We start from the raw sequence: 274,732 nt of genomic DNA, 5'->3' as shown, positions 1-274,732 counted from the left end.
GGTCAAAGTAACGTTGAATGCAACAACCCTTAATTGTTTAGTTTTTCTCTTTCACCAGATTGGATCACCAAACACTGATAGGCAAGCTAAGATCATAGTTCTGAGTCTAACAGGTTGTGGGAGGGATATAATTAATAAGATGTCATAAAACTGGATCCATTGGGTCATAAAGTGCTTATCAGTTAAGATATTCCTGCCGTCATCCCTTGCTGCTGATCTGTCATCTATAATTAATTAATTAGCATACTCTTCTTTGTCATAAAGAATTTTTTCTTCCATAAAACTGTAGATGATGTGTTTGATGTAGCTAATTTTAATATAAAAATGAGCTCTCTTGTGATTAGTTTTCTTTGTATTCAGCTACAAATTTTTTTTCTTTTTGTTGCTCCCTTGGTACACCCACATTTCTACATGCACAACAGGCAATCATACACAAAATAAAATAGTAACAAAATAACACATACTAATCAGCTAAATATACTTCCTATTGAATAAGTAATGGTAGGAAGCATTTAATTTGTGACAAATGGAACATGAGATGGCTGTGACTGATTGCTGATTGTTGTGATATCTCATGTGATAACTAGCATGGTGATTGTACCTGAAAATGTGACTGAGCACAACTGATATTTCACCTACTTGTGTATATTAATTGCAGCGAATTTCTAAGCTCACGATTGGGTTCTGTCCTCATTCTGTACCCCTTCATATTGGTGTCCTCAAGTGTGGGAATTTGTGTAAGAAACCCTTTTATGACTTCAGTTAACATGTCTTGAAGGGCCATGGAGTCTGCATCCTGGACTACAATTTGAAAGGACCTAAACCTTCAGGTAGCATAGTCTGGTCTTTTCCCTTTTAAGGACTATCCTTTTCCTTTTAAGGACTATCAAATTAACAGTTACTGGAGGAACTTCTGCAAAGGTGAAAAGGGGAATTTACTGCCTAGTTTCACAGTGTGGAGTTACAAAAAATCTTCGTTAGGGACAAATGGGCAGCAGGCACAGGATCGTTTCCTGGTCATATTTGAAAAAGCTCCCACCATGACACCAATAATGATTCTAGTTAGAATCTCACCAGAGTTTGGTCAGACAAGATTGCTAAGCCAACTGCCTTGACTGTCATTAACATGGTGCCCATCTTGTTCAAGGTGTGAGAAATTTGCAGCGAGTAGCTGTGGATAAGCTGTTGGCTTCATCCAGACCCCTAATAGTGAGAGTGGCTTAAATCCCGAAGCATAGGGTTAATTCTGTTGTGAAGTTATAGAAGACACCGAGGGGTATTTTGAGGGCATAAGAATAAGTAGGTAGCAAAAGCTTTCCAGTGGAGCTTAGACTTTGCCTTGCTTGCGGCACTGCCTCCTCTGTACCATATTAGGAACCTTGCCTTACGTAAAATGAGGAACCTTGTCATCAGAGCAACCTCTGAGACTGGCAGCACTTGGAGAAGAGAGAAAAAGGGAAAAATACAGAGGCCCCTAGAGGATAGAGTGCTTAAATGCATACTTACAAGATGTTCCTTGGAGTTGTTATTAATTATTTACAAAAAATGTCAATCAACCCAGCCTAAAAATACACATTGTAATTTTTCCCATTGAGTACTGTGGAAGTTAATTATAGTTTCATGCTATATACTGCTTTTAAGCTGCATCTCAGTTGAAAAGGGGCCATCTACCTCTCCCTATTCTGATACACACTATTCTGATACACATTTCAATCATTGTGTCTTATTCCCATGCTCAGATAGACCAGAAGGATATGGGTGAACTGAGATACAGTGAAAAGCAAAGTCACTGTCATCTTTTCCAGCAAACACACCCAGTGCCTTGCTTGTCAGAGAACTCTGATATGGTATAAGCTCTTGAAATAACTCCATCATTTTAAGAAGATGCATTCATTTGATTAAGCCCAAGTAGCCAACCTTCATGTGAGAAAAGGGAATTTTACATCCAGAGAATATCAGGATGGGTCAAGAGTTAAGATCGCCTTAGCTACAGTGGAAACAACAGGATCGAGACTGAGGATGTGATTGCAAGAATTTCTACCATTCTCTTTCTACACATTATCCATCTCTGCACCCACTCACTGTTTGGCTTGTGACAATCTCAAATTAGTTCTTGCCTTTTTTTACCCTTGGTTTCCTAGCATTCTTCATTCTTTGGCTCAGAATTCCCAGATTAGCACTGCTCAGGAATTTCATGGCCAGTTATCAATTTTGCCAGGCCCCTTCACTTTGTAAAATTGTGTTAATAAACCAGGTAGTTGAGGGGTTTTAGGATTTTTTAACAGCATGTTTAAGGTTCTTTTGGTTTGCCTTCCAGGTTTTTTGAGCCCTTTTGCATCATGTTTTCAGACTTTCTAAACCAGTACAGCTAGAAATTTATTTGAAAGAGAAAACTAGAATTCCCAAGAAATAACATCAGAGTAACCCTTGGAATCGTGTTATCTCCTTGAGCAAAAATAAAATTATTCACAGTTTGTTTCCCAGAGTTTCTGGATACTGAAGAAAAAAGCTAGCTCATTGTCTCTGAAATGGCCAGCAGCTGTCCATTGTCAGGTGCAAAATGAAAGGGTATTCTGTGCCACCAAAGGAATGCTATGGTAAGCCTCCACCATGTCCTTCTTCAGCCCTTTGCAACTCAAGGAGAGGTTTCCTTCCATATTTTCTTGTTGAACAGTGGAAGTAAGGAAGACAGCAACAGACTGGAGACGCTCTGGCTTACCAAGAAAGCTTGAAGGTATATGTTATTATTATGAGATTTATTTTATGGAGTAAAAAATGGGGCATGTCCTTACGAACTCCAGATGCTCCCACATGAACTGGTTAGACAGAAAAAAAAGATTGTGTTGTGTAGTTTTGAAAATGAACTAATAATTTCAGAACAAACTCTGAAAAATCAGACAACATTTTGCTCCAGAGCAAATGACAAGAACAGATTTTTTCAAAACATAAAATAGGCAAAACAAATAAATAACTGTCATTTACCAACTATGTCTTCAAACACTGTTTTTATTACTGGAAAAGAGAAGTACAAATTAATAACACAAAGAACTGTCATTTCTTTAAGTAGCCTAGAGTGTGACAGGAAGCCTTTACAGGTTTTTAGAACAGTCTACCATCATCATATTCAGCATCTCATTTCCAGAGAGTTTGCAGCCATGTATATGTGAACAGGCATCTACACATGTACAGAAGAAGTGACTTAATTTAGCCTCTCACTCTGAAACTTTAATGCCCTTAAAGTAAATATTTCACACAGTAGAAATGTGATCCCACAAATTTCTATTCCATTCCAGAATGAGAAACATCAGTTTTTAGACTGGGAGAAAGTTCCAAGTATTCTGTTTGAAAGCTGAAAACTGTCTACTTTCTTTTTTCTTTCTTTTTTTTTTTTTTTTTGAAATGAGTCACTATTTAATAACTGCTTTCCTTTGATCATTCTACTTTGTTGATTGCTTAGCCTTGAACTTTTATCTTCAGATTGATTTATATAGAAACCTCTAAATTCCATCAGTGCTCTTCTTGACAAATTTTCTAAAAACTAACCTTTCTAGTCATTTCCCTGAGGTGGATGTAACTGCTGGGGTGACATCTCTCAAACGAAGCTTAGAAAGGCATGAGGCCCCCTGAAGATATCACACGTGGAGGCATCAGTGAACTGTGAAGGTGGCATAAAGTCAGTAGGTTATTTCTTCCTTGACTCTGCTATAGGTATTAAGTAGTATGAATAAATTGCATCACTACAAACTAATTACCCTTTAAATGCATTCCTCTTAGAAAGCTCAGAACACCATATCAAAAATCCCTAAAACTTTAGGCCTCGATTAGGGCTGTTTGCTGTGCGAACAGATCTTGATACTCGGAGAATATCCTTTGACTGAAATGGAGCTTGCCCTGAGGCACATGCGAATCCAGGCAGAACTAATTGTAACTTGGGAACCACGGGCGTTAGAAAGTATTTGGACAGAAGGAAAGAGGTGGTACTTAACACTATTAAAGAGTTGTGAATGAGGCGAGAACAGTGCTATTTCTCTGTACCTGGGAACCGTCCCAGCAGCTGAAGCTGGGAGCACTGAGATATTATCGTGACAGGCATCATCGAGAACCCCAAATAATAAACAATTCCAGTTATTAACCTTAAACAGTTCAAAACATGTTCAGCACAAGGGTTTTCAAGTACCTGCATCAAAGTTAAAAGGCTAACTGCTTTTGAATACATAAAGCGCGACTCACTGCCTTATTAACAACTCAGCCAGTTTTATCAAATCTACATAAATTGTAGCCAATTAAGCTGACAGTGTGATCTGAAATATTACGGCTCTGATGTGATAATCAAATAATTTTTCATCTCCTAAATTTAGTGCCTCATCATTTTGTTTTATAGTTTTTGTTCGTTTCATTTGATAAGAGACTACCTAATTATGTTTTCACAGCCCTGTGCTCAAGAACCACATAAATTACTGCAGTAATGTACTTTGGAATTTTTGTCATCTCTTTGAAAATTTTGGCTCAATATTGCATAGATCTTGTGATCTTGGGAGCAGGCCATTTGCACGTGTTACGAAGCCTTTTCTATAGCTGGATTAGGCCTGCTTCAGCCACTGAATTTCCCTCCATGTGCACCTTGTTTTGAAAGACGTTGCTTTTTTCAGTGCCAAGACTACCTCCGTTCCACACTTGAGTGCAAATTTCTTGTGATGTTGAATAACATCATATAATGGAGGCTATAGGTAGAGCTCACGAAGGCAGAGATCCCAACGCTGGCCTACACTAGCGAGGAAATATTACGCTGCACACAGTATTGTTTTTTGCTCTCCTTACCTGCTGCAGTTTTAACTTCCTAATTTCTCTTTGACCCACAGCAGCAGTCTCAAATACAGTGTATTTCCATGCACTAAGAGAACAAGCCACACAGCATAAATAAGCATGTCCTACAGGTATATATCTTTTTTTACTCTCAGTGTTGGTCATGCTTTATTTTTCACATTTGATTTGCTTCAGGTCAGAGCTTGTTGAAGGGAAATCCAACTGAACTAACCTTTACTTGAACTTGAGAGCAAGTATGAACTCTGGATTTCTCCATCTCCATTTAGTGGTAACATTAGTATGGCTGTATTTGTTTCTGAACACAAATGGCTGAGCTCCGTATGCAAACATGGATTTAGTAAAAGCAGAATAACACCCTCCCCTCGACCCCAGAGTCAGTGTCCAGAATTTACTCCCCTATTTTAGTAAAGTTGCCATAATGTTGCTTTTAATTTGATAATTCTGTTATTCAACTGAGAAAAAATAAATCGAGTCCTTTGGCTTTTAGTTCTCCTGGGTCTTTGTTCCTGTTTCTTGCCTTGGAGCAAACCTCATCTTAAAACTGCTGTTATGCCTGCCTGGCCATACAGAGCTATTTGCGATTCAGGAATGTAATCTTGGAGCGAACAATAGCTGTGGCAGTGAATGCCCTTATGGAAGAAGCCAGCTACAGCCATACTTTCCCCGTTTCCTAACAAATGAACCAAGGGAGAGGCAGGCTAACTGCTCTGTCAGCTGCTGTATTAGTGCATTTTAACAGCGGGAGTAGCAGTAATGCTGACATACACACAAAGAGAGCAGAACTGGCAAAATAGCTTTTACAAAGGAAACATCAAAGAACAAAAACTTCCCCCAAAGCCAAACAGCTCCTGTTTGGAGGGAAGGACATCATGACAATAACTAGATGGTGTTATTGCAAGGCTTTTGAAAGGTGTAGCCTTTATATTTAAGATGAAACCAGCACAAAGCATGTACTGAAATGGAAGAAAATGTACATCTGAAGACTTGAAACCAAATATTTGAGCTTAACTAGGCAGAAGGCAAGGAAAAGTAAACCTGCAGTTGTTTCTCTCTTTGCAAGTCAGGCTGTTCTTGAGTGCAGTATTCTTCCCAAAAGAGAGCCAAAGACCAAGATAGAGTATATCCTGCGCAATGCAGGACATTTAATTAAGAGTCTTAGCTCTTTTAATTTTGAATTTCTAAATGTCCTTGCTTTCGTGATTTTGTCTGAAAACAGATAAATTGATCATTCCCTCTAGGGTTCGAATAGGAACTTTTATTTTGGACAAAAAAAAAAAAGAAATGTCTCTCTCTGTTACTCCGTAAGAGAAGAAAGGTTCTCTCTGTGACAGAGACATATTTTCAGTCCATTTGCCAAAAGTAAAGCAAGCTCAGATGGACAAATCTCACATGTACTTCTTTTTAGTTTAAACCCTTTGTACAAAAGTACCAAATTAGGCAATGACACAGAACTGTAGTCTTTCCCTCTCTTCAGATGCTTTTCCTATTTTTCTTCTTAAATTTGACAAGTCTTTCAATAGATTTGCTGCTAGATGTTATGAGAATAATTAATTTGGGGGCAAATCTGTTATGCCCATTTAAGGAGCAGTTAGTTTTTGTCTCTCAAGTTACTATAGTTTAACACATTAGTAGAGAGCATTGGAGCCACTGTTGAGCATGTGCATACTTCAGTGTCTTTGACAAACCAGTAGAAGCCTCAATGAAAGATGTGTAAGCCTGCACGCTTTGCTTTACACGTCTAATGAACAAGAGGACGAACCTGGCAAAACACCACAACTCAGCCGACAAGTAGTAACTTGCTGAATCACAGTGTTACTGGATTATGTGTCCAAGCGCGAAGCTATTTGCAGTTTGGTTGAAATTAAAGAAATCTATTTCTCTGAGGCAGGATGAGAGATAGACTAATTAGCTCCAACTTCTAAAATGCCTTACTTTAACAGAGATCATATATGTGATTGGAGACTGGCTCCCAAAGAAGCTTGTGCTGACCTGAAGCTAAAAGCCTCATTTTTGAGCTAAAAGTTCATCATCCCTAAGCAAAGGAAAGTCTTCAGGATCCTTGCTGCAGTGAGAGTTTCAGCATCTAACCAATTCCCTCAGGGCAAGCCTCAGATATAAAAATCAGGTATACTGGCATTAGAGTGCCTTGAGGCAATGCAACTTTCCTTGATGTCCCTCAGCCAGTGACAGGGGTTTTATAAACAGCACTGGGATCGGGTACATTTGGGCAGAATGATGCAGGCAGCCATCTCAGGTGGCCGTCAGCTGGAGGACGGCAGAACTACACACTGCTGTGAACTCAGGTGTCATGGAGATGCACTGCAAGCCCTGTGCAATTTCTCTCTTTACCATGGAGGTGATCCTCTTGCAGGATCTACCAGTAGTTGCACCAAGCCCAATTCAACACCTGCTGGTTGGCTGCCTACACTATTAAAGAAGGGAGCTGATGGGGAACTAGTGCCCCGTACTCTTGGGGTAGGGCAGCTGTGAGCAGAGAGTAGATGGCCCAGAGCCTATGGCACCTACCTGGCAGATCCTGGTCACATCTGCCTCGATTGCTCTCTCCCAGGAACTGGACACAGACCAGCACTGCCTTGATGCAGTGAAATTGCTCAGGGACAAGTCCTGGTCCCTTCCAAAAGGGAATTGGCTCCAAAGAGACATACAGAGAGGAAAATGAGGGGTGGAGATGCCTGTTCTCATCCACAGCCCCCAGTATCTCCAATCACACAGGCCTGGGATACTCAAGGACTCACTGGCCTTCTGCCCCACTCAGAAACCTGCTCTCCTGCCACCTCGAAGAGACAGCACTGCATACGCTGTTAAGAAACCTTGAGCCACTTCTGCAAGCAGCGCTGTGAACCTTGAACAGAGAGCTGTCTAGAGACAGCTAACAGGAAAAGATGAAAACAATCAGATGGTTGTCTTCTCTGGGACTTCAGCAATGTCCTGAGTACAACCAGGAGCTATTTTCATTTACACTGGACTTACAGTGTGAACCACCTCCTCCAGATTTGCACTGGAGTACTTTGTTTAAAACAAGCAGAGGAGGAATTTGAAAACCTGGATAGAGAAGGAACATGCTGGAGGCCCCCCCCTTCAGCATTGGCTGAGCAATTATCACACGCACCCAGGATGCATGAATAAAGCAGGCCAAGTCCTTCTTTTCTTCAAAAAGGATTAAAACCCATATTTCTTACCTCCTTGGAGACTGTAGACTACATTGGCGGGGGGGGGGCATTTTCTACACTTTGAGCTAAAGCTAGGCTGCTGTGCAGAAATGAATCAAAATTAATCTGTAAACAAGTGATCCCGACTGCAGCTTAGCAAAGCACTCAGGCATCAGTGGGGAAACCTCCTTCCGCTTCCCACAGCCTGTGGATTGCCACATACCTTGTCCAATGTAATTCACGTAGCAACAGTCTCCACAAATTATGCTTTAAAAGAAGCCTGGGTAGTTGCGGCTGCATTTTGTACAGAGCCTGATCCAATTAGATAGGTGCTGAAGAGGAAAATTTTCTCAGCTGTGGAAACCCACCAAGTTTCCAGTGCTGCTCAGGGTTGCATGTCACCCAAGAACAGAGCTGACCAGGCTTGTCAAAACTCAGGGGTCTGTAGACGTATGCAGGAGCGCAGTTTGAGGCCCGTAAAATTTTTGTGCCTTTGAGGTTATGGTGTAGCTGAGCTACAGTTTTGAGGATCACAGTTTTGGAGTTAAGCACCTAAGTCACTTCTGCACCTTAGGCATGTAAATGGCTCAGAGCCTGGCCCCAAGTGCCAAGGGACACAATTGCCAATCAGTGGGAACTATGCTCCTAAATCACTTCAGTGCTTCTGAAAATCCTACTCCAAATCTGTATGTGCAAATTACATATTGTTCCTGGTCCCTCCCAAAAGGGAATTGGCTAAGAGTAAATACACCTCTGTGTCTCGCTGCATGTAGATCCAGGGCACATACTGACACAGCTGCATAAGTGCTCCAGAAGGAATTGTTATGTGTAGATTCTGAAGAAAAGCCTTTCTGTAGAGATAACTGAGCAAAATAATCTTTTCCACAGAAATTTTAGATCATGCTAAAACTAAAAAAATCACTGGTCTTGGCTGCATAATTTTTAACAGCAACTGGTTCCTCTCACCTTTTCCTTCTATTTCATTGTGAAAAACATACTTTCTTTTTTTTTCAGTTTATTTAGTAAAAAAAAAATTATATTGTGAAACAGGATGTGGTGGAAAAGTTAAGCTTTCCTATATAAGTTCCAAGCAATCCTATACCTCATTTTTAAATGCTTGCCTGTCATAGGTTGGAAAATCAAGGAACATATTAACAGTGCACTTTTCTACAGACAGCATGCTCTAACATCTTCCTTTGTGTTTTGAAGAAATGTCTTTATTTCAGGGAAAAGATGGGTTTATATTTGAAACTCTAATAAATGGCAAAACCCTTTAAACTCAACATATATACACAGGTTAATGACAGGAAAGAACTTTGTGTGTACTATAGCTGTATGTATACACTATTTAACAATCAGCAATAAGATTTCCAAAGAAGAGATAATTATCACGCTATTGGCAGTAGCTTCAAAGAAACAAGACAATGAGAGGAACTAAACATATCCTGCACTGACCAGATGTCGGAATGCACACTTTTCTAACACAGCCAGTTATATGTCAAGTTAAATTAGCAGCATGCGTATGATGTCTTGCCTTTGTGCTTATCCATCTCTGAAGAGATACTGTGGGTTATGTAGAGGATGGCTGTCAAAGTTCCTGAGCCTATCAAGACCTTGCTCTTTCACAATGCAAGGAGGCCATGAAATCCAGGACAGGAGTGTTAAATATTCAAAAGAGGCTGCAGAAAATGCGGGTTAGAGAAAGACCAGATGCTGGTTTTTGACAGTTAGTAATCTCTTTCTCACCACACTTTTTTCCTCCTGTTTGCTATATTTTTTCATATTAAGTGCTAAGCATTTCAGAAGAAGCATTTGCGAAGTGCACAGAGACCTCCCAGTCCTTATTTGAATATTTCAAAAATAATACGGTAACCGTCTTCTGTCTCTTCTGTATACTTACTGTCAGGGATACGAATGTTGACTCAAAACCTCTTTTTATTGCACATGCCAGAGTTATATCAAAAGAAACCAGGTAGATGAATAGTACCATGAGTAATCGCAGTTGCATTGTGCTGCAGTATTATGTGTAAGCCTATCAGATGTACACCCTACTTATATGGAATGACACTCACCCCTACATTATGAATTCTGTTGAGAACAAGCCATATGACCAGGAGAAAGTGGCATTTTTAGAAACTGTAACTAGCACAGATAGTCAAATGTGGGCTATTTGCAGTACTGCCTGCAAGGTGTCAGAAGAGGCAGAATTCATGATGAATAAATTGGGTGTCACCGCCGAAACGGAGAAGGCTAAGCTTTCTGGTTTCCCTCTTCTATTTTCTTGGGGAGAAGCCCCTTGTGAGCGTCTTTCAGATCTCAAGCTCGCTGTTAATCCCCTAATAGCATTCAAGTCAATCTGAGAGAGCTGGAGTGGTGACATGGATGTTGCTTCAGGCGCAGCAGCACTTGCCCTGCCCAAGCCCCACCACCATGTGGTCTCCGTCCTCGCACCCGTCGCGAGGCCTTGCTGAAGCTGCGAACCATGCGGCACCACACCTGCCTCCCTGTTTCGGAGAAACAAACACTCCTGGCTTCGCTCCTCTGGAGGGGCTGCTAAACAGCTACTTAGCTGAGAGGTTTTGGCACGGCACCGGTATTTCTGAGCACACGTCCTCTTTTAATTGAAGAGTAGCAGGGAGCACTGTGCCTTGCAGAGTTTCAAAGTCTCAGAGCGCCAGTGAAATCCCTCAAAAATCCTGAAAGAGCTGAAATCACAGCAGAGCTACATCCCTTTGTTGAGACTTTGAAAGAAACCAGGATCTCGGCAAAGTGCTTGTTACAGTCTACGCCTGTGCAGCTTCTAAAATGATCTACCCAGCCGAGACAATTCTCTTTGTGACTTTAATTGCAGTTTCGTTTTCAAACGACTAGAGCACAAAGTGATAGCTGAGGAGCATTTGGAGAATTGTTCCCATTTCTTTCTTAACCATAGCGGGAAATGTTGCCTCCATCACCAGGCTTTTGGGCTGCAGGTTGGCCTCAAGAGCCTGGAGCTGCAGGTACAGTTTTCTCCTGGAGGAGTCAGGGAAGCTCCATTTGCTGAAATATTCACGGGCTTCCCAGCCAAAAAAGCCTGTGCAAACACACCAGCATAACCTCATTTAGACACCACCCTCATTTAAGGACTTCTTTCTTTTTTAAGTGTCAAAGAACTTTTTTGTGTTTACCAACAAAGGCCTCTGGGCATTTCACATCATCTCTGTCTCCTTCCAGGAATGGGATTTGTACTTGGTTAGCTGCTAACTTCCTCCTTTAACTATAAAAGCAGACCCAAGTATTGCATGCTGCTTGGCACTTGCCCTTGTAGGTTTCCCTGGCTACAGAAGAAATATGCTTTTTTATTTCCCCCACCCCTCTCTCAATAGTAATGTAAAGGAACAGTGTGTCCTGGTGCTCCTTCAGCAATGTGATGTGATAAAATGCAGAAGAGTCTTTTCAGACAGTCATTTCAGTTCTTGTGTTTACTGGGTTTATCATTAATAAAGGCTGCTTTTCAAAGCATGAGTTTTCAAATTAAATTGTGGTCCTACCAGTGCTACTTATACTACGATTCTAGTACAAAACATTGCCCAAAGGGTTAATGTTGAGTCTAGTTGCTTTACAGTTAGTAGTATTTTTCTGTGGAAAGGAAGGGGGAATAATTGTTATATAGAGATTAATACAATCGAAACAGATAGATAGTAAATACTACATCGTGACCAGTAACTCTTACGGGAAACTAGAGGGCAGACTTTTAAAATAGTTCAAGCTCTGTGAGATGCAGATAGGTACCTCATCGGCTTCCCCAAAACACATAGGTGCCTAACTCCTGAGGCTTGCATCTTTAGTGCCAAAATACTTTTAAAATAATGCCCTGAGATGGCTCAGGAAACCTATTAAATAAAATTAATATTCATTGCTAGGTATCAGTGGCCAAGCAGCTGGTAGTCTAAGTCTGCTAACTATTGTACCCAATATAATTGTGTTGCCTTGACTTATCCCCTCCCTCATCTCCAAGTTGTTGTGTTCATGAGTTGTGTCTTACTGTGTACTAGAAATCACTTGGGGCTGAACAGTTTGGGTTTTTTTATTGCATGTGTGAGTGTTGCTTAGCATCTGAATGGGGCTTGGTTTCTGACCCAGTCATTGAGGGACCTTTAAATGCTTACAAAGGCTCTTGAAGTGGAAGAGAAAAATTGGGAAAAGAGAACCCTCATGGCCAAATCACCAGGAAGCATGAAATGAACAGAAAATCTGTTAGTTCAAAAAGCAAAGCAAAACAAGACAGGAAACTCATGATCCAGTTTTACCATGCAGGGGAGATGGGGCATGCAGTATAATTTTTTTATGGCTTGGAGTTGTCAAAATGAATCTTGAAGGGCAGCATTTAAGTATTTGCCCCACACACCTTGATTGAAGCTAGGGGACAAAGCAGCAGGAGACTGAGATGAGGTAGAGGGTGAAGAACCAGCCTGGGAAGGTCCATTTTATATCATACTGCAGAGCTGGGCCCTGCCCTCAGCTGGACCAGGGGTGCAGGAATATTTGGGATTAAACCACACTGGAGTTTAAAACTAGAGTTTAAAAAAGACAATAGTTCTCCCCTGATTAGAGGAACTAACTGCCTTCAGCAGCTTCTGGACGCTGAGAGTGTTGAGCAGGCATTAGGGTTTGCAAGTCTGGAAAACCTGAAGTTGTCGGCCCTTGGAAGACCATGTGAAAGAGTTGCTCCAGCGTCTTGGCAGACTGCTGGGGAGCTGCTGATAAGAAACTGCCCGGACCAGTCATGCTTAGTGTTCAATGTTGCATCAGGAAAATTGCTGAAAGCAAGATGTTTCCATAAAAAGTTACACTTTCAATGCATAAACCTTTCCTAGTGGAGAAATCTTCCATCAGAAAATGTTGGACCAGTTTGAGTCTTGGCATACTGTAAGGTACAAAAGCTCATTGCATTTTAAATAAACTTCAGCAGCTTCAGCCCATGGCAACTCTCAAACAACAAATCAAGCAAACTCTGCTCTTTCTCCCATAATTATCCAACCTACTAATTCTCTTGTCATTTTCCCTTTTGCTTCACTGAAGGAAGAAAGGCTGTTGTTGCAGTACACCCAGAGGCTGTTTGCTTTTAGTTTCATTGCCCTGGAATTTGATATTCATAAACAGTCATGATATAAATATCTAGCAGCTTTAATACCAAATTATGTATGTACAAATGGCACCAAAATTCAATTACCTTCAGGACACACATGATTGGACTTTGCTTTATAAAACATGTTTTTGAAATATTCCTTTCTAAAAACAGCATGAAGTGCAAGTTTTCTTCAGGGACAAATGAAAGACAAAGTCTGCTTTGCCAAGATTTGAACACATGGCTTTTGAAAGTCTAACAAGTTAACACCTAATGCTTAGACCTTTCCTCTGAAAAATAAAAGTTCCATGAGAGACGGAGAACATTTGTGATGAAAAATGAATGGCAGAACTAGCATCCTGAAGAATACATGAATTCTGGAGGATAATGAAATAAAAATGTTCAGACAGGTTTGGTGGGAAGTGAAAAACCTTGCAAGAAGTGTGGTAGCTAAGGTTGAATGTTTGTATTTGTCTGTGCAGATGAAGTAACATACTGTACAGTCTATTTTATATTGGGTTATTGGAAAAAGAGCATTTATAACAATTTTCCCCTGACCATCTCATATCTGCAAAATTATGTGCAATTACAAAGCTAGTACAGTGATGCTGATTCACCTTTCATTCATGTTGTTCTATCTCTGAAGTAACTTTCCTGACTTCAGGTATAAGTGAAGAAAAATTAGTATCTATATCGTAACTTTTAGATAGAAATAAGCACAATTAGGCTATGTGCTCAGTCTTAACTGATTAACTGATGCTTGTGTGACTCATTTATTAACTTAATATTGTGCTTCTCCACATTCAGTTCCTTGACTTTTTTTGAAAAGGAAAAAGCCATCAACTCCACTAATGTCAGTAGGCAACACAGACCAGTGGAGTTTTAGAAGTGCCATTAGCGAGGACACATAATTGTGGGCCCTACAGGATTCAGCAGTGCCAGATATTTCACAGTCTGCAGCCTTTGCCCCTGCAACTTCACCACCTCCTGCAAAATAAAAAGCCAGAATCTCTTTCTCAAAATTTTTTATTTAAAAAATACAAATAATTTTTTAATGCTTCTCAGTATGTGAAAACCATGCAAATACTAAGCAGTGCTGCCTACCATTGGACATGCAGTCTGGAGAATATGCCGGTTTACCAAGAGTATTAAGTGGCAGCCAGTATGACAATAACAAAGGACATGAGCATTCGGGTGTGAAATCAGAGAACCCTTCCAGCAGCAACATTTTGCTGTGTGATATGTTGCATTCAAATTTGCAAGAAAGTTTTGTACATAATTTAAAATAAAGTTTTATTATTTCATTGGAGAGCTAGCATCAAATGAAGCATGAGCATAAAAGAAGTCTGAGGCAAGTGCCTTCCTCTAGAATCTCCTTTGTGTGTTAATACAACTTACCTGAAAATCATTATTCATCATTTAATTATGTAGCACAGTTATGCATTTTAGAGTTTGTATGGCATGAAACAGCATGATCTTGAGTCTGATAGCCTGTTCCTACAAAGACTATTATTGCAGTGTTTGACTGACTACTACAAGACTACTGAAGGGATTTAACTGAAAGATCCTTCAACCATCTTATCATAGACAGTCAGATTTCTCCAAATTTCAGCCCCCCAAATCAATTATTTCTCTAAAGGACCAAAACTGAGTGGCCTGAATTTTCAAAGAAAAGCACAGAACATCTGGGGTTTTTCCATATTCGGGGGAAGAATCAAAAATTTTAAACTAAATAAGGCACTTTCAATGGGATGCACCATTTTGTTAGAATTCCAGCTTCCTGTTCTCCCTAAAAGAACAGAACAACATTTTAAAGTATTTCCAACATTTTGCAATGTCAAAGCCTGTAGATGGGCAATGTGGGCTGGAAATGGCACTTGGCGCTCAGCAGCTTCAAGCCTTTGACTCTGTGGGTTTGGTGCAGACACAGGCCATTAAGATTATTGCAGACTTTTATAGCCCAAGCTACCAGATGAGGATTTACAAGGCTGCAAGGTGCCACACCAAACATCCTTCTTTGCTGCTGGGCACAGTTATTGGCAGTCGTTGTGGCTGTTTATAGCTCAATCTGTAAGCTATGCACCTGGCCAAAGCACACGCAAGTCTGGCACGGGCAAAACTCTTGCAGAAGTGAAGGGAACTGTCAGGAGAGCAGGCGGCAAGGTTTTGAGAAGTGCCAGATGCCTCCGCTCCCTCAGCTTGCATTGCCCTACATGGGACGCGAGAGGGCTTGATGTTTGCGAGCTGCAGGGCTCGGGAGGGGTTGGCTCACAACAAACCCCAAAGGCTGTGGCCCCCTCGATCAACAGTCGCTTTTGACATGATTCAGGAATTCTGTATTTTAGCTTTATAATGATGTGACCAAGTTTAATCTAGGTTGCCTAGAGCGATGCCAGTCATCGTGTTCTTGCCTCTGTACTTCAACCGCAGATACCGGTGAGGCATTTCCCCTCCAGTGATCTCTGTGGTAGGCCTCCAAGCACTGACTACAGGGAGTCTCTGCAGCAAGAGCACTCACCACCATATACATTTTCTCCTAGCTGGAAACACTGAAAATACTTCATTTTCAAAGACATATCCTGGTTGAGAAACCCCAGTCATTCAATTAACGCTCAGTAGGTGCATTTCATATTGCACCAATGAGTGCCTCCTTATAGAGCCTTCACCACTTTCAGTACAAAAAAGACGTCCTGTTGTTTCAAATGGCACTGCTTTTCGGGACTTTTTCTTTTAGTAGCTGATTTTTACTGCTGCCTGTCTTATACTGAATGTCTTATCAATCATTATTGTATTTCTAATAGCGCTTAGCCTGGCTCCTTCTGTATTTGTCTTCATCCTGTAGACATCAAGATTACTAGTTTGATTTTTTTTTTTTTCATGATGGGACCTTGCAACATGTTTTATTTCCGTGATGCACCAAAGCCAGGTTGCACTTCTACTGTCTGCTTTTCACCATGTACCTGAAGGTCGGTAAGTGATTTTGGTTATCACTGGAGGAATCAATGGGATTTGTGGCACCTCTAAGGAGGTATTATGCACTTTGCAGGATCAGGTCTTAGGCCTTTGCTACCTTACTGCTGGATTTGCTATGACATAATTTCTGAAGTTTTGCTGTCTCTGTTAATCTTTGTCTTGAGAATCCGAGTTGCTATTATAGAGAATGAAAATGAAAAAAAGTGGGGCTATCCTGGAAACTCCTTTCTAACCTCAGAGGCATATTTTTTTTCACTATTTAAGCTCTTTAAGTCATGTGGCTTCATTAAAGACTATGTTGGTATACTTGATAATACAACCAGGACAGTACCTTAAAAAGGGGACCAAGTCCTAAGCCTTGAGTAATGCCTACAATGAGAATCCTAGTGCTTTTAAAAGCGGAGGTGGGCTTGATGAATGAGAATAGCTTAACTTAGAGAACAAAGCAATAATTATAGCACACACCTCCATAAACTTAACAGGGTTAAGTAAAGCATCACGGAGGAAAAATATATTCTTCTCTTCAGAAAGCAATAGTTTCAAAGGTAGTGAGTATCACAGCATAGTTCTCATTAACAGAGGTAGAAAAGGCCATTGCACCATCTCATCAACAACTTTAATCAGAGTGTTTGGTAGATACTGCTCAATCTTTGCTTTCCATCAAGAATCATAAATGACCTCATACATTACCAAAACGATTGAAGATGAGTGTGCAAATCCTGTTTATGAAGATGACATTTTAGATTATGAAAAGTCAGTGGGAAAGAGTTTATGAAAGAAATAGAGAATTGAAGTGAAAACTTGAATATGCTACATATGCTACAACCACGGTGTTTTAAGGCATATAAACTGTGGAGAGAAAGTGTTAAGGGTACTTCCAGAAAAAAATCACTGTAGCAGTAGAAATACTGACACTAGAAAGTATGTCAGAGCTCATATGTTTTCTTTGTGTTACCATTTTGAAATAAGTTGTGTATAATCAGGCCTTAAAAATTTAGTCTCTCTATGAGCTGCTTAGTTATTATAAAGCCCAAGATATGCTTTCAGGATTTTAAGAAACTGTTGATTCTTATCCCTAAACCTAGCATATATATACCAGTGTCTGTAGTGAATACATATGCTAAAAACTGTGCTCAAAAAAGAGCAACTTCATCTAACTATTGATAAATAGCAGCCCATAGTGTATTGCTCTAGGCAGCTTTCTGATCTGAGTCAAGAGATTCCCAAATAGAGGGAAAAATGACTAGCAAGACTGAGGACTTACAAAAGTGCGGAACACACTTCCATGGTCTAGAGATTATACGGTTTGCAACACAATGCAAATCCTAGACATTTTGGATCAGTGCTAGTCAGAAAGTAGAGACAATTGTCATGGGAAGAAGTTATTTCCTTTTCCCTGAAAATGTTGAAATTTGAAACTGCTAATGCTTGCAACATCTTGGAGTGTTAGGAGTCACATATGATATTGTTTGGATCATCTGCATCTGAGTTCCATTTGTCAAAGAAAAAGAAAGTGAGTACAGGTCTTTTCCTAAAATCAAAATTCAGAATCTGTTTTCTGTAAGAAATTTTTGGGAAAAAAAATGGTTCTGATTCAGAATGAAAATCAGAGCTTTTGTTTCTGAAGTGAAAGAAATTCTAGAGGAAAACTTTAGGAAAAATGGAAATATTTCAGTGTAATTTTTTCCAAAGACTCCAGCAGCCCTTACTCTTGGGAACTGTCCCGGAAGTGTCCTGGGAAGTGAGGACGAACTGGGGAGTTCCCAAGTAGGTGGTGGTTGCTCCCAAGCCCCTCGCCCTAGACATAAAGTCCAGGAGCTCTGAGAGCTCAAGCTCTACCAAAGGATTGCAGAGCTGTCAAAATCCCTACTGCAAATCCACAGCTGGGAGCTGGGAGCTTGGGAGCCCACAGTTTCCAGGGGGTTCAGAGCCTCTGCTTATATGTGAGAGCCCTGAAGTCCCTAGACAGAGTTGGGACTCTCACAGGCTCCCAACTATCTGGGGCCCTGCTCTGCAGAAGATGACATGGATGCTCCGAGAGTTCCCACCTCTGCTTGGCTCTTTGATCCATGACAGGGAAGAATTTTTAAGAAAAAAAAATATCCAACTTGAGAAAAACTATAATATGTGATACCCCAAGTGAGCCAGTTGTCTTCTCAAGATGAGAAGCCTGCAGCTGGGTAAGTGAAGAAAGAATCTCTCTTCAGAAAAATTCCTATGGAATTTTCCTTTTGGATAACAACTGTTCATAGAGACCAGTACATCTGTCTATGTGTATGAATAACAGAATATGAGGGATTCTGTAGGATTCAATTAAAATTACAGTTTTTACTGTTGTTACATGATTGATTTGATGATGACCAATGACAAATGTTGGTCCTTCAGGGAACTGATAGACTTCTGTGCTTACATAATAGTTGGCCATTTGCTTTAAAGAGTTTTAAAATATCCACTGTATATACTGCCAAGCTGCTGCTTCAGCTGACTTCAGCCATGAATCCATGCATAAACCTCACCATGAATAATATTCACATCTATAACTTATTCATGTATTCTCTTATTTATGCTTATCAACTCTCCATAAACCACTTGCATAAATCAGCTGCTGTGCCCAAGTAGTTGCAATCTCCAAATTACTAGGAGAACAAACTAGCAACCACGCACAGTTTAATACTACTGCACTGAGCCAAAAATCCTCCACAGAGCTTCAGACACATACCATTATGTAGTCTCTTTTTGTACCACTTAAACTGTTATGGCAGCCATTAGGTCAATGCAACAGCATTCTTCTTAATTGTGTTATCTTGTCTAAGTGCCCAATTTAGACTTTCAAAAATGTCGTAAATTTGTTCCTTATTTGGCAGGATTGAATTTGCTGCCATAACATATTGATCTGAAAGACCTCCATTTGATAGCTGTCACTTCAGAGCCACCATGCCACATTGTCTGTCTCTTGCACATGCCTATGCTGACTAAGCTTTGTGTCAGTGTAGGTAGCAAGAAGTTGTGAGAAAAGTATAGAGCATGGAATGATTTTACTCAGCATTTTTTGTCCTAAATTAAAAGACCTGTCACATTTGACTAGGCACGCTCTTGCACAGTACTCTATTGTAGCTGCCTCGTGCACATCCTAGAGAACCACAAATAGTGGAAAGGATCAAAACTGTCCTTAGTTCCCCATGTTATACTGTCTGAAGACAGATGTCAATTAATTTGAGAAACAATATAAAGTGAGCATACTGCTTTAAATAATTTTTAATGTAAAGATAAACAAAGTTCCTTATCAAAAAGATTATTTCAGTAGGAAAAATGTTATTAGTGTCCAACCCTTTGTTGTCAGATAAAAATCTCAAAAGGAAAAATTCTGACCTTTTCTGTTTTGAAACTTTGTTTGTGTGTGTATGCGTGTGTGTGTGTGTGTGTAATCTGAATCTCCTCTTTTTAGCTACTTCCCCATATTTTTAATTGACTGTAGGTAGAGAGCAAAAGAAATAAGAGGAGAAATAATCTTTTCAATATGTTTTCCAGTAGGAAAAATATTGAAAGTGAGAGATGCTGTTTTTACCCTTACAGAAATATAACAAACATGTTGAAATAGTTTGCAAAAAGCATGCAAAAAAGACATATTCTAATTTAAAATAAACTTTTAAATCAGTTAACCAGCTACCATTGGGAGGGAGTCAAAGGATGAATCTCCCTTTGCAACCTCAACCCTCTCCCTGAAGTCTCATCACAATATTAGTACGTTCGTCTGGAGCACATTTGACTTTCTACAGCTTCTTCTGCCATCTGTGCGGACAGTGATTCCAGATATGATATAAATATTAAAGCAGTTGCACAGGAGAAGGTGATCTTAGCAAGTGGTGACCCCTGAAGGGAAGTGAGAGCAGACTAATTAAAGCAGATCCCTTGGCAATTCAGGAAGGTCAAGGCGCTTGCCAGCTGAATGGTAGAATTAGGAAGCCCATGGATACACTCCAGCTTTATTTCATATTCCCAGTTCCCTAGAATAGTCTACAGAAGACATATCCCTGGATTTACCTTTTTCACAAATTATTCTTTTTGAAGATTAGTGTGTTTGGAATTCTAGGCTAATTCTGCTCCAGACCAACAAAAGTTCATGAACTCTGGCCCCTTCTTACTTTACTGAAATGAATACCCTTTTCATTCCCAGGGTGTTTATTTGCTAGGAATGCCCAGATGTCATTTAAAATTCTGGGAACAAAAGTGTCCTAATTTCTTCATAGGAAGTCTTTACCTTCCTGTCTCACTTGCACTTCTGAAGGGGTGGTACTGACCCTTTTTATCAAAATTTTCCAGTTAGTGCAAAGTTTTCTCCAAGTAGACATACATGTTGCTAATGTGCAATGCCCAGTGTGTGTGATGTATGCTTTCAGTTGATTATAATCTTGGGAGATTTTATGACTTAAATCACGTTTCAGTGCTTGGTCAAACGCTCTAAGGAAAAGACCCAGTTCTTCTGCAACTGTAACCCCTCATCTTCTCCCAAATAAGGGACCTCTTGCTGCCTTTTCTTGAATGTTGCCTGTATGACTGTGATAGTGGTGAGTAAGAGAGCTATAAATGTCTTCTGGTGAGGAGTAAACATCATGTGGCCGCTCACTTTGGAAGCTGGTGGAGTGGGAGGCATTTACTGAACCTTTGTGCACTTGCTATAATCAGTGATTTTTCTATGAAGTGCTAATGGTATATGTCTGTTTTCTCTTTAGTGAAGGTGCTCCATATGAAAAGGCTGCTTTAACAGAATCTTAGTGTTAAATATATAAAGCTAGAAACTGTTCAAATAAAGACAAATTTTATTTAACCCATGAGTGATTCATGCACAGTCTCTATTTATATAATATTAGTACTGAACACGGTCATTTTTTCCACATATGGAGGTATGGCCAAAGTCTGGATTAATGTCATATTTTCTTTCCTATTTCAAGTGTTTTAGTCAGGTAAGGTGTTGTAGAAGAGCAGAAAATACAGACAGTCTGGACAGTTTGGAATTACTGGTGCTTTTTTAGACTAAATCTTTCATCTGCTTGCCCATTTGAGAGTCAGGGATGAGCACATTTGGATGGAATAGAAAATGGGACATGCAACATTGAAAGCTGTAGTTTTGAAAAAAAAAAAGTGAGATTTTGTAATTCATTCATTTATTTAAGTTTATGTTTCCAGTTCTATCTATAGTGAATGGCACATGAATTCCATGATTTCTGATGTTAAAATAGCTATTACTTTGACTGTGATTAACAAACTCAGGAACCCAGTATTTTTTTGTCACAGAAGCTAACACTGGCATCTTATAGACTGTAATCAGAACCTCAGAGATTCTCAGAGTGGGAATGGAGTCTTGAGGACTCAAAAAAACCACTAATTCAGTGATTCAAAGAAGCACTTAAGCATGTGCTTAAATCCATCCTTAATCAGGACCACATTTAGGCTTCTACTTTCCTTTAAGTATGTACTTTTTTCGTTTTCTTTAAAATGGCAATGTTGTGCAGTAGAATAAGGTTGATTGGAGTGGCAAGAGAGGCATTGGTAGATAGGCTGCAGCAGCTGAAAGAATAACCAGGGAGCATAGGTGTGAGAATTATTAATGTGCTGTAAGTATCCTATTTTTGAGTTTACAGACTCCCATTGATCTCTGGAGGAGTTTGAGCTCTAAAAATAACATGCCTTTGGGAGCTGGAAGAGAGAGAATTGGAGCCGGACAGAGGGAGATCTGAGTGGATTGAAACGTCATGGGGAGATAATAGCAGGTCCACTGGCAGTGAAGGGAGTTCAGGTAGCAATTATAAGCAACCAGAGACCTGGGAGTACACCTGAGAGCAGGATAATGCTATTAGCAGATGCTAAAAGCACTGCTTGCAAGCAGTGTGCTTTATCCAAAATGTGAGAACAGTGGGCTTGATTTTCCTCAGCCCCTGAGCTCTGAGACAGGGCCTATAGACATCTTGGTTGCTCCTGCATTTGGACTGCAAGTGGCAGGGTCTTGGGGGCTATAGTACTTGTTTGTTCCGCCTGTTGATTATCTAGTCTTCTATGTGCATGGCCTTCTAGATGACTGGGTTTCCTTTGACTAGAGCTACCGTCTCTTCATGTCATTGGGAGGACTGGGGACAGCAGGTTTTTGGTGGCTCCCACTGCCTAGTGAGAGTCCATGGCAGGGGAAAGAAGAGAGGTGCTTGCTCAACTGGATGGAATATGATACCAGCTGGGGGCTTTAAGACCTGAGGTCTTAAAGGTATTAAGTGATATTAATATTGATTTCAGTGGGAGCTGGGTGTCAAAGATCTGGGATCTAAGAGGAAAACAGATCATTGCAAACTGGAGAAGGGCAAGGGAGTATTTGAAGAAACTGAGCATGTGGCTAAAAGGAATCGAAGCAGACAGTTTACTTAGATGATTAGCAACACAGTAATACAATGTGTAACCCTGTAATTTTACTTTGTAAACTCACTGACAAGCCACCAGAGAAGTAGGGAGAAGTAGGGACCTTGCACCTGGCCCACAAAACAACCACAGAGCAATCATGAGTGGAGGACATGTTCCCTTGGGACTAACAAACTTCACACATTCAGGATGGCTGAAGCAGGAAGGCACCTCTGGAGACATCTAGTCAAAGCTCCTTGTTCAGAGCAGGGTCAGCTAAAGCAAGTTTCCGAGGGCTGTGTCCGGTCGGGTTTTGAACATCTCTGAGGATGGAGACTCCACAACCTCTCTGGACAACCTATTCCAGAGTTCAACCAGTGAAAAAGTTTTTTCTTATGTTTAAATGGAATTTCCTCTGTTTCAGTTTGTGCTCATTGCCCTTGTCCTGTCACTGGGCACCACTGAGAAGAGTCTGGCTCCATCTTCTTCTTCCCTTATCATCAAGATTGCCGGAGGCTTAGTGGGCGCAGCACAGAATAATTGGTATTAGGAGCTCAGGAAATAAGGAAAGGCTAAACTACTCAGAAAAGAAAGAAGGGGTACATGAGCATGGAGCTCCCATGCCGGACAGAAGAGTCTTCTACAGGATACCACCTACAAGAAACCCAACCTTACTATCTAAAATGATGAATCTGCTAAAATGATATAAAACCCCTTACATAATCCTATAAAACAGAATGGTAGATTACAGCTGTCATTCACTCTGTAACCTGCCCACATTGTGTTTAGAGATAGAATCTCATATTGGCCTCTTTCAGTGGAAGGATCAGAAAACATTTGTGACACCAAAGACTAAATTATGCTTATATGTGCCTGCTGTGTTCTGCACACCAGTGCTAAATACATACTCTCTATTCTGATCCAAGGCTTGAGCATTAGAGTTTAATCATAGCTAGTAATGTTTTATCCACCCACCACTGAAAAACAGTCACCTTGTGATATTCAGGAACAGTCACAGAACAGTTTGAAAGAGAAAGAGAATACTCAATTGAAACACAAGGAGAGCATGTGTAGGCAGGTGGTAATTATATAGGACAGAATTACATGTGCATGCGTATCCTGGGGAGCCATCAAATAGAACTTTAAAGTTTGATTTTGTTTTTGAGATCAGAAAGATAAGTACATGAAATTACCTGATTTGAAGGAAATTTCAGCTGAAATGAAATAGTAGATTGCCTTACTGAATCAGGTTAAGGGATGATTAAGTTGCTTGATTACCAAAGGTCAAAGAGTGTGTTAGTGCCATGAAATGTGGTTTTATGACCTCTTTCATTTGGACAATGGCATCTCTCACTTTAAGTCAAGTTCATTAACTTTGACTTCTTTACTCTGAAGTCTCCAACATTTTCAGGGAGCTAGTACAAATCATGCAGGGCTTTTCTGAATAGCACTTTTTGTCTCCAGTGAAGTGTTTCTTCTCAAAGCTAAGCAATTCTAATCTTTTGAATGTCCCCTCAATATTTGTTCAAATGTGTACAGCCTCCACATGTTCAGGAGTGTAGCAAAAACTCAGTTTATGGAACATATTGTGAAATATAGAAGGTTGTCATTTTTCTCTGTCTGTTTTGCTTTACTTTCTGAGTGTTCTTTGAAGGTTTTGGAGTAAAGAAGTTTGAGTAAAATTTACCAAAAATTTACAAAAATTGAGATATCCCTTCTCCCTCAAATACTTGCATCTTAACCAAAAGTATATCCTGAGAAAGTTTATGTTTTGAATTTCAAAACCTGTTTTCCACATTATTGACCTGACTGGAACCATTAATATCAACAGCAAAACTTCCATTAGCTTCAAAGGGAACAGGAATAGACCCTATGCTGGGTTTCAAATTAGCTGTGCCTACTCAAGAAGGAGACCTGGAAGTCCCTGTAGACAGGTCAATGGAAATTGCATCTCATTGCCCCAAACATCAGCTAAACATTCCCCCACAACCCTCACCCCACACTTTACATAAGTAGATAAATAAATGCTGGTAGGATATATACAGATAGGACAGAAATTATTATACAACCATGTGCTAGAGTACTGTGTTCAGTGCTGGTCAGTTACGAAAATTAAAGCAGACATAGGGGAGGAGTGAAGATGCGACAAAAATAGTTGCAGGGACAGACACATTTCCATAAGAAGAGCAGCTGGAAAAAAACTGGGACTGTTTGGTTTGGAAAGGAGACAAAGAAAGAGGCTTGCTCCCAGGATACAGTCTAACAGGCAGAGCAGAGAAAGCAAAACAGATGCAAGAGCAAGGGGATTATCAATGCAATTGAAAACTACACATAGATCTATCACTGATAAAAGCAAACACTAGTTTGATTTTTATCTTACTGATGCATCTTTACTACCCACACCATGACTGTGGCACTTTGCCATACCGCAGCCAGCCCACTGGTGGGGGTCAGTGGCACAGCGGAGGCCCGAGGCTCGCAGCTGCCACAGGCGTGCTGAGGGCGAACCTTGCGCTGAACCATTCCCAGGACTGAGCATCTGCAAGAGCTGTGAAGTTTCTGCAGACAGAGATGTGGAGAGTGGGTGGCAAAAGCTAGGGAATCGAAAAGATGCGTTTCACATCCACTCTGTATTCCGTGCTCAGGTGTAAACAAATACACTCAGTGAAAGCAAAATTGCAGGCGCTAGGAATATATTCCCCCTCACGACTTACAGGTGCTTTTATGCTTTCTCTCAAAATATCTGTGAGTACAATGGTAAATGATTAATTTCTGGTCTTGTATTTGTCATACAGGTCTAGCAAGAGAAACCGAATGGATTCCAATGAATAGAGATCGTTTGAAATATTTTATATATCTGTATGAAGACTATGAACTTCCTAAACCTGCAATACCCCATAGGAAGCATCTTCTTTGTACATTTATATCAACACTTTCTTGTTGTCCATTTTGCTTAACATAGGAAAGTACTGAAGAAATAACACAGTACAAAGCAACAAGCAGTGAATGTATGTATATTCAGGAATGATTTTGATCTAAGAACAGGGAGCAGGAACTTGAAGTTTGAGCAAAAGTGAAATAAAATACTTTTTCAAAAAAAATCTCATTACTTGCAATTAATTTGGTTTCCTTCTTTTTGCAAAAAAAAAAAAAATACAGACAAAAGAATTTTTAAATGATTTCATGAAATGCAGATCAAATGAGGAATATAATGTCTAATTTCCTGTTATGTATTCCTGGTTATAGAACAGGCTTAGAATCATGTAAAATAAAGGAAGTGAAAATATTTAAAGGGTTGCTCTTTATGGTAAGTTTAGCTAAATTCTTCTTTCACTGTAGAGCCAAAGTATTCCTTTTTCTTGAGAATCTAAAATACACTGGTGTTCTGATATTTATGCATCACTTTTACTTTGTACAGTGAAAATACAAGATGTGAGCTAGGTGACAGAAATCCTGCAACCTCTATTCAGATAAACAGGTCAGCCAGGCTTGATGAAATGTACTCCTGAATATAGGTTAAAGGATTACTGTCTTCAAAAGCCCAGATAAAAAGTTGACACTGATATATTGATACTGAGCAAAAATCATGTATGGTCACACTAACTCTTATATATAATGATTAAACCCTGACATTTGTTTTATATAGACTGTACATAAATGAAGATTGTTCAATGCATATTCTATTTTTGGAAACGAGAACTTAACATTAGAGAAATTTAATACACTATGTTTCCGTGGTCTCACTTGTGTCATTTACTGTGAAAGGATAAGAGGAGCTGTTTTGTAATAATATTCTTCTACCATTGATTGAAACTATTCTACATGCTTTGAAACTCTGTCTGGCTCTTGTTTATTCGATTAAAATAAAGATAATTATTCTGGTTAGAAAACAGATTTCAAGTTGAATATTACTATCAATGACATCCATTTAATTCTTGTTTGCTACATGACATTAATGCAAAAGCTAGTTGGCAATATTATCATATTTTAAGTTATGACATATATTTGCATGGCTTTGTGCAGGAAATTAGAAAGGAGTCTTACTCACTGCAGCTTTCAATATGCAATACCAACATTGCTTGCTCTCCTGCTTCATTCTTATATGCCTAAGGCTGATTTCCCTTAATGCATCCCTTGGAGGCGAACAGTCCAAAAAGACAAGCTGAAATGAAAGTGTCAAGAGGCAGAATGCATCAGGAGCACCTTTCATTTACATGCCAATAAGATTAACATGCCTATTGAATCGAAAATGAACAATTTTCCCCCACACTGCATTATCAGTCACCGATATTGGACTGCTTTGTTCCTGCCAATATGGAGGTGATGAAAAGAGGAGCAAACACAATCCTTTGAGCTAAAAGCATGTTGAAGGTGAGACGACTCAGGGACTCAGCTTTTATTATCCACTACTCAGTTTAAAAATATTCTCTACAGAGAAGCGTGGAAAGCTAAAGCCACTTTTTTCCCCTGCCTTCACGGTTAGGAAACTTCATGGTCAAAATTCCAGGGAATGGGGAGAGCTGGGAGTGATGGGAAAACCTTTTCTGTGGAAACCTGGGCATCCAGTCAGACCTACAGGCTCAGTGAGTGCTGAATTTTCTTTCCCATGGCAAAGCTTTTGTTTATCGTAGTCCTTATATTATCTTTCAATTAGTAGATGTCGATTATTTCCTTCTGTTAGTAATACAGCAGATAAATGCAAGTGGGAGGTGTCCCAGTAAACAGGCCCTCTCTGTTATTCCAAGGTTAGGCCTACATCAGACATATTTAAAAACCACAACGAGGGAAATCCCATTCAACTCAGGAAGGGAATATACCCTATTTCGCTGTTGCTTGTTTTGGAGAAAGATGGCCTTTAGGCTCATAAAACCTACAGAGCTAGTAAAAAAATTCAAATACTTCTAAGACTCATCACATCTGAATGTGTAAGTGAACCCCCCCCCCATCCTGACATAGGAACATGCCTCTTCTGACAAATTTCAACTGCTTGATCGAAAGTGGAGAGGTACCCCCAGTGATCATCAGAACACTTTAATTGGGGCTGGGGGCAGGGGGAAGGGATAACAAAGGAAAAGAATATTTTTTCCTAACTTCATTTTTATTTTAACTGAAATTTCAAAATATATATGATTTTAAATCATCCTGAGGTTGAAAACTAACGTTTCATGAGGACCAATGAGAACCCTGACTTAGGTACTATGAGGAATCTTTAATAAAACATAAAGTCAGTTATTAAGTGCTGTGAAAAAGAGCTTGTGAAGGATCTGTGTGTTTTAGCTAGCAAACTGTTAAAAACTGGTCTGAACCAACATATACTAGTGAGGTTACTTTTCATCTAAATCTTGTGAAAGGGCCTGACTCTAGGGCATACACAGACAAATGAAAGACATCCCATTAACTCTCCAGTTCCTCACTTTTGGCATGGAAAATGTTGGCCACAAATGTTATATTTTGGTACAGATTTAAGAAAAGTTCAAGGTCTGCTAATGAATGATGACCACAGAAGTATATACAACAGGTCATGCTAAAATCATACTTATTTCATTTACTTACCTGTCAGCCTTTATGGGTATGAGCCTTGCTCACTAACTGCATATTCACACTTCATTAATGCACTGATACATGAGCATTCCTAGACAGTGAAGCTATAGTAATGGTTGTAGCAAAACGAGCAGTTAATTTTTTTGAACCATGGAGAAATTAAACTCCCCTCCAATCCCAAAAACCCAGCTTGCTTAATGAGGGACCCATGAAACAGAGCAAAATGACTGGATTTCAGTATCATCCCTGCACTGTTCTCTGGGTAGTGCTGGAATGACACTAACTGAAGGGACAGTATTGCACCAGGGTCACTAAGCTCAGCACATGTAAGATGGAGGAAGATTTTCCTTTGTTGACTTTTCACACAGATCTATACACTACATTTTTTGCCGTTGCTGAAAGGACTCATTTAATCTGACCAAATGTATTTTTCCAAGAAACTACTGAATGTGGAGACATCTTCTCTTAGAAAAGTAAAAGTAGTTACTGTGCTGTGTCCACAGCAAAGGATTTGGTCGAATGAGATGCCAAGATCCTAGCACATCATGGAAGAGACTTTTAACCAAGAGCTGCTGAACAGAAATGTGCTCTAAGGATTATTCTGATCTTCTGCACAGAAAATCCAAACACATTTAACTTTAGAGGCAGACAAATAAAATAATAATTTCTGTTACCTGAAAAACTTGGACGACTTTGAGTATATTTCAAGAGACAATTTCAGTTTAATCAGTTTCAATTAAAAGATTATAATGCTTCTGCATTATTAAGACAAGCTGTGCTACTTTTCTTAAAGCTCAGAAAGCCTGGCTTTCTGCAGCTTGACTTCTAGAACTAAGCAGGCAGTTGTGCATTTTCTCTGGTGGTAGAAGCTGTTATCTTTAGCAGTCCAAGGAAGGCTCCATTGCACTATTCTCCTCACAGGCATATGAAGGGGAGCTCCCTCCCAAGCAGAAGCGCTAATTGGTGAAGGATTAAAGGCAACACCTGGACAAAATACAAAAATCCCCTAAATGCTGAGAGGTTATTCTCACAGCTGGTAGTCAGCCTCAGCCAAAATGGGGAGCACTGACAGCCCATCTGTAGTTACATGCAACTGCGCTTATGGAAGTGACTTCCCAAAATCAAAGCCTCGAGATGCAGTTCACTGAGTTCAGGGGCATCTTACCAGGACTGTGCTCAGTGCAATCATATCAATGATGATAGCTATTTTATTTATTTATTTATTTATTTATTGTTACATATTGTCGGTAAACTTTTTATGGTGCTACGTAATAATAGCTATGAGCATTGGGCATCTTGTTTTATAAAAATTGACATATTGTTGAGAGAAAGATCCACTGAATTAGAGAAGGCTGTCCAAGGAAAGAAGTTTTATTTTTCTTAATAATAGCTTTAGAGTCAAAATGCTGAAGCTGTTTCCTTCTATCTTTGTGACTAAATCCTGGTTTTCCTAATGTGTGCACATTTCACATGAAAATGAGTTTTGGCTTTAAAAGCGAAGCAAATTAACCAATGATGTGCTTTGTAAAAAACATCCCATTTTTTATATATGAGCTAGCTAGTACATGAATAATTATGAGCAAACTCCCACTAACGTCAATTTTGCACCCCCAAAATGTACTGCGGCTTTGTTCTTTGCTTTATATGCCTAGATAAAAACAGTTCTCTAGAGACAAAAAAGTTAGGGCTGGATATAAGATCAGTCAAACTTGAAAAAATTCCATTTTCCTGTGTCTTTGATAGTAGTCTGAAACTATTTAGAAAATACACAGGTCTGTTCAAATGTTATACTCACCTCCCACTATGTTACTTAGCAGTAACTCTGAAGTGGATGTTTTCAAAGCTGTCCTACAGAAGACTTGTGACTAACTGCAGATCTGACACTCAGCAGTGCAATAGTAAAGTGACAATATGAATATGAACTGTGGATTTCATATGCACAGGTCGTTGGTAAATCTTGTCTCGTAACTAATTAAATTTGATTTTGTCTAGATGTCATACTGTGAAAGGTGACCTAATCCTTTCCTGTGTTTTTAGTGAAACTGGAATTTGGTTTAATGGTAATTTAAAACAAAACCTGAGTTTTTTTTATAAAGACCCAAATAAGTATCTAAAAGCATCAGGTCAATCCTGTAATGATGCTGGAAGTATCTAATTTACATGGCCTCATAGCATAGCTGCAGCAATCTAAAACATAATGTTAGCCGCTTCTTTCAGCTTTAATTTTAATGGGGAGGTAACAGAAAAGAGAAAAGCAGTTTGGGAGGTGTTCTGTTGTTCACAAGGAAAGTTAGTTTCTGAAGAAGGGCTTTTTCTGAAGTGTTTGCAATAATTCTCAGGTGCTGCATTTGAACATGGGGGCTGGTGTGCTTCTGCACAGCCCCTGCATCTGGCTGGGCACGGCAGCTGGGGAGGCAGAGCTGGGACACGCCCGGCCACCCCTCTAGCCGCCACACCAGCCACCAGCCAGGGTGAACGCGGGTGCTGTACCTGGGGCTATTCCCAACAGGCAGCCTAGGCACCGCCAAGGTACGAGGCACTAAGGTGGAGCTGCTTGCAGATCCCACCACTTTCCCAGTAAAACCCACAATAGTGTAATACATCTGTCCAGGATTTCATTGGTGGGATGGCTGACTGCTCTCTGCCTGGAGCTGTGGAGACATCAGAGCTTATCTGCTGCCTCCTACTCTTTTAATGATGTGTCTCTCTCAAAGATGTTGCATGTTTATGTTTATATAAAGATACATAAACATATATACTGCAGTACCTGCAGTAAATGTTTACCACAGGTACTGCAATAATTTTTACTGAGATTACTTTTCATCTATTACAGTGGTTCTTCATCTTCATCTAATACTTATGATTTTCCTAGCTGATCACTTGCAGGCTCTGAATAGGTCTAACATCTTTTTTCCATCTTCTCTACTGCAAGTGAAACCAGCATACAGTTGAATTGGACATTATAATGACACAGCACACAATATTTTCTGTCTTTTTTAGCACATAGCTGTTGACCACATGGGGCGAGCTTGGACACAGGGGGTAAGCATATGGCTGGTTGGACACAAGGAAGATTCATATGACCAGACAGTGGTATGGGTGCTGGAAGAAGACACAGAAAAGGATGGACTTATAGAGGTGGATATGGAGACTGTAGGGGTGAGAGCCAGAAGAGGACTTAGGGGGTAGGCTTCTGCTTTGAGAAACAGCTCACAGAAGAATAGCAATTTCAGGACTACCAAGATCCCTGCTGCCATACTGATTCTCCCTCACTCCTGTTCACAGTTTCTATTAGGTAATTCAGCAGGAACACCAAGCAGGGCAGGGTCAGGCAGTCTGGAAAGAGGTACATGTCAGACTGATGCGAGAAGGATGGATGCTTAAAGGAAGGCCATAGACCTGAGAAGACATCTCACGGTCCTCTGGATCATTACTGTTACTAAACCCAGGAAAACCATCCTGCCGTCTGCCCTCCTCCAACAGTGCCCGGTGTTTGATGAGGTCCTGATTTGGGGATACAGGGTGAGTGATGGAAGAATTTGGGGAGAGTGAATAATTAGGGCTCCACTTCGCAGCTTTGCTTGGTTGCCCTCACAGTTGTTCTCAAGGTTGGCCCTGGCCTAGTGGCTGTATCTAGAATTAGGACGGTCAGGAGAATATCCAAGTTCATGGATTCCTGCAGAAAACAGGAAAGGGGCACAAACTCTTAACCTTTCTGCTGCACATTCAAGTAGCAAATACACAAAAAATATATCAAATAGAACAATCCACCCTGTGAGACACACAGATTCTTCCTCCTCTCTCCTTCCATGACAACCATGTGTCACTGGAGCTGGGGTATGGTTTACCAGCCCTCTAGCTTTCACTGTGTTCTCAGCGCTTCTCGCATACTTCCTGCATGCACATCCATGCACTCATCCTCCTTTTTTATTACTGAAGGTTAGTGAGGATAAATGAAAGCCTCCAATGCTACTTTCTATGGCCAGTCTAGATCTCTTAGATAATCTATCATGAGGTCACCCACCGCTTCTAAATGTCATGCATGCATGTGATCTGAAAGCCTTCACAGGCTGTCCTCACGCCTGAATGACATCCCCGTGACTCAGGCACTAATGTGTCCAAATGAGGCCATATCTTAATTCCCTGCTTTGACTGTTTCTCCAGTAAAATGCCACCACTCTAGTATTTGCAGGACAGCTATCAAGCGTGATAGTGTGAGGGAGAGAGATTTGTGTAGGTCAGGAAAATGACACTGGGCACTTGGTACCACATGGCTGAAAAAATTCAGTCAGCATCAAATTCATATTGTTGTTGTGACATAAATGGGGCTTCTGTGCTCTTCTCTAGTGCTTGAGAAGAAAGCAGCACACTCAGCCCACACCATTTGTCCAGCAAGGCAAGCAAAAGCCATGAGTGTTACAGTCATGTGGCTGACCTAAAACTTGGGACCAGATCCTCTGCTGGGGCAGCTTGGCATCACGCCATCGGAGTCACTGAGGCTATGCTGATTTGCGCCAGCAGTCATTTTTGCCTGCAGCCTTTGAGAAAGAGAGACGCTTGGAAGAACATATGCTGCAAATAATATCATTAAGGAGAAACAAAGATTAATAGCATCATTCACCCTGTAGGAGGGCAGACCTTGCTCCCTGAATTGGTATTTCATCTATAATGCACATGGCTTATCAGATCTCACTTGGATAAGGGTTGCAGCAGAGCGTGGACCCTGGAAAAGCCTCAGAAAGAGCATGATTCAGAAAGGTATTAAGCGGCACTGCAGGCTCCCAAGCCCTGTCCCGCTGGGGTCACGGGAGGACAAGGTCACAGGGAGGGATGCTTGGGAGCTCAATGAGCACACGTAGCTCAGCCTCTGGTGAAAGGCTGCTCCATTCAGCACCCAAGCTCTAATTAAGCAGCACTGAATAACGTGAGTGTCTCAGACTGGCACCAACCACTGCCAGTTGTGACAGCTCAGCCCCAGGACAAGAGGCAGCTAAAACTAATGGCTATACTTAATGGTGCTTTAGATCAGCAGAGTGGATATCTCAGGGGAGATCTGGCAGTCCCCATGACAGCATGGTCAAAGGGCACCTAGAAATGGAGTGGATGTTGCCTGTCATTTGGTTGTTTTCCAATGTTTTAATTTCTGCTGAAGTTTTCTGTGTAGTTATTGCAGTTCTTAGGTTATGTCACTGTCATTGCTGAATTTTCTGGGCCAGGCAGTGCTTTACTTCATTGGCGCTCTTTCACACCGAACCCCCCTCCCTCTGACAGGCACCAAGGTCTGCCAGTCCTGCCTCTTCCACAGTCACTCCTTCCAGACAGAGCTCGGGGCCTCCTGCCTGGCTTGCTCTGCAGCGAGCTCACACCACCAGTGGGAAAGCAGTCCAGGTACCTGGAATTTGTAATCCTCCCCTGTATTTCAGCTCTCAGAGGCTCTAGCTTTCTTTAGTTTGACAATGTTTTCCACTGCAAAGTCATTCTGGCCTGCTTCAGAAGCAAGCAAAGCAGCATGTTGGGGAAATACTTCACATCACTGCAGGATGGCACTGTCTGTCTTTTCAGGAAACACACTTCTGTGTCTGTGCAGACACATTATTCATCCCCAGTTTGATTTACCATTTCTTCAGTTCTTCTGAGCACACACACTTATTTTGCATTGCATGGCAAATCTTTACCAAAAGCAGCTTCCACCACCATGAAGAGTCTCTCCCTTGCATCAATATTTATTTGGTTCAGGACCAGATCAATCAGACAACAGAACGTGGCCATCAGATTCTTGCTTATTTTTTGACTCACTGATGTTTTACAGACCCTGCTCCTTCACTTCAAGGAAAAACAACCAAAAGAAACTGACTTCCAAAAATGCAAACTCCTGACATCCAGAGCAAGAACATTTCTATTCTTAAACTTTAAACTAAGATAGAAAAATACCCACTTTGTTTTTCTTTATGTGTGGCAGCAAAGAAGAAAATTCTAACTTCAGCCTTGGTTGAATTCATTTTTATACTACTCCAATCAGTTGTCAAAAATGCATTCTTCAAGACCGATCTCAGCAGAAGTGCTAAAGTTGTGACATCCCCAAGGAGCAGGTTTTTAAACAGCAGTGATGTTGGGCAATGATTTTTCAATGGCTCTTCCCAGGAAGAGAGAAGGTGCTTTCAGACAGCCACACTACACATCCTTTGTCCTTTACATTTTCAGATTACTGACATGCTAAGTAAATTTTCCAAATGGAGCAAACATGATGTCTCCAAAGCATTACTTATCAGCATGCATCCCAACTTTTTCCTATTCAAAGATTTTGTATTTCAGCAAAGCATCTCTGTTTAGAAAATCCCTTGTGTAAATCACCAAGGCTTGATAAGACCAAGACTCCTTGTAGTTCAGCAGACTTTGTGATTCAAGCCTATCATGAGCACAAAATCCTAGAACACAGTCCTCAGGGGGATCTCAAAAGACCATCTAATCCATCCCCTTACCTCCAAGCGCAAGCAACTATACTTGCCTAATTCAAGGCAGATTTGTATGGAGTTTTACAGCATATTTTAAAAATCCATCCATGATGGTAACCCTACAACCTCCCTAGGCAATCTATTCTAGCATTCCATTATCCTCACCATTAGAAAGTATTTCCTCATGCCTAATTTAAAGATGATATTATTGGTCTTCATAAATGTAACATATGTGTGTGATACTACATGTGATACCTATGCAAGAAATGTATAGCACTGGGTAGAGCAATCAAAAGAAGAAAATTATATCAATCCTATAAATTTCTGTGTTAGGGGTGAGGAAGAAAGCCTTATATTCCCAGAGGCATTATTAATGTGCATGCAAAGGGTTCTTAAGCCAGGTCCTTGGTCTCATGCAATTCCTCTAGGCCGGATAACAAACATATCAGCTCTCAGGTAAAGATCAGCTGGTTGCTGCTGAACTCAAGCAAGAGCTAAATGATGCTGGTCAGAAGGAGAAGAACTGGTGTTAGAAATCACTGAACCAGGCAGAGGATCTAGTTCAGCAGGCCGTTTATTGCTTTCACGGACAAGTAGCTCAGATACTATGACTTCCAGTGGCATTCAATGCCTCTTTAAGAGGCAGAAGAAATTGCCTTGGGAGGAACTGGGACCAGCTGCTAGACTAGTAAAAAGGATGGACTGTTGGGCACCCATCTGCAAGTACCTCAGAAGGGAGCCCAAAACCCAGTGCTGGTAGGGCCCCCACAGCCCCTGCTGAACTGTGTGCTTTTCTCTCTGTCACAGCAAGCGCTGGGGGCCAACTGCACCCGTGTTCCCATGCTGGACAGGCAAGTAAGTAAACATGGAGACACTCTAGGTTGGGGCATTCTCCCAAAATCGAGAGATCGAGGTTCTGGCCCTGTATTAGGAAACTTTGAATGTGCAGGTGATGGGTGTCTTTAGAAATTAAGTAATTCAAATGAACAGTGTGAAAAGAGTCAAGACATAAAATCTGATAATAGCTTCCCTAACAATTCCCCTGGATTTTTTGGTCATGAAGGAATGAAAAGTAGATGCGAGAAATAACTGCCAGGGAGCATTTCTCTTCTGAATAATCTTAGGAAGTTGAGATGAGGCCAGTAGCCAAGCAGAGAAGCTTTTCTGGAGCTACAGATACACGTATAGCAGAAGCTGAACAGCTATAAGAGTTTCGGAAAACCTGGCCTTTTTTTTCTTAATACTTAAATAGTTAAAACTTCTGCTGCTAATAGGAATCCTAGCAAAATCCTTTTCTCACTCCTACATTCAGATTTGTTATACAAGAGAGTAATTCTAACTTCCCAGCAGAGCATTAGCATCCAACACATCATCCCCATCTGAAAGGGTAGGCAGAATGAAGGTGGCTGTTTCCATCACTGAATGCATAAGCTTTTAAAAATAACATGTCGAAAGGGGCCAAGAGGAGAAGAACTTTACTCCTCCATCCTCACACATAAGTCCAATAGTGATGGTGACTTTTATGGCAGTACTGGCTTTCACAGGAAGCCAATGTTAAATAGTTCAGTGTGAAATACTTTGGCTCCCCTTGAAGCTAGCACCTGTGACCTTTAGAAGGCTGTGTGAACCAGAAGCTGGTAAACATTTGTTTCCAAGAGAAACCCAAACAATTAAGAGCAACAAGATTTATTGACGAGAGTGACTTACAACTCCGGCTTCATGGGAGGGCAGTTGCTGGCTTTTCCCGAACGTTTCTAAAGTGCCTATGACACACAGTACTGTCCTGAACCAAATCAGACCTCTTGGTGTCGCTTTGATAACAGAATCATTGCATTCTGGTAAATAGGAAGGACAGCATCATGAGTAAGAATGACCATTAGGACTGTTTACCTGCCTGAAGGGAGCTTGACACCTAACTGCTCTTTCTGCCTGTGAAAATTCCCCAAACACTTTTGTTCCCGGTGTCTTAGTGATTCCCATTTATTCTCTCAATTCATCTTTGTAATTGAGAATTTTAATGCATGAGAAAACAAACACTACTTTTATAAAATTTAAGTTCTCTTCAGTTTCTCTTTACAAGAACCAACAAATGTGGTATTCCCCTTTTTCTAAAGGAGAAACACTTTTCTAAAAAATGTGAGCAGTATCAGAAGAAACCCCTATTTGCCTAGCTACAGAAAAATCAGCCTTTTTACCGTTTAACGAATGCAATTCCCAAAACTGAGACAGTAAAAAAAAATCCTGCAAGCCCATCTGCCAGCAAAGTAACCTAGTGAAATCAGTGGTAGCAACAGTAAGTGTACACGTTCAACACTAATGCTGAAGAGTGCTTTTTTGAGTTTCAGTGAAAGCTGGAACATGGGAACTTCTGAAGAAAAGCTATCTCTGTCCTTCCCCTGCCGTTTCCTCACGCTCACTAAGGTCTCCTCACCCCATAGCAGACTGCTAATGTAATCTCTACACATCAAGAATTAACACATGAAAAATGTGCTGTATGTAGAAACTCATTGGACTCACTTTTTATGGCAGATGAGGGACTTAATTTTAAAGGGTCTGATCTTTAATGCCACCCTTTATTCCTGTAGGATCATTGGGAGCTAAATATAATCTGCATATAAGGTAAGAAAGCTGGCGTATGAGGCTGAAAAATAAAGCTAGAACAGATATTTTGGCTCAAGAAACCTTTCTATGCTAAGAACATAGTGTTCCTGCTTGTGCCAAAGTTGATTACAGAACTCCTATTAACTTCAAAGGAATCAAAACCAACCACTATTTCCTTATGACTCTGTAAACTGCAAATTGGAAAGTACTTATTAGATCACAAAGCTCATTCTAAGAAAATCGCAAAATAAGCCCCCTGCAGAAGATCTGTGAGATGTCTAACAGGTGCTTTGTTTAGTCAAACCCCCTTGGGAAAAATGGGCAGGTGATTTGAATGGTGTTTGCTTTTATTCTATTTTTTATTATTCCTACTTACAGCCTCTTGACCGTAGTCAAGAGTAGTCAAAATATCAGGCTGTACGGTTTGTTTGTATAGTTCACTTGTTATTTTACAAGTACAGCTGGTCGATATCAGAACTAAGTAGATACAACCATTTCAAGGCATCTCCTGAACTTGAGGGATTTTCTTTTCAAGGGAATGTAATCACCCAGCCCTGGAAACGATGTGAGGGTTCCTTTTAGGATGATGATGTTGGGAGGTACAGGAGAATATACTTAATGCAATCTTTGTTTCAAAAAGCTTTGGCTTAGTTACTATAATGAAACTTCTATACTAGGAAGGCACAGTAGCTCCCTGCACGGTGATGGGCTGAAAGTCTGCATCAGGCCTAGTCTGCGAAGCTAATTTACTAATTTTGACTATTTTTACCAGGGCCATAGGCACATTCATACATTGCCATGAGCTAAATTAAGGTACAAGCAAAGAGATTATCTACTCCTCTACTTATATAAACCTACTTACCCTTTATAAATCAGGTTTCCTTTGACCAGATTTGTCATTTTCATAGTGCAAATTAAGGAAACCTTCTTTGTAGTAACTTGCTTGCTAGCCCATAGTCCAAAGAGGAACACTGGAAGAGGACAAAAGGTAGGAAAACTATGGTCAATCCCATCCAGGTGCGGTCAACATTGTCCTAAACTGCATTGCTCTCATTGCACTACCTTCAAAACGTGCTAGCAATGCCATTGCTTATACGTTTAAAACAATTTAAAGCATGTACATTCACTTTTAATCTCTCTCTTTCAATGGTAGGAGAGCAAATTTTCACTATTGTGTAACTCCATTTTGATCACATTTCGTATTTAACTCCAGCTCTCACTAGCATCCTCCCCTTTCACGTCTGCTGTCAGGATCAGTTTCTAGATGCCAGTGTTGCCTCTGCAAACTGAGGAAGAGGAAGCAACTGGACTCATTTTATTGTGTGTGAGGACTCTGGATTTTCTGGAGGGAGGATGGCATCTTGCTGAAGCATCCCAGCCTGCTCTGCCCAAAGAGCACTGTCTCATTACTCCAGGAGGAGTTTTGCTAGTCAAGGTGAGAGGGAAGCTTTGGCTAACCCTGATCACTCAGGAGAGCACACAGTTTACCCTGGTGCATTGCTCAGTGCTTCAACAGGGCTGGAGTGGTCCATCTGATCTTTAATGTGAAACAGATCCCTTGTTTCTGCCAAGGGACAACTAGTGCCCTCAAAAGATGGGCCACTTGGGAACCAGTGGACAGATGAATATTTGCAGTATTGGAAAGGTGTTTTGCTCTCAGGCATTTTGAGCCCCTCCTAAAGGCCTACACAGGTTTCAGGTCCATCTGCCCTATGCTTTTTCTCTTTGTCTGTCTGCAATTTCATTTAGTTGGTGTAATAAAAGGTCCAACATACAGTGATGACTTTTCTATTTGAGGAAAAATCCAAAGGTCCCCCAAAAACTCTGCCACTGTGTCAAGGAAATGGTGCTGCACTGCCAGGCCAGGTGCATACTGGCTCAGAGCATGGACTATACATGTGTTCGTTTTGTTCAAGAATCACTTATATCAAAGCTTCACCTATTCAAACGAGACCAAAATAAACCTGCTGAAATAGAAGACAGTATCTCTACAACCTTTTGAGCTGGTTTAAGTAAACCATTTCCTTTTTCTGGCACACAAGCCCTTGCACTTTGATAAGGAAGTTAGTATTTGCATTGTTGCTGGCACAAAAACTCTAAAGTAAAAAATAAAAATGAGCTCATAGCACATTCAGGTGTCTACGGTGAGCTCTTGAGGAGTACGTAGGTTTGGCTCACCTCAATCCATTGCTTAAATGCATGTCCAGGATGCATCCAACTCATGCCAGAGGAAGAGAGGAGGTGACTGAAGCCATGGTGTCCCCAGACTCTGGCCTGGAGAAGAAAACTTTACATATGCAGTCCAATTCTCATAACTAGCCCAGAAATGTCTTCCAGGAGTGGAACTTAGAGGCTGTTCCTAGTGTGGAGGGAAACTTCTCTCTCCCTGTTCAGTGAGCAGGGCCATCAGTACTACATACCGCTATGGACTGGCTCTGAGCAGAGCCTGACAAATGATCTGTGAGTCTTGCTAATTACCCACCATTCAACAACTCATGAAGACTAGAAGGGTGAATAAAACACATCCCATCAGTGCCTTTGCCACACTCCATCACGTGTGACTTTATTCAGCCAGAAGTCATTAAGATACAGAGTCCTCTATAAACTTTGTTCGTTTGCCATCCATCATTCATCCCTCAGCACACATGGCCTGTGATTCATTCCAGCTGCACTTCACCCAGTAAAAGGGCTTGGGTGCAATTCCTTAACCTGCTACCTCTCCCACACCTGAGTGCTTGTGTGAGCAAAAGAAATAGGATTAGCAGGCACAGGTACAGTGCCTTCAGTCTCAGGGGTGAGCCTGAGAGTTACAGGCTTTGGAGGAAGCTAAGTTTGGATTCGCTAAGTAACATGATGATGATGATGATGATGATGTTGTAGTGTCCAGATTTTAGGAACACTGTCAGTGATCAGTTGAGTGTGGACATCAGGCTCCACTGTCTCAAAGAGTAATAGCATTAACAGCAGCTGATTACACTATGACCTTTACGTTGCTAAGTAACAGTGTCTTAAAAAGCACTTGCTTCAATGTGAATTAGGGAGTGGAAGAGGACTGAAGAGATGAATCCTAACCAGTTTATGTCAAACACACCTTGATTTTGGAGAGGCCTTTGCAACCTGCAGCAAGCTCCATGGAGGTTCTCGGTGTTACTTGACGTTCATGGTGTTTTAAAAGAGGAAAAGATCATTTGTGTTTTCTCCTTTGTGGCCACAGCACAGGTTGTTTCTTGCATTGCTATCCCTATAAAAACAAATTCCGGTGTTAATTACAACACATTAAGAGACCATTGTAGCAAGGAGAGCCAATCCCCATTTGCTTATCATTTTCTTTGACCTGAAGTGTGGATCCCACAGTTATACTGGTTTTGTACTGGCTACGTGTATCACCAGGAGCACAGAAACCATGTCAGGTGGACAGTGACACTTTGCAGCAGGGGCAGAGCTGGGAGCTGTGGGGAGTATCTAAACACAGACAGAGATGCCAGATTCAGGGGTCTTGCCTTGAGTGCTCACACAGCCCAGCAAGAAGCCAGAAGCAGCAGCTTTTCCTGCTAGACGTAAGCAAGGAAATAAAGTTTGGGACCCTGGTTTTACCAGCCACCAGGTCTTGGAGAAGCAGGCATCTTTCATGGTGGTCAGAAATGTTCCTTATATAGCAAGGGGGCCTCCACATATGCAGAAGTGACCTGTGAGTAGAGTAGCTTCAGTGTGGGTGACTTTTGCCTTCATGGCTCAGGAGCAGCAGCCATGTCTGTCTCCGAGCAGCCCTGAGGCCGGTCACGATGAAGGCACCTCTGGCACGGGGGCGGCAGGTCCCATGCATAGGCACGGCAGCATATCCCGCTGCATAGGCAGCACTGACTGCTGGAGGGGCAAACACAGGCTTCATCTGCAGCATCGCCTGCACTGCCGGACTGCCCAGGCAACTGGACCCCAGGCAGCGCGGTAAAACCTCTCTCCCTGCGAAAAGCATGCGCACCTCCCAGGTGGGACGCTGCATCCTGCCGACGGGTCAAGCCTGGGTGACTTCAGTGGAAAACAGGACAGCTCTGTGAGGGCCATTAGGATGTTTGTTCTGAAATGGGCTCATTAAACTACCTGCTCACCTTCACCATTCTGCAGTTGCGTTGCCTGACTCATCCTGCTGCCATGACTCTGAAACAGAAACTCAAGTTACAAACTTTCCCAACTCATTTTTTATTGTCTGGGAAGCTCATATCTTATCCATACAGAGTGCAATAAAAGCCATAATTACATCTGTCTTCAGGGGAGGCAAACAAAAGGGAACCTGGAGAAGAAGTGAGAGAAAACAGATGAGGCACAAGCTAATTGAAACACATTTATTTCATGTCGCCTTTTGCAGTTTGACACACTTTTGCTTTCTCACAGCAGCACAGTGTTAGCACAGCCCATTCGGGGCACAGCACCCCTACCAAAGTGTGCTAATAGTATTTCCTCCCATTTTTCCACAGAACAAGAGAAAACCGCCATGTAGCTGAGGCTTAGCAGAGGTCGCTATGCAGCAGGTTTTTGCTGGGATCCCTGCTCTGACTCCTGGGCACACCAACCCCCTTTTCCTCCCCAGCAGGAGACTGAGGCTTGCACTCAGTGACCGCTTCTTGCAAATATTGTCGCTGGATGCAGACCACTCCTAACTCACAGTCACAACCTTCTCTGATGGGCCTGGTGCTACCCAGCATCTTGCTGATTTTCTGCTTCCCTTGGCTCTCGGGAGGGTCCCGCGAGCACCCCTCTTTGCTTCACAACACCGACAGTGCTCAAGTAGCTCAGCACCATGTGTGCCTTCAGTCTTCCCCTGCCTAAACAGAAACCTCATGGCCTGAGTCCACCTCGTCTCAGTCGATAAACCTTTTCCTGTGTTTTTATACTCAAACACAATCTTGGCATATATCGTTTTTAGCTGCAGGAAAATTTATACCCCGTGTCCCTTACTGTTTTGCTGTTGAACATTGCTTTCCCAGGCTAAATATCACTTGATTTAAATAGATGGGCTGACCCAGATACTATTGTAAATGATTATTCAAGGATGAAGTATAGACTTCAGTACAATGATTTTTACAGGACAGCTTAAATCAACATAATCTTTTTATTAGTAGTTTCTAGAAAACCTATATTCTACAGTATTACATTCATCAGTTGGCTCACTTCTATGTGTTCGTGTAATACATTATCAAGCATCTGAACCATTTGTTCTTTTGTCCTCTGGACTGTACTGATTTCTTCTGTAAAAAAGTGTTGCTTAGAACTTGTTCACTGTGGATTTTTGCGATGATTATTTTGTAGTAAGCCACTTGTCACTAATGATCCTAATTGTACTTGTACAACTTTTTTTATATCCTTTACTCTTAAAAAATAATGGAGAAAATTTACAATGGTAATTGAAATGTTTACTAACTGATGGCCTACTTATGAGATTAAATTGAATATAGCATTAAAATTCAGGACATTTTCCAGCTTTCTATATGAAAAAATAACTGCAAGAGTGGAAGCCGACATTTTTCACAGAGCACCTCTGAATATTCTTTTTTATTGCAGACTACCTACTGTAGTATAGCAATGATTTCAACAGAAAATATACTAAACATCTGAAATCGAAATCAATTTAAAGTCTAAATGAGGTGCATGATTAAAAATGTATTAATGATTCTCAGCAAATTACATATTACTGTAACACTAATGTTTGCCTAATTTAAACTCTAGGTAGTGAGACAAACATTAGATCTGATCTTCCAAGTCATGGATGAGAAAAATAAGATGATGGGTTGAATACATCCCATCTAGCACTAGGTCAGTTTTTGAGGTGCCTAGGTTAGCTGTTTAGTCCGTCTGTTCTCTTGCCAATGGACATTAAATAGCCCCCCTGAGATCTGAAGTGCCGTCTGGAGATAATTCGCATGTTGGCTGAAGGAGGATACTGGCTCAGTAGGCTCCACAGACACAGCTAACCGCCTAGAAGTGGAGCAGGTAGAATCCTCATTTCAATAATAATAACCTTTTTTTTTTTTTTGTCATTCCAGAGCATGGGAGTGGAAAAGATTTGGCTTTATTTCAATTCCTAGTGGAAAAAAAAAAAAATCTCCAGGCAAGTAAACAGTTTTATAAGGATCATGATTCTTACTATTTCTATTAGCCAACTTGCCATGAAGATGAAGTAGGTCTGAGGTGGAATCACATAGCAAATCTGCATATAATTATAAGACCTGCTTATCTGGCACTGGCTTTAAATCAGTTCAGTTAAATCAGCACAGGCTCCTTTTGACAACACACTATAATCAGCTGACAACTGACCTGTATAAACTGCAGCCCGTGTGCAGAATTCATCTGGAGAACAAGTGAGGCAAAACCGGTTTAGCTAATGCTGCATCACTCCAAGCACAGACACAGCCTTTCACATCAAACTCATTTTGCCACTGTCAAGTTACAGTACTTACTTGTGGTGGGTACTGTACTAGTAATTTACACATGCCAGAAAAAACGATGCAAGCTCGGGCAGAGCCTGAGCTGTCTTTGATGAGGGAGAGGAAAAAGGCACATTGCCTTTGCCTGGGCATACGTCTTTTGATGGGGGAGTGCATGCTGCCTGCTGCTAGCAATAATTGCAGTTTCCCAAACCACACCCTGACCCCCTTCTTACATATCTGGATCCAGGGAAAGCAGGATTTAATGAATTACGCGTCCTCAGTCCCAGCTTCCACTGCTTACCGCCATGCACGAAGCGCTTGGCCAGTGCTGGGGGGCTGGTGGCTGTGGCTCAGTGATGAAGGACCAGCCCCGTCTCTGTGTGTCGGGCAGGCGTGACATCCCCAGCTGTTGGCCCACTCTTGGCTTCTGCTGTGCTCTGTGTCACAGTTGTGGATCTGTTCGAGAGGCCGTGCAGGGAGGGAGCCTGAGGGATCCATCGGGGTTACACAGACCTCTTTGCTCTTGCTTTTTGGATTTTGCCCCCCATCACCACCACCGCATCCATTCCTGGCTCTGGCTCAGCTCCCAGCCCCAGAGCAGCAGAGCCAGCGCTGCTGAAGGAGGACAGGGCCTGCTGGCAAAGGGGGCACTGTGTCTGGACCTGCTTATGCCAGAGCTGCTGCAGAAGGAAACCCTTCTTAAGCTGCAGCCTGTGATGAAAGCCCAGCGCCTGGGTGCAGCCGCGCTCACAGCCGAACTTCCTGGTGAAAGCGCTACAGGCGCAGCACCCGGCTTGTTGTTTCCAAACAGCTGAAGTTTATAGGCACCTTGCGTTATTGAGATCTGGTACCAAACGGGGTTAAACTGGGCAAAACAATATCTTTATGAATGGCACCATTTAAGGTCTGGCCCCTTATCACCAGCATGAATGACTGCTGAAGGGGTGACGGAGGGCTGAAATGCTTTAGAATTGTCCCAACTGTGGACCATGGACAAAATTCACCGGGAAAGAGAAATAAAGCTCCTCTTTCCTACCTCATCCCCAGTGTCTGTATGTGTCATTTTGCTAGCAAGGTAGATGATTTTTTAACAAGACCCTGATTTATGGTCTCCAATGTGATGACAAAAAGCAGGTTCAAGCAGGAAATCAATTTCCAAAGCTACACAGCAACAAAAAAACTGCATTTGTTCAACCCCTCCCGCTCGAGACTAACACACGTGTAAGAACCATTCTGCTTATCAAGACAGTTTTCACTTACTAAAATGGAAGCACAGTGTGTATGGTCCTCATCAGGATCCAAACAGCTCCAAAACACCCCTTGTTTACAGAGGACGAGGTAGAAGTTCATGAAATCACATAAATAAAAATAAATAAATGCAGTAAAAAAACTTTACCTGGGGCTTCAGCAAAGGGTGAAATTTATCAGTCCTGCTGGATCCTCTCCTGCCCCCATGTCTGTTGGCTCATGCTGTAGCAAAATGGTCTGGCATTTATCAACCCTGTCATTTTGCAGGCCTTGAGCATGTTTGACCTGGAAAGCAAGGTGTCAGAAGGAGATTCCTGACTGATATGTGAGTACCTCCACCCAGAATTACGCGGGGGAAAAAGAAAAACCTTAATTGATCAGAACATGTAGCCCACCCAGAGCTACTATTCCTGGTAGTAACTGGATCCTGAGAACCCCAGGTGAAAATCAGAGATAATCCCCGTGTACGTGCTTCTAATTGGGACTAGCTGAAGGTGGTAAAGCTGAACCAGTCAGCTGCAGACCGTCCACAGGAGTTCAGGGGTTTGTTCCCGGTTGGTAACCGAGAAGGCAATTATGCAAAGCCTCTCCTATAAACAGATTCGAGTTTATTATGACACAACTCAAGATCTATTTTTGTTGCTGCTTTGTGCGAATGTGTTGCCCTTGTGATTTCCAGGCAGGTCATTCAAAGTCAGCTGCTTTGGCTCAGGCCATTCGTAAAAGCTGCTCCATTCCCCGGGCCCTCACCTCACTGCTAGCCCTCCTCAGGCGGCTCCTGGGAGGGAGGCCGAGGGGCTGTGCCTGCAAGCTATTCTTGTAGCTGTGAGTTATGGGGATATCATGTGAACCAAAGAGCCCAGAAATGCATGTCCAACTGAACCAGTGACTAATCATGATATTTTGGTTGTCTTAGTGCCTCCAGGCGAAGGATTTATGGGTTTAGAAAATCACGTAACAATCCCCGGGTGCTGATTTGATCTTCAGCTGAGACTTCCTCAGAGAGTGCAGAAAGATGACCAAAAGGGGGCTGTCGTCCCAGGGGCAGTGAGATCTAAATTTATCTACGTTTGAAACACAAACAAGGCTCAGACAGGGCAAGAAACGAGAAAAGCCAGAGTCCCCTTCTCATCTGTTTCTGCTTGGAGCCATGTACTGTCAGCCAGAGAAGATCTATTTGATCTGCCTGAGGAGAAAGAAGGGTCAAGGGCGACAGCTGAGCAGACACAAAGTGCCACTTGTTGAGATTGTCATCTAGCTCCCTCATCTGTCACCTGATGGCCAGCCAAGCAAGTGCTCAGCACAACCGTGGACCATTCATCCTTGCAAAAGCAACGGAGAAGAGAAAAGTAAGCGTCCTACAGCTGTTATGGCATTCAGCTGTTTTTTCTATGAAAGAATGCATTGAATGCACTACAAATCTACTAACAAACCCCCTATGCCAGGCAAGACACTGATTTTTTTTTGGTTGGGCTTTTCTTTAACAGCTGGAGGTCTGGTGGCCATTCATACAATGGCTGTTGAGTAGGGCAGCTGTTTTGGTGTCTAGTTGCATTTTAACTTTAATAACTTAAGTGGAAAGCATTGCATTATCTACGATGAGTTACTTCCTGTCCTACTGCAAAGCACACTGCAATGCTGTGCTCTCCCAGTACCAGACCTTGAGATCAGAAGGCTTTTTGTGTGATATTTTACTGAAAGTGAAGGAAAACGAATTTCCTGCACACAAGTCTTTGCTGGCATGCTCCAGTGACTACTTTCGAGCCATGTTCAAAAGTTACACCCAAGAATCTAAAGCTAGTGTAATTCATCTGCAAGTTGTCTCTCCCACCGGTCTCCAGCATGTCCTGGATTTCATTTACACTTCCTTGTTGCCCCTTTCTTTTGAAAGCCTGGAGGATACCTTGGAAGCTGCAAGTTACTTGCAAGTGACTGATGCTATTGGCTTGTGCAATCAGTACTTGGTTAACAATCTTACCTTGGAAAATTGCTGTTTTTCTGCCAATGTCGCCAGAAAGTTCTATCTTCCAGATGCCTTAGCAGCAACAGAAAAATACATTATCAATAATCTTTGGAAGTTGCTGGTCTTGGATTTTACAGGACTGCTTCAGCTGAACTTCAGGTCTTTGCTAGCAGTGGTTGAATCAACAGACCTCCCTATGGTGAAAGAAACCTGCTTGCTGAATCTTGTGCTGATGTGGCTGAAGCAGGACACATCCAGGCTGGCTCACAGAAGCAGCCTTTTAGAGCACATAAGATACGGTCTCATCCCGGTGGAAGATCTGAGGAAAACCTACACACAGTCAGAGGTGCCCCTCACCGCAGGTATTAAGTGCTTGATCATTAAAGCAATAAATTACCATACATCTGTTTTCAGACAGCCTGTCCTGCAGGATAAGTCCACCACTCTGAGGAACCAGAAGACTCGGATCATTCTGCTGGGGGGAGGGACAGCAAGTGAGGGGCTTGTCACTGATGTGGTGGCCTTCGATGTTTACAATCACAGATGGCGAGCTCTAACGCAGGTGCAGGACAGGGTGCAGAACCACAGCATGTGCGTGGTGGGGAACTTCCTCTATGTCCTGGGCGGGGAAATAGAAGGTGGTGCTCCGGGAGATGCAGAAACTGACAAGGTCTTATCAGTTACAAACAAGGTCCATCGTTATGATCCAAGATTTAACAGGTGGACACAAATCACTAGCATGCTGGAAAAGAGATGCCAGTTTTCTTGTTGTGTCCTAGGCAACAATATCTGTGCCATTGGTGGGAGAGGTGAGAACGGGGTGCTGCATTCGTCTGTGGAAGTCTACGACATCAGCAGCGACAGATGGATGAAGGCCAGGGAATTGCCATGTAAGATACATGGCCATGCCAGTGCCATTTGCAAGAATACTGTATACATCTCAGGCGGCAAATGCACAGATCAAGCCAGCACAAGTAAGGAGGTATATTCGCTGAGCTCGCTCGAAGGGCAGTGGATGAAACAAGCCCCCATGAGCATTGCTCGGTTTGGGCACCAGATGGCAACAATCAGAGAAGCCATATTCACATTTTTAGGATTATATGAACCATTCTCTGAAATAGAAAGATATGACCCTGATCAAAACCAATGGACTCGTTTAAGGCCATTGACCTATGATCGATTTTGCTATGGCCTGGCAGTTGTAGAAGAAACTGCACTTCTTATTGGGGGAAAGAAATGGCAAGACTCACGGGAAGTCCCCACTCAAGATGTGGTTGGCTACGATATCGACAATGACGGCTGGGAAGAGATCTGCAAAGCTCCCTTGCCTTGGTGGGGACTGCAGTGTGCAGTGCTGCAGCTCTCCGAAGCAGCTGATGAACAGGACAGCGACACCCAACAAAAGAAGCAGGCAAGCTGCTAACACTTTGTGGAATAATCATCCCAGGACATGAGCCAGCAGGGCTGTCCTGGAGAAGAAAAAGGTAATTGCAGTGGCACTAAACGTGACAGACTCAAGGTTTTACTTTGACAAGCAATACGCTCAGTGGAAATAGGCATGAAAAGCTGGCTCTAGCATGGGAAAAGGTGCTGTGACTTATACAGCTGAAAGCTGATCTCAAGGAGAATGGATGTAGCAAGTAGCATGTTTGGAGAAGATGAGCTAGAATCACAATGCTCAACTTTTTTTGGAAGAATAACACCTAGATTGCAATTAATAACTGTTGCAAGTCAGATTTTTCAAAGGTTAAAAAATATAATCCATCTTTTCTGTTTTCCTAATCAGAGGTAATTTTCCCAGCTGGTAAGTGCTATTGAATTTTATGCTATGGCTAAGCAAAATGAAAGTGAGCTGTATAAAGGCTAGAAAATTGATGCCTACGAGAACTAATAATAAGTAGTGCCAAGAAAAAGGTATTATTTCATATGCTACATACTAGGCAAGAATGCCTTAGCTAACCAACATGAAATTACTGGACAGAAAGCATGGGTTTTTTGAAATGTAGCCTCAGTTATGGCCATATGTGAAAACAGTGATTGTTCCATAGAAGAACTGAAGCAGAAAGCCACTTCTTTCTGAACAGCCTTTGTTGTAGTATGCTCTTCAGATGCTTATTTTGTATTATTTTAAACACACACAGTATTGACACAGTACATTTCTTGTGTATACAAACCTTGTGTTAGTTTAGATGGCCAGGACTGAACAGGTATACTTATTTTAAGGCTCTACGAACCATATTACAGGAGTTACAGTGGCTGCAACTAATGCCCTGATACTTACCTGGGTACTTTACACTTTATTATACCTGGTCAGAATTGTAAAATTGTTCACAGTTGCTGAACTAGCACATGAGAGAACCAGGCAGTCAAAAAAGGTTTACTTTCATCAAAGAGGAGGAAGGTAACCAGAGGTTTTCAGAAGTCTGTATTCAGTGTCTGCCTACATCCAAAACAGCAATAGTCTTACTTCCTTTTGGCCATGTCCAAAGTCCGAAGGCACAGACTGGGAGTGTACTTTAAGGCATACTGACCTGTGAAATGCAGGTAGCACAGCCAGATGCTAGAGAATCACTCTTGTGTGGAGTATATTGAATCTCCAATAATAAACATCGATTTAAAAGCTAAATTTATTGTACTTCATTTTACAATGTTCCCTTTCTAAGCTGAGGCTTAACACAATAAAAATATATATAGAAGAACATTTAATAGTCTTAAGGCAGCACAATGGATAGTACACCTGTTCTTTGTCACTAGACTAGCTTAAAAAACTGTAATGTTTAATTTTCACCTTTAAAGCAATCAAGCTGACTTTACTAATGTAAAGTGCAGACAGAATAGCTGTTGCATAGCAACAGATCTAAGTCTTCTGATCTGTCTTGGTTTTGACAAGGAATCAACTACACAGTGTGCATATACATCCATCAGATCTAAAGAGTTTTTATATGAATATATTTACTTTTGGTCCAGTAAACAATAGCAAGAGAATCTAAATGCTTGGAACAATAGCACAATCCATCTCAAGTCAAGCATTTTTTTAAGAGAAATTTACAAAAACCTCACGAATTTAATATACAAGTCAGTACCCATGCAGTAAGTAAATGTCCAGTTTATACAAACAATATTCTTCTAAATGGTACAAATATTACACTGGATCAAGAATTCTATACAAATGTTAATACATGATTTGTCATTCATATCGACTTGGATATAGGATTACTTAAAATGGGCTACAGAAAGGCCACTCCTCTGTACAATTGTGCAAAATCTGCAAAACATTTGCAATCCAAATGCAACAATATAACCAGGAAGGAAGGAAGGAAGGAAGGAAGAAAGGAAGAAAGAGAGAGAGAAAGAAAGGAAGGAAGCAAGCAAGGAAGGAAGGAGGGAAGGAGAAGAAAAAAAATCATCTGTCCATTCTTTCATTCATCCCCTCATGGAGATAACTGCCAGGAAATATCAGAGCTCATGAAGTTTAAATTACATTCACTGAGCTGTACAGGCAATAGTCTGAAGTTTGTTAAGAGTACAGCTCACTGTAAGAAGTATAAAGGAGGCTTTTCCCTTTCACATGAGCATTATTAAATCATATCATGAGTCCTAACTTATGCAGCAAAACATTGAAAAGCAGCACAAATATTTTGTCAAGCTCTGCTCACTTTTCAAAAACGAGCTCATAAAGAGTAAACACATGATTTAAGCTTTACCTCCCACTTTCCTAGCATGTGCCTAACTCTAAGGAGATATTACTACTCATATTCACCGGGTTGTATCCAGCTAATCTCAAATCTCATGGAAGTTTCAAACATTTTAATTGGCTTGTGAAGTCAGCAGAATCCAGAGTCTTCCCTTTCCTTTCAAAAGCAAACCAGGCTTTTTTAGTTCTCAGCTATTTTTCAGGTTCTGTGCTCAACTCTGTTCCCATCACACATTTTCCCTGCGTACAATATGGTCAAATTTCACAGCTCACAAAATAAATAAAAGGCTGTTTGAAAAATCCTTTTCTATTGTGGGAATTTTCAAAGCCTCTCAGATTCAGAACATTTCACTGGGAACCTTTTCCACTGCTGCTTTTCTGGGCAGGCGAAATACCTTTATCAAGGATGTTCAAAGTCGAAATTTTCTCTTTTCCAGAATCTGCATATTATACCAATACCTTCAGTAGAAAAACAGCATGAATGACAGGACCATGACTAATTAAAAAAAAAAAATCAACCAAATATAATTAAGAGACAAATAACACATAATTTGGTCTTAATTAGAATACAAACCAGCATCCCTTTGCACTGATGGTAAACCTTAGCAACAGGCTTTAAAAAAGCACAAGGAAATAAGACCTAACCTTTTAACACTTAAATTCACATTAGTCATTTGTTTGCTGATTTTTATCCTTTTATCTGTTTGACAAAACTGAAACACAGCTACTGCATTACACTTTTTCCCTGTCATTTAAGAAAACTCCTAGAGTTTCTTATTAAGTATAAAAAAAGGTTTTTTCACACCACCAAAATAGTACCTGCACTCCAAAAATGCAATGCAATACTGGAGTTATATAATATAAAATATCTTTGTAAAAGTGACCTTCAGTAACAAAACATTCATCTTTTAGAACTTTCCGTGTGAAGGCCACAGTCTTCCAAAAATGCTTTTAAATACTTTTCTTTAATAGTTAAAGACCATGTTCATTTATTTCACAGAAGGTAAACACAAGCGGAGCACTGGTAGCATATAAAATATACAAATCCTCATTAAAGATATGGTATTGTTAACCAATGAATGTTTACTTCACACAGCTGAGTAACATTAAAATATAATTTACTAGAGCTCCCACATAGTGATATAAAAACTACTTTATGCACTTAAGTAAAGGGCTGGAGTGTAGTAAATGGCAAAAAGAGAGCCCTTTATACATGCGTTTCAATGTAAGAGTGAGTGTGTGCTAAAGAGGCTATAAGTGCATCAACCTCGGAAGAGCCATTAACAGAGTCCCCCGGACTACTGCTTTGACAGATGTCCAGGAAGAGGTCGAGGTACATTTGCTTCCACTCTTGAAAGTCTCTGGACGTCAAATCAGGATTATCCAGAACTTTATCTATAATGGCTACCTCTCCTTCTCTGGCCTGTGGGAGAAAGCAAACAAGCAAACAGTCACTGGGCCCGATGAGTCACTGACAAAATCGCGTGGGCGGAACGGGAGGAAAGGAGCAGCAAATGTGAGCCACGCAGGCGTTCAAAGCAGGCAAGCATCTCACCGCTGTGCCGAGCGCTTACAGGCAGGAGTCCTACCTACCTACCGGGCGTCACGCGCCCCCTGGGCACCAGGGCTTTCCTTGCCTCGTTCAGCATCCTCAAAAACACTCTTCTCCCCTCTCCTCGCCCCTTGCTTAGCTCAGGCAAAAAGCAACCCCTGTGCTGTTTACTACTAGCTCTTTTCCTGTCTCAAGATCCATTTCACACTCTGCAGTGCCATCTGTTTACTCTTCTCGATCATCATAAGAAATGCTGTGCTTGTGCGTGGGATGCAGGCAGATGGCCTCTCACCCGCCAGCAGAGCTAAGCCTTTTTTACCAGGCTTGTCACGGGGACATCTAAGAGCTACACTGTAAAGGACTGTGCAAAGACCTTTTAACTTGCTAACTCATCTTTAAAGATCCCATATACACAACGGGCTGGCTTGCTGCCACCTCTTCCTGCCTCTGTGGTGGCAAACAAAAGCTGAAACAGGTAAAATCTAAAAAAGCTGCCGATACCTCCTTACCCATCACAGAGACAGGCGATGGGGGTGTCTCATAATCAGTGACTAGTGATTAGTTTCTCGAGAATAAGCCTCAGATGCACACGTAGCCACGCACGGCTGTTGTACGCAGTACGCAGAAATTAGATGCAACAGACTTAAGCTTTGGAAACACATTTAACACTCAGATTTCCAGCATGAATTACTGTGAAGCCATTGCAAAACAGGCACATGCCATTGTTGACTGATGCTGTATGCAAGAAAGAGCAGCTATCTAACTTTCTTTGGTACTCACTGACATCATATGTTCAATTTTTTGTCAGGTACTTTAAGAATGATTTATACTGATCAAAGTCCAGACAAGAAGGATGAGAGGGTTAGAAAACATATCTTGTGGAGAGAGAGGGAATGAATTGTGTTTGCTTGGTCTAAAAGAAAGAAGACCCAGAGAAGCACTAAAACAGCCCTCCTCTGTGTTAAAGGGGTGAGTTGGTGATATTCCCTGGAGGAAATCAATGTCATTTGTAGGAAGCCATTGCCTTAATTTAGGTCAGGTATCAATAACTGCTAACAAGAAAGACAACTAAGCATAGCAACAGGCTACTGATAGTCATTGCGTCATTCCTGGAAATTTCAGGGCAGGATCTTGTTCATTGCAGACCAACATCTTTCACATGGTTTTGGTGCAAGTGATCCTGGCACAGTGCAAAAGCACAGATACTGCGTGAAATTCCTGCTGCCCCTATATGTCTGACATTACTGTGATTTTGTTTCGGTTTCTCATGCTGCCACTTCTTGTAGGAGACTTGTTGAAAACCTGCTCAGCTACTCTGTGTCTTGATTTTTTTCTACCAGCCTCCAAACCTGTAAAGAGTCACATACCTGGATACTATAAGCATCTATTGCCTTCAATGAGATAATACCATGCAGAAAGTTAAGCACGTGTAACATTTTTTTTCAGGACGGGAGCCCCACAGCATGAAAATAATATTGCTTAAATGCTACTCTAGGTGATGGAAAACTAAATTAATTAATGTTGATAAAGCCCTCTTTGATGAAAACTGTTACAAAATCCGCTGTACAATTATCTGGTGACTTAAAATGTGGTAATTTAATATAGTTAACAGGGTCCCTGGGGAAACCCAGCACATTGTTTGCTGAAATCTCTAACAGTACAGATTTGATACTGCTGGAACAAACAAAGAAGCAGACCAGGAGGTTAAATGAGCTGTGGTACATTTAGAATGATGATAAAAATCTTCAAATCTATCATTACCACTATCTATTTATTTAATCAATCTCACTGATTAAATACAATGATCCTATCAGTTTATACAGGATGCAAGGACAATGTTCATTCCTAGACAAGCTCAGCAATCAGAAAACAATCAAATGTTTTCAAAAGTACCGCTCCCTTCCAAAAGGCTGACTTTGCTTAAGCTTCAACTGTGGCAATTAAAGACTAAATGTATTTTGGTAAATGAAAATGTTCAGGGACAAAAAAGGGATTAAGGTCTCCTCCGATAATTTGGTGTCAAATTATGTTAAATTAGCTAGAGGAGGAGTAGCTTTCTGAGATTTTGTCTCCTCACAAATAAAAACTGATCCCCTCACTTCCACTGCTCTCCCAAGGTACTTTTCCTGTGCTTTGAGAGCAGTATTTACCCACGTCTTTGTTGTTTGTTTCACATACTAGGTTCAGCCTGGGCTCCAGCTGCGTACAATTAATCTCTGAATACAATACAGTAAGATCCAAGCCTGGGGCAGGATTTCTTCTCCTTCTTTTATCTCACCTTTAAAGTGCTTTTCAGAATTCGCAGCTGGTGCAGTTTTTCATTGACTACTGGATCGCTACATCTCTTTATAAAAGATTTCTTATACTCCAGCTTAGTGGAAATCCGTTGTTCTCCTAAAGGAGACAGGCTGGCCTGCTCCAAGGCTCTGTACAAGTCTTGCAAGGAGTCTGCTGTTTTTTCGTGTATAGTTTCAGCTGTAATGAGAAAAAGAAAAGGGGAAAAAAAGAAGAGGAAAAAGATAGAGAAAGGAACAGTGTATCATTAAAACGGTTATACAAAAATCTATCAAAAATCTTTGCAAAAGGTTTAACAGGTTTAACTAAACCAGAAGGTGAACATTTCACACTTCCAGAAAAAAAGTGCTGCAAGTCTAGCTACTCCTTCTCTAACTATTGCCTTGAAGAGAAAGGGAAAAAAACTTCCAAGAATTATAAAGCTTTGACCAGTACAGAAAGGAGAAAAAAGTAGTAGTGCAAGGTGAAGTAACCTTATGGTCACATACTGTCAGAAATCACATCTTTAATTGTAAATAAATATATTGGTAACTTGGTTATTACAAGAAAAGGGAGGATTAGAAGCATCTTGTTGAAGAAGGTGATGAGGAATCTAATTTCTGTCAGAGAGTTCTGATATGTTCTGACATTTGAGGATATGTTTCTAACTGATGGTCTTGGAATGACATATAATTTCCTTCCTACTAGTTTAGAGCCCACTTCTTTTTGTCTCTATTTTCTGATATTCATGAGTGTTGTTCAATAGTCAATAATGCTATCAATCACTTGTGGTAATTTTTTACTGTACTAATATGCAGACACTGGACATATGAACGTATCCATGAGTGACTAGCCAGCAGCGCAGCAACCAAACCACAGCTGTCTGCATTATGGATTTTTTGGTGTTCATCCTGACTAGTACCGGGAGCATTTTAAAGGAACAAAAAATGAAAGATTTTGCTCCTTTAAAAATGAATTCAACCAAAGGTTGGTTAGAAAGCATCAAAACATCAGCTTCTCACACATTGTTTTCCCCATAAGAAACTTTTGATGATTCAGTAGCAACTTGCAAAGTTTTGGTGAAGCTGTGATTAGATGTGTGGTGACCAGCAAAAGCCAGGGTAGCCCTGGGGGAGCGAGCCAGGCAGGCAGCGTGTCCATTCCCGACATCACTGACACCTGCACACACACCAGTGGCTACTGCCTGGTGAGCTCAGATCTCTCCAGAGCCCAAGGGATGAGATCCTCCCACCCAGTTTTGGTTTTCCTAATTGCATATGTTTTCCCGGGCCAACATGCCCATGTCCTCACAATGCTTTCATTAAATCCCCTGTAGGAAGGCTACAGCTCTTTAGTTTCAAGCATAACTTTTATCCTGTGGGTGATCCCATGCCAAGAAATGGCCGTACTCACTGGCTGAAAGTTCAGCACGTGCTGAAGTACCCACACATAGCGAAGCCTCAGCCTCCCTCCATGCTTGGTGGGTTTTCTATCCATACCATCGACAGGGTAGTATGGTGGGGCAAGCTAGTGCTTAGAAGTGCCATTTCTACGCTGAGAAGACATGCTCACCATGAACTACCTGAGGCATCCTCTCGCTCAAGCCAGCACCATACGGTACAATAACTACTCACCTCAGCTCCAAACAAGAAAGCCAGAGACCAAAACCTCCACCTCCCCTCACAAAAAGTATTTACATTTGTATAGATCTTTACACAATCAAAGAATTTTGCAGTCAGCAATTAATCTTGTTCTATCTCCGGTCAGTTTATTCCTTTGTACATTTTGTGGGGGCTACTGTGTTGTTCAATAGCCAATAATGCTGTCACTTATGGTATTTTTAAAGCACTCATTTTTTATCACTTGTGGTTTTTAAAGCACTCAATTTTTTTAAAGTGATACAGACATGAAGAAGAACTAGAGATTTTTTTATTGATGGAGGTGTTGTGGGTCTGTACAGAGCTGTTGGGTTCCTTCAGTTGGTAAATATCCACTCACTAAATCCTCCCATCATGTATTATATGGCTTGGAGACCTGTATTCATCACTGTACGTGCAGGCAAAACTTAAAGAAAAATAAAAATGAGATGCAGTTCATTCTTGTGTTTCTTATTAAAAACATCTAATGTGTTAAAGGGGGAAATTATGCAATAGCTGAATATCTAAAGATTGGTTAAAAACCCCTGCAGTCTTGATTTTTATGCTTTCTTAAAAATTCCATGCAGCAATGAGATAGGATGTTTGGGATATCTGTATCTGTTCTTATCACTGAACATCTAAGTCAATGAGTCTGAGAGCTGGGGAATGGGAGTGATTTGTGAAAAGGCAAAGGCAAAAAAACCTTCAAGATCTGACGGGGGATTATTTTACATCCGTTTCTCTCCTCCTCTTATCCCATGTTATGCAAGGGAAAAAAAGATCTTTCCTCTGCTCTCTTTCCCCCAGCAGCATAACCACATTGTATCCTCAGGGGATTAATAAGTACATGGAAACTCTACTGAAGAAGTGAGCCAGTGCCTTGACTCCATGCCATTTTAATTTATTTTGCCAGGGTGATCTAGAGCCTGGATCAGCCACCACTTTCAGGCTTGCCATTGAAAACCCCCGGGCTCCTGAAACATGAAAGGTCCCGACCACAGTGAAGGACAAAGGCAGCCCTCAAAACAGTTTGGGTTTAACCCCTAGCATCAGTCCTGAATAGGAAATGCCTTTAAAGAAGCTGGAACTCAGGTTGGCCTGTGCAGATAAGTGACTGCCTGCCACCAGCCTGGCCATCGGCATCAGCTGGAGCGCCGCTGAGCTCCCCAGGGCTCACTTCCTCAGGTACGCAGCCTGCTGCTATGTTGTGGGGGGGACTGCAGACAGATAATTTCTACTCTAGCTCCAAACAGGAATAGCTGAGACTGCATGGAAAGAGGTGTAGCTAGCTGGGACATTATTAGGCAGGACTGGGGAGAAGTCTAGGTGCCCTCCTGCAGCACCAGGCTGACAGGTCTTTGAAGCCCATCAGTACATCACCTCTGCTTGTCTGGGGCTCGCCTCCCCCAGGCTCTAACATCACTCAGCTACTGTACGAATGAGCAGCATTTAGAAGAGAGAATGGATTTGATATGAAGGCAAGAGCAGTGAGGAAAAACAGCAGGTCCCTTTCCCTAAATGTCTCGCTGTTGCTGACGTTAGAGAAACTCAGACAGGGCAAGATACAACCTCATTCCACCCACGGCTCGGGGGAAGGCAGGGGGAGTCATGCTAACACATCCTAAGCCCTTAACATTTTCCACTGGGTGTGATGTACTGCTCTCAATGACTGGAGTAAGTTCTCAGTAGGTGGGAATGAGATTATACACAAAATTTGCCTCCTTCACCCTTTGGCTGAAGGGTGTGACTGATTTCCTGTAGGTGCTGGTGAAACCCTGGGTGCCATAAAGGATCTGAGATACTTGATTAGATATACAGCTGAGCTTAAAAATATTTTCTTTTTTTTTTAAATTGGTGGATTTGTATGCAAGTGATATGCTATGCCAGCAGGACTGTCTTCTTGAGAAAGAATAAGGCCTCAGGTAATGCCTCATTTAAGTAGAGAAAAGGCCTAATGGGATTTGTAGACTGACCTTGCAGCAGTCTATACAGCAAGTTGTTATTCACCCTCACTTGGCTGCTGAGTCATGGGTTGCATTTCTCCAGTTGCCTTGTTTCTCTGAATACATTGGTAGATAGCTGTTTCCACATACTACTGAAAAGGAAGGTCTTTTCTCTGAGGAAATAATTTTGTCCCCAGCCTCATCCATGCTAGAACAACTCTGTCACTTTGGGGCAGAAATAAAGCTTCATAAACTCTGCAGCACGCAGGATCTAAATTCTGCACCATATCTTCCAAATCCCAGAATACCCAGGCACCAAATTCTGTAACAACAAAGTTTCTGCTGTATCTTCAAGTGAACACAAAACCATTTGCTTTTAACTGAATTAAATTCAGCAGCTGAACAATGCTTCAGACTAGTTAATGCTGTGTTGTTATTTTTCATTATTCTGCTTTCCATTTGGAATAGTTTTGGAACTTTTTGTACTCTACTCCCACTTCTTAAAATGCCACAAATATCTGCATCCATTTTTACACTTTCTCAGGAGAGGAAGCTGGAGATTATGGCTGAGTGGGTGAAATTATGGTCAGAAAATGGTTGGGGTTGTTGGCATTCAGGAAAATTTGGTGGGATTTTTTTACATTATACTCCTGCTTGTTGTTAAAATGACAGCGACCCGGGGTCCATGATGTAATAAGTGTAACCACCTCCTGGCTCCATTGGGCCATACATCTTTCCATTATTTTCCTCCAATAAACCAATATCTCAAGAGCAATCAATAAGAACATAAGGTATTTGAGTGAAAAGTGAGCAGAAAAAAAGAATTAACATTGATATTTACATGGTCTGAGAGTAGATCATTAGTCTTCTGGTCATTAATATCAGGAAGATGATATGGAATTAGGGACATGTAGAAGGTCACCCTTGCAACCCAGGCAGCTAACACATCATTCCATGGATACAGAGAATCTCTAGGCATGCTTTTCTCACAGATTTGCTCTAAATATCTGAGAAAATCCCTAGAAATTTTCAGTGGAGGTTCCTGCACTTCTGTGACTCACTTTCCCTGTAAAAGCTCATGCCACTGAAAGCTTACTTGCTTCTTCCCCTTCAGTGAGGTACCAGAAGAACCAGCAATTGTACCTGGGGCCATGAGTGCAGATAACTGCCCATGCAAGGATAGTGCAACACAATTAATTATTGGTTTTATCACCTGCTATACCAAAAGGTCAGATTTTTCAAGGGTTGAGACTCTCCTCTGATGCCCCTTTGTACTTTGCCTATTCCTCCTAATGCTACTCAGGCTCCTCCTGTTATCTTTAGACTTCTCTTCTCATCCTGCATGACGGACAAGGTTGACCACTCTGACTGCATTCTCTGTTTTTTCACTATCCTGTTTGCTGTTTGCTATCTTTACAGCTTAGTGACGCACTTTGCTTCACTGTGCAACTCCTGTCGTGCACACCCACTGCTCTACTTGCAATTAGCCCTGCATTTGAACAAAATTACCACCTTCTGCAAATCCTGAGAAAGCTGAGCTGCTGCAAATTCTGTGACAGAGAGTGAACAACACACAACCAGTTGAACTGAAATCCCCCATGCTCCACTGAAATCCAAACTCCCATTTTCTTTCCTTTTGGTGAGCTCACTTTCTCTGGCAGAGAAACCAGCTCAGCTCAGCTTTCTCAGGATCTTAAGGAGGTTATTTTGTTAGAACACAGCACTAATTACATTATTAAACAGCTGCCATATGTTATTTTACCCCTACAAAACTCAAAAGATTTGCTTCCAATTTTACAGTTATACCTGCTTTACCTTTAGCACTGGGGAGCCATCTAACTGAAATCTCCCAGGGACTTTTTCTGGCTGTCAGTAAATGCTCTACCAAAACTGAGAGAGCATTTTTGTCCTCTGGGAAATGGTCTGAAGCCAGATAAAAACAAGCCTTGACACGTCTCATGCTGATGCACAAATCCCTGCTCTTCTCTTTTATCTTCTTGATCCTGATGCATCTACATTAGAAAAAGAGAAGTTTGTCTACCACATATTAGCTGACGCAAGCTAACTAATAAGTGACAAAATCCTAGAGCAGACAAAGTGTTTTGCAATTTTCCTATGCCACAGCATGTTGGGTGCGCCATGTCTATCTATAAGGTCTATTAAAAACCGCCTGGTCCTCCTGTGATTTCACTTTTAGGTAACGTGGTAAACAGACATCTGCTGTTCCCCAGTGAAGGGAAGGCTTCTTGCTGCAAGTCCTCAAGCCTTTGCTCAAGCTATCTGCTGGCTGAAGTGTGAGAACATGCAGGTAGGGGCAGGGGATGTAACGTGTCAATGGGAGCAGACAGCCAGACTGAGGTTGTAAACCCTGGGAGAATAGGTAGGGGAGAGACAGAATGGATCTCTCTGTATTTAAGGTGAGAAAGCAAAAGGATAGAAGGAGAATGGATGTGAATTTTGGCTGTGTTGGAAGGGAGGGAAGAGAAATCCTCCAAAGAAGAACTTCTTGGTTTCTCAGTGCAAGGCTTAAATGCATCTTTGCTCCTGTTCAGGTTAATCTTAAGATTCTAAACTGCACAAGGGGGAGACATATCCAAATACTTATGATGCAGAAGAAAAGAAGGAATTGCAGTCATTTTTTGCACTATTTGGGTGGACTACAGGCAGACAAAGCTAGATGTTTCCTTTTCCCCCAGTCTACAAACCAAAAGTAAAGTTTTATAAGATTGTATCTGCACAGCTATGTGTGCTGTATAAAGTCACCCCTGCACATGTGTATGGGAAGCCATGGTAACATGGGAAATCAACTCATATTAGGAAAGCACTACAAGTCACATCACTGATCACTGAGAAAAGGAATAAGCAACACGGTGTTTAAGCACGGCATGGTGCTCTCACAGAGCTCTGTGATATGCTGATATGCTGGAGTTTTCCACCTGATGCTATGAGTCCGCCTCTCCTCCCACATGCATGGGCATAAATTGGTTTCTTGAAATACAGTGAACTGTGCAGGCAAGTGGAAAACTCATCTCCCATAGGACAGATTTTAGAAGGTTTTTCAGGTGTTCCCACTACAACGAAGTTCAATCAGTAGCAGTTAGGTAACATAATCACTTTTAAAAGATCTGACCCTAGCCTTTCTCTGAAAAACGTACAACCTTAGTTGTTTTCTTTTGGGATCAATAGACCCCTGTTAATCTCTTTTTCCTCTCAGGTCACCTTTCTGGTGATATCTGAACATAAAACTCTGTACACTTCCTTGTGAGTCACCACTGGCCTGCAGACTACAGGCTGGGAACTAGTAGGCTAAAGCACATTCAACCTTCAGTCTTCATGGGCCACTTGAGCTGGTCTTACTGGAAGTTTCATGCCCATGTCAGTCACTTCTCTTCAGCTTTCCATGCAAACAGAGTTGCTTATTAAAAAGGGCTGGCACTAAACTCCATCAGCATTGAAAGAAAAAGACCCTCAAGGTTTCTCCCTACAGACCAGCACTGCTGTGCCAACAGTAACATTCAGGCATTTTCAACACCCACTTAGCCGTGAAGTCCAGGTGCCAGCAAATGGGTTAATATGTTAGTGAGAAGGGAAAACACAGAGAGAGGGAATAATTAGCTTGCTCTGTTCATACTGCCTCTTGGCAGTATGACAGCTCTCACACATCTCGAATGAACATCAGGAGAAGCTCCTCATTTGCTCCCAGCCCTGCTGTTTCACTAGGTTATATTGGTGGGCTGTGATTTCAGAGAGGGCATAAGAAAGAGGATGAAATCACTCAAAGGCATCTCAAAGTTACAGGAAACTGATCAGTGGCAAAACTTTTTGGCAGCAGCATTATAATTGTATCCTTTGGTATTTGGACGCAGTATTCCCATCATTAAGTTGCCTGTGAAGGCATCAGTTTAACCTTCATCTGCTGAACAGATTTTAGTGACTCTTTGGGAGAATTTTAACACAATGAAATAGGATATCTTGACATTTTTCTGTGCCACACATTGATATAAATGCTGTTTAATTTTACCACAAGCTACCAATGTTGAAGTGAAATAAACAAAGCAATTACGTCTTGATGGTACGCTTCCCCTAAGTCTCCTCAGTTCAGAGGCAATGAACAACTTCTTATATTTATGAGGTAATCCAGGATCTGAAGCCAACTGAATAAACTGTTGTACATTTGGGGATGCTGTGACTTTTAACCAGGACAATGATGTCCCTATGGATACCTCCAGCAAGCAATATATGGAAGCAATTACTCCTTCAGGAAAATATTTTTTCACAAACCTAAGCTGTTACAGCATACGTAGCTGCGAAATGTTAAGAGACAAATGATATGGACATAGCGACATTACTCACCAGTCAAAATCAAGCAACAGTCACGCTTGCACAACAGCAATGCCTGTCAAGGTTTAGAGGCTTGATACCTGAAAGTAAGTCTGGACAGAAGGAATATGTATTCCTGGTGAGCAATATCCACTGGGAAGATGAACTGTACTTCAGGCTACATTCCAAGTTTGCTTATTTATAGGAAAATATAACACCGAGAGTGAAATTTTCAAAAGCACTTAAGTTCTACTTTCAGCATGAAAGAAGCAAGATAAATTAGTGTGGGCAGAGGCTAGACTCATTTAATAGCCGGCTCAGTTACCTCTGTAATGCACTGCAGTCTGTTGCAGAAGCAATTTCTGAGGCATTTATGAAAACGGCCTGAAATATTTCTGAAAACGTTATCCCAGAAGATGTCATATTTATTCAGATATTCAGATTTATTATTGGATTTATAATTACGGATGTTATGATAGCTGCACTGATTAGATCCCAGACTAATTAATCTGCACCCTGATTTACATGATATTTATCTAGGGCACGACACTGCAAAATATTAAGCCCCCCTTGTCAGCTGCTGAATGCCCATCATACCACCAGTCTGTAAGTACCATATCGAGTTCCCTCCCTGCACGGTGCCTTGGAGAACAAAAGCTATTACCATGACGAGAGAAACACAGTACCATGCTGCTTCTCTAGGCGTTATCCACCTCACTGGGTGTCATAACGCCCAGTAAACTTGGGAACGTATATGCACCTTAACATAAAGATTTCTCTCAGAACCAGAACACCAGTCATCAGAGAAGAAAGGTTTTTTCCGCCTCTCTTAGGGAGAATGTGTTTGCCCACAAAAGAAACAAAAGAAAGGACGTGAACACCAGCCTTTACAGACAATGGTTACGCAAAGGCAAAACTGAAAATTTGCTGGCTTATTTCCTTTATTAAGCCCAAAATAACACCTTCAAAAATCCTGACTTCATGAATAAATCAAATGTCTTCATTAAAGAAACATTAACTGCCATTTTCTATACTTTATTTTAAGGCATACAGAAAAATATTTAACAAATGTGTATGCAATTAAATGCCAGGGACTGCTAATTACAGCCCTTCTGAATGCCTCTGCAAAACAATGATACTCCACACAGTCTGTTAGAAAGGGTGGGGAAAAAAAAGGAGAGGAAGCTGGAGACGACCCACTTCATATTAGCGCAGATATATCCTGGCCTTTGGCTACAAGCAGCAAATGAGCCATCAGTGTAACCCAAAATGGCAGCCAAAGGACATTTCAGATTTGTATCTTCACTTCTGCTCCTCCAATCCATTTCCAAAACATTTCATTTCTAACTAATTATGGAATTTAATGACAGAAGGTAAAGGACCGGCTCAGGTTTCGGGCCATCCCAACAAGATTTTAATGATCTATCCTTCAGGTTGCGGAATCTTTATGTACTTAGCCGGGATTTATCAGCCTTGGCAGAGGCAGGTACTTCAGAGGCAACCTTATATAAAAAATACCTTCTGCCTTTGCCAAGCATCGACAAGAGCACTAAATTAAATTTAAAAATCAATTCCTAGAGACAAGAGAGTCATAAAAAGTCAGTGGGCTTGTCTATTTGGCCAACAGGCAAAAATTTATGAAAGTACAATTTTGTAATCAATAATAACAATACAGTGTATGTCTTTGATTGGAAAAAAATTAAAGATGCCAAAACAACATTGTTAAATATTTAGGCTGATTCATGACAGTCCCATTAAGCAGAAACACAACATGCATTTTGATGAATTTCCAACTAGTTTATGTCATACTATACTTTTTATTTTTCAAAAAAGAATATTAAAACTATTATAAGCTTTGTCACCTGCTGTAAGGCAGAATGATGCAATTTTATTCACTGCACATTTCTTGTTTGTGAGGCAAAAAAGCATAATTTACTTCTTTATAAAAGGGAAATATATATAACTATATATATATAATTTTATTGGTATTAACATAATGCAATACCATACATTGAGCAAACAGAAAGAAAACATTTCAAAATACATTTTTAAAAGTATCTCCCCATAAGATAGTATGAAATATCAAGTAATTAGCATTACATTATTACAATACACCCTTAGCCAAATATATTAAGGAAAATCCACATTCTAACCACAGAGATAGAGGCAAACATCAACCCATAGGGGACTCAGAACATAATAATAAATACAATATCTGAATCTACTTTGAGTGACATCCAGACAAATACTGGCCCCAAAACAACCTTCTGGAGTCTGGGTGTTATACAGAGAATACTTTGTGCCTATTTGGCCAGGCGGTATCACTCACATGTTTAAGTCCTAGAAGATAAAGAGGAACTGAACAGTTTATCTGCAGAGTCTAATAAATCTCAGCATGAGGTATCTTCTCCATCATCATCCAAACCAGTGTCAGTGTACCCCTCTGGTAATTCATTACAAATCAGTAAATAAATAGAAGTCTCTGAATAGTCTGTACACACCTTCACTTGATAGAATACACTTAGTTTAGTATGATACAGTAAGTTAACTTCCTTCACTAATGTGAAGTATGCTTAAATGACATAACTCTGTCTGGTTGGCCTGAATGGATTCACTGGAGTTCAGTAAAAACGACAGGATTTTATAGTTACCATGGCTGAATCCCTCTTTAATTCCTCGAAGTCTGCAGAACAAAACTGAGTGACATCAAAGCCCTTCCCCTGCCAAGACCCTCTTCCCCTTCCGTTCTCCCATGCAGGGGGCAGTATTTTCTGCAAATGTGCTCCATGTAGACTGGATCTGACTTTGTGCCTAGTCCCATTGTGGAAAGGGTGCATTCTTCAAAAGACTGGCCATGCCCTTTGACGCCTTCCTGGAGGCCTCATATCCAGGCATGTGGTTGTCTACGCTTTAACACGTCTGTTCTCTTTTATAAACATCAAAGTTATTCAAGAAGAATTGACTTTCTGAACGGAGGCCATTAGGTTGCTTGCAAGAGGCTGAAGTTGAGTCTCCGTCGTGCCAATTCTCTAATGATAAGTTTATCAACCTTTGAGTCCACTCGGTTCAGTGCCAAGGGAAGTGGATCCGATTTGACATGGAGAGGTGCTATCAACTCTCGCAGTGTATTAGCCTAATATGATAAAGCAGTGATACAATACGTTGAAAGAACTGTGATGTGCCATTATTTCCATATCATATTAGTATATTAGAAATACTATCATGCAAACAAGAGCAAACAGCAAATCTGGCATACAGTTGCAGCACTACAGAGCTTTTCTAATCTGCATGCAGGTATGCTCGTGAGGACAGAGACATGGCACTGTTTTGGTGTTATATTCTGCTCTGTCAAAAATATCCATCCCTGACGCAAAAGAGGTATTTAGGGTAGAAAGTTATATATTCTCTCTTTGTGGATTTGCTTAAAAAACAGAACAGAATGAAGATCAATTAAAAAAAAAATCAATAAAGCAAGAGAACAAAATACATCCTAACCAACGTGGTTTGGTTTTCTCCATGTTTAAAAGACATTAGCTCATTTGGAAGCACTAGGAAAGGTCACAGGAACAAGGGGAAAGGAAGCAAACTGTGTGCCCCAAATCCACCAAATGTGCAATAAACAGAGAAAAATATTCCATCAGCAACTTATGCATGAAATAGAAAAAGAGGTGGCACAAAACAGTCTGGCTCCTTCCATTATTCTAGCGGATGATTCAGTATGGTGAAATTGTGGGTGAAGGGTAAGTTACAGAGCTAGGAAATCATGTAACTTTGAAACCACACTGATATTACATACATCCAAAAAACAGGACACTCTAGAAACTTTGTGGACCCACATTAGCAAAGAAAAGAGAAAGAGAGAGGTGGAATAAACTAGCAGATATCTTTTACTTAGAGTTTTATGTGTATGTGCAGTCTTTGCACACAGGGCAGTTTCAAAAGCCTCAGAAGATACCCTGTTTTACTATCTACTATGTGTATTTGTAATAGAATATGAAACTTTCCATGAATCTTGAAATCCATTGTGGTTTTCGATCCGCAGATAGGGAAAGTTGGGATATATTTTGTTTTTTAAAAAAATCCTCACTTTGGGAAAGAGTTTAACTACGCAGAATATAAATATGTTCAAATTCAATACCATTTAATTAGTTAGGAATTGTTTATCCTTTGTTAAAGAGAAAAATTTCTTTCCAAAAGACAGGATGAAAAAGGAAGGAGAAAAATAAAGCTTTGTCATTTTTACTTTGGAGTGTGTCACAAGTTTGGGATGGCAGAAGAGAAATGTTGTCCCAAAGACAGAAGGCACAAGTTGGAAAGAAATTCCCGATAGAAACATTGGTGCCATTTAGTCCACCCGCGGCAGCAATGGAAAAATGAGTTTCCAAACAGGTATAATGTGAGCAATGCTATGGAACTAAAACGGAGTTCAGTCTCTCCTTAACTTCTTAGATTTCCCAGGAATTCTGTGCATCAAAAGGAGAGGAGGAAGAAAAAGGGAGAGGAAAACAGTTTATAAAACTATATCCTAAAAATAGTAGTCAAGAAAAATTTTTACATAACGTATTGTTTAAAATAAGGAACATTTCTCTCTACAACAAAAATAAAATAAAATAAACTGACAGAGACCCAAAGCAGCACATTTCAAGGCTCATGGGTTTGAGGGAAGGGAGACTTAAGCAGACAGCAAAAGGGAACATTTTTCACATGTCAGCCTGTTTTATAACACTAACAGTCTCAGCATTTAAAATAACAGTCTTGGATTTGTTTGGAAAGAGACACTAGGAGCATGAGGACACTGCTGTCTCACTTCTACAACTTCAAGAGATCCTGCTATCTTACAGATACTGTTCATATAACTTTATCTCTAAAAACTCAGGAAGTTTGCTTTCCTATAGGAGGTTAGGCTATGGCAAAAGAAGCTTTCCTTTTCCTGAAGCAAAATGGCTAAGAAATAAAGGAGGGTCATTTAAATTAGGGTAAGGCCCTTACCCAGCAAATGTCTAAACCGCGGTCTTTCACATGCCCTGTGGCTGGGATACCTACTCTGTGTCTATGGGAGGACATATGGAAGAACTGTGTTACCTGCTTGGGCTGGTGATACAGGACATTTTTTAATATACCTAAAATCCAACTGAATTCTGCATTAGAAGATGGCTCTCTGAAAAAAATTTGCTGATAAGACATACCTGTGAAGAGACTATTCAGGAATATTCCTAAGGCCTTTATGGCACCAGTGTCACACACGGGAAATTCTTGTGTGTCTCAGTTTGGACTTGCCACAATTTTCATTAACAGTCTTTCATCAGGATTTCTTAAGAGTAGCGTACACAGTCCTATTTATCTGAAGGTGAATATAATTAACCTGTACACTTGGGGGGCTTTTCTAAATCTATTTTATTTTTATTTTGGTCTATTACTCTATCACTTTCATTGATAGTAAGGAACTATCACAATATTTCAATTGTGTACAATATTTCCTATCAGGGTAAGTGCACAATAAGAATTAAGAAATTCCACTTTTTGGTAATAAAACTATATTTGGTTATCATCATAAAACAACTTTTTTCCTTCTGTAAATCACTAGCATTAGCAAAGCAATTTATGTAAACAATTTCCAGTGTATGGTTTTCTTTCCAGATTAGGGCATATTTGTTTGTTTTTAAAGGAGAACAGATACAAATAACAAAGACGAGTAACATACTTTTGAATGGATACTTATTGACACTACAGTTTATGAAAATCATGAGACTTGCAAACATTTTGAAAAATTAACCAGCTGTCATTCACGTACAAAAATGAATGCGACCCTATGAAAATAATGAAGCGAACTTAGTGCATTTATCAACCAAATTATGTTTGTATTATGAGAAGAGCTTTACAGCAAATGACTTCCCCAGAGAAGTTACAGAAACAAAACTGCCTGTTATAAATCTCCAAATATTTCTACAGCAAATGCAGTCACATAAGATGCAGCGTATCTCATGTCCATGCAAGTCTGTAGCAGCAGCAGGTACTTAACCCATCAAAAGAGGTGGTGAGTGCATCACAGTTGGGACCAACCCACCAAATGAGAGCAGAGGGATGCTCTGCTGGTGTTTCCAGTGGTTGGGGAGGACATGCCAGCATGTCCCAAAACAACAACAACAAAAAAAGAAAGCAAAAGGAGAGGAGAAAGTTTTCCCCTGAAAGAAATGTTTATGAGTCACAATCAATAAGGTCTTAAAACGACTGCCACACACAAAGTCCTATACAGTAAGGAGAGCGGCATGGAAGATGAAACAACTGTCTATTCCTTTTGGTCTTTGAGAACTATATACAAATAATGAAGGCACATCAGCAGTCACTAATGAGAGGCAAATTGAGTTAAGGTGTTCACTTTGATGTGGTTTCTATCAAAATGCATAACATTTTACTGCTGCCATCTGAGAGCAGGCTTTCTTATGAAAGTCTGCATTATATACTTTGTCTAAACAGATTACAAGATGCCTAATTATTAAATGGCATGTTTCTGGTAAATTCACTTTTCAGTGAAGGGGTAGGTAGAATCATAGCAGGTTAACAGGCTTACTTTTGGAGTTAATAATGAAGTTATAGAAAAGGAAATTTCTGGCTTCCCATCTATAGTGGCGATCAGTAAAACTGTAACTGCATTTTGAATTTCTATTTTTTCTCTCATTTGTATCCTACTTTGTGTACATATTACTACATCTGTCTATGTATTCATACGAAACAAAAGAATTTTGACCAGAGGCTCCTACCTATTATCTATTCTAACAATGAAGCATGTCTAGTTCTATATATTCCCCTATAGGTAAATGCTATGCTTGAGTAATCAGGCTCTGAACAAGGAGTCAATATAGACACTGGGAAAAAAATCTCCCCCATATACCACAAACTGCTACCTGGCTGCTTCTGTTGTAAATTCAGTGGCAGCTAAATCCTCCTCCTCACTGGGGAAGTGACTAAATGCTATTTGACACAGGCTCTTCTGCAGGGATACTGGCAGATTTTTAAACTATTCATTTCTCAGTAGTGGAAAGCAACTATAAGCTTCAGGATTGGTCAGGTCACACAGACGCTGTGCAAAGATGAAAAGGAGCTGGTGTGGTGCCTGGCAGTGAGTGTGCCTGAAGAAAGGGTTTCGATGATATACCCAGTGCAGCCTCCTGACACTATATTCCAAAGCAGCATATCTGCAGGTTATTCTGTAAGAAGCCAGTTAGATGGAGAAACAATCACAGGAGTCACTGAGTATTCCCCTGGAGACTGCGGTTACTGCAGTAAAAGGGAACTAAATCAAACACAGATAAATACAGGAATAAACTATCCACAAGTAGCATGTTCTAGTTTTTGCAGCATTACTGTATGTGCTTTAGTGTCCCCTGTGTCCTCAATGAGCCAGGAGTAACAACAAAAGAACACCAAGTGCACAAATATTATATGACAAATCACCACAAAGAACAAACAGGACTTGGGGAACAGGGAGGACAGGTGATTATGTTAGAATACACATAATCTCCAATATCTGTTCTTGTGCAAGTGCTACACTCAGCCTTTTGGGAAGAAAGAAGCACAGGGACATTATAGCATCCTAATCTTCAGGGATTTTTCCTCCCATTTGCCACAGAATTTCTGAATGTGCAAATGCATCCTGTTCTCCCAACAGGCACTTCATATACTACAGTTCTTGCTAAATAACCCTCTATCTACTCAATACTAAAGAACTAAATTAAAAAACAAACAAGCAAAAACCCACTAGAGTCACAATAAAAGGCACTCAGAGAGCTGAAAACCCAAAGTTAGGTTTGTCTTATAGCCTCCATCACCATGATGCAAACATACTTATTAATACACAGAACAGTATTATTCTTTGCATGATCCTGTCTTAAACTGCGCACAGTGCTTTGCTTCATATGCAGTTCACCTTTTGTGCAGGAAAGACCCATAAGCCGCCTAAGCTCATGATGCTTTTCTCCAAACTGTGACTGGCTTAGCCTTGCAGCTGCGGGGCCTTGCACCACCCTGGCCCTGGGCACCAGCACAGACATCCCAGTAGCAATGCTGGCTACACTGACCCCCACTTGAAGCATTCTTCATGCCCAGTGAAAGCCCCCGTCTCTGTACACAGCGATGGGTTGGGAGGCTTGTGGACACAGACCTTTAATCATTTTCACCCTTCTTTCTTCACTGCCTTCTGCTGAAGTAATACCTACCGCAGGCAGGGCAGGGACAAGGTTTGCATAAAGAACGTGCATTTGCTTTACCAACACTGTTCCTCTAAAGGATACGATGCTTTCTGACAATGCCGCTAGAGCCCCTCTATTATCCGCTGTTTGTTCATGGAGGTTTTACTAAGTGATCAGCTCCCAGATCTCTTGAACAAATAAGGATGCTATCAGTAAAGAAAGCATCTACTGGAGTGCCATCCACCCATAACAACCCCATTTTTGGCTCTCCTTTTTTGTGCCTTTTTTTTTTTTACATAGCATATCAAGTCATCAGACTCACTATCTCTGCTTATATTAGGTCCCTCCATGCTAGATATACCTCATGGTTACTTATTTTTCTGCTGCACAGGTCTCTCAATATCTGTAAAACTCTCTCCTTTAATTTCTTACTGGGGTCTTACTGGAGTGATGGTCCACAGCTCTAAGGTTGGGCAGTTTTGAGTTGTGGCTCTGTCAGAAATCAGTGGTTATCTTTGTAGAGAAGTTTGTTTAGTAACCATTGAAAACTAATACAAATAGTTATCCCAAGACACATGAAGCCCTCTAATTTCGACACAAACAGTGAGACTGTATAAAATCTGAAAAATTTTCACTGTCATTGTTATGAGATGAAAAACACAGGCTTCATCTTTTGGAAGGGAGAAAAGACATGCAGTTGGATAACCAGGGTCAGGAAAAGAAGCTGGCTAACTTTCTCAGTTTTATATATATTCAGAGGGTGCAAGATGTAATCAGGACTTTAGTGCCCCACTGGGCAATTTATGAATTCCGAGAATGATACTAAAATTTCTGTATATTGGCACTCTAATTGCTGGACTACAGTGAAACTAAGTTACATATTTCTACTGGATGGGCTTCACCCAAGAGAACTTGATGTTATATTCAAAACATAAGGCATACATCTAAAGGTGAGGTCCCTGTCAATCCAGTTCTTAGGTCTTAGTCAGGTCTTAGTCAGGCTTTGATTGCAACGACATATAAAGCTCCGTTTAATTTACCCAACGTCCTGCATGGCTTATACTGTGAATAGCTCAAAGAGATGTGTCTTTATTTCCTGATCATGAGGCAGGAACTATAGTTCCAGTCTGTTGCTCAGAGAAACAGTTACTACACAGTATAAACACGAGATTTGTTTCCCAACTAATGCTTTGAATTTCAATTCTGAAAAGAAAATAAAGTCACATACTGCTTTTTTGCATTTGTATTACCCAATTTTTCTATATAGAATATTTAAAGAAAATTGGTCCTATTATCATAGCAGTCTATTCTCTGTATCACCTTTATCAAAGCAATATTTCTGGCTCAAAACCCCTAGGATTTCTTTTTGTTAAGGATACTGCTAACAATTCCATTTATTTTTGTAGGGACTACTTGCAGAGTACAGTTTTGTGACACTGTGAAGGCTCAAAATGTACAGACAACTGCAACAATTTGAGAATTACAAATATGATTCCATCTGTTTCTAAACCTAGAACAGTTTCTGCTTAAAATATAAAAAGAAAATTTTATTGTCCAAAAAAACCCACCCTGGACAAGTTTTTCACTCTGACCAGTAGAAAACACTTTAGCTAAAGAACCCTTTAATGCACCAACATCAGGTAACGTAGTTGCTCTTTCTGATGGTGCCTTCCATATTGACAACAAAAGTAGTGACATACTGACAAAATCACTTGCATGACTAAATAACGCACGGGCAGATTGGAACCTCCCCACTGTCTACTTGCATCCAAGGACAGAGGGTTGAAACGCTGCCCCTGCCAGAGCTGGGGACAGTTGCAGCAACTTTACGTCATGGCCTAGGATCTCATCTCAGAAGGGCTCGATAATAGAGGCAGATCATATATGTTTTAACTCACTGCACATCAAACTGTGTAGTTAAGGTCAAACAAGCAGACTGAGCAAGAAGTGTCATCTTGCTTTTTGTGGCTATGTTTTGCTGAGGCTCTTGAGCAGCTTTTGCGAAAATGTCAATGAGAACTTGGAAAACTTGCAATGTTAGGGAAAGCTGGGCATGCAGATTATTATTATTATTATTATTATTATTATTAGGCTAATGCTGAGAGTTTTTAGTCAGATTTGGAGCCTACTGGAGAAGTGCATATGCAAAATATGGACTACATTATCACTCTTTTGGCAAGGCCATTAAGTGAAATTTTGACAAATCCCCTTGCTTGGTTGTGCTACATGTAACACATGTATCCGGTTATTTCTCCTGATGTACTAGCATGTGTTTGATCGGTTAATCCAACTTGCCTGACTGCTTCCAGGCGAGTCATATGATTTTGCTCCGACTCTATTTTTGATTTAGCCAGGTCTCTTCCAGGCTGTAGTAGGACCATATTTAGCAACACAAATGTTATCAGCGCTGAAACCCCTCCCCCAGCAGACCATCACACTGAACTACACTGCACAAAACTAGCACATAAAGAAAGTGCTTCTAGAAACCGTGTATTAATTCGCTTTCTGGAAAGATAAGGCAGAAAACTCTTTTCCTGTTTTAAAGCAATGATTCAGCTGCTTTCTGAGGTGTCTACAGTGTCCTGAAAGCCCATCAGACCAGTACAGCAGTTGGCTGCTTGTTTTGCTGCAGTGAATTCATTACGTACTTGGGAATATAAAATGAAGAATTAATGATAAAATGTTGCACACCTGGTAGATACTGAAAGGATATATTTTCATCTGGTGAATTTTACTTTTATTTTTTATGAGAATAATTATGTCTACATAAAAACCTTACACAGAAGGGTTTTATATAAGGTATCCTTCTGGCAAGCCAAGCACTGCTACACTTCCTGTTTGTAAGTGCTCATAGATTTTTAACATGCAGTAGCTGCTTTCAGAGGTGTTTCAAATGTGCTGAGGTTTTAAAAAATATATCCTAAGCCTGCAGTATGTCAAACAATGCACTCACCAATGTAATTAGAGAAAATCAGAATTGAACAGGGATTTTATTAGGCTAAAGGCTCCTTTTACAGGAGTCAAATGCTGAAAATGTCAGAAGTTCCCCAGTGTATTTCAACTTTAAAGACAGCAACAAACAATAAATTTTAAATTGTTTCAAATCCCTGAATGTGTTAGAGTCGACATGATTTCTTCAATTGGATAGCATCTCTTCAAGTGTGTTAAGACACTACTTCTATATACAATCTACGAGGGAAAACCCAGCAAACTAATCGAAGGAGCCGTTTGTCTTATTGCCTTACATGTTTACACTCCTGGTTAAATACTCATTCCAAAAATCACAAGGCGGCACTTCATGGAAAGCCAGTGGTGGGGGATGGTGAAAAATGTTGGGCAGACTGGTCATGGAGCCCAGATGAACGCTGGGGGTGGCATTACAGTGTTTCCCAGCCATGTGATGCCGCCCTGCAGAGTGCCCTGCTCCAAGGTCAGAGCCCTTCGCCCTGTTGCCTCCCTTGGATATCCAGGCACCCATCAAATACCCTCTTGAAGAGAGGGGATGCGGTGCTCAGCATTTTTTAAATGAAGATCCTGACTGAATTGTTGATGCGCTGGGGATAAACATGAGCGAGTTACTCCTACACTTCCACCAATTCCTATGAGTTTTTTTTCCCCTCAAGGATCCTAAAACAAAGATACAAGGACATCAGTGTCCGAATTCCTTGCTTCACATTATTCTCCCTCCCTAACTCTCCCCACCCTGCCCCAAGCATTTCTTAAATACAGAAACATTTCTATCACACACATTGTGTTTGATAGTTTTCCATACTTTCATATGATAGTATTGTTTCACAGAAGAAACAATCCAATGTTTAACAGATTGCAGAAATAATACCCAATTTGGGCACTGGCTCTCATGCACACTCTGCTAAGGAGGTCTGATGCTCTTGCAGGGTGGGAGGGCACAGAGTCCTGCTTCTGCACACGGGCCTGGTCGGGAGGGCACAATGGAAATACTCATGAGCCTTGAGGAGACCCACTGTCGCCCTGGGGTGCAAGAGCAGGGTAATAACAAGGAAAAGGCTCACGGGATGCACTAGTGTGGCCACATCTACCTCCAGATTCAGGCTGAGCCTCTTCCACCTGGCCCTGATGGCCAAAGTTGTGGAAAGAGATGGGCAGTTCTCAAAACCTTCTGGGATGTCAAAAATGTTCTTATTTCTCAGAAAAACAAAAATAGGAACTCCAAAAATAGTCTCCAGGGTATTAGACTATTTTCCATATTGGTTTAAAAATCATGCTTTAAGTAACTGTATGATTGTAGTTATTAGCTCTCGTCACCCCATCTGTGGTTTTAGATCACAAGCAGGGAAAAAATCATTTGTTTTCTCAAAGTTAATTATATACAGAAAAAGAAAAAAAAGCGATTAAAGAGAGGAGAGCCCTTCCTCAAGGGACTCATCCAGCTCTGAAAGCTGCCAGGTAGCCTGGGGTACGGCTGGTGTCAGACCTTGGTTGCGCAGGCTGAGCCGATCTCCTTGGTGACGGAGGAGTCGGCAAGGAAGAGGAGTGGGAAGGAGAGATGACGTGAGGCAGCTCCCCGCCAAGGCTCGCCGGCTGGAGCCAAGCGCAGCAGCTCGATTCAGCAGCGAGGGCGCCTGCAGCTCATCAGCTGCCACCCAGGCCCTGCGTTGCCATAGCAATCTGCGGCAAAGCAGGGGATCTATTTCAGACATAATTAGGATTAAAAAGCCCCTTGAACTAAGTAGTGGTATTAAGCACTAAGGAGGGCTTACCCCTCTCCCTGCGCAGTCTTCAGGTGAGCAAGCAGTACGGATGCCCTGAGCCAGCAGGCGCACAGCCCTCGGTGCTGCGAGGACTGCCACGTGGAGCATATGGATTGAAGGAAACCTCTGCAGGCTCCAAAGGGAAGCCTCTTATTTTCACCGTGACCTGTGGCTGAGGGATACGAGGCGATCCTGTGCTCCAAAGGCGGCTTGCAAGAATGGAAATACCTTGGCGGTTCTCTCTGCTGCTGAGGGGAGGGATAGCTATAAAGGAGATGCCCTTGGAAATTGTCAGGTGAGGGTGCCCTGCCCTCCAAAGGGTGGTGAGCCCAGGAAAGGTTGTGCTGATGAGTTAATGCTGCCCAAGTACCTTCTGTCTGACTAGTTACGTGCTCTGTCACTCTTCGCGTGGGTAAGTTCTAGAGCAAACCACATCTGTCTGGCTTTCTGTAATGGAAATATTCCCAGCAACTAGCTGCTTACTCCCACTTAAGTTTGCTTGAGTATGTTTCATCTCCATGTCATCACTAAACAAAGAAAATACCACCTACATATCCTGGAAAAAACTGAATATCATCCAACTGAATTCTGTACTTATGCCACCATAGCATCCTCCCTTTTCATTGAGTAAACTCCTCAAGTCACTCAGTTAGCTGTCCTCCATTAATTTCTTTTAGTAACTATATTTTGCCTTTTGCATTACACTTCTCTTTTCATGTATCACCTATGTCAAAACTACATCCTTTTTTTTTTTTTCCTTTAAGGCAGAACTATCACACAACAAATGCTTCCTATTGGTTCTATTCCTGGAGTACAAAACCATAATTACAGAATATTTGTTAAAAAAATTGAAATAAGCTTCCTGAAAAACAGAGAAATTGAAAGTACTTAAGGGTTTGGCTTTTACTTCTGAGAAAATAAGGAAAGGAGTAGAGAACAAAGCAGAAAAAAATTAAAATGCCACTGTATAAATCCCTGGTGTGTCACACCTTGAAGACTGTATGCCAGTCTGGCCTCCTCATCTCAAAAAGTAGTAATAGGGCAAGTAAATGACAGAGCAACAGGGATTATCAGTGGTACGAAAGGTTTTTCCTAGAAAGTATGATTACGCTCATACCTCAGACTTGGTCACTATAATAACAGAGGTCTATAAAATTATGTGCACATACATTCACAAAGGAAACAGAGGAAGAGCGATCACTGCCTCTTCCGATAACGGACAACATCTGAAGTTCTGGTGGCAGGTTCAAAACTAACCAAAAGAGATGCTTCTCTCTCCAACCTCTAGATAAACCATGCAACTCTTTGTTGCCATACGATGTGGCACGTCAGTTCAAAAGTGATAAAACTGATTTGTGGAATAAGTATCCATCAAGGGCTACAAAAAAACACCTTTACTTCTTCCCTAGGAATATGTTCTTAGCCACTGTTCAAGGCAGGCAATTGGGGTAGCTGGAAGGTGGGGCTGAAAGCTCTGCAACTGCTCTTCAGTGCAAGCACTTGTGCTTGCAGTTTGTGTTTTAAATGCGACTAGCTCAGAGTCTGACATTCGGTCCAGAACTACAGAGATCAACCTTTTGGACAATTTTTACTAAGCCCCCATCTGTCGTGCAGAATAGAAAAGTTAGACTGCAAGACTAAATAATAAAAACAACAGGCTTAGTGAGTTTTTAATTCTACAAGGATTTGCCTTTTCAGAGCAAAGTAAACATGTCTCTTAAGGTTACTGCCTATTTGATGGCAATAAGCTCACTGATTTTCTTGTATAACACCAGGACTTGTTACCAGTACAAGTGGATATTGCAAAGACTTGTCACTGATGCTTTTGTAATTTGCAATAACTTGAATTTATGTTCATCTTCCTAAATGTTTTTATTTCAGAAATATAGGTGAAAAAGTTCTGGAGGAATTATCTTGGTGCAACAACATGGAATTAAACTATAAATTGATCTTCAATTTATATCATATCTTTCATACCTAACATAAAATAAGCACAGAAAACAAGATTGCTTTTGGAAAAGAGACCACAGGAAAATCATTTAGAAATACAAGGAGATCATATTACCCATTATAATGTTGCTGCTTGCATCTGCTATATTAATTTAAGGATTTTACTGTGATCACAGAGGTAATGAAGTTCAGTGTGTATTACACGATATATTTATTAAATTGTTCTGTGGACAAATAAGGCCTTTCTCAAGTTTCTTATGAAAAAGTACACAAGAAGGTAGGAATGGGCAAGAATTATTTTTTCTGGTTACAGTGTGGTGCGATGGGCAGATTATAATCAGCACGACAACTGGTGATGAAAAAAAGGGGAGTGACTGCAATTTGCATAATGGGGCTCAAAAACACTTCTCTGTGAACTAGGAAATAAAGTAAGTACATGGTCAGCTTAATCTGAGTGTTTCTAAACATCTCCTTGCAATGGCAACATTGGCAACATCTATGGGATCAGTAGGCATGTGCATGAGAATGGGAGGATTTCAGAACCAGAAATCCAAAATCACTCATGTTGAGTGCAGGCAACAACCTCCCCTGTCCAATCTGGAACTATTACAACCATTTTGTGTCCAGGCTGCCTTGAGAGGAGGAGACAGACATTAATAAAAGCCAGGAGGACAAGAGGCAACGATCTGGCTATATACTTTTGATCATTTATAACAGAGCTAGCTCTGGCAACAGCAAAATATTAGCAAAAGTTGAAGAAACACAAAACATACAAGGACAAAACAAAGAAACAGGCTTATGACTTAGTCTTCTAAAATATCCACTCCATTTCAGTACGGTACAAATGAATAAGTCATCTGAAGAAAGAGTTTCACCAGAGGTCTCTGCTAATGCTTTAAAAGACATGAGTTAAGGCGACACTATGTGGAGGTTTTATTTAGTAGAAATAATAGTCTCTTCAGATAATTATGGACAGTTAATGACATAATCATATGGTTACACCAGATTCTCCTCCTTGGAGAATAACTTGGGCTGAGGAAATAATTCTGTTAACTGGCACAGTCTGTCAGTACATGTCCCCAACATAAAATACACCTAGTTGACTGACCTGCACAGCATGCTAAATTGTATAATTCTGTGAAACAAAACTAACTACAACATGAATGCACTTATGATATAGGTTTTTCTGTAAGAGGAATGTGTCACTTCAAGACAAAATGTTCTTAAAACAGTTGTTCTACCTGGGGAAAAGATTTATAACGTAATCATTCTTCTCAGTTGTGGCACAGGACATTAAAGCTGACAGGATTTTCATTTGAAAAACTAATCACTACTCAAGGTAACTTATTCCATAGCTTATCCTTACTATTATAGACATGTGTCTTACTTCCAGTCTTTCGTCTTTTGCTTCCACCTCAACTCGTTGGATTTTACTATCTCTTCCCCAGCTACCCTGATGTTTTCCCAACAAACTTTACAGACTTGTTTCCTTTCTTTTTATACAGGTAAATTAAGCTCCCGCAGTCTTGGGGGCTGCACTTTCCTTTCGTCATTCTTCCAGCTAGTCTCAGCAACCTCCTGCTCCCCAACATCCTGGGGGAGTAGTGACCCTCAGCACCGCATACGGTCTTCCAGCAGCAGTGGCAGAAGTGCCAAATCCAGGGGAAATATAAAATCTCGCCCCACCACTCTTGCTTTTCTCTGAGTAGAAATCCAAAGAGTAATGTACTGCCTAGCTCCAAGGGATAGTGCTGGTTGCTCATGGCCATCTAACTGTGGACTGGGCCTCCCACATTGAACCTCTCCTAAAGTTCAAGAATAACAAAATACATCAAGAACCCAAGTGCTATTTTCAAAAGTGATTGAAGAGCCTAAGTTTTACTTCAAGCGACTTTTGTATTCATGATATAAATCCCATAATCTTGTTTAGCCACAACATGTACAAACTGGCCTTCTGGGGTGGAGGAGAGCAACAAAAAGGTGGCTGATATTTCTGAGTTTCATTAACTGTAAAAGCTGTTCTCAAGTTGTGAGTCTCCAAGGCAATCATTTTTTCATTTTATGAAAACTCTGAAACTTCCTTCCACCTTCTACCAATAGTTTAAAAATTAATTGAACCAAAAATTTCAGTCTTCCTTTAAACAACTATTCCCAGTAAGAACTAACAACATGCATCCTGTTTTCAACATCTTTTACTCTGTAGATATTTTTCATGTATTTTACAGACTGTTTAAAATGTTCATGGAATCGAGTTTCTGGACTTACTACTTCAGAGTCTGCCAAGAAGCAAGGACAGCCTGTGTATAATATAAGATTCATGATGGTCACTATAATGTTTAATGTCTGCAAGCAGAAATTGTGAATCAGACTACAGAATTTTAAAATGCAAAGTGGGCAGAGAACTTTGCAACAACTGATTTATTAACCCATAATGCACTAAGTTCTAAAGTGTATTTTACTGCTTTTTAAAAAATTTTATTCCCCCAGGCTTACCATTTCATAAATCATTGTCAGAATTCTGAGATTTAAATTTTCAGTGCATCGGTATAAAAATTTACAGTATGGTTAAATTGTCCAAATTCATCAATAAGTATTCCTAGTCCCTGCAAGAACCACACGCAACTCTTGAGGCTACCTCAGGAAACATGACAGTAAATACCAAGACCGTACAACAATACTGGAGAAGGTAAGCATAATCCTCAGTGGCAAAAAATGAAAATATTTAGTCTTGGCCAGCTTTAAAAAAGTGGGAGACTAAAACTTAAATGGGAATTTTCCTAGGCTCTTTACACATTCAGAAATAGGTAAACAAAAGCGCCCTTTTCTTTCCTCTGAAAAGATGCAAACCAGCTACTCCTGTTGTCCCTAAAAAATACAATGAAAAACTCTTGAAAATAAAATTTATTTTCTTAATAAAAAGTTTAAAACAAACGGCAGAGTATATTCTTGGTAGAGAGGAAGGAAACAGAAGAATTCTCAGAATAATCAGCTTCAAGCTTTTTACAGATTAAGTATGATTTTCATATTGGACTTCAAGTGCTCACATTAATACAGTAAAGGTATTACTTTAATGCCAAAAGCAGAGGCTATTAAAGTACTGTTACATGAATTCTAAAACAGATTTTGCTACTTTTACTACATGAAAATACTCTCTAATTCTCTAGTTCTCGTATTCACTAACTTTAAAGTATTCTATGGCAACTACTTGGCATATGTAGAAAACATAGTATTAGCTGAAATGGGCCCCTCACATCATCAAGCCTAGTCTGCTGTTGTTCCACACAAGTGAGTTCCTGTCTTGAGCCAGCCAATCCCATTGGAAAATTGAGCTTCATTTAACCCAGAATTAAATGCTGAATGAGCCCCAGCAAGCTCTAGTATCTATTCTCATTGCTGGAGGTCTTCTTCAGTAAAGCACTCAAGGTAAAATCCTTCCCCTTTGAAACATTCCCAAATGGCCACCTTGTTAACTAACCTCAGATCAGCAGCAAGATGTTTCCCATCAGCCTTGTATGCTCTTCTCCCCACCTACGTAAAACTACTCTTTTTGCAGCCCTGTGGCATACCTATCCGAGAGGTGAGAGTACCACTGGCATGCTGTGAGTGGCCTGAGCTGGGACATCTGTGAGCAAAAGGCCTAAATCTGAGACAGCCACTGATGTTCCTCTTCTCTGATTCTCCTCTTCCTGTGTCCTCAGTAGCAAAAAAGGCACATCCAAAGACTAAGTATTTGACTTATCTTGGATGCCTTTTTCTCCCTGTTGACGAGAACCCAAGAAGAGCAGCTCAGCTTCAGATGTCAGATCTTTAGGTGGCTAAAGAGCAGAAGAATCATACCCTATGTACAGACCCTGCTATCTGATCTCTGTCCATCCTTGAATTTACAACCAGGAAAAATCTCTCAAGTGAGGTTTGTTTAATTCCACCTCCCCCTCGAGTCCTGTAAATCTTCACATGATTAAATCAACATTTCAAAAACTGGCTGATAAGTGTTTTTAAATAGAAGGGTTTTGGCAGCCTCTCTCCTCATTTTCTAATGACGATAACTCAAATGCTTTTAAACAAATCAGTGGTGATATTTTATATTCTGAAAGGCTAGAGTTCACACCTCTGTAATCCAGAAGACAAGAAATAATTAGTTATTATTTTGTGCTAGAAGCACTCAAAAAGCGAAGCCATAAAGTGACCATCCTACTGAAAATGCAGCAGTTTTCTTCATGTAAATACAGTAAGATACTGCAGAGAAATGTTGTTTCATGCTTTGTCCATGAAATGATACTATTTAATATCACACTAGCTACATTGATGTGGTGGTGGTAACTATCATCAACAAGATCCCAAACTGGCAAATTGGGGCCTCAAAAGGAGACAAATAATATTTATCTTCTAGATACACACCACAATCTTTTCCTTCTAGAAGTTCAGTTTCCAGAAATGAGCAACATTAGCCATATAATCAAGCTGTCTTCTGATAGCAAAAGTGAAACCCAAACTGAGGAGATACAAGTTCACTGTTAAAAATGAAGGGTGCATTATGTGGGATTCCCCTGAGGGTGTCCTACTTTCAGAAATACTCACTAATCAGATTACTTTCAGAAATCAATTACTTTCAGAAATTTTCACTAATGACCTGGACATTGGAAGAGAATAAGCCTATTATAATCCACAAAAATGAAAGTGGGAGGAAATGTCTCCCAGATTGTCGGAGGACAGACTTAGAAATCACAATGATTTGGTGGGATGAAATGCCCAATTTCATGTAACAATATGGAAAACGCTACTAACAGACACAGAACCTGGCAAACATCAGGTCAGACTGCAAGGCATTTTTTTTGTTTAGTCAGGCTGATAATTTTACAAAATTTCATATTTGTTTGTTGGTTGAATTTAGACCAATTACTTAGATATTTTAAATCACTCCATGTTTTTATCAACATGAGGTATTTAACATGGACATGTGAAAGGCACAGGAATAATCAGCTCCACACCTATAAGGAACATAGCAGTCAAGCAGCAAAGGATCTTGACTATAGTAATGCACAAAATATATAGTTACAAAACAGATACTTATCACAACAGTGCATAAAACACAGGGTGAAACCATCTTCCCGGTCTCAGCTGGGTGCACTCCACCCAGTTTTGGATGCTGCCTTTCCAGAAAAGGTAGAAGGCAGTTGGGAGGATCCAGGGAACCAGAATGGTCAGAAGTCAAGAAAACACTATTTGTGGAAAAAAAAAAACCACCTGACTGAACCCTGGGAAGCTTGAGAACATTCTTTCAGTTTAAAAAAAGAGCTACTGTAATGGAGATGTTTTGTTTTCCATGTCATAATGGATAGGAAATACTAGGCTAAAATTGCAGAGGGAAAGATTCAACATTCGTTAGGAAAAAGAATCCCTTTGCAATACAGTAAAGAGGAAACGCGCTGTCTGAAGGGATTGCAGAATGCCCACCATTGGAGGTATTTAAGGACAGATATGGCAGGTATAGCTGCTCCAGGTTTAGAGAAGAGAGAGATACTGGACAACCTCTTGATTTCCTTTCAAGCCCACAGGTTCTGTGAAATGCACGGCACACACAATTTCACCACAGCCTTCAGAGGGGCCAAGATTTTATAACTGTCTAGTCTATATATGTTGCCTTCCTGAAGTGGAAAGGTTTAGGAAACAATTGAGCAGAGATTAAGAAGCCTACACATAAGCACCCTGTGCCACTTGAGGTGTCCAAGAGTATCCAAGAACCTCCATAGGGCTGTGAGATAGGACACCAGCCCTACAGAAGACCTGTGACCCTCCAGAGCAGCAGCTAGAGGCTAGAAGGAAAAGCAAGTCAGCCTCAGTTGAGGTTGGGACCCTAGGAAAATGAATGAAAAACTACCCTGTGATATTTACTTCATAGGCTTTCATGACAACCTTTATCTTAAATCCAAGAACTGAAAGGGCTTCTCTTTTACAAATAGATTAAACCAAGCCAAACTGCTTTGTAACAAATTTGGATTTTCCAGAGTCTCTTTTGCAGCAAAAAAAAAAAAAAAAGATCTTGCAAGATGCTGACCATTCGCATTAAGAATCCCATCCCTGCAGGTTTTAATACCTTATCTTGCTTCCCACGACTAACAGTAATTAAAATGGAATGCATTTTTACATAGCAACACTACAGAAGTTCAGCATGTTAATAGTTTAATAAAAGTACACTCCTCCTATGTTTTTCCAAGCACTAATGACTCAAGTCCTTCCTGCATATGTTTTAACAGTTGCCTTAGAAAGAACCTGAGAGCCACACAGAGCAGATGGTACCACCTGGAGATGTAATAAATATAATCTGACTTTATCCCTCCTCTGTTCTCCCAGGCTTTCCAGTACTGTGTCATATTCTTCTGACTTAATTATAAACAATCATAAAAAGAGTTTCAATTTTTTTCAGAATTGAAAAAAGTATTTTAAAATTATATATTTCAAAAGAACACATGCACACAATAGCTGGTCAACTTTTTTCATTGTAGGTGTCTGTTTCCTTTCCATTTCAGAAACTCTTTCTGAATGGGCTAAGTCCCAGCTGCATCTCAATGAAAAGAGGAATTGTCACAGTTCTACAAAAATCCTAGAGAAAACCAGCTTCCTCATGTCTTGTGCAGTGGTCAACTCTGCGTGTGCCTTTAAAACAATTTTCAGTGAGCTTGTAATGAGAAGATTTATATAAATGATTAAATATTTCATATACTTTTTCCAGGTTTGAAACAAAAGTGACTGTAAATATATATTTTAGATAGGAAAACCCTCTTTTTAATGGGAAATGATATGGTAATTTAAAAAAAGCAGTCTGTTTTTCCTTCTTGTACCAAAAGAATTTCAAAATAGCTATATATGCTTGTTTAAGAAATGTGAGTATATTATGCTTTAAAATGAAAGCACATTTGGAATGGGGAGAAAAAATGTGTAAGCACAAAAAAGGCCTTATGATATTGCTATTGAGACATATCAAGCCAAGAAACCAAGAAGCAATCACGTATCCTTCAGTATGAGAACTAGAGAGTCCTAAAGGGCTTGTACGGTATTCCCTACATCACATGTGAAGGGGTCTACCACTTCTGAGTTGTCTTTTCCCCAGGACAGTATCTCTGCAGCCAGACTCAAGACAGGGCAGAGGCAGGGACACAGCTTGCTTATGACAAGCGATGGGAAAATTAAAGGCAAATCCCAGACTGGTTACATGACATCTAGCAAGAGAATTAATGTGGAATACAGAAATAACAGGAATATATTATTATATCCACAGATTCCTTGCTCCATGACCTAACCTGAAGGTGCCTCTGACAGCATGGCTCCACTGACAGCCACCAACTTAGTATTGCAACTGAGGATACTCTGCAAGGAAAGTATTTTGTAAGAATGGTCATGTAAGAAACTCCCTTCTGTATTTCTTGTTGCTTGTAAAAACACCATTTAATCCATACAGTTCAGGCAAAATCAGATTACCTTTGTTGACAAAGACACCCAAAGCTATTAGAAGCAAAATAAAAGTAAGAAAATAACTTATAATATTTTCATTTCTGAAATTTATCTCTCCTTTGCATTTTTAGCAAAGGTTAGAAGCATGTACAATGAAAATCAATTAAAACTAAACATTGCAACAGCATATTTGTTGGTAAAAATGAACTCACATTTACAAACACTAACAGGCATAAAACTAAACTAGTTTTATTTTTGTTGACAGCCCATATTGCTTGCTGAATTGCTACTCAGTAAATGATTCAATATTTGGCTTTCAAACACTGCAGGCAATTTTTTCTCCTCCATTTGAAATTTAAAATCAGAACACAGAGTTTTTGTATCTTTTCATTTTTATTTAGAATTCAAAAATACTTTTATAGTAGAGTTTCTTTTGCTCATGAGAATTGCAAAGCTTTGTTTTATAAAGTTTAAATTTTGAATTAAAGAAATTTGCACAGGAAGAAAGATACCTACTCACAGTACTTGTTTATCCAAGTTAGTCTTTGGATCAGTAATTTTCTTTTTAATACAATAGTCTAAAAAACATTTTTTATACATGCAGCTGAATACGCACACATACATGGCAGCTAGGAGGTAGTGAAGCAGCTCCTATCCGGGGGTGATGATTTTCCCAGATATGCACTTGCTTTTGAAAGCTTACAGAAAGTCCTATTCAGATAAACACATATCTTAAAATTTGACAATGATATAAAATTGTAGCCTGACATATAAGCTGGAGTATCAATAATGTTGTCCCCCAACTAATAATTTTTAAATGTAACAGCTCTCTTATGTCTCAGGACTGTCTCTAGGCCTGGATCCAAAACAATGAAGCACCAACCAATTTAGTTTAAAAAAAAAAAGGAGGGGGGGTGAATATATACAGAAGATGAAATGCTGTTCCACAAAACATTTCATATATAAGGCATTTGCTTGAAAAGACAATCAGGTAATACATTAGCCCCTGTCTCGTCCAGCTTTTCCACGGTTCCCTCCCCAGCCACGGAGGGAAATTTCCTGCTAGGGATATAAACTATCCATACCAAAGCAGAGGTGGCTAGCCATCGAGAATAGAAGCCAACATGCTTAAGAGTGTGTTTTTGAACACCACTGCCTAGTACTCCCAGCCAAGCTCATCCTGAGCTAGCAGCAGAGCTACCGCCGGGGAGCCTTGGAGGCAGCTAAATGGCAGCCCCTTCCCTGCAGACTGCGCACAAAATGCTGACACCCCACAGCGGGGAGGAGCGCAAACGCGCCGTCAGGTAACCTGGGAAGGGACTCAAATGAGAATTAAAAATGAAAAACCAGACTGTAAACACCAAGCTCAGAAAAAGCAGCCATTTCATTACTCTGCTACAGTGTCAGAGCATGCATGGGCTGTGCTGTGCAGAAGGAAGGATGCCTAAAAAAATAGCAACATCAGCAAATGCTCTGGTTTGTACATGACTGATAGTGGATGCAGTAAGTTAGAAAAACATCCTCCTTAGTGTCCCAGAGGGTGCTGTACTTTGTGCTATTCACCAGCCTCATAAGGAATATTTCTAATGTGAAACATTACCTGTCATTTCTCACAGCCTCACTTATTTAAGATGCTACCAGACATGCACACCTTTGCTAACCTGAATAATTCCAGAGGGGAAAATACAGCATCTTAACGGCCTTTCCCTTGCCTCTTGGTGCAGATAAAACTAACTAGGTGGTCAAATGACAGGACATCACTAACGGTATCCTCTCTAAAATGGAAAGAGGCTGTGAGAAAGGCAAAACCATCCAATTAGTTTCAGACACACATTGCCAGCAACTCAAGTATGCACAGTACAGCCTTAACACATTATTCATCCAAACTCCCAAGTTTCCCTGCTGCTTAAACCCTGTCAAAGTAAAAAGATACTCTATCCAAAAGGCAAAGAAACAAAACCTAGAAGTGGTACACAGTGTACCGATTTATAATGTTGCATTTAATCAGGAAGCATTGATCTTTCTGAGAGATACCATTCGAATCACACAGTAAAACCCTCTCATTAAAGAGAGGCACTTGTGTCCAGGGCAAGCATTCCTCTACCCCATTTCAGAATCTGAAATACCTGACCTTATTCAGAGTACACCCTTTTACTAGTCCGACCTCCTTCTTGAAGGCAAATGCTGCCTAGGATCTCCCACAGATATACCTCCCTGGGCACAGTGTGTGAAGCCTGATGTGTTGCTAGTCATGGGAGTCCTTGAACCGTCTGTCCTATTTTGTGAAACGTCTTGAATTTCTACGACTGGGCAGTACGGGAGAAACTGCTTTCGGTTTCTCTTATTATTCTCTTACTGGTTGCTAATTTTTTACTGGAGAAAAGAAAAAAGTCTCATGCCTGGTACCTCACACCAAGCAGATATTTAACTTCAGTGTCAGTGCCTAGTTCTCACTGAAATCAAGGGGAGCTTTCCTGAAATGCTTTGCAGGGGCTGGACCTCTCTCTGAGCTGCAGAAATGAGAAACACCAGCATCAGCTCCTGCTCCAGCCTTTGGCAAGTGTCTTCAGTGGTTTAAGGTAAAGAGCCAAGTTTCAGAAACTGGAATATGAGGCTGTCGTCTTCCTCTAGGACAATGCAGATTAGGCTGAGTGGGACTAAGCAAAGGATTCCTGCAGATGCCACACACCTAAGCAAGGGCTGATAGTGATGGACCGAGATGCCAGGGAATACAGGTGAGCATGCCCACTCTTAGGAGGTGTTGCAAAACCTTTTCAACATGACACACATCACACACAGAACACTGTCACATCCTCGTAAACACTCCAGTGAAAAAAGTCCATGCAACGAACAGAAAAGAACGCCACCCCTTTCAGCTCCCCCCAGTGGATAGCCGTTGACTTACTGAAATCGATTTAAGGCTTTATTATAGTTGTCCACCCTCTATAGAAGATACTCCAAAGTTACAGTGGTGGGTAGCAGCATAAAACCCTAAAACTCATGTTAGCAGGAATTACACTAAAAGGAAAGGGACAGAAAGGAAAAGGACAGAAAACTTGTAGAAGCACAGAGAGGATGAAGAGGTCAGGAACGATGCAGAAGGAAATGGGTCTGAACAGTGAGAAAACAGCAGAGGTGATTTTTTTCCTCTTCCACATACCTTTTCATACTCAAATATAGGTGTATTTTTTTTTTTATCCACATCCCTGAAGAAATCTTACTGAGCCTGCAAAATCGCAGGGTCCCTCGCACCCTGTTGTAGCTCCCAGGCATGAGCTACATGGAACGGGCGCCTCTTTGCTCCAACCAGCCCCAGAGCGCATTTAACCAGGCAGCAGAGCTCCTGCCTGCTCACAACAGCAGCAGAGACTCCCACTGATGTTCTGGCTCCCCAAAGACTGTTTCAGGGAGTAAGCAGGAAGGTGCAGGTTCCTCTGTGGGTAGGTCAGTGGGGGCTGCAGCCAGTTACATTCCTCAGAGAACTAGTATTTGTTTCCCCTAAATGCTAAACGCTTAGAAAAGTCCTTCCTATGACTACTTTCTCACAAACCACAGATGCCTGTGAAAATGGAAGAGCAACCTTCAGCAACACTTTTGGATAATAAAGCAAGAAATGAAGCATGCTTTCCTGAAACAAAACCCCAAACCTCTCTGCCAAGAAGATCCTAGGTGCTCTTTGGCATCAAGTGGTGAAACCGATGTCAAAGCGCGGAGGGACATGGGCCTGCGGGACCGTGGGCGTTGGAGGCACAGTGCACAGCTGTCTCACTCTATTACCTCCAACCAGGAGAAGACAAATCTGAAAAGGCACCACTTGTCCTTCATGCCTGAATCATGGAAACGTAATGCACTGTGCCACAGCAATTAGCATGTTCTCTGCGCACAGACTGCTTTAGAGCAACACAGTGAGAGGGGATATTTGGTGCCACAAGTCTGAATATCGTCTGCCGCTCTCATAATCTCAGGAGCAAACACACAGACAAACACAAATATCCCACAAGAGAATCTTCTTTGATTAGAAAGCCAGAGACCATTACAGGACAGTGTCAATATGGAACAACTAAATGATTTAGGAAAAAGTCATTTGCATCACAGAAATAAAATAATCAACCAGTTAAAGACTAGCAGTGCAATGTCAATGTGATGAAACAAGACAAAAAGAAGCAACTGAACACACAATAAAGTTAAGGTCCTAGCAGATAACCATAGGAAAGAACAACCCATACTTTTGGTTTACCATGATATAACTAGCCATTGCAGCCAAGCTGATACACAGAATTATTCACAGTGTCAGTAAATTCTTGCAGTATCCATTTAAGGCATAAAGGAGTGATTAAAAGATAGATGGCAGATTCTTAGTCGTTGCAAATCCGTGTAGCTTTGTAGGAAGTCAGTAGAACTCTGTTAAATTATAGCAGCTGAGAACAGCACCCGAAATAAAGCATGGAGCTCCTAGTCTGTGGCGTGGTGATTTGAAAACTTTCCTTCAAAAGAGGTCGGGAGAAGCATGACTGCACATTACTATTTGATTTAAATTTGAGAGGTTTTTAGAAGTGGGAATGTAAAAACAAAAAGCTGAGAAAACAAACTTTTGGCAACGACATTTGACTCATGGCAACAGTTGCAAAGGAGCTGTATCCCTTGTTCCACACAAGAAGCAATAGGAATGATTAAGCTTTAAAACACATACACATAAACACAAGAACACATATAATCATCCCAGAGTTTAGAACTATGTAAGGATCACAAATGTGTAAGGCAAATTAATGAATTTAAAAGGTTCATATGATACCATGTCACAGAAGGTTCAAGGAAGGTTAAATCTTTGAGAGAGGTTAAAACCTTTCTTACAGGGAGAGGATCCTCTCCTCCTCCCCCAGTTTCAATCTTTTGTTTTCCCAGAGAAATGGAGGTGGCGGGGGCAATGCCGTAACACGCACAAGTGCACCCGTCGGGGCAGCAGGCTTAGCAGTTAAAAGCAAATCGTGACCCTCCCAGTTCAGAAATTGGGATTTTGCACTTAAGAAGAACACTTGCGCGAAATCCCTAAGTTTTACTGGTTACAGCCCTGGAAAAAGCCAGTACTGCATACAGAACATTGTAGCCATAGCAACAAGCAATTCAACACTTAAACTTTTCAACAGACTAAACAATATTTTCTTTCCGCTTTTATAATTTCATGGTTAATAATTCACCATGAGCACTTCACTTGTTTAGCTGGGCATTAATGTCTCAAAAATAAACTCCCATTAGCGCTTCAAACAGGAAAACCTCCTCACCTAAAAAAAAAAAAAAAGTATGTATATATAGGGAGATCACATCAGATATTAAACTTTTCTGTCCCTTTTTGGATCTCAGTATGGAAATGTGGAGGAGAGCCCAAGTTCTGGCCCGTTAATCCAACCACTAGCCTTTTCTTAGTATTGTGCAATGTAAAATGTCACAGCCGGAAGCCCTAAAGCCTTAAAATTGAGATTTAAAATACCAAATAACTTAGGCTCCGCAACAGAATCTCTGAGGAATGCCCTAACAGCACAGACACTCCTACAGGAAGTCTTCCCCTTTTCATGGATTGAGAGGGGTTTTTTTTGATGCTATCATCAAAAACCCATTTGAAGACCAAAACTGAAGGCTAAAAATAATTAGGATAACACATTCTCTTTGGCTGATGAAATTTAACCCTGTTAACTAGGCAACTTCATGTCACACTCTCTAAGATTCTAATGTTACCCTAATAAATGTATGGGTTTTTTTGGAAAGTGCTGTAGATGAATGCAAATTATATCATGCCTTTTTCTTCTTTTTAATGGCATCCAGTTTAATTTTGTAAAAGATTTTTCTCAAAGGCAAGAATTTGAGATCTCTTGAATCTATTGATTAAAACACAAAGAAAAAGGAGAACTGTTGATCTCTCCCATGTAGACTAAATAATGTCAGTGCTCAACAGGGGTGCTAAATTTAAAGTTTAATCGATTTATTTAGTTAGGCAGTTAATTATCTGAAGCTTTCACTACCCTTTTCTAGCTCTTCACCATTTTTATACTTCCTCACCACAGTGAAGAATTCGAATCTGAAGGAACCAGACAGCACAGAACCTTTGAGAGCGTCAGCGGTCATCTTGCCTTCCTTGCCGCTACAGATAACTTAATTGTAGCATAACCCCACAATTCATAGATGCAGACTTTGTTGACTGACCCCACAACTCAAGCGCGGACTGAACTTTGGTAGCAACACGTGTTGAGAAGCTCCAGAAATGACAGTGAAGGACAGTGCATGAAACAGACATGGAAATGTGTTTACACATTCAGGAGGAGCAGGGCCCTTCCTCAATCCCTGTTTATTTGGATTATTTTTGACAAGTAGCACTAATTTCTATGGAGTCAATGTGCCATGTAAGAGACAGTTACTCGGCATTAAGATGTTATTTAACCCTGCTGGTCACATAGTGGGGTTTGTTTTTTTGGGGGGGTTGAAATGTTTTTGGAACTTCTCCATCTATATATACCACAAGGGGAGGTACTGGGGAAAACATACTGTCTTTTTAACTTCTTACGTATTCTTTGCTCTCTTGTGACCTTTTCTGCCTGAATGCTACACACTCACAGTCTGACCTTGCACTCCAAGATTTCCCGAGTGCTTTTTACAACTCAGACAGGAGTTGGTTCTCAGCTGGAAAACTTACTAAATATGTCCTGAGACATGTGTCTGTCAAAAGGGGAGGATTCTGATCAAGTGGAAGCAGGAAAACAACAAGGAAGCAAAATCCCTTTACAAGTAAGATTTACTAATAGGATGTGGTTGGTCTACGCTGTGACCAGCCTACAGGGCAAGTGTTTGGTGATTTATGACAGGTTGTGCAGCACTCTGTCAGATTATTAAGCCCTATACATAAGACAGATCAAAGAGGTCATTTTTGATGCATCTCTGACAAGAGGGATTTGGTCAAATTTAGGGGATGCTGAAAGACTTTTTTTTACGGAAAAAGAAAAAAACAACGTTACAAGAACAGGACTCTTGAAAAGCCACAGAAATATGCCATACTTACTTTTGTCTTCCTGGTTTTCTTCCGCTGCTTTGCCTTCCTCCTCCTCCTCCTCCTCTTCCTCTACCTCCTTCTGTTGTGCTTCTTCGTGGTGATCGGCGGCATTGACTGAAAGACTCTGACAGCAGTGGTTGAACCCACTATCCCGAGGCAGAGTGAAACTTCGGGGCTTTCCCCCATTTCCATTTAGCACTTGCATCCGCTCCCCCTCCACAAGGGGGAAGGGGCCATAGTGATCTTGCAGGTGGCACTTCTGGGTGGGCAGGGTGGACTGCCGCCGGTGCTCGGGGGAGACCACGGCTGTCTCGGAGAACACCGAGTCCTCCAGTGGCAGCGTCTGCAGGTAGTGGAGTCCCGAGCTTGTCAGCGGCGTCTCTATGAGATCCTGCCAGGAGCGCCGCTGGCTCGCCGTCTTGCGCACCGGCGAGTCGGTGGCGCTCCCCGCCGCCTCTGGGCGAAACTCCTCGTGCGACGACTGTGACTGGGAGGTCTCCGTGGACGAGAGGCGGCTGTGCTTCGGCTCCACGTATGGGCTCGCGCAACTCATCTACAACACAAGTGTCAGAGAAATCTTCAGATTGACAATACTGCTAATAGTCACATACTTTCTACTGTTATTGGCAGTACCCAGTTTAGCAATGAAGACACAAACTTACCAGACTAACCTGCCCTGATCATAGCTTTGGAGCATGCACAAATTTACACATGCAACTACTGTGGGCAACACACTGATACACTTATTTATGCAGAATGTCCCTTAATCAATAAATCAATCAACATCATAAGCCAACACATGTTTTTTTTGAAGAATAATATGCACAGTAAAGCTCTATGGAACACACAGAAGAGAAATTCCTGGCCCATTAATATTGTATTTAAAACGCTGTCCAAATGCCTATTGTTGTCCTATTTTGTTAAAAATTTCTTTGGAATCATGTTTGCATTGCTTGGGTACAGTTCTGCTTCGGGAAGAAAAAGTATTGCATTCAAATTAAACATCATGAACACTCTCTCCCCCCAGACTTTCCCAATTTTTCAATCCAAATTTTTGCTTTGTTTTTATATATTCAGGTAAGATGCATTAGATGAGTATAGGGATGTGAAAATTAAATTCCTAATTTAGAATAAGTTAGCAGTCCATACTCTGGCTTTATATTAACATCTGCTGCAAGAAGAAATTAAAAAACAAATACCCTTTGTTCTAATTCATAGATAAGCATACCTTTTCGGGAACAACAGAACAACTCATATCACCATTTAGGATATGAGTGAGAACATTTTTATGTTGGCATTTCTCTAGAAATTTAAGTGCAATTTGTCACTGTAAAGCTTCACAGCACGACTGTTTTACCTTAGGAAGAATCTGTGCTGTTACCAAGGTATAATGTTCTGATAGACTACATGATGACAGGGAGGTAGAGGTTTTGCATGGATGAGTAGAGGGGTCTGTTTTATACCGAGAATAGAAAGACAGAATTTTCTAACTTAGTCCATTTTGTGCAATGACTGGGATTATAAATCTGAGTTCTCTACACACTGGTGGAAGTGGCCATGATGGCTGTTGAAGTTAGCAATGCATGTTGCTTAGCAAATGCCTTAAGTCAAGTGCTGACTCAAAAAATACACTGAAGAGTGCCATAATGTGTGTATGCATGTGTTTTAAATGGGAGAGCAGGTAAATGTGACACTTGATGTAATCATTCCTAAGGAGATACTGGCAGGTGACTTACCGAAGGAGGCCGTGGGTATGTGTCATATGGGGGTGGTGGGCTGTCTTGCTTGGGTGTTGATGGAGTGTCGGCTTCCTCCTTATCACTCTCACTCCAGTAATCTGCAAGTTACACATAGATCAGATCAAAAACTACTGACACAATTTGATAAATATGCACATCAGAGGCTGGTTTTCACAAAAACAACTGGAAACTCCATCCTAGATGTTACCAAGAGTTAAGCATTGCTGAACGTTGACTCTGTAAATGTTAGCCTCTGTAATCTGGAATTGTTTTGAGCCAAAGGAGGAAAAATTCAAAACATTATGGGATATATTAAGCCTAACGCACCATTACAGAGATATTAAACAGCAGTCTGCCACTGAGCCGCAAATATACACGGTTGTGTACAGCTTATAAATATAACATGCATACAAAATATGCCTAATACAAATATCTAATTTTCAGATATTTAGAAAACAGTCAAGATTGAATGTGTATTGGCTGGAATATACCGAAAATATATTTCAAACAGAAAAAGTGAAAAATGCAACTGACAAAAATCTTGTTGACTGCAAATAACATTAACAAATGTAATTAACACCAACTGACAAATCAAATAAGTAGTGGTTATTGCACACATCCAGTATCCTACCAGTTGCCCAAGCTTTTCAATTAAAATTTCTAATAACAAACAGCTGCAGGCAAAATTAGACAGAAAACTTTATATCATCTGTCTGTTTTCGTAAAAGAGCTGCTGCCCTGTTATCCAAGCAAGAGTATAAAGATGATTTGATAAGGAAAAATATCATAATGATATTTAAGGAAAAAGTTCCAAAAGATGGATAAGACAGATTAAATGCAAAGGACACAGAGCTTGGGGGCTAAATTTAATGTGATACGAGGCTTAATTTTGTCATGAAATCAAATCTTAGTCAATCCCCTTTCATACGTTTGGTAGCTTGGCCAAAGGGGAAAAACACATGGATGAGTGTACCACATTGTAAGTTAGACTTATTCTGTTGCAAATATTTTTGAAGTAGAACAGCAGCTAAGTAAATGGACACCATACCTAAATATTTCTTACAAAAGTAAACTATGAAACTTCCAACTCAGTTCAAGATGAACAACTTCAACATTTCTACACAATGTAAAACTTACGTAAACATTTGTTTTGTCATCTCATTTCTGCCTGTATTAGCATCTAGTATTTGAGTAAATTGTTGTACAACAGAACAGTATAGTTCATACTATTCACAGACTAATCATAGGCAATTTTGACTTTGCCCAATAAGTGTTCAATAACTGCATCACTTATTACTTTCTCTTTGATACATGAGGAGAAAAAGATTGATTTTTGCTTCATAAACTATCTATCTAAACCAAAAAAATTTGAAACTGTTCCAAGTTGGCACAACATATAATTTCAGCTTTAATGAATTTTTGCTATCATTATGATTATCGTATTGTATGATAAAAAAACTACTGTACCTATTGTCTTATTCAAGATTTAAAACTAAGATTGCTTACCTTAAAATGACACCCTCTTGAAACAGTTCTCCCTAAAGTTCTATATATTTTTAGATAGTTGTAAATCGGGGAGGGCAGCCTTATTAATTATTATTTTTTTTACAAGCAGTAACGATTCTGTTATAACACTGGCTCTCTTGATTTGCTTCCTGCAAGCATATAGCTGAGAGGAGATCTCTTCAAACAGTATAATAAATAAATAGCACAAATAAAGTTTTCCTGAGCCATAAAAATCAAAAATTCCAAATAGTTCTGTCTGTGTAGAAATCCCCAAATAGTTCATTTTATGTGAACAAAAGACTAAGAGAAAATATTTTATGTCACACTCAGTTTTAAGAAAATTAGTTTACAGTAACTCAAAAAAAAGAAAATATTGGCACCCAAGAATGTTTGTTCTTATTACAACAAAGTCTAAGAGCTATGCGTGGTGAGAGGCCTGTCATAATTTTGTCATTCAGTGAGATTTCTGCAGATTTAGAGCTCAACTATTTATTCTGAAACTAAAATTTAGCAAAGTCTCAGTGCTGCTTCCAATTCTGGCTAAAAATACAAACAAGTTCATGGCTGGCAAATCCACATACAACAACAAAACACAGTATGATCGTGCTTTTGTACACTTTACCTCAGATAAGAAATTCTGCTGACAACCTACAGTATTTGTCTCAAAAAATTCTGCAGTTACGAGGACCATGAAATGAACAAAAATAGCTTCCCACCATTTTAAAAAATGTTTTGCTTTTGGCAACTGAGTCATTATAGTCTGTCCAAAATGTGTATTATGCTATCAAACAGTTGCCATATTTCTCTCCAAAGAGTTTGTGCAGTTCAGTGATGGACAAGCTCAATTCATAGGGCATACCTTGAAAGCTTTCTGAATGAGCAATAGACTTCTCTGATTGTATATAAACTAACGCTGGCCTGCCTTTTGCCAATGAATTATTTTCTACTTATATAAGCAAATATTTTTTTCTCAGATTTTATATGACTGGAAAGTATGCAACTTCCCCATCCAAAGAAATCCCTTGCCACATTTCTAACATTCACTGTATTTAATATGGAAAGTTGATGGTATTTTTATAAATACTGTTCTGTACATAGTGTCACATTTTCTTCAGCAATACACCCACAACTTGGTGATTCGTGCTTTTCTGAAGCACTTGAAATATATTTATGCACTTTAGATTCAGAACTGTTCAACTCTTAATTGAAACAGGTTTGACAACTACTGTTGAATTGTTTCAGAGGTATTATAATGCCTTGCTGCAAGGGACTGAACTGAACAGAAATAAAAGCTCTTTTGTAAAATCAAATATGTAGATGACATTTGGTACAGTTACTGAATATAGAAAATTCCAGCTTCACAGTTTTTATAATTCCAAACCACTTGAAGTGATAGAGAGGTTTGCTAACTTGATGCCTCTGCTAATTAGGGACACTACTGAGCAATTTAATAGCCCTTGTGCTGGGAACCAAGGATAAGCACCAGAGGCGTAAAAACACTGTGTTGCAGCAAGTGGGGAATGTGATACTGATCCCCCCACTAAACACAAATATGCAACACATAAAGAGGATATAACTTTCTCTACCTCCATATGATAAATCAATTCTAGTGAATGGCATTAGAGAGGTAATAAAGAACTCCCTCATTGCCAGGGATATCATTCTTATAGCAAGTGGAGTCTCACTGGTGATCTTAAATAGGGAGCCATTCAAGTAAGAGGTATCATGAGGCCTGAGTGCACGTGATCTCATGTCTAAGAACTGGATCATCCGTTATTCTACTGTCTGGTGATTTCTTGGTAGGAAAAATATTTCTCCAAATCCATCTGGATTTATAAAGGTGCATCATGTCTGCAGTTGTGCACTTGGCATAACTGTTCATACACCTTTTCTCTTACTATCCCAAATGTTACTGTAATTCCAGTGCCAACTTGATGTCAGTAAAAGCTTGAATATGGCTTTGGATGCTACCATGGAGGACTTCCTAGAAGACTCTAACATGCAGAGCTTCTTCAAGACCTCTTCAAGCAATGACAAATGGTATATAAGTCCCTCAAAACTGGTTATTTCAATACTGCCTCAGAAACAGAGTCCCAAACTGATTTTGAAGTTAAGCATATTTTGGTGAGGGCCTGAGCACATGACTGGAGGAGCAGTGAGCATGGCTCTGCTGCCCTGTGCTGTGTGAACTCAGGGGACCTGGTGTTATGAATGACATGACGTGGCCATGGGCCACACTGAACATTAAACAGGCAGCAGGCAACACTCCTGGAATAAGCAGCTGCACTTAATGGAAAATATGATTAAATATGAAGCAACAGCACACACAAACTAGTGTTCTGAGAGAAGGACAGAACGCCCCCAAACCTTCCCACCCACACTGCTACCTTCAAATTAGGATAGCTGTGAGCCATTGCTCTTCAACCATGCTGAACCCTCTAGTGTGGTCTGTGGTGAGGCAATCACTGTATGAATCAAGGCAGACATCCTTTCTGATGCTGCCTGTTAATCTCCTACCATTAGAGAATATTTTAGTCTCCTGATGTCTCTGCTTGGCTGCTGGAATCACCCTTGCTTCTCACTGGGGAAATGAGTTTTTCCAGAGTCTCCCAGGAGAGGAGCATGTAGCAACATATTCCAGAGGCAGACCACACAGATCTTCCTCTGCACAGTATCACACCAGAAGGACAGGGTGGAGGCTACTCTTAGGCTGTTGTCACAAAAGTTGCTACAGACCCATGATTTTGGGGGCAAGAGGGACACCATGTGGCAAATTCTGAAGCCTAGTGACAGCATTCTGAATACAAATTCTCTCTGAAAATGGCTGGAAATATAGTCTTTGTAAAGAAAAGACTACATTAAATACATTTCTGCTGCAGCTCAGAGTTGTAATGTTTTGGGGGCAAAAGACAGAACCTCACTGATGAAGGCTGTGCAGTCATAGAATTAAAAAGTGATGATCTGACTCAGCTGTCAGCATGCAGACAGGTATCTGGAAAAGCTCTGGTTCATCACAACCAGTGCAATTTTCTGGTGCCTCCTGCCAGATACAGTTGTAAAAAGAGAGTATGGATTCACAAAGCAGCTGTTTGCCAAACCAATTAGTTGTATAGAAATACTTCTGTGAATCCATGTCACTGGCAATTCTAGGAAACAACATGCCCAACATGATGGAGCACTGCCCCATTCTTTTTCCTACCTATGAAAAGGATTTCTACTGCAGCAAACTAAAGGGAAGAGACTCATTATTTTATATATGCTGCTTTTTTTAAACCCATGTTATACTAGACACTAAAAAAGCAGAGGAAAGACATTGTAAACCTACAACTGCAAATTAAGTGTTTCACTGAAAAGGCCAGCAGAGCTCTAGCACACACCTCAGTCTAATGAAAAGAGCAGAAAAAAAAATTAAGTGACCTTAAGATTAAAGCCTTTAAGGGAAATTCAATTATGCCAACAGGCTTTAGAAGAATGGTTTTGTTCTTGAGACCTATTTGATGCATTCCTGCTCCCTGTGAATTCAAACACCAAGTGCAACATTTTTAAAATTTTTTTAGTTTGCAGATTCTTAATTTTCTTCTTATGGGAGACACAGACTCCTTGGTACAGTGTATTTGAGCTAACTAGAAGTAAATTAGCTGCTTTTAGCCACCTTTTGTGGCTTTCTCAGAAATAATGCAAGAGTCTGTGGATCAGAATCTGAAGGTGTTAATCAAACATCCTGAGAGAGAAGGAACTCTCTAAAGCAACAACCATGATACCCATATGTGAATTACTCTCAGGTGATGGGAATGAGGCCTGATACTGGGAGGAGGGCTGGAGGGGGGCTGGAGGGGTGTGGGTAGGAAGAACAGATGAACTTGTGATAAGAGCTGACAGAAGCAACCAAAATAATAACACATTACCTTGCTCTTGTTTGATCCTCTCTCTTTCTGCATAGCCAGCAGCAAGCATGTTAATTCTGTTTAGCCATCTGAAATAATATTGAAAAAAAGCAGTGATACTGATCCAGCATGCTAATTTTGGGTGCATTTCTACCAAAAAAAAAAACCATGAAAAAACAGTTATGAGCATCTGAAGGAAATTGAGGACAATGTTATTTTTCATGCAAGACAGCTGTTTTCTTTGATACTTTTATTCAGGGTGTCTCCAAGATCTATAATTTTGCTGTTGAACAAATTGTTTCCACAGCAGAGATCTTGTTTCAAATGGAAAACCACATGTGATGTCAAACATCTGTAAAATAAAGGATTTTGAGATAATCAAAGAGCCATTAAGTCTGCTGCTCACAGATATGGCATCACACCAATACTCCTGCTGTTCTGATTTCTTAAGAATAAACACCACTTTTCAGAGATTTAAGCAATATTTTAAGGCCTGAATTGGCATCTTAACAGAGGAACAGAGCAGAAACCAGCAGTCAAAAGAACAGGTTCACTCCTAAATAGACAGTGAGGTTTAATTATGCCATTATGTGTTTTAGAGCTTACCTATAGTGCCAAGTACAAAGAAAAGGGGGCATATCAGAATTCACTTTTGTGTTTGTGTCAGACAAGCAGAGGAAGAAAAGACAGTTGCTTCAATGCAATTCACATCTAAGGCTTTAACCTCAACTTTACTTGAAAAAATGCTTCCATAAGCTGCACGAATTAAAAATAAACTATTGCTATTCTCTTCTAGCAGTGCTGTCATTGTGAAGCACAGATTCAACCGCCTGTGGCAAAGCCTTGCTTCAACCTGCCCTTCTCCCTCATGGGGCTCTCAGGGTATTCATTATCCAAATGCTTACACGAAATCATTCCCTCCATCAATGAGGCTTTAAACCAACATGACAACCTCCCATTGGTAAACCTGGAATTACTTACTCCAGTCATCCCACAGGATTTGACAGACCTTACCTGCCAAGCTAGTGGCTTGTGATTTTACTGCTAATATACACAGAAGGACAACTGAAGTTAGTTTCACGTTTTCTCGAAGAATGTGAAACTCTTGTTTCAGAAAACTGCGCCTGATGGGTTTCATTTGCATACTGTATGTAAGGAAACAATGTAATATTTGCTCAGCAAGGGAGAGACTGTATCCTTTGTAACCACTCCTGCATGTCAACCCTCAGGACATTTCAGTGCAGGGTATGCAGACGTTAGATTGTAATGTATAGTTGCTCTCCCTGAAATAAACTTCCATCACTGCCCTTCCACAAATTGTGACCACATGTATGGTCTGTGAGTAATATTAATGGTCAATAAATCACTGTACATTGGGAAGAATGCTAGAGATCTACTGAAGTGATTACAGGATACTTCATGTTAGCATACAATCAAAATTACTGCCAGAAAAATAGGAGAAAAGAGAAGGCAAAGAGACTTAAAATTTCAGTTGCAATTGTTAGGAACTGCCACACGCATATAAAAATAACTGGCACATCAGAACAGAAATTCAACAAATCGTGCCTCAGACAACTATTCACATCTTCACGGCAGATAAAGTGACCCCCTCCAAAGCTATCTTTTAGGTTTGCATTCCTGAAACATGAAGGCTTCCTCTGGGGAATAAATGTAAACGCATTGAAAGCTCAGTCGTCTTGACAGCTCTGCCAAAGCTTTCACTCCATCCCAAACCAGACAGGCCGAAAGGCAGGAGCCATGCGCAAAGAACAGCAGCGTCTCACCGTGGGGGGCCGAGCAACAGCCCCAACACTCGTCCTTGTGCAAAGGGTAAAGCAGCACAAAAAAAAACACAACAGTGCCTGCTCTGTCCAATGGCGTGGCAGACAACAGAGGTGGAACCTTGCTTGCCTCTTGCCTGTTTCAGATCTCACATCCTCAGGTCACAGGCTACTACCACCCTACGCAGCCAACACAAGACAGTCAGCTGCTGAATCACTTTGAATAGACCACAAAACATGAGGCGATAGGCCTACAAAGGTGCTTCTGTTGGAAAATTTCATTCCATCCTAAATATAAGAGAGACTATTTTGTGTGCGTAACAGTGAGTGAGGTAACCTATTAAATTAGCAAATAGTTAACTGACAAACAGTCAACCGATACTGGTTATATCTATAGCAGACAATTGTTTCCAGAAAGAAGTTATTTCCTGAGATGTATAGTCTAATGATAACTCAGGAAATGTATAGCAATCTAAGAGAGATACAGTGTACTGACTTCACGTTTAATGATTTTCTGCAGTTCATGATTTGTGTCATGGTTTGAAATACCACCTGAAATGCCTGTGAGATGAAAGACAAGGTACTGGTGTGGTTGTAAACAGTTAAGGACCATGGCTTTTGAGTGGTTTGTAAGTTCAGAAACTAAAAGAATGGTACTGACTCCTTATGTGTATTTGCTGATATGTGGCCACAGTGCAAAGCTTCTTCAAGTATGGTTAGAACAGACATGGGTAGAGGGTTAGATTATTTTAATAAAGCACAGCTAGAGTTATGGTTCATTCAAATTAGAATCATATGAGAGATCCATCATAGTGGGTTTCTATCACAGGGAAATGTAAAGACCTGTTGAAGAACGGAAGAGGCATAGAAGATTCCTTCTTTACAAAATACTTAGGACAAGAGTTCCAAGTGTGCAGTTATACAAAAGTTCCCTACTACAAATACTAAAAGATATAATAAAATCCTACTTGAAAGTAATCTGCAAACTCCTAGGACATGGGAAGACCTATTCTCACTGATGATGTACTGTGTCTTGGTAACCACTGTAACTTTCAGAGGGCAAGAAGCCAAGAAAAGATTCCTTCCTTACAGTAAATGCAGCTGAATTATAAAATGTATTTGTTAGCTCTGACAATAAATTCAGAAATACTGGTAGCTGCAGCAGTCATCTAGGCTTTTTCTTTTTAAGAATAGCACATATATTCCTTGTCAGGATTTAATTAATACAATTTTATGACTCATATGGATCCATATGAAAAAATACTTTCTAGACCTATAAATTCTGTAAAGAGGAATGCACAGCACTTACTTTCACACAGAATAGTAGGAAGCATTATTCTGTCTTGTCTTACACCCTAGGGAGATGCAATGTTTCTAGTCAAATTGTCCTTGATCATAAGGCTCAAGGATACAGGATGAGCTTGCTATGTGGGAGCATGACTATCTTATAGCATCTACAGGTAATCATCTGCAGTTTAACTAAAACGAAGAAACCTGTAGATGATGTTGGAAATTATTTGGAGGTCATCTTCACTGAAATCTTCCAGACATTCTCATGCACTAATACTATAAGTCGACTTGTCATCTTTGCTTTTGATCGTAGAGCTACATTGAGGAAGAAAGCTTGTACAAATTTCAGTACTCTGCCTACTCACAAAAACAGAGAGGACAAATCAGCTACAGCAGGTTCAAGGAAGTTCTCAGACATAAAGTTACAACATAAAGTTACTGACTGTGTATTCCCCTGCCCAGAAGCTACAATTTTGGCAGCCATGCATGTTATCACTTTAAAAAGGGATTGCTTGAATAAAAAGGAAGAATAAGGGTATGATAAGTATTTAAGCCAGCCAACCCTGAAGAAGCCACGTTTGCCTCTAAATAGAAGATCAGGATCTTTGAGTAAAGAACATATATGTTGAATCCATAAAGCAGCAGACACAATTACCATGAAAATCAAAATAGAATTACATGTAGTACCATTAAGCAGAAATATAAGATCTGTACTTGACATCAGAAATATTTTCCTGGAATAGAAATAACAGTGAGCTTCCAAGCAATGTTTGTCTATGAATATACACTTATACCAGCAAACCTGTACTTTGTACCAATAAAGGATATTATGTCCTTCTTCTCACCCAAACAAAACATGCTATATGGATAGAAAGAACACTTTTGCTGGTGTAACAATGTAGATGGAATGAATTTCAGATGCCACAGTAATAACTTGCACAGTCATAATTCTCCAGACTCCCTTACCAGCATAATGGTGTGGCAGAGTCACAAAGGTAGCAAGATAATCTGAATAGTGTCAAAGTTACCTAAGACTAAAATATACATTTTATGTGAGTGAAATGAAAAATGAACACAAATGAAAAATTCAGAAAAACATAAATAAAAAATTCACGTGTGCTGCAAACAAATAAATTTTTTTTTCAATAACTAAATCATTATTTTACATAAGGGATGGAGGAAATGAACTATTTCTAACTTTCAGTAAAGCTATATTTTAGCAGTTTTCTACTTTCTTTTCTTCTGCCTCAAGTATAAACAGCACTGAAATGACTGCATGATACATAATTAAAATGTACATCAGAAACATGACAAAAAAGTACAGAAAGTGATCAAATCAGTCTTAATTTAATTTTTGATACATTGACTTAGAATGTTTTGGCCTAGTTTGGCTAGGCTAGAACATGCTTTTAGACAAGAAGTATTTTATTATATTATTATTATATTATTTTACTTCCATGCTCTGCACTTAAAAGATTATTTTTTAGTAATCCACATTTTCTTTACCAAGTTAATTCAAGGTTTGTAAAAGTGAAGTATTTTTTTCATACATTAAACAAAGAGAAAAAAAAAACTTTTTGGTGAGACTCTGACAGCATTGAAGAGTGGTAAGAATTTCAAGTAGTTTCACAGACCTTGATGGATCTATTTCAAATTTACATGTATTTAACTCAGCTCAAAACTAGGTCAAGCTCATTCTTAATGAACTGATAAGCACTTATTCCAAAACATGATAAAAAGATTGCTCATGCCAGGAGGTTAAAAACCTTCTAGTTCCTGAGTTAGTTTTAGGCTATATAATATAGTTTTTAATGTATTGATGTATATTTGCTGCTGCTTTCTGATTACTGAACAGTTATATATCTTTATCCTCAGAAACAAGGCACCTTGTCTTACTGACTAAGGACCTACTGACAGCAATGATTTCCTCAGTTAGGATGTCTACAAACATAATCTGAGAGAGTGAGTCTCAGTTTGCAATCAGATTTCTGTTTGGGTCCTCCGTCATATGACAGAGATTATATATTATTTTGAACTGAATTAATTTTTTTATGTTGTGAAAACAAATGAAATAAAAAGCAAATATGTGAATAGAGATGGTATGCATGTCATTCCCCCAGTCAAATGAATTAAGAGTAAATGTATGTATTTTGTGCTGAAGTTTCAAGCATTTTTCGGTAAAATCTCAGAAGTGGACTAAAATGAGTACAGTTAAGCTCAGTCCCCAAGAACTAAGACTTAACTCCTTGCTGTTTTCCAGTTGCTGAGATTTTTCCCACTCACTCCAATAAAACCAAAATTTCATTTTAACTTGCAGGTTAAATTCATGCCAGTAGAGAAAAGCTGGAAAATTCACTATCTACAATTTCTAGTGCCTTTTTCAAGATTGGCAGAAGAAAGACCAGTGACTGTTATAAAACTTTCTCCAAATTCTCACTCCCTCAAGGGCCAGAAATAGAGAGAAGTATCACTGGAGCAAGTATCACGTGCTTGTAGGGGTATGGGAGTAAGCAGTCAGAGATCTTGCACCTCTGCAGGTGCTGCATATCCAGGAGCAGCTTTACAGAAACCTGGAATTCTAAAATCTTGTTTGCATCTTATTTTGAAAAACTGGTTTTTATTTCTTTTCAGAAAGAAGGAATGTTGTTTCTAAAATCTTCAAATCTTCATTTCAAAGAAGGCAATTTTTGCATAAATGGAATACTTCGCATATGCAGACACTCAGAAACAATGCTATTCTGCACTTATTTTCTCAAGCATTAAACTTTTAACTTTTAATTTAGATAAACATGTAACTTATTATTACTATGTTACTGGGTTACTGTGGTCCTTGAACTTTGCTAGTTTTCCTTACCTGTTCATATCATCCAGGTGTTCAGCAGCAAAATAAAAACTTTTGATCTTAGGATGGCAGGCTTTGAATGCACTGTAGAGGAAAAGCATAATTATAAAAACATAATGGCACAGCTTTTTTTTTTTTTAATATAAGATAGTGAAGGGACAAATGAGATGAGTTCAGGTTTCCTGGGTTGTTAAAACCCTCCAAACAGGGTATAAACAAAACTTTTAGGATTGTGCCAGACTTCACTGACTAAAATGCACTACAACTACCCATTTCCAAATAATATTTGATTCATATATGCATAAATAGAGATCATTCAACAATCACTTACACTATACTGTTTTTGGATAAAATTAACCAGTTAAGGAATATTTTATTTATCAAGCAATTTTGCTGATGTATCTAGAGGTGTAAAATTCTTTCTGAACAGAAAATTGACGGAACAATTTATTCAATACAACAGAAAAACTCTCAGTCCTGGTGACTTTTCACCTCCCAACGACCTTGACACTACCTTTACCTCTAATGACTGGGTTTCAAACAGAAAAATGTGATGTGCTGATTGATTTCTGAAGAGCAGTTATAAATCAACAATGTGTTCTTGAGGTCATACCAAGCAATGGGCAATTACATCTCATCTTTCCTTTCCACCAAAGTAATCAACATGACTGGGCAAAGAGAATTACAGCATTTCATACATAATAAGAAATAAATTACTTGAAAGAATTTTTTAACTATGTTGGATAAAGATTTATGGTGAAGTATTTGAAGATCTAGAAAACGAATCTGAAAGAAATTAATAATTTATAGTACAGAAGAATCATTTTTGAGAATAGCCTGAAGGTCTCTCTTAAAATAAGAACAAAAATGCCTAACAATCCCAAAGAAAATAAGAAAAAGCATGATACACATAAAGAGCATCATTGCCATTTTTCTGAGAAACAATGGATTAGATTAATGCAACATACATCTCTAGCTGTCTATATATATGTATACATACACATATGTGTGTGTGTATACATACACATATGTATATACACATACACATATGTATATGTATGCGTACACACATACATATATACACATACATACATATATACACATATGAAAATAGGTTTTCAGAAACCAGATATATGTAATCCAGGAAAGGTACTGCTAGTGAAGATAACATGTAAAATTGAGACCAAAAAGACTCATCTACACATTAGAGTATGACATAATGTTATGCAAGTGAAAACAGATGTACAGTGACATCTCTTCAGTTTAGAAAGACATCATCAAGTTACTAAGACCCAATCTTGACTTCTTAAAATTGTTATAGCATCTGTCGTCTGGATTCTTAGAGTCTTTTTTCTTTATCAGTCACCTGAGCAAGAAATTTTAATAGCCACATTTTATGTTCTACTATCCAGCACATAGCAAATGAAGAAAAAAAATTTAAACAGGGTGCAATTCTGAGAAGTGAGTTGACTTATCAACATTGCTGCCTAACAAAACATAAAAATGAAGTACTTCAGCATTGTAGCACAAGGACACAGGACAGTAAGCCCAAGCTGATATATCCCAATTTTTTTTTAAAATGTGGTCTTCATTTTCTGCCCTTTGAGACCATCATGAAGAGCAGATTTAATCCTGAAGGGATATGCAAACCAAGTGGGACAAGGTCAGTGTCTTCTTTAGGACTGTATGTACTATAAATTAAAAGGAAAAGCCATTTTACTTTTGCAATTGCTTTTCTGTACAATTTTCAGTGATTACACGTTCTTGAAAAACATAAGTCAAAGAATAGTAAAAACTATTAGAAGGCAAGGCAAAAAGTTTTCAACAACAAGACTCTTAAAAATACTTCTGTGAGAGTATGCATCTGTCATATTACTACAAACATGCATCTAAATAAAAAATGGGCTTTTGCAAGGGCATATATTTGGACACCATCATACATACCTAGGTGAGAAGAAAAGTTGTTTTAGAGCTTTTAGGTCATACCCCCAAAATGAGGCAAATCACTGTCAGTCTCTTTTTTAACTCCACCTCAGGACTGACTCCTTGTGCCAGCAAACTTTGAGATGTTGTTAAATAATTTGGAGTTACAGTAAAGATTGATACCTGGCCATGAACTTAGGAACTTTTTTTTTGGACAGTCTCCTTATTTTGTTTCAAACTGTTTATTAAGCTTAAAAGTCTCAAAATATCCCCCTCATGCTGCCCCCTTTCCCCCCCAAAAAGGAAAGAGAAGGAGAAAGCCTAAAACTAGTAAATTAATAAAGGAATAGAAGCAGTCAAGCAGTCTTCTTGCTTTTAATGCATTTTGCTGTTGGCCAAGCTTGATAGTTTCATGATAGTTACAGATTCTTCTTTAGGAAAAATGGCACACAAAACCACACCAGAATTTGGCTGTTCTATATGACCTTGTTCTGTGATGTAACCAATGATCATTGTAACAAACTCCATGATGTCATTGTTGTACTGGAAAACTTTGTCCTTTCTGCTTTTTCTCTTATATCATTGTATTGCATTATTTTGGAGTACACTTACTATTTCTTGCGGCATTCACTGGCTCTGTCGATTTTAAATTCAGGTAGACTGATGAAACCTTCTGCTTTCTCATCCTGCAAAGACAGTTCTAGATATTACTGTTGTTAAGGTGTCAAAAAAACTCACTGAAAAGTTAGCATAAGAAATATATTTTCCCTTGCCTGCTTCTTACATAAGGAATACTAATGTGTGCTCTGCTCTGACAAACCTCCCACAGAAGTCACTGGGACTTTTGCCAAAGTAGAAAGACAGATCCCTTGGTGTAAAACACAATTTTTAAATACCCAGTTTCCTCAAACAATTTCACAGCTGAAACAGCATTTGAAAATATACAAAATGACCAAATGTATTCAGGCAATTAGTCAACATAATTAGTTAATTTTGGAGGAGGATGGACTAATTAGGAAGAAGCAATGCAGAGTATTGTAAGGGATAGGGAAAAAAACAATTTGAATTTGCACTGTTTAACATCTTTATATGATATCACAGCTAAGATGTATAATAGTTGATTCGGTTACTTCTGATACTCTATGTATGATTCAGTTATTTTCTCTCTCCAGCACTCACAGAGCAGACACCTGACCTTCCTCCCTTCTCCTCTAAAGACTCATACACAGTTTATTTTACCAGACATTGAATCTCTAGACTTAAGCTACTAATGCATCAGTTCTACAGACTCTCTTATTTAACTGTTCATAACCTTGCATTAGAAATTAATACAGCATCATGTGCGTGAAGCTGCAGAAAACCCAAACGTATGTTAAGGAATTCCACAGAATTACATCTTTCTTTTTTAGAATCTCCATGGCTATATTCGCTACATATGCAGTCTATTATGGATATTTTGCCACAAAACATCAGAGAAAACTGGAACTGGAGTTGTCTTGTGTGAGGTACAAGGTTGTAATGGGTTTTGCACTAGCAGGTATTTTAAAGTCAAAGGAAGACTGTTTAGAATAATCTTGCTATCAATTTTTTGCCTGGTTGCCTAAAAGCAAAATTTTGGCAAGAGTACTGTTTGCTTGTGTGTCCATCTGTCACTGAGTCCTCCCCCTGCAACAGCTTTTAAATCTGTTGGTGATTGCAACCACCTTTATCAAGGAGGTCTCAAAGATAACCAAGTTCCAGCAAGTCTCATGGAAACCTGGGCGAGGGAAGAGAAGAGGGAGATGCTCAGACCATTGCCCTCTCCAAGAGAAAGTAACGCACAACTCAGGAACTCCACACTCTCCTTGGCCACAGCTGGTGACCAGTCATCATACTCGTAGCTATGAATTACCACCCTGATGAAGACCTCATAGTAGACCTTGGGAAGGGAGGAAGGAGAGTGGGGAGTTGGGGTTATCAATTTGAAATTGGGTTCGAGGCACAAATAGAATGAGTCTGTGGGAAACCAGGACATGGTAAATCTGTTCATGGAATGACTTCCTTTCTATTTATTCAGTGAAAACTTTGGGATTATAATATTTTAAATAAGTGGTGTACAAATGCTCACAGTGATTAAAGTAACAGAAATGGCAATCCAGGACTGAGTATATCCACATGCTGACAATGACTTTCTTTCAGAATATTTAAAAATGAGACTAGTAATATTTAAAACTAAGGTTTCCCACCTCACTGGCAAAAAGCTGTTTTACCAAAGCTAACATAAATAAACCTGCAGTAATGCAAAATATGTTGCACAATCAAAGCTGTACACAGTTCAGTTGGACTGCTCTGGCTCTCTTAAGCTCAGCATATACGAGCACTGAAATCATATCAAAAGCTATGCAGAAAGAATGACAGGAGAACACAACTGAAAAACAAATGCATCTTCTGTAATTACTAGAACTTTTGGTGATTTCACTGGCACAGACAAGCAAGGAACACCAGCCAGCACATTACTAAAGTTTACCCTCCCATGACTAAATTTGAATGACAGGATTAAATAACTACCTTTTCCCTTCCAAGGGCTTGAGCACTGAGAAAATGATAGATTTAGTCTAAACAGGTGAGAGCAGGACACAGAAAATAGTGTTTTTTCTCCTTACAGGTAAAGGTGAATTTGAAGGACCAAATATATTTATGTAATTTAGCCAGGCAGTTAATATTAATTTCAGTAAGATTATTTGGGTGAATAAATCATTCACACATACAAGCACTCAGAGCACTGGCTTCCCACTAACTCATGACAACAGTACTACACAGGGTTTTTGATAAAAAAATGAGCAAGAATGCTTACCTCTTCATTGATATACCAATATAGAGATGTATCTTTCAGAACAAACCAATATTTCTTCCATTTCTGGGAGAAATAACTCTTGGCATCTTTCTTTTTCCAAAGCCAGCCTTCACAGTCCCCTCGGCCAAGATCTTTACATGAGATCCTTCTTTTGCTTTTACCAGGAATAGGAGCTGAAAATGACAAAGAGTTGATGTGAAAGAGTTTGATTTGTCCATTAAATCAACAAGCCAGTTAGCCATGAAGCACTATATATATTTGCTTAAGAATATTAATTAAACATTTTGACCTCAATTTGCCATTATTAAATTATTACAAACCTTTTACTTGGGCCACAAAGGCTATGCAAGGCACCATACGTTTAAAAAAAAGAAACAAAACAAACCATGTTCAGCACCTCACAGAGCTCATATTCTATGGATGAGAGAAAATAAAATAAACAAAAGCAACAAGGAAAGAGAAGAGGTTAGAGAGAAAGGAAAGACAAGATATTTAAAAATAAGAAAAATGGTTATTTATCATTTCAACAAATTAATATTTCATGTCAGATTAAAGCATACAGCATACAAATTCATGTACACTGGGCTGCTAATTTTTTTGTATTTTTGTCAAATACAACTATGTCAGTACTTGACAGATACTCAGAAATATCTCTGTGTAGCTCCTCTTGCAACTAAGCAGTTCTTAAAGCCTTTGTACTTCTAAATCAAAGGAGGACAGTCTACTATGGTATGAATTACCAGACAGCCTAGGTGTGCTAGTAATAAGCAAGGGCCGCAGTAAGGCACTATATGCACATAGCTGAGAAACACATCCCTGCTTCCAAAGAGGCTGCAGTATAAATATAAAAAAATGACAATGGCAGATATATATAGACAAGAGAACATTAGAAAACTATGAGACATCAGTCATGGACTAATAGCTGGTCAACAGAACTATACATTTGGTTGGAGCTAACAAGTTCTAATTCCTAAGATACTGCAATACTGTAAATACTAATGCTTGTAATTTCCTTCCTACCAATAAATTAAAACTAACTTAATTTTTTACCTTTGTTCTTCTTTTTACTTTTCTGCTGTAGAGAAGATTGCTGAAATGTCTACAAGAAAATCAAAAGAAGAGAAGTGAAAATACAGTGTTTATATTCAAGTGCATCCTCATCATAAAAGTAGTGAAACTTTGCAAACACTGAAGTCATCACCAGGTATTACCCCCAGCAAACAGATTCCTAGGCCCCCCAAAAAAGATAATTTTATTTCATCCAATCATAAAGTTCTACAGCAAAATCACAGTGAAACATATTAAAATAGACCACAAATTAGTTTGCTAGTGACAACTGAAGTTTCTCTCCAAAATGGTCACTCTTCTCTTCATCTGTTAATAAGAAATGTCTCATTTTGTTTAGTATGAGAGTGAACTGTACACAGTTCTTGTATTTCCAAGAGATGGTCTAATTAAGCTGAATCCTAATAGATCCTAATAAAAATATGCATATTGTTTTAGTTCACTGCCTAATGAAAGTGTGAAGGCATTTTTATGATGGCATTTAGGATATCAAACATTTTGCTCAGAAATGATTATATGGGTCTAAAATTTTAAACACCAACAATAAAATTCAGGCAGATGGCAACTGGGAAAAATCTCCCAAAATTTTCTTTTTTAACAGGTTTTGACTGAATGTGTTTACCTCCAGTTGATCCAACCCCATGAATCAACTTGTTGCCTTGGAAAAAAGATAGGAGGGAAATTACTCCTTTGCTTAGCATCCTGGCTTAGTAAAAATGGCAATACATATTAATACGCTTCACGGTCATTTCTGTTAAAAAACTTGAACTCAGATAATCATCATCATTCCAATGAATTAAAAAATAATTCTCTAATTAATCACTCCAAACTTTTAACAACACAGTTTCAGTTGCTCTGAATTTTAGCTTTATATATAGATAGACAAAAATATTAGTGGTGAAACTAAGAAAAAAAACACATTAGTGTGTCTGAGTGTTAAAACCTCTTACTTTAGCTTATCCTGAATCAATACAAAAATCAAAGCTTTTGTGCCACGTTAAAAATAAATCTAAGTGAAAGCACTGACAGCCCTGTGAGTCTGAAACCTGTTCATAATTGATAAGGCAAACTCTCACCTCACCTCACAAGGCTCTCTTCGGTGTAAAGATCTGCAGTTTCTTTTTGTTTTCTCCCTCCGCTCCCTGCTCATCTGAACTCACACGCAAGCCATGGTGGCTCAGCTTCCAAGGGATGTCTCAAGTCACAGTTGTGAGTCACAGCTTGCTTTCAAGCAGCAAATGCTAACATCATATTCATGGGGATAAGTTACCAACTATACAACAATAATAAAGAGTATTATCATGAAATTAAGAGTCTCGGTAGAGGTGCTGCTCCCTTGTGGGTTGCATCTGAGGAAAGCTGCTCAACTGTATTGCAACCTCAGATGGTTAAAATGGATCTCCGTCGGAAACAAAAATGGAGCCAGTTTGTTTTGGCTCGCTCCTTCTCTTCCTCTATTAGTGTCAATTCACTGAGTGCAGCTCTTAGCAAGCTGAGACACCACTGCTGTCCCAACTTATGTTGAATTAAATATTTCTACTTGTACAGGACTAAAAGAGGGCTTTTTGGCTCATGGAGAAATAGCAGAGAATGACTGGGCAGAAGGGTGTAAATAACTTTCTTCCTCTCAGAAGCTTTGAAAATCTTAACCTAATTCAAAGTGGTCGAAACTCACCAAAACAGAAAAGGAAAACTTCTGCTTGGTTTTCTTATAAGTGATACTGGAAAGATATGAGAACAATATGAAAATGCTTCTCTTTTAAATGTTTCATCTGTAAATTGAACCTGAAAAAGTGAGCTTGCATCTCTCAACTTCTGAGTCAGTTTTGGGGAAGAAAGCATAATGAAGGGGTATCAGTTTTTAATAGGAAGACAGCATGTAATTTAGATGTCTAGCCATTTTTCCATAAATTAAGTCATATTGCAAAACAGAAGGGTTTTATTAGAATTCACTTATTGTTCTGAATTAGACCTTTAAATAAGATGATATTTAAGGACACAATCTACAGCTGAGTAAAGTTCCTGGGAACCATTCACCTTACTTCAGTGATTTCCACTTACACTTTAGATTTTGTTACATAGATTCTAGGCTTCAGGTTGGTTTGTTCTATGCAAAAACAACACTGGCTCATTTTTTTTACACAAAAGATATATAAGCTATATGCATTAGTCAGCCCTACTCTGTTTCAAACTTGCATGACATATAACTCCAAAAAACTGCAAGTGAGGATGAAGTCTAAAAATGTTCGTTCTATTGTTTTTTCAGGAAATCATCGAATTCAACAGCCTATGTAATGTGCAGCCCCTCTCTAGTTATCAGATACTGCATATTCCCATTTTCTCAATGCTGTTTAAAATCACAGCATGATGTAGTTTGGAAGGGATTTCTGGAGGTTGTCTAGTCCTACCTCCTGCTCAGAGCACGGCTTGCTTTGAAGTTGGATCTAACTCCAAAGTTAGATCATGTTCTTCAGGGTAATCTTCAGCCTAGATCTGAATACCTCCATGGAAGAAGTTTCCACAACCTCTTAAGCTACCTGTCCCAATGTCTGGCCAACACAGTGTTTCCCCTTTTACAATTTAAAGCTGTGATGTGGCAAACATGGAAATAACAGAAATGAATTTTTTTTAATACCATGAACCCTAAAAATATGGCTCCACATCAAAACACAGAAATTCATTTGTACTAAAGCAATGGTTTGCTGCAAGATACTGTTTAATCACCTGCCTGTGAGGCTGGATTTCAACATATGTTCACTACATTTTGATTCTGATACATCTTGAGTTTTGAGCAACTGTTTTCACATACATCATTCGTCCCAGTTTCCAAGAATTCATCTCTCCTACTAATCCTGAGAGCAAGCATGAAATTAAATGGAAAACAGCTTCCTATATTAAAGAAAGTTATTAGTAACTCAAAATAATGAAAAAAATGGAAACAAAACTGCCAATGAAATGATGAAAGAGATGAATACCTTAGCCCGAATGGAACTTGTTACTCCTTGAGAAAATTTGCAACTGTTTATTCATATTCTGAATGATACAATATCCAGTTACAAAAACACAATTAGCAAAACTTTCCATTCTCCAAAAGCAGGCCAACATCACTTGATGTTTAATGTATATCAAAATTTCCCTGTATTACCTTGAGGTTCAGTTATTTGAACGCAGTCGTTTTCTCCTGTGATATGTGATGTTTGAGCTTGTCATGTTTAATAATATAACTAAACTACACCATCTGACAGATGCATGTATAAGCAGAACATCAAAGAAACATTGATATATATGTATATATGTCTACTTTTGCTATCACCAGCCTCCAAAACACATGTATTTGAAGAGCAACAAAATATCATTCAAAACAGGGAGTTTTCTATGTTTAAGGTTTAAAAAAAATTTTTTTTTAAAAGAAACATGCTAGCCTACCTCTAGATGATATTTCAGTCTGACCTGTTCTGAGGACTTGACTGCATCAGTCAATGGAAATTTCACTATGCACTGAACAGCCATAACAGCTGTTCTTCCTGCAACTCTTCATTACCAAATTTGTTATGTGGGTTGCATTTAGTTTTGCACTCTCCAAAATGATTGAAAGGATTTTGAAAGCCCATCAGAAGACTGCACCAGTGGAAACAGTATCCAGCCCTGGGATATGCCTTTCCTTTCTTTTGGGAATATAGCACAATGATGTAGCTACGTAATCAAAAAATTTCCAGGTGGAGGTTTGCACTGACAAGAGAGGCCACCAACAACGTATAACCATATTTGTTCCTTTAGCAAGAAAATAATCATATACAGGTGTTTTATTCAGCAATGTCTGTATGTATGCAATCACATACCAGCATTTTAGTATGTACAACATAAAACTTCCAAGAAATGAGGATATTAGATTTTTCTCTCTTGCTTGAAATTATGCAGGTTCTTGTGTGCTTTCAGCTTCAGGGATAAAGTGTTCATCCTTGGTTGGTACCAAGCCCCTTGTATATTTAATCAGAAGGCAAACAAGATTAATAGCAAGTCATTAGCATTCAAAAGCCTGAAAATGTGATTATTTATTATGGACTACTTAGTAGTAATTTGATTGCTCTATATTTGGAAAAACTTATTTAAATAAAAGTGTTAATTAATTCATTTGTTTCATGTCAAATAGGAAACTTAATAAACTAATCTTCCAAAACCTATATTACATTGGAGAAAAACTGTTATCAGGATAGATGAATATTTGATAAAACTCTCACTTTGTGATGACAGTTAGAACATTGCTTAGTCAAAAGAAAATCCAGTTGGTGCCTAAAGGAAAAGTGGAAGACAACTAGATTGGTTAATCAAAAGTGTTGATTTGGGAAGGCTGGTTATTTTGTCAGACTTCAAGAGTTTGAGGAGGAAGTCCAAAGAGTTGTAAACTCAAATTATTTCTCTTCCAGCAAAGATCAGCTCTTTGTACTTCAGAGCTAATATAAATTCCATATGTGACCAACATATCATGACATCCATGTCCCAAAATACCTATATTCTAATAACTATGTGGACACATTTACAGTTACAGAATTTGTAGTTCTACCACAAAAAAAACATAACTGAAACTCCCCTGAAGATCTGGATTGGCACTAAATTTGATGGCTGCTAGTATCCTCTTCCAAATGCTAATTTGTCTCTTCACTTTTCTTCAGAGATGCTCCACTCACTCATTTTTGGAAAGCTGGAAGAGGGAAGTAGGTTATGGAAATAATAATCTCCATAACTCTTTTATGTGAATTTGAGCTCATTCAGGCTGGGAAGGAAATTGGCAGGTATTTTACCTGTTTTTTTTTGAAAGCTCAAGTCAAATCCAATTTTTCTCAAGCTGCAAGTTTAGACACTAAGGAACTATTTACAGTCAGACAGTTCCTCTCTGTTGCTGTAAAATAACTTTCTCTAGTTTTCAGGTGAGGAGCTAGCTACATTTCTGATTACTAGAACTTTCTGCTGCTGATAGAAAAGCCTGTATCTAGAAAAAAAAAAGAAAATTGCTGTTGCTTATCTGATCACTCTCTTACACTCGATATTTTGAGCACATTGGCAATGTTCTATTTCCACAGCTTTGATACAGTACACATAAATGTTTCTCCATATGGGGCGGGCTGAGATCTAAAATTTTGGAGATAAAAGGATGAAAAAGGGGAAAAAGTCAAAGCCATTTACACTGCGTTGTCACAATATGCCTCAGTATGAACAATCCATGTTTAAGAGTCAAAGAGAGTATTTTACCAAAAACTTTTTGTTTACCATCCTGTTTAGTCTCCATTAAGAGATGAACAGTATTCATTATTTTCATGGATGTTTGTGCAAAATAGAGTTTTCGAGGAATATGTTTCAAAGGTGTGATGAGAATAGACCTCCGGCAGCTCAGAAGGTTTGAAAACTCCTGCCAGTCAGTGGCAGAATTTCATTTGCAATAGATAATTGTTTTGTTTACAGCCAGGCCAAGTATTGATCCAGGTATTATGTTTGGCCCTCACAATAAGCAAAAAGATTACTCTTTATGGTTAGCTAGGTCTTAAGGCTAGCTCATTCCACACAGAGAATCTACAGGCATTTTTTGGAACAAAAGCTGAAGCTGTGTTACAGATTTTTATTAGCATAGGAGAGAAGAGATGAGGCATGAGTTGATGCTCTGACAAAATCAGTTATAAGGACTAAGGGTTAAATGAAGCATCTAAGGGTGAAATTATGCTCAATGGGGAACCTACTAAAAAGAGAGATAAGAAAAGACTATGCTCTAAGTTATGGCCCTATTTAGAAAGGCAAAATCTAATGAAAAGGTTTCACTGGTTTGTTTGAATTGTTTTCTGTGTTGACTGGACTTCAGAGGCCAAAAAGAAAAAAACTCATGCTTGGCAAACCTGCTTTGTCAGGTCACATGGAACATTTTAGGAAATACTACTATTCCTGTAATTGCTAACTCTGTGATTCCAAATCTGACTGTCTTGTGTTTTCTTCTTACATTTTGCTGGTTATTTGTTCATTTATTTATTTATTTTATAAGTATCACTTTTTATTTATATTCTACATTTCCTAATTTATCTGTGGCTACAACCAATTTGGTGCCAAAAAATGGTACCAAATGGCACTAAGTTGTGAATAAAGTAATTTTAATATGCTGCAAGAGCTCTAGTTTACAAAACTCTTCTAAAAGCAGGGCTGCACTCTGGGTAGGTAAAATGCAAATACATTAAATGGGATGGCCCATACGAGAGAACATATAGTACAGAACCACAGCAATGAGTTTATGAAGAGCAATCTAGAAATATTTCCTGAACTCATGTCACAGACTGGTCACAAAACAGTTATCATATCTGAGTAATGCATAACTTAATGGTGAGTTGGAATCAAAAGTGATTTTAGAGGCAAAGGACACCACAGTTGATTAACAATGCCCTGAAACCTTCAGTCGTGCCTCCCAGAAAGCAAAATTTACTAAATCAAACCTTGACCTTATGATGCTTTGGTAACAGATCCTTCTGCATTCTCTTCACAGCTCTCTCCGCTGTTGAACACGCTGTATGATAAAATGCCACACCTGGTTTTAAAAGTACAGCATTCACTAAGGTTCCACCTAAGAAATATAATACTAAAACACAGTATGAATGTTCCATATAAACACACTTCTAAATGTGAGGTTTTGTAGTACAAAATAGTGTCAGCTAGAAGGCAGAATCCCTATACTAAATATTCTGTAGATATCTGTCATTTAAATGACAGTTACTTCAAACAGACACGCATGAATCACTGGTTCTGTCAAATGAGTTGAGAGAGCCACAGACATATTAACATTACTGGAAGAACTGATCCCGGAATTCATGGTTTGGTATTTTACCCTACATATTATATTCCCCCTCCTCCTCCCTCAGTTTTGCTTTTTCAGACCCGCACAAAGGCTAGAACTCCTCTGCAAGGCCGTTCCACACTGAGGACTAGTGAATGCATTTGCAAAAGCTGGCAAGCCACTGGTTTCCTTAGCAGCAGCCATAAAGTCCATTTCAGCTGAGAACATTTTCTACCTCTACCTGACAGTCAATTGTCCTACTCCCATTTCTATTCCTATTCCTACTTCTACTCCTTCTCTCCCTTCCCCAGAGTAGCTTTATGCAAGGCTTCTAGGAAGCACTAGATCTACAGTACACAGCTATGTCGCCTATCATGCATGGGCACAGCTCTAACTGGGTTCCTCTATGTTTGGGAGCTCCGAGCACAACCTCACAACACATGCAATTTGTTAGGCTTACCAGGCATACGCAAAACTTAGGCAAATGAAAAACTTTTTTAAATATTCAGGCCATGCTGAGAAAATAACATCATACAGTGGCCCTACTTCCCCTGCCAGGGAAAGCTTTTCTTTCTTATCCACTAAGTCACGGGACTCTCTAACTGAAATATAGCAGCAGTAAATCTTCTGAATAATATCAAATTTAAACCAGAGTTCTCATATTCCTCCACAGTCTTTTCTACTGACAGAACACGGACTCCAGCACTGTTATAGCTGCCTGAAGCAAATGAGGATAAAAAGTTAAACTAGACAAGTGCTGTTCGTTAGAATAATTTATTCTGAGATCATTCTTCTGCTTTGCATCTACTGTGAAACATGTAATTTTGGTACCTCCCACACTGCTTTTATTGACAGTAAGTAATCTAAGAGAGAAAGGGGGGGGTGGAAAAATATATGTCTTCTCTAATGGCAAAAGTCCAAGATACATCAGTCATTCTATCACAGTATCTGTTTCAACTGCATTAATTTAAGAAGCAAAAAGAAACCTAAACAACTATCAGCAGTCAGAGAATAGTATTTAACCCTTTATTTTGATTTAATTTAGGTATATTCTAGCCCAGAGCAATTCCCAGATTGTTACTCTTATTGAAGAGAACAGACCAGTCACTGGCTCGCAGAATAGTTGAGGTGGGAAGGCACCTCTGGAGATTGTCTAGTCTAACACCCTTGCTCAAAGCAGGGTCAGCTCGGGGTCGTGTCCAGTTGGGTTTTGCATATCTCCAAGAGTGGAGCCTCCACAATCTCTCTGGGCAATCTGTTCCTGTGTTTGACCACCCCCACAGTAATTTTTTTTTTATGTTTAAATGGAATTTCCTATATTTCAGTTTGTGCTCATTGCCTCTTGTCCTCTCACAGGGCACCACTGAGAAGAAACCTGACTGCCTTCCTCACTCCTCCTCCATTAGGTATTTATACACATTGACCAGATCCCCCCGAGCATTCTCTTTTCCAGGGTGAAGAGTCCCAGATCTCTCAGCCCCTCCTCATATGAGAGATGCTCCAGGCCCTTAGTCATCTTTGTGGCCATTTGCTGGACTTGCTTCAGTATGTCCATGTCTCTCTTGGCCTGGGGAGCCCAGACCTAGACACAGCATGCTAGGTGTGGGCTCACCATTGCTGAGTAGAGGGGAAGGATCCCCTGCCTTGACCTGCTGGCAACGCTCTGCTTAATGCAGCCCAGGATGCTGTTAATATTCTTTTCTGTGAGGGAGCATTGTTGGCTTATGTTCCTCTTGACCACCAGGACCCTCAAAGATCTTTTCTGAAAAGCCACCTTCCAGCCAATTGTCTTCCAGCATATACTGGTGCCTGGAGTTGTTCCTCCCCAGATGCAGGACTTGGCATTTCCCTTTGCTGAATTTCTTGAGGTTCCTCTTGTTTCATTTCTCCAGCCTGTCAAGGTCCCTCTGAATGGCAACACAACCCTCTGGTGTTTCAACTACTCCTCCCAGTTTTGTGTTGTCTGCAAACTTGTTGAGGGTCACTCTGCCCTATCAGCCAGGTCATTACTGAAGATGTTAAACAGTATTGGCTCCATTAATGACCCCTGGGGGACACCACTAGTGACTGGCCTCCAGCTGGACTTCATACTGCTGATCACAATGCCTTGAACCTGGCCAATCAGCCAGTTTTCAGTCTATCTCACTGTCCACTTATCTAGCCTGTAGTTCATCAGTTTGTCTATGAGGATATTATGGGAAACAGTGCTGAAAGCCCTACTAAAGTCAAGATAAATAACAACCCTTGCTCTCTCATCTACCAAGCCATTCATCTCCATGTAGAAGGCTAGTTAAGCATGATTTCCCCTTCATAAATCCATGCTGCCTGCTTCCAATCACCTTGTCCTTCATATGTTTGGAAATAGCTTCCAGGAGGATTGAACTTGGAGGAGGTGCTCTTTGAAAATCAACGAGCTCTCCTGGACCTCTCTTCTCTCCAGATCGTATACCATGAGATTCTTCCAAGCAGGTCCCCAAACAGGCCAAAGGATACTCTCCTCCAGTTCAGGGTCATGATCCTGCTTTTTGCTTTGCTCCCTCCTCTCAGGATCCTGAATTCCATCATTTCATGTTCACTGCAGCCAAGGCTGCCCCCGACCTTCACATCCCCAAGCAGTCCTTCCTTGTTTGTAAGTAGGAGGTCCAGCAGAGGTTTCCCCTCATCAGCTTCTTGATCACTTGTATCACGAAGTTGTCATCAATGCACTCCAGAAACCTCATGGATTGCTTATGCCCTGCTGGGTTGCCCTTCTAGCAGATATCAGTCAGTCAAACAAACCTCTTTCAAAAGATGCAGTTTCCTTCAGGAAAAATCTAGTTTTGCTTAGAATATTTCTATTTTATTCACAGTAAAGGTAGGTTTCCCTCTGTAGTTATCTGACTAATAAAACAATAAAACTCTCTAAGCAGATCTAAGAGAAACTTATTTTCAAAGTGACCTGTGTTAAATTATACAGGTGGTCTGTGGTACAACATGGAACTGATCCTGGAACTACCAGAAAGAAAACTTAGATCAGTCTAAAACACCAGAACCATCAGCCTCAGGGCATTCAAAAAATCTTGCATCAGGCCCATGATCTCCCTACATGAAAAATCATTAGATCAGAATAAAGCTGGCTGAGAAACCAAGAGATTTAAATAAGTGAAAAAATACCTATGGCTATGTTACTTTTGTTTTATGTGCCTTTTGGTTTTGGATCCTTGAGGATTTACCTTTGAAATCCTCTTCCCTCAACTCTAAGAATGGCAAACTTTTTGTTAACAACAGCAACAAAGTTAGATGACAATTGTTTGATGCCCAGAACCGGGCTGCTAAAGAAAACAGAACTTAAATATCATGATGAGAAGAGTCTGCACCTCTTGTTCTTTCCTTTCCTTTACTTGGACAAATGCTGAGCAATATACCCCCACCCTATAGGTATGGGCATTATCAAGATTCAGACACTATAACTCAAGGATTAATGTGGACTAGAGCCATGCCAAGAAAAGGGGCTCCCTGCCCACTACAATGCCTAGGTGCTTGTCATGAAAAGAGTACATACACAGCTCCTTCTGTAGCAGCAGCTAGTGACACTTCTGAACATGTCCCCTCAGCATGATCCCTCTTTGCTCAGCCTGTGTGACAGAGAAAGGTGCAGGGGGCGTACATGCTGTGTAATGAATGAGGGCAGAACTGAAGAAAAAAGATTTTTGCTTTAAGGATGTAAATATCAGGAAGATATACTCTTGCAAACTATTCTGTGTTAGCATTTGGATATAATATTCTTTCATGAAAGGAAACAGAAAACTTCTTCTCACTTTCAAAAATATTAAGTTTCCAGTGAAAAACTCAATAGAACAGAAAATTGTACTTTTAAATAGTGATCCTTTCTGAGGAAGACAAATGTTTTTCTGGAGCTACAGAGTTTACAAAGGCTTTAGTGAAACAGGAAATTAGCACACAGTTGTGTGTGAAAGAAGCAGTCATAGCAAAGAAGAGGCATAAGACAAATCACAGCCACCACAATGCTCTTCTTGTTCAACTTCAGAAGACAAAACATTTGAAAACAAATTTTCTGTTTTCTAAGCAGTGAAATATCTGTACGATTCATCACAAGAAAACATTATCTATTGCTTATGTTACTGTTAAGGATATGTTATCATCATCATTTCCAAGGCTTGGAGATTTTGCTGCATCTGTATCCTTCAGAACTAAAATGGAATTTCCAGAAAGAAGTGTTTTGTGACTCTTTATTGTTGCACCATGCTACCAGGAATAGCTTGCAGTAACAGCTGGAGTAACAGTTGCACACATCAGTGCTGAACTCAGGTAGCTCTTGACTAAAGGAAATAACAGGATCTTAAACACAGAGGAAATTTCCATGGAGAAAGAAGGAAAGAGCAACTGTATCTCAGGCATTACACATTCTATTAAAATCCATACCAAACAACTTCCATTGGTCCTATGAATTAAGGTAGAAAAAGACCAGCTCATTCCAGGATAAAAGTCACATTACTTGCTCAAATGTAGTGAAATTTCCTCTAAGCATAAGATGAAATAGCACTTCTCAGAAAGTGGGGAAACATTTTAATTCTGTGCTGGCTGTGGTGACCTAATGGGTACCAAACCAGCTTATAAAATCAGTTTTATACTTCATTCTAAAGTCTCCATCTTCTAGTGTTAGAAATATTATCTGCTAGGGTTAATCTGAGAGCAAAGGTATATATTTGGAAAGTGGGCAAAAGACAGTTATCATCGCTATGTGAAAATATGAGTTTTTTTCCCCCCCAGTACAGTAGCAGAGATGGATTGGCTAACTCACAGATCAGGTGCTAAGCAACAGGCACTTCTTTCTAGTAAAACAGAAACACCTAATAAAACAGCTTCTGTTCAGGAGCCACACTGCTGCAAAGAGTCCATTTTCCTCCCAGGTGTTACAGTACAGTCTCCCACATTATGTGACAAGACGAGGCTCTTACAGGCCATGGACAAGTGAGTGGGGCAGAGGAAGGGATCAGAGACCCCTGCTGAGTCAAAACCACTACTTTGAAAAAAGCTCTTGTTCAGAAATAGTTGTGCTGCTTGTCAAAGCATTTTGATCAAACTGTACTCTGAAATGGGCATCTGCTCCCAATTAATTACCCATATTTTCACCATTCAAGGTGGGATTTTTTTGTATACTGTCAAATTTCACAAAGCAGGTCAGTCAATGATGTCCTTGATTCACTGCTTTCATAATCCTGATATTTTCCTTTTCCTTGTGCAAAAAGAGCACAAGCAGAAGCCAGCTGGGAAGTCAGGGTCTAGATCTAACTTCTTATAGATATGACATTCCCCACCATATTGCAGTGATAAATCAAGCTGAATCCCCTCTGTGCAATGCCTAACATACACTTCTGTGATACAATATGCCATGCTTAATCTCTTCCTTACCAAAAGGGAGTAACTGAGGGACTATATCATTTGTTCTACATCAAAAAAAAAATCTCTAAACTGTGCTATTGTGATTGCTCTAACCACAGGTAATATAGCTTGCTGGCACACAAACAATGTTAATACCTACAAAAGTAGAAGCATTCTATCAGGTAATAACAGCAGGATACAACCAGGAATGATTAATTGGAATAGGTAACATAAAAAATACAGAATAGGCGTGTGAAAGGAAATTAGGAAATGTTCTGAGCCAGGAGATTTATTAGTCTATAGATCTACATCTCTTGACAATGTAAAATTACACTTTCAGAGCATTAGATCATATACTGTAGTGGATAAATCTATACTGGCAGAGTTGGACTAGATGACCTTTACAGTAACTCTCATTTTTGAAGAATTCCGTAGCTTCGTCATGGCAAGAAATTACTAACAGGCCATTTTCCCCCTCATGGTCAGATGGGAAAGAAGGTAGCAAAGAAAGTTTAAAATAAAAGTTTTCCAAAAAAGTGCCCAATTGTGCTTCAGGATGATCCATAAACCAAGTCTCACCCCATCTCTACGGCATTTTGCTTTGTTGCAATAGTTACTCTGGATTTTAATAAAAATTACAGAGTATATAGAAATAGAAGTAAAATTTCTCACATCCAATGCCTTCAAATTTCCTTTTGCCAACCACTTCCCCAATCAGAGAAAGCTCATTGTATGAACTGCTTTTTTCAAAGAGAAGCAATGCCGATGTGAAAATATTCTCCCATCTGTGATGCGAATGATATTCATTTTGGACAGTGCAGGTATAATTCCCGATAAGTAAAAGAACTTAGCACTCTCTCCTGAGGAGAGAAAATATTACTATTTCACAAAACGTATGCTTAACCAGAACTCAAATATAAAAGCTGCATATGTACATCCACTTTCTTAAGACTTGAGTTCAAAAGTCTGAAAGTCTACAACAGGCAGAACAAATCTGATATTATGGAGGCAATTTCACAAGATGATTTTAGCTAAACAGCAATGATATAACAGAAACAATGCCTTAAATCTAGGCAATTTACTATTCTTTTAGTCATTGATGAAATTGCTGTTTTCTTGCCCAGCTTCAGCTTTTCCCCATGAGGACAGTTGGGCAGCAACGGTAGGTTGCCCTGTAAGGTTGTGCCATCTCCATCCTTGGAGGTTTTCAAGAGCCGGCAGGATGCAGCCCTGAGCAACCTGGTCTGACCTCAAAGCTGGTCCTGCTTGGAGCAGGGGATGGAGGCCCTCCCAGGCTGAATTAACCTTTGATATTACTTTATACAGTTTTCTGAGACATTTGCGGTTTTTTCTTTAGCAAACTCATGAGGAGTGATGACTTTCTCTTGCTGGTAGTCTGATTATACTTTTGTTCTCTTTCCTCTCCTCTGTCCAACATTTTCTCTTTGAATTATGCCAGCCAGCCATCCATTCACTCAGTTTACCACCTTCTGCTGGTCCCATCATCAGCAACAGCAATTCATGCCATGTTTGAAGATGGAGTTTAACACATTTATGAATAGGATTAAGTGAACGTGATTAATTGCAATAGCAGTGGACTAGACTCGGGAGGTTTCTGTGTTACTGTGTTGATTATGCTAGTCTAAAAATAATACAATTGCTATCTTCCATTAGCAAAGAATTCATATGCTGTTTCTCTCTTGCTTTTTGTTTCAAAAATGTAAAAGAAGATTTAATCGGGAACAGATTTTTGTCAAACCCAGCTGCAATACCTAGATCTACCTTTTATCACAAGAATCTTATGGCTAGCACTTTCAACTGTCTCAAGTGCCTGATGGAGTAAAGCATATTTTGCTTATTGCCCTTGCTTAACTATTTCAACATTTTGTTTGTTTTATATGGCACACATTTCGCTCATGGTCTAGATGAAGTCTCTATATTGATTTTAACAGCTTAATATTCACAGTCTAGGCTATTTGTATGACTGTATTGTGCACTTTTATTACTTGCTTTGTACTTGTTAGCTTAATAAAGTGCTGCATTTTAAGGAAAGAATGCATACAGTGTCATTTAGATTTTTTCTTTTTGGAGTACAGAAGCTGGCCAAGTGCTGGAACTGCTCTTCTAGCTTGATAACTTCAGAGATGTTGCTCTTCTGTCTGAATCAGACATAAAAAAAATCACAAAGAGCCTCCAACTAAAAGAAACTCTACACGTCTACACAGTCAAAGCTGCTGACAGCCAATGGGACATTTGTGGCTGTGGAGCATGACTGCGTTTCAGAGTCATGAAAGCAATAGGTAAGAATTTTCCATTGTGTTTCTTCCTCTCACCAATTTTCCCCTTAGTGAATTTTTTAATTGATGTTCTTTCCAGTAGTCTCTCAGAGCAAAAGGCCTTCTATAACTGAACTCTACTAGAGGAAGCTGATATAAGAAAAGAATAAAAACTAAGTGTTCATGATGCCTCCACAGCAAAGTTGGGTATTTTACTCTGCATTGCATTACATGAAAGTTTTTAGCAGAACCTTTGCATCTGAATAGACTTTAATTCCGCTAAAAGAGCTCCAAATCAGATTATGCTATAATTTCATAAGCATTCTCAGCTCTGTTTCTACTGCAGCAAGCCGAGCTCCTTCCATTTCCACATATGTGGATTTAGATATTGTTCAACATCCGCAGCCTTATTGCCTTGTTCCATACTCATTGATGGGAAAATGAACAAGTTGCTGAAGTTGTAGTAAAGGCCAATGTGCTCTCCTACAACCCTATAAGAAGGTGACAAAAACTAAGATGCGATATAACCAGCATCGTTTACAGAAGAAAGGGATGTAAACGTAGTAAATGCTCCAGTGACCTCCAGAGAGGGATATCCCAGAGTGTTTAATTTTGACCAGAGTCAAGCTATGCTAGAGTTTCATAAACACACGAATACTTGAAAAAAAACTAGGGCAGCTCAGCAGCTCAGCCTATTGGGCTAGTTCTACGGAGGTGCCTGAGAACCTACTTGAAGTCCAGTCTCAGAGAGTTATTTTTGCAATAACTAGATGTGGTAACAAAGAAAATTTTTTTTCACCCATTGTGGAATTTCAGAAGTATGTTCAACTTTCAGTTGAGATTTGTGTTTTCCTACCTTTACAGTGGAGCTAGTGCATGCACAATTATGTTTAGATTTTATGAAGCAACTTCAGTAGACTGAAATTTTTCACAATTATGAAATATTTCACAAACTCTTCATGAAATTCATTTCAGTTCTGGACAGATATTTGAAATCCAGTGCAGTTTCTTAGCTGGAAATATAAAAATGCCAATGCTTTTGAACTTTAACTCAGCTAGTATAATTTTTTAATCAAGTATTTGTTACAAATACTTTTTCAAGAAGGAGTTTAAAATTTCCTTTGCTGATGATTGAGACCTGCAACTCTGTAATATTTCTGCAAGATTTAGTATTATGCTAACACAAATATTTAACTGAGGATAAAAGAGCATGGAGAAAAAGCACTTCAAATCTTAATGTTAACAAAAATCATGGAAATGCTTGTGGAAAATATTTTTACTATGCCTTTAGGTTATACTGGACCTTGATATCAACAGCTAGATTTTTGTTCTATGGCAATTACCAGTCTAACTCTAGACAATTGTGAAAACAGGAATAAGGCAAAGGAAAAGGGAGCCTTGACATTTAAATACTGCCATAGTTGGACTTCAAACAGTTTGAAGAAGAAAATGTACTCCCATCTGTTCTAATGGTAAAATGACATTCTAGATTTCAGACACCTACTTAAAATCTGTGCAATTACTTTTTTTTTTCTCTATGAGCTTGTTTTTGTTTAATTACAAATATTCATAATAAAAAGTCACCCAACAGAAATTCATTAAGTACTGCAATGCTTACAATTATAATAAACTGCTAGTTTTTGTAGGGCTTTTCTTTTTGGTAAATAACTTTACAGTATATAGTGCTTATTAGATGCCATTTCTATTCAGAAGATTTCTGCAACAAATTGACTGGTAGCTTGTGTGCAGGTTTATTAGGAAACTCGTGTGGATATGTTCTGCATTGTCTTAAATACTAGCTACTGAGTACTACAATTATAAGGTTTCATGAATATATGCCTATTCAATTCAAGAATTTTCATTAGAAGTGTAGGTACTTTATGTTCAAGTACCTTCTCTTTTTCTTTCCTTTCAGGTTTTCTATGGAGAGGAATAGGAAGAGTAAGAGAAAACCAACCGCTCATGCAGAGCTGGCTTTTTGAGTTTTCAGAATAAGGAGCTTTTAGTAGTTCTCTGTACTGAGAACATCTAAATTTATACATCTTGAATTGAACTTTTAAAAAGCATTTTCCTGTATTTTTCTCTGGAGGGGTGGGAAGGGAGAAATATCTGGAAAAACACCTCAATGTGTCCCCACAGGCAAAGTAGAAAGGTGAGTGCTAGGTGCTCTGTAGGTGCTCACTGGAATGAGTACTGCAGTTATTTATGTGAGCTAAGCATCACTGAGCTGTGCTCCAACTAGGTGGATAGTTATACTTGGTAAAGAGGGAAAAATTTGACAACTGCACACAAGCTTCATTGCAACCACAGCAAAAAAACACTTGCCAGCTTTCATTTTATTCCTGCTTTATTTAAAGTAAGAATGAAACATTAAAGATGGTGTGTGTGTGTACATATGTACGCATCCCTAAAAACTATCCTCTGCTTCATCTTCAGCAAAATCCCTAGGATTACTTTGCTTTCTTCCTGCACCCCTTCCTGAACCACCTGTTCCAGATGTATGAACTTTAAAGAGTACATCGTGCTACACTTCATCTTCAAATAAAATTTAAATGACCAAGAAAACTACTGTCATCCTGGGCTAAACAATTTTAAATAGGCTGGTTATCAGCAAAGCGAGAAACTGAAAGCACATTTTAGTTACTTTTCCTAAGATGAACAAGTCATTAGGTATTGTTTAATACACAGGAGCAAGTGAACATACTATGTGCATGGTACGGGTATAGGAGGGAGGGAGGGAACAAGGTCAGTAATATAAGTTTGTTGGTGTAGGTTTGAAAACAGTTTGTAAGCAAGACTTCTTTTTCTTGTAAAACTTCCTGTTATGCAAAATAGGCTGTAACCTTTTTTTCCCATAGCGGTGCTGTTCCTAGACTAACAGAAAGTTCTATCGATCTGGATAGGAGCATATTATTATTAATCTGTTGCAGAACTTCTTTTGACTCATGACACAATTTGCTTCCTAAATAACCACATTATTTTCCTGTTTTTCCAAAAACAAAGTGCTACATACCAAGGAAATTCCCATACAGAATAGTATAATGAACTTAAAGAACTATAATTGTGTGTCAGAGCTTTCATCTCTTGTGCCCCAAAGGTCCAAGACAATTTTAACCGCACCGCTTATATCTACAGTAATAGATTACTTTGAACACCTGCCTGCACACAGATTAACAATAGCTCAAAAAGTTTGCCTTGGCTTAATAAAAACATTAACAGTCTGTGTTGGTATTTCTTCAGCAATACTGAAGAAGAAAAATAGAATGTAAAACCAACAACTTGGCCAGAAATCAACGTATGCTGGAACCATTTCCTGGAACGGGAGACAAAACAAAACAAAAGTGGAGGACAGACTTAGTATATATGAGGCTTTAAAAATACCATAAGTGGATACAGGGGATGATCACTTCACAGACATAACACAAACTATTTTTCTATTGCTTTTACATTAGCTATCACTTTAGTTACATTCAGAGGATTTAACTAAAAGCTGTTCACTTTTCAAAGCCGTAACTAAACTACTCCCTTGACCACACAGCTCTTGATTGTCATGGCAGGTCAATGATATAACAAAATTCCTAAAACTGGTAATTTTATGCAAATCGAGTATACCAACAGTCATGGAAATGCTAGACTAGCATATTCTTGTGACCACATCAGAATACAATAAACCCACGTTGAATCGGATGGCATCTTTCAAATGACAACTTTTAACAAATAAACAACAACCATGTACTTCTGAATTACCAGGGTAATTTTTTAATGCTACCCACTACTGTTAGGACAATAACATACAATTTCTGTTGTAGTAATTTAATTCATCAGTGTAGTTTTTGATTACAGATTTGTATTTTCTATGGTGCTGTGTATAAAAGCAGTAATAGCAAGGAGTCTAAGTCAGCATAATTGTACAAGCTGCTTTTCTGCAGAAAACGATCACAGTAAAAAAGTAATCAACCTGCACACATAAATGGCTGAAAAACTGAAAAGGGAGGAGACCTGGAATTGTAAGGTGCATTCATCACTAACTGGTGGGATGAGTTCTTAGTCCAAGATTATTTAAGATTATTTAAGAACTCAAAAAAAAAAATGAAATCACCACTGAATAAAGGTAACATAAAATTGAAGACCAGTGAATAACATGACTGAGAACTGAATGCTGAATGAGCTGCATGGTTTCCATTCCAGCATGTTTGGAAAAAAAGAGAAAAGAATATAGAGAAAAAAGAAAGAAATGAAATGTGTTCTTTTTAAAAAATTTTCTAGAGAACATGCATACTAAAAAAATCATTTCAAAACAAAGGTTTCAGAAGTTCAGTGCACAGCAGACCCCAGCGTTACAGGCTTGGGACTCACAGGGGGGCATTTAAGGACCCAAAGCCCTTAATCTCTAGTATTTCATGCTTTGCTTCAGAGTCGTACACTATGCTTCAGAGTCATAGATCATAGAGAAATCAGATGTTTCAGCATGGCCAACCATACACAAAGGTATACATTTAAGAACAAAGAATGCAAAATATAAATGATTGGATTGGGAACACTAATCTAACAAATCAGTGATCCTGAAAAGTGAAACAGTAGAAAAAAAAACAAAACCAAAACTAGGTAATAAATATATTCCCAGTTCAAGTCTGTGGTTAAAATGGGCGTACAGTCTTTTAAACATTTAAATAGAGAAGCAGTGAATGGGAACATGGCAGTTTTATTACCTTTCTGTCTGGCTCCTTGAACTGTATGTCCTGTTCTGGCATACATATTTTAGGAATGATGTTGGAAAATCAGAGGAATTGAAAGAATTATGAGAATGATGAAGAAATATGAAAACACTCTCTGATGACAAACCCAGGATGCTCAGTCTTTTTCTTTTAAGCAAGAGAAGGTTACAAAGTGCTTTGATTATAACTTGTAAATTCCTATGTTGGGAGATAAAAATTTGGCTACAAAAGGCTTTTAACCATAGAGAATAAAGGTACAGTTATATCTAAGGGTGCAACATAGAAGCCATGTAAATGCAGGCTAATGGGTGAAAAAATTGTAACAGAAAGAGCAACTAGGCACTGGACCAACCTACTAAGAATGGTGGAGTATTCTCTAGTATTGGGACCTTAGTACAAAAGATTGAGGGACTGCCAAGAAGAAAGCCTAAGTTCAACTACAGCTACAAGACTAGGTGCTGCAGTTCAAGCAGGGAAAGTCCACTGGTTGTAGTATGAAGCCCAGGGAGTCACAGTATTCTCTCTTCACCTTAAATTCTAGTATGATGAAAATATCTGCTTCTTAAACAAAGAAACAAACCAAAACAACCCAACTTCTTTCACCTACTATTAGTGCAGTTTTTGAGTTATCACCATTTCCAGTTTATAGGAATTTCATTGTTTCAAAGCAAAATTTTGACTCATGATAAATGACACTAATAAAAAATAGAATAATGGAAAAGTTTAACAGGTGAAAGATAAGTTAGGCTCTCCATCAGTTACGCTAGTAAAAACAAACAAACCACAACAGAGAAGAAAAACAGTTGCATTGGTTTGCTTTGTATGGCTAACTGGAATAATCTGCTTAAGGGTATAGATTAATACTTTACTATCAACAGCAAGATGATAAAATAGGGCCTAAGAAAGCATTCTTTTTGCACTGAATCATGTTCATTCAGAGGCTCCCATTTTCAGATAATCCAAAGTCTTTGTTGGAACTTGGTAGCTGATGCCGAAAAATTTATTTTGTAATAGGAAAGCCACTTTTCAGGGATCTTAAGACAGAATTTTAAATTTAAGAATTCAACATTTGTTTCTTTCTCCTATTTGTTATCTATAGCTTCATAAAATTCTAATGCAGCCAGATATGAGCTCTTTGTGATTCTTCTGTATTTCTCTCTTCTTTATCTCCTCTTTGCACTGTGTATGTAATATTTCAAGCAAAGTTCTCCCCCATCTAATACAAAGCCCTTGTTCTCTGGGGTGGGCTCCTTAAACTCTCTCGCTTCTCAGCTCATCTGCGCCAATCAGCAGTTCTCTCCATAGTTATCTTCCATTCTTTTCATCATTAGTAATAGAAATTCTGCCAACCAAATTATGCTCTGCATTTTTGCAGTACATTCAGCAATCCCTTCTGTGTTTGCTTATTTCAGACCAGAGCGTAAGTAGGCCTTGTTGTGTGGCAACGACACGCAGCCCCATCTGCAAACTAGATTAGGGTTTCCCAAATCAGTATGCTCGCCTGCCACCACCTCAAAAAGGGAGCTGTATTGTACCGCACGGTGGCAGCCAGGTGGTTTCCAGCTATAGGACCAGCTGTGCTCAGCTCTAGAGGGTTGTGAATGCTTTGTGAAGGGCTGCTTCCCATTTCCCTGGGCACGAATCAAGGGACCAAGCTTCCTCTTTCCATTTATTTCCTGAACATCACTTCAAAACAGCTTGCAGATCAATACTGATTTGTACTCTGAAGAAAAAATAACATGACTTTATTTGTATAAATAAACTAACTCCTACATGGCTTATCAAAAGATGCTGAAGATTAAGGCATTACGGAGATGTCCTTTAACGGTAATGTTGCATGAAAATGATTATCAGATACTGGTGGAATTTGTGGTGCTAACAGTTAAGATGTGTTTTGTGGATGGGTATCGAAGCTATGTGAAAAATGCTAATTCTAGGTGTTTGTTCCTTGGGAACTTCCACACCAGAATTTCAAAGAATTTTCCAGGTAATGTGTAATGGAAGTAACTGAGGAAGAACAAAGATGGAACCTTAAAAAAAACCCTTTTCTCAGCGCAGAAACACAGTTTAAGGAATTTAACGTATACTAATAAAGGAATGCTATATGGAAGAAAGTGATGGAATGAGTTAATTCAAGGAGAAGGATAAGTGCTCTCTCAATACATGAAAAGTGTTTCAAATTTACTACACCCTTCCTTACAGAGATTAGAGAGTAGAAAGTCCTCTGTTACACAAATTAATTCTCCATTTTCTCCTCTAAATATTTGACTTCAAGGTCTCTTGGACTGACTGGATTTCTGCTGGTAAAGACTGCAGACATTAGGAAGAGGACACAGTCTTGAGACACTTGCAAAGTCCTTTTCTTCATGTATTAGGGAAACACTACATATCAGTCTGCTTTTGCAAATGGAAATCTCCCCACTATTGCATTCCCAACTTACAAAAAGATTGTAAACTGAAGTTGGAGATAATAGCGTAACAAAAAATTCTCATCCCTGTACTTAGTTTGCTACAAATGAAAAAGAAAGGGAATAGCATTTATTGCATCTAGGCACCTGATTTAATTAAAGCACACCACAAGTGCTTATTTTTAATATGTATATGACATATTCTCTGAAATTTATCGGACTCACCTATACATTGTAGCACCAAAGAGAATTTTAGAAGCCAGTGGACCAAGCATTCAAGTGGTGTAAAAAGGTTGTAAAAGTTCCATTAGTTTCAATTATCCTACACCAATTTATAATGCGATAATCTGTAGCAACGTTTTACAACAGGACACCGAGTTACCTGTCTCCTATGGACTCAGCAGAGCTCCACCTGCCATGATCACTCATTTTTCACAGAAGAGTTCCTGACAAGTCCACACTGCTATCTCCCTTAGACACTGGCAGTTTAAATTACATTCTCTTTGTCAGGATACGAAGATAACTCATTAAAACAATTAGTTTTATTGTTTTGCTGTACAGTTATTGTGTGCATATTCTTCTATGATGGCATCTTTTATTGAGGTCTAAAATACAAATACCTGTTATGAGGAGAACATGATATGATATCTAAAATATGTTGCAACCTTCTAACTCCTTTTTCTTGATGCTTTTAAAAACTACTAAGTTACTGGCATTTTCCTTTTACATCCTATTCAGCAGAATCTCTTCCTTCAAATTTACTTGAGTTATTGAGCGCTATATGTTAAAAACAGCAGTAAGGCCCCCCTTATCTTAAAGGAAAAGCAAACAAAAACCTCCCACAAGTTTTCTGGCCACAATTAGGCCTTTGAAGGTTGTAATGTAGAAATGTATCTGTAGTACAGGGGCTGTCTAAAGAGACCTGGCGTATGCAACTGCAGTGAAATAGGTGTTGGAATAGAGGTTTCCGGCCAGTCAGACTGCTGCTTCTCCCATTTCCAACAGAAGCAAGAAGGCAAGACAGAGATACCACACTGCATTTCAAACACAACACCCACTCAGTCACATGATTTAAAGCACAGTTACAGGTGTCCATCCCACATTTGTAATATCGAAGTAAGAATTCTAAAACACTTCTTTGGGATACAGTTATCGTCAGAAGAATAGGAATCAATGCAACAGCAGCAATCAGAAAGGCTTCAGCAACACTACAAAAACAAGACAGTCTCTCACTACAAATACAGAGCAATGACTTTTGTTAATACTATTTTTACTCACGTGATACAAAGTGGTTTCTGGTCCAGGTGTGCCCATGACTTCTTGTCTCAATGAGTCCATTTGTAAGCTAGGCAACAACGAGTAATGGCTTGGACTATTACTCTTGTCTCCTTTCTTTTTGGATTTTTTCCCAGTATCTTTTTTGCTATTCCTTTGAAACATGTAGTCTTCTTGACCTATTTTCTCATTGCTCATATAGCGAAGTAATGAATTTTCTATTGAAAGAAAACACAATAATGCAAAAGATCATTGTGAATTGTTATATGGAGGATAATCTCCCTTCCAAAATACATACTATTCCTGCATCTGCTAAGATCTAAGATTTTAAGTCTTCATGGCTATCTCATTAACAAAACATATTTTCCTCTTTGGTCTGGATATAATAAGAAAACAATGAATCTTTTGGTAGGGAAAAGATTAAAGACACTTGCAGTTTTGTGGTTTTTCTGACAATAAGAAGAACAGAAAATAAAAGAAGCCCTACAACTACAAATGTCTTGATAGTTTTCAAGAGATCAAAACCACACACATACCCAGCATGTGTAATAACTTATAGAGCAGTGTATTGTATTCATTCCCTAATGATTCCTAACAGTGTTTGCTTTTTTTGGTCCTTACTGAGCACTGAGCTGATGTTTTCATGTTTTGATGTTTTGTAAGATGTTATTGCTGAGTGATTCTAGCCAGCTCAGAGGTTATCATTTCATATGTGAAGTTACATAGCTGAGCCTTCCATACCAGAACTTTGAAGAACTCACCCTGGACTATTTTGAGCTGAACCCAGTGCTGCTCTAGAATGCTTTTCACCCCAAAAGAACTTATGAAGACAGAGAAACTTAACATATAATTCTCATTTAAGCATACCAATATATAACAATAATACCAATACATTATGAAAGTTTAGAGTCAGTTTCAAAAAGAACTGTATAATGCAGTTCAATCGATGAAACGCCAATATCATTAAAGTTAAACCAAACTGCAGGGATCTGAAGCTGTGATTTCCTCTTGCCTGGTTATGCAACTTTTTCAATCCTAATAGAAGCTATGAGAAAAATTAAGCATATATATAATGGAAAATCCCAAAACAGGTTCACAGAAATATATATTTAAGCAAGCAGCAAAATGAGGGCTTGAAACATACATTAGCATGGCTTAAAGGGTGATAACCATAATGTCAGGTACAAGATGTACATCCAAATCACTTACCTCTCCTACTATCTCTTTTTATCTTATTGGGGTCTTCATAATCCCCCACCCAGTTATATTCTACTGGCATAGAAATAGGCCTTAGTTTCCCTGGAAACAGAGGAAAAAAATGAGATCATGCATCATTTTATACGGCAGCGTTAAACTAACATTCTTTAAAAGAAAGAACAAATTAAATGCTAATGTGCTTATTCTACAGGGTTGCTTATGAAAGAGGTTCCAGCACAGCCTCTGAACAAGAGGTTAAAATAGGAGTTTTATTTTCTTTAACAGGACAAAAAGCAGCTAGGCATTTCATAGATTTTTTTTTTTAAGCTTAGGAAATAAATCCAGTGCCCAGTAAATCACCAACGCACGGAAGTTTGAGATTGAGCTTTCTCCAAATGTATTGAGATTACAGATTAGTTTTCACTGAGCAATATCTGTTTATTATTCTGCAAGCCCCTGGTACACACATGGAGAGAACTGTTTGCAAGCATAAAGAAGGAATTGTTTCTAACAGAAACATGTCCACATCACTAAAGTACCTTCACAAATAGCATCTTTGCTGGTGGGCTTAACAGATCCATCAGTGACTGAATGAGAAAGGAAGCGGAAAACCTCTATGTGTAATTTCTTTTTGTAGCATTTCATCCACAGAAAAACACAGTATTTTAGTACTGGAAAATTCACTTTGATCTCAGAAGACAACAAGAAACAGAAAAGCTGAAGAGTACTATATCTTTAAAGTTTTAATTTGGAAGCTGCTGAAATGATTTTTTTAAATGCTGTGAACTATGATTCCTGCTTAAAAATTCCACAAATACAGATGGAAATTCAGTGAAAATATGCTATGCCACTTAGTACAGCTACTTAGAGAGATCTGAAATTTTTAGCAAGTTAAATAGTATATTGAAACAAAAAATAGAGTAACATGGCACAGGGCAGACTAAAAAACAAAATGTTTTCAGAAACAAGGTCGGCCTTTGCTCTTTTTTAAATCAGTCCACTAGTCACAATGCATAAAAGTGGGAAAATAATTTGTTTCCAAGCTTAGCAGAGCTCAAACTAAAAACTTCAGAAGTCTTTTAAAGTATTTTATTAGAAAACCTTTGCAATAAAGATGATCAGTCCTATTCATTTCACATTTTTGATGGCAAATGCATGATATGCTGGAAAAAAAGACATTTGGTTATACTGAATACAAATATTCAGACATGTCTATCTACCCATTTAAATATGGCATCCACTGAAGTGCATCAGTATCATGCATACTGTATAACAGGAAAAGGTTATATTGACTTTTTAAAAAAAGGACAAGATATCATAGTGATCTCAGGAAAAAGGTATGAGATAAGTTCCATACAGACTACAGGGTTAGTTCACAAATACATCATTACTCAGAAAATACAGCTTATATATTTAACTTTTTATTTATCATTTATTTAACTATTTATGGGCACATGTATAAGTCTGATTGAAGTCAGTGAGATTTAAAGCACGTAGTTAAGAAGTCAATTCCTGAGAAGAGATGTATTAGGCTCATTTATATTTTAACAGAAGTAACTCTCAATGGTTACTTTTTCTGGAAATACAACTTTCTTTTCTATGTGACACTTAATTAGCAATATATTATACAAAGCACTTGCACGTGTGAAAAGATCACCCAGCTATAAAATCAAGCAAAGTCTGATTACTATCAAAGGCTTTGGCAATAACAAATATTCTGCAAAATCCCTGGCTGTTTGAAGTGCATACTTTTTTATATCTGGCAGTATAACCAGAATGACCAAATTCACTCCTTCCGCTGAACTCAAGTTTCATTTGTCCGCCACCTCTGCTGATCTCCTTGTTATTCCATATGGATCCACTAAATCTGTTTTCCCTGGTGACTACACTCAGGAAGAAGCCTTTTGGTTGTGAACAGAAGCTCGCTGAGGCCAATTAGCAACAATTATGCAACAGCTGGAAGCCAGTAAGTGCACGAGAGAGAAACCTCTTTGTTAACGTCGTCAAAAACCGTCAATAGATTCCCAAAGAGCAATTATGGAGGGTCCTGCTAACCTCTTATGAAGGAAGGCTGAGAAGTGTTAAAAATAATAATAATGTCACTGCATAATTAAGGAGCACATGTTGAAAACAATTATTTTTCTAGCCCCTTTAACACTGTTTGACCTTCTTTAATAGGTCGCCATAAAAAAGAAGACTGCGATTGCCATATTCCAGATTTCTGTGAAATCTTAAGGTCATGCCTAGCCACAAATCTTATGCTAACAAATGACATGTGGGAAAGTTTATAATTTAATGCTGAAATGGTAATACTCCTAGAAAATAAACTTAACTGAAAGCAGACTCTTATGGTCTGAATTCATTAAAAAAGAAGTGAGATTAAAAGTGAAAAGCCATATAATAAATGTGTTAAATAATGACTGTTTCTCAGTACAATTTTTTATCCATGTATTTATTACTCTTTCTGCTAATGAAAAAAAGGATAAAGAAGCTATCTGCTAGCAAAATAATGGATTCAGCAATCCTTGAACACAAAAATGTGCTCTTCTTCACTCTCGACCACTAGGATTAAAATTTAAAGTCAGAAGCAGAGAGTACCTCTGTTAGTGGAACTGACTGCATCCACTAATTTTGACAGTTGAAATGGAGGAGTAATTAAATTGATATATCAACTTTGAACACTAAGCAGTTATTTCATACAAGATAGGTAGGGCTAGAAAACACCTGAAAATGTTTCAAAATCTAAAGGATAACTGAAAATTTTGCAGCAGGACAGTGTGGTTCTGTGAAACAGGCACATTTTATGAAAATATATCCTTTAACATTCTGTAACTACATCTCTCAGAGTCCTGAGGATACATTTTGCAGCTCAGGCTCAATTCGTATCAACATTCCCAGGTGATTTTGAAGCTTTGCTGCATGATGTACCAAATCTGTGCTTCCTCGTAAATTATGTCTGTCTTCTCAAAGCAGTATAACGTCACGATTGCTATAGTTACTCCAACATACAGCTTGCACTCAGTTTAGTAATTAAAATAACATAGAAAGTGGGGCAAAAATATATTCAGGAATGTGCTCAGCTAATATCGTATTAGTAAAAATATCTTTTTTCAAGGCAGCCTTATCCTCTATACTGTAGTTATGCTCAGGGAATTCTGTTTTTTTTTTTTTTTTTAATGTCAAAACCTGCAGACACTCCCCAAAACATCTTCACATTCCTTGCTCTGCCACAGAAACCAAGGAAGAATGCAATAAGGCAAAGGGATAAAAGATTCCCTCTTCATTTTCTTCTATATTCTAACAACTCTACAATTGTACAATTTTACTAGCTAAGGGAAGACTTCCAATAGTTTGAAAGGGAAAATCACTCTGAATATCAAGGTTGGAGGACTCAAACTCTCACCAGAATTTGTTTCAAAATTTTCACCCTATCTAGGTCAAAATCCAAGATGTGGAAATACCAGCACAAATACGTGTTTGTGTTTACATGCATAATTCTTTCTTGGACAACATATAACCTCAAAAAAGAGGGACTGCTATATATAGGAAGTTACAGGCAGTTAATACAATATTACAAAAAAAGCGTATCATCAGTCATTACATCATTTTTAGGACTAGAGAAAAATTAGAGAGTTTTAAAGAGTACTGCAGCATGAAAGCAGCATGTCATCACTCAGTAAATCTGAACTGCTTTTGATCTCTAGAATGATTATACCAGGGTAAATTTTTCTAATATAGCATGTTCTAAACCTATGCAAAGATCGCCCTCATACTGGGAGCACACTTCCATCCTGTATTTTTAGTATAAATACATTGGTTTCTGCCAGTTTTTCTGACAAAATGATACTGAAGCATAAGCTAGAAAATGAAGCTGATAAAATTATGAATAACGTTTTTGTCTAGAACTTACAGTCAGACAGATCATCAATACAAAACTGGACTCCCTATTACCATAAGTAATGCATTTTCTTCATGTGCAGAATAAGCTTTTAGGCTGAGATCAGACTAAAATAAAACTGAATTCTTAGCAAGATCAATGGTCACTGCGAATACTTTTATGCTTAAATACAAAAGCAGATGCATGAAAAAAAATATGACCAAAATAAGGAAAGGGGGATTAATCTTATCAGATCAATGCCATACCATATGTTGGTGTGCTCTCTCTCCTCCCAGGGCCACTTGTTCTTCCTTTCTCATATTCATAGCAGTATAAAACTGCATCTTCTTCAACCACATTAAAGCGCTTCCGATATTCCTGGTCAAGAAATGAATTTGGAGATTCGGATCCTGTGTGAACCGGCTTGCCCACTATATGTCTGCCGACATCATCACATGGAAGATTTCCCTTTTCATCCCTTTAGTAAACAAGAGAGGTCTTTAGTACACTGGGATTTACAATTTTTTACTGTTAATATTTCAATAAATATGGGAAAAATGTCAATATCTCATCTAAGAAGGAAATAGGCGCCATTGACCAGTGCTGGGATCACACGTTGCGTGTGCACGCAGACGCACGTAGACGCCAGTTATCCCACACGTCTCTGCTTATTCACTTCCCTTGCAGACCGTATCTACCTTAGTGGTTTCTTGTGAAAGGAATCATACAAATAAAACTGTACGTATCTTACTGATTTCTTGTAGGGCGCGTCGGTTGGGGCTGCTGCTCAGCAGGCTGGTTCGAGGGCTAATTTACGGCTGGCCCTCGGACACGCTGGGTGCAGGGAAACGGTGCGAGTGGGACTCAGCGCACCCCCTTCCCCACGGCACATGCAAGGCCGCGGGGCTTCACAGCACGCAGCAAGGCACCAGCCCTTCACCCTCTCCCCGGGACAAAAGGTTTTTGCTTCCTCACAGCAGCAACAGCAAACGGAGAAGCAGATGCTGAGCAGTTTGATAAGGCCCCAAATAAAGACTTGCTTAAATACAGTTAATCACGGATTACCCCCCCCCCCCAAAAAAAAAGCCTGACGAAGTGCCAAAACGGATCATGTGGAAACACTGCACGCTCTGTAACAGGTCTGTGAAATGCACTGTAGCCCACCAGGATTAAGCTGACAAAGGAAGGTTCAAAAGTACGTAGCTTAATCTCTCTGTAAGATTGCAGATTGTACTAATAAGTGATATAACATTTAATCAGAATTGCTCCAAACTCTTGCATTACCATCACGATTTAAGAAGTGTTATTAATAAATAATCAAAACACATTTTAGACTTCTCAGTTTCTACAGTTAAAAACTGCTGACCACCAAATATTCACTAAAAATACTCTGTAAAAAGAAGATGTGTTTCTTACTAAATAACAAAAATAATTTTGTTATGATCAATATCAGTACAAAGACACTACTGCTTTCAGGCTAGTACAGTCTCAGTTTCAAGGTTTTCACCAGATAACCACTTCATTCAAAGAAAAACCTGAAGACTATGGGGTCTTTTTGTTTTGTTTTGTTTACCAGAGTTTTCATCCTAATGGTTTCAGAATTAAATACTTGAATTTTTCTGTACAGCTTTTGAAAACCATGTTCTTAAAATTTTATTTACATAGAGATAACAAAATATCCAGTTATCAGATAGATGAAAGACATATTTGATCCCTATGAACAATTCAAGTGCAATGACTGACAATGTTTTTATATAATCAGAAGAAAAAAACATAATCTAGTTAGTGAACTAGACTATATATTGTTTGTCACTTTAAGACAGATACTAAAGTATTTTAGCAAATCCAATAGGGTAGATGTGTCACACTCGAAATAAAATGACAATATGAAGGATTTTTCTTTTTCCCAGAAATAAAAACCAGACCAGGTAACAGATAAAGCAGTGATAAGGAAAGAATACAGGGTTCAGTTCATGCCTTCATAAAAGGGTTGTGACATCATCTAAATCATGAGGTGGAAAGTCACCATTTTTCCCTGGCAGGTTTCCCATATATACGTCTGATGAGTAAGAGTTTATCATAGAAACATGATTTCTCCTCCCCACTAGGCAATTTAATTTGCCATAGACCTCACTCCTGGGTAATCCCCAGGGAAACCTTGTCAGCAGCGGGCCATACATCTTATTAATTGGCTAGAAGAGTTAGTGGTAAGTGAGTCTAAGAAAAACTCAAGTACAAGAAACTCAGGTACAAGAAAGGACATGCTGCCCTTACAATCTTTCCAAAAAAATTAACTAAAAGAAAAGAAAAGCAAGAAGTAATTCAAAAATACACTAACTGTACATAAAACATTCTGAATCTAGTAATACAGAAGAAACTTTAGAAATATTGATTCCTCTTAAATATGTCCCTATGCCTCTGTGCAGTTACTATTGTAACTTATGCCTTAAATCTCTCAGAATTTTTGGAAAGCAACATCCATATATACCACAAAATTTTAACGAATCAGTTGAGGTCATGTAAGGGTAGGGCTATGAATCTGCACAGAGAATTTGCTGCTCTTCCAACTCGGCCGGGGAATCTAGAGACTTGCAGGGAGAGAGGTGAAAATGCCTCTTCCATGTGGCACCTCGGAGTGGCGGTACATTTAGGGAACATGGGGTCACTGCAGAATATAGTATGGTGGCCACACTAAAAGTCATCCTGAAAATTGCTCAGATACTATCAAATCAAATATATCTAAAAAAGAAGTCACTACGGCTGAACAAAATAGTGCTCTGACTGTCAAAGCTGCAAATTTTCTTGCTTTTGTCCCTTGCTGTGTCATGGTTATTAGCCAAGGGGGCAGATATTAACTCTTTGCCTAGCTATGGATTCAGGGTTTTAGATAATTTTTGCTCTTTGGAAATAGCATGAGAGTGTTATAGGAGCCAGATTATCCCCTAATTGAGAAAACAGGGTGCTGCACCTTCCTTTGCGAAGGATACTGTTTGGCAGAAAAGCTACTGCTTCAGACTATTGTGAGTCTGATTCAGCATATCTACTCTAAATAACCAGTCCCCTTGCAAAATGAAGTATTACTGGCCTAATTCTGCAGCTCCAGGCAGGAACAGAATGCTTGGTTGCTTTACAAGTATTTTTTGACCATAAATTGTACCTGAAATGATTTTTTTTACCTGGGAACATAAGGTTCTGTTGGAGGAGGGGGTATGTAGAGATCCTGCAGGGCAGAACTGTCTCTTTTTGTAGGTGTGCTGATAGTGCTGGATGGTGTAGCAACACTGCTTGTAGGACTTCTAGGAATAAGAGGCTGGTTCGAGAGAGAGAGAGAGAGAGAGATAACCATGATTATCTGTATATTATCCATTTTTCTCTGAAAAAAAGCTACAAAAAAAACTATAGTTCAGAAAATTAAGGAAAAAGTTCAAATGCTTTGTGTATTTTTAAACTTGCTGAAAAAAACACTCATGCTAAGGAGATATTCAGATGTACAAATGAACATGTATTGTGCTTATAGGATTGACTCCTCTGATTTTATCTTTCCTTTTCCTCTTTGCAAAGCAAGATTATTGCCAATGCCTATAGAAACAGTAATCAGTAGTGCCATTGGTGAAATCTTTATGAGTAAAACACATATAAAATCCAGTGAATTCCTTAATTAAGCTAACACAGTCTAGTGTTTACAGTAAAAGGTGCATAAGTAGGCATTAAATAGAATGTCATCTCCCCACATCTGCTCTACTGCTTAAGAATTAACTGTAAAATCTCTGGTTTATGTCTGCAGATGCTGTAAAATTCAATGCATCCTCAGAGCACACGTGCTACGAGACAGAACAAACTGGAGATTGTTATTATTCTTCACTCCCCTGGGTGCACTCCTGACAAGTAACATTTACCCACAGAGGAATAAGTTGTACCTTCCCTGCAGAACAAACATGCATTCTAGCTACCATTCCAGTCCAAATAGGATCCTTCCCCTTAATCACATATCTCTCCTCTTTGAATTAAGTACCACTTTTTCTTCCTCAGCTTAACTACCTTGGCTAGCTAAATAATGACCAAACACTTTCAGAGTTTATTAACTCACTGTAGGGCTGGAAATGATAGCAAGATTTGCAAACTGTCTCTATACAGATGCAGATGCAGAAAAATAAAATGAGAAGCAAACCTGAATTGCTCTAGTCTCCCTAATAAGCCTATGTGTCTTGGCTTGTCTGATAGTCAGACTTAAGCAGAAGAAAAAGAAAAAGAAAAATGGCAAAGAAGCAAGTACAATGATATCTTCATACGCACTAAAATCAATCCAGTATTAAAGAAGTTTTGCTTTGAAAGAGTTCTTTCCCCTCCATCTTCTTGGAAAAAAATCCCTTGAAGAGAAAAGTGGTGGGAATACAGTGTTCACCACACTTTTATTTTCTGACCCAAAAAACTGCTGGAGGACACATATTTAACATTGTGTTTATGGCAGAGAAGCTCTAAACGCAGACTAAAAAGACATGTAAAGAGATTCTTCTGCCAGCACTATTAAGAATACTTTATGACAGACTAACGGGGCATTCCTGTGCAGAATAATCAGTTCTCATTTTCTAGATATTAATCTTGACACTTGTAGCAGTATACCAAGACTGCAGAAAGCTCCAAGAGTTGAACTGCAAGAACTTTTTGAAAAGTCGGCCTTTCATAAGCTAGCGATGACAAATTCTAACGCTTACCAAGCAAAGCTCCCACCCCAAATCTTGCCTTCCTTTTTCTCAATCTGTATTGTAAGAATAATACATGCCACCTAGGAAACCTGACATCCTTTGACCAGTTACTGCCATGTTTTATTTGGTAACTTTAGGAATAGAACCCTGCTAGATTTTATCTCCAACATAATAATTACAATGTATAAATTTTTTTGTTAGAACTTTGCAAGTATGTCTGTAGAACAATAGCTATGTGGCCACACAATTTTTGTCTTTCTGCTTGTTAGAAGTCTGTATCCTGTAAACAATGACACTCTTAAATTCTTTTCCTTCCCACTGGAGTTAATGTGAGTATTGTGTAATTCAGACTAATGACAGATAGTCACTATTTGTAGGAAGAGGGGGAGAAAGACACACAGAAAAACAGACAGATAAAAGACTTTACAACCACTAAAAACAATCAGAAGACTAAGGTCTGCAAAACTAAAACTGAAGTCTGTGGCAGAACTGAAAAAAAAATGCACCAAAAACCTCTAAGAAAACTCTTTTAGAGAAATAAAAATCTTATCTGTGACACTGTAACCATAGATGCTCTTGAACCACTTACTAAAGCAACACTGATTATTTCCTTTCTAATACCTTACACTTTTATGACAAGCATACTTTGTGGCTTGGCAAGTGGCTTGTAAAATTAATTTTCCTTCTAAATCAAAATAATTTTTTCAACCTAGACCACATTTACACTTGTTGAGCACAGGCTGCTGTTGTTCATGGCTCACAATGGCAGGAACAGTGAACAGAAGATGAGCTGGGTAGATTTATTTGCTCTTCTCCATTTTGAGGAGGAAGATATCTGTGTGGGTATGACAGGGGACAGAGGGCTCTAAGACCTAGACTCATGGTAATCAATAGGAGTTTAAGGTTTTCACCACTTAAGGAAATTGGGGCTCAAACAAAATTGTCATCTGGACTTACAACAGGTTGATGAGCCCCCAGTGGCCCTAACTGGCTGCTAGAGGGCTACATTAAAGGTTTCCCCTTGTGTTACAGCCTGGAATATCTAGGCTTAAACACTAAATGTTCATGAGATGGGCTTAATTTCTGGAAAATTACATTGCTGAAGTCTGAGAAATCTACTGGGTAACTTCACCACAGAAAGTTCCTGATAACACACAGTCCGGATGTACAGGTTGGCTTGTGCTTCAGAACAGTTTGCTGGGAGATTCTGGAAATCAATGAGGCTTAAATGTCTTTGAGAAACACTATTTTGGTTCATCTTTTCGCTAGGCCACATGATTAAAAAGGTGAGTGCAACAGGAAAAACTAGTACTCAGTCTACCAGAGAAATACACAAGTAATCCAGATAACTCAGAGCTCTGAAGGTAAAAGGTTTCCCTCAAACTGTTTCCATGTTAAACAGTGGGTCTTTTCCATATCTGTGTCATACTGCCAAACTCAACTCTTCAGCTTATTTCCACAAACCAGAAAGGCCAGGTGACTGGAACTGAAGGAAAAATAAATATATAAATATAAATAGGCTGCTTTATTTTTTTTGTATATTTATCACCACTTCACCAGATAAGTCAGCGAGTTCTTTTAAATGAATTGCTACACCTAAAACCATTTAAATGGTCTCTCCTGTTAGTAGTTCAACACACTGAGAGCATTGCAATGACTACCATCTTGCGCTGTAGGAGTTCAGCTTTCATTTTATAAGGAATTAAAGTCTTTCGGCCCTCCTGGCTAAAAGAAAGCCTTCAGAACATGACCTGTAGGTATGGTGCATACACATTGCACTTTGCAGTGCAATTTAGAAACAGCTCAGCTACTTCAATTTGAGTTGATTTGTGCACCTTCAAGCAAATCAGCTCACGTAGGTCTCCGGTTCAATGGTAGCCATTCAGTGGACCATATTATGTTGTGCAGGCACACTGAACAGAGAAATTCACAGTACTCTGTTCAAGAATTAGATGTCTCTGAGATCAGTGCTACCACTCAGCTAATTCTCTTCCGAGGACTAGAACTTTTTCCTGCTGCAGTCCCTTTCGGTAGGCTGGCCAGGGCAAGTCAGATTGCTGAAACAGCGATAAAACTAAGAAGTTTTTTGGCCTAAAGAGTACTTGACCCATGGGAATACCCTGATAAAGAAAGTTTATAAGTTACATATTAAAACTGAGATAGCCTCAAAAAATGTCCCAAAGAAAGAAGACCCTGCATCAACGTGAACCCACAAAGACAAATGTAAAATCTATGTTTCGGTACGTGTTGGAGAACTATTTCTCAAACATTTTGGATGCACCATCCTTCTTCAAGTTCATTAGTCTTTATGTACCCTTTCCCAAATTGTCAAACACTTGGCCAGGGAACAGGTAACAGTCTTTACTTATAGCAGCTCAGGTTCTTGAGCGCAGGAAAATACGAAGTCCCTGTAAGTATGGACTGCTAGACAGTGCAGACATTTATTCCCCTTTCCTCCAGAAGTTGTTCTGTCTGCGGCCAGCTGTTACCTGAGGTAGAAACCTCCCTCTTGCTACCATAAGTCATTGCTGCTTTTCCCATCCCCAATCCTGAAGGAACTGAAAGGTTGCCAACAGTAAGTCAGCATAATTTTTTTCTTAAGTGTCTCAACAATGAATGCAATTAATAATTAATATGTACCATCTAAAATTCTTTTTAATGTTTTTTAAAGCTCTTTGAACCTTCCAATAACTCCCTTGGAAGCTGCAACATAAAGTTTGAGAAACATTGCTCCGGAAGAAGGCATACAACTTTAAAAAATATGAGCAAAACCAATACAAAATTTTAAGTGGTAATATCTTTTTACAGCAGTTTCATCAGTAAACAGACTTTAAGCTTAGTATTTTTTTTAATACTGGATCCAGGTCATCACAATTTGTTGAACAGAATGCTTCCAATAAAATTAACTTTTTATCAGACCAGCCATGACATGAAGAGGTAATGAAATATTTCAACTAATTCAGACTCTGTAGGAAAACCCAGTCAGAATCCATTTTAACAGTGTTGTAAAGAATGCCCAGTTCCCATGTAGTTAAAAGACAATTAAGCAACTGAAAAGCCAACAAATTAGTATTTTATTTAAATCTAATGATTAAAAAGTGTAAGAACATTAATTCTAATCATAAATGATGAAAACAGAATATAACATTGTCTATAGATAAATGAAGGAGGCAATATAGGCAAGTAGGAACAATAATAACAAATATTAATAATTAAAATTAGCATTTTCTCTCAAACCAAGGATTCTGTTGATATTATTGCTGATGCTTCTCAGGAGTCTGAAAAGCTGAATATAGCATAGTGGATATATGATGCATATGTAATCCAAAATAAAGTCTGTTTAAAAAACTACAAACACTAAGCTCCTGGCAATTCTTCACCAGGACAACTTACATACAGAACAGTACAGTGAACTTTTTTAAAGATATAGAAGTTGGTATCCAAATCAGCTTGATGAGGAGTGTGACAGAGTGTATAAGAGGAGTCCAAAAATTTTGTCCAAGTCAACGTACGATGGCTGGCTGGCAGCTAGACCTGTCCCCAGACTCGCTGAGGTCAGTAAGAGCCTTTCCACTGTAATCAGCAGGGCTTAGGCCAAATTAGCTGAAGCGTGATAACATGTTGCTCCATTATTCCTTGAGTCTTTTCTACATTCTGAAGAAACTGGATGACGAGTCTTCCACACTGTAGTCAAGGTCCAGTTTCTTTTAACTAATTAGCAAAGTATTTTCCAGAAGGCAAAGAAGAGCTAGTTTCTTGGTAACATGATGATAGCGACTTACTTAAAATTTCATATGCTCTGAAAATTGTATTTATTGAACCTTCCACCCTTGTTCAAGCAGTGCTTTGGAGAGCCTTCCTTTGAAATCTCCCCAAAATAACACAAAGTGGAAAGGAAAAATGAAACAGACAATCTAGATTAAGGAAGTTTATTTAAATTAGGTTCTGAACCACCAGTTCATTGTTTTGAGGACAGACAGAAGTTTGAATAGATCTAACAGAATTAATTAAATCACCTGTATGTCAAATAAAAAAAATAAAAAAATAAAGATGAAACAACTTATCCAGTATGTTCACCAAGTTCAATAACTGTTAGAAATATGAACATTGTAATCTGAAATATCATTCTAGGCCTTGCACAATGGATCACAGTATCAGGGAAAGTAACTGAGAGCCAAATTTAGTAAGATTCCTCTTGCAGGCGTAACATCTTAATATTTGTGGTACAATGCCATATTAATGAACACCTTCAATTGCAAAAGCAACACAAAATTCCCCAAGGCCATAGTTTCCTAATTCAAATTTTATAAAAGCAAAAACAACAAACACAGGCTGAAAATCCCTTGACTTCACAACTTCTGACAAGATTCCAAAATGTATTAAGGGAGAACTCTGATAATCTACAAGAAGTTGGATACTGATGGATATTAAAACAGACAATCATCAAGTGACTGAAAACAAAAAAAATTGCTTTAATCAGGACACAAGAGGAAAAATGGATATTTTTCTTTCTGTACTGATTGACTTTACAGCTGGAATTAATGCACTTGTAAATATAAGCTCATTATGTAATGGAGCATAGTATAGCCATGGGCTAATTGTAATATTTTCCTGTATGTCAAGCCATTGGATATCAGTGTTTGGACTGCTACAGAGGATGCACATTTATTTTTCTTCCTTTTTTCCCCCTAACCTTTCAGATTTATTCTAAGGATGAGAATAATTAAGAAAAAAAATCAATTTCTGCTAAAAGGAAAAAAATAAAACAAAGAATGAATCAATTACTATGTAGCCTGTACCTAACATGTAATTCATGGCAAGACTGAGATGTGAGGGCAAAGTTGTTCCAAGGAAACTGCTGAACATCCTAAACAGTATTTATGCCAATTAGTAACCAGTTAATATCTGAGCAATCTAAAAGCCTTCTCCACATTCAGAGACCATTAACTTTTGGCTAGCATATGGCTAATCTCAATCACTAAGAGCGGAGAGCAAATGCTTAAAAATGTCATTATCGGGACACATAATTTAATTAGTAGGATACCCTGTCAATTCACAAACCAAACTGATTGATATACTACTCTGAGTCACTCGTAGCACTTGCATACTGCTGGAACAGGAGGACTCATCTAGCACTTTTCCAACTTCCAGGCATACTTAGTATGTCTCTATTAAATCTGTTTTTTCATGTAGCTGCAAATGGCAAACTTCGTGTTCAATTATCAACTAAACAAGCAGAAGGCAATTTACCAATAATACATTGACACTATTCACCTTCAGCTAGAATTGTTTTTTAAAGGCCTTCAATTAAAATATCACTTAATTTAATTGGCTGAAACATTTAGCCTCTACATTTGCTGCAACAGCCACTAAAGATATTCTTTGATAGGGTGCATACAAAAACTCAGTCCCTGCTTTTGTGTCAGCCCACATTACTGTGGAGCAAACTTCCACCTTCCCACCTCACTCAGTGCAATTTGATTAATATGTGACACCACATTTTCCCTTTTCTCTGTTCACTCCCCCTGCAGACCAAAAAAACTGCAGCAGCTAGTTTGCAGATCCTAATTCACATTTTATTAGAATTTTGTCCCCATATCTTATTCTAGAGATACGTCTTTTGCTCATATTTTATACTTTAACAGAATTATTACTGAGTCATAATTTCATTATAGCTTGTGTCTGTTGAATAATACATATGGTTCAATTAACTTAGCTCTGGGATGACAGCACAATTATAACATTCTCAATTATTTCATGACATTCTGATATAGGAAAACATGTTATTGTAATTTCCGCTATTTCCAAAGTTGATGGAAGTATCGCTTTTCCTTTTATGTTTTTTCCCTGTTTGCTACCACTCTCCCAGTCTCCCCTCATACTAACTCCCTTGCTGCTACTGAAGACTAGCACCCTTACAGGAATCTGGAACATACAGAATGTAAGAACAGACATAGGGCAATTTCAGTTACAAAACATACAGTTTTTTGAAGAATTTTTTGCAGAAATTTTTGAAGGAAATTCTGTCTCTGATAATGGACAACTGCTGGAATATGAAAAGAAATGGAACTATTAAAACAAATAGACATTATTTCTGCATGTTTTTAAACCTATAAAATTACACTGCACTCTGACTACTTTTGCTGCTCTTTTTATTAATCAAACACACACTACCAATTTCACACTTAGGCTACATTTAAACTTTAACATTAGCAGACTTTGACATCTGTTCACCTGTGACCTGCATAAATTAGCAATATAAATCTTCACAGATTTGGAAGTTTGTCTTCACTTGGCCATAGAACCTTTTCCACACTCAGTCTACTTAAGAAAATTGTTATTTCTCAGTCTAAAATCACAAATTACAACAGACACACATATGCATACTGCACACATAAGTGTTCAGTGAGGTTCTGGCCTCTTCCTGTTGTCATGTTTGATAAAATTAGAACAATATCATAATGATATCGGATTTCTATCTCTGATTTTTAACAATATCTCTATTTGTACTCACTGTGGCCTAAAAATATTCATATTTTCTGTGCTATTGGTAAAAAGAAAAACAATTCCCCTCTTCTTCCCCCAGCTGCAAGCCCTTCAATATTACAGAAAACCTCTATCTAGGGTCAGTTTGTCTTATCTATTACAGAAAAACCGTATCCACGCTGGCTGTCCAGACTCCCTTTATCATCAAATGGAGAGAGAGAGACATGTAGAGGGTGCAATTTATCTCATCCTAAGGCAGATGGATCTAAAATAGGTCAAGATGAATGAACTAATAACTATTATGTATGTCCACAAAGGGAGTAAAAATGACAAGCCCAAATGTAGATATGTACTTAGTGGATCTCTAAAGCTAGATAAATTGAATAATACCCCAGTATCTATATTGAACTAAGTACGCTGATATGTAAACCACAGCCAAATAAAATACACTAAAAGACAACTGTATTTTTGTTTCTGGAACTGAATGTGCAGTTTCAAAAACTTTAGCTCATGAATACATTCACTGTAAGAGGAGCACAGGAATCCTCATTTTCTTATTGGATTTAGTTTAAATGGTGGAAATTGTTTTTTTCCAATTTCTTTCTACCCTTTTGGAGCAGCCTCTCTTGAATTAATTGCACATTTGCAATAATAAATGCCCCGCCTCAGGAAGTCTTTCTGGGGATCTTCAGTGCAATTATTCTAATGGCAAACAATAAAGTGTAGCCAAAAGGAATATTTAGGGAAATGAACCCAACTCACCAAGAAATACCAAACTCAATAAAGAGGATTTAGACCAAAAGTATTTGACCCCATTTCAAGCAATGATCTGCAGTTTTCATTTGTAGTATATGCTCTCACTAAAGCTATGATAAAAACCACAGCTTTCAAGTATGACATTCATACACTCATACAATGCATACAGATTTACAATTTTATGTTCAGACAGTAATAAGGAATTTTTGGTTGAAAGTTTATATCACATCTCTAGTCAGTACTTTGTATCTGAAAGGCCAAGACATCTTAATCATCTAAAATCTATTCGTTTTGAAAGACGATGATGCATTTAACTATTATAAAATAATATATACATATATTTAAAAGAAGTTCTTCATGGAATTAGTTCTTTTTATGAACCTGTTAATTTTTTAAATGGCAAAGACCACAGCTACCAGCAATGGCATTTCCATATGTTATTTTCCTTTTGCCTGAACAATGTAAAAATCTTGTCTCCTTCAAATGTACTTAATCCTAAATTAACCTTTTCATTATGATAATAAAAATGTCCTCAAAAATATATTCTTTATGAAATGAAAATAAAATTCTAAATATTGTCCTTTCTGAACTGAAAGGAAAAAGGGAATTATTTTTCAGTTCCATCTGTTGGTAACATGCTTTCATCAGTCTGGAGATAACTCTTATTTCCTAGAGTAATCCATCACAGTGACATTTTATCCTGGAGTGAAACATGAAAGCTTTAATGAAACCATTACATGGTTTTCAGCACATTGCAGACCTAATAAAAATAAAGGCCCAGGTGGACCTCCTATACGACACTTCCTTAGGTGCAAGGGTTCGATCTCAAGAAGAACTTTAACACAAGTGCAACTTTATTTACATGAGCAAATTTTGATGGTCAAGTGTTTCATTAAATAGAAAATGACCTTATGAATTTTCTTATAATTTCATGATTACTCAAACTGAGAACTAAAGATTTTTTCCTGTCCTCTTTCTTGGGAGGTATATTGCACAGAAAGCTTAACAAAAAGTCTAATTAAAATTGGACAGTTTCTTAAATATGCTTGGAAAGCGCATGGGAACCCTAAAGCATCCTGTGTCATGCAGCAGGTTGTCCCTTCTTCCCCATTGCTCAAAGATTTATTTGGGGCTACTTTTCTGCATCATAAATTCTGTATTGATTATTTCTTAACTTTGAAAAGTTCTACTAACAGGTTTAATTTCAAATGAGCCTATGAGAACAAACTGCAGAGAAATCATTTCAGAAACAATTTTTCAAAGCATACAAGAGTAAATCCATATGCCGCTTAGATGAAGCACAATAAAGCATCATTGAGATAACCTGTAGTTAAAATGATGGTGTATGACTTATGATTAAGCTTCATTACCTGCAGAGCAAGGGGCTTCCATCTCATATTTTTCAGTAAAGCTGGTGCTGAGGTAAGCATGCTCTGAGGTCGCTTTTTCAAAGTTAAGATAACACCACTCGGATCCTCTCGTAGTGCATTCACCAAATTTTTCAACTGCCACCCCACCTGGTAACCAGTAAAATCATTACAATAAAATTGAGGTACAGTATTCAATATGTAATGTTCCCTTTTTAAATAAGATTAGTAAAATAACATAATAGGAGTGTAAATATATTTTAAAGGAGATAATTCTAGAAATGTCAAAAATAAATTACTGCATGAAAATCACGTCAACTAAAATAATTATAATGCATTAAGATGGATATGCCTCATTTCAGGTTTTAGAATTAATAAACTACTGTTACTCCACTGTAAATGCACATTTAAGTCTCAAAATGCTTTTAAAATAAGCTCTGGTACATAAACTTTAGAAAGTTAAAAAGCCCTAGCTTCTGCCCCCTACATTTTAATTCAAAACTGAGCATTTTATACTCCACGGTTACTATAAAGTCTACTAATCAATTGTAGTCTTACTACTTCTGCTCTAACAATCCTAGCAGCTGATGCAAACACAAACAAGTTCAAGAAAAACTTCTACTCTTTGCAGTATTAAAAAATAACATCTGAATCACAAGACTTTTTTAATAGTACTCCTTTCATGATGGTTTCAGAAACAAATACAGCAAATTAATAACAGAAATATAGTTTAGTCCCTACTTGAGTACTAGCTCAAATTAAATTTTTCCTAGTTGTATTAAAGCATTTTGAAATATTCTGAAATTGAGAACTTGATTAATGTGGAAAGCAACAAGCCTTTATTTCTAGATATAGGATAGAGCTTTCTGAATCATTTGTTTTGTATTTTTGAAAAGACTTACTTCAAATATTAAAATGGTACAACTCATGACAACAATTTTCAATGTAAATAATGCTTGATTTTAGGTATCTAACTTGAAACACTTTAAAATACCCTTGATAGTTTTGTTTTTCAGCATATTCAATCCATCTACTTTCAGGTTTGGCACCTAGAGCAGCAATACACAGGATCATACATCATTTGAAAATCTTGCCTGTATACTTAGACAGTGATTATTTTAGTAAATTTGACAGCTTTTCTTCCTCTCTCTCTCTGTTTCTCTCTTTCCCTCTCTTCTTCCTGTATTAACTGGTATGTTTTCCTGACATTTAAAGCATCACTATTACAAACATTTTCCTGTTTTCATAATTTATGCAAGAATGATGTTAAAAAGCAAACTGTCAAATTGAGTTGTGAAATTCTTACTGAAAGAACTTCTAGAACTGTGAAGTGGTTACATCCTCTTAAAAAGAAAACTTTATATCATGTCAATATTTTTGAAAAAATCAAATAGGCAATGTGAACAAACAAAATGCAGATGTTACTTATTATTAGTCCAATATAATATGAAACAAATACATATGTTACCTATTTTTAAGCAAGGTACTCACAAGTAGCTTGTTGCTACTTATTTTTTACCTTATTCCCTATTACTCCAAAACTCTGTTTGTTTAATACCACATATTTCAAGAACTGATACTCCCAGATGTATGTGCCATTTAAAGTCAACAATAATGCTTCTGCCAATAACCCTAAATCACAGACAGGGTTCAAACTTCACTGTTCTTCCTCAGAACCTGCCCTTTCTCACCACAGCAAACTGAACAAAATGCTAAGCTCTCACCTTCATTATACCCAGGATGTACTTCTACGGTAATATTATTGTAAACAAAAAAACAGGATGTTGACAACATGTCCCTTTATGGAATATTTTCCAGCTTTCACCACTGACTTCTGAGCGTGGCTGGAACTTTTATTTTCAGTCTAATGTATTAGACATACTGTGCTATTATACTCCGAATAAAATTAAACATGAACATACTCAACCTCAGCTCAAAACCCATACCCTACTGAAGTCTCCATTCTATCTTAACAATATCTATAAGAAGTCTCTGTAAGTCCAGCTTTATATCTTACTATTATGGTTTTCTAAAAAACACCTTGCTGTTTACAAGACTGTCAACTTACTCAGAGAGCCTTCGATCCCTCCTTAGAAACAGCATATTAGTCATAGTCCCATACTGTTACCTTGAGCATGTATAAAGTTTCATTTGCTCTGTGCTACCTGAAAGAAGGAATTAAAATCCTACATTTCATAAGACAAGTATGCAAGCTACTGTACACTTTAATTCACTATGTAACAACTGAAGACAGGCTTCTGGAGAGAAACCCTTCTGCTGCAGAAAGCAACACAAAGAGCCTTGGGAAGGACATGATGTGACCCAAGTTAATGGAGTTATGCTGCAAGTCTTCCCACTTAAGTTGGTAGGACGCTGCATGGCAAAGCTGTGCTTCAAGGCCATCTGTTCCCCACATAAATAGCCAGAGAGATATAAACAAAATGGTTCTTCCTTTTCCCTTACACTAGCAGTTTTTAAATTATTTCAAATGCACTTTCCAACTTTGCAGAGACAAACTGCATTGTGTATTCGAACTACGTCTTACTTTGTAATAAACAGAAGATTATCTAGTCATGAGAATTAGGGACATTGAAGAAAAATCACTCCAAAACACTAGATCTTATGTATTTAATTTAGAAGCTTATAAATAGAAACCATTTTACTTAATTTTTCACAAGAAAATTCTCAGTTTACTATAAATTTCAAATGAAGTTCATCCTCTGCTTTTACTTGCTTTCCTGAAAGGAGTTATCTGGCTGGTTCAGCCAGTCCTTGGATTGCTTCTTGTCTTTTGATCAAAAGGTCCTAAATGGGCCTGAGAGGAACAAGTCACATAAAACATTGTCAATAATAAATTGAAGGAAACTGATGACGTCCAGGAAGGAGACATAGTTTCCAGTTCTCACTGAAATTCCCACCACATAGTTTAGTTCCCATCAATATTCATATCAATATGCACTGAACAGAATTGACTTTATTTGAAGAGGTCAGGCTGGGATGAAAAAAAGGCAGTCAAGGTATCTGGAACTGAAAACTGTTTTCCAGAAATCCACTTTAGAGATATGTCATCTGAACTTTCTTCCAAGTACAATTTGAATTTATTCTCTCTAACCTCTCCTCAAGATCTTTCCCTTTCTCATTACCATCACAGTCATCAGTTCTCAACTTCTAATTATCAGGATTTTGGGTAGAGCTTTTAAACTTCCTACCATATCCTTTATTTTATTTTTGCTCACTTTGGCAGTCAAATAATGATTGAAGAACAGATTGAAGAATAAGTTGCAAGGTGGCTTGTACTAGACCTCATCTCTGCTTAACATAACCAAATATGTTTTATTGTCTAAACCAATTATTTTTCCTGGTTCTGCTGCTGTGCTAGACTGGTTTGAGAGTAGCAAACTCTGCCCAAATTCTGAGTACCTGCCTTTTTGCCGTACATAAATGAGGCTGAACTGATCCTGCTATTTACAGTTTTTACAGTTGGCATTTATTCACAAGAGGGACCAGAGAGCCAGCTGTATGCAGGTATGTGCAACCGGGTTAACTCAGACTAACTGTACTAGATCATTATGCCTCCTTCACATAGGTAACCAGATCAGAAATCCATGTGAATTGTGGTAAGCAGTTTGATTACTCTGTGCTTCAACTCTTCTCTCTAGGGCATGGAGACCTCCCCAAAGCATTTCTAAAAGTCTCTGATTGCCTTTAATAAAAGATAACATTCCAGCTCTTCCAGAAAAATCGCTGGAGGAATAAATGAGAAGCAATCAAAATCAAAAAGTCCATTTTTCCTCCAGAGTCCATTATGAAAATGAAAATTATAAAGAAATAAAGCTCTTAAGAAATAAAAATCTGTGCTACAAAAAATGCCTTTTTGTCAGTTGTCTTGTGTTCTTCATATATTACTTTTTTCTTTTTTTTCTTCATAAGTTCATTTTCACATCTCCTGTAATGAACTCTGTGCCACTTCCCTCTGAATATTCACTTCCGTAAAATATGGAATTGATTCTTGCATGACATTCACCTCACCCAGCTTTGCTGATCTACAAAGCAGGTGTCTAGCCCAATCTACTCCTCTCGACTCTCTCACTGGTTCAGAGTAAATGCTAGTGACAGCAGTTCAGAGGGTGATTCATCCCATCCCAACCTAGAAGCTGCCCTTGTACTGCAAAAAGGGACAGTAATAACAAAGTTTTATTACTGGTTTGAAAAATCAAAACATTTAGTTAAATGCTGGTACAAAGTTCATGGGTTATGTTTAGTTTGTAGAAAATTGCACTAAAACAACCCAAGCAATTAACTTTTAAATGAGTGCACCACTTGGTAAGGCCATGTGCCCGTTTTTAAGTAGTAAGCAAGCTCCTGTTGTTTACTTTCATAAAAATTTACATTGTTAAACCAAGTGTCATCGACAAACTTTAGTCAGGAGCATTCTCTTTAGCAGCAGTCTGAGCCCAGCATTTGCTTTTGCTCCATAGTCCCTATATTATACCCAACTCCCAGTACAGCTTGTTATCAAGAGCGGCGAGGGCCGACCACAAGATGAGGGGGCACCACCCTGTCAAGGGTCAGTCTAACTCTCCACGCTGAGGTACAGGCGGCAAAGCCCTGGGAGGTGAGTGGCCCACGACATCAGGCCACCTCTGAATTTCTCATCTCATCCCACTACAATGTCCCCAGAGGCTGTAGTGGGGCTGGGAAGCCTTGCCAGCACACTCAGTGCAGCTTGAAGCCACTAGATTCCTCCAGCAGAGCCAGCCGGGGCCAGCCAGGCATGCAGACATGGCCAACAAGTCCGTGGCCATGGCCAACAGGTCTGTGGCCAGGGCCAGCGGGAAAAGTAGGTGGCCCTGAGCAAAGATACTGAAGCTACATTTTGAAAGACATGAGCTAACACAACCACAACTTTTCTTTGGCTTTCAGCAAACACATCTGGATCATAATATCAGGATGGATCATAATATACCATATCTGAAAAGGCACTTATATTTTAAATTCCTATTCCAAGTTGCCAAGAATGCTAACATTTTAAATACTAAAAAGTTGCTCTTCATTCAATGACCTTTTTACCAGATGATTTCCCTCTTTATGACAATCTGGGAAAACTGGTAGGAATCTTCTCTTTTTCTGCCTTTCTCAAGGACAGACAGAAGAAGGCCTGACCATTCACTGAATCTTTAATCTCCTTATGTATTATGGGAAAACGAAACCAAAGTGCAAGGGCAGAGATCTACTGACTTTCTTAATCTGTTCTGCCCTTCCTTGGAAAAATGGCTTACTGGATTGATTTCCTGCTCTTTCAGAGTGCCAGAAGATAGAGTCTCTCCCTAACCTAAACAAAGTGTAACATTATCTTCTAGTCAGTAGCTCACCACCCCTCCAGCTCTCCCTAATCCAAGACCAATTTTTATTTTTTTTTAACACAGCTGCACCCATGATAAAATTCACAAACTCCTGTGCTCGTTCATGATTTCTGGGAGTACTGCTGTATGTTATAAGCCACAATAGAGTTCTGTAAAATATTAACATGCGGTCAGCTCAAGTGCAATTGGATGGACTCAAATCAAATATTTTTAGGATACTACAAGATACAGCACTAAATAACCTACAGTCTGAAAAATCCAGCATGTGTATCCCAATGAAACTGTAGAAACAGTTGCATCATTTAAAAGCAATGTGGAAGTCTAACACACAATGAAACTATATTGTCTAGAGGGCAGAATTATAGTCAAATGATAAATAGAACGCAGTCCATAGTTTTACAGGAGTATTTCTGTCCAAAGGGTCACTAGAGTCCTGCAAAAGTTAATGAGAGCTCTCTGCTTCCTTGAAGAGAAAACTGTTCCTCCCTGCCTCCCAGTTATGGTAATTCTTTCCTGACTTGCAGCTCTGTAAAGGGGGAAAGTGGTAATATCTTTACACTTTTGAAGGAAAAGTAATATTTTCCTGCTAAATATAAACTGCAAAGGTGTCTGCTATTTTCTTGCTAAGCAAATGTGCAAAATCCACCCAAGTGTTTAATTTTAAAAAGTTACTGGAACAGGGAGATAATCAAAATTCTTATTCTCTTCAGTGTTGCTTGTTATAAGTGGAATGCAGCCAGAGCTTTTTGATTTATCAAACATTTTCTTCAATCTTTTACTCAGTTTTGAACTAATAAAAGTATAATTTCTAGGAGGAAAGTATGTTCACATTAAGAAATGGATGTTTTTAACAACATATGTATCTATCACTCATCTTGCATTTTATAAATAAAAATTAATAACATAGGAAAAAAACAAAACTGGACATGAAATTACTGTCTACCAAACCTAATACACTGTTAAGCAAGTCAGAATACAATCAGAAACTATCTGGCATCATGCTGTTAAATTAATAGGTTGATTTCCATGAAGACTGACCAGAGCTGGCATCCTTATGAAACAAATGTGTTAAGTAGCATCTCCTCCCCTTCTCCCAGCTGTAGATGCCTGAAAATGCTAGAAAATAATCCATACATCTTTCGCCTCCAGAAAGCATTATTGGGTGAGGAAACCACAAAAGGATGGTTACAACATGGACAACCACAGAGATGAAAGCTGTATCTGTATACAGTAAGAGAAGCAATGTCAGGAGAGTAGCAGAAGCCTTTCAGGGATTTATCCAGCTTCTTAGGCTAACATAATAATGAACATCCATGCCTACACAACAGCTTTCTTCCAAAGAGGAGAGGTTAGTAATACTGTGATTGCATATATTGTAATTCTCATTAAGAAATATATCGGCCATATATCATTTAAATAAATATGATTTTAATCCAATGTTAAAGCAGTCATTTCCGTACATCCTTAGAATGTCACTAATCATGTCCCACTATATCATTGTCCAAAGACACAACAACAGAGTTTGTAAATAAGGCACACTGAAGAAAATCGCAGCTTTTACTTGAGAAAATCCTGATGCTCCATTACAACTTCTACTTATTATCACTAAACTATAAAACAAGTCATTTTTATATTTATTTCTCTCTAGTAAAATAAAGGTAAAAATTAAGAGACTTTCCCAAGAATAAATGAAATTAATAGCAGAACTGAGAGATGATTCCAGAGCTGCCTCTGACTAACCTGCCCCAGTCACATTTCTGCATCATAAAACATATCTGATCCAGAGCATAGCTTCTGACTGAGTTTATTATCTTATTCTCTTTAGATATTTGTATGGCTTCACTGTAATTCAACAAACTTCACAAATATTAATAACATGACTACAGAGCACCACAATAATGTAGACAAGCATCTGTTTTACTCATGAGGCAACGGAAGCTTGAATTATCCAGGAACACGTATTCAGTTCTGTATTAAAGTTTGGATACTGTTTCTTTAATAATAATGCCTACCTTTCAGTTTTCACTTACACAGTCAATCCTGAGTTCAAAGCTAAAGTCAATGTTTTGCTTTTGAGTCATTTCTAACAACATCCTTGAACAAATAAACTATTACTTTCCTGTGTATTGGAATGGGAACAGCAAAAACTTCAACTTCAGGGGGTTGAATATACCCTATTTCACAGATGTAGGTACCGTCCCTAGGTAGGGACAACGGGGTTCATTTCCCTATTACAGGGCATGACTCCAAGAAATGGGGCAGATTTCAGTTTGCTCAGTTTAGGTGTCTGACGTGTCCTTGCCACGTGAAGCAGCCTCCCTCACTAGGGGGCTGCTCTTCCCCACAGTGACTTGGTGCCTGCAGGGCGATGAACATCAGGTGTCTGTCCCCTCCACCACGAGTGCAGATAACCAGAACTGGCAGCTGCAGAGGATTTTCATCCAGTCTTCCCTCGGCTTGTGTAGATGTTATATAGACGCTGCCAGGGAGGGGGTCTGAAACCCCCGGTGTGATGAGCAGGACCTGCTCCTTCCTCAGCGAGGGCGCAGATATAAAACCTGTACGAATAAAGGTGCTGCCACCAGAGCCCTCACTGGGCTTCACTTTTCAGGCTTCCCCGGGGAACGCGGGCAGAGCCCAGGTGTCTAAACCCATTTCAGCAGGGCTCCCGGATGGTGACAAACCTCCACTGCCTAAAAAGAGACATTTGAGCACCCCGTGTGGCCACAGGCGAGCGCTAAAGAAACTTTTAGGCTAAGTAGGGAAGTGCTGCTGAATGTCTGGACCGGCGCAGAGAGTCGGTGGTATGATCTGAAGGCTCAGGCGGGATTTTGGCAGACTGGCTCACACCCCAGTTTCTCACACACGAAGCTGCAGTAGGGATGTGAGGTGCCTCAGCCCCCAGGGTGGGAAGGAGCAGTCAAGCCCTCCGTGTTTAATGTGGTGTCAGGAACGTGCTCCTTGGGGGTTAGCCAGCAGTATTAGCACGCTGCACCCAAGCTCGCCTTATGGTAACTCATTTGTGCTGCTGTATGCTAACATCTCATGATGGAAATCTGTTGCATGTGTAGGTGTATTGCATATGCACATATCTAAATTCCCCAAACTGTCATCGTGGAATTAAGATTAAAAAAAAAAAGTATATATACATAGATGCACACACACACACACACACACACAAATAATTTGATTTAAATTTACATTATTACAACTTAAAGCAATATCTTAGAATGATTCCAGTGAGTCATTAATTCCAACAGTCTTTGACCATCTCTTTTTAATGTATAAATAAAATCCCTGAGATCCCCAGCTGCCCTACAGCTAAACAGTGCTGCTATCCTTGAAACAGATGTTTCTTGAATACTGAATTCATATAGTGAAAATAAATTAACATGTGTAAAAAGAAATTGAAAAAAAAATCTTTAAAGGTCACTAATAACCAAGCAAAGTGAAAAAAAAACCCTCTTTAATTGAGCTGAAAACTTATGTAGCTTCATTTAGCTGAAGGAAGGATAAGGATTTAGAAGAAAGTGTCATAATAAGGCAGTAATTACTGGCCCATGAGTGTTTTTTTTTCCCTTTTCATTGCTATTAAAACAATCAGCCATAGACTATACACAGTGTTCAAGCCACTGAAGTGTTCTAAGCCCCTGCTGAGGGTTTTTTCTTTAAACTTCATATGTTGGGAAGTATATCAACTGAAATCAATCACAGATTTCCCTGCTTTAATTTTCCCTCCCCCATGACACAGCATTAACTTGATTTTCTTACAATTTTAATCTACTTTACAACAACTATCACCATCTTACTCTTCCTCATAATTACCTCCTAAATTCATCAGCATAAGATAATGAATTATGCAGTAGACGATCAGGACTGAACCTGAAGAACATCTGTGTAATTTATACAGCTGTTATCTGCACAAAGCACACAGGTATTTAAAACTATTCAATCCTAACTCATATGTGGTCCAGGTTGTGCACAACAGTAGTATTAGAAAATTAGTATGTACTGTTTTGAAGACATGTCTCCTTATCCTTTATCTGCTTTTTTAAATGTATTTTAATTTTCAGCAATCACAGTTAAAAGGAAGTTAAATTAGCAGCAGGATAATCTGTTCCTTCCTTTCCAAATACACATATACTTATGCTAAAAGTAAACCTTTTAAACTATTCTTATGGGACAAAAAGAATAACATAATCTGTACTTTTTCTATATGCATCAATGTACTTGACCATAGAAAACTCAGATTTACTTATATCTGCTACCTGGGCATAAAACATCTGCTCTAATAATTTATTTCATACATCAGAGACTAAGAAATTTTGAAAGAATTATATTAACTGCAGAACTTGCATTATTCTCAATATTGAGAAAAAAACAGTTAACATGGCAATTTAAATTGCCTGCAAATTGAAATTGTAGAAATGTTAATGATCAGCAGCAGCTATGAAAGTAAGAAAATAATTTCTATCAGGAATATGTGCATAAAGACAATAAAGTTTTTGGCAGCATATTATCTTTAATATTTTTGCTGGAAACATTGATGCAATTTACCACACTTCTTAGAGTTCCTTTTTTTGTTATAGAAATGCTATTACTTTCATGTGGAAAAAAGAAAAACATAGAACAACTGTAGAAAATAAATTAATTAAAAAGCATGTTTATCCTGCATGTTCTGTGCAGAAAGATGAATTTAATACCTACAATACAAGAATCACTCCATGGAATACTGTGGCCATTCCTAGTAGAGGTACCTTTAGGATTATGATCAATTATAGCTTGTATAAAAATACTCGACTTAGCTGTAGAACCAATAGCTTGACTATCATCAATGGTGAAGCTATGAAAGCCTCCCAAAGACGCCTACAGATAAAAAATTGACTGGTATTGCAGCTGAGTTCTTAATACAATCAAATTGCTTCTAATAGAGACATTAGCACCTTCAAAGTCAGCCCAGGTGCATATTCCCAAATTGCAGCCAGTGCTGGATAGAACAGTCTGGGTCACCAACTACAAGAGAACATTATTTTTCCAAAGAAAAGTAATGGAAGAACCGAATAGTCAGCTGACCAGTTATTCATGTATGCTCATCTAATCGCATGAGTAAATCACCAGGGCTCTATGATAACATAGCTAACCTTTCTGGAACACAGCCAGGACAGAAAGAAATCTGTTCTTGTGACTGAGCTGTGGGATACAGCAAATGGCTACGAGTGATCAAGACTGCACCCGGATCTGGAAGCAGATACTTCTAGGAGTACAACACACTGGCACTGAGCCGAAGTCCTCGTCATATAATGAACGAGAGGACAGGCACCTCACATTGCATCAGTATCTTCTATTACTTCCTCCAAAGATCTCCTGTAGTAATACTGAGTAATCTGAGCCTCTCAGAACTTGACAGTTATGCAGCTACATCAATAGGATGCTTGGAGGTTAACATGCCCAGCATACACTCTTCAAATGCTGAGGTGCACAATAACTCTGCAGCAGAGGGTACAGGTCAGGTACTCCAGAGCACAGATCAAATAACACACTGAAAGTGGGATGTGGGTGCCCAGGTCACTGGACCGAACCTGCCATTCATGAAATCTGAAGCAATAAGGAACAACTTCTAAAACCACTCGTGACTTATGACTGACCCTGCACTCATTTCCCTTCCATTCCAGGACAAAGTCAACCAGGTTTAATGTTTTCAGCTAAGCTAAGCAGTTTGACTTTAAAGTAAGCTAGAAGCACTCACAAAGCACTGTTCTCATCTAGGAGACAGAAGACAGTGCTGGAAGGCACTAAAGTGGGGTTTCTGATGCAACTTAACCAACTCCACTGGTTGAAGACACAGGTGTGTAGTCAAGCACGAAAGTTTCATGTGGAATGAACAGAGGGAAACTACTTGAAATTTGGCAGAGACATGAAGCAGTGTGGGCTGGCCAAGCTTACGCTACTCTGTCTAACGCAGATGCAACACTGATGTGCGTGTTTGCCGACTTGCCGTGCCTAAGTTAGAAGTGTCAGCGGATGCCTACACTGACACAGCACCCTATTTGCATAAAAATGAGCCTGTGCTCAACAAAGAGGGATATGTGTTTCCAATATCAACTTTGAACAAGCCTCAGGGATAACATGGAAAACAGATCAGTGGACAACAACGTGCAGCATTTGGGCTGATGAACTGGCAAGAGAGTCCTGGCCCTTTCATATTCTACCAAACCAAAAACAAACATGGAGCAGCTCTCTTCCTGAAGCAGACACTTTGTCCATGGAGCTGCTGACAATCAGCTGTATTAATTTTATTTTTGCTAAATGTTTAGTTCATTTGCAAAAGTATTTCTTGAAAACAAAAACAAAATCCATCTGCGTACATACACACGCACACTTCCCTGATTTCTTAAAAGACTTTCACTCCTACCACATCTTCAGAGTACATGAGCATCCTTTCTCCCTGGAAAGTATTCTTGGAAAGCACAAAATAATTCATCTGCATTTGTCAAGTTTGTCAATTTGTTTCTCTTTTTCATTTATACTTTGTAAAAACATTTGCATTCAACATTGGGAAACAAAAGATCATCTTCTCTCACACATCTCATCTCTGCAATATCACACTTCCCTGACATATGGGATATAAATATAACATATGTGTGTGTGTGTATTTGCACATCTATGTAAAAAGAAATCTGTGTAAAAATAAATCATAAATATTACATAATTTCAAAACATATTCTATGTTAAAACTAACATGAATTGCAAATTTGCAGAAAGATAATTTCCTTTTGAGAGGATCACAACAATTTAGTTCCTTTATCGATAACATGTAATAGGGAGACTGTAAAAAAAGAATAAAGAATTGAACTGAAATTTTGAGAGGGAATTAGGAAGAGAGACTACAATTGCCATGATCAAAGTATGGTCCTCACACCCTGAAAATGTTTTACTACAGAGAGTTCAGGATAGAGCCCTGCAGAGAACTATGTTATCTCCATAGAGACTTCTATTAACATTTCTGAAGAGGCCTAAAAATCTTTTAGTTTTAAACTCACCTACCCTTAAAATGAAATATTGCTGTCGACGGTCATCAAACTTATAAAACAGAGGAAGCCCAAGGATTTTGGAAAGGATTAAAATAATGATTTGGGAGATATTACCCCATCTCATTTTCCATAAAAGTACACACACGACAGCAATAGAAGGATGCTGAGCACGAGGCCTACTTCATTTGAACTTTTATGATTTTGCTGCATTGTTTTTGCATGCATTTTCTATCAGCTGGAAAGCATCAGCTCCCCACAAAGCCTGTGAGTTTTTGTGGAAGCACTGAACTCTTCTCACAGTGAATCCAAACACCGGTTCCTTTCTTTTCCTATGCAAAGATTAAGTTAGGGTAAAGTCCAAAAAGGAATCACACCCTTCCTAAGTGTTTAACCTTGCAGAAAACCAACATATAATCTTGTAAATAAAACACTCATTTCAGGAGAACGTTAGCAAAATCTCAAGGTTTTTTGTATCGTAAATACAAAACAAATTCCAGTTACTAACTTCTGCTGACTCAGCCGGGCTCACAAGAGTCCAGTGGCATTTCTGTAGTGGGGGACATGCCATATACTATAGTAACCTGAAGACATTAAGCACATAAAACATACCAGCTCCCACATGAAACAGACCACTAACTATTTGCCTATTTTGCCAAATTACACATACTTTTTCTGCCGACCGTATTTACATATGTTCTGATGGGCTTTAGTGAACCAACACGAATTGTAGAAATTGTAGAAATCGACTCTTTTACATATCATATCATACTTGTATTAGAAGTATATGCATAGGCACCAAAAATTCCTCCAAAATCTAGAAACCATTCACAGGAGACTGCACAACAACAGCCTGCTATTCAAGTATCCTGCACCATCACGGTCTTCTGCCTTGCCTATTTTCAGTATAGCTTTATCACTGATACAACTGGAAAGAATACTGCATGCAGTAGTAATTCATGAAAGAAATAGTATTGTTTCCTGCACTTTTGGTTGGTTAAAAGGAAGAGTATCTTGAGGCAAAATATACTCTTGAATGTATGGGAAGAAACATGAGCACCGAAGTACAGTGCAAACTATGAATCACCTGAACAACTTTTTTAATGTTTGTATTGGAAATAATTTAGACAGAAAGGCTTTTAGAGGAGATTAAGGACGGAAGTTACAGGGCAGGCTATGGGAAATCAGGGCCTAAATCCTTTGAATTTTAATGGGGGAGTCATACCTCTCAATTATTGAGCCATCTAAAAAAATTCTAAACTGTAAGGCAAAACATTGACAGAAGACTCACATAGCTGTCTAATCTCAATAAACCGCAATTTAAAAGGGACAGTTTTCTGAACATTAACTATAAACTGACTTCAGGCGCAATCTTATTATTTTTTTATTTAAAAAAGTCAGAAGGTATTTACATTCCAGAGGTCCTGCCAGATACAAGTGGATTATATCCTGTTGCGCATGTTTTCTATCAACAGAGCAAAAGATCAGGGCATTCACTTGAAATCCTTTGATTTCACTGCCAGATGAAATACCATGAAGATTAAGCATTGCCACAAGTAAACAGAGGATGTCAACAGTGAATGAAAAAAATGATTTGACACCCAATTTTAAGATATGTATAATAAAAATCATTATAGGCCACTTAAGTATTCTCCTGCTTTGCATTGCTGCCTCTTTCAAAATCAGCAGGCCATTCTGAAAAAAAACAGACTTTCACAATTAAAATGTGATTTTTTTTTAGCTAAAAAGTTGAATTTTTAAAATAATTATATGGAGTTTCTCTTTCTCATGTTTATATTCATTCTTAGAAATATATAGTACCTACAACCAGATATAAACTTAATTTTGACAAACAGAATACAGTGAAGCAATTTGAGAAAATACAGAAAAAAAGTTTTCCCTCTAAAATTAATCTTTAAAGTTAGATTTTGATTCTCCAATTACAGGACATCACCCAAATAACAGTTACATGTTAACCATACTTCCCTACCATTTTAGAACTAAATCTTTACAGGATTTAGTCATACTTATTTCTATAGTCAGTGTAGGTGAAAATGAATGATGGGCTGAAAGCAGCAAGTTGCAAAGCAGACCCTATGATTTCAACTGCTAAGCAGTATATAAAGAGTGAAAAAAAAAAATAGAAAGGATGGAATGCAACATCTTCGGAATTCTTCACTCCAAAGGAAGAAACACTGGGAGTAAGAATACCTCTCCCCAGAAAACACATATTCCTAGAATTGAACCTCATGAGAGGCACCAGAGTACAAAAGGACTTAGACACTTGCCAAAAGAAATAAAAAGGCAAAAAATGCCATAATATGTATAAAAGATTCTGTTTCTATCAATTGCAAAGGGAATGATTCACTCCCCTTTGTAAAGGCAACATGGAAGATACTACTACATTGCTAAGAAAATGTTAACTGACTCTCATTGTAGAAAGTCAATATTAAAATACAAGGAAGTTTTTTGTATATAATATGAAAGATGCCAATTGTCATAGATTATATTGTTGCTACAACAGAGCAAGAGCATATATAAATGTATGTTTTATTCTATTACTATACATATCCTCTATACCAAATGTTGCTGTTGAAAAGTAAAATTAAGTTAGTCTTAGATCCCTATATTCCCTTTTCCTAGAACTACAATCAACTTTTTTCTGCACATCGCAAAATTCACAGCTTCTTATCTGCAAAAGCCAAAACATCCAAATCTTAGATTTAAAATTCTAATTAACTATGTAAGAAAGTTCATCTTAAGGCTTGTCACAACATTTTTTTATATTGTTAGGAGTAAGAATCTGATCTTTTTGTCAGATAAATGCAGTGAGATGTGGCAAGAAAACCAGAATAATACTTAGCTGATGGAAATTTCTGAAGTTGACAAGGCAACTTCACTACACAGGTACCTTCAAAATTTATAGAAAAAACTAGCTAGCATAAAGACTGAAAGCTTATTGAGATGCTTCTTCAGATTTGCACACATTTAGATATTCAAAATAATAGTATTTTAAAAACTTTTTATATTATATTGATGTCATAAGCTCTCTTCATGGGAAAGAATACAGAAATCAGTCATCAACTGTACATGTAAGTAATCACGTGATACAATAATATTTATCAAGAATCATACAGGGAAAAAAAGGGTTCACCCTGTTCTGGTCAGATCTATCAATTTATGTTTCCTAGCTGAAAAGATGGCTTCTCATCTGTTAAGTTCCATACATGTACAGTATATTTGATATCAAACTTAGCTGGAGGGTGTAATGAAATATTATACTAATTTGTTCAGAGAAGCTGACATGATGTACTGTGTCCTAAAGCTGTAAGTGGAACCCTATGGGGAATGAAGAAACACACTTTTAACAAATGATTGCTGTATTAATAATGGAAATCTAGGATCATATTCTGTCAGCTAAATTGCTTGCAAGGATACATGTAATTAATTCCACATATTGACTTTCATTACTCTTAAGAAAGCTTATATTTTAGAAAAAGAATATTTGCTTTTTATATTGAAAGTCTACTCCTTTCGATTACTAAGCTCACTTAGAAAGGAAAGTTTATTTTGATTTTAACAGTTCATCAGTCCTAAATATAATCACCAGGATCTAACATGCAACTCTTGACACTGAGAGCAATGTGCATGGTTTTACTTGCCTATCATACATAGAAGATTTGTTTCATCTTCACTTTTCAAGTTTAAAAATGTGTATCTAAGTTAAGCTAGATAACCCAAGGTATATATGTAGGAATTTTAACTGCTTTTGTTTTTGAAAAAAGTGCTCTACACATTCCAATAGGTTTAGAAAGTAATAAGTTTTCTAGCTTCCAGCAAGCAATGTTGATCTTAAACCTACAAGGACTCAACAGTTCCAGCTCCCTGAATCCCATCTACCCAAACCCTCTATTACACAAAAACAAGTCTTTATTAATAGAGCATAGGTATGCAGAAAACACCCTAACATAACCCAAGTCTCAGTTATTTAGCCTAACTTGGTAATACCTCCAGTGATACTCAGATGATCAGGGTTAAGCCTGCATATTTTAAGAACTAAGAACTTAAGAACAATGCTCTTTCAGAAAAGAAAAAGGAAAATTTAGCTGTTAGAATAAATAATGATTTACAAAAACACAGTTTTCTACACATTTCTTTTCTACACATGCTGGTGTGCCATGACACCGCTATCTCCAAGTGACACAGAACATAGTTATACATACCACAGTTTGGTGGTTAACTTGAATCACTTCATCTCCAGCATGGATTTTCTTGCACCGATCTGCAGGTGACTGAATTTAAAATAAAAGAGATGATAAAGAATACAGTTCTTACTGGTCATCATCTCTCTTTCAGCAGTATGATTGATAAGCTATGTCAGATTAGATTGATAGTTACATTCTATTGTGAAATAAAGAAAAAAATAAATATTTAATAAATTAATTCATTGTTGTTGGAGAAAAATAATGTGCACTATTGTACAAAGACAATCAAGTGTTAAGAAAGGTATGAATATTTATTAAAGAGTAAACCAGTCTTAAAGATTTCCTTTAATTTCATTCTGCAAAAGTCTGCTTTAACCTGCCTGACATGTCTTAAGCCTTGGAAGCCAATCTTTGGCCGAACATTAACTCTATTGAGACTAATTAGCAACTGCTTCAAAAATAAATTTCACAACATTGCCTTGTTATTCTAAATGTTTTGGTATGTTCCAGAGAACTTCAGTAAATCACTGTTCTTCACAGTGCATACAAGGAGAGAGGATTAGGTACCAGCGAGGAAGGCCATAAAGTTATATTATAACTTCATGTCTGGATTAATATTAGGATGAAAGAAATGTAGCCAGGACCAAAATCCTACTAAGATCATCATACTTTCAAAAAGCAAAGTAGTTTTGTTCTTTGGTTGTGCCTCAGAAAAATAGAAAAACACCCCAAAACCCCCCCAAACCAGTTTCTCCTCTTCTGCTATCTATATGCACTATGTCAACTATTTTCTGAGGCACCCCCCCACACCCCATTTTTAGAGGAAAGTAACTTCATTAAGCTTTTCATAGAGTGACAATTCTTTGACTTTTCTTACTCAGTACTGTGGCTGTCAGCCTATGAAGTTGTTTAATCACCTTAAAGGTTAAGGATGAGAGTGACAGTTCAAAAAAACTAAAGTACTCAGGAGTATGTTTCCAAAGAACTGCTATGAATTTTGCAGAAAGGAACTGAAATTGAGTTCACTATTAGCATTTTCTAGCTCAGGTGAGACAACGTGACATCTAGGCATATGCTTCCAGCCTCGAATGGGGATTGTTTGCAATAACCTACCTACTACATCCCTTTCAAAATGTCTGTGTCCCGCAGCCATACCATGACTTTCTAGTGCAATTCCACATCATTTACGGCTTAAGTTAAGAACAGTGCTTAAACAGAAGATATCCAAGGAAAACATGAGGCTGAAAGAAGGGTCACTCATGACTCAGCTCTTGGAGGCATTACTCAGAATATCCTAAATCATCCTGGGCTGGTAAAGATGTAATTTTACTTACATAAAGAACAGCAGCCCTGACTATTTGGCACTCTTCCAGCGTTAAAGGTGTTGGCTGAATGATGTAAGGAAAAATTTTAACATTAGTAACTACGTTCTACTGATCTATCTTCTGCCTATCACTACACTACTCAAATTTACTCATTCATACTTCTGAAAAATCCTTATAATCTTGCCGTGCTTTAGCTCAGATGCAGTTACACCTAAGACCTTCAAAGTGCCTATGAGAGCTAATCCTGTGTCATTATGCTTGAACTCAATGGCATTTTATTACAATACAAACTTTTCCCTGTATGAACTTCAGCGCTTGCAGCTTAAACCTTGAGAAAAAGGTTATTTTTGTGTAGCAGTTTGCCAAATCTGTAAAACATGATCTAAGAATCTTCAGACTGTAAAAAATCATTGTAATTATGCCTGGGAATGAATAACACTGCAAGCCTAGATACAAATCATGTCTACAGGAGTCCAAGGCTGTGGTCTTATTAGGAGGTTGTGGCTCTTGTGCCTTATTGTTTTTCCTCCAAAGGAAGGAAAACCGACCTTACAGTTGAGAAATAGTTATCCTTTAAAATCATTATTTAAGGAAAATGGGAAAAATGATAGGCTATTTCTTTTTATAGATGTGTATGCTGATCATCAAGCAAATATCTATTCGTGAAGCCCCCCCCAGGAGGAACATCACAGATACATCTACATGAGCTGGCAACGCGGTTCAACAGTCTTCCCATATGAGGGTAAGGAATTTTACTTCAGATGAGGTTTAGTGTTGTCCTCTAGGCTAAATGTTATCTTTGTCCCATTCCCCCCCAACACACCCACACTATCCAAAATACCTGTTTAGACCCTCCTGCCCCCATTAGGGGCTAAAGCACATTTGGTGTGTGCCCAGAGTGAAAACTCAAGTATCATTTCTTCTGAAAAGTGTCTCCTTTCTGAACTCTATAAGCATCCTACAAACTCAACCATTACACAGTAAGTGGGGACACTGGGAGGACTTCATTCAGAATTGCACTCCCGTTGTAAAATAAAATGTTGACATAGATGCAGCCCATGATTTGACTTAGAAAATACTCTTTTCAACTAGAAAACTAAATTACAAATTTACTTTATCTGATGAAAACATTTGTTTTGTGAATTAAAAGAATCTATCACTCACCAAGAAGGCTATACTTTCTTGCTGGACCAATACAGCCTTTGTAATTGTTACTTTCAAACACAAGAGAGAAGAATTGAACCAGAAAGCTCAGCTTGCTCTAATGCTACAGGATCGCCAGGGAGAACCTCTGAGGGGGCAGTGACCTCTGAGGAGCCCTGCTCCCTCTCAGTTCAAGTTTCAGAGCTTGGTTGCTCCGACCTGCAGGGCCACTATGTTGGGAAAGGTGATTCCTACTGCTGAACAGCAAGATCCAAACCCCTACAGGCTTTGTAGTTGGACACCAAACACATTGAATTGCAAACAGATAATGCAGAACAGTGGATAAAAAGCCCACAATGTTATATTATGCAGCTAGAGCCACTAAGGTACTGCATTTATTAAAAAGACAAGTGCCTCTCTGTGATCTTTCAGGGAAGGATCAGATAAAAAGTTGTGCCAACATCTCATTTCAAGTAGCAGAATCAGAAAGAAAAAGGCACAAGCTTTTGTCCAAAGGCAAGAGAATTTGGATTCTTACTGTTTTCTAGAAGTCCAGCAGGACAACAAATGGCAAAAATGTCAATATGAAGAGGTCAGATCACATCTGCCCCATCATGACCTTATTCTCGCCCTGTTCCTTCAATGTTTCTCCTCCCATCTATCAGAATCATACTTGGGTGGGGGGTTTTTTTGGTTTTTTGGTTTTTTTTTTAAGTAAGAGGCTAGCAACTTTGTCTTTGAAAGCAGGAGAGACCTTACTTTCCCTAAGGCATTACTTATTTTCACAAACATTTTAACACACAATAGGTCTTTGCCCAGATAGCAGACTGCAGTCTCTCAGATTGCTTTGAGCACCTCCAGGGTCTTATAGCAAGTGAAAGTATCAATAACAAAGCAGAAAAGTCATCATGACTGAAGCTTCCTGATGTAGCTTTAAATTATATTCATGAATCATGAAAGATAAGATTTTTGAGGGAATGCATTAACATTTTATTCTTATCTTTGCCCCCGGGAAATTAAATCCAATAATAGTAACTCATGGAGAGAAATGGTTCCTTTTTTAATCTGAGGGAAATTCAACTTTAAAAACCATCCTCTCTTCTCCATATGTTTTCTAGATTTGGCACAACTATGGTTCTGTTGTCTGTTTAGTTTTGCTAACTCAACTGATATCGAAGCTGTAGGTCTGACTCCCTAGACTTTTGACTGCAAGGCTGAAATTCCTCTTATGATTTCCTTATTCTAAGGCAGGTGGCCCACGGACATCCTGTTCACAGCAAAAGAAGGAAGAAAGGTTTCCAGATTGCAATTCCTATGAAGGGATGGAAACAATAATCCTATTCTCTTTCCCTTGAGATATTAACAGAACCCCATTGCAGATCCAAGGCAGCAGTTGTAAGTACCATGGGCGGTTTGTGCTTTCCAGAATATGACACAGTAGCAGGATAAAACAAGTATTTCTTACAGCTTCATTTTAAGAAAGCATCATCAGAATCTTCAAAAGGAATTGCCTCAACCATTATGGAGCAATTCAGCATTGTTTAGTGGCCTGTTCCGTGTTTATCAAAGATTATGGATTAAAACCTTTCTCCCCCAAAATGATCATCTTGCTCATTCCCTATCAGACACAGCCACTTCCATAAAGATGGTGTACAAGGAAAGGAGAGTGTATTTCAAAGAGAGTTAAAAAGTAGTCTATTATGTTTTGCTTGCTGTTTTGATACCTTCCATGAGAACTAGTACACCAGTAATAAGTTTTCCTTTCTATAGGCATTATTCAGAAGTTCATGCAGAAACATATGGTTATTTGTCAATGTGAAGGGATGTCCTCATTTCCATGCATTTATTTATTACAAAATAAAGCTTAATAGATGGAAAATATAAAAGCTGTTTTTCTAATACTACAATGAACTCCAGCATATCAGTCTATACTTATTATAGACTTTTATCTTCTATTCACAGTGCAAGGTAACTCCGAGATAGCTACCTCTTATCTTGATCAACTGAAGTGTTTTAAGTGTCTTGCAAGAACAAATCAAAACCGATTCTCCTGGATCTCAGCTACAAACAACTCTTTCAATTCTGATGTAAACAAGCAAAAGCACTTCTGCCGTCCAACATGCTATTGGTCCTCAACAGCCAACTAGCACACTTTTGCAAGCAAAATGTAGCCTATAGCAAAGGGAAAGCATAAACCACAGGTAAGATCAAAAAGGCTACCAGGCCTGAACATACAGTATTAACAATACTTACATTTTCTGTTGTTCCAGTAATTACATGGAGACCATCATATGTTGATTTAATGTACATACCCTAAGAAAAAGACATCATGGGAAAGAATTTTTAAAGTGTTTCACAAACCATCACCATCCAAACATAACTTGCACATCTCTAAAAATAAAAGCTTTTTATATATATATATAAATGTATATAATTTGTGGACCTTTAAATTAACATATGCCATAACAGCCCAAACGCTTCTGGTCCTATGCAGCAGTAGCAACCTAAAACTTTTACCACAGTCATCTCCATAAATACTACCCAGATTTCTTTATGTACTCCATATATGACAAATATAGCAACAGTAGCATCTGCTTACAAAAACAAAATTAAGAATTGCCTTAGGATGATCAATACTTCCATTTCTTTTTGGAAGCTTTTTGGAAGAAGGTTTTAAAAGAGTTGGATTCTCTGGTAGGCAATGCTGCAAAAATAACTTTCAAACTGGTAACTAATGCTCTGAAATATGCCTGAAAAAACATCTCTAAGACTTTCTGGCTGCCTCACTCATCTCAATGAGCTCTAAAGCTCGATTATGACAATTTAAATGTCAACTTTGTTAGCTATGTCACTTTTTTGAAAAAATATGGAAAAGAAGGGCTATCAACATATTAGCAGCAACTATGCTGTGCATGACAGCTTATGAGCAGACTGAAGTTCCTGCATGGGTGGTTTGGGACAGTATCTCAAACCTGCTTTTTCTCTGAATCAACATTCAAACAACATTTTAACGGCACCACTAAAACAGTGGGAAAAGGAAAAAGGAAAGGTAACTGGCATACACTGCATTTTCAACAACTTCTGAAGAACCTCACTTCCTCCTGACCAGTTCCTAGAAAGCAGGTAAATACTGAGCACTGGAGTAAATATCATCCCCGTAATGTGCTTTCTCTCCTTTTAATCCAAGTACCACAAAGAAGTCTGTTCTTAACTGAGGAACACGGTGTGGTCATCAATGATCAAATACACTAAAGAGGCAGAGAAAACTTTTATCAGGTTGGACAGACCTAATTTGGGACCAGAACTCATAGATGTTCTTGCAGTGGGAACAAGGATCTGCCCTTGCTTCCCCCCCAGTTAACAAAGTGGAGAATATTCCCAGGAAGAAACTGAGACTTTCTCAGGAGAGGGGGCTCAAAACTGAATTCTCCTTTTACTCTGCACAATCTGTAGCAGTAATTCATGGCATCATTTCCAATTGTCATGTTGGACTGCCACAGCTAGAAGAGAACAAAGCCAGAACTTGTTCATTTCTACACAGATAGGAACCCCCTGTCATTTTGCTTCAACTTCCATCTCTGTGCATCTTAAATAATTTTTTCATTGATTGGCTCCTTGCTTTCCTACTTAACTCAGTTATCTCAAATATCTCATGGCAATTTCTTACACATTTATCCTCACAACACCCCTGTGAGGTAGGGAAATACTAATATAAACACATTTTACAGACATGGAAATGAGCCACACAAGAGGCTGAGATACATCGGTATATTTGGCACCTAATACCTATCCCCAAACCGATGAAAATCAGGACCTAAATCCCTCTCTGGATCTGGATCTAAGTGACCTGACCTGACCAGACACCCTGCGACATGGCAAGGAGCTGAAATCAGGCCAACCAAGTTTCAGGAGATCCAGCTCTAAGGGCTAGGCCATCCAGTCTTGCCTGCTGAATGCACCCAGATCAGTGCAAGCCACAGACTTCATGGTGGCAGCTCCACACATGGCAACTTCTGAAGAAAGTTGTATTTTTGCTTTAATGACAGTGAGTTATTGCTTTTGACTTAAGCGTTTAGATGATAAAGTTTCATTATGATTTCAATTTTTAACTAACCCAAAGAATAACCATGATTTACCATCTGGTTTGTTTTTGCTTTTATTGAGGTTATAGTTTCTGTAACAACAATTCAGTGACTCAACAGTAGCTTAAAACTGCCAGTGGTGTTTCACTGAAACACTACAAAACTGCTTCAGCAAAACCTGGTGTAAATGTAAAAAACCAACAATATCCAGTTGGATCTGAGAGAGACCTGTAAAGCGAAGCCAGTACAAAACAGGAATACATGCAAATCTATAATATCATGAAATAAGGAAACAGCAAATAACGTCAGGCTGAAAGCAGAGGACAGAGTCTCACATTTGCTGCTTATGTAGTGCTTAGCTTTGTGCAAAGCATAATTCTGAAGGATACTAAGGACTTATAAGTATGCTATGGTGGTGGACTGCAATTCCTATCCAATCTAGTCTTTTCTAGAAATTAAAGACTTTCAAGAACCAAAAGAGGAGAGAGGATTTTTGAAGAATTTTCCTTAAAGGCTAAGATCAAGAATTAAATAGGAACACTTCGGGAAAGAGGAGGAAGAGGGAAGCTGCAAAGAAATTTATATTTATTCCACACATGCAAAATTAAGAATGTTACACTATTGCTATGTCTTGTCAATTTTGCAAGAGCCAACATCATTATGTTTACAAAGCAGCTTTTTAAATGAGGAAATGTAATATTTTGCCATTGCCAAAAGCAAATGCAACAGAAAGATGATCTACCCTTTCACACACCTTCCTCTACTGCTTGTTTTAAGTGAACAATGATATATGGGAAAAGGTGCAGAGAACAGAATGTTTCTAGGGTTTACTGGAATCTGCTGCAGAAGTAAGAATATCACAGACATTTACATATATTCCCTTCTTTGTCTCCTTGTGGTTACACAATATTAACAGTACTCTCAGTGATCAAGAGTACAGAGTGATCAGTGTGCATTGTTCATTTCTACTAAAGAAAATCAGCAGAGATAAATCTTAGGTATCCAAAGATAACTCCAAAGTCCCTATGAATTCACAAGAATCAATTATGTCAAATAAATGGAAAGATAATTCAGTTAATATGCCTAAAATACCTAACCACCACAGGAATCAAGAATGAAAGCACGCTTCGATCAAAGACCAGGTAACTCATGCTTAATTACACAAATAGTTCTGATCAGCTGTGGGTAAGAGTCTAATTTCAAACAAGTCAATACATTTTATCTTCGTGTGAACTATTATTCAGTTAAGGGTTAGAACAGAGACCTTGGATTTTTATTTTTTTTAAGACTGTGACAATAGAATTTGATATGCTTGTAACCCATTTTACACAATGCCAGATGGAAAGTACACAAGAAGATACTAATTCCATTTTATCATATACCTAATTGAATTTTTACTCTTTAACTGTGATGGCATCTTGATGCAGTCCCCCAAGGTTGCACACGCCTCTGTAGCCCAGAAATGTGTTCCAAAAGTGTAAAACACAGCCCCAAAGCAATCTCTCTTGCTTCTCCAATTCAACTCTAGAGCTCAGCAAGGTCTAAGAAGAGCAAAATCCAAACGGTTTTCAGAAACCTGTTCATAATTTTTTCCCAATTCCTCCAATATTTCAGGCCAAATAACTTGGAGGAATATTAGGAACTGGATTTCTGGAAAGTACTTCCTAGCTAGACCTCCAGCAGTGCACCTTTAACAGGCTGCCACACTCTGCTCTTTCTACCACTTGTATTTTATGGGCACTTTTGCACATGACAGGCTGATTTTGTGTTTTCTTTAGCAAGTGAAGAGGAACTAAGAAAAATTAGTCTACTGTTCTGGCATATTCACCTTTGTATTTTCACAAGAATCTAGCTGGCTAAGTGAAGAGCTGGAATTTGAAATCATGTCACAGTACATGAACTGACCAGGATTAAAATGAAAATTCGAACAGGAAAAACTGAAATTCAAGATTAACCTGTGCCAAAGTTCTCCTCTGATATTGCATGTTGTACTTAAAAAAAAAAAAAAAAAAAAAAAAAAGAGAGAGACTACTCAGGAAAAACTTCCCAAGCTAAAGCAGTACCTATAACTTGGTTATTTGCTTTTTGTCTAACAAAATGCATAGAGTAGTCTGCTTCTTTGCTAAATACATTGCTTTCAGTCAAGCGGTAACATTTTTAAGTCTGTTTCTTGGCAAAAGATACTACCTAAAGTAGTCAGTTTTGTCTTTCTCTGTAACTTCAGTAGTGGAAAACACACAAAATTGCATTCAACACAAGGATATATATAAATCAGCTTTCAAGTCCTCAAAAAAGGAAGCAGTGATTATGTGTGGGAGCATGAATATCTGCCAGTGATTGCAAAGCTGACCACGTTAATCCACATTAGGGCTTTTTAGAAGAATTCTGTACTCTGAGAACTCCCTTTTCACCCCTCCTTCACAACTGCTGCAGGCTGTGTCTCTTCCTGCAGCAACGCTCCTTGGAGAACACATATATATGGCCAGCCATAAAACCACATATGGGCAGCAAACTTTGGGACAGAGGAGAAAAAAAAACAGCAAAACCAAAACCCACCTATGATGCTGCACTCAATTTTTACCCAGTACACAAGAGTTTCTGCATACCACGCCATAACCACGTTTTCTCCTTGTCAGGTTCTTTAGTCTGTTTTTCTGGTAAGTATTAGTTTTAATATCTGTAAGACATTGTAACCCACGTAACACATTTAGGTGCTGTTGCAGTAACCTATTAGTCAGACAATTAACATAAATCTCGGACTAATACTTACGTGTCCACAAAAAAAAAGGTCAACTGTAGTGAAGGAAGTATTTAAACTGATTAAAACATCCTGACAGTGCTCCTATCTGTTTTATGTTATAAAAAAATCCAACCATTTTCCCAATTCTATCATGCATTTACCATACGAGTTTAGAGAAATTGCAATGTTTTCCATGCTTTTTATTTCCTTCTCCTCTCCTTTCTCTCTGCCTGATCTACTTTAGCTTCTTAGATACTGTTTGAGACATTTTAGATGTTCTGCCCCTGCTAGGCAACAGAACATCTTCCAAGTTAGCAGCCACCCTTGCCCTTTGCTTTCTGGTTGCAGTCTTTCCATTTTTATAGGGCTAGCATTTTATTCAGTGGACAGTATAGCCAGCATAGAGCCTCCATGGGGGTCCAAACTCAAGAAGAAAGGTAGCCGTAATCCATCTTTCCACCTCCATCGTTGCACACATCCTGGAAGAAGGTCCAGAAGTTATAGAGCTTCGCATTTATACAAGTGTTCCTGACGTGCAGCCACTAGTCACAACACCAAGCTCCATCACCATTTATGAAACTGATATTCTTAGTACTCAACAGCGTTGCACTGATATGTGTTCACTGTATCTTAACTGAAAGATATTAGTTAAAAAAAAGCCAAAACTAAAGTTTTCATACAAAGCACCAAGAGCAACCTGACAAAAATAACCTGTTACTGTGGTTGGCGCTGTAACAAACCGAGAGGTATGATGTGCACCTCCCAGGGCAAATACATAGGCCTTGGTCCCTGCTCCAGAGAGCTTACAGTATAGAGGGCACAGCGCAGCACAAAGGCAACACAACTGAAGCATACAGGTAAGGAGGAAGGAGAAAAAAAGGTCATTGCATCAAAATAGCATTGTATCCTTCTAAGGCTTGTAAACAAGGCTTGCACAATCAGTCTTTTCCATTTTTAAAAATACATACAATTATTTTCTTGATAATGACATGGAATTTCTCAGTCAGCACCATGACCCTGTCCAGTCAGTTCACAAACGCAGATCACAAGAATAAGCCCTGCCTCAAGAGCTTCCAGTTTAAACAGACAAGACAGACAGAGGATTGAAAACAGAGGCACAGAGAAGGGAAGAGATTCTCTACTGGATCACCTAGCAAGTTGAAACACACCCACGTAAAGACATTATTCTTTATAAAAAATACTGCTCTTAACACTTTTCAATCACTGTGGGTTAACACCACCCTACAGAAAGACTCAAATGAGGAAAAAAAAAAGTCACAAGACAGAAAGCAGAAAAATTTAAAGCTAAGATAAAAATGGACAGAAATACAAAAAAGGTGGTTGAGAGAAAAGGAAAGAACATTCCTTCATTACAGCAGGAGATAGGACTTAGAAAGGCTGACTGCAGAGAGCAGGCAAAAGAGCGAGAAAATTAATAGGAGAAGAAGAGAGAGAGAGACAGTCCATGAAAAGGTGAAATCCTGGAGGCACACTCTGAAAAGGATTCAGGGATTATAAAAGAAAGCCAGTGGAGGAGGGGAGAAACAAATAGTAGACTAAAACAAAGGATGGGGCAATATTTACTCATCCGAAAGATTTTTGTCTCATATTTTAATTTGTGATTTGCCTAAGGAGACATATTAGTGAATAATTAACCTAAAAACCTTGGCATATCAAATTTGCCAGAAACAAACAAACAAATATGCCAAATATTCTCCAAAACTACGCCATCCAAACAAAAAATTTAAAAAACTTGCCGCAGAGAAGAGGGGAACTGTAATCCTTATTCAAGTAAATGCAATGAGAATGAACTTGGGCAGAAGAAGTTGCAAAAGCTATTTCACTAGGCAAAAAGTGGTTAACTGTATTCTGATTGCCTTCTACTATCTCCAAGGGAAGTGGGAAAAGATAATAGTAGTGATGTAAAGAAGAATAGCTGTAAGTATTATCAGTGGGTTTTTCTCCATGCCATGGGTGTTGGATACTTGAGTAACTGAAAGATCAGTGGTCAACTCATGAACAACACCGGATTGCTACTCTGAGCTTTCACTACCACCTGATTAAGCATGCAGAGTTCTCGCAATAAAATTCAATAAGCTACTTCTCAGCAGTGCTGTAGTGCCTTTGAATAACTTATAAAATAGCTTTATATCCCAGAGATACTATGAAGCAAATTCTAGAATTTGACAGTTTTTGTGCATAAGCCCACGCAAACTTCTTGGTTGAGTTGATCTTAGTAATTTAAATCCCTTCAGACTTCAAGATCCTAGAACAATCTGAGCCACTTTTCAGAAGCTGGTATAAACGGCAAAAACTTCTCTTTCATTTTTTCCTGTTTACTAAATTTTCTCCTATATTGGTCAGCCTTACAAAATACTTCCCCACTGGCCCAGCTGCATGAGAAATCAAAATATTTCAGACTTTAAAAAAAAAAAAAAAAGCTAAAGTCTCCTATTCCTTTACATATATACATCTTATTAAAAAATTCACTCTCTCATCCTGGATGATGGTTTTGATTAACTGCGTACTTCTTACCAGCCCTTCACTTGGCTTGATGTTTGTAAGCTGGATCACTTCAAGGTGGGCAGACTGGGAAACCAGAGGATCAGAAGAGAGTGAGATAATATGATCACAGACGCCAGAGAGAGTTTTACACTAGGAAGGAACAGGAAAAAAAAAAAGAAAAATAAATTGTCACAATGAATATTACTAACTATTTCAATATCTACCTACTACTTATAACATTTTTAAAGTACATACATATCAGTCACGTTGTATGTACAGGGCAGAGGGAATGAGGGAGGAGTGGGAAAGGCCTCAGTCAGCAAGCAGCACACTGCAAAATCCAATTTTTATGATGATTCCAAACTGACACAGCATCAGAACAGCAATGAATAAGAGGCAACTACTTTTGCATCTCAAAAGAGACAGCAAGCGATTGTGTGAGCTCCTCCCATCTGCTCTCCTCGTCGCAGGCGCTGCATCTGAGCTGTGCTCAGGCACCCGGGGCACCCCAGCACGTTCCAACTCCCCAGACCTTTTGCAAAGACATTAAGTGCCCCCAAGCCCCACTCATTTCAGTTCAACTTGCAGATGTTCAACTCGCATGAAAATCTGACTGTTAACAATGATGGGTAACTCCCATTAACTCTGAAGTTTATGCTATACTAATAAAACATGTTAATTGAGTTTGGAATGAGTTTCTCATGTTCTACTGATGCCAAGTATGATTTACTACTGCAGGCACGAAGATCATGATAAACAACCACTTCATCACAGGATAATTTTTAAACCTGTTATCCTTGGCAGTCTCTTTGCAGCAAAATAGAAATAAAGTTTCTAAAAAGGCTGGGACTCAAATGGGTACTTCGTTATCTTCTCATCTCACTTCCTTGATTCCCACTTGCCAGAGAGAGGAAAGCCATGACAATTTATTTTCTATCATTCTCTCATATTTCTGTAAGCAAGCGATTTTTGATAGCTTTAATGTTTTCCATAGAATTCCCTTTCAGCAGCTAAAACTGATTTCTCAGCTCAGATTTCCAAGAGTGTGTTCTGCGCCTGCATTCAGGGATTACAGCATTCCTTTGGTCCCACAACTGTGGGCAACTGGAAAACCAATTAAGAGCCATTCTAATTGTCCTCAAATTCAAAGGATTAAAGCTAACCAGGCTCCTCAAATAACTGAAACACAACTGCACACGATGGACGTACCAACTCCTCTTCCAAGCTTCCAAATAATACTTTTTAAGGTAAAAAGTATCTACAACAATGCTACAGAAATAGGGTATAAAATTGGATATAATCTCCTTGCCAAATCACTGTTATAATTCCTAATGACAAACTAGAAATATCTTATCTAAAAGGAAAGCAAAAACTTTGAGTGATAAAAAGCAAGGAAAAAAATCCAGTGAAAGTGAAAATTTAATCCTGTTACAGACCATTACATTTGGAATTTCTTCTCTTGAAATTATTTATAAACAGCTGGAAACTTGGTTTAGTAGATAGATGGCTTATTTTATTGAACAATAATGTTTCAGGATGAATAAACAAATTAGAATCAAATGGAAAGTGTTACAAAACTTGTATTACCAACATGACCTTATTCCAGACATCATATTGCCTCCAAGCACACATACACATACACCCCTTCTGCTTTATCTGTATTTTGTGATGCAGTCATTGTTGAATAAAGGAAGTCAAGAGATATTTAAAATGAGGATAAAAATGCTTTGTCCTTAACTGAATTGGGGAGAAGTGAAATATTTACTTTATTGCAGAATTGCTTTTTTACATTTTTTCTGGGATATATGAAAACTGCTTTGTGTTGACATTAAAAAAAAAAGTAGAAAACACTATAAACACTGCTATTCCTTTTAGAAACTTATAGATCACTCAGCTCTCCACATACAACATTATAAATTGTTCCCTGGTAATGAAAACTGAATGTATCACATACCTTTAGAACTGCATTCACCCACCCATATTCTTCCTGTTCTAAAACTACTAAATTGACGGGGTCCTGAGCAGCTTCAATGCAGCCTCCATGAATTAACATATGATTTTTTTTATTCTATTCCCAACCATTGCATTGCTTAGAGATGTCAAAACACGCAGAAAGGGAGTGTTGCTACCACTTAACACTAGGTAGGCCGTTTAAAGTTTGGAGACTTGGATCCTTGCTCAAGAAAGTCCTTGACTGCTTCCACAGGTGACGGGGAAAAGACGGGAGTGAGGCAAGTCTAGGGTGTGATACGGAGCAGAAGCCTGAGATGCGTTAAATAACTCCCTGGAGCAGCCGCTCTCCCTCTGCCTCTCCACAAGGGAGGGTACAGACAGTCTATATAGCCTACAGATATTAGCGTCTCAATATGGTTATATAGGTTGTAATACTAAAACAAGTTGGTGTGAATATTCCCTGAAAGGAGCTCAAAGAATACTGGATGTAAAAATCACAAAGTTACTATGATAAAAAAATCTTCCATGTGCTCCTATGTATTTCTAAAAGAATATTCTCTTTCAAGTCTTGCATCTTTCTCTCTATCCCAGATCCTCAAACTCCTCTCCAACAGTATGGTATCTTGCATATTCTAATACAATAAATGAGCCTAGCAAAATCCCTAGAGAAGATCCTATGAGTAGAGGCCCCATGCTCCTCTACTGCTTTCAGAAAGGTCTACAACCTTTCCAAAATTTAAGCACTCATTCAACATATGGGGATGCATATATAACTCTCTTCCCAGAAAAAATGATACTTAGGGGCAAAACTCCACTGCATTATTATAAAAACTTTTCTGCTTCATAGGTATACATATCTAACCACAGTGAAGATAAAAGTTGTAGATGGTGAACTTTCAAAGCTCTATTAAATGTTATCAGGTTTATTACCATATATTAGCATCAGGGGTGACTGGAAGAAGCAACAGAAAACAAAAGGTACAGAAAAGTGGAAATGAAAGTTCTTGAATTACTTGTCTTAATGTTAAATCTTTAAATCTTTAAATCTTTAACTCTTTTTTCTTCTATAAGAACATTAATGGACCTGGTCCAATAGGACAAAATGCCATGGCATCCATGAATAGTCTAGATAATGAGACCTAATTACAACATTGTCCATTTAGTAATTATGGAATAGTTTCACCCAGCACACCAATTTCATAAAAGACATGTTTTGCTTTGCTTGTGAGAACTATCTATTCCTTTGGAGGGGAGATGTTGTTTACTATAGAAAGATTTTGAATTTAAGTACAATAGCAAAATGAAGTGGCACATTCATGTTGCTTGGACTTGTTGTATTTCACATATATTTGCATAGCACCAAATAAATGACTAGCTAATTTGTTTTTAATTAAATGGCATACACAACTTCATTCATCTAATTTCAGAAAGCAGAAATAGTACTCTTGTTCTAACATAATTACAAGACCTTGGGAGCAAAAAGCAATCTTTTAAAAGACAGGTCTGGGTTCTGCCCAACTACCCAAGACCTTTTGCTGCTATAAGCAAATATATAAAAACTCTTCTAATTTTCTTATGAAAACAGAAAAAACATGTTTGGGTTAGAATAGCTACAGAACCTTACAAGACTCCCTTTGCTATCATACATTTAAATCACTTCAATTAAACATGCTCGTTCTTAGGGTCAATCTAAAAGTCCCCTTTCCATAACCTAAGACCTTTTATGTCAGTTGTTTTTAAACAATTATTTCTTATTTTTATCATGTAACTGTGACAGTACACAGGGTGCAGGACAGCCCATGATTTTCTTGTGCTACACTCTCTACAGAAATATCCAACAGCTTTTGCCAAACTGCCCCCTCAGTTTGGCTCCGTTTTTTTTTTCTTCCTCTGCACACTGCTTCAGGCCAGCGAGGGCTTGCTGGGCTCAGACCTAGTGCTTGCCCCCGGCATCTCCTCCACACGCAGGGGACACGGCGCCTCCAACCCTGGACTGCATTAGCAGTGGGTACATTGCACTTCCCCAAGAGTTAAGCCATAATGTAGTATCTACACAAGTATTTACTGCACTTGCGGGAACAGCAACTTGTCAAGACCTCACAGCGTGCCCAGAACACGGAGAGCCAGGGCTGCACTCCTATGCCACAGATATCCTCTCCCCATGGCAAAAGGCAAGGTGCATGGGCTGTTAGCAAAAACGTGGCCACAGGCTGGCATGGGCAAAACAACATGTTCTTCCTTGGCTTTGTTCTCAAAAACATCTCAGCTGTTTTGCTTTGTTTCTTTAATTGTTTGTTTTTCAGGAAGAAGGGAGTGAAGGTTGCAAAAAAGAAAAAAAAAGAAAAAAAGGATGGAAGAAGGCAGGGGAGGGGAATTCAGCCCAAGCAACATATCTGAACTTGGATGGCTGTGGAAAACATCCATAGGGCATAGCTCTCTCCATTCACAACAGAGGTCAACAGCGACTGAAAAAACCCAGTGGCTCTGAACGCAGTTAGTTATAGTCCAGTTGCTGCCCAAATTACTGCTGTTCACTTTATTGGCCCAGGGTCCTTAACATGACGATCAGCATTAACCTGGCATACAGATGAAAGAGCCTTTTCATCAGGAGCACGGTCCCTCTGATTAGGACTGTCAGGTTAACGGCCTCTTTATGGAAAAATATATGTTGTTTCTGCTTGCCTTGGACCTACTTGGTGGATCAGGAACTTCCGCGGGCAAAGCTGCTGCCACATGGCATGGGAGTGATGTTCGTTTAACAGAGGCAACACGTTAGCGTGGCCAGAGAGTTCTCAAGTAAATCGTCTTTGACTTCTCTATACTCTCCTCCCTAAGCATGCCAGAGGGTGGCTCACCAGGTTCATCCCGTACTCACTGTTTGGGAGTTCATTCATGTGAACTCCTTGTCTACAGCTCTAAAGGTTTGTTCAGGGCTACTTTACTTCTAGCTTGACTAAATTTCCCCAACCTCCCCAGACTTCACTGGAGCTTTCAACTTGGCAGATGCAAAAGGAACAAATTATATTTGTGGAAGAAATGCCTAGAGTTTTTTTAAATGTATTTATTGTTTTATTTAATGGAGAATAATGGACTGCAGCAGGATTTTGCATAGAGGCTACTCAATTCATTTGAATGGAATACAAGCACACAAACAGTGCACTTTTGCTACTCATTTTATTCCAAACAATTTATGAATGCATTATTTTTCAGCATAACCTATTCAGCACAAGCAGTTTCAAAGGCATGTATTAATTTCACCAAAAACTGATGAGAGTACAACATAACTTTTCCCTCAAACAGTAGTTACCTTTTGGTACTTTGTGAAACTGCATTTCTGATTACAAAAACATTGTAAATGGGATCAAGATCCTTTATCATACCTGCATAATTGCTGATTCCCTATTGCAATGTAATTTGAAAAACACCTGGCTGGTCTTTCAGTACAAAATAGGTTTGTAAATATAGAAAATTGATTCAGAGGATATAGCTGCTCTTCAGCCCTCGGCTGCATCCCATCTGTATTTTCCAAAAATAAAAGAAAAGCATGATATGCAAATTGATCTAGCGTTGGCCCCTTTCCTACTTTCTGACTCCAGGAAAGAAGATACACTTCTCAACAGACTGTGAAAAAATAAAGGACAACGAAAGATGACTGGTCAAGGGGAAATTTTGCCTTAGATCATTAAGGAGGATGTGGAAAATACCATATTTTAATGCTGCAGGGGAAAGCAGCCAAAGCAACAGAGTATCTTAGCATGCCTGCCACTCATTCTCCTTGCAAAAATAAATGTGCAATGGCTGTTGCTTGTATTGAGGATAACAGAGGAAGGTACTTAACGGATAAGAGACAGTTCTAGGAGGTGGCTTTGACAATCAGAAAGTGCGAGCAATGTAGTCGCAATGGTTATGCCAGACACTGTACCTCTTTAAGCAATTCAAACCGATGTATTCCAGGAAAGGAGCAGGGTTAGCTGTTTTTTAATATGCAACGAAAGTCCACTAAGGAATAATTTTTCTAAAGGAAGTATCCCCAAATGTCAATGTGCCATGTTTCTACATTTGCAGAAACAGGCTTGGAAATGCTAAGCAAGTATCAATCACTAGATACAGTAAGACACACAGGAGAATGAGCATTCAATTGGTCCTACAAAAATCAGCAGGCATTAAAAATGCCCAGCCTTTCTCAGCCTGCACTCAGCCTTCAGCCTGCAAAGCATCTGAACAAAGAAGGATTTGGCCAAGACAAAAAATTAAAAAATAATAATAAATATATATATATATATGAAAGAGCAAGCTACAGAAAATTAATTGAAAGAAATCAGCAGATGATTACATTTTCCCCTTTTGTTACACAGTCCCTGTTCTCACCATAAGGCTTACAGTGATGATTTCAGCTCTCTTTTGCAATAACTTATCACTGAACTTCAGTTATAAATTCTCCCTTCTATTCAGTGACAAACTTACAATTGTAGACTGTAGCTACACCACAGCCCGAACGTGTAAAGCTAAACGATTCAAAGGAGGAGGAAACAAAATCACTGTAGAGCATCTAGTTATTTGGTACAAATTCAAAGGGGGGAAACATTTTCCTTCACTCAGTAGGCAACTAGTTTATGCCCCAGAGCATGTAGAATGAAAGATCATACCTAGTTTCTTACCTATATTTTTGAACCGTAGTGTACTGGTTTCTAAAAGATTTTCCACAATTGTTCCTCCTTTCAGCCAAGGAGATGGGTACATAAAGGTAACTGAATTAGATTTGCATCCTTCTTGGTTTTGGTACTAACAAACAGCTATGTGGCCACTCTAATTTTTACTGGCAAAATGCCCTCTGTCTTCTGCAGCATGGTGGAAGTAGTTTTGGATGCAGCTGTCTTCCAAAGCCTCCAAAAGCTGCATTTTCCCCAGCAAACACAATTTTCAGCTGTTCCTTTTGGGCGGTTGTAGTGCCGCCAAACATTTCTGGTCGAGCAAACAGACTTGTATTTGTTCCTGTCCTTAGTTTTTCCCAGGCTAGTGACCAAGCTTAAATCTATCTTGCCCCGTGTTTGCAAGATCGGAGCACCTGGACTTATACACGTTCCCAGAGCTGAGGGCAAGAGGAGTGCTAGCCACTCCTGCGAGTTCCCTCGTACGCGTCATTTGGATGAGGGATGGCAATGAGACACACAGAAATGCAGCGCTAAAGATAAGAAAAAAATTCTTGGCAAGGTTAAGATTAACCTGTTTGAAAAAAAATACTCACAGTCAGTTACATCTGGCCAAGCCAAAGCAACTTGCTACATGAGCATTGAGGATGAAGTCTAACTAGTTAGCTTAATCCACACCAAATAATTATTACTCAATTTATTCTGCTCCAAAACACATGTTGCACTGTAGGGAATGCCTCAGTAATTGCAGCAGTCTCAGAGTTGTCTGGGCCTGGGCTTCTGTTTATATATACACAAAGTTTAAGCAGTGAGCTGTCTTATTTTGGATGCAAAAAAGAGAGGCATCTAAGAGTGTGAGGTTTGCTGGGACTTATTTGCAAGCTAATAGACTCCTGAAGGGAGGCAGATGATTACTTTTTTTTCTCTTTAAATGAGACCATCATAAAGATGCCTTTGACAATGCATTTTTAACCAATTATCTTATAGTTTTATAACAAATATTCAAATATAGTGGGCAGGAGTGAATTATTTTCACTGTAATGTCTGCCTGGCTCTTAGCAAAAAAAGAACATTCCGATCCTTTACTTCTTTTCATTTATTAATTTAGCAATAGCTCCTTCATTTTTCAAAAACTTCTGAATATTAATTTCAGTCTACAGGTTACTTTCTACAGTTTTCCAACTCAATAAAACTATATTTGGAGGGGGAAGCAGTGGATTTTTGAGAAAGTGAAGTTTGTTAGGAAGACAGACTCTTTATAGAATTAAAATAGGAAATTCAGTGAAAAACTATTAAGCTGACTGGTGCCCTGCTTCTGCTTTCTATAATTACTCCTACTTACTTTGGTCTCACTTTAATACTGTATTGCTTCACATGGATTAATCTGAACTAGACAGTTCCATCATATGCAGCCTTAAACAGCTGGATGGGATCAATGAATTATTCTTCAAGGTTTCTGAAGCTCCATTCAGACTTTCGCAACCACTAACGTAACTCCCCAAATTAGCAGAACTGATACTCTTTTAAGCTGAGCAGTTTTCCATACACTTTATTAGCTCAAGTTAAATCAACATAACTTAAAGATTCTAAAAATAGACTGGCAATAGCGTATTAATTTCCAGTTTTAAAGTAAGCATCACAGCAATAGCTTATCATTTCATATTTAGGCCCACTGTATTTTAAACCCTCTTGTTAAGTCACTATTTTCTATTGCCATTTATTTCTGTTGGAATTATTTTTCTGTTGGTATTTGTAAATTATTACATTTATTATTATTATTATATTATTTATTTGTTTATATGGCTTACTGATCAAAAAGTAACCTGGAAAAAATGTATTGGGAAATTGGAAGTGGTAGAAATATGAAACATTTTCTCTGTATTCATGAATATTTCAGAAGCATCAACATTTTAATGAGGAAAAATCCATAGTTTCTATTCCTGTATGGTTTTATGCTTCTTATTCCATAGAGATCTAGTGTTTCAATGAATTCACAGTGAAAAACTTTAAGGAATATAGTTGTCTTTAAAATAATTGTTTCAATACACTTGCAATTCAAGGGCAGAAAATTGTAGAAGAATCATTTTTTCCCAAAGACATACTTTGCAACTTCCATTTAGAAGAAATAAACAAATTGAGGTAGGTAATTTCTTTTTAAAACTTAATCAGTTTTCCATAACACCTTTTTCCCTTAGATACGCTTCATGTGTTTAGCTGAATAATACAGACTAGTTTACTACTTAAACTAATATTGTGACTCACAATCAAAATTGCTTTTATATGGTATTTGAAACTCCAATTGCTTGAAAAGCAAACAAAAATACTTTTTTCCTTTAAAAAAAGGCTGAAGCTATACAGTTTCATCTCCACAGAATACCATTACTTAAAACATATCTGCGATATCAAAAAGTTGACAGCAGAATAAGTTTATCGACATTAAAACATATTATCTACGGGTAAGGTGATTCAGCAGTCTCTCCACACGAAAATCCACGCTGTGAGCTCGGAAAGAAAGAGAACGTGTATTTGCTTCTCAAAAGAAATTACTGTCATTAGAGTTCTAACACATTAACTGTTTCTTAGCTAACCTAATTAAAACCAACTGAACAGTCACTTAATGGAGGATCTTGCCTTTGGTGGCTAACTGCTCCCATCATGCTTTAGAGGCAAGTGCAAAGAAGTGGCAATCAGTTAACTTTGGCTGGTACCTATAGCTGCATTTTGATACAGAGCAGCAGAGCGGTCCCAGGTGCCCTGACCGTGCCCACGCACTCTCCAGGTTGGGCGAGCACAAAATGGGCTGGTTCTGGTGGGAACGGGGCAGCAGCTCCACGTGTATGCCCACAGTGCTGCCCCTCGGAGAAGGCACCCGCACCCAAAACAGCGCTCTGAGACACGTGAACGATGGGGGACGTTCAACCCCGGACACGGACTCGGTCTGCTCTGAAGTAAACCACCGAACCACCTACAGGCAATGTGGACCAACACCAACTACTTTGATCTACCGATCTGCTCCAAAGGTGCCAAATTTCTTTGTATCCTAAAGAATAACAGTACATATTTGTCATATAAGTTATTTTAGTTGCTGTAGCTGTAGGCATTTTTTTTTATTTATGTAAAAGGATATTAAATCTTTTAAAATTTGGCTTCAAACCTTAGTGAGAACAATGCCTTGCAACAGAAATTTCCATGGTCTAATTACAGGAATGGCTAATCAGTTGTCTGCATTGCCTTTCACTTCTGTGACAAACTTTGTTTCTTGCATCACGTAGAGAACATGGTGAAATCACATAGGATGGGCCGAGAGCTTTGAATTCAAGCTTTTCTTGAACCCATCCCAGCCAAAGCAGCTATACATCAGGATCTGATCATTCGAAGGTAGCTGGATATGGTGCTAGCCATACTAACTAGTAATGCATAAATTCTGTTATACATTACTACAAAAGTTGTCATCATTTTCTGATGGGAAACACAGTCAAAGAAGGGCTTCTGGTATTTTGGTCTTGAAACTTAAGAAAAGCAAATTTCATTTTCTGTCTCTATAATATTCATACTGAGTGTGTCTGTCCTCCTGTCCTCTCCTGCCAATCTGTCCTACTTCTTCCAGCATGTCACATTCCAGATTCTTTCTATGACTTTATCAAAATTTACTACTATTCCTTTCGTAGGGAACCTTCTTTTTACCATTCACCTCCAAATTTATTGAATACACAGTCTATAACAGGGGTTTTAAATTCTTAATCCCCCTCCAGAACATTTCTAATCTGGTTTGTATTCCTTATACTCCTCTGCATGCATGCACATTCAAATATTCTGATATTGAATAAGTATCCAAAGTCCTATCTTTTAGACTTTGACATAACAGTTACCGTAATTTCTCTCCAGATTTTGACATCAGTAGGATATCATGATCCTTTTTCCCCTCATTTTTTATCTACCTCTTAGACTATTTCCTCATCAGATTGTCTAATGAGAGAAAGCCACTACACCTTTCTCAGTCTTCCGGGAGAGGAAACAGAAGGAACTGTGACTTCTTTCAATTCTATCATCAATCTTTGCAGTTGCATTTACAAAATATTCCCTTTCAAATTCAAAATACAGTTTCAGCTTCCAACTTTTAATTGTTAAATCACAGGTTTATCTCTTTCCTTGATTGCTTTGGTCAGCTTCCACCTTATGAATTCCCATCCATCAGCAGAAATGCAACAGTCAGAACTGATCCAAGTTAATCAATGTGATACATATAGTCGTTTTTAATTCTAGGCTTTAGCAAAAAGCTCAGCAACATGCTCACACTTCCTTGCAAGCCTGAGCACTAATCACAGAAGCTAATTAAGCTCTCCACAACAACAAATATGTCCACCTGTCTCCACAAAGTTGTTGCTCTTAATTAAAGCAAGAAGCCTGCGTGAGTCTGAATGATGTAAGATAATGTAACTCATGAAACCTGTCTCAAATTTGTCCATTCAGCTATCTTAAACTAATCCCTCTCAAATTCCTCAGAATTTTCTATTGAAGACTACATTGACTGATGCTGCATCAGCTTTAAACATTGCTGGCTTCCTTTACAATACTCTTTATTACTTTGTAAATGATATAAATTGAATATAGTAGATGTTGGAACTCTCGGCTCCTACAGCAGAAAACACGCATGTATTGAAAACTAGGCTATCTATAATGATTTCAAACTTACAGCACTTCAACTTTTGCCACGATTATGCAACTAGAAACTTCATTACTTAAATGCTTGCAGAGATCAGCCTAGCAAAGATGATGATGTCAGCCTTACTAAAAATGCTAATTCTTTACGTCCCACAGGGGAAAAATGTCAGTGAAACTTAAAAATACAAGGAGACTTTTTATTCCACATCACTGTGAAATTAAGGCTTACAGAATTCAGTTCACCATGCATTTGATATGGGAGCACTGAAAAAAAATGTATAGCAAAATTAACTGGGAAGCTCACATTTGAAAACAAAGAAATGCTCTTTTTTTTCTGCTCAAGTTCAGCAATATGAAAATTAGATATCAAAACCTACCTAAATGTGAAATAAAATGAGATGTAAAATATTATCTGTTCCATTATTACACTAAATCAACTCATTACTCACTCTTAAGAACAATATCTTCATATCTAACTTTTAGAAATAGGGTCAGGGTTAACTTAATACTCACTAATCCACAGCCACAGCACAAAAGGCAATTTAATATTTTGAGGTTAGGTGCTGTGTCATCTCAGTAGTTTTCAGACAAAGTGTGCTCAAGTTTTTGCCATCTCATCCAGTAAAACTACAGATTCTGGGAATAGACCACTGTATTTCTGCTGAGAATTCAACAGGAAAACATTGCATTAATTTTTGTGTTATGGGACTGGCTCCAAAATGCTAAGGGGAATAAAGCTGTAGAAATGAAACTATATCACTAACATAAATATATATGATTTCATAGAAGCCTAGCAATCAGTGCTCTAGAATAAAATGCCATTTTGCAAAATCATTCCTCTGACCATGTTTTACAAATAACAGATGGGTCTGAACCAGACTGAAACACAAGCCCTTGCAAAGTTCCTTGCTTCTCGGATGCTGACTTTGGCTTCCGTAACATCAGCAACTACTCACAATTATTTCCATATATTCATCAGTCAGTCACACCCAGACTAGTTCACTATCACATTGGCATTACAGACAAAAACCACAAAACATACATAGATTCCTATGTACTCAATAACAAGTACAGTTATTAATAGAAATCCAGAAAACTACTCACCACATGAAGAATTTTATTCTCTGTTTCATATACCGTGCAATCCTGAAAAAGCAAAGCAGAACAGGGAGGTTAAATTCATTCAGTCAATCACCCTTCCTACATCTATATTTAAAAAAGAATAAAATCATACTGGGAAGTCTTTAGGCTGAAACAAAAGATTTCCCTGTCTCAATCCAAATGTACGTAACCAAGGTGTGAGGCCACCACAGAGCGGAAGCACGATCTATTTGCCATTTGTGGTTGCTGCTGCTTCCTTCCTCGAGACAGATGATCACCTTCCTCCTCTTTACACCCTTTTGGGGCATACATACCCGCTGGCCACATGTATGCTAGACAGGTGGCTTCAACTAGCAGTCCCTGACCGTGGAGAAAAGGGGTCTGCTTCTAGAGGGAACACTGAAAAACAGGGCAGCAGCCTGAAATGCACTCTCCTGGAGAGACTCCTGCTGAAAAATGTGCAAGACTCTGAAAAGCAAAAAAGTTTAAAGTCCCTGTACAAGAATGTCCTCTTTCCACCTCATTATTTCATCTTTACTTTTGGTCAACTAATCTTATTTCTCCTAAATTGTCCTCCATTTAAAGTTATGCAAGAGGAAGTCAGAAAAGTAAGCTGAAGAATTGCCGGTGAGCTGAGCTGACACGTTCGCACAACCCACCAAAGCAGGGAAGGAATACTTGGGAAGAAGAAGGGGAAGGCGAAACACCGCCTATGTACAACACCCCACACAATGGGTGAGAAGGCAAATGTGGAATAAAAAATGCAGAGGAAACTTGAGTCTGACCATCACCCTGTTGGAGAACGTGTGCACAACATCATGACTTTATTTAGAATATAAGGCAGTTTCTATAAGAAAGACTAACAGATGGGAAGCTGGGGGCTGTGAGAGATTCTATGAAGGGCCAAAATCTCTGTGGATACAGAGAACTGGAAAGACAGGCACTAGGAAGGCAGAGAGCACATGAAATATGACTAACACTGGTAAAAGAACCACTCTTTTCTCAGTTTGCTGGATGTTGTATCTGTATGGTAGGTAATTCATGCAAGTTCAGCCAAATGGAGGCTTTATATCCTACAACTCACCTGAAAAATATGAATAGCTTTCATATTTTAAATCCTTTCATTTTGTAATCAGTTTTTGCAGTTAGAAAATCAGCTTTGGTATATACAATTGTTTTAAAAAAATGAAATTCTAATCCATGAAATGCTTCTAGTGTTACTCAGGTTAAGAAAAGCCAAAGTGTTATTAAGCTTTATACAAATCAAACCTATGCAGAGGCAGCAGGTTTATCAGGGAGTATTTTCCTAATAACAGCTGTTGGCATTCAGGAAACATTTGCCAATGTAAAAAGTACATCCAGAAAGAAAATCTAACATGTTTAATTATATGCAGACATCAATGAAGTATTTGCAATCTTAGGAGCAAAACACACATTTCATTGTTATATGTGGGAGGGCATATAACATTTTCAGTCTGGATACATCTATGTTCTGCATGGATTCTTATGAATCATTTGCAAAAACAGCAGGAAGGTATTGCAACATTTTTACTGAAAAAATAAGCACTTATAAGCAGACATAGTAAAATGTCCATATTACAAATGAAATAACTACAAGTTCACCATTCAGCTTAAAAAGGATACTGCCTGATAATTCTCGCTGCTAAGGGAGGAAGGATTCTGGTTTTTTTAAATGCTATAAAGATTTATTACAAACAAGCAATGAGTGAATAAGGAGGGAGAAGCACTGCTACATTCTTGAAATGAAACAGTTCCATATCATCATGAAAGAAGCTAAAGAATTTATTTCTGTCAGTTATTTCTGACAAACCAATAGTATGAAAAACATTTCTGAATCTACAAAAGACAGTAAAGCAAGTGGAAAAATTCATAGGCATCCAATCTAACCAAAGTATAAGCACTGGTGGCTTCACCCTTAAATTCTCCCCCAAACACACACGCATCCAGGGGCTGGGGAGACAAATCACTAAATGAGCCCATCATATATGGCACTGCTGATTGTTGGGGTTGGTGTTATGCCTTCCTATTCAGGCAAGTGGAAATATAACAGTTGGAGTTCAGTAAACCATAAAAGACAGAGAAATTGGAGGAGAGCAAACCTAACGTGCTAGGTAAGAAATAATTCCAAAATATACTCTTTCCATACATAAATGCCTAAACATTATAACATAAATAACTAAGCATTATTCAGTCCCTAGCTCAGTGAGCTGTGCAGGAATGCAAAGCTCTGTGCCAGCATAGCCTCAAGCAGCCCTGGAGTGCAGGATTCAAAGAAACCTCTGAAAGGTCACCAAGCTGATCCCTGCGCCATTGCAAGCTCGCTTTAACTTCCTGCAGCCATCCCCAGAGATGTGTGCAGAGATCGCTTTTGAATGATCCCAAGAGCAAAAACTGCATGTCGCTTTCATTCCTAGTGAACACTTTATTTCCCCCTAGAGTTTTTAAGTCACTCTACTGCTTTGTGCTTTGTCTTTAAGCGAGTGATAAGGATAACTGAGCCCACCCTCTTTAAACATCCCTTAGGTAGAAGGATAAACTGAATACTTATTACTGGGGGCCTTTACCATTTACAATTATTGTCTTTTCATACTCATTTCATTTCAACTAAAAGAGTTTAATCCACTTGAGAACAATAAAAACAGTCACTAACTACACATTTAGAACTAAATTTGTGTTCGCAATAGCACGCCGCCCACAGCTGCCGAGCAGCTCTTCTTTCCATGCTGAGACTGTGAGCCCTGATCCCACTGCTGAAAGGTCTTCTTCAATGCCTGTTTAATCACAGTACCAAAACATTGCAAGCGGGTAAGAAGCAGACCGTATACAAGTTTAACATGAACTTTTTCCTACTTTAGAAAAGCAGGCACGCACAAGACTGTCACCTGCAGCCAAGCTTTCCTCCTACGCAAGGTCACAGTTTGCTAGACTCCTAGTGAAACAACACTGTGATTACCCTGACCTAAAATACACATACGCAGAAAGGGGGAGATCTTTTGGTTTTACCTTTTTATTCTCTGAACTTCACAGGCATGTTCCCTGACAAGCTATTACTAACGCTGGCCTATTTGATCTTCATCTCATCAAGCAAACAAAACTCCAGCTCAAGCAGCAGAAGGTTGTTTTCTAAATGCATATTGTTTTCTGAGATCAGTAGTGCAGATTGCTTACAAAGTAACAAAAAGCGGTTCATTCTCCCCTGTGTGCTAGAAACACTGTGTCAATTTATACTTCCTGAGGATTTAGTCAAATAATTGGTCAACAGCGATTTCAAAGAAAAGGGGACAGTATCATCAACAAAGAAAGAGCAACAAAACAGGAATACAATGGCACGACTTAATTACTAACATCAGGTTTTCATGGTCGCTCTTTCCAGCTCTGCTTCTTGTATCGAAAATGGCAAAAGTGACCTTTGTAGAGACAGCTGGAAGCATATTACAATACTAGTAACAGGGAAACATAAGTCCAAAACTGTAAAGAAAAATTGCAGCAAGGGAGGAAGTTGAAAAGACCAAGAACACCCCACAACACCCACTGAGAGGCTTGATGCACTTTCATTCCTAGTATAACCTGAAAACCTATGCATAGGACTAGCAAGACTTACACTACTCTTCGACTGAGAGGCATCACCTAGATAGCATTTCTTCCAGCACTTCGAACTTTCATAGTCACAATTCTGCATTATTTCTAGAAATATTACATGTTTTATCTGCATAGATCCTAGCAATGTGTCATAAGTAATATTTGTCAAAGCCATTTAAAATTAGATGTATTAAATTAGAGAGCAGCACTGCCCGGTGACAAGGCTGTCAGATGTATATGTCCCAGCCTGCCCTCGGACACGGCTAGCACATTCTACATGCAAGGTAACATATATAAAATATAAATATTTGTGGATCTGACTTTCCAAAACCAATGCTTCTGATGCTTTACTTTCCCAATTCATTGTCTTTTGCCCTCACTGCTGTTGCCTTCATTTTAAACCCCTATCTTAGCATGTCACAGAGCGGGGAAGCGGGTTAGCTAATGACAACAGCAATCTTTTTACTCTTTGGTCCTTTTGTTTGCACCGGAGTTGATTAAACCTCAACTCAAAATGTGAAATATTGAGATCTAGAAGGACTGCCAACTCATCCTACTGCTCATATATGCCATAGGGAAAAAAAAAGTTCTTGCAGTTCCCCAGAACTATAAGTACAGGATAATATTCAACAGAAAACACTTCTATTTCTGCATATATATGTTCTGGTTTACACATCTGAGTCGGCAACCTATCAAATTACCTATTGCAATTACCTGTTAAAGACTTCTCCTCTTGGGGTACTTACAGGCTATAATCTTGAAATCTAACAACCTTATTATTATTACTACCATTATTATTGTTTGTGGGTTTGCCTCATTTTCTAGGCAGCTGCTGCACTGCACTCTTTTTGGTAGTGTTAAGTTCCTATCAGCTCTATGATTTGACTTCAGAGAAAAGTTATACTACCTCAGAAAATAAGATACATACAAATAGATAAGTGATACCAGAAGTGAGAACTGCAGAATTATGCTTATTAGTTGCTTAAAAACACACAAGATAAACCAACATCTCAGCATCCCTAGTAATCCTTAGATGAGAGCGCTCAAGAGGGGGCTAGGAGTTCTTTTCCTGCATTTTCTTAGCCAGTAGAATGCTTTATTTGTTCTTGTATTTAGCCATGCTAATTTATTTTTTCCTCCAAGGCAAGGAAATCTAGGCAGAGCTGATTCATAAGCAGATTACATGGTTGCCAAGAACAAAATCCAGATCTCCTGATTCTCAGGTAACACGTTAGCCAAAAGATATCCTTCGTGAATTCACACGACATCAGCATTGCTCAAGAGCAGGCTGCACCCCACTGCCGTGCTGGAGTCAACTGGAGCAATTCACAAGGACAAGAGCTTGTCATGAGAGCGTTCGTTCTCTAGGCAGCTTTCTAGGCAGCAGTCTGTGGTGGAGCTTCCCCACTGTTTTCCTTGGTTTGTTTTTCTTTGCAGTCCAATTGTTATACATGAATGCTATTTAAATGTGTATATTTGCCTATATAGCACTCTTTTTTCCCGTCTTTAGCTGATAAAAAGTACAGGTTGGGAACATAATTTTTAAAATGGTGGCGAAATTGCTTGGGAAATGCACCTTTCATGAGCAATTCCACACATCATCTATGTCTAGTTATAAGAGGACAACAACCAGATTTTATGTAGTGCTTAAAAACAGATGTCTCATAGAATTGCTGTCACCATTACTCAAAAGTCACGCAAAATGTTCTAAACTATGTAACTCCAGTTCTCTGTTTGTAACAAAAATAATGAATTATATTATTACTGAAAGAAGGCTCAGACTCTCAGGCCTTGCCAAACCTTTGGTATAAAATTGCTCTTGAGTAATGTAGCCATTTGTTGGAAATAAGCCAAGTCATCCTTTAAATCCCTTTGCTTCTCAAATTGATTAAAACTGTAACTGAATCCTTTAATATCAGTATGTCAAACGGATGGTCTGTCAGCGTTGCTACTTAGCAACAATAAAAAATAATTAAATTGAGAAGGTTCAGACCGTAACTCCCTGTCCCTTCATCCTCAGCACTGCAACCCTCAAAATCAACTGTTCTGGCTTCAGGAAGTCCTCTTTGAGCTTGATCAAGTGTCACTGGCTCAAGGCAATTTGTGTCATTGGCTCTAGGAAGGCTCATTTTGTTTGAATTATGCCCAATTTAACTATGGCAAGAGAGCAACAAGACAGGGACTGAAATCTTAAATAAAGGTTCTCACAAACAACAACAATGTTCTTTAAAACAATAATGATGACAAAGTCTAAAGCTCTGCCAAAATACGAAAAAAATAAAAGACACTTTGTGGCTTCATTTATTATTACTCTTCATTGCTTTTCACCTACCAAGAAAATGGTACATGATTTCCAAATGGGTACAAAGACAAGATAGATGCAATCAATTGAGCCTTTCACTACTTAAAACAGAAAATGCATGGAAAACACATTTAATGCAGCTGACGACAGAATTAAACAATCAGAGTTTTGAAGCAATAAACTTGATCAATATAAAACTGGTGGTGAAAAATGTTCCTGTGTTGTGTAAAGCATGATGATTAGAAAACTGAAGGACATTAGGGAACTCCACTGCCCAGACTGTGATTTACAGGTATACCTGATTTCAAATTACACAGCTACTGCTAAAAATGCACAGGTTATTTATAAGCTGCCTTCCCAAAACATGTGCTTTCCCTAACTTTCTTCCCACTGAACTGCTCCTTAGGAGTCTCCCGTCGAGGCTGCGCCTCCTCCCTCAGCCCACCGCAGGCCCGGGATGCTCTGTCCTCAGCTCTCCCTTCTTCTGCAAGCCATTCCCTATTGCTCAGCAGCCTCCGAGCATCATGCTGCTTTAATTACCATCCCTGCGCTGATGATTCACAGATCTCTCGTCCCTTCTGTTCACAGCTCCGAGTCTCCTCCTGGATATACGCCACCAGCCCGAACGCAGCATGCTGAAAAGCTGAAATCACGTTTCTCCCTGCGTCTCCCTCCTTCCCCTGTCTCTGTCAACAGCTCCACCACCTTCTGTCCCACGAGCTCACAACCTGGGTGCCATTTGCAACTCCTCTTCGCTTCCCACACAAATCCTGTTGATTTGCTTCCCACTGCCGTTCAGCAATACTGCCTTCCTTCTCCACTTATGCTACAGTTATTCAATCCCTGCAGCTTCTTGACATGGGGTCTATGGCATCTGCATGCTATTACTGCTCCCCGCGCCTATACATTTCAGCCAGCATTCATCCATATACGTGAAGCAACCCACTCCATCCTCCCCCAGCAGAAACGCAAGTAAGAGCCTATGGAGATGGGAGAAAACAGAACGGTGAGCGCACACCATTTAAGATGTTAAGGGAAGAGGAAAATTCTCCATTGTGAAAAATATAATGTCAGCTATTAAATAAACGCTACATAAAAAGACATTTCCTATGCAACCTACACAAGCTAACACGCTTCTAAAAGTCTGGAGCCTTTCCCTGAATATTTAATGAAGCTGCAATTCTGTTTAAGTTCACAACCCTTGTGTACAAACTAATAGCAATTACCCAGCTTACAGAGTACAAAGAATTGCTTTAATATTATTTAAACAATCTGTATGGAGTGGCACCTATCACCATAGTAACAGAATTCTTCATGTAAAAATTTAACACAACTTACATAAATCACCCACAGATCAAGCAACTACTGGGAAAAAATTGCTCTCTGGATTAGTAGAGGTACATTGTGTACACTAAACGCTTTTCTTCTACCTGTCTGAAGTCATTTTCCATTTCCAGGTATTTCTACCCTCCTTACTGCAAAGGATCCATCTTGTTTTCCTTTGGCATCTGGTCACATCTTAGTTCTTACTTTGCATGTAGAAAGTAACACTCCTTCCTGATACAGTATTTCTAAAATGAGCTGGTATTCTTCTAGGCCAGAAATCCCAGCAAGTATTTCTGTACTGACAAAAGTCACATTGGTACTTGCCCATATCTTGCAGGATTCTGCATGCTTATAGGGTCTCAATTGAATTTCAGCTCTTAAGGTGATTCCTCTATGTAGAGGCTTCCTCAGTTAGTAGGCAAAAAAATCCACCACAATGGACGAGAGGTTGGAAATGAGGCAAGATTGTTCCACCCATAGGAGAAAAACCAAACCCAAAACACCCCCTTTCCCACTCCCCTAATCCAGAAAAACTATTGTCGGACATCCAAAAGTAAATCTTTTATTACTGACATGCAAAATATAGTTTCCAGTAATATCAGTCTGTTGTGCCAGTTCTTAAGTTTCCTATGTCACTTCCAAGACTATTTAAAGGTTGATAACTTCTCAGTTTTCTGCCTTTGTTTTTCCTTCACTATTGTCTTTGATAATCATTCTGATTTATAAAACACAACTGCAGCAAAACACCTCATGATGCATATAGTGCCTAGGTGGTTATTCTGCCACAGAGGAAATAAAATTAGTCGAACTTGAGAAAAAATAATGATGTTTAGGTAGATAGCATTTCAGGCTCAGCTATCACTTGAACATTTCATATTGAATCTTCTGAAATTCTCGATGAATTTCAGTTCTTTAATGGATTTCAGCAAACAAACACAAATATATCTCACACATTACCTTCTTGAAACATGCTTGACCCTGCACTTTTTTCTTGCTCAAAGCTTCCACTAGCTACCTAGCAACACATGGTTTCTGCAATCCACCACACTGAAGTTGAAATCCTGCTTTCCTGTACCAGATTACAAAGACACAGGAGAGTGAAATCAGAGCTTCCAAAGTCTCAGTCTTCACTTCTATTGGGGTGACTAATATAACCATAACCCAGTGTCATTAGTGATTAAATCTAGCATTTGTGAAGAGCAATGCAAGAAGCATGGCACATATTCTCTGTCTGTCTCCAGCTAAACAGGATCTGTGATGCCACTCAGCAGGCACTGGCACAGCCACTACATGGTCACTCTGAGAAAAAAAACCCACAGGTTTTATTTAAAAGAAACATATGAGACATCAGAACACATTTTTGGCCTCTGTCTGCACTTGATCTGAGTTTCCACGGCTTTTCTGCTACTTTCTGGTAGTTCTTCCCGTTGCATGGATCAATTAACCCAAGCAGCCCCTGACTCTTTCACTATCACCTTGACCCACTCGGGCTCCTTTTCTTGGAAAAGTCTAATAGCTACATTGGTTTCTCAGAATACATTCCATCAAAAGGTGTTGTCTTCTTTCCTCAAACTATCCTGCTTTGTTTGTCATTTTTCCCCATGTTCTGACGTCGACAATCATTAATCTGGAAGCAAAACAAAAAAAAAGCAAACCAACTTCAACCCCCTTTTTGCTTTCTGGTCACTAAGCTTCTTATGTGTTCAACAATCATATTTTCCTTTTCTTTTTTTTTTCCGCTCCCAACCATGAGGAAAAGAGACTACTTTCCGTAAGAAACAAAATGAAAACAAAGGTCACAAATTCACAGGACTCCAGGAGGTGGGGTTTATTAAAGCATACAGTGAATTCGTAAGCTACTTTGAAAATGTCAAATCACAAACTACAAAAGTTTAGGAAAAAACTCTTTACAGCATATATCTCAATGACAACATGTGAGGCATGAAATATTTTTTAGCAGTAGTGCATATCCTCTTAGACTATTAATGTTTTAACTTCTGAGCTACTTAGTGCCTAATCCCTTCTCAAAAAGGACTCCAAAACTTAACTCTAAAGATGGTAGTATACCTAAAAGTAAGCCACTTCAAGAAAAAAAGTACAGGAAAATAGCAGAAATAAACTATCAGAATCAGAAAAAGTCATCTATGTTAAGTACCTCAGGCACTTTTTACATTACATTAAATTACTTATGAAATTTTCTGTAAAATGTGCTATGCAGAAATAAGCTACTCTCTTTTCAACAAGAGGAAAGCATTGCTAACAGTATATATTCAAGCTGCTTTGATATTGCTTTTTGTAAACAAAAGCCAGTTTCATCTTTCCAACAATCCTTTAACTCCTATGGTACCTTATACATTATACATTGACTTCCAAGTGTGAAGAAAATAGCCGCACAGAATAATACATATCCTGAAACACCCGTACATCTGAGCACTGCTTTGAACCTTGTGCAACAGAAAATCTTGCATAAGATCAGCCGTTGCAGGATTCAAGGTCACTCTAAATTTCTGTCATTATTATTCTCAATGAGCTATAACTTTCTCATATAAATATCATTTGGATTCCAGGTACTATAGGTAGACACTGCCTGGTTATTTTTTTCTGTGGGACTTTTTCATTCCATTTTTAACTTTTAAACACACTTATTTACCTACCAACACACTTGTGCACTTACTAGAGATGGGGCATTTTATATAAATGCTGCACTAAAAATATGTATTTCAAATTCCAAGAATATGGCTTCCTCTCCATGAAATATCTTTATAAAAAAATGTTTTTAAGGGTGATTGTTTACCAAAGGAGGATAAGAAAGATTTTCCTGGAAGCATCTGATAATGAAGTTGAGGTGGAGGGAAGAACTCTTAAAGTTTAAATTAAAAACTTTAAAATTTAATATATAGCTTAATTTCCATCAAACACATCTTGCTTTGAAAATCTCAACAATAGGGAAGTGCAAAGCAGCTTTAATGAGCACCCAATCAAACATTCACACCATTAAACTATTAAAGCACCACTTTATTAGCTAAGAATACCTGAGAAATAATTATCTTTCTAGTATGACCTTACTTTCAAAGTTTTATAGCTATATTTAGCAAGTCCTTAAAGTCCTTAATAACTAGGACTTAAAAACAAAAGTGAAGGATTGTGATAGAAAAGATTATATGTAAGATACTTTGTAACAATATTACTACTCCTAAGGATATTTATTATTCTTCTGTGTGCATGAATCTGATGTTGCCCTAAGAAAATTAATAGAATCATTATCTAGCACACATTTGGACCCTGTGTTGGGAGGGTGGAGTGTCCAAGAGAGTAAATTCCCTTTTTCTCCTTTTATTTGGAAAATTAGCCTACACATATTTTCTCAGTGAGGCTTAATATTTGAAACATTCAGCACATAAGTTGCAGCCATTTGGTTATAAAAAATGCAAAGAAGACTAACACTTCTTAAAAGACATCACTTAGATCTCCAGTGTATCAGAAAAATGTTGCACTGCTTGGGAAGTAATTTGTGATCCTCTTCATTATCTTTCTTTCTAAAAGACAGCAATGGCTGGAAGCCCAATAGAGATCACTGCCCTGTACGGGAAGTGACTCCACAGGGGTTTGGAGCACGCAGACACCTACTTTTGAGAACCATGAGCACCTTTAAATGGGGACCAAGCTTCAAACCACTCAGCTGAGCCAGCACACGGGGCACTTCTGGATGTGCTCTGTATTTGGGCTTTCAGTTTAAATCCCTAGCTACCTGTAAGTCCAGGCAGTTTTTTAGATTTTCTGGGGGCGTCTTTCCTACTTATCTTCCATTCTGGCTGTTGCTTCCCAAACTGCAGCACCCAGGTTCTCACTCTGTGTAACCTGAAATATGAGTTTACCTCCCAACGCTGCTGCTGCAAGAGATAAAGTCATGAATATATCCTGTGACAACTGTGCAAGCTAAATCCATGTCTGCCAAGTGACTGGTCTCCATATTCACTCCTATTACAAAAGCAGTAAGCTACCACCCTCTTCAAAAAGATATTTAGGCAGAGAACGAATTGCAGTGAAGCTTTCAAAAAGGCCTAGCTATGCTAGTGCTGGAGCATCTTGCTGAGCAAATCCCTCAAGACATTAAGGCTGTGAGATAAACTGAAAAAAGTGAAAAACTTGAGTGCTGCTAGACTAAACAGGAATTGTAAGCGCCATGGCATTTAGTGGTAAAGCTTTCTTCAAACGTCTAATAACTTATAAATCTGAAAACAATATAAAATTATAAAATTAGACTTTTCAGATATTTCCAAGATTTCCACGATTTTAATCTCCCAAAAGAAAGTTTCCTTACTGAAATCTTAATGTGTTCCTTAGGATAACAGCACTGAGAATGACAATAAAAGCTAGATACAGATTGCCTAAGAAAACAATAAATCTTTTGCTTCTTCCAGCTATCACTGTAGCTACTGTTGCCTTTTTGAAAAACAAAACAAAGCAAACATACTTGAACAGAATAAGTTCCAGGCACCATCTGAAGCTGAACACCGTGTCTAACACAGTTAATAGCAAGACTTCCATTAACTTCATAAGGACAAACAGGCACTCACATTCTTCCTTACATGTATTTACTATTCTTACAGTTCCACCAACAGAAATCTAAATTCATGAATGAACCAAAAAAAAAAAAAAACCCACCCAAAACAACCTTAAAAACCATGCACTCATATCACTATAATGCCTTTCTTTTATCATCGAAAAAGAACAGGTGCCTTTTACTTGGTGCGGTGCAAACAGAGAGCACAGATAACACTCAAACCCCCGGTCCTAAGGGGATGTGCTGAACGGATGGGTAGGCGTAGGGGAGAAAGGGAGATAGTATGTGAGCTGAGAGCACAAGGAAATGGTAGCAAATATCATGATAGTCTCATGTCTTTGTTATTTAAGTCTTTTTTTCTTTTTTTTTCCTGTGTTATGCTGTAGGGGGAGATTTGATTATAAAAATGAAACAAGAACGCAAGCCTTGAATTAAATAAGCCATCAGCAAGGAGGACGGAATATTAAGAGTGAAAACCTGTAGGAAGTGCCTACGAAACAATATCCTAAAGTCCTAAGGGGGAGAAAAAAAATCTCTAAGCCTAAAAGCATATGATTAGTATGAATGCAAAGCAGGTTACAATAATAACTTGCACCGCTCTGAGGGACCAACTTGCAATGGCAAGTACCCACTGGACACTCATCTGTTAGCTGCATCCTTGGGCAATGTGCAACACAAACAGAAAATGAAACAGTTAAAATATAAAGTATGCACTATGCTGCATTATATTGCAAAGCCTGTCTCTAGGTAAGAATCATAACTCCAACTTTTCTAATTATTTAAAGGTTAAAGCACAGAAATACAACAGATTTTCCAAGATTTCATACTTACAAGAGAGAGCAGTTTTCTGCCAACTTTTAGTGCATTATCCATTTAGTACTGATAACAGGGAAAGAAAACTTAATGCTATGAAGAAACACTGACATTAAAATTAGCCTCAAAACCTGCAAAATAATACGAGCAAGCCAGCTTAATTTTAGCTTTTTTCCCCATCTTGAATAAGGAATAGTTTTTAGTTAATAAATCTTCAGATTGGTTGTAAGGAAACAACACAAAAAATTTTGAAACCTCCCAGTGCTCAGTTGCTGAAGTAAATAGTGGAGTTCTGTTTTTAAATTGTATGACTGTTAAAAAAGCCAAAGATGTAAGAAAACATACAGATTATAGGTTTATGTTTTTAATACATCATTAGGCATTATAAAATCTGTAGCTAGTTTTACATAAGCAAATTGTAACACCACTCTCTCTAGGTTTCTCATAAACCAAAAATATTCTTTATAAATTAAATTATAAATTATTATAAATTAGTGAAGCACTAGGAAGTACTTCATATATGAAAGAAAGGGGATTCTGAGATGGAAAAACACCTGATAAAGTGATGTTGAGACATTCAATTTAAAGCCTTAAAAAAGCACAATGAGAATTTTCAATGTGTTCAGTGATCATATAAAAGAAAAGCTCAGTGAAGGAGTTTTGAAGTGCTATGATGGAATGCATTTGTTTTAAGTAGCGATCAAACCACATGTGTTTGGGACTAGTAATGGAATTTTTCATTATCATTCTTCTGAATACAGCCCAATTCAATTTCAGAACATGCTTAAATTTAGGTGCATAAATACCCCTTTTGACTTCAAAGTATGGATTCATGTACTGAACTGCTTCTAGATTGGGGAATTATGTCAGTTTTGGTGAAGATGAGACTTCTCTTCTCCCAAGGTATTAAATAATAATATTTGATCTTGTTCACAAAGGTAAATCATTCTCTGTGTTTATTTTTCAAAGACCATAGACAAATTAGCAGTATTATGGATAAGGATGGATTTGAAAGAAAACTAACTGATATTGAGCTGGGAAATACTGGAGTCATTGATATTTTACCCACTTTCTAATTAGTAGAGGATATGTGAAAATGGAGCAGAGGGCTCTTGCCCTCACATCGACAGAAAATGAACAGCCTGGCAAAGGGTCAGGTATTGCCCTATGCACCTCCTTTCAGAGTACTCACCCCTTCTCACAGTACAACGAGTGCAAAACAGCAAATAAAAGCACGCATAATACAGAAGCCAGGCAAAAAAACGAAAGGCCCAACCTCTTCTTCTGCAGCCACCACCCCTTGCACATCTATCACAGTTTGAGGCTGGGCAATGGCGAGAAGCTCGTCCGGGAGCGCAGGACGGCAGAACGGGGCTGGAGTGCTCCCCAGCCCTGGGCACAGGAGGCAAAAAGGCTGTGTGGACAGCAAGGAGGCAATAGTCCACTATCCACCTTTACCTCAAAATACGTGAACATAATTGGGGAAAAATGATATAATAATAATAATAATAAAGAAAAACAAGAAACTTGCATTTCCCGAATTTGAACTGATGGGCACTAGCAGTACCGCTCTTCTCCAGTACAGAGGGAATATAAACCAAACTGATCTATGGCATTGTACAGATTTGTGACAGGGTCAACGAAAAATACATTTCTTGTGTAAGATGAAGAGTATCGTCAAATAAAGTCGTATCAAGAGGCCATAAGAAAAGTTTAACATTGCTTAAATTGGATTGATGTGTGTGATGATGGGAAAAATCTCCTCAGTGCCCCTACCTAGCCCACTTTCTTCATTTTTCTCCATTCTTCTCTCATTATTATGATTATTATTGATCGTAGATGGATCAGAATCACCGGCAAGAAACATAGCAGGTAGCACTGAAGAAGAATGATAGCTCTGACTCTTTTCATTGGGGATTGAATTGCTTGAACTGTAAACAAGCCCTGAAGTTTCTAACCCCAGCCTCAAAACCCCTCAAACATGAATTGCAAGGTCCATTAGCTTATGCAGTCTTTTTTTTTCCTTTTATTCAAACTGAACTCTGTTGGACTTGCTGAGCTCCAATTATAAGTAAAGAGCACCAGATATTCATACAAATAATACAAAAGCAAACCAGCAACAACCCACAATGGGTAAAATATCCAGGAGCAGTGAAAGGTCTCTTTTCATTTACTAAAATCCCCCCAAAATACAGGATTTATTTTCTAATCCCTCATGCCATTTATGCCCTAGGCAATTATCATAACTGTCAAAAAAAAGCAGCCTTCAGGTTAGCATTTTCAACAAACAAAAACACTTCTAGATAAAACGGTGCAGATTCTCTTGATAGTCTAAAACTAATTCAAATTTCCCTGTAGAATGGGCATTCATAGCTGATCTCCAAACACTACAAACCTAGATAACATATAAAGTTATTAATTGAGCTGATATACTCAATTCAAAAGAAATTTGAAAACAACTGATTGCCATCCTTTTAATTATAAGAATACTGGAGAATAATAGGATGGATCTCTGAAACGCTTGCATCAGGGTACAAGATGATGCTCAGTTAAATAGGACTATTTTAATTTCCTAGGTTAATTCTAATGCAGTTGGTATCAACATTAGTCTGAACTTGCAACAAAAAAGACTTTCCACTTTTACCAGAACAATAGGCAAAGACAGGGACTGATACAGCCCACATACAGAGATGCAACAAAATGGGTGGGGAAGGGTCTCTAGACAGCACTCCCAAATGAAGCCCATCTAGCAAGTGCTTCTCAGCACCTGCTTCTGGCTTTCTTGAAGGTGGACTGTACAAAAGTGTCTATGTCTATATTTTAGCCTCATGGGGATACGCATCATCTTTACAGAAGCCTAGATGTTATGAATGCATGAAAGAGTAGACAACCAAACTCCACTACATACAGACCTTTTGAGCCAGACAGTTAATTAAAAGTTATTGACAAAATATAAGAAATTAGATAAGCAAATTATCAAATAGATTTTGCAAATTTATAGTGACGATATTAGACAGAGAATCCAAGATGAATTTCAGTATGGAGACATGCAGAAGCATATACACAGCACAGTCCAAACAAGCACTATAAAAACAGGAAGCAGAATTTTTATAAAGCATTTATTAAATACTAATATTCCCTACTTTATGTTAGAAAAGGATATAGACAAAGAGTAACACAAAATTGTGTGAACAAGTGACTGGCCATTTACTATTAGGCAAGAAGAAACTAATTAGATTTATAAGCAGATGGTCTCATACCTGTTGTACAATTGTTGTTAGTTCCAGACAGAGCTGTATGACATTATTTCTTGTTACTGAGTAATCTGTCACAGCAGCAAAAGGCGATCTAAAAAAAAAAAAAAAGGTTGAAAAAGAAAGTGTTGAATAACCCTGGCACATTTACACTTTCTTCACTGGTGCATAATACATTTAGTACACATAGTGCTTTAATAGTGATTTTTGTCTAGGGATAGTAAAAGCACACAAAAAATATCCAAAATCTACTACTAGAATTGTAAAATACAGAACATATATTCCTGGAAAATGATCAACTCTTCTTGGTTTTGTAAGGTTTTCAAAGTTCTTCTTCAATAAGTCTCATTTATAACAGCACCCTCTTCTCACAGCCTTGCAGTTTACTTCTGGACGGCCCTCACTTCCCCAGACAAGCCTACCTTGCCTTCTGCAGCTGTTTTCAAACACCCTGACAATGGCAAGGCACAGGTACTCCTTCCACCCGTGATGTGAGCAGTGCCCAGATGTGAAACAGCTCAGAAAAGCATTTGGCTGATTCACTGGGATTCCTGGGACTTGACCTAATATCTGGTGAAATTACTGGAGGGACTTAGAGGAAGTAAAACTTTTAGCCAAAGGGGAGAAGAGCATTTCAAACCAGAGAGGGATGAACACTCAGGAGCAGCTGCAAAGGCTAAACTGGAGGCACAACCTAACATCCCACTAGACTGTGCTATAATCAGAAGGGCTTAGTGAGAGGAAAGTGTAATCCAGCATTTAAAAAGGTCACCTACACGCATTCGACATCTTAAAACTTCATGTCAAAATGTTTTAAATGCTTGTCTACCTAGAAGCTTGTTTGTTTTCTCTCTTATCACTTGAGCTAATAAAATATATTGCAAAGCACTGCAAGGATTGTAATATCTGAACAAGCTGTCAGTAGATCATCCAGGGGGCCAACACTTCTTCTACAATACTTTAAAATTGGTGGCATTTAAATTAAGCTGGATGCCAAGACCCTTCCCCAGCTGCCTTCTTCCGTCACATCTTAGAGCAAACATATTTATATATGCCTTTAAGAGTTTTACAGTGCCAGTTGATATTACACCTTCTTCACTTAAACCTAAAGACAAGTAGCCAGTACAAAGAACTCAGTCATAAACATGTCTGAATGGTAACTCCAAATATAGTTCAGCTGGTTCTTAACAGGTTTCAACATTTTTTTCCATATGCAGAATTACTGAAATGTGGGTATCAGCAGATTTGGAACTGTCTACTGTAAGCCCATGTGGACTTCTCTATCTCCCCTGGTTTTCCTAATGCTCCCTTTCCTTGCTAGTGCTGCCCTAATGGTTCACAAGACAAAATAAACTTTAAAGCCATCAGACTTGAGTAAGCACCTCAATTTGATGATGTACATCATACAACAATATATACTTTCTGCCCACATTACGTAGGGAGAAGAGCAGTTCATTCTCTTTAAAATAAGACTACAGAAACTGGAAGCTAGGCAGAGTTTAGGAAAACTAAAAGCAGCCCGACAGTGAGGATGCCATAGATAGCACGTGGGTAAGGTCCAAAAGGTGCTGACAAAAGCTATTTGACACAGGGTTATAATCACAATTTAAAGTGCAAGTTTTATGCAATACATGGCACGTGCACAGTACATGCATACTGTACTAGGCCTACTCACAGACACATGCACAGAGTATTACTGAATTTCAGGAGATGTGTGAGCTTATTAAAGGATAAAAGTTAACTGAACTGCTTGGTTGGGAACAATAATTGTGTTAAAAAGTACTTTAGCCAAGACCTAAAAAAAAAATTAATATTTTTCCCTTCAAAATTGTAACTGTTGGGATTCTGAAACCTACCTGAAACCTTGAATTAAAAAGGTCATTTTCACTTATAAATTCGCTATTATTTAAAATGAATGAAATCCAGCCAGCAAACGATATTATTTTACTTTAAGTATGTATGTTAATACAATTTGATCCTCAAATTACACAACTGGAATCTATTTGACATTTCAAAGCCTCCAGCATTTCTCTAAACAAAATCACATGGTAGGCTTCGGCTTCTAATACTGCATGATCTTCCCTCATACTTTTACAATTTAGTTTAGTTTCATAGTTCATGAGGAAAATAATGACTTTTTTACCATCATTGCTCCTAATGAATGTTAGAAATACCCCGAATAAATTTGGTTGACATTAAAGAACAAGCAAAAGGACTGAAATATTACTCATTTTTGTTACACTGAAGTGTAACATCGAAGACTTGCTGAAAACACCACATGAAGCTGGCAGCAAGGGTGGCAGCAAGAGGCAAAGTCTACTAAAAATCAATAACTTCTCTGGAGATATTCAAAACCCGCCTGGATGCGATCCTGTGCAATGTGCTCTAGGTGACCCTGCTTGAGCAGGGGGGTTGGACTAGATGATCTCCAGAGGTCCCTTCCAACCTCAACCATTCTGTGATTCTGTTGAAACTAATATGTAACATTTTGAAAAACGCCTCATGACTTGGATGGGTAAGGTGACAGGTCCATGTAACATGGGCTTTGCCCCTAGAGAAAATGTAAGGAGGCCCTGAGCTGCCTCCTCGCTGGGTCTTCGCAACTTATAAACCGATTCCCTCACATCAGTCTGCACCAATGCCTCCGTGGGGTCCTGCCCTAAATCAGACCAGTACCACAGGAATTCCCTTACTTCCCCCTCCCCAGTTCAGATCATTTCACTGGTCCAGTCTGCATGCACAACCCCACAGATGACTGTATAGACACGACTGCCTGAGCAGCTGAGGAAACTGTAAGGACAAAGGTCTTAAAAATAGCTGTACTGCCAAAGGAAATGTATTTTGGTACTGCATCCCAAGCCTCACTTTCAACTGTGAGCTTTTAGCAAGACTTAGTATAGCAACATGTCAGCAGTTTCTACCAAAATATCAATAGAAACCTCATTATAGGATCACTGATCGGATTTCATAATGAGCACACCGTGAACCACCAATCCGACAAAAAATCCCCTTTGTTAATAAAATAGCCACTGAGAGTAAAATGTATAATTTTAATATAGTACAGTATTATTGCAGCTGTGGACAGATGAGGCAACATATGTGTAACTGCAAATAAAACCTATATATATTGTACCTTTTCAATGGCTGCTGCAATACCTTCCTTCGCAATCCATCAGAAATATGCCAAGTAAACAGCATTCCTTGAGGAATTAGACCACTTCCCTGAACTTTTAAAAAATTCATTCCTAGGCTTGGCTGAGCCAATTCTATCAACTTCCAATTTCTACTCTTTCCTTTCAAAGCCGCCCCTTTCTCAGTCCCTCTGGCCTTCAGCTCTCAGCCGTCTCGTACAGCTCCAGCGAAGCAAAGTCCTTGAGAACATGTGCAATTTTCAAAATGCGTGTTCAGTGCTTTCTAAGTTGCACAAGAACTAAGAAGCCGTCTTGGACTGTGTTGCCCCACTTCCTGCTGGGACATTGACCTCAGTAACTCCTTTCTGACCCGGTTCCTCCTCCAATTACTTTTTTCTTCCTTCAAAACCTCCCCAGCCTCTTCCTTTGCAACACCCACATGAAAAACCTTTATAACTCCACCACACAGCTGCCTGACCACCTATTCTTTCCGTTCATCTCCTCCTCTGGACCTTGCCTTATTTCTCTTTCTACACTTTGGTATCCCCTTCTGGCCTTATTTCTTAAGGGACCAGGATTTGTGCAATGCTTGTGCACACATGTGGAAGGCAGTTTTGCCCTTGTTCTTACCTCTTCTCCCTCCTGCTCCTTTCCAACATTTGAACCCATTAGCCATTTCAAACCACTTTGACAGATGCGTGTTGAAAAGGTTTCAAATATAATTAAGTTCATACATGTTTTGTGACCATGTATGCAGTTAGAGAAGAGGGAGCCTCTTATGCTTCCCACTATGTGAACCCACACTGTGAACCTGCACCTTCTTAGATACCATAGACTCCAGTGAGATGAAGAGGTCCTTTCTAATTATCTCATTCACAGGAAAACACTTGCTTACATTTTTTTTAAACATTAAAGTAAATCAACTTCAAGGCCCTAATGTATAGAAAACAAGGTTTCCCTATAGCCAAATATCATGGACCTATTGCTTGTTTGTTTTTTTTTAAACTGATGTTTGAGATAAAAGACCTTGAAATATGAAATATAAATACACTTATGTGTGTAAGGCAGTCTGTAACAGACACACACACACACACATATATATATTTTTTAAACACACTCACACACACACTTTTTTTGAATGAAGACCTTAATAAAAATCATTAGCAGTATCAGCATCTTTTAGGATTAAAAAAAAAAAATTAATCCAACAAATTAATTAATAAAGACACTTTGAAGGATTGGTAGAAAAGCCAGCTACATGAATACAGCACAGCTAGTTCCCTCACATGTTGCTGTTCTACTGATAAGAAATAATGCTATTCGACAGCTATTAATACACAAAATTAGTCATTGCACATGCAGGAAAATCTTTCCCAAATATTAAAAAGGTATGTATTGTAAAGGAGATGCTTGGCATTTCTAGACTACCAACACTTTCAGTATCATATGCTTAAGCCTCATCTGTCTTATTCATATAACATTTGGCTAGGGAAAAATGATATTAAAAATTCAGAAATAACTATTTCTCATTAAAAGATTTGCAATTTGGACAAATGCAGACTGCTGTCCATAAAAGTATTACTCAAAAATAAAAGTTAATTGTATTTCACCACTCGTTGTCATATTGAGCTATTTTATAACAATAGATATTGTGAGGGGTTGAAAAACAGTACTATTCTTACTTTAGCATCCTAACAAGGGAAAACATATTCAGAGAAGCTTGTCTAAACATAATAGTCAAAATTCTTCTAAAGAGAGAGGTAACCCAATGAGTAATATAACTCAGTTTTCAAAGGTAGCACTTTAAGCCCAAACAAATACAATTCTGAATGGACAGTATTGTTGCATACATTTTTGTGCCAGCATCCATCTGAGATTCCTGGTTTTAGGCTTTTCAGGCAACAAACGTATTATTTGTATTTCTAATGGAACTGTTTTATGTACTCTCAGGGAGGAATGCAATGAAATTCACACTGAATAAAGGACTCCTTTAAAGGAGTGCTCTGTTAAGCATTTACAGCTGTTCCAGTAGCACTAACATGGTAAGTGCCATTGCATTCTTAGCCAGCATTTACTGGCAGGTTTGGCATCCCATTCACACAAGCATAAAGGGGAATATAGAAAGGAAACACAAGATTTGCAGGCTGAAGACTGAAAAACTGACTGACAGAAAGTGGATTATTTGTGTGGTAAGTAAAGAGTCACTGAACTCTTTGATTTGTTTTTTGTTTGGGGCTTCACTTGTTCCCCCCTCCCCATCTTCTGTGCAAACCAGACCTATGCTGTCAGGAAAAGCAACAACCAAGCATAGCTAATGTGGCTGTATAGAGTCCTTTATAAAGGAGATTTTAATCTAGTAACACATCCCTTGAAAATGAGAAGTTATGGGCTTGCAAACCTTGGAGCATAAAATTCTTCCAGTGAATGCTCCTCTTACTTACAACTATAAAATAGTCACTCACTAAACACTGAAAACAATGAGACAAAGAAATCCAACTGAAAAAAGTTTACCTATAGTGTAAGAAAATGTGTGCATTGTGTACATCACCATGGTGAAAAGAGGAAGACTCATTTTTTAGTGGAAAGTGTGTTTTGCTACCACAGTTCTGGCATAGAAAGCACACTTAAGCTTCAGTGTCCTGAAGCTGAGCACCTAGGACTGTTCACATATATGAATGGGAGTGTTTCCACCGTCACAGGCTGCACTTTTCTGTTACTTTGCTGGAGGACCACAGAGCAAGTTCACACAGCCCACAATAGGGCTTGGAGGTCCCCTTCTGTTGTGCAAAGTTACCTGACAGAGTGTCCCAAAGTCCCCAACTTAAGGCACAGATCTGAGCATTAATGAATAGGATTTAAGTATACATAGAATTCCTTTGCTGAACATTAAAATGACTTGCTCACCTGCAGTTCAAAGTCAAAGGATTACACCCCGCTGTTTTTTGAAGACCTAACTGCTCCCCTAAAAGTTAAGCTAGACTTTCCAGAAAGGCCTTTTACTCTGAAATTTTACACTGTTACTACTGTCAGCAATTTCACCCATACCTTTTATATGGCCAACAATTTCTATCTTCTTGTTCCATTTTGTTCATGTATCAGACTCTAGATAGAAGTGGTAAATTAATCAGGTTGGTGAGTATTGTCAGCCTGCTAATTCTTCTCTGGGCACAGCACTGAAAGATTGGAATAAAATAAAAAAAAATCTCCACAAGATCCCTTTATTCCCATTACTTAGACTTCACTGTAATCTGTAGCAGCAGTTTAAGTTTTTTATTTCCAAAATGGGGGTAGTCCTAGGCTAAAAAACAGGATTCAGGAGAGTTGCTGTGAAAGACGCATTGAATCACTGCCCACACAGACAGCTGAGTCAAACAGCACACTAAAAAAATCCAGTGCTGCCTGATAAATCCTAATTCACTGCCATTAAAATCTGTGACACAAAAACAGACATAAAATGTCGTAGTAGTTATCTCAAGGAATGTTTATTACATTTTCTTAAAATTTTAATTGAAAAATAAGCTACAGCATTATAATGGATTGTCTTTAATGAGCCATTAAAGCCCTAAGAACAACCAGCCCTTCCCCAGTCCGAGTCTCCAAATACAGCTTTATAGTTTACACAGGTATCAGTGCTATTTGCAAAGAGCCAAAAACGTTCTTCTAGTGACTGCACAGGATGTAAGCGATAAGGAGTCCGTGCTCCAGAGAACAGCCCCGGCACCACTGAGTGGGCAGAAGGAGGGAGCCCAGAAGCACAAGTCTCCTGGGAAGATTTCCTTGCTCAGTCCACTGCCTCGCTTCGCAGCCAGCAGGACATACGCAGGTTCCCAGAGTGGTCCACTTGCAAAGGAGACAGGAATGTGGTGGAAAGGAATGACGAGATTGCACTAGACTAAGAGCAGCTCAGGAGAAGGCGCCAACAGAAGCAAGGGAAGCCAGCAGCCGGGTGTTACAGGCAGTGATGCTGGCAGGGGAACGAGACAAGATGGGAAGAGACAAGGCTCACGCAGCTGCTACCAAATGTCACTCCAGGTCAGGTTCCCTCAGGATCACTCCTCTTCCACAAGGAGCATTACAATTCCTCCTGGTTAGAGCTAAAGTAATGAGCTCTACCTTTTAAATTTAGCTGTCCCATGCATGGAAAATATATTCATATAACATATGAATGTATTTACACTGGAATATGATGTACAGCAAGACTTGAAAGAAAAAAATGGTTGCTTAAAGGATGTGTAAAAGACTCTTTTGTTCCCACGGGTGCCTTCACTTTGCAGCAGCCTCCAACATGCTCAACATGGTGCCAATTTCTGATGAAAATACAACCTCCTCTCTGCCAGTCAGATGGTTTGGCAGGTACTGGGAGAAAAAGTCTTTGATGAATCTGAACGCCCTTCAGTCATGCGACTCATCACAATTTCAGTTGCAACCAATAGGTAGTAGCAAGTTGGTAGGAAAGAAAGGAGATGCGAGTAGAGCACAAGAGCTGGCTGTGTCTTAACCAAAGAAAAAGTTAGTTGTGAGCATTGCTAAACCCCCTAAACTTGGAGCTCAGAAGCTTTTTCTGAGCTCCCTATGATATCACTGCTTTTAAGTTCACATTTGCCTCAGGACAAGAACTGTGAAGTTTTCACAGGTATCACTGAAGATACAAGTAGGAAATCCTAACACAATTTGTTAAAGATGAAAACAAGTAGTTTGATTCTCAAGATCCTGACTGAGTTCATGGTGCTTTCAGTTCAAGAAAGCCACAGATGGATAATATATACCTCTGGCATACCTTAAGTTTATGTTTAGCTTGAGGGACACACAACTTTTCTCCTCAATTTTTATTCTCAGTAATCTACATGCATTTTTCAATTGCGTCTTTTCTTCATTCCTTCCGCTGATTTTCTTCAACTATTCAGTTTATTTTCGATTCAGCTGTGCTTTCTTGACTGTCAGCTTTCCAGTTTTTCTAGATCTTTGATAATCTGTTTTTGAACACCACAATAAAAATATGTAAGATGGAGATCTGTACTTGTTACATTTGCTGCTTGGCCTCCAGGTTGTATATTACTTAACACACTTTGAGGTCAGGAGTATAAAGCAGAGTTTTATTTGTTTGACCAGACTGCTGTTTGACCAGACTGTTCAGTGATATTTGACTCCCACCTCTATTTACAGCAAGTAATAATTTTTGCATAAAACTAGTTCTCTCGACTTTGAAGGCAAGGTTGTGCATGTGCTCACTGTCATTCAAAATGTGAGAAACACATTTAGGAGAACTGCTATACATAATCTCAGCAAATAAGCATACAGTGCAGAAAGCACTGAGGTTTCATCTCCACAATGGAGTACCTCAGCCCTATAAAAGACAGAAGAATGTCCAGGAACTCACTACATCAAAAAAGAAGAAGGATTCAGAACCATGTCATATATTCCACTATGACCATGTCCATATTCCATATGTCACTAATCCAAAGAATACAAGTTCTGGAACAAATGGATAACTATATACATTATTCTGTTATTCTTGTGAAACAGCACTAGAGACATTTAGGTGCCAAGTTGTTTTGAATAGCAGATAAGTAGTTCATTGCTGCAGCCTAAAGCATAGCTTTTCATCAACTTAAGATCCAAGTAATGTGTCAAGTAGAAATGCACCATACTTGCAGAAAAGATTCTTACAATTTTTCAGGACAGGACAAATATATCAGGCAAATTGGCTTGAAGGAATTTGAAGACTGGGGAAAGAGCATAAAATAAAATATTATTAAGTGAAAACTTTTTCAGCAGTCTTCTGGAAGAAAAGAAAAGGTTTCATGGGTTAAGACAATAATGGGAAGTTAAAATTAGTCTAAAAAGTATAAGGGCATAATCTAGTAGAGTGATGATAGTTTCTTTGCAGGACATCTTTATTGGGGAGCTCTTTCATGCTTCTAAAAAATCATCGGCCAAACTATTTAGAAAACAGCTAGAAATCTCTACTAAAATTTCCAGTTCCTAAATGAAATTAAACCAGAGGCTTTTAAAACTTGGCAATAAAAGTTACCCTAATTTTCACTGAAAAGTCATGCTCTGACATACAGCTAGAAGTAGGACCATTCCAGGCAGAGACCTGGAAGAAAGAAGAACATACCCCTGCACAGTGTAATCCCAAAAGCTGCAATGGCAGTAGCCCAGCAAATCACAGCTCTCACACTCTTTTGATAACTGGGCCTGGCCTAGTGAGGTCCTTATAGACCTCACATAGGATGTGAGCATCCTATGGAAACATCAGAAGAAGAAAGCTCACTAGAGCAGCAAGGGAAGCACAAGCTGTATGGAGTCATCACTAGCCCCTCCACCTAAGAAACATATCATTGCACTTTAGGCAAGTTGGAGCTACTGCAGCTGCTTTTTCCAGATGTAACTTGAAAAAGACTGCACAGGAGTAACCTACCATGGATGTTACAATGGAGTGGATAACCCTAATAGTCACATTATTCCTCCTAATGATTTTGTCTCCCCTCTGTCACACCCCAAAAATGGAACTGGTGTTAGGAATCAGCCAAAAAATTAAGGTTTAGGTCCAGTTTTAATATTAAGGACTGTGTAGAATAAAACAAAATCCATGTTCTTGGCTTTCCATATTTTACTTTAAAATCTTTCTATCTCCCCCTAGCGGCCCTAATAGCTGCTAAGAAGGAATATAATAAGCAGAATCCTATTGATCTCCAGATGTTCCCACTTCCAGAGAAAAATACAGTCATTAGCCTGCCTTCATCCCAACTTGGGGGCTTCAAGAAGAGGAGGGAACCTAGCCAAAAAAACACCCCCATAAATCAGAAAAGTTTTAAAATGCTACAAAGAACATTTGCCACAACCACGTGTTTAAGTCACATCTTCAGAAGGGCATTCCCAGAAATCTAAATGAAATTAAAATACTGCCTCTAGGAAGTCTTATTTGGGTGCCAAAGACAACATTGTTAAAAGCAGACTCCCACTTTGGCTGCTCTCATTTTTAACTCCTTGGAACTCCCGGGGCCGATCAGTCATCATTTCAGATAAAGGCAAAAGCCATGCATTTTCCTGAGAATAGAACTGATATACATGTTTTTTAAAATGATTTTAAGAGATCTTCCCCGATCGACGTTAAAGTCTGCCGTCTGATTATCTCTGACAGATATATTACAGCTGTCTTATAAACATAATTTTAGTAATGGGTAATTCTCCATGCACTTTTGAGCTACAAACACATTTTCCAGGCTGGATTTGTCTTTTAATATTAAAAGTACATAGTTTGGGCCCAGTTTGCAGTACCACAGTGACACATTGGTGGTCAGATGCAGACACTTCTATTTAATTCCAATTTCATTATTCAATTATTTGACCAGCCCTCCAGAGAAAAAACATGAGAGGTTCACATTTTTCCACTATGATCCAATGTTATAATTTGGAAAAAAAAAGTGTCAGTAGACAGGCAACACCATTTTAACATGTCTCTGGAAGAACATATGCCAGTAGTGGTATATAATAACATGTAAATGATTCCTAACATCAACAATCACTATCATTCTTAACTTCGACTACTAAAACACATAACTTACTTTTCAGTGCACTACCCTATGTATCTGTGAAAGTTCACTTTTTAATATCAGACTCTATGCAAAAAAATCTCATACTAATACTCAACTTCTTAATTAAGAGTCTTTATCCATTATCCACAAGTCAGATGAGAAAAAAATCAAGCTTATTTCTAAATGGAAAGGAGTGGTAAAACACTGATCTGCCCATGCAGAAGAAGATGTCTTTCTATTATTCCTTCTGTTTCAAAACCCAGGCTGCTCTCTGCCAAAAACGAATTACAGGGTGAAAAAGTGAGGCCCACAGGTCTTAAGTCGCAACAGGCTATGGGCAGAGCTAAAAATGTATTCCCAGCTTTTCAAGTTTCAGTACCAAGCTCTTTCCATGAGACTGTATTGATCCTCTGCATATCTAATATTAAGTGTCTAAATAGAAATTTTGGACTGTAACTTTAGATATTCAGGTTTTGACACTTAAGGGAGGGCTAGAAAGAGAGGAGAGAGGAAGAGGCAGTGGCAGCCGCAGTCTGTTGAACAAAAGAGAGTTTACAGTTCAGCTTAAGAAATGGAAAAGATTCATGCCTCACCTAAACCTCTCACAAGGAGACCATTTATGGAATAGAAGCCAGTTTTCCTCATGAAAATGAAACAAAGCGAAACCCAAAGCAGTAAATCCAAACAAGTCTGTTGGATTCTAAGAATCACACAGAACTCATACTCTGAGCAAAATTTTAGCTGCTGCATACAAAATAAAAAATGATAAACTTTCAAATCAGGATGAGCAATTTATGTTTGCTAATAAAAATGCTCTGTGATGATGCATTTTATAAAGAAATATAGATGTACTAATTTTAACCACTTGAGTTTCAGTGATCATCTTAAACACCTGAATATTACTATTGCTATTATTAGAAAAGGCCAAGGAGAAAAGTAAAGTCCTCGTCAAACATATTTGCTAGGTAATACAGGCAGTATAATCCAGTTCCAGATGCATCTACAGTTTAAGAGATACTTCATTACAATTTAATAAACCTAAACTGCAACATACATGTTTACACACATACACAGTGGAAGTATATATTAACATCAGTATAATGAAAAGTACAATCACAGTTTTGTAAGTTTGATTATATCAGAGCAATGAATCTGAGTTATGCTGCCCAAAGTGTTGCTCAATATTAATAAAAACCACACATATATTTTAATGATGTCTTCCTGTTGCTATATTGTGTTTCCAGATATGCGTAGGGTTGCAGAGCATTTAAAAATACTATGCTTAAGGCTGTTTGAACTGCATGCTGGCAGTTCAAGTAACAAGAAGAAATTGCTAGAAATTTTCCCTCAGAATTTGTAAATGGATTCTGCTTCCATTTCAATGCCTAAATAACATTTTGCAAAGAGTTTTGGTTTTGTGCATGTGCATGAACTGGTTACCTGTGACACATTTGGGAGATTTTACCTGTCCAGCCAAGCCAGCAGACTTTTAGCTGCTCCAATCAGATCCACTACTGATGTCAGAAAGTCATTTGGCAATTTGCGGCTGGTTCTTCCATCATAGTGACCACTCCTCCTCCTCCCAGTTATGAAGTTCTGCAGATTTTTGGCAGATGCATTCAGTTTGTGAGAAAGGGTTTTTAGATTTTCTGTTTCCAAACCATAGTTCTGCATAAAAAAAAAAAAAAGACAACAAAAAGAAAGTTAGTTCTGCAGCTCAACATGAAGTACTGAGAAAGAGCAAGACTGCTGTTCTGCTTCAAAACTTAACCATTCCTAATAATTAAGGTAGAAATACACCTACTCATTATTTTTTTAATGTATGGCATGTTCTGTTTCTAAAGTGCATAAAAATAGAACAGAAGAAGAGCAAAATTATGAGTGCATTGAGAAAAACAACTCAGTATAAAGAAAACCCTGCTCTGGAAGATTGATATTAAAAGCAGTGCATCACTCTCAGTAGATGTGATGGTTCTCTCAGTAGATCTGATGGTTATGGACCTGTCCTTCATGCCCACACTCACACCAATTTCTAAGCTCACCTAAGGAAAGGGGGCTCACAACCAGCACAAGTACACAGTATGGACACAGTGTAACACCAAATTATTTTTGTTTGTTTCAGTGAAGGAAGCATGTTCATTCACTTCTTTTTATTCTTGTTAACAGCAAAGGACAAGCTGAATCACAGATGAGAGAACACAGTACTCCTCTGTACAGTGCCGATGTTGCCCTTTTAAAGACAAGCTGTAAACTTTGCTTCCATTTCATAGTCAACCCCTTAAACTTAAATTATGGTCCTCAGCTACGCAGCAGAGAGAGGAATAATTATGCAGCAATATTAACAAATGATGCTTGGAAATCCTTCAACTATACAAATGTTGCTGAAACTGCACTTGAGAATGCACTAATTTAATGTTCAATTATAATATATTATAGTGCCATCAGTGCCATCAGTTATTTCTAGAATAGATTTGTTTTCCCTCACAAATGCTAGGAGTAATAGTGAAGAGATTTTCCCTTCCCTTTGTAAAGGAATAAGCAAGCGTATAGACTTGAGCTTATTATTCCTGTATGGGACTGCAGAAGGTGCTCCTTGCCTTAACCACATCACGGGGTTATAACTCATAGCGCTCACAACTTTCTCTGATGACTATGGAAAGGGCCACTTACTATTGAAGGTGGGCCATTTTCTACCACAAATGATGATGAAGTGCGATGCAGAAAGCACCTGCGGGGTTCAGATGCACACAGAAAAATCTACTTCCTACAGACACCCTCCGACCACACCAGCCCTCGCTCTGGACACCTGGCTGTGGCCCCACACTAACTGGTCCACAAGGACAAGAGGTGGAAGAAGGGAGATTCATCAATGCCAACTTAAGACTGCTGAAGCTCATTTACCTTTGTCATTCTTTTTCCTCTGTTGCTCATAGAAAAAAGACTATTTACAGCAGTCGTCATGCTCCTAATCGAAATGGTCTACTAAATTAACTTGTCTCCTCTTTAACTATGCAGGGACTCCGGGAAGATTATCCTGAGGTGAGCCCTGGTAACAGCCAGCCCCCAGTCCTTCTGCAACTTCTACTCCTGAGAAAATGCTGAAATACTGCAGCGAGGAGACTTCAGCATATGATTTGTCTCCCATCCCCCAGACAAAGCCTCTTTGCACTTGTAAACTGAACACACTTACTGTGGATCCACTAAAACAACAATGATCATCTTTTCCCAGCAGGGAACGTGCCTGAGAGGGAAATGAACAGATGCTAAGGTTGCATTTAAAAAAAATCTCTACTGTAACTTCTGAGAACACACATTTTTTGGCCAATGAGGGCTTTAAGGATAAGTTTATCAGCTGAACAGTTGCTGTGTAGGTGCTGTCCTTTGCCATCATACTTAACACGTTTGGGCAATGACTTTTCCACCATGTAAAGATCCTATAGCAATTATACAACAGATTTAGGCTATAAATAAAAAATTACAAGAAGAAAGCAATAAATTAGGATGGAAAAGTAAAACATACTTTGTTATGCAGTTAAATGGCTCATAACTAATTACTTATTAAATTCATCCAAATAAGAGAGAGAAACATCAGATAAAAATAAATTTGTTTTGCTGTAATTTGCTGTGTTTCCAGTGGTTGAGAAAGTATGATGGCGGCCTTATTTTATCATATTTCTTAAGCATTTAGCTCAATTTGGCAAAATTAGCCAGGAACAAAACAAAAGGAAGTCACTCTTGACAAAGATGCATCCTGCAAAATTTCTTACAGATCAGCTAGCCTTGAGCAAAAGCAGCAAAAGGGTTTCAAAGAGTCAAGCAAACAAAAAACCTGCCTCAGACAAACCCCACAACACCTGTACAACATGCTTTTACCGGATTGCTCTTGTCCCCAAACATAGAGGGGAAAGGTTACAAATTGCAGGTTTGCCATAGGTTTAATTATAAGGCTTCTTTGTTTTTAATATACAGAAATGTTGAATTTCATAATTAACATGGATGCTATGATGAAGTTGAATGCGATTATCCAACTACTGCGCTTGTCTTCAAGATAGAAACGTAAATCTGAGGTTCCTCAGCAATTCATCGAGCTATACCTCTCAATCTCTTCCAAACCTATGTGTCTCGGTTTTAAAAATGCCTTTAGCATAGAACCCGCATTTTAAGTTTAATCTGGAATCACAGGTCTTGCTCTGTGCTGCATTACATGTGCGAGGTGAGCTCCACAGCACCAAATACAATGTGCCCAGAAAAGGAGAGATTATCACCTCCGCAGCCCCTCACGTTACAACTCTCAGGTCAGGTCAAAACGGAACCAATTTGCAGCTGCCTGTGTCCAAACCATATGGCCCTCTTTTTTTTTTTTCCTCTCTTCTCTCTACTATCATTATTTTTGCTCTTTGGAATTTCTCTTCAGTGCAGCTGCATCCCCCTGTTTAAGAACTATTTCATTCACACTTCCCCTCGCGTACGTCACCCTGTTTTCCCGCAGGTCCCAGGGATGCACCCCGCTCACACCGCGTGCAAGTGGGTAGGCAAGTCCCCCATCTGCCCCCACACCGAGTCACCTCTAAACCTGCCCCCTGCCACAGCAGAAAGAAGACATGAAGGAAACCTAATTCATCTGCACCAAAACGGTTTTCATTTTTAAACAAGGGGAGAGAAGGTGCTGGGAAGGAGCAAGCAGGGCTGCTGCATGCCCGGCCTGGCCCAGGGCACGCTCCCATGCCAACCCGCAGACTGGGATCAGCAGCACTGGAGTTATTTCACGTCTCTTTTTTCTAGCCCCCAGACTTCACCCGGTCTGTTTAGACAGGACGGTATTCGGGACCAGTTTGTGCCTGCGTGTCATGCCCACCACGCCGGGCACCCAGGCAACTCGCAGGCCTTGCGTTCTATTATAAGGTAAAGAATTAATAATAACAAAACTCGCGGTATTGAACACTATAGACATAGCAAAAAAGGCATTTGAAAAATTATTCTGCAATAGGAAAATAGGGTACATTTGTATATATATGTGTATGCTTCCTTAGAAAAGCAGCTCCAATGAAAGTTTAGTAGCCTCAAATTAACATCTCATTCTTTTTCAGATGCCTTTTTTTATTGGCAGACATGTGGAGAGGAAAAGACAACGTTGAAATACGTAGTGTATTTTCACATGTATTCTAAAAAAGTGTGTGTTTTCTTTAACATAAAGAATTGACACACTTAACATCTAACCTTTATAAAATTTAGTGTTATATTAGGAATAGCATTGATTTCAGTAAAACCTCCACCCATAATATGAACCAGATATATCCAGAGATGTAAAATGCAGAGATAAATATCGGGTGGAATATATTTTTGGACAGCTGTGTTTATTAAAGTCCTCAAGTAGAAGGATGCTAAAACAGCAGCCAAGCTAACAAAATCCCCACTTTGTTTATTACTACCATCTCTGGCCTACATTAAAAACAAACAAAAAGTTGCATTTCTAATACTGGAAAGAAAGCTTGCTCAAAAAATAACTGCCAAGTTTAATCATAATTTACATGTGATAATATACTATTAACAATAGTTTTCTTAGCAAAACAATGCATTTATTTTCAAGCAATGTAAAAAGATAATTGCAGGCAAAGGAGACAACTCTGTGTTTTTTCCCACTCTGCATTTAGTCTGTACCAACTCAAGTTATGGTTTCGTCAGCCAAAATAAATTTACTGTCGCTGGAAGAACCACAGAGAAACCTCTGCATCCTCATAGAGATTACTGGAAGCGAAGCAAGCCTTCACATGTACTTTCTCCCCCAGAAGCCAGAGAACAAGGGTCTCTTCAGAGACACCCCACCTCCACAGAAACGCCGCTAATAGAGTCGTCTCCAGCAATCACAAAACACGAACTTGTTGAAGCTAAGCCACACACAGTAATAGCTTGTCACCGGGTGTTTGAACTAAAGGTGGTGGGAGCTATTAATAGACATTTTACCTGCTAATTACTTTTCTGTGGCTTCTCATGACAGTGTGAGTGATGAATTGTAGCTCTTTTCTTCACGCGCTGACAAGCAGCGGCTCTAATCACCACTGACGAGTTTTGCTTTTTTGGCGGCGAGCCGGCCTAGCCCCTGTGACAGCCTGTCTCCGTGCCAGTCCCTGACAGCACTATCAGGTGGGGAGGGAGCTCGGTAGCCAAACTTTGGAAATAAAATGAACTCTTTTAGACCACTTTGATCAATGTTCATTAGTCACCAAAAAAAAAAAAAAAAAAAAAAGCTCACTTTCAACTCCTTCCTGTGTTAAATTCACTTAACCCTTGCTACCAGGCAAGTGTGCCTGACACCCCTAGCACTGGTAAAAGTAAAGCGTGCCTATTTCATCCAGTGCTAACCGTCTCGGCTGGCTCAGCGGCAGCCTCTCCAAGCTGCTGAGACCTACAGTTCATGGGATGTTTACACTGCCCGCTGGGCTGCAACACACAAACATCCCAGCTAACAAAAAAAGCCAAGCTTAGGTACCAAAAGCAGCCTGGGTCTAAACACTGTGGCATGCAATGCAGACATACCCACAGCCCCAGTAACAAATCCATAAATCCCTTAAAACACGTTTCAATCACAACTTTTTATGCTGCTACTAAAGCCTATACATCATAAAGCACAAAGGCCACATTAAGCTCAAGGACATTGCGTGCCTAATGCAAACAACCCAAGAGAGAGAAGCGGGCATACGGCCCCTCTGCCCATTTCCCTAAATAACCATTTATTTTCTTTCAGCCCAAAAAGCTGCTGGAAACCATGTGGAGCAAAAGACGTGCAGTGATCAGCACTAACTCTTGCTGAAGCCACACAAGACGGGACTGAAGATATTACACAAACTGGCACTTGGGGCAAATGAAAAATAGGAACAGTTTCCCTAGCCAGGCACAGAAGTTCTCAGTGCTACATTGATTAATTTCTGCCTCCCTTCTGGAGAAGACAACCACTACTGTATAAACTGTAGACAGTAATGGATTATTTTTCTTTGGCAAATATTTGTCACCACACTCATAAACATTATTTTTTAAAGAAGGAAAATAGTGGCAACCTTTTGAAAGGACAAATATTACAGTCTAGAAGATAGCTGTATTGCATAATAAGTTACATGCACTGTATAATTATGTGCAAAGAAATATAACTTCGCAGTTACGCCTAATGTTTCTTGGTAATACTGGACAAAAAATCATAAGGATTAAGTCTAAGTTTTTTCTCGGGCAATTTTTTACAAAGTTTTCTTCCATCTATTCACAGACTGAGGCAGGAATTGCAGGTAAGAATAGCATACGTCTAATAAGAAGTGGACTTAAGAACTAAGGCAAGCTTAATTCTGCTCCTTACTATTTTTCAGTGCTCTCACCTTCCAAATTTAATTCTTGAGCAGCATTTCTGGATGTCATATCTGTTGCTTTTGAACACATAAAATGGAAAAAAGAAACAATACAGTTCATAGAGTTGTCCAGAATCCTGGGGACCTTTCTATATGAATAACCAGAACAGCATCCCATGGATTTGGGGGCACGTGGCAACCATTTCAAAACCATGCCTCAAAATTTGGGGATGGCAAAAATTGCCATGAAAAATCCAACATTTTTCTCCAAAATTGTTTTCAGAATGAACAAAGCATATCTTTTTCTAAAACTCATTTTCCAAAACATTTGGCTGAACACATCCCACAAAGTACACGGCAGAGAGTTTACCAGCCCAAAGTTGTGAGCAACTGAGAACACAGCTTGTCATATTGAAGGTGCCTTATGTAACTTTATACCTCATCAGATCTGCCTACAACATGTATTTCTAAGGGCCCTTCCTCCAGCATCACGAAATGCCAACACTAAGGTTATTTCTCCTCCAAATAGCACTGTCATACGGGATAATTTAGAAGTGCAGAACGCACGATCCTAACACATCTGTTTTGCAAATGCAAAATAAATAGATAAGGAAACAAAGCCCAGTAGTTCAAATGCCATTTATTGCAAATATTAACCATACCTTTACTGATTAAAAGGCAAACAGTTTTAAAGAATATAAATATTTCCCTAAATGTTTTGTCTGAAAAAAACCTCCAGTGTGCAACACTTCTAGTCCCACAGAACCCAGGGAAGGACTAATAATTGTCATCATCCCACTCCTGAAAAAGCAGTTCTTATACTACAACACAATCAAGTAAGGCATCAAAAAGGCAAACCCTTGGTATGCTGTGTAGCACCGTGAGAGCAATTATATAACTATTCTGCTTACCCTTATTCAACCAGCAGATTCTGCAAGACCAAGGGCTCATTATTTTTTTGTTTTGCTACTTTCTCTCATGCAATTTTGTCCCTAGTCAGCTAAGTGCTCTTATTTCTCCAGAATTCAACATATCAGTTAAATATGCAGCTACACGTATTTCAAATTCTTAAACTGCTAATGAGCTGTTTCAAAAAAAAAGAAATAGTTACTAGGTTGTTATGAACACACAACCACTTTAAAACATTTTACATTGTCACAGCCCTTTTTTTTTTTTTTTTTTTTTAACCAGTCTCCTTTAAACCAGAGCCTATATTTTGCACCTTCTCGAACCTCAGAACAGGCCCAAGAGAAAGCAAATAAGGAAAGTATCTAGGAACTTTAATGTATTCTTGAGGCAGGTGGGAGGAAGGAGACTCATTCTTTGAGCACAGGCATATTTACTGCCTTTGACATACCACCGGTTTTATCGCAGTTCTGTACAAAAGGTCTACTAAAACTAGGAACAGCAACAAATATTTTCAAGATGATCTGTATCAGCTACCAAACGCCCTTTAACTCCTTATTTTTCTTGTTCTGATTATGGACCTTTGATTCAGAATTTTCTTCTCTGCCGGAAGTTAGCTCTGGGTGGAGATCGGTGGCAGATGATATATAAGTAGAAGTCTAACTTACAAAGCGCAACAGTAAAAAGGGTAGTTTTTCTGCCATGAACACGCAGACAGCAACAATAAATCCCAACTTTTGTACGTACAAATTTCCCTTCTGAAATGAAATCTTTCTCCTTTAGCACTGCAGTGATTAAGTCTAATGTTCACTATTACTGATGAAAGTAGTTTTAAAATCTGACTAGTGATAAGGGCAAAGGAAAGGACTTCTGTGTGAGAAATAGCAAGAAGATGAAATTAAGATAAAAGGCATAATTCTTAAGAGGAATCATTCATGGATAAGATAGGTCTATTTTTACATTCATTTGCATACAAACGTTTTGTGTTAGTGGTAAATGATAAGTAATTTCATGTAGTTAGTGTATCCCAATGTTTTCTCTGCCAAATAATAATGATATTTCATCTGCTGCAATCTTCTAGCTTTACAGATTCAAACATACAGAGTATAATAAATTCCAGTGCAGTCATAGCAGATTTAAACAACCAACATGAAACCAGTATCATTAGAATTCTGTACAAAGCAAGAATTTCTTTTTTTTTTTAAACCAAAACTCTATTCTACAAAAATGCAGATTCCCAGTAAAAAGTATTTTGCAGATTCATGGGCGCTTTACTAAATTCTTTGTTTAAAGAAAACTTTAAAACATTCAGAAATTATTTGTGGAGTTTTCTAAATATACTGATCTTTCCATGACAAAATACTTCCCATTTTAAGGTCTCGTTTTTAAAAATACTTGAAAGTATATTTTATAACCGATGAACAAGTGAACCTTTCATTATCTGGGAGTAGCCTGGAGAAAAAATTACCATGCTAGTTAATTCAGCACAATCTGTCCTGCTTTTCTAGAGCTGGTCAAGCAGTTTCTTAGTCAACCATTTTTTCAACTATTTTGGAGATATCAAATATTTTTGAGAGGTTTGTCAATATGAATAAACATGCAAGTCCACATCCAGCAGGAATCTCCCTGTTGGTGCCACCAGCTCAATTGCTGCTTCACATCCCAGTTTGAACAGAAAAGGAAGGACGAGAGATATATTTTGCTGGAAATAGAACAATTCCAGAGGACTATTTCAGCTCTGGTGTTTTCTCAAGGACTGAGCCAAAATCATGCAAGGAACTCCTAGCAACAGTGAAGGACCCTCATAAACCTCACTATTTCCTGCTTTTAAGTGTAGAGCATATTTCATTCATCTTGTCTTTAGTTATATTGCCCGTTCTCCCCAGGACCACATTCAGCTTCAGTAATGGTATGTGATATATATGCACCTGACTATCCCCAGCAAGCATGACCACTGACAGCAGTAGCAGCTGGGCAGAAGCTTTGTCCCTCCTTGCCTGAAGCAGCACAGGTACAGAAAACCTGTGAATCCCACCCCCAGGGTACTTGCTTTCTCATCAAGAGCATGGTATGGTATGTTACTAGCCAGCAGAGGCGCCACTGAGATGTACTAGCACAGGCGACCACTTGTCCTCTGAGCAGCTGGCCAACAGCAGAGAATCCACTTGCTGCAAGTGCTTCTGATCTGATGGGAATACAGTGCGTGGCTATAGCCAGCCACCAGCCTTCTGTCAAAAGTCAGTAAAGGACTTCCTTTAAATTGTGAGGCCAATCTGTGGTTTTCCAAATATTACTGTGAAAAGCAGTTTGTCTTTTTAGCATTGTTCTGCAGCCCGTCTGTGTTAAGGATTTCCCATCCACTGTCCATACCAGCCAAAGATGCTTGTTCATGCTCTCCACTTCCCTCCCAGAAGAAAACATTGCCCTGTGAACTACAGACATGCAACACGAGCAGCTGATTTGCCATAACCACCGCTGACAGGGCAGAAACTTCCAGCAGAAGTTTTCCCCAAAAAACTGCTGGGAAGGGGAGAGGAAGGAAGCAGCTCCTCGAGCATATCAGTTCCCAATGCTACAGAAGCTTTCTCCACTGATGGCAACTCTGCCTTAGAAACTTCTTCCTACACAGCTGAGCAGGAATGAATAGTGGGAAGTGGCTCTGTTGCCCTCACTTGCCCTCTATGCCAAAAAGCTATTTAGGTGATGACTCACTAACCCAGAAAGAATGAGGAGGAGAATCAGAAGCAACAATCCTTTTGTTTTTTAATGATTAGTTTAAAATTAAAATAGGTTATGCTTGCGAGGCAGAATTTACATTACTGTTCCTATTCCATCACACCACTGATCATGTCCAGCATCCAAATGTTTCTTAATCCCATTGGATTATACCCCTGTAACTCATGCCAAATTCTATCACAAATCCTCTATCAAACTCCAGAGAAACAGGAGAAATAATCAGATAATTTCATTAAAAAAAAAAAAACTTGCACAGTGAATACCTGCACTAGCAGTTATCCAAAGTTGGAGATTCACAGGCTTAAAGTTCTAGATATGCAGTCCACATTAGAGACTAATCTGAAGAACAGGCAAGCACTAACCAGGACAGATACTTACTGATGCAATAAAAAAGGAAAGCCTGTAAGTACAGGACCACTGTAGCCTAAAAAATTGTTTCTAAATTAAATTTTGTAAGAGGTTTTTATCTGATTGGTGAACAATAAATTCAAATTAAGTCCACTGAAATCAATACAGCAATCACATTTTGTATCCTTGAGGAGCCATCAGAAGCCAATTGTGAGACTGCAAAAACTTTGACTTAAATTAGAAGTTGTGATCTGATTGCCTGCTGTTGTGTTTCCAGTGATGATGTTTTCTGTAAGAGGAGCTCAGAACAGACAGCACTATATGCAACAAGGAACAGCAAGGTAGAGACTTATTGCATGAATTAAGCAGACAGTTTTAGCCTTCACTACAAATTCTTTATTTTAAATATAACCTAGTTCCATATACTATTGCCCGGATAAGGGAGCTACAAATATAAGATATGTCTGTTTGTCTACAGATAACAGATGTAATTATATATCAGGGGAAAAGAAAAAAAACCCACACAGTTTAGCTAAACAAGGGTTTTTTTCTGAACAGGTTATTTTTGAAAAAGTCACAATCTGTCTCCTTTGTATGCCTAGAAAGAATAGTCAATGGTCACACTAACTTAGATTTTTGTCTGAATTAAAATTTTTACTTTGTCTCCTTTTGCACTGTCTGATAAAAAAAATACTTTGCAACTAACTCTCTGTATGTTCCCTTGTATAACAGTAGTATTTTTTTTAGGATTCCACCCTTTCCATTATTTAAAAAACAAATAAATGAGTTAAGTTATTGCATCAAGCCACTTCACAACATTATTAAAAGTAGTACTACTCCAAAGAAGAAAATCTAAGAGCTATGTTTAAAGTCAAACTCTTCCTCTGTGGAAATGCTTCTCTCCCCTTATTTACTTTTCCTTTTATATTTTTTATTTACTTTTTTGTTCTCTTCTCTTCATTGCTCCCACATGTAGGTCCCAAAGATGCAACAGTAGGATATTCAGAAAAGCTTCTGCATACTGAGAATACAAGCCCTTTTGAAGAGCCTTTCAGCCTACCATCTTTGATTTTTTCTACTAGGATTCAGCTTTCTTAAAGCTGATTCTGAAGCTTGGAAAAGTAGTATGTATTAAAAATCTGTAAAGCACCACTTTAGGCAGTCAAGTACATTTTAGCAGAGCTGCTCACAATCCTTCCCACAGCTGAGAATGCAGTGTGCCCAATCTATCATTAATCTTTACTGTCACACACGAAAAAGTTTCAGAGAAGAGTGAAGTCGCCACCCACACCCTTCACAGAGGGGATAATCCAAGTTTTCCATGATGCGATGCAACTGAAAAGACCATTACCAAAATCCCTCTCTATACTCCATCAGAGATGTATATATTATTTACACAACAGATAATTATTTCAGTATTTAATCCTTTCTGCTGTGAAATACAGGCAGCTATGTCTTAGCAAGCTCAAATAATCATCTAAAACATACTTTGTAATACTCTGAGAGACTGCATGAAAGGATCAGTGAAAAGTGACATGGTTAATATCAAGACATTTTGTTTGTAAAGGGCAACCGGCACCCAGTTACTGCATTCAAACAAATAACTATTTTACATTCCAAACCAAACACAGCCTAGTCTTTTTTTGTGATTTCAGATAGGCTTTTCTTCTATAAAGACACAGATATAAATAAGCCTTAAGTCTCTGATACCAAATTATGTAACAAACATCTTATCAGTAGATACCGTTCTTTATCTTGTCTCCAGGTTTAGAATGTTAAATTACTTATACATTATATGTCAAGACGTTCTCAAACTACTTAGATAGTCTTTAGGACTAGAAATATGAAATACTCAAACTATGAATGTTTCCAGCACTGTTCGCTCCCGCCCCCTTTTACCCCTGAAAGTTTACCAGTGCACAGAGCAAGTCTACTGCTTCCAAGATAAGCTCCTGATGGCCAATTCGTGTGACTCCAAGATCTTCCAGTTCTTGATGAGTAATACGTAGTAGCTGGTCACCACTAATCTTCTCTCTCTCAAAGTTCTTAATATATTGCTGCAGACAGTCATCCAGACCTGCCGAAAGAGGAGGAGAGAAGGAAAGAGCAAAGTCAGCAACGTTTTCTACTGGCATAGGAAGATGAATCAAACTGGACTGGAACCAAAAATCAAGCCACCAAAGGATATTTGCCATACTTTGAAGCAAAATATATAAACATTATAAATGCAAGTAATACAATTTTATGGTACCCCAAAACCATAATATATGGAGAAGTAGGGTGACTTCATGGCCTTTTCTACCTCCGGACAATACCTACTGCTCCTGAAGCCAGAACAGCGCCCTGAATTTTTGTAGTATACTGTGTCATGAATGCATATCTGACGGCCCCCTGATAGTAAGTAAGCTAGCAATGCCACTGTTATATCAGGGAGGGGAAAGGAGAACAGGGAACAAGAGAAGGAAGACTTACTGCCTTCCCTGGGGGCAACATATCAACAGATGCTATTAATTATTGGAGCACTGCATGAGACTGGAAACAAGGGAAAGCATTTGTGCCAGAGAAATTCTAAGAGGTAACGGGAGAGAGAGTAGGTTTAATGCTACGCACCCAGGAGTGACTACCTACCAGTGCTTCTTAACCTCCTTCCCAGTACACCTCTGGCATGGTAGGTCGCATGATAGAGAGCGCCTGCTGGAGATGTCCACAGCTAGAAACATGTCTCTTTGCTGGACTCCTGACTCCTGTGCCCCATTAAGTGACACACAAAATGGTAGTGCCACATCACATTGTCACATCTCTCCTCCAAGACCATATGTACCAGGCTGAGCTGCTTGACAGTTTACAGATCACACTAGCCCCCAGCATGAGGGCTTTGGAGAACAAGAAAGGCCCCCAGCAAAGGGCTTTGGAGAACAAGAAAGGCAATAGCACTTCAATGCATAAACTGGGCTCACAACTGCAGCAGCAGATCCAGCTCATTGTATCTGAATTCAGAGACTGTATGCAGTCACTAGTGACAGAAAAAAAGCTTATTGAACATGAAAAGCCATTCCAACAAGATCTGTGTGTACACTGTGGAACAGGGTAATCTGAGAGTAGAAACAGGTACATTATGCCAAAAGAGATCCTAAAAGTGGATGCAACTTGTCTGCCCAGGACACAGAAGAATAGAGTTTTGTACTGGACCTGGTCCTGGTCTGGCAAAGTTGGGCCACTCCTGCTCTAGCTTTCAGTTTGCATGTCAGTCTAACATGTAGCTGACTACATGTTTTTGCCTGGAGCAAAAAGCACTGCAGAACTTGAGCTAATCTGTCCTGCATTTCTTCCTTCGCAATCTTTGCCTAAGAGGGCCAAAATGGCACAGGGAAGCACTGCAGCATGTGCCTGCATCAAGAGGATGAGGAAGACTCCAGGATATTCGGGGCTGCACACTAAAATCTGTGTCGAACTGAATGCCCTCTGATGGATGAACGTGATTGCTACTGAGCAGCAGTATTTGATGAAGCCCAGAATATACTAATTTAGCTGCATCTTGAGAGATACCACCTCCCTGATGGCTGTTTTCAAACAGTCACAGCCAAAACATACCTCTTTCCCCAATGATGAGAAGGAATCTGCTCTTTAGGTTATAAGGAAGTGAGAACATTTGTACTTGCTAATCAAAATGCCTGAAAAATCTGAAGATATGTGGGAGAGAAAGGATCTATCTGACTGCTGAGCAGGAGACTCACGAGTGTCCCGCCTTATAGCAGAAGCTTCTCCAAGGGTGGCTTTGTAGCATTTTCAGTTCTCTTCTACCCCCTTGAGGGACAGCCCCACCTCCAAAGAGAATTACACAAAGAAAATATTGGCACTCCAGGCAGGGACACCCCACTGCCAGGTGAGCCTACTGCTCCAGATTGGGTCCTTGGGCACATGCTTTGCCCTTGCTACATCTCACTAATCCCCTACACACACCAACACAATCTTCACATGGCTTAAATTTTTAGAATTCATGCACCAAAACCTAAACCACTTGCAAACCTACTGTAAATAAAACACCGGAGGCCCAAGACACAGGAAATTTTCTTTATCAGCAGCCTACTGCCTACCTGACCATCTCCTTCTGCAGCCTGACACAAGATTTCCCATCCCCAAAACAAAGCCACTTACAAGTAGTTAATCAGGCATTTTGTGCCATGTTTTCCATTTATTTCCCTTTCTAATTAAATAGTTGCTCAAATTATTCATATACTCTTTTACAATATATTAACAGAGAACAAAAATGGTGATCCAGGACTGATCACGTATCACATCTTGCCATGCAGTCTGGCTCTCAGACATGTATGACCGGCTTGTGATGAGCTAAAAATTGTTCCATAATTCTCCAATAAGGAAAGAAGAGACTGTTAAACTCTCAGTAAGAACAATGATCTATTTTATTCCTCCTAAGTTTTATTCCCCTGTAGAAGGGAAAACTGAATCATCAGAGCCACCCAGACTGATCCCTAAAATGACTTGGTTGCCAAACACAATAACAGAAAAGAAGACAGAAACACTCACAGAAGGCCAAAACAACATGGCCTGCCACATTGTGGGGTGTCACTACATGCCCCGTATCTTTGATATTATTCCCTTTACACTTAAGTAACAGATACTCAGGCTCTGGCCCTAGAACTGCTTATTGAACAAAAGTAAAGTGTCACTGTGGAAGTGCTGTGATGTAGAAGAGGAGGATCTGAATTTCTTTCTTGCTTAGACACCGTTGCTTCAGAGCATGTCAAAGAGCACAAGTCCTGTCTGTTCCCAAGGCACTTCAGTGACAGTCCTCAATATGTCCAAATGCTGCCATCTCTCCCTTACATACTAGGCAATACTCATCATCATTGGCAAACAGACAAGCAGCAATAAAAATCAGACACTGTTTTACTAAACATAATTTATCGTTTCTGCCTGACACCTGGAAGAAAGGCCACTTACCAAGTCCCAGATCTATAAGAACTCATTTGGACATAAAATTTAAATGCAAGTTGCGCACAGAAATAATTTCCCTCAAGCCCCCTTGAATCCATTTTATTTGTTCACACACACGCACGATACTATCACCTCAAAGTATCTGACATGAACCTTCTTGACTTATCCATATTTGTATATATTTTCTCCAGAAGCTCTTTTAAGCCTAAGTTTCTCATTTGGTAAACTAACTGCATGAACTATTTTTGCAGTCTCATGTATAATGGCATTTATTTTTTGAAAGAAAATTAATATTCTTGACAATACATAAAACACTTCATCTAAAAAGGTATTAAAAATAGACAATAGATGAGCCTTTGCTAAATGACTAAAAGAGAAAGCAGTAAGTACTTCTGATATTGCTGAACTTAAGTCCCACACTGCTTACATACACTGCTGGATAAGAATAATAAAGTTAAAATATTCAACGTCATCAGGGTAAAAAAAAAAAAAAGGAAAAAAAGAATCACTATTATGAGAGACTAGTAACACAAATCCAGAATGAGACATGATAGACGCATTTAATAAACACTTACTGTAAGTTAATTCTAAATAAAGCTGATACTCTTCCCCCTCCTGCTATCTATGTATTTTTGTCACTCATCTATAATAGGGATTGATATGTACAGTTCATACAAGGTAAGAAAAAAATTAAAGAAAACAAAAATATCACTGACAATTGCTTGACTCACCAATTTCATGAAAACCACATCCAGGAAAGAACAAAATAATTTAAATGTAGATTGCATGACATTTACAGAATAGCTTGCCACAATTACTTCCTCTTACTTCCTAAATAGAATATCCTTTTAAAAAGTCATTTATTTCTGTCATTCTATTCCCTAATTAAAGGGCAGCAATACTTTTTGTAAATAAAACTGTGCACCGGTAAGAAATAATAAAAAAGCCAGCCAGCTTTCCTCACACACACCTTTTGTGCCCCAGAGAAATGGCAGATAGGACTGTTCATCAGTGCCCAGCGAGCCTCTGCTGCTTTCAGGCAGCAGGAGGGGAACGGTAGGGGAGGCATGGTCCTGGCTGATAAATCCATTTAACCTGGGACAGGACAAGATGTACCCAGTAACTTCAAGTGCCAACTTCGAAAGCCTTCCCCAGAGAAGCCGAACGGGGAAGTACACGTTCTTTAGAGCACTCTTGTCTTACAGTGTTTCTGTAACTCCAGCATCCACCCTTTCCAATCTCACTGTACTAAGAAATTTTTCTAATTGTCACTCTCTGCTCCCCTTCTACCCCCAGACACCTTCCTATCCAAGGACGTCATACAGCTCAGGTACTGCAGCAACCCCAGCAAGCAACTCAACTTGATGCACTACCCTCTGTTCCCGGCCACGGGTGTGATTATGGGTGCCCAGCATCTAGCAGTCCTGGATATCTCAAGAACAGTGGCCTCTATCCAAAACTCAGGTTAGTCATTATATTCTGGCTGCCTAAGGCCCAATAGTACATCAAACATGTTTCGTGATGCCAATAAACAAGTCAGAGTCTCATATTCAACAACAAGGAATACTCCCACATACATTCACAACCCTCCCCCCCTGCCCCCAGGATTTTGTGGGTATACGTAAAGGAACAAATGCTCCAATAATAAGAATGTTTAATGCAAAATCATCTGATGATACTCTTCCTTTTAGACCTGGTCTTTAAAAGAAACTTTATACAATTTCACTTCCCCCCCCCTTTTCTATAGAAGAATAGTCCTTTTATTGTGTTCATGATTAGCACAAACTTCCAAGGCTGTTACCTACACAAGAGTCACTCCCCCACCTAGGGTGCTTCCCCCTGAGCTAATCAACCATGGAGTTCATCAGCGATGTCCAGATCCCGCTATACACTCATTACCTGGCCGGTTTCACTGGGGCTTAGAAGAACAGATGTTAAATTAATACATAGTACATTTTTTGTCAGCTGGAGTACCACTGAGGCGTTATGTACCCAGATTTACTCTTCTGTGCATTAACAGAAGAGAAGCAACTCTTTTCGTTAAGTTTAAAGCAAGCTCTTCCTTGTCTGTGTGACTAAACAAATAAAAACAATAGCAAAAACAGTAGCAATGCTTCTCCAAAAGAAACAGCTCAAAAGCCAATATGTTTAACACTAAAAAGAGACTTCTCTAGAAAAGTTCCTCTTGCAAATGAAACATATCCTGGCCTTTTTTTTTTTTTTTAAAGCTTTTTTTTCCCCTCCTCAAGTCTGTCACAGAGTTCTGCCTTGTATGCACCAAATCAGAGTTCATCAAATGAACGATAATTCCTGTAATGGCTCACTGATGTGATATTGGGCAGATCTATGCAGAGAATTCCCAGTATTACAACAGCACAGGAGAAACTGAACAGGAAATTTTTTTTTTTTTTTTTTTTTAACTCATATGATTTTTCAAGAGTAAGATTGCAAGATGCTGTGCTGCTCTCTGGGGCAATCTTCCATTCTTGCAATCTTCTAACTAATAATAAAATTGCACATTTGTGATCTCTTTGAGGCATTTTAATATATGTAACCCACAGGTTATCTTTTGAAACAAACAAACAAACAAACCCTGTAATTCAGCATTAGAATAGGCTACACGCATCTGTGGTAAATCAAAGGAACTCAGAGTAAACTACCCTCTTCACCAAATATATCCTCAGGCTCTAATCCCCCAGGCCGCTCCTCTTCTGCAAGAAGTTCATTCTTCCCCCCTTTCCCTAGGAGGACGATTCTGTCAAAAGTGAGGTATCTGCCAGGCCAAAATCCACTTACTTTTAAGTAACAGAAATAACAGCAATGGCTATCTAAAATGTGGATTATACATATGAAAGTACAGTGATAATATATCTCAGCTATAGCAAAGCTGCACATTTGTTTCCCTTGAAAATTCAAACAAGACTAAAGATTAAATGAATCAGTTTGTAAATGTCTCTTTAGGAGATCAGTGTACCCCTAAAAAGTATTAAAAACATTATCTTCTTCTACAACTAGGTCTGAACTCCAATTTCTACTCAGCTACTCAGACATACATGAGAAGATACATCTCTAAAGAGTAGCATCTAGGTAGAATATTATTCCCCAATTTGGTGGCAAAGGTATGTTCTCCTTAAGACTGGAAAACTACAATGAAATAATAGAGCTTATGTCCTTACTAGCCTTCTTCTCAGTCTGGGTTAAAGGAAAGATTATGAACATTATGGGTTTAACTATCATACCTGAAGCTTTGACAAGAGAGTATATTTTTATGCTCCCTTGGTAAATCAGAATGAGTATGCAAGCAGATGACTTCCCTTGGCAAGTCCTTGCCCTGTAAACCCAACATTTACTGAAGAGCAGTAACGTATAGACAATAACTTTTCACAGGAAGGAAAGAGGCACAGTATTTTTAAAAACAGGTGACAGGTTTGGGGCTTTTTGTTTGTTTATACACAAAGCCACCAAGCCAAAGTTATCTTTCAATCTGGACAGAATGACAATGCCCTACCTGAACTTTGTCAGTTTGATGCCTTAATAAATTCTGGCAATGGACTATAGCACAGAACTTTACAAGTCATGGAAAGAAAAGTTTAAGCTAGAGTTTAACATAAGCTGGACGTTTCTGTAGCAACACCCAAAGCCATTTCAGTCTGTAAACTGACAATTATTTATAATATTTTTACCTAAACAAACAAGATGGAAGAAACCATTAAAATGTGAAAAGTGCAGAGAAAATCTTGGTTGCTTTCTCCTTGCTCACCATTAGATATGCATTAAATTTAAGCCAACTTGCTTTAACGATTGGCCATCTACAAAATTGCAGACTGGTCCACTCATGTCACATACCATTTTTCAAACTTAAGTATTCATTTAAGTTCCTGGTAAATTAAATCCTGTGCCATGATTTATGCATTTGCATCTAAGCTTTACTAAGCTGGAGCTGGTATGCTACTAATGCATTTGCTTAAATTATACAAAATTGCAAGCTGGCCTTATGTCAAAGAGCAAGACAGTCAACCAGGAATGATTTCTTTCCCTTCTTAGCTCAGTTAGGCAGCTGCTCCTGGGTACGTACACATCTGGCAACTCTCTGTGCCACAGCAGCTCCTGTTTGGGATAGGCAGGCAGGTTTCCTCACTAGGGACACCAGAGTGCCAGAGCAGAGAATAAGAAAATCCACATTTCGTTCATATTCTTTCTCTCTCTTCCCCACAAGCATACATACATATAATATATATATTATATGTATATTTATATTACATATATATGATTCAAATAAAATTCCAAAACCATTAAAAATTAGCATTAAAAATGACTGAGAAGACCCAAATAATTACTCCTTCAAGCATAACACACTCATTCATAGAACGCAGTATAAGATTACATGTTTTTCCTGTGCAGTTTAGGGCAGATGTATTTTCTTAGGAATCTTTAACTCCTGATAGTAGAAACAGTAGCTGAACGGTACTGCTAACTAAAAATTACACATTTTTAGGCAATGAAAGAGAAATACAGAGTATATATATTAAAAATATATATATGTCCACCGGAAATAAAGTACAATCAGAAAACCATGTTACGTTTGTAGAATTAAGAACTTATATGACAGAAGATTTGAATGTGAGAACAAGTGAAATAATGATAATTCAGCCTGTGCTAAAGGCATTATAAAATAATACTGACTACTAGAGCAGAGGTACAGTGCACAGCAGCGACGTAAATAAGCAAGGCATCACAGTGGACTGCTAAAGAGGTGCATAAAATGAGGAACAGAAATAGAAATACTTTTTTTTGATCTTGCACTTTGCCTTCTTAATTTTTAAGATCCTTGACAAGAGAAGGGTTTATGGTTGGTCAAGAGGAAAAGCCACCGAAGAAAGAGGAGATGGATTTATGCCAGAGGGAAAACCAGGGATCAGGAGAGCATGACTGGGACAGTGTCAGGGATTGAAAGAGAAGTTTGGGAGTGAAAGAAGTACTGCCCCAAGCTAATACTAATCCTTCAATTTAAAATAAAATCCTGTTCTATTACTCTGACTCTGAAGTATCTGCTTTTTCTGTGCCTACAGATACATTCTTCATTTCATGATTGTGAACTCTTATGAAATGTGGATAAATATTCATTATTTGAGAGCATTTGCAATAAATTGCAATATTGTTCATCAGAAAAATGCAGAAACATCAAGACTAAATGGATCATACATGGTTCATCAATAGCTCTAATACTTTATAAAGACTTTCACACTGACAAACTTTTAAATGGTTTAAAAAATATATATGAAATAACAACAGGAGGAGGAGAGACAGGAAGTGTACTTATATACTAACTAAAGATACACAAGATTTAAAGATACACAAGACTACACTGGGCACAAATTCTGCCAGTGTCTAATAGAACACATTTTCAATAAAAATGGTCCTTGCTGTTGGAATACTTATAATCAGGGTTGGTTTTTTTTATGGAAAGTTAGGCTTGTTAATTACAAGAACAATATCTGCAGGGTTCTGTTTAGCTGTTGATAAGTGTAATCATTCACATTTCTCAGAGCGCTTTTTGTTTCCATTATGCCCATCTGTATACCAAAGCCAAATCTTTGCACAAGCATATACAAAGTTTTGCTAAGTATTTGAAATCTTAAAACATGGATGATACTGCAACATCCAATGTCTAGCTATATTTCTATGAAACTCAAGGATTAGTATCCCTGATTATCAATATTGTTCTCAATGTAAGAGGTTATAATTATTGTTATATTTAGGACTCTTACTATTGGATTACAATGACTACATTGTTCAACCACAGCTGTGGCCTTTGCACACTAGAAATGCTGAAGTAAGCTGAAAAGTTAGTGTGGCTCATAATGGCAGCGGAAATCTCTTTGCTAGTGGAAGAGAGAGGAGGTTGCCAAACAACCCACAGCATCATTAAAAATCAGGAATCCCTCAAATAAAGCTAATCAAGGCAATGTATGCATTTACTCCAGATGAACACTGCTGTGTCCAACTGTAGGGACCTGGTGCAGGAATGGTGAGGAAGGGAGAAAGCGTGCATTCATCCTCATAATTCAATGTATAAAATTCACAGATTTTAAGTTCAGACTTAGAGGTTCAGCACAATTTGGGAGGCATCTAGAGACAAACCAGAAACATCTGAACTTTAAGAAATTTTTTTTTCCACAAAGGAATCCTACTTGTATTCTGAACAAAGAATGGTTAGGCTGAGTGTGGGTTTTTTTGGTTGTTTGTTTAAATGTCATATTATACTTACCAAAACCAAAAGTTCTCCCACAAGATATCCAAGCATTATCAGGATTGTAAGATTATAAACACTGAATGAAATACACCCCTAAAATTTCAAAGAGGAAATCTCATTATATTCTCAAATTTTCTCCTACATAAATCTATACCCTACTGATTTTTGAAGCAGCTTTGAGGATGTGGTGTGTATCATAAAAGCTTTACAAAAAGCAAAAAGTAATATTGTCACTTTAAATGTTGTAACATATTTTTATCAAACACAAGAATCTAGCCAATCTAGTCTTATTCAGGGTCCCATGATGCTACAGTCTGTACAAAAAAACATACAGAAGATATGGCCCTGACCCAAGAACTCGATAAACTTCTTTCCTCCTTGAAATTCAAGCTGGCTAGCTAATAAATGTAGACTCCTCAGCAGTTAGTTTTATTTCTACTCTTTCAATTTGTTTTCACATTTTTCATTAGTTTTCACATACTAACTCTCCTTCCCTTTCTTCATGTATGCTCGAGTTTGCAGATCCCCTCATAAAAAAGGAGGCCTTCTTGGGCCAATCAATCTTCAACTTCTTCCTCAAAGTATTATCTGTCTGTTCCAATTATCACATGCATACTAGACTATATTGCAATTACCTTAGCATACAAGTATTTTTCAATAAGCATTATAAATTCCTTAGATTTCAAATTTAAATTTCAAACACTTCCATTTTTGTCTTCTATGTCTGTCTGCATCACTAACTGTGGATATTTGATACTTTCTATGAACTCACTACCATGCATCAGATTATAAGGAGCAACTTTATTATTAATTGGTTCCCCCTAAAACATAAAGCAATATATGAAAAAGCACAACAAGAATTTTCTCTCAGCAGGTGTTCTTCTGACTTTCCAGTTTCTAGCAGTGTTTCTTTGCACCGGTGGGAAGCAACTGTACAAGGTTAAAATGCAATTTATTGCTAAACTGGACGCTCACCAAAAATATAATACTCTGGTACCTGCAAACAAAAAGCGCACACCACTAGTTTACACAGAGAGAAAAACTGCCCATGCAGCAGCATATAGCCTTATTACCTCTCCACCACATCTCTCAAGTAAGCAGCAAGCACTAAAAATACTAAAAAATGCTGAAGTCGATACCAGCCAGATTCAAGGGCACCACCAATATAACAGTGCAAGAGAGCTGGAAATGGCTAGGGAGCGTGTAGTCTGCCCAAAGCAAACTAGCCCTAGATCTGCTGCAGCCCTGGGGCCATGGCTTTGCACCTCTGACAGCGATTATGTTAATGCACCATACTTGCCTGCTGAACCATTTTGCACCACACAGCAACGATAAACTCGCAGATTCCCAAGCACGACTGTGAGCATTGCAACGCAACCACCGCATCCCCTAAGGAGGGGAGGCTTTGTCCACATAGGTGGGGTATTGGCTTCTTTAATAGTTTAGAAGTGATGATAAGGCTGAAACACCCCCTTAGGGCTTAGATACGAAAGTCCAATTTTCCACAGCTTTGCACTATCTCCCATGATTATTTGCAGCTGTGCTTCACACTAGCACATATGACTATTGGAAGTGCAAAGCCATCCGGTGTCCAAGCCTACAGCAAGCAGGCAGGAGTGAAAGCTTCTTCAAACTCTGAGTGAACTCCCATTAATTCTTCTTTCTTGCAACGCCCATGCAATTCCCAGGCTCGATGTTCTCTTTCGCAGAAGTTAGCACAATTCAGCACAGTTTGAGATTTGGGACGGTTTTACGGCTGTGGGCAGAAGGAGCTGTACACCCCCCTCCACATGACAAAGAAACATCTGTAACTTAAAATCACTGGTCAAATCTGTTGATAAGTGTAGGAGTGTCTTAAGAAAGGGAAAGCTATACTTCTGATACTCATCACTTCCTTACAGTGGTATTCCAGATGTCTCAGTAACCATCCCACCTCGCTACGAAATAGAAATGAATCATATATTAAAGGGAAAAAACAAGTATAACTTATAAGACAGTCAAAAGATGTTTCTGTAAGCCAAGCACACCCTTAACATTAACCGAGTAAGTAAATAAGCACTGGTTGTTCTTTCAGATGCCCGCGCATGTTTGCATCGTTACAGGGTGTTCTGGGCAGCTACATTAGACACACTGCTGTTGTAACCAGTCAGGCCCTCCTCTTCTCTCACCCTCCCACGGGCTAATGTATGCTATTATGCAAAATAGTCATACAAGGTCTGCCACAGCCTTTAGTGCAGTTCTTTGCTGCTAAAGCCACCTATGCTGCCAAGCATATATTATGTTAGACTGTTATCTATTCAGACCAAGCTGAAGCAGCGTGTCCCCAAAGAAATAATACAACAGTTGTCAAAACTTTGGTTTACGTCAATGCTTTATAGTGCTTCCCACCACTGGAGAAATCTCTTCAGATGAGCCTTCAAGATTTGCTTGGTGATGCCATCACACAGGGTCTGTGGCTTTCATAAGCCCCAGTGTCATGGCTAAAAGCAATGCCATGTAGTTTGCAACACCAGTGATTCCTCAGTATTGGTATGCTCACAACTGAACCTCTGAGAGAAAGATAGCAGATGCTGCTGGGACAGATACTGGACTTGACTGGGAGTGCTTCCACGATGACTTCCATCCATGCTCCAAATTATCCTTTCTTCCTCCACATGTGTGTTTCCTTCCAGTACCAGCACTACATCCAGTGTATGTTGGCTCTATCTGCCATCTCTCCGAAAGGGTTTCAGAATGGAGACAGAAGTCAAATTATATTACCCTTAATTGCACAGAATATGTTCAAATAACTTTACAAAGAGCCCTACAACTACGGCTATACTACTTTCTGATATGCACAGATCCTGTCTATGTTGAGAAGTCAAAAACATTTCTGTTTAAGCTTCTTCTGCTTCTAGCAGACAATCTGCTAGAAATTATATCCAAAGTAGAGAGGTTTACACAAAAATACATGCATTTACAAGGACAATTTCACATGCCTGCACTTCTCCATTCTCTCTCTCATTAAAAAAAAAAAAAATTACATTCCATGATGCAAAATCTATAATACAAACTATAAATCTGTAAATTGGGAGTGCAATCCACACAACAGGACCATGAGAAAATACATTCATTAGTTTGCTATTTTCTTTGGCAAAATATTTTTTTAAATAATGTTGTCAGCTTTGCATATGTTGTAAATACAGATTCTTTGAATCTTTATGTTGAAGTGACATCTTAAGTTATACTTTAGCTAGTTTCTCATTTTGCATAATCACTTGCTCATACAATTTATCCATATGAGCAAAAAGCAGTAACTAGGAATTAGACCCTTCAAAGACTGAATTAATCTGCAGTGACATATTAGTCTCTTTCGAGTCTCATCAGTGTTATACCCCCAGGAAAGAGAAATGAAAATATACATGGAAAATAATGTGTGCATGCATCACACAAAATTAGTAACAATTTAACTATTAACTGCATAGCACTAAACTAGTGGTAGGAAACCTCTGTCCCTGAACCTCTTTCCCAAACATGGGCCAAGGTATGTACAGATTTCTTACTTCTCCCTATGAGGTTACTTCATTAAATATTAGTATTACACATCACATACACTTGTGCAAAACACTGTACCTTTAGTACTACCAACATTTTCTAATACACACATGCACACACATTCACTTAGTCAATTCAGAGGCCTAATGCTGGGAAACCCAAAGAAAAACCTGAAATCTCCATACTTTGTTGCTTTGCAGTGAACATTTAGCATATTGTCTATGGGAAGGTGGAAGAGGCATGGTGCTGTCAGCCTCCCAAGCAGTCACAGAGGGAGGCCAAAAACCCACGATGGAAACTCAAATGTCAGCACAGGCTTTAAGACTCATACTAGCACATCCACACAGAAGGCAATACAGAATAAAGTGACACTCTCATGAGTTTTGGTTAGGAGTACTTACAAACAGCCCTGCACCAAGGCATGCAGAAGGCTCAGCAAACTCAACCAGGGTAGAGATTTAACTAGGCTTCAGAGAAGCTCTACTATATTGTTGCTATTGCTTTTTAAATAATAGAAAAAAAATATAGAGAGAGTCTTACCACCGAATTCATTTTGAGCTTAGGCTTTCTCTGTGTGATCTTCATCCTTCATACCCATGCCTTTATACCAGCCGTATCCACAGCTGGTAGTACTTGCATATACTTCTATCAGTGAGCATGAAATAAAGTGTCCTAATCATGGATATTCCTGCCCATTTCTACAAGATATCTCTGGGAGGTAAATCTGTTTAAACACTTCCTGTGTCAGCTATAGCCAATTATAGTATACCTTTATGTCTTGTTAATTAGCTCATGCTTATTTAAGTATCTATTGTTTACTTTATATTGAATAGTACTGGAAAGGGCTCACCAGTATAAAATACTAATTATTTCCGTTAATACCTGAGCTAGATCTAATCAAAAACTGGGGGAAAAAAAAGTAGAAAAAAGTTCTGAATGAATTTTCATCCTGCAGATTTTAAAAAGACTTGTTATACGTATTAATATTCTTACTGTATGAGAGAATCCTTATTCCATATTTATTGCAAAAAGTATACCTGAAGCTTAAGGTTAGATGCCCTTTCAAATAGCTGTAAAGGCTAAATAAATTAGTAGCTTTTTGATCATAGTAATTCTGGCTGACTTTGCATGCCTCCTTCCTTGGCACTATAGGGCTGAAGGAAATAATTGTCATTGTCACCTGCCACAGAATTCTCTGGTCCCGTTAAAAATAAACTTTCTCCACCTCAGTGAGACTAAAAGGGTGGTATTTTTGAAAGACAGAGGACATACTCATTTCCAAGTTCTAAGGTTCCAAATGCACCACTTCCACTATCATTTCTAAATGCCAACCAGTCCACTAAATATGTATTTATACAGCTATTTTCTGATCTGGCATTGCATCACATGCATCCTAGTGGTTATAAATCATTTTAACCTCCTGTTATGAAATAATAACATTTTCTAGTTCTTTTTAACTCTCTTTACCAATTTGAAGTATTTCAGATAGAATTGGGTTTAAAATAATAAAGCATGCACAAAGTCGAGCACCTGTAGATAGGGAATGGAAATTCTACATCCATACAGAAAAGGTGCAATTCACCTTTCTCGTGACAGGTTATGCTCTACTAAATGCCCTTCAGACCTGGTTCTCCAAGTAATGGTCACTTTCATGACTGTAATAAGGAGAAAAATAGAAAATGGAAAAAGTTTTGGAAGCTTTGAGATTACTATTTTTAATACTAAAATTCCAGGAAGTTGTTCATATATTTTTGAAAAGAAAAATAACAGCATAACAATGTGGGACATTCAGATTTCTGGAACAGTGCTTTTTAACAAGCAAACACATACTAAATTTTAGGGTTTAGTAAGCGTGAAAATTAGAAGCAGAAGAAGGCTTGCTTGAGTGGTTTTGCAACACACTGCCCCAACCCCTCAATCAGTCTATCCTGCAGCTGGACAGTATGATTACTCCCTTAAAGACTATTACCTTGTATCCAGCTTTCCTAGGTTCCTTCACCAGAGACCACAGCACTCCCATCCCTTAGCCCACTCTAGCAGCAAAAGGAGGACTACGGTTTTTTGCCTGGCAGCAAGAATTTGGCTGGTAACACCTGAACACTGATGATGCAGTCCTTGAAATATTCTGCCAGGTGCCTTCCAACAAAGCTACGAGGCCAATTTGTGGTTATAGTCCCATATGAAAATCGTAACCGTGGGCAAAATTTTGGCGAGATCCCTAACCACCACCTTCAGCAGATGCAAAGCGAAGTCTTGGTAGGACTCCCAGTTGGAAAACCCATCTTATTTTCCTTGGCACATCTGTTACTTTACCAGCCCAACCCACTCCCTCTCTTCTTTACCCCCTTCCTTGCTCTCTTTGCAGCTATGTAGGAAGGGGAAAACCATTATTCTTCTAGCATCCCTTTTTTATCCTCCTCACTCTCCCTGAACAGCCTCAAGGTCAGCATCTCCTGCAGCACACAGCTTTTCAAAGTGGCAGGAGCTGCACAGCAAACTGACAAGACCCTTGACAGTTTAACTGTGGCATAAGAGCTGCTTCTAACATCAGTGAAACCACCCAGAAAGAGTGCTACTAGTTTCACCTCACTGCTGTTGCTCAGAAAAAAATGATTAGCAGTAGAGGTATCAGTCATCATCCAAATATCAGGACAGCAATATCATGGTGCATCAGAACAAGAAAGAAAATGATGTTTCTTTTACCCCAAAATTCATATTTTGAGCAGTCTGCTGGGATCTTCCCTCCTTACCAGGAAGAGAACTGCATCTCCATCATTTGCAAAGAAAATTTTAGTACAACCAATTCATATTATAAGCCAGTCCTTGGCAGACAAAGCAGTACTTTGACTTCCAAGCATTCAACATGAACGAAACTCTTTTTACCTGCACTGTTCAGGTATGGAGCCGTTCCTTAACTTGTGTCTCGCAAAGTCAGAGCACCATGTTAGTGGTGGGTCATCTTCTCTGACACAACTTGACACTTTAGTCATATGTTAAGTTCTGAAGCATCTGTTCCATAATAAACTGTTATATATCTGCCAAGAACCTAAGCACTGCCTTTTGGATGAGTATTGCTAAGTTGCAAGCCATAATTTAATACTTCTCTGACATTGATGGTGACCCAATGTTTAATGGAGCTAATGCTCTTCTGATGCCACTGATTAAATTATTGCTCAGTAGTCCAGTTTCATAATCTACAATTTGCAAAGAAGCAAGACAGATACACAGATGCTGTCTCCTCTCCGTCAGTGAATCAGTTCACTGGCAGGGAAAGGTTTCCTAATTGAAGTTATAGGTAAGTACACTACAGTGCATTATTCACCGATACAGAATTTTGTTTAGATGCTTTAAGCCAATTACATTATTATGAAAAAGCAAAGCATGAATCATTCCCAAGTGCAAGGGGAAAATATGGGTAAAAGCCTTGACCCAGCATGTGCAATGACTTCATAACATCCCTGAGCACTGTCCAGGAAATTCAGTGCTCTGGCCAACAGGAGTTTCTATTCATTTTTCCCCCACTAGGTTCTTTAAAAGTTTTGTCACTGCTTAAATACAGCTGTGCAAACAATCTTTCAGTGTTTGGCCTGACGCTATTGAACTCCATCCCAAAATGTCTCTCCCCTCCTCTTTTTGCACATAGGATGAAGAAGGCTAATTTGCACACAGAGAATTATAGGCTTTCACAGTCAAACTTAAATCTGTAGCTGCTAACATTTTTGAGTTTTGAAAGAATATTCTTAAGTAAATTAATGAGTTTTTCTCTAATTTGTATCTAAGACAGCTGGTAGCAACAATACCTTCTAAATCATCTCAAGAAGGACTCCTCCCATCCTGAGGAAAAAAATGCACCCTGAATGCCCAAACTTTTTAAAACAATTTAAATAAATTACTTTTTCACTATTTTTGTTTAATTTTCAAAAAAGGCTTTGGATGAGAATGACTAAAAACATTTCTGAATGTGCACAGATTAAAAAAAAATGCTTTTCTTAGCTTTTCAGAAAGTAAACCTTTCATTCCAGATAAAGAAGAACAAGAGTGTCAATACAAATGCACTTTTGCAGGACTATTCATTATTACATTATTTTCATGGCTACTGGCCATCCAGAAAACTATCACTGTTAATAAAGTAACTAGGGGCTAACTACCTTTAAATTGAATGCTAGATGCTAGCACAAAGCAGTATTAAAGCTGCACAAGTAGAAAAGCTGAAATCAGAAAATCCCTGGAGTGAGATTTCTGAGGTTGATTTCACTTCAGCTATACTGTAGTTCTCAAACATGGGCCTCATTTGCCAGACTGTACATGATTTTACCTTCAAGCATGTGAATGCTGCTTTGGAAATTAGCAGACCACTCAGGTGCTTTATGTAAGGGTGTGCTTGGCCACGCTGTTAGGAGACAAAGTTCTAATTCTAAAAGAAAGTTGCAGAGTTACTCGTGTCCATTCAGTTGCTAGGAGGCAGAGACTAAATAATTTAATTAATATTCTGGAAGGTTTAAACATCAAACCCAAGCATGCACTTTGCAGTCTCTCCCAGAAATTAATGTAATTACCTTATAACATTGTGAATATCTCAAAAGCATCTACATTTGGAGATACTACAAAAAACCTTTTCCATTAAACACATAATATTAGTCAGTGTTAAAATGCATATGAACATGTTTCAAAATTAATTCTAAGATAGTTTTATACAACCATAACACCTGATTTCTTTCACTTTTGGTTTTTCTCCAGAAATGCTTTAATGTTGTTAGAATAACTTGATTCCTGTTTTTATGAATTTGGTCTCCAGGATTTTCCTCATTCTACATACTAAAAAACAAACAAAAAAAATCAGTCAGTGTTTTAAACATGCAATACTGGTAATTAAATTTCAAGGAGTTAATCTCTGCATAAAGAATAAAAATTTAATACACAACACACAGGAAGAAGTTCTCCAGCCCAAATCCCACACTGAATTCTCAATAGGCAAGGTCCCCGGCATCTCCCTGTGAGGCACTTGCAACATCTGAAGGTCTCAAAACACTTTGCGAAGAATAAACATATATTTAGGATTCCACAGGCTGTAAAGCACATACAATCTTTTCTCCCTTTTTCATTTAATGAAATATTTTTCTGTGCTGTCAAACACACAAAAACAAGATGTAATTCTAGCAATAAGTACCTTTTTTTTGTTTCCATCTTACTCTTAGATTTCACCTTCCCCACCATCCACCACCAAGGTTACAACTTGGCCAGGCCTGCAGAGAGGTTGTTCTTCCCCCTCTGCATGAAGGAAGCTGATCTCTAGAAAGAAGGGTTTTTTTCTTCTGCAAACCCAGTTCTCATCATTCAGAACCCTCTAAATGTTAGTAGGAAAATGCACTTCATCAGCATGCAGGAAAAACAGAACAAGGTATTGTTTTTCTTGGTCAGGTTTTACAGTTATTTCTCAACAAAAACATTACCCTTCAGCAATGGTAGGAAACAGAGGTTTATTTTCCTGCATCTCAGCTCCTCCCAAGACCATCTGCTGCAGCGTTCGTCATAGGGGGCTCCTGTCTTTCTCTGTGGGTGGCTGAGGCAAGGGGAAAGAGGGTTGTCGCTGCTAGGTCCCAACCACACCAATGCATCTGGGAGCAACAACCAGGAATGAATCACGGAAATCTCCTATCTTTCTCCCCTAATTCCCCATACTAACCCACTGCTATTCCCAGATATGCAATATTGCTTGCAATAATGTCTTGCAGAGCAGGTACCTTGGGCCCTGCTTCACACACTCTCCAGCTGGGAAAGACCTTGGTGTGACTATCGCCAATCTGTACGGACCACAGACCTGTCAGACACCCTCTGCTCGGAGCTCCTCTGTTTGGCCGGTCACTTGCCTGCTCCCCACAAGGCAGAGTGAGACCTTGCAAAGAGCCATAGCCCCAAATCTCTTCTTGCTTGTCCTAACCATCGTTTGACATCTCAGCTTGCCTTTTCCCTAGAGAGGTCAGACAGTATGTGTTGCTCAGCCATGCACAGCCTAGGCATCACCAGGGGTATGTGGTTATCTCTATGTTCACTGTTAGTAAAGCTGGCAGAAATCCCTATAGCTACAGTTCATTGCGAAGAACTCTACCACCACAGCTTGGGGCAGGCCTTTGTAATTTAGAATACAAAACGGGAAGAATGTGGGTAGATTAGTGGCATATCATTGATATTTTCCATGGCTTTCCATTCAGCTTTCCCTAAAATATGCCAGCAGAAATGACTATTTGCCTTTATTCTTTTACACGTTCTGAATTTTTAAAATGCAAATAGTTAAATGAAAATTATTTTGATTAAATGCCAATTTTGTGCAGATGAACAGATTTCAATTGAAGAGAAGGTCCTACAATTACAGACCCCTGAAGGTGTTAGTCATTTTATTTTACTGTTATTTGGAAAGCTTTGGATATCAAGCTAAAAACATAAAAAATTTGCTTCAGTAGTTCAAAAAGTTCTGAGGCTTGTAAATTTTCCTTTAATTTATAATTGAGAGATCTGTTTTTTTAAGTTAGTCGGAAATCAATTCCAAACATTTTTGAATACCTAACTAGTATCATGGAAGAAAAAGCAACTCAGTGAATGTATGACTAATATAGGACCAATGCTGTATCATGCTTATAATATTTCATTAAATAGCAGACCTTTGGAAGATGGGATATCGTTAGTTTCAGTCACGAGAAAAAGTAGTCATCTTTGTGCGAAACACTAAAAATGACCAATCATTTAATGGCAGTAAAAGAAGGTCTGACTTTCAGACTTCTGCACGTCATCTGGAATTATTTTATTAATATTTCAAGATTTCAAGAGTTTAAAATATTATTTCAGGGAGAAGGGAACGTAGCTTGCTTGGGCCAGTAATCTAAACACTCAAAACTGTAGCATTCCAAGTCAGATAGTTAAACTACAAGATATTTTTTCATTTAATCACAGTGCAGTTTTACAAGCTTTGCACCAGTGACTAGTACCATTAAGAAAAGATACTGTGATTAAACGTGTTTCAAGTCCTTTAACAACTGACCTTAAGTGCTAATGAGCATTGAAAACACGATAAAAAAGTCAATTGTTACAGAGTGTCTTGCTATACTGCTAGGTAACTAATACACTGACTTTTTTGTTTTGCTTAGGTCAGAATTGGCACATTGCAGAACTAGTAGTTGAGCCCAGGTTACACAGAGTCACTCTTTATAGCACCTTCTTAAAGGATTTCACAGGTGTTTCAGCTCATGCCTACCTACAGAGGCTTTCTGGTTTCCCTCCGCTCCGCACAGTCCACACTTTTGTACCCAGGCAGCCACCAATTTCAGGAACCCAACTCTAATTAAAAACACAATATTAAAACTCCCTTGCTTTCTACAGGCCAGCCAACCTGCACGTGGTCTCTTTGTCAGCCATGCGGGCCGACAGTGCGCTGCTTGGATGCAGGCCTTTCCCTCGTGCCAGGTGATTTCACCCCAAGCAAGCACATTAATAATCCATTAATACCAAAAGAAAGGCACACATGTATAGTAACTGGCCTGTGGGCCCTGTGGGCTTGGGGCAGCCCCCGGGGCACAGAGTGCCCCTGGGCATGTGTCCTCCTCCACCGTGGCACGGCTGCGCACTGGTCCCTGGCTCTCGCCAGAAGCAAAGGTGGCGACACTGAACTCCCCCAAAACAGAGAAAAAAATGCATTTCCCTCAAGAAGAGACACTAGCTGCCATCACTACAGAGCAAGAAAGCTAGATACCTGTGCACACATCCCCAGGCATACCTCTACACCCTGGCAAGTTTGAAGCCTGGCTCCAATGGGCCAAAGCAAGAGCCTGGGAAGAGCCTTCTTTATTCCCTCTACCGAAAGCATAAAAGCTTCCCTACCTGCTCTTCCCAGTAAGTTGCCTTCAGACCCTTTGGCATATGGTAAATGCCATAACCTTTTTTCATAATATGTTACCATTATGAAATAAAAAAGAAAAATGTGGCACGGTTTATCCAAGACACGTCACATTAGTTATTTCATTTTTCTACTTTATTTTTTTGCTAAAATGGGTTTGCTTCTTTTTCTACCGGTCTCAACAATTTAATGCAATTAATTCTTTTATGCAAGTTTTAGAACAGAAAAAGGCTTAGTCCCAAACTCTAAGATGTCATTTCAAATTTTCCTTGAGAATGTCACTGACTACTCTACCATTGAAACATTCCCTTAAAAGCCATTACAAATTCCAGTGAAAATAAAAGCTAGAGCTTACAAGGATGTCAATATCTACTATGCTTTTATTAATGAGTATCCTGCAGTACCCCAACTGATATTTTGAATTAGTTTTAGTACATGAACGTACTACACAGACTCATCAGAGGATCTATTAATCTCAACTGTAGAGCACTTTTAAAAATCTTTACTTTTTAAAAATCAGTCCTATTATGACCAGGCTCATAATTCGTATCTCACTAAGCAATACATACTTGAGGCCCCTCCACCTTGTAATGAATAGGATGCCAATCCGGCAGTTGTGTTGCTCATATCCACGGCAACACACTGTACAGCACTTTGTCAAAACACTCTGAGATTTCTCGTACAGCTTCAAGTAGCTGCTGAAACAGATTTGAAGGTGTATTTGGTGATTTTTAATGAACACAAATTTGTCATCTTGTAGTGTCTTGCTTACCATTGTAACAGTGGTGAGCACTGAGCAAGATCACAACAGACCTATAGTTTATAGCAGACAGGAGTTTTATACCAAAGGGTTTCCTATTCCTCAAAATCATTTAATCGATACTCTGTATAAAACAAAAAGCTAGCAGTACTCTTCTCTGTCTTTCTCCTTCTATTCAAAAATTTCCTCTCTCTCTTTCATGTACGACTTAAACTAGATTACACAGGGCTACATGTTACAGAGCCTAAGGCAACCGGCGTCCAGTCAGTTTCCTACAGCAAGCCTCGCCAAAGGAAAGTGTTACAGATTACAAACCTTTTCTCTCATCTTACATTCAGTTAGAAAAATGGCTAAGCAGACAGCAAGTGTCTACTGCTTGCCCAGGAATTGTGCACAATTATCATTTGGTTACCAGATCTCTCCCTCTGAATAACCTTACTCATTTTGCCTTTTCTGCCTTGCCATTCAGACTGTAGTGTCCTTGGGATAAAGATATTCTCTGCTCAGAGATGAAGAAAAGATGCCTGCTCAAGCCCCTCTCCAGTCCTCCCCTTTTTTTTTGGAGGAGGGGAGAGGAATGTTTGATTGGGCGTTTGGTTTTACTTCTTAAGACTACTATATTTGCAATGAACCCCCAACTTGTTTGGCCAATAGGCTCTGCAACAGTATACTGAATAGTAGCCTTATTTGTGAAATTTTAAGCCACTGATAATAACTTTTTCTATTTTCAATGTGCTACAGAATTTGCACCAACATGACCATCAAAGAAATTTTCAAGGGACTTTTTGCCAGCTGGGACAAAAGGTAATAGGGTTATTAATCCTTAGTCCACCCCGCAGCTTTTGGCACTAGAAAAAGATAGGAGGAAAAGTAGGGTATATTTGATTTGTTTAGGAGGTGGCTGCATCTCAACAGCCAATCTGGCTTTCCTGCTGGGTAAAGTCCTTCAGAATCGTAGATCCCAAATGAGGAGTGACAGGCGGCCCGGCAGTCTTCGAGTCCCACCTGTGCACACTTAGATCCGTACAGAAGAAATCAAAGCACTGCAGTGAGGAGGCCAGTGGAAAAACATACAAGGCTTCAAATAATCAGAGGGCATCAGCCAACACAGAGTGCCTAAGAAAGTTTAGATAATTCTGTCTCTTCACTAAAAAAGGCATTTTTCCTGCCGGATAGCTTTTAAAAAGGTTGCTAGCAAAGGCATATTGTGTATTGTAACAATTTCTTATTTAAAACATACTCCCAAGCTTAATGTATCACACTAAATGTCCCTCAACTTAGTCTGGCCATAAAGCAGAGGCATTTATGCATGTGGAACAAATTGTATCTTATGATACTACACAAGACTGAATATGTTCTCTATAGTAATGATTAACAAACCTTTGTATTTTCAAATATATAAAATGCCTTAATGCCTTATTATTTCTAAGTTATAAAATTCAAGACAGTGGCATCCTACAAAACTAACAACAACAAATCTGCCAAAGAACAAACAATTTCTGCATACCAAACAGGATATAGAGCAAGTAATATAAAAGAGTGGGTTTAATTAGCTGGGCATATAAAGCCGTTACAAGACAAATTTCTTTCATTAAAAAAAGAAGCCAGTCATTTAGGAGTGCTTCAGTGCACCTAAAGTAAAGATCAGATAATGCATTCAACTTCCTCCCTCCCCCTATAATGACAGAAACACAGGGCACTTTTCTGCAATACTGTAGGTGGTGAGCAGCCACTTTACCCACCACTGAAATACTGGAAACTCCAAAGTAACACAAAACAATATTACAGGAGAGAATACAGAGAGTACAGTACCACAGAGGAAAAAAATCAGTGGTATAGAGTACCATTTCCGTAATTTTGTTCATACAGGAGAAGGAAAAATTTCTTACCAAATGGTATGTAGGATTTTTAATGACTTTCAGTAATGAGTACATAACTTTTGTTTTAGACAAAAGATGGTGCCTCTGGCAGCATGATACCCATAATAATATGTTGCTACTTTGCATAATGGCTACTTAATTTCAGCACCAGATCCTACAGGTTTTTGGTTACTTGGAAAACATCCCCATATTACTGAATAGATAACATTTTCTTTGTTACTAGTTTGTTTCTAGTTTTGTTTTATCAATGTAAATGAAGTATTTGCTCATTAGCAACAGCAACTGCTCTTTCCCAGGGTTACATCTCATATCACATGGCTCCCAAGTCAAAGTCTTGCTTTATACACACAATTTTGAAAAATGTTACAGATATATCCTAAAAAAAGACAAAAGAATGCAACCAAAAAAAAAAAAGTGACTGAGAACATGTGTGTATGCACTGCACCTCCTTTTTCTCTCTTTTTAAGCTCCACTAAAAGTACTCCACTTTCTATGTCATATATGTGCATCCTAACATCCCGCTCCCACTTTCTCTTGTCCTTCAGGCTATGCAGAAGGGCTACTCCCAGCTCCCCTTCTCCCCCAAGGGCCGGGAAACACATCTGAAGCACCAAAGTACCCTCTCCACAGATTATTAGCAGAGGAGTTACTTTGTCTGGAACCATGGAAAAATTCATACACTTAAGGACAGAAATCAGAAGCCTGCATTTAAGGCTACATTCATCAGAAGTCACTCTTAATCTTTTAGGGTGTGATTGCACAGAGTTTTATCTGATCAAATTAGCATGGAGACAGACCCATCCTTGTCTCCAAATGCTGTCCTGCCTATGCCTCATATTCCTCACCCCTCATTTGTGCCAGCCTGGGCACACCACACACCACACACACACACACACACACCCTCTGCAACCAGAATGCTCACGTGTTGCAGTCCCCAAGGTATTTAACAGCAAAGCGAACCTTATGCTCTAAGCCCTTGTTCCTGGGAGTATTAAAAGGTTCTGGATAAAATGAAAAACAAAAATACAGACAGCCCCAAAAGCAAAGCTAAGAATCCAAGACTCCCCCTTGCAGCTGAATGGGGATTCACTGGGCAGCAGTTTCCCATTTTTAAAGTGGTTTTGGGAACAAAGATTACAAGATATTGTATGAATATAGGATTGTTCCCCTTCAGTTCAAAACAAGGCATTGTTCTAGGATGGTTTTTCAAAAGACAAACATCTCTTCTTGCTTGTTTCATTAAACTGGCAAAAGAAAATTTAATTCAAATTATGAAAATTTGTATTCAGACAGATCCATTGGAGAAAAACAATTGATATTTATGTACTGTTGCCACTTTGCAATCATTACAGGAGCTAATGTTTTGCAAGACACATCTTTTAAACCTTACTAAGCTTATTATTTACTATCTCCTGGCAAGCATGACTTAATTTCAAGAGCTGGCACACATCCCATTGTGAGAATCTAATCTTTAATAACATATCCTAATTACATATGCACATTTAATGCTAAAAACAAAAGCTAAAATTCAAAACAAAACAAAAAAACCCCATTCATTTGACTAAAAAAACCAATTGGATTAGAAAGCACAGAGCAAACTTAAAGTCACATACGCCACAGCAAAAAGTCATTAAGGGAAGAAAAAGAAAAACACTAAAAAGCCAGGCAGACAACTCGTTATAGCTGGCCTTACACGACCTCTCTGCACTCCTAGCTAGTTTACTTCCCATCTGTCATGTGATAACAACATTAAAAGGAATTCATCAAAAGTTCGCTCAAGTCAATTGTCCTTACGGTGTTTATCACATGAAAGAAGGATGTATTCTTCTAGAGGGTCTACACATGTATTTATTTTTCTCAACAATGATGGTTGATTTTTAATGGATTTGTGCTGTCCCACAACAGAAACACAAAACCCTAAAACAGTAAGCAGTAAAACAAGAACAAATGACCTCTTGCGATTTAAATACCTAATCATGATACTAAAAAACTACAGCATCTATTTACTCATTTTAAAATTACCATAATCTGCCAGCCATTTCCTTTCTAGAAAGTAGGCTATGACATCCTACATTACTGAGATCATAACTCATGATATCTGAACTCATAAACTTTGAGCTACACCTTTATGAACTGCCTCAATACTTTCAAAGATTTTCTTTACCAAAACAAATTAGATCTATTTGTAGTTTTTGAATCAATAAAATTGTTTCTAACTAAACCCTGACACACATCAATCTTTTCCTTTGGAGGTCACAGTCTCATTTTAACTCATCCATGAGATGAATTTTGATTTTATAAGATTTGTCAGTACAGTATTCTGCAAGAAATTCCTTTCAGTATTTTAGAGCAATATAAGAGAGAGTACAGGCTTAAGATTTACAGTTTTAATTCTAAGGATAAATAGAACTGTCTGCTTTTAAGTCAATTATCTTGTAAAAGGTAGGCCACATTACTAAACATGTATAAAGTGAGGAAATCTAAGGAAATGACAACATTACATTTCTTAGATGTTATTTAATTCTGCCTCTGTTAGTTCAACTAATTTCATACATATGTAATTAAAGAGTTATGAGCAAGTTCATTTTTCATTTGGATCTAAAATGTCACCATTCTCACCACAGTCTGCAATATATTATCAACTGAAGAACAAATGTTTTGCAAAGTAAGGGTTTTTTATTTATTTTATATGGAGCTGGACAGCAATGTTTTTATTCTGCTTTATCTTTTTTAATTAGAAGACTAATTTTTGGCTAATTTTTGTTTCCTTAAAGGAACATGTCACACAATGAAGTTGTATTTTCAGCTATCCTGTTATGGACACAGTACTCCTTTTTCTAAACAGGAGTTTGCACTGACTTGCAAAGAAAAAAAGTGTTCAGGACACAGTATTTTCCAAACTCAAGTCCCTGTTCCACAATCCAACACATTCGGATGCTCAGACTTCCATACCACCACCCCCTATGTCGGAAAACTGATAAAATCCTGTGATCTGATACCAACGGAAGAGGCAGTAACTGATTGCCCAGCCTGTTCAGATTCACTCATTCATATCTCATTAGCATTAGTTACCTCCAATTCATAATGGAGTAGTTCAGTGGGGCTTACAGTGAGCTGAAGGACAATGGTTAGGATGAAGAACTAACTAAACTAAATGACATCCAAGTAAGTAACAGACAAAGGTTTTATCAACCAAGGCAGAACAAACAAAAAATCTGTGAGCTTTCTATACACTAACTTTGTAAAATTTTAGTAACTGACAATTTACCCTTAGCCTTCCACAACAAATTTCATTTTTATTCTCCTAGTGAATAATACATACACCCAATAATATGTGGGGAATATTTTTGTAGAAAATTGATGTTTTATCTTGCACAAAGGGTTTTTTTTTTCTTTTTTCCCCCAAGACCTTGGGTGGCTATGCTTGTAAGAACATTTTCCAGTACTGACATTGCCATTAAGGAGATGGATAGAATTCCTTCATTAGCTTTGCCATGACTGTTCAACTGTCTGATGTAAGCCAACACAATTATCAGGAACATCAAATTCTTTATTTAAAAAAAAAACAAAAAAAAAACACAAGGAAACATGCTAATTGTAGGAACACAGAAGTTTTATGTATAAGTACCATTTTATTTTCTAGAGTTGGTTAGGGTAGCTCCCCTATAATTCATGCATGCATTCAAATGCTGTGCTAGTAATGTAAGTCGCTAAATCAGACATTTAAAACAATGTTTTGAAAGCTACGCAGTATCTGGTCCTTTTAAAAAATGACTTTGTTTGCTATCCAGGAGCTCTGTCTTATACATAACTTTTTTTATTTTTCTGATGAGAAACTGTCCTCCTTCCTTCAACGTTCACATTGGCACTTAAATGGAAATTTCTTGTGTGCAATGATTATGCTTCCAGGCTGAACCTCTCTCTCTCTCTCTCTCTCTCTCAAATCTGCACACAGAGCATGACAAATTATTCACACTACACCCTGCTCTTGGACTCAATTATCAGGGGTCCAGAAATAGGCTTTTGACCACAGACTGCATAAAACAGCTAAGATCCATACGGTTTAAAATAATGGCTAAAGTAATGAAAAATATGTCTGATTTGAAAGACTAGCACACACCAGTGAAAAATATGTCTGATTTGAAAGACTAGCACACACCAGTGAAATTACTGATCACAGACACTTTTCAAAAGGACTTGTGGGGCACAACATTCAAGACTGTACTACAAGGCACAAAGACAGATTTAAGAAACAGTAAGTCTTCACATTCAAGATTAAACCAACAGTATGACCACAATATTTGAACAAGGCAATAAACACCTCTCTGAAAAGCAGTAATGCTTCATCACAGTGTACTTGCAGACAGTTTTGGAAACAAAAAAGCAAGCAGACTACAAAAATAAAAACACACTAACAGATCTGTAATTTTTTTAGATTAGCTCTAACAAAACGAGTCCAAAAAAAAGAAAAAAGCGCCATGCTTGCTCTCTTAAGAGAGCTGGAGACAAGGAGAGCCAGGGCTTTACCCGTGACAATAAGGGAACAATAAACAAGTCATCTAGTAGTCAGCCAGGGCTGCATGCACAGGAAGGTATTTTTGGATCCTGCAGCTCACTCAGACTAAGAAAAGAAGAGATTTGCTATTTGCTTGGTTTTTAGAGTGTTTACACAAAGCAGAACAAGTGTATATACACAACAGTGGAAGTTATTTCTTCAGAGGGCAACTTCTGATTTGCTTGCAGTCAGCCCCTGCACCACTATGTCTTGAAAATCTGAAACAAAACAAGGGCAAGCACTGCACCCTGCCTTGCCAGTCGTAGGAAACCTAGCCAAAATATCAACTGTGTGAAAGCAATGAAGAAAACTATGCACCAATTAAAGGAAGTAAGGAAGGCGCATGCCACTCACATACCAATGAGACAAATCCAGTTACACAGATTTAATTTTTAAAATGGAATTTAATCAGGGCCCTAGCGTTAGCTTTCCTACTGCTTTGAAGAATGCCAGTGGGCCTTCAGCAACCACACCTGGGGTTTGAGATTTCAGGTTCACATCTCCCTAAAAACACTCTGCTCACTTTTAATTCCTGTGCAAGGTTTCCATGTTGACCCAGAGGAAGGAATGCCACCTAGTGAATTACTCACACAACACTAAAATGTCCCACCTATATTTGCCTGGCCTCATTGTGCAGCAGAAGATCTTCTTCAACTATTTACTGGTGTGAAGATTATGAGGAGAGAAGGAAAAGAGAAAAGGAGGGGAGGCCGGGGAAGAAGAGCCTATTTTAAAATAGGTCATTTCCAGATGTAGCTATTGGCAATCAGTGGATCTGGCCAAACTAAAAATAAATTTTACAGTTTAACAAAAACAGGATTATTACAAACTTCTGCACTGCCAACGACCATGCTCTGCAGGAGGTAAGAGCCCTTTGGAGGCGACCTAACTGGCGGCTCAGCAGGACCCATGCATACGCCTGTCCTGCTACCCAGAAGAGGGCCAAAGAGGAGGTCCCAGCACTGACCTCCAGCTCGTGCATGCCATTAGCTCCCACCCCAGTGCTCCTCCAGACCATTTCAGCCAGATCACACTGGATGAGCTTGTTCCACAGGGGGCACCGGCCCAAGCAGCATAGGCATGACGCAGCCAGTGCCATCCAGCCTCCGGATCAGGGATTGAAGTTCCCAGACCTCTTATTTGAAGCCCACAGGGCTACCACACACCTGGGTTTTTAGGCTGCATCCTTTTTTTTTTTTTTTTCCCCCAAGGTGATTTTGGCCATTTCTGGGATTCCTGAGTACCCATCAGCCTGACATCTGAAGTTACATGAAAATGACTCACATGCTTGCACGGCTCAACTGTATGTGCACTGGCTACCCATGCAGCATATCTCCCATGGTTTCTGTCCTCGCTTTCCCAGATGGAAATATGGGGTCCCCACATGCCACTCTAGACTCCAGTAAAACCTTAGCAGCAGGGTCTCTGCAGCATTCACAATCTAAAAATTCACCATTACCAAGCAGATGGTCCTGTTCCATTTAAATCAATGGATGTTTGATGCTGATGTGAGTCTTAAACCATTTATTTAAAAAACCTACTTTAACCTTTAATTTAAAGACCCAATTCATTCTCAGCAAGTTTTTGCCCTCTTCTTCACAGAACAGAAAAGGTATAATACAAAACTACAGCACTTCACATCCTACTTTATTAAAATAATGTATTTCAGTTGAATACAGTTTAATTACAGCTTGCTTTGGTATGCTCATATATTAATTAACAGTTTACTTGGAAATTCCCACCGTATGGTATGGTAGCAGATGTTAAACATGTAAGACCAAACACTTTAAAATTACTCTCCTAAACACATCATCTGAGGTATCAAATGCCCTAAATTTCTACCGGGGGGGAGGGGGAGGGAGGAAATGCCGAACACCCTACAAGATCATGTCCACAGCTATTTTCTCAAAGATAACGTTATTTGGCAGCTAAGCAGAACACAAAGGGCTAGATTTTCAGTCCTCCAGTACTTTAAAATGACTTGATACACAGCCGGTGGGGAATTTGCTGCATAATTCCCTACACTGGAAACCTCCAGAAAAAATTCCTTTTCTCTCCCAGGCATTTCCTAACCCTCATCTACAGTGGGGGAGGAAGGTATGCACGAGTGTATGTTTGCATAGCACTCCAGGTCGTGGGTGCGCTGGTGTCTTCCCACACCTCACCCTTGACTTGCAAGAAAAGAGCATTACTGGGAGAAGCAGAGCCTTGCTGCTGGACCGTCAGCTATTTCAAATCTCAGAGCAAGTGTCCTGCTCGGTCCAGCTGTCCCACAACCACAGAAGTTAGACTCCCTGCACAGTGCTGCAGTTAGGTTCGTGTGGCAGTTGCCTTCCTCTATATTTTGAGTATCTCATGGGCCAAAGGTTGGGCCTCAAAACATTTTCTTTTTGAAAAATACAACTGATCTCCATATCCATACTTCGTCTTTTTAGAAAAAGTAGGTGCATCTGAAAAGATGGAAGAGAGCAATGAGAAACTGTGATATTTCATAGTTTCGCTACACAGCCCTTCCAGAATGGTAGTTTCTTTTTAATAAGATATCTGGGAATCCTTATTCTACAGCATTTGTCTTAATAACTATTCAGCTTCTGAACTGCATTATGTTTCGTTAAATAAATTATTTAAGCAGCAACTGTGATATTAGTAAAATTTTGTTTTATTTGGACCTAGAATTCTAAAACTAGGTTATCCTGCTAAAGGATAAGCATTTATTAATGGTGATCATCAACATCATTATCCTATGACTTAATTAAGAAATGGTAACTTCTTGCAAAAGAAACAGCAACTATATGGAATAGAAATCTGAAGAACAAACTTTCTCTTTCTTCTAGTTGCATACCTTTGAATGCAAGCGTGAAGAATTTTCTCAGAAAACAACTTTGTCCTAATCCTTTTGAAATCAGTAACAAATACTACTGCGTGACTCTGAGAAAGACAGTATAATCAAATCCTACAGTAACTTTACTGAGAGTAAAGTTATGGTTATCTACACTTCTGAGGATCAGACAGAAAGGCTGGACCATTTGTCAGTTTGGATTTTACAAAATAAAAGTGCCTGGTTTATTAGCAGACCACTAAAAGACAACTAGCAGCAAAGATTCTAAAAATACATATATATATATTTCAAAACTCTCATCTGAAAAGTGATCTGGTTTATATCTCTGCCCTGCAAAAAAATTCTTGACAACCCTTAACCAGAAAAGGCATTTTTAAATTGCTTGGTTTAATACTGCAGTGTGCAAATAAATCTGAATAAGATCAGAATACGGAACTTCAATGAAGTGTTGCAGAAAAACACTTGAGAAAACATATTGTGAGGCCATATTTAAACTAAAAGATGTTTCAGAAACAGAACAATGTGTTCAAACAAAATAAAGGTGTAAAGGGGCAGCGTTAAAAGAGCTTCGCAACTAGCATGTTAATTTTGGTCATGAGTGAGACCACCTCATCAAGGAAAGCTCCCTCCCTGAAAGATTATTAATTTAGGAATGAATTTTCATGTTATGTTTAAAATTTGGCTGTATGAATTATTTGCAGAGTGGCTGCTTATGTAACATTGTCTTTGCTATGGCAACACCCGGGTTGTTAGGCATTGTCACATTTGAGTTTCAATTTTAGTTTTGTTCTCTGCTGATAAGCAATGCTACTGAAGTATTTAATCAGAAACTGAGATGCTCTAAAACAGATAACTGTAACTGATGGGGTGGCTATTGAAACTATTAAAATTCCTGATGTCATGCGGGTACACAAAAAGTGAGAGAGATTCACAGAAAAAAATAAATAAACTAAAGAGAGATGTCTTACAGTGGTGCTTACACTATGGTTTTACAACTGGAGTCTTTAAAACAAAAGTTTGGAATAGTACGCTTTGGCTCTTGGCTATCAGTCTTTGTACAAACTCCCCCCTCCAAAGAGACCCCCAACATATCTTATTGAAATTCTTATTGCTCTCTTACAAGTGGAATAATAATGAGCTATAAATGAAAAAGATTTCAGGAGTTCATTGTAATTAAGCCCAAAATATGGCCTTATTTCATATTTTTTTACCCACAGCTTTTCTTGCTAGGTATTACAGTAAGAGCCATAACTCAGTTTAACAGCATCACTTAAAAGCTCATGGAGTACTATATGTACCCTCTGATAGTGCAGAATTTCAGTTCAGTTTTCTTGGAAAAATCTCTGGTTTTGTGCTGACAAAATGTAAAACACCTGATCTATTGCATACATAGCACTTAGCAATGACTAGTCAAGTTGATGACTATTCTGCAGCTCATCAGTCATCTACACAACCTTCACAAGGAACAAAAGTTTTGGAATAGAAGTATTTTTAATACTTACTAAATATCCAGCTTTTGTTTCCTAGAGACAACTCTGTTATTTGCACATTATTTCTAATTCTCACATTTGTAAAGGCAGCCACCAAAAAAAAAAAAGAAGTAGCATAAGAGAGCATCTTAACTCAATAAATTATTGCAAACTGAGAAGAAAGATAAATGTGAAAGCCTGAAGTGAGGCATATGCATATGTGCAAGTGCACCTCCTCCCTACTGTAAGTTAGATGCTCATATGCTTTTGTGGCACTACAGTCCATCCTAGAAAAAGTTCTCTTCTGAAGTCTATAGGTAACAGAAACTTAGAGAAAGCCAAGGCAAAAAAATGAGCTTTGCAAGTAGGTCTGATAGTGACCCTGAATACAGTCATTCTCACTGTTGTTTACCCCAATCCATCGGCTAGATACCAGATCTGCAGAGGGTTTGGTGCCTTCGCTGATGAGCTTCCCTGTTGCTACCTGATAGATCCTGCTGGAGCTCCTGAACTATGTACTGCCGCCAAAGTCACAGGGCTCTGCACAAGCAGGAGCAGGTGTAAAAGGATCCCCATAACAACGTCTTTTTTTTAATTATTATAAAGTGTTAGAGCCTTTCATTTCAGAGCATTTCAACAAGCACTTGCACTTTCTTGAAGAAGAACATGTAATGCCAGTTACACTAACATGAGCATAGTTGTCAGCAGCCAACGATGACACCAGTGCAAACATATATTGTGCTGAAAATGCACATGAATCTCTGTACATGACGAGTAGACAGAAACTCAGTTCTTAAAACCACGCAATATTAAATCAGCTAAATAGGCAACTTTCCCACTCTGCTTTCAATTTGCTAGCACATTCTCTTCTCTCAGTCCTTCTAAATATATATATCCTTCTAAATGCCAGTGAACAGGCTTTATATAGGTAAAAAGCCCACATTCCTTAGTATTAGAAGCCTTTAGAGCAATTCCATGCCTCAGATTTCAGCTTCTTCAATGACTGCCATAACAGCCATTAAACATTTGCTCTATGAAGTGCCATTTAGCAAACGGAAAACAAATATTTAAGCTTCATTAGATAAAGTAATTTAGATTTTTCCAGGTGGACTACATTTTTTACCAGACTCTGCCATTGTGAGAATGGCACTGAACTAAAACTTGAATATTGTTAAAAGTATCAAGCCCTTATCAAACTGCAACCCTTATAAATAACTCAAAAAAGAAAAAAAAAGGAATTTAAAAATACAAGACTCAATTACTTTCCAAACACCAGGACACACTTAATTGTGTGTCTTGCTTTTGAGTTTTCTGAGGACCTCAGAAATGTGAAACATATCTGACATGTTCCCTACATAAGGCAGCGAAAGCCATGATGTTCGACGGTGATCGCCTGTGCAATGTGTCAGCACCTTACAGCACTGCAGTGGAATCCACATATGTCCTCAAAAGGAAAGGCAGAGGAGTTGATTGACATAGTTTCAGCTCACTGATCCATGCAGGGCCCTTAAAATTAGTGCTAAATATACAAAAAGCAAAATAATACACAGTTTGAATCCACCTCAGTATTCATTTTATCCTCCACATACAATATGCAATCCCATGGGAGAGAAGAGCTAATCCAATTGCTTTTCAGCTCTATGACAGTTAATTCACTGTAGGTGGGTTCACTTTAAAGTATACAAAAATTCATCTGCTGACACAGGCTCTGTTTTTTTTATCATTTTCAATTATAAATTTTTGATTAAGATTGGATGCTTTAGTCCAGAACTTCTTATTGTATAGATTTTCATAGATAAAAATTTAGACAGCCACTTATTTGCCAAACCAACTCCATGCACATCTCTGTATATGAGCAGAGTTAAGAGTCCATACACTATTAAGGATTCATAGACCAACTGTGTATATTAAGCAACTAAGAAATTAAAATCTATTTGAGAGACTCTACTCAACGAATACCCATGGGTCTTGAGCCTGCTCCTTAGCCAGACATCCAACTGGGAGCTCAGCACTTTTACATAACACTTTCAAGTTGGAAAGCTTTTCCATCTTCGTTCCACACATCTTTAATATTAGGCCCAGTGCTTTATCATTGTGCCGAACAAAATGCCACTGATGTAATGGCTCTTTCACCTAAATAAAGAATTCCAGACAGGGCCTTTTATTGCAAACGTTCAGGTCATACCAGCAAGACCATCACAAAAACACTGAGAGCAATAAAATCTAAAGTGTTTCATTTCCGCTTACTTTCAGATAACTGTAAACAATGTTGAACAGTAGGATTTTCCTTTTTCAGAAAAGACTTTGCTTTGAACATTGCAATTTGTTCTGAAGAATGCCTTTAAAGAGCTACTCTTACCAGATGTATTACATAATATAGCACTTATTTTAAATAAGAGGTTAAAACCAAGTTCAGCATTTAAAATTCAGTAAAATAACCCCAGTAACTTAGCAAAATATTCTAGCAGTTTAATGTAATTTATGCAAATGAGGATTGACTTCCATTAATGCAAAGACCACTAATGCACTCACCCCAAAGTTTTCATGAGAAAGATATATTCATGTTTTACTCATTTATCCATCTTGGATACATCTTACAATTTAAAACACACATTAGCTATTTTTGAGACTTTCTGTAATGCAGTTTTGGGGAAATAGTGTGTTTAAAGCAGTGGAAAAACCTTCTTTTTTCACGGATTTCAAGATCAATGTTCTGCAATACTTCAAACAAAAAGCAAGGAAAATAAAGTTGCCCCTGTTCACTACAGCCCTTCCTACCAAACTTTGCAAGTTATTATCCATCAGGTAGAACAAGACCTGCACACCCCTGCTGATCTTACTAATTTCTAGGCTCAATTTTTGAAGCTATATTAGCTAGATAGATGTTTGTCCTTGAACAGTCCTAGTCAAAGGCAGGTGCTTTAGCTCTTTGCCTGTCATCCTAAATGAAGTTTCATCTGCAATTCAGAATATAAAATCAAGCAATGAAGGCTTGAAACAGTATATACTTGTTTGCTCAGTAAGAATGGAAGTAGTTCAGAGAAGCAATTGAGCATTCTCACCAAAACAGACAGTTTAAACATTTGAAAGCAAGCTTTGTAACCAAAAACTTAGGAGTCGTTGCAATAATTTATTTTTCCTAAAGTTCAGATAATTATTTTTAAAAACAGATCTACAGGTCTGTGGATCTACAGGCTTCCAATTACAAAGAGTTAAACAGCCTCATGATTTTAATACAGTATTTTATCTAGCAAGCCTGTTGTTTTTAAATAATTGATTTTATATTGATGCAATATATCAAAGAGAGTACATAATATATTCCAGTTGTCATTTATGAAAAATATTTGATTTATTACATTTTTGAAGGGTTTTAAAAATGCAGTATCTGCAAATTCATTAGTTTTCTGCATGCCTGAAATATGGGGGAGGTATGTCAGACATCAATTTGAAATAACTCCTACACAATCTTTTTTTAGAAGTAAAAATGTTCAAAATTAAATAGCTGTAATAAAACATTCTAACGCTGAAAGTGGCTTGATTTTAATACTGATCATCTGTAGTTTTTTAATTAATATTTGCCAATTTCTTAGACGATGAACCATCACATTATTTTTTAAAAAATTCTATGGATTGAGAGTGCTTCAGAAGCAGCAAAACTCTATATGTTACCGAACATAATTATAACATGATGGCTATAAATGTCAGGATGGAATAACTGAAAACATATGCTATATGCCTGAAATTTTAAGGATGATGAAACTGTCACATTAGTAGCATGCAGCATGTTGTAAAGAACTCCCACAATGTAGCAGTTGTTCAAAAGTTGTAACCATCCGGTCATTCTATCTTTATAAAAAGATACATAATACTAGATGGCGATTTATTCAAAACACAGCTGCAGCCTAGATTAGAGGTAATAAAAAAAAAACTTTTTAAATTACAGTTTTAAAGCCATGCCTGTGTCTACAGAACAACACGAAAATATTCCCCAAAGTCTAAATTTTATTCTCCTTGGGCTTTATTTGGGGGAAGGGAGAAGAGGACAGGTGAGGAACCAGGAGAAGGCGGAGAAGCGGTATCAGTAAACGCCAGTGCAATACACGTTTCCAGTTTAATGTAAATAACGGCTCGTTAAGTCGTGACTTGCACGGTACGGGAACCGGAGCCTGGCCATCCTTAGGTGCCGGCGGCAGAGGGAAGGGAGCTGGCACAGGAATATCCGGCACAAGGAGCTCGTTTCAGGGCAGGGCCCTGGCTGCTGCGCTCCGCAGGCGGGGGCGGAAAGGCCGCTCCGGGCGCCCCCAAAGGCTCCGGCCCCCCCGGTTCGCACCCCCCGGCTTCACACCGCCGCCCCCGCACGGCAGAGCCGGGGCCACGCGCGGAAAGCAGCGCCCTCCGCACCCCCCGCACACAGCAGCCTTAAACTTTTATTTGGGGAGCCACTGCGCCAGGGGCAGCCCGCGCGCTCCCTCGCTTTTTTTTTGGGGGGGGGAACCGGCCCCGCTTCCACACCGCGGCTGCCGCCCGCAGACCCCCCCCATCGGGGGTCTCCCCCGGCCCCTCCGGCCGTCGGGGGTCGCCAGCCGCCCCCGCGCCCCGCTCCGCGCTTCCGCGCAGGCTGCGCCGGGCGCCGCTCCCCTCGCCTCGCCCCGCCTCGGCGGCACGGACCCGACGGCCTCCCTCCCCCCTCCCCCCCAAAAAACAGACAAAATGCGCGGGGAGACGGCGGTGCCGGGGAGGGGGGGCCGTCGCGGAGGGCGCCGCGGAGCTGCCCGCACCTGCAGAGGGGGGACGCGGGAGGGGCACGGCGCAGCGCCGCTCACCTTTCATCCAGTCGACGACTTGGCTCGGCGACCACTTGCTCACGGGCTCCATAATGAGCGCCATGGGGGCTGCGCGGCGCGGCGCGGCGCTGCGCGGGGGGCCAGGCGGGGCCCGGCCGGGCCGCGGCCGGGGGCGCCTCGGGGCCGCTCTCCGCCGAGCCGCGAGGCTTCCCCGCTGCCGAGCCCGCCGGCCGAGGGGAGCAGAAAGCCGCTAAATCCCCGCTTGCCTCCGCGCCGCGCCGCGCCGCTCGCTCGCCGCCTCTGTGCGTCTCTGGGGATTTCAGTTCATGTTGCCGGCTCGGAGGGGAGGAGGCGGGGGGGGAGGAGGCGGCTGCACGCTCCGACGCCTCCCGCCCCCGCGGAGCCACGGGCGGCGGCGGCGGCTCCCGGCCCCGGCGGCGGCGGCGGCTCAGCCCGGCGGCTCCCGCGCCTCTCCCGGCCGCGGCTCCCGCGCGTGTGGCTTTTTCTCCTGGCGGAAATGACGAGGCGGCTCCTGCCACCCGAAAATATCTCCAAGTGCAATGGAAAGCGACACCCGAAGGCCGCCCCGGGCGGGGGGAAGGGGGAGGCGGGAGGAGTCGCAAGGTGCCTGCCGCGGAGAGGGCGGAGGGACCGCAGGGGGCGGCGGCAGCGCCGAGCACCTGCTGCCGCTGCCGGCGGCGCTCAGCGGCGGCCCCGCGCGCGGGGGACACCGCGGGGGCTGCGGCGGGGGGGTTTCTTTCTTCCCCCCCCCCCTTAACAAGAGCATCTCTGAGTGGGTTGGAAAGGTAATTTTCTGAGAAAAGCCCGAGTGTAAAAGGGATGCGATGGTCGGTCTCGCCGGGGTCTCGGGGTGGCGGACGGGACGGCAGGCGCCCGGGACGGAGGTCTCGGCCTCAAGCCGCTGTCCTGCCTGCCTCTCCCAAGCTGGATAACGGGGGCACGACAGGGTGAGGAAAACTGAAAAAAATTGGCAGAATCAGGGCAGGAATCCGGCAGTCCTGGAGGGGGGAGGGCACCGTGTAAAGCCCCTCTGCCTGTGCTCCGAGTTGCACCCCCAAGGCATGGCAGCCGTCGGTGTGACAGCCCATCGCCTGTGCGGGGAGCAGAACATCAAGGGTTTCCCCCTTGGCGCGTCCCCCAGGCTGCACCGTCCCCCGGGAGGCAGGGTTTGGCCTGGGGGCGATTCCCACACACCCGACACCCCGACACCGCAGGTCTGTCCCTAGGGGTCCCTCCCGACTGCAGAGGCATCCCTCCTGGGGGGAGGAACAGGTGTTTTCTGGGGCCCTCTTTCTAGGAGTCACTGCTCTGAGGAGGTGGCAGCCCTCCCCGAGCTCCAGCCTGAGGATAAATACTGCTAAAGGGTGTTTTCCTGCTTCTAATTTGGCCGATGCGGGGTTTCGCTCGCATTTGCATTCCCTCGGCTTCCCCTGCCGAGGCTGAGAGGCCGTGTAGATGTTCCCTCTGACTGTGTCGGCTGCACAACGCCAGCTGCTGACGCTGACATTTAATATCTGTGAGTGAGAAAAAAGAGGCTTCCCTCAACCCTGAAGCGGCAACACTGATGGCACGGGTAAAGACACAGGCTCTCCCGCTTTGGTATGTGGGAACGCAGCGCTAGCAACGAGGGCCACAAGGCGCTCACAGAGTTGGCAACACCCGTCCCTAGAGACCCAGGAAGAGTGTCCCTGCTGTCACCTGTAGCAGTGTTATTTACACTTGACCCTCACTTTCAAGGTTTTATTTGTAGTTTATCAGAAATAGAAACTCTTTTTTAAATGAGAAGAGGGACTTGGATGCTGTAACTCTTCTAGAGATTGGCTCTAGACATGTGTCTGTTGTGTCACATTCTTGCCAGCGCACTGACTATGCAGCTCACTTCTAAGAAGGTTTCATTACCTAAAGCCACTGCAACAATAAGCATCACTTGCAAATTAAGGTTGACTTTTTTTTTTCCTTATGAAACGTTAGAAAGGTATGCAGGATCCTTATACATGGGCTTGTTGTTGTTGAAAAAGCGTGCCATAATTTTAATTAGAAACTAGTATTTTGAAAGTCTTAGAAATAAATAGCCAAGATCAGACTGAAACCTGGCATATAATTTATGATGCCATTCTTGTTGTGTTGAAAAGTTCTTCATGGGTGAGGAGAGGGGAAATAAGTTCTGAATACATATGTATAAAGTCTTATAAAGTCCTATAGTTCATAATTACAGAATACACCACGATTCCTGTAGTTTTCCGGAGTAATTTGTACCTAGAGGTAGTTTCTGAACAAAACATCTATAGTCCACTATTTTAGCAGTGGTCAGCATCTATTACTTTAAAGCCCCTTTATAGTGCTTCTAACAAATTGTGGAATAGTAAAAGGAAGCTTACTGCCTTACTTCAGTAAATAGCTGATGTGTTGAAGCATGGTATCTAATTAGCTTTATTATTATTTTCATTGAGTTTAGCACTCGCATAAATACTGTGCTATATCCCACAATTTTACTTGTGCAAATATTCTTATTTCAATCTTGCTGAAGAGTGTTGGCTTGGCTAAAGTGAGGAGGATTTGGCCCATTATGAGCAATCATAAAATTATCCAGCCATAGCATTTAACTTGATGACCTATTACAGAAATGAATTCTATAGTCAGGACATGTGCTACCTAAAAGGTTTTTTTTTAATTTGCTCTAAATTTATTGCTGCCTGATTTTATTATTGTTCTCTCTTTCTAGGGTAAGAAGTCAAAAGAAGAGCTGAATGACTTTTCATGCTAACCTTCTTAAACTAGAGTGTCTCAGACAAAATGCCTTAACCAAAGTCTTTCAGATGTTTTCATCTTTCTGTTTAGTAGCCCTCATCTTGCAGTCACACCTGCATGAGTCAGGCCTTTTATGTAAAGCATATGGGACAGGCTTCTGCACAGACACTGAATGGCAGAGTTATGTCCTAACTAATGTTTTATAATTACTCTGGTACATATAATGCATTAAAAATTACTGTGTTTTTTTTATTCTAATTATATATTTACTTACATGTCTCTATTAGATAACCCTCCATTTATTATGTAGTAAGTGTAAAAGTAGATACATAGTAAAATCCAATATTCAAAGAAAAATCAAAAGAACGGGAATGAGTTTAAACCTGAAGTACAAGCCTGAACCCAGAAGACTTTTCTACTTTGACCTCAGTTCTCCACACATCCATGGACATGGACAGCTGCCAGCCCCAAGGAATAAGTTTGGGCTTCCTGGATGAGCCTGTGAGCTCACGGGAGAAGAGGCTGCCCTCTTGTTTGACAATGGTACACTGCCAAAACCAAAACTCCCTAGAGTCCTGCTTAATGACTGGAAATCATGGCTGTTACTGCAATACAAATTGTCCAAATAGTGTTAATATGCTTTTTGTCTCTATTTAATCAATAAGACAGCTCCCGGAGCAGAGCACTACTCAGCCTGAATAACGGTGGCAGGGTTAGATCCAAGCTCCAGCACATGTTGAGCACCCCTGATAAGTGAACCTTTACACGCCCTCAGCTTTTATGCAGAGAACAGAAGTTATTCTCCACTTTTTGTATCTCCATTTTATGTTTTTGTCTAGCTGGAATGAAGCAACAAAAAGCAAAAGGTAAGAGTAAGCATTGGTTTTATTTACATGAAGCCAGACTCTACGGTGGCTACAAGTGGTAGATATGAGCATACCCCTGGATTTCCAAGAAACATCACGGATCTTCTGCTAGAGTCTCTAAAAAACATGCAAAATCTCAGTAATGATAAGTTGAAATCCTGCCCTGAACTCAGGGAAAGGAATTCATCTTTTGAAAGATATTATTTCAGGTGCTAGCCATAAAAACAAATCATTCTAGGGGAAGGATGATGAAAACAAGTGGAAAACTAACAGTAATTAACACTGGGATCTAATAAGACCACTTGGATACAACAACAACAACAACAACAACAACAACAAAGCTGAAAAACCTATTATTTATTTCAAGTCAAAAAAGCTTATTTGTGTTTTGATAGGAAATAAATTCCTGATTTTTACAAGGCACACATTTTGGGGGGCTTGTTTCCCCATTTGATAAGAACTGACCTCGTCCATCCATAGTTCTCAGCACACACTGCAAGTATCTGGTTTGGATCTGGTACCCAGATTATTAGACAGTATTTTATTCCACCCCTTGGGACAATGTGTAAAGCAAGTTGCTACTCTCCTTGAATAAAGACACTGGATTTGTTCCTTACCAAGGAGGACTGCCATCTGTCCGCTTTTCTCCAGAGTCTTTTTGCTTTCACAGTCTTGTCTGAGCTGATTTCTACCAAATGCAAGGTTTGCTGTTCTTGCCAGGGCAGGCGTTGTCCAAGGAGAAGTGGGAATGACAGTGGGGGATAATGCTAAATAGTTGTGGTGCCAGGGGGCCATAGGCATGCAGAGGAGGAGGAGGAGGGAGGGAGGCTGGTGGTGGCAGCCACAGCAGTGCTCCCCAGGGAGACAGAGCAAGAGGTGCACCAGGTAGCAAGCCTCTGAGGCAGGACAGGTTGGAGACATTTGGAGGAGCAAGAGGGCTTAGATAGAGTGAGATTTTAAGCCATCTGCGAAAAGCACATTTGGGGCTCTGTGGACAGCAGGTAGCGAGATGAGCACTACTGGGGGATGGGAGAGGAGGAGCTGGGGGGCAAGACCTGGAGGCTTTGGTGGCACCATGAAGCTTGGGTGATAGGTGAGTCTGAAGAGACTGGAGCTCTGGGAGAGAAGGGGGACTCCAGAGCATCAGGGGTAGGTGCTGCATGAAGAAATCCACCATTGCCCGGGATCCCTCATTGGGATTTGAGGACGCAGGCAGAAATTAGCATAAACCCCTGCTGACCTGTTTTACTTGGCACTGCAGCTGCACGGAAGCACACACATGATGGGGTGCCGCGTCCCTGTGGAAAGGAGATCACTTGTAGCAGAGAGGAGTAGGCAACTTTCCGATGTGTGCTGAACTGGATCTGTATGTCCTATTTTCGTAATAAGCAGCTGCTCAGTCCTTGCAGTTAGCTGTCACTGCATGTTGATTGGCAGAATCTATCCACACAATAAAGAGGTCAAAAAACAATGACACTTAATTTGGGGACTATGTCTATATCTCTTTACTTCCTCATTTCTCACCAATCATCTCCATCAACCTCCTTGAAAGCACAAGTATTTTAAAATAGTATTTCCAAGACAAATGTCTTGCCCTTCAAGTATATGCCTTACCTCCCTGATGATTTAATTTGACATAAATATGGTTTTTTTGTGAAACTGATGTTGTTTTTGTATAATCAGAAAGAAAAATCATAATCCCCAAAGATGTTTAATAATTTAAAGTATTCAGAACTCAATTAAGGCCATTAAGAGATTAGAAATTAGATTAAAGGTGGCTAAAGGGTAAAAATTCAAGGACTTCAAACACCTTTTATAATACAAAGGATCTTACAAAATGAACAGGCTGAGAATTTCCCCAGGAAATTCCTATCATTTTAATTAGGTTTCTTCATTTAAAAAAAAAGAAGAAGAAGAAGCAGCAGCAGCTGTTCTGTATACAATTTGAGTCCTATTGCCTTTCTTAAACAGTGGACTCAAGTAATTGCCTGCTGAGACTTCCTCTTTCCCCAGA

General features: G+C 39.0%; 2 protein-coding genes across 2 annotated transcripts; one reads left to right on the top strand and one right to left on the bottom strand.

Annotated features, from left to right (window-relative positions):
* Window positions 1-46,317: 46,317 nt before the first annotated feature.
* On the top strand, window positions 46,318-48,105 carry KLHL34 (kelch like family member 34). The gene has a single exon (XM_013950678.2). The coding sequence runs from the start codon at window positions 46,318-46,320 to the stop codon at window positions 48,103-48,105; it is 1,788 nt and encodes a 595-aa protein (XP_013806132.1).
* A 1,218-nt stretch (window positions 48,106-49,323) lies between these two features.
* Window positions 49,324-269,186, bottom strand: CNKSR2 (connector enhancer of kinase suppressor of Ras 2). The gene is made up of 22 exons (XM_067289740.1): window positions 269,123-269,186; window positions 232,082-232,245; window positions 220,313-220,515; window positions 208,185-208,272; window positions 192,323-192,364; window positions 179,985-180,104; window positions 172,881-172,940; window positions 168,178-168,246; window positions 151,567-151,713; window positions 141,428-141,561; window positions 138,518-138,729; window positions 134,387-134,476; window positions 133,181-133,395; window positions 110,302-110,350; window positions 109,252-109,424; window positions 107,031-107,104; window positions 104,508-104,579; window positions 98,604-98,671; window positions 93,190-93,290; window positions 91,463-92,006; window positions 54,207-54,403; window positions 49,324-51,799 (listed from the first exon to the last, which is right to left on the bottom strand). Exons 1-22 carry the CDS (start codon window positions 269,184-269,186, stop codon window positions 51,584-51,586), a joined length of 3,102 nt encoding a protein of 1,033 aa, XP_067145841.1. The 3' UTR covers window positions 49,324-51,583.
* Window positions 269,187-274,732: the final 5,546 nt, after the last annotated feature.

This window comes from Apteryx mantelli, chromosome 1, assembly GCF_036417845.1.
Source record: "Apteryx mantelli isolate bAptMan1 chromosome 1, bAptMan1.hap1, whole genome shotgun sequence".
NCBI lineage: Eukaryota > Metazoa > Chordata > Aves > Apterygiformes > Apterygidae > Apteryx > Apteryx mantelli.
The sequence above is the reverse complement of the archived record's forward strand: the minus strand, read 5'-3'. Positions and strand labels throughout refer to the sequence as shown.

What these genes read in the sequence shown, in the direction of transcription:
- KLHL34 (XM_013950678.2), top strand. Translation starts at nt 46,318, where the DNA reads ATGAGTTACTTCCTGTCCTACTGCAAAGCACACTGCAATGCTGTGCTC.
- CNKSR2 (XM_067289740.1), bottom strand. Translation starts at nt 269,186, where the DNA reads ATGGCGCTCATTATGGAGCCCGTGAGCAAGTGGTCGCCGAGCCAAGTC. An exon ending in TCAAGCCAAGTGAAGGGCTG is followed by an intron (nt 172,941 to 179,984) that starts GTAAGAAGTACG and finishes TCTTTTTCTTAG; the next exon opens with GGTATGTACATTAAATCAAC. An exon ending in TTCTGAAAAGCACTTTAAAG is followed by an intron (nt 51,800 to 54,206) that starts GTGAGATAAAAG and finishes TTTCTCCCACAG; the next exon opens with GCCAGAGAAGGAGAGGTAGC.